The 254,889-nt window shown below is 47.7% G+C and overlaps 2 protein-coding genes across 10 annotated transcripts; both read right to left on the bottom strand.

The window, feature by feature from the left end:
* Window positions 1–47,219: 47,219 nt before the first annotated feature.
* On the bottom strand, window positions 47,220–110,026 carry incenp (inner centromere protein). 8 transcript variants are annotated; one of them, XM_072466041.1, is made up of 18 exons: window positions 109,952–110,026; window positions 103,416–103,571; window positions 98,154–98,249; window positions 92,357–93,123; window positions 89,781–89,823; window positions 80,892–80,961; window positions 77,279–77,399; window positions 76,648–76,696; window positions 75,774–75,894; window positions 71,565–71,699; window positions 66,518–66,627; window positions 62,058–62,178; window positions 61,797–61,919; window positions 61,094–61,287; window positions 59,172–59,313; window positions 57,119–57,322; window positions 51,653–51,812; window positions 47,220–49,675 (listed from the first exon to the last, which is right to left on the bottom strand). In XM_072466041.1, the coding sequence occupies exons 2-18, from the start codon at window positions 103,562–103,564 to the stop codon at window positions 49,476–49,478; spliced, it is 2,805 nt and encodes a 934-aa protein (XP_072322142.1). In that variant the 5' UTR covers window positions 103,565–103,571; window positions 109,952–110,026; the 3' UTR covers window positions 47,220–49,475. The 8 variants fall into 8 exon arrangements, with proteins under 8 accessions (XP_072322142.1, XP_072322140.1, XP_072322143.1 ...); XM_072466039.1 differs by having other exon boundaries at window positions 109,897–109,981; XM_072466042.1 differs by lacking the exon at window positions 109,952–110,026 and adding an exon at window positions 109,719–109,878.
* A 17,288-nt stretch (window positions 110,027–127,314) lies between these two features.
* Window positions 127,315–248,120, bottom strand: pgghg (protein-glucosylgalactosylhydroxylysine glucosidase). 2 transcript variants are annotated; one of them, XM_072466036.1, is made up of 17 exons: window positions 247,728–248,120; window positions 243,855–244,010; window positions 240,428–240,623; window positions 239,397–239,663; window positions 215,742–215,952; window positions 197,050–197,485; window positions 195,890–196,009; window positions 187,770–187,901; window positions 182,993–183,104; window positions 171,980–172,052; window positions 166,803–166,939; window positions 162,855–162,988; window positions 141,525–141,620; window positions 140,497–140,594; window positions 136,156–136,367; window positions 127,914–128,009; window positions 127,315–127,782 (listed from the first exon to the last, which is right to left on the bottom strand). In XM_072466036.1, exons 4-16 carry the CDS (start codon window positions 239,647–239,649, stop codon window positions 127,924–127,926), a joined length of 2,100 nt encoding a protein of 699 aa, XP_072322137.1. In that variant the 5' UTR covers window positions 239,650–239,663; window positions 240,428–240,623; window positions 243,855–244,010; window positions 247,728–248,120; the 3' UTR covers window positions 127,315–127,782; window positions 127,914–127,923. The 2 variants fall into 2 exon arrangements, with proteins under 2 accessions (XP_072322137.1, XP_072322136.1); XM_072466035.1 differs by lacking the exon at window positions 243,855–244,010.
* Between the last annotated feature and the right edge of the window lie 6,769 nt (window positions 248,121–254,889).

Below are 254,889 nucleotides of genomic sequence, written 5' to 3'. Positions count from 1 at the left end.
TGAAAGCTGCTGCCGCGTTCACTGCGTGGGGGCTGATCCTCAGGCATTCCGGGATGATCCTGAGCTCCATAGTCCTTTTTAGTCACGCTTAATAAATTGTAGCACACAAAGACTCCGAGAGACGAATAGAGTGAAGTTGATGAGGCTTTATTAAGCGTGACTGTTTCCCCCGCAGTTCAGTAGTAGACTACCTGCGGGGGAGGGCTCCAGGTACTTATACTCCGCCTTCAGGGCGGAGCTAGAGGTCAACGTCCAACCAGGACCCGGGATCTGTCAGCCAATGACATCATGGCTTCACAGTCCCACATGACCCCTAATGCATACTACCACAGTACAGCAGACGGTAAAGAAGGTATGCTGGCATTCATTGGAAGAAGATTCAAGTGCAGGAACAGGGATGTCTTGCTATAATTATACAGGCCTAGGTGACACCAGGGCGTGGGGTATCACCTGGAGTATTGTGTGCAGTTTTGGTCTCCTTATCTGAGGAAGGATGTTCTTGCTCTAGAGGGAGTGCAGCAAATGTTTACCAGACTGATTCCAGGGATAGCGGGACTGGCGTATGAGGAGAGATTAAATAGGTTACAATTGTATTCGCTGGAACTTAGAAATATGAGAGGGATCTCATTAAACCCTTTAGAATCATAGAATTTACAATGCAGAAGGAGACCATTCAGCCCAACGAGTCTGTACCGGCTCCTGGAAAGAGCACCCTACCCAAGGTCAACACCTCCACCCTATCCCAATACCCAGTAACCCCACCCAACACTAAGGGCAATTTTGGACACTAAGGGCAATTTATCATGGCCAATCCACCTAACCTGCACATCTTTGGACTGTGGGAGGAAACCGGAGCACCCGGAGGAAACCCACGCACACACAGGGAGGATGTGCAGACTCCGCACAGACAGTGACCCAAGCCGGAATCGAACCTGGGACCCTGGAGCTGTGAAGCAATTGTGCTATCCACAATGCTACCGTGCTGCCGTATAAAAACCTATAAAATTCGAACAGCACGAGACAAGAGTAGATGCAGGAAGGATGTTCCCAATGGTGCATGCGTCCAGAACCAGGGGTCGCAGTCTGAGGATACGGATTGGACTATTTAAGACAAAGATGAGGAGAGATTTCTTCACCCAGAGAGTGGTGAGCCTGTGGAATTCCTTACCACAGGAAGTAGTTGAGGCCAAAACACTGTATGCTTTCAAGAAGCAGTTAGATGTAGCACTTTGGGCGAAGGGGATCAAAGGATATGGGGGAAAGTGGGATTAGACTATTGAGTTGGATGAATAACTATGACCATAATGGATGGCGGAGCAGGCTCGAAGGACTGAATGGCCTCCTCCTGCTGCTATTTCCTCTGTTTCTACGGAACTCCTTCTTGAAAACATACAATGTTTTGGCCTCAACTGTTTTCTGTGGTAGCAAATTACACAAACTCACCACTGTCTGGGTGAAAAGATTTCTCCTCATCTCAGTCCTAAATGGTTTACACTGCATCCTCAGACTGTGACCCCTGGTTCTGGACGACCCCCCTCCCCCCACCACCACCATTGGAAACATCCTGCATCTAATCCTGTTAGAATTTTATAAGTTTCTATGAGAACCCACTCATTCTTCTAAATTCCTCTGAATGTAGTCCTAACCAACTGAACCTCTCCTTATACATCAGTCCTGCCATCTCAGGAATCGGTCTGGTAATTCTTCGCTGCAGATCCTCTCACTACGAAGGCCAACATACCATTTGCTTTCTTCACCGCCTGCTGCACCTGCATGCTTTCAGCAACTGGTGTACAAGGACATCCTTGTATGTTGCCTTCTCTCAATCTATAGCCATTCAAATAATAATCTGCTCTTTTTGCTGCCAAAGTGGATAACCTCACATTTATCCACATTATAATGCCTGTCATGCATTTGCCCACCCACTCAAATGAATCATCTCCGTAACCTCCTCACAGCTCACCCTGCCACCAAGATTTGGTGTTATTTGCAAATTTGGAGATATTACATTAGTTCCCTCATATAAATCATTAATATATATATATATATATTTTAAAAATTTAGAATACCCAATTAATTTTTTCCAATTAAGGGGCAATTTAGCATGGCCAATCCACCTACCCTGCACATCTTTGGGTTGTGGGGGTGAAACCCACGCAAACAGGGGGAGAACATGCAAACTCCACACGGACAGTGACCCAGAGCCGTGATCGAACCTGGGACCTCAGCGCCGTGAGACTGCAGTGCTACCACTGCGCCACCGTGCTGCCCCTATCATTAATATATATTGTGAATAGCTGGAGCACTGATCCCTGCGGTATCCCATGAGTCACTGCCTGCCATTTGGAAAAAGACAAATTTATTCCTACTTTGTTTCCTGCCTGCCAACCAGTTTTCTATCCATCTCAATACACTACCCCCAATCTGATGCGCTTTAATTTTACATGCTAATCTCTTATGTGGGACCTTGTCAAAAGCCTTCTGAAAGTCCAAATGAACCTCACCCATTGACTCCCCCTCATCAACTCGACTAGTTACATCCTCAAAGAATTGCAGTAGATTTGTCAAGAATGATTTTGTTTCATAATCAATGCAGACTCTGTCCATTCCTGCCACTGTTTTCCAAGTGCTCTGTTATTATAATGGACTCCAGCACATTCCCCACTACGGGCACCAGGCTGACTGGTCTATGATTCTCTGTTTTTCTCTCCACCCCCCCTTGTCTTGCCACTGGGCCAAGATAGGGCAGGGCGAGAGAATGAGACTCACGCTACGCAGCTCTCGCTCACTATAATCCAATTCACATGCAAGTCATGTTCATCGGCTTTCCTGTGATCCATCTTTTTTAAAATAAATTTACAAACAAAGAAATGTACTGCACCGGAACAGGCCCTTCGGCCCTCCAAGCCTGCGCCGGCCATGCTGCCCACCTAACCTAAACATTTCTACACTTCCAGGGTCCATACCCCTCTATTCCCATCCTTTAAAAAAAAAAATTAGAGTATCTAATTCTTTTTTTCCAATTATGGGGCAATTTAGCATGTCCAAACCACCTACCCAGCACATCTTTGGGTTGTGGGGGTGAAACCCACGCAGACAGAGAGGGAATGTGCAAACTCCGCATGGACAGTAAGCCGGGGCCGGGATCAAAACCGCATCCTCGGCGCCATAAGGCAGCAGTGCTAATCACTGTGCCACCGTGCTGCTCCGCCCCCTCTATTCCCATCCTATTCATGTATTTGTCAAGACACCCCTTAAATATTATTATCGTACTTGCTTCCACCACCTCGGCTGGCAGCAAGTGCCAGGCACCCACGACCCTCTGTGTAAAAAAACTTCCCAAGCAAGTCTCATCCAAACATTGCCCCTCACACCCATGTCCCCTAGTAATTGACTCTTCCACCCTGGGAAAAAGCTTCTGACTATCCACTCTGTCCATGCCCCTCATAAGTTTGTAGACTTCTAATAATAATCTTTATTAGTGTCACAAGTAGGCTTACATTACACGGCAATGAAGTTATTGTGAAGATCCCCTCGTCACCACACGCCAGCACCTGTTCGGGTACAAGGAGGGAGAATTCAGAATGTCCAATTCACCTAACAGCACGTCTTTTATCAGGTCACCCTTCAACCCCTGTTGTTCCAGTGAGAAGAAACCGAGTTTATCCAACCTCTCCTCATGGCTAATGCCCTCCATACCAGGCAACATCCTAGTAAACCTCTATGTATCCTCTCCATAGCCTCCACACCTTTCTGTTAGTGTGGCGATCATAATTGAACACTATATTCTAAGTGTGGCCTAATTAAGGTTCTATACAGCATCAGCATGACTTGCAAATGTTTATAATCAATGCCCAGGCCAATGAAGGCAAGCATACCGTATGCCTTCTTAACTAACTTCTCCACCTGCGTTGCCACGATCAGTGACCTTTGGACCTGTGTACCCAGATCCCTCTGCCTGTCAATACTCTTAAGGTTCTGCCATTTACTGTCATTTCCCACCTGTGTTAAACCTTCCAAAATAGATTACCTCACATTTGTTCGGATTAAACTCCATCTGCCATCCGGTGGCCCAAGTCTCCACCGATCTATATCCTACTGCATCCTCTGACAGTCCTCCTCACTGTCCGCAACACTTTGTGTCATCCGCAAACTTACTAATCAGACCGGTTACATTTTCATCCAAATCATTTATATACATTACAAACAGCCAAGGCCCCAGCACTGATCATGCGGAACGCCACTAGTCACAGCCTTCCAATCAGAAAAGCACCCTTCCACTGCTACCCTCTCTTCTGTGACTGGGCCAGTTTCGTATCCATCTTGCCAGCTCACCCCTGATCCCATGTGACTTCACCTTCTGTACCAGTCTGCCATGAGGGACCTTCTCAAAAGCCTTACTGTGTAGACAACATCCACTGCCCTACCTTCAATCATCTTCATCACTTCCTCGAAAAACTCGATTAGGTTAGTGAGACACAACCGCCCCTTCACAAAACCATGCTGCCTCTCACTAATACGTCCATTTGCTTCCAAATGGGAGTAAATCCTGTCTTGAAGAATCCTCTCCAATAATTTCCCTACCACTGACGTTAGGCTCACCGGCCTGTAATTTCCTGAATTATCCTTGCGACCTTCCTGAAACAAAGGAACATTTGCCATTCTCCAGTCTTCTGGGACCTCACCTACAGACAGTGACGATACAAAGATTCCTGTCAAGGCCCCAGCAATTTCCTCCCTTGCCTCCCACAGTGTTCTGGGGTAGGTCCCATTAGGTTCTGGGGACTTATCTACGTTGCTTCACAGCTCCAGGGTCCCAGGTTCAATTCCCGGCTTGGGTCACTGTCTGTACGGAGTATGCACGTCCTCCCCGTGTCTGCGTGGGTTTCCTCTGGGTGCTCCGGTTTCCTCACAAAAGTCCCAAAAGATGTGCTCTTCGGTGAATTGGACATTCTGAATTCTCCCACTGTGTACCCGAACAGGTGCCGGAATGTGGCGACTAGGAGCTTTTCACAGTAACTTAATTGCAGTGTTATTATAAGCCTACTTGTGACAATAAAGATTGGTATTATTATTATGTTTTCTGATCTCAATATGACACACCCTTTCCCAAATCCTTCTCTTTGGTAAATACTGATGCAAAATACACATTCAGTACCTCGCCCATTTCTTCTGGTACCGCGCATAGATTCCCTCCCCTGTCCTTGAGTGGGCTCACCCTTTCCCTGGCTGTACTCTTGCTCTTTATATACGTGTAAAAAACCTTGGTATTTTCCTGAATCCTTTTCACCAATGAAAAATGAAAATCGCTTATTGTCACGAGTAGGCTTCAATGAAGTTACTGTGAAAAGCCCCTAGTCGCCACATTCCGGCGCCTGTTCGGGGAGGCTGGTACGGGAATTGAACCGTGCTGCTGGCCTGCCTTGGTCTGCTTTAAAAGCCAGCGATTTAGCCCAGTGAGCTAAACCAGCCCCTGGTTTATAAACTCCTTTTAGCCCTCCTGACTCCTTGCTTAAGTTTAATTTTAATAATCTTTATTGTCATAAGTAGGCTTACATTGCAATGAAGTTACTGTGAAAAGCCCCTAGTCACCACATTCCAGTGCCTGTTCGGGTACACAGAGGGAGAATTCAGAATGTCCAAATTACCTAACAGCACGTCTTTCGGGACTTGTGGGAGGAAACCAGAGCAACTGGAGGAAACCCACACAGACAAAGGGAGAACGTGCAGACTCCGCACAGATAGTAACCCAGCCGGGAATCGTACCTGGGACACTGGCGTTGTGACGCCACAGTGCTAACCACTGTACTGCCCTAAGTTCTTTCCCACTTTTTTTATATTCATCGCGGGTTTCCTCTGTTCCCAGCCTTCTAGCCCTTACATATGCTTCCTTTTTCTTTTGGACTAGGCTCACAATATCCCTCTTATCCAAGGTTCCCAAAACTTGCCATACTTATCCTTCTTCCTCATAGGAATTCAGGTCTGGCAAGTTCCTATCAACTGATATTTGAAAGCCTCCCACATGCCAGATGTTGATTTACCCTCAAACATCCGCCCCCAATCTAAGATTCTTCAGTTCCTGCTGAATATTGTTATAATTAGCTTTCCCTCAATTTAGCACCATCACCTGAGGACTACTCATCTCTATCCAACAGTACTTTAAAACTTACTGAATTATGGTCACTGTTGCCGAAATGCTGCCCTACTGAATCTTCGACCAGCTGGCCTGGACTCATTCACCAATATCAGATGCAGAACGGCCCGTTCCCTAGTTGGACCATCTACATATTGTTTCAGGGCGGCTCGGTGGCACAGTGGTTAGCACTGCTACCTCACGCCACCAAAGACCCGGGTTCGATTCCAGCCCCGGGTCACTGTCCATTTGGAGTTTGCACATTCTCCCTGCTTGGGTCTCACTCCCACAATCCAAAATGATGTGCAGGGTAGGTGGATTGGCCACGCTAAATTGACCCTGAATTGGGGAAACAAATTGGGCACTTTAAAAAAAAAATTTTTTTAATCTACATATTGTTTCAAGAAATCCTTCTGGATTTTCCTTACAAACTCTGCCCCATCCAAGCCTCTAGCACTAAGTGAGTCCCAGTCAATTTGGGGAAGTTAAAATCACCCACCACAACAATCCTGTTACTTTTACATCTTTCCAAAATCTGCCTACTATCTGCTCCTCTATCTCTTGCTGGCTGTTGGGATGCCTGTAGTAAACCCCTAATATTGTGACTGCACCTTCCTATTCCTGAGCTCTATGCATATTGCCTCACTGCATGGGCCCTCTGAGATGTCCTCCCGCAGTACAGTTGTGATATTCTCCTTAACCAGTAGCGCAACTCCCCCATCCCTTCCACATCCCCGTCTATCCTGCCTGAAACATCTAAATCCTGGAACATTTGGCTGCCGACCCTGTCCCTCTCTCAACCAAGTCTCTGTAATGGCACAACATCATAGTTCCAAGTACTAATCCAAGCTCTTAAGTTCATCTGCCTTACCTGTTATACTTCTCACATTGAATAAATACACTTCAAGCCAACAGTCCTGCTGTGTTTTGCAACATCTCCCTACCTGCTCTTCTTCTGAGTTTTACTGGCCATATTCTCTAGTTCCTCCTCCGTTATTTCACCTTCTGACCTCTTGCTCAAATTCCCTCCCCCCGTGCAGTGATATGATGTGTAAATATGTATAGCCTCCAACCAGTAGGGGTCAGGCAAGTAGTAGCACGTGACACGGTAGCCTGGAGGGACTCTTAAGGAGAAACCATCGTGGTCAGTCAGGTTTATATTAGTTCCAGTTTTATAGCATTAGTTGCCTCCTCACAATTTATTACACTATAATAAAATTAACTAGTCTTGAACTAGATGTTCTTTAGTACGCTGACTCCTTAATTGTCGCTGTACAAGAACATAAGATAGGACCAGGAATGGTCAAAAACTAAAAGATCAGAAAAGTGATGATGTCTTCAAATTTGGTGAAACGGTGCTACAAGGAAAACGTGGAACATCGAAGGTAATAGCAATCTCGTTGAAAAAAAATCTCTGAAAACACAACAGCAGTGCAAGGAGAAGGTGGATAGTTAAAAAACTCCAGAACAACTTTCAGTAACCAGTAATGTTGATGGCAATTGGCCATCACTGTATGTAGCAGCTCTGGGATTGCAGGCGCAGCCAGATGAAAGAAAGATAGCGGTGTTGCTAATGGTTACAAGCCCGGAGGCGATTGAGATTTAAAACACCTTCTTATATGAACAAGAGGATGATAGTAAAAGCTTTAATGTCGTCATAAATAAATTTGATGAGCATTGCACGGCAAAAATTAGCAATATATTTCGAATGCGCACAGAAAAGATGGCAGATTCCTGTGATAGCTTTCTTTCCGACCTCAAGCACAAACATGCAACTTTGGGACTTTAAAATCCTCAATGATTCCGGATCAAATTGTCTTTGGACTAAATGATGATAAGGGGCGGGATTCTCCGCAATCGGCGCCAAAAACGGAGCGAATCAGTCCGGCATCGCGCCGCCCCAAAGGTGCGGAATTCTCCACATCTTGAGGGGCCGAGCCCTCACCTTGAGGGGCTAGGCCCGCGCCGGACTGATTTCCGCCCCGCCAGCTGGCTGGAAAGGCCTTTGGTGCCCCACCAGCTGGCACGGAAATGACTTTGCCATGAGGCGCATGTGCGGGAGCGTCAGCGGCCGCTCACTGCATCCCCGCACATGCGCAGTGGAGGGGGTTTCCCGCCTCCGCCATAGTGGAGACCACGGCGAAGGCGGAAGGAAAAGAGTGCCCCCACGGCACAGGCCCGCCCGCGGATCGGTGGGCCTCGATCGCGGGCCAGGTCACCGTGGGGGCACCCCCTGGGGCCAGATCGCCCCGCGACCCCCCCAGGACCCCGGAGCCCGCCCGCGCCGCCTTGTCCCGCCGTTCGAAAGGTGGTTCAATCCACACCGGCTGGCGGGTATGACAGCGGTGGGACATCGGCCCATCGCAGACCGGAGAATCGCTGGGGGATATCCTCCGACCGGCGCGGCGCGATTTCCGCCCCCACCGAATTTCCGGTGGTGGAGAATTCGGGACACGGCGGTGGCGGGATTCACGCTGGCCCCCGGCGATTCTCCGACCCGGTGGGGGGTCGGAGAATCGCGCCCAAGGTGTGTGAATGTCTCTTACGGGAGAATGAGCTTCAGTTAGAAGATGTGATAAGATTTGCCGGCTAAAGAACTATCTGCGCAACGTATCAGTACATTCAATGCACAAAGGTTTGGCGTGAAAATTGGGAAGGATGCCGACGTCATAGATATTGTGATGCACTCAAAGATAAAACGTGGTCTCAGCAGCGGAAGCCTATTCAACACTCGGCAGAAGCAGCCAATACATGTTAAAGATGTGGAAACAGGCACCTACCGAGGCAAAGTCCAGCTTATTGCAAAATATGCACAAAGTGCGAAGGAAAAAAATCATTTTGTGAAAAAATGTTTCATAAGCAATAAAGTTAATGCAGGGAAGTCAATTAATATAATCAATGAGATTAATATGGAAGGCACATTTTTTGTTGATGTAACCTCGGATGAAGACGGCAAACACAGCCAAAAATCTTAAAATATTGCCTAAAAGAACAAAAAGTGATAGTGACAAAGGACAAATAGACAGTTTCTTCATTGATAAATGGATCGCTTATCACTGTGAAGTTAGATACAGGAGCAAGAGCAAACCTCATAAGCATCAGTGATATCAAGACTATGCAATTGAAACCGAGAATATTGAATAAACCAGTCTTGTTGAAGGACTATAATGGTCAAAAAATGGACACATTGGCAATGTGTGAATTGGATGTACAAGTAAAAGATAAAGTGCACAAAGTAAAATTCTCAAAAGTTGCTGAAGGTCATGAATTGTTATTAGGTTCATAAAGCTTGCGAAGCACCGGAGCTGGTGGGAAGAGTGTACAACACTGACTATGCACGAGCACACACAGTGGATTAGTGGATTCCATTGTGCAGACTTTTCCAGAAATATTCCAAGGTTTTGGTGTTTTACCTTTCACTTACAAGATTCAATTAAAAAAGGATGCTCAACCGGTGATACATGCTCCAAGAAGAGTTCCAGCACCATTATGTGACTGTCTAAAGGCAGAATTAGACAGGATGACACACCTTGGTGTTATAAAAAAGATTGAAGAGCCGACAGATTGGGTCAATTTGATGGTATGTGGAAAGAAAAAGAATCAATGGTCTTCAAATATATATGGAGCCCAAAGATTTAAATGCGAATATAAAAAGGGAACACTATCCGATGCCTAAAAGAGAGAAGATCACAAGTGAGATGTCTGGTGCAAAATATTTCAGCAAACTTGATGCTTCGTAAGGATTCTGGCAGCTCAAGCTAGATGAAGAAAATAGCAAGTACTGTGCGTTCAATACTCCATTTGGCAGATATTGCTTTCTTCATTTAGCATAATCTCAGCATCAGAAATATTCCACAGAGCGGGGGAACATATTATTGAAGGCATTCAGGGCGTTCGAGTCTATGTCGATGACATCATATTTTGGGGTTTCACCCAAGAGGAACACAAGAACAGGCTAATTAGGGTGTACCAAAATATCAGAAGAAATGGGCTACGACTCAATAAGGCCAAATGTCAGTTTGGTGTAAAGGAAATAACGTTCCTAGGAGACAGATTATCTATTCAAGGAATAGAGCCTGATGACACAAAAATACAAGCCATCATAAATAAGCCTCGACCTACAGATAAAAAGGGAGTATTAAGTGTACTGGACACGATCAACTTCATTGGAACGCTCATACCAAATCTTAACAAACGCAGCATGTCTTGAAGAAAGTGAACAACTTCACTTGGACTGGCCAGCACGAACAAGAATGGATAAGACTAAAGAAAGCTCTAATGGGCAGCATGGTGGCACTGTGGTTAGCACTGCTGCCTACGGCGCTGAGGACCCAGGTTCGATCCCGGCCCTGGGTTACTGTCTGTGTGGAGTTTGCACATTCTCCCCATGTCTGCGTGGGTTTCACCTCCACAACCCAAAGATGTGCAGGTTAGGCGGATTGGTCATGCTAAATTGCCCCTTTATTGGAAAAAAAATAATTGGGTACTCTAAATTATTTTTTTTAAAAAGAAAGCTCGAACAACCACACCAGTATTAACATTTTTCGATCCAACAAAAAATACCAAGATTTCAACAGATGCATCGAAGGATGGTCTAGGTGCAGCATTGCTACAACAGGAAAATTGTAGTGATATGCTTCAAGATCTATGACAGAATCTGAATGTTGTTATGCACAAATAGAAAGCGTGTTTAGGGCTAGTGAATGGTTTGGAGAAATTCCATAGCTACATATATGTTCTACCTACGTTCATTGTTGAGACAGATCATAGACCACTGCTTGCAATAATCAAGAAGAATCTCAATGAGATGTCTCCTCATATTCAACATCTGATGATGAAACTTCAGAGATATGACTTTGAATTAATCTATTGTTTAAAAAATATATATTTATTAAAGTTTTTTAACAACACAATTTTTTCCCCTTACAGACAACCCCCCCCCCCCCGGAAACAACAAAATCGCACTGAGCAAGATATATACATGGCAAAATGGTATATTTACATAGCTTTATACACTGGCTCTCACCTGCACGTGCCAGTTTCCCCCACCCTCCATGTTATCTCCTGCTCATCCATCCCCTCAAACAATCTCTCGTTCCCCCCTCCCCCCCCCCCCCCAGGGTTGCTACTGCTGCTGACCGACCTTCCTCTAACGCTCCGCGAGGTAGTCTAGGAACGGTTGCCACCGCCTGTAGAACCCCTGCGCAGACCCTCTCAAGGCAAACTTAATCCTCTCCAGCTTTATGAACCCAGCCATGTCATTTATCCAGGCCTCCATGCTGGGGGGGCTTTGCCTCCTTCCACAATAGCAAGATCCTTCGCCGGGCTACTAGGGACGCAATGCCGGCCTCTTTCGCCTCCTGCACTCCCGGCTCATCCACTACTCCGAATATTGCTAGCCCCCAGCTTGGCTTGACCCGGACTTTCACCACCTGAGATATTGCTCCCGCCACTCCTCTCCAGAACCCCTCCAGTGCCGGGCATGACCAAAACATGTGGGCATGGTTCGCCGGACCCCCTGAACACCTTCCATATCTATCCTCTACCCCAAAGAACCTACTCAACCTCGCCCCCATCAAGTGCGCTCTGTGAACCACCTTAAATTGTATCAGGCTGAGCCTGGCACATGAGGAGGAGGAATTAACACTACCCAGGGCATCAGCCCACAAACCTTCCTCGATCTCCTCCCCCAGCTCCTCCTCCCATTTACCCTTCAACTCTTCTGCTAGGGCTTCCCCCTCTTCTTTCATCTCTTGGTGTATTGCCGAAACCTAGCCCTCCCCGACCCATACACCCGAGATCACCCTGTCTTGAATTTCTTGTGCCGGGAGCAACGGGAATTCCCTGACCTGTCGCCTCACAAAAGCCCTCACCTGCATATATCTAAAGGCATTTCCCGGGGGTAACTCAAACTTCTCCTCCAGTGCCCCTAGGCTTGCAAATGTCCCGTCAATAAACATGTCCCCCATTCTTCTAATCCCTGCCTGATGCCAGCCCTGGAACCCCTCGTCCATCTTCCCCGGGACAAACCGGTGATTACCCCTAATCGGGGACCACACCGAGGCTCCCACTGCACCCCTGTGCCGTCTCTACCGCCCCCTCTCCCTCCATAACCCACTTGCGGATTATCGCCATATTTGCTGCCCAGTAGTAGCTCCCTAGGTTTGGCAGCGCCAGCCCTCCTCGGTCCCTACTGCGTTCCAGGAACCCTCTCCTTACCCTTGGGGTCTTATTCGCCCACACAAACCCCATAATACTCCTACCTGCTCTCTTGAAAAAGCCCTTGGTGATCACGATGGGAAGGCACTGAAACACAAACAAAAACCTCGGAAGGACCACCATTTTGACCGACTGCACTCTACCCGCCAACGAGAGCGGCAACATGTCCCATCTTTTGAAGTCCACCTCCATTTGGTCCACCAACCTCGTCAGATTCAATTTGTGTAGGGCCCCCCAACTCCTGGCTATCTGGATCCCCAGATACCGAAATCTCCCCACCGCCCTCCTCAGCGGTAGGTCCCCTATCCCTCTTTCTTGGTCCCCTGCCTGTAGTACAAAAAGCTCACTCTTCCCTACATTGAGCTTATAGCCCGAGAACTCCCCAAACTCCCTCAGAGTCTGCATGACCTCCACCATCCCCTCCATTGGGTCCGCCACGTACAGCAGCAGGTCATCCGCGTATAGCGACACTCGATGCTCTTCTCCCCCGCGGACCATCCCCCTCCATTTATTAGACTCCCTCAGTGATATGGCCAAGGGTTCGATCACCAATGCAAACAACAGGGGGGACAGGGGGCACCCCTGCCTCATTCCTCGGTACAGCCGAAAGTACTCCAACCTCCGCCGGTTCGTCACCACACTCGCCACCGGGGCGCTGTAAAGGAGCTTAATCCAGCTAATAAACCCTCCCCCGAACCCAAACCTATGCAACACCTCCCAGAGGTGCTCCCGCTCTACTCGGTCAAAGGCCTTTTCCACGTCCATAGCTGCCACTATCTCCGCCTCTCCCTCCTCCGATGTCATCATTATCACATTTAAGAGCCGCCGCACATTGGTATTTAATTGCCTGCCCTTTACGAATCCCGTCTGGTCCTCATGAATCACCCCCGGGACACAGCCCTCAATCCTCGTGGCCAGCACTTTTGCCAATAACTTAGTGTCCACATTAAGGAGCGAAATCGGCCTGTACGATCCACATTGCAGTGGGTCCTTGTCTCACTTCAGAATCAAGGAAATTGTCGCCTCCGACATTGTCGGGGGCAGGGTCCCCTCCTCTCTTGCCTCGTTAAAGGTCCACACTAGTAGCGGGGCCAACAGGTCCACACACTTTCTGTAGAACTCCACCGGGAACCCGTCTGGCCCCGGGGCCTTCCCCGCCTGCATGCTCCCCAAACCCTTACTCAGCTCCTCCAACCCAATTGGTGCCCCCAGACCAGCCACCTCTTGTTCCTCCACCCTCGCGAACCGCAATTGGTCTAGGAATCGTCTCATCCCCTCTTCCCCCCCTGGGGACTGGGATCTGTACAGCTCTTCATAGAAGGCCTTGAATACCTTGTTTATTTTTGTTAGGCTCCGAACCATGGCTCCCCCTCCATCTTTGATTCCCCCGATTTCCCTCGCTGCCGTCCTCTTACGGAGCTGGTGTGCCAGCATCCGACTAGCCTTTTCCCCATACTCGTAGGTCGCCCCCTGCGCCTTCCTCCACTGTGCCTCCGCCTTCCCCGTGGTCAACAGGTCAAACTCCGTCTGGAGCCGTCGCCTTTCCCCAAGTAATCTTTCCTCCGGGGCCTCTGCGTATCTCCTGTCCACTCGCAAAATCTCCCCCACTAACCTCCCTTTCCATGCCCTCTGTCTTCTCCCTATGAGCCCTGATGGAGATTAGCTCTCCCCTGATCACCGCCTTCAACGCCTCCCATACCACCCCCACTCGCACCTCCCCATTGTCGTTGGCCTCCAAGTACCTTTCGATACACCTTCCCACACACCACCTCATCTGCCAGCAGTCCCACGTCCAGCCGCCACAGCGGGGTTTGGTCCCTCTCCTCTCCCAGCCCCATTTCCACCCAGTGCGGGGCATGGTCCAAAACAGCTATGGCCGAATACTCCGTCCCCTCCACCCTCGGGATGAGCGCCCTGCCCAGAACAAAGAAATCTATCCGGGAGTAGGCCTTGCGCACGTGGGAAAAGAAAGAAAATTCCCTGGCCTGCGGTCTTGCAAACCTCCATGGGTCCACTCCCCCCATCTGATCCATAAACCCCCTGAGCACCTTGGCCGCCGCCGGCCTCTTTCCCGTCCTTGATCTGGAGCGGTCCAGTGCTGGATCCAGCACTGTGTTGAAGTCCCCTCCCATTATCAGTCCTCCTACCTCCAGGTCCGGAATGCGCCCCAACATGCGCTTCATGAATCCAGCATCATCCCAGTTCGGGTCGTATACATTTACCAACACCACCCACGTCCCTTGCAACCTACCACTCACCATCACATATCTCCCTCCATTATCCACTATGATAGCCTTGGCCTCAAATGACACATGCTTTCCCACCAGAATTGCCACCCCTCTATAATTCGCGTCCAGTCCCGAGTGAAATACCTGTCCTACCCATCCCCTTCTTAACCTAACCTGGTCCGCCACCTTCAGGTGTGTCTCTTGGAGCATAGCCACGTCTGCCTTCAGTCCCTTCAAGTGCGCGAACACTCGAGCCCTCTTCACCGGCCCATTCAGGCCCTTCACGTTCCACGTTATCAGCCGGATGGGAGGGGCTCTCCCCCCTCTCTTTCCCCCCCCCTCTCCCCCCCCCTCTTTCTCTCCCCCCCTCTTTCTCTCCCCCCCTCTTTCTCTTTCCCCCCCCCCTCTTTCTTCCCCCCCCCTCTCTTTCCCCCCCCCTCTCTTTCCCCCCCCCTCTTTTCCCCCCCCCTCTTTCCCCCCCCCCTCTTTTCCCCCTCTTCCCGCCCCCCCCCCCCTCTTCCCTCCCCCCCCCCACGTCTCCCCCCCGGCCGACTAGCCATCTCCTTTTCTGGGCCAATCCCTGTTTGCTCCCCCCATATCACTCCCGTAAGTCAGCTGACACCTGCTGACCCCGGCTTCCCCCGCCATCCCTTTGGCCCCCTGTGTGGGAGTCTCCCCATCAATATACGTTCCTTCGTTCCCCTTCCCGCCTTTCTTCCCGCGCGCGGGAAAAAAAAAAGCGCTTTCCAAAGCCTGCCCCGCCCCCTCTGGCGCAGCTGCTGTCACGGCCTAGTCTCTCTCCCCCAGCCCATATAACATTCCCTGCGCGTGATTGCCCCCCTATATACAACAACCATCATACTTCAACCCTCAAACACCCCCCACCCTCACAAACCCTCAATTAGAGTCCAACGTTTCAGTTAGTATAAAGGTCCACACCTTTTCAGGCGTTTCGAAGTAGTGGTGTTGGCCATTATGTGTAACCCACAGTCGCGCTGGCTGCAACATTCCAAATTTCACTCCTTTCCGATGCAGCACCGCTTTGGCCCGGTTGAAACCTGCTGTCCGCTTAGCGACCTCCGTGCTCCAGTCCGGGTATATTCTGATCTCAGCATTGTCCCACTTGCTGCTCTGCTCCTTCTTGGCCCATTTCAGGACCCTCTCTCTGTCCGTAAACCGGTGAAATCTCACCACCATCGCCCTTGGCGGCTCATTTGCCTTGGGCTTCCTCGCCAGCACCCGGTGCGCCCCTTCCAGCTCCAGCAACCCCAGGGGGGCCTCCGCGCCCATCAGCGCCCCAATCATTGTGCCCGCATATGCCGCGGCGTCGGCCCCCTCTACTCCTTCTGGGAGACCCAGGATCCTCAGATTATTTCTCCTCGACCTGTTCTCCAGGTCTTCGAGTCTTCCCGCCCACGTCTTGTGTAGCGCCTCGTGCCGCTCCACTTTCACCGCAAGGCCCAAGAGCTCGTCCTCATTCTCACACACTTTTTCCTGGATCTCCTGGATCTTCACCTCGTGGGCTTTCTGGGTTGCCCCAAGTCCTTCAACTATTGCCAACATAGGCGCCACCATCTCCTTACGCAGCTCCTCGAAGCAGCGCTTGATGAATTCCTGCATCTCCTCTTTGTCCCCGGCCGCCGCCATTTTGCTTGTTTTTCCTCTCTTCTCCCGCTGCTCCAATGCCACTTTTTTGGCCGTTTCGCTGCGGGTCCGGTCCATACAAGTTAGTAGGGGACCTCTGTCCCCTCTTCCCCACGGGTTGGCTGTAAAAAAATTCCGTTGGGACTCTTCTATTGAGCCCGAAGGTCCGTGTTCGCGGGAGCTGCCGAATTGTGCGGCTTAGCTCCGCATAGCCGCAACCGGAAGTCTGAATTAATCTATACTGTCATGGGAGTGTCCCCTTAAGAAATGTTTTTGTCTTGTCACATGGCTTCAGTGATGTCATTGTGTGGGTGGACCTGGGCTGTGGCTCTGGGAGTTGGTTTTACTATCACTTTGGTTTGGGGCTGGTTTGTGGCTCTGAGTTTTTTGTTATCGTTTTCACCTTTGGCGGCTGTACTCAGAAGGAGTAGTCTTGGCCTGCCTCTCTGTCTTCAGTTTAAAAGCCATTTCCAGACTGCTTGTTAACTTGAAAATAAATAATTGTTTTCTGGAAGGACTTCAAACCTGCTGTTTCGGAAAGGAAACAAGAGCATCCATACCAGGTCTTGAGTGCTGTGTGCTGGGCCACACCTGAAATAGGGGTACTGGTTTATGGGATCTTGTTATTAAATTGGAACAGCTAATGGGGGGAATTTATTAAGGGTGATACATAGATTACTGTAGCTGTGTGGGTTTTTTATGTTGGTAGTTGATAAAAACTGCTTACTGTGTGTGTTTATAAAAGTGTTAACTAAATTTGTAGAATGAAGCTTGTTTTTGATTAAAAGCGCTTAAGGCCTCTGACGAATAACACCTGAAAGGCAGGCCCTTGTCCTCATCGTAACCAAAATCAATAAACAATTGTAGGTCAGGTAAACTCCATGATATACTTTGGAGTTTTTAAAACCCTGTCCCATAACAATACACCTGGCAAGCATATTGCGATAGCGGATGCATTGTCTAGAGCTACAACAGCACAAGCTGACAGCTCGACTGGAGAGGATGTACAGGTTCATGTAGATATGATTACGGAAACACTACCAGTGGGGGATGCAAAGTCAAAACTGATTGTTGAAGAAATAGAGAAGGATGAAGTATTACAAATATTGATACACAATCTCAACAATGGATGGCCGAAAGGTTCATAGTGTAGTGTAGCCACCTAAAATGGCTGATTCCCTATTAATTTGGCCAAAACCCGATTTAAAATGGCTAACCGAAAAGGCTGATGGGAAAAGCAGCCAACAGGACACAAACGGACATCTGTAGACAGAATAGCGTATTCGGCTCTGGGGAAGTCGGCCCAGATCGATACTCAAGACTATTAGCAGCACATCAACCCAGACATCTGCAGTTTAATCGGCTATCCCCGGGAACAATTGCAACATATTAGCAATTGAATGCCGGGCCAGACCTGTCGGCGCCTGCAGTGGCCGAAATAAAGACAAGTGAACGACCACCCCCCGATCGAGGAATCGCCCCGTTATTGGACGTATCGAACCCAGTGATTGGGAACAAGTCCAATCACTTGGGACTCAGGGTCAAGGGCCGCCCCGAGAGGCGGGAAGCCCCTGAGCCCTATAAAGTGAGGGGCCAAGTTCAGATCTCTCTCTCTCTCCCTTCTTCACCTGCTCGCAGCCTTCGCAAGAACCTTCAGCAAAGAACCGTAAGTTTGACTCCAGCGATCGCTACCCGATAAAGACTCCTAGCCATCGACCTGTATCAGCCTTTTTGAATCCCGCGGGTCAGATCCGATTCGATAAACCATTTGTTTCCCTGGCCTGGTGGGCCCTTCCTAAAGTTAAGTATTGGCCAGTAGTGATAGGTTTCTATATAGATAGTAGGATTATTGTGTAAGCATTAATTGTTGTATATAATAAATGACCGTTGATTTCAATCTTACTAAGCGGTGTGCTGACTTATCAATCATAACTCGAGCTTGAACCACATGGCGGTATCAGAAAGATACCTGGCGACTCGTGAGCAAAGGTGACATAATCAGAGGTAATAAAACTAAGGCTAAAAAGAGCAACAGTAGCAAATAGTTACTGAGGCAAGAGAGAATCATAATTCCACAGTCTCTGCGCATGGAGTTGCTACAAAAGATTAATGAGGGTCATCTTGGAATCGAGAAATGCAAGCGATGAGTGTGAGATATTGTATATTGGCCAGAAATAAACAAAGACAGACAGAACATGGTGGTAAGGTGTACCACTTGTTCAACAATATCAATATCAATAAGCAAAGCAACCGATGAAAATAGGTGAAATTATGTCAGTTCCTTGGCAAAAAGGTTGGGATAGACTTACTCTACCTTGATGGTAAAAAATATTTGGTAGTGGTAGATTATTACTCAAATTATCCAGAGATAGCATAATTATCTAGCTCATCAGCAAATTGTGTAATCATGCATACAAAGGCAACGTTTACAGGACATGGAATACCTGAGTTAGTAATGAGTGATAATGAACCATGCTTTAACAGTAAAGAATGGCAGGAGTTTGCATGGTAATATGAGTTCAAGCAAGTAACGCCAAGTCCATTATACCCGCAATCAAATGGCAAAGCAGAAAAAGGGGTTCAGATAATCAAGCAGTTACTGGAAGGCTATGGACATTAAAGATGATCCATATTTAGCACTGCTATGTTAACATAGAACATAGAACATAGAACAATACAGCGCAGTACAGGCCCTTCGGCCCACGATGTTGCACCGAAACAAAAGCCATCTAACCTACACTATGCCATTATCATCCATATGTTTATCTAATAAACTTTTAAATGCCCTCAATGTTGGCGAGTTCACTACTGTAGCAGGTAGGGCATTCCACGGCCTCACTACTCTTTGCGTAAAGAACCTACCTCTGACCTCTGTCCTATATCTATTACCCCTCAGTTTAAAGTTATGTCCCCTCGTGCCAGCCATTTCCATCCGCGGGAGAAGGCTCTCACTATCTAACTCCCTAATCATTTTGTATGCCTCTATTAAGTCTCCTCTTAACCTTCTTCTCTCCAACGAAAACAACCTCAAGTCCATCAGCCTTTCCTCATAAGATTTTCCCTCCATACCAGGCAACATCCTGGTAAATCTCCTCTGCACCCGCTCCAAAGCCTCCACGTCCTTCCTATAATGCGGTGACCAGAACTGTACGCAATACTCCAAATGCGGCCGTACCAGAGTTCTGTACAGCTGCAACATGACCTCCCGACTCCGGAACTCAATCCCTCTACCAATAAAGGCCAACACTCCATAGGCCTTCTTCACAACCCTATCAACCTGGGTGGCAACTTTCAGGGATCTATGTACATGGACACCTAGATCCCTCTGCTCATCCACACTTTCAAGAACATTACCATTAGCCAAATATTCCACATTCCTGTTATTCCTTCCAAAGTGAATCACCTCACACTTCTCTACATTAAACTCCATTTGCCACCTCTCAGCCCAGCTCTGCAGCTTATCTATATCCCTCTGTAACCTGCTACATCCTTCCACACTATCGACAACACCACCGACTTTAGTATCGTCTGCAAATTTACTCACCCACCCTTCTGCGCCTTCCTCTAGGTCATTGATAAAAATGACAAACGGCAACGGCCCCAGAACAGATCCTTGTGGTACTCCACTTGTGACTGTACTCCATTCTGAACATTTCCCATCAACCACCACCCTCTGTCTTCTTTCAGCTAGCCAATTTCTGATCCACATCTCTAAATCACCCTCAATCCCCAGCCTCCGTATTTTTTGCAATAGCCTACCGTGGGGAACCTTATCAAATGCTTTGCTGAAATCCATATACACCACATCAACTGCTCTACCCTCGTCTACCTGTTCAGTCACCTTCTCAAAGAACTCAATAAGGTTTGTGAGGCATGACCTACCCTTCACAAAGCCATGCTGACTATCCCTGATCATATTATTCCTATCTAGATGATTATAAATCTTGTCTCTTATAATCCCCTCCAAGACTTTACCCACTACAGACGTGAGGCTCACCGGTCTATAGTTGCCGGGGTTGTCTCTGCTCCCCTTTTTGAACAAAGGGACCACATTTGCTGTCCTCCAGTCCTCTGGCACTATTCCTGTAGCCAATGATGACATAAAAATCAAAGCCAAAGGTCCAGCAATCTCTTCCCTGGCCTCCCAGAGAATCCTAGGATAAATCCCATCAGGTCCCGGGGACTTATCTATTTTAAGCCTGTCCAGAATTGCCAACACCTCTTCCCTACGTACCTCAATGCCACCTATTCTATTAGCCTGGGGCTCAGCATTCTCCTCCACAACATTATCTTTTTCCTGAGTGAATACTGACGAAAAATATTCATTTAGTATCTCGCCTATCTCTTCAGACTCCACACACAATTTCCCATCCCTGACCTTGACTGGTCCTACGCTTTCCCTAGTCATTCGCTTATTCCTGACATACCTATAGAAAGCTTTTGGGTTTTCCTTGATCCTTCCTGCCAAATACTTCTCATGTCCCCTCCTTGCTCGTCTTAGCTCTCTCTTTAGATCCTTCCTCGCTACCTTGTAACTATCCATCGCCCCAACCAAAACTTCACACTTCATCTTCACATAGGCCTCCTTCTTCCTCTTAACAAGAGATTCCACTTCCTTGGTAAACCACGGTTCCCTCGCTCGACGCCTTCCTCCCTGTCTGACCGGTACATACTTATCAAGAACACGCAGTAGCTGATCATTGAACAAGCCCCACTTATCCAGTGTGCCCAACACTTGCAGCCTACTTCTCCACCTTATCCCCCCCAAGTCACGTCTAATGGCATCATAATTGCCCTTCCCCCAGCTATAACTCTTGCCCTGCGGTGTATACTTATCCCTTTCCATCATTAACGTAAACGTCACCGAATTGTGGTCACTGTCCCCAAAGTGCTCTCCTACCTCCAAATCCAACACCTGGCCTGGTTCATTACCCAAAACCAAATCCAACGTGGCCTCGCCTCTTGTTGGCCTGTCAACATATTATTTCAGGAAACCCTCCTGCACACACTGTACAAAAAACGACCCATCTATTGTACTCGAACTATATATTTTCCAGTCAATATTTGGAAAGTTAAAGTCTCCCATAATAACTACCCTGTTACTTTCGCTCATATCCAGAATCATCTTCGCCATCCTTTCCTCTACATCCCTAGAACTATTAGGAGGCCTATAAAAAACTCCCAACAGGGTGACCTCTCCTTTCCTGTTTCTAACTTCAGCCCATACTACCTCGGAAGAAGAGTCCCCATCTAGCATCCTCTCCGCCACCGTAATACTGCTCTTGACTAGCAGCGCCACACCTCCCCCTCTTTTGCCTCCTTCTCTGAGCTTACTAAAACACCTAAACCCCGGAACCTGCAACATCCATTCCTGTCCCTGCTCTATCCATGTCTCCGAAATGGCCACAACATCGAAGTCCCAGGTACCAACCCATGCTGCCAGTTCCCCTACCTTGTTTCGTATACTCCTGGCATTGAAGTAGACACACTTCAAACCACCTACCTGAACACTGGCCCCCTCCTGCGACGTCAAATCTGTGCTCCTGACCTCTATACTCTCATTCTCACTTACCCTAAAACTACAATCCAGGTTCCCATGCCCCTGCTGCATTAGTTTAAACCCCCCCAAAGAGCACTAACAAATCTCCCCCCCAGGATATTTGTGCCCCTCAGGTTCAGATGTAGACCATCCTGTCTGTAGAGGTCCCACCTTCCCCAGAAAGAGCCCCAGTTATCCAAAAATCTGAATCCCTCCCGCCTGCACCATCCCTGTAGCCACGTGTTTAAATGCTCTCTCTCCCTATTCCTCATCTCACTATCACATGGCACGGGCAACAACCCAGAGATAACAACTCTGTTTGTTCTAGTTCTGAGCTTCCATCCTAGCTCCCTGAAAGCCTGCCTGACATCCTTGTCCCCTTTCCTACCTATGTCGTTAGTGCCAATGTGGACCACGACTTGGGGCTGCTCCCCCTCCCCCCTAAGGACCTGGAAAACACGATCCGAGACATCACGTACCCTTGCACCTGGGAGGCAACATACCAAACGTGAGTCTCTCACGCTCCCACAAAATCTCCTATCTGTGCCCCTGACTATAGAGTCCCCAATTACTAATGCTCTGCTCCTCTCCCCCCTTCCCTTCTGAGCAACAGGGACAGACTCCGTGCCAGAGGCCCGTACCCCATGGCTTACCCCTGGTAAGTCGTCCCCCCCACAAGTATCCAAAGCGGTATACTTGTTTCTCAGGGGAACGACTGCAGGGGATCCCTGCACTGACTGCTTTTTCCCAGTCCCTCTTACAGTTACCCACCTATCTCCAATCTTTGGTGTAACTAATTCCCTGAATGTTATCGATCATCTCCATTAAGTTGTGGTTTAATTGCCAGAAGCAATGTTGATGAATCTGAAACTATGAACAACTCTACCATGCCACACCAAGGAAAGACTGAATGAGAAGATGAGATCAAATGGAATCTCAGAAGAAACAAAAGGAATATTATGACAAGTCTACCAGGAGCCTGAAACCTTTGAAACCAAATGGCATGGTGAGAATGGAGGACCCTGATGGCTGGTCAAAACTGGCTAAACTGCAGAAAACAGGTCCAAGGTCCTATACTGTGATAACTGAGCAAGGACAGGTTTTAAGGAGGAATAGACAAGCACAGTGAAATAACCTGTTGCTGAACAGCAAGGCAAGGATGTATATGAAATTTTACATTCATCAAAACCGACACAAGCAGTGAACGAGTTAAATGTCAATGTACAGAATGTTGTTCAGAACAATGATACAATCATAGTAGATGTACCTATAGAGGTTCAGAACTATCACAGATTCAACAGATTTCCCAAAGTTGAGATGATCAACGAGAAACATAAAGAAACCAGAACGGTTAGATCTGTGAATGGACAATATAACTGTACATGATGTAAAATACATTGTTATATATATCATATGTAATATTTACTGAAATAATGTATTACATGTTTTCTTCAAAATCTCAAGGAAAGGGGATGTAGTGATATGCATTAACAAGTGTATGTGTGAATATGTATAGCCTCCGACCAGTAGGTGTCAGGCAAGTAGTAACATATGACACTGTAGCCTGGGGTGACTCTTGAGGAGAAACCATCGTGGTCAGTCGGGTTTGTATTAATTCCAGTTTTATAGCATTTGTTTCCTAGCCACAGTTTATTATACTATAATAAAATTAACTAGTCTTGAACTAGATGTTCTTCAGAACGCCGACTCAGCAATTGTCTCTGTACAAGAACATAACATCTATTCTCTAGTTCCTCCTCAGTTATTTACCTTCTGACCTCTTGCTCAGGTCTCTGCCTCCTCCCAATTTAAACCCAATTCCTTTTTTTCCAATTAAGGGGCAATTTAGCATGGTCAATTCATCCACCCTACACATCTTTTTGGATTGTGAGACCCATGCAAACTCCACACGAACAGTGACCCAGGGCTGGGATTGAACCCAAGTTCTCGGCGCCGTAAGGCAGCAGTGCTAACCACTGCACCACCATATTCTCCCCCCCTAGTTATCCATCTGACTCACATCCTGTGACGATGGGTGGATGACATCGCAGTAGGCATGGATTCACTGGAAGCTGTAGCCGCAAACCTGCATAAGGCAGCTCAGGGAATAGGGTTCTTTTTCACTAGAATGAAGTAGAAATGGAACCCGGCAGTCTTGAGCACCCTTTTCAGGACCCTGGTTTATGGAAGGGGCAAGAAAAGGTGTCCTAAACATTGTCTGCTTCATTTTCCTGGCCAGCAGGCCACAGCTGGCAGGGATTCCATCAATGTTGTTGCAAGTGAGTCTTAATAAAAGTATGGTTGGCACATGGAACACATGCACCCTCATTGACAATGCCACAGCCAACATGCCTGAGAGAGGTTGATAGAGAGCTGCCTGGGTACAAATTCCAGATCTCTTCCTCATTTAACCTGCCTGATTACTACTTATAACCTGCCTGATTACTACTGGCTGGGAACTATTGCCTATCCCACAATCCTTAGTGAGTATGAGCAGTGGTGGAGTGCTGCTGCTGCTGCTGCTGAAGGATCAGACAAAACAGGGTTGGTTGGTGGTTTGAAAGCAATGGGTCTCCTCTTGCTGAAGATACGTACATAGACCATGTAAATGAGGAGCAGTAATAGGCCTCTCAGCCCCTTGAGGCCTGCTCCACCATCAATATCTGATTGTAACCTTGACTTCACATTCCTGACTACTCCAATAACCTTTCACCACCATGCTTATCAAAAATCTATCTCACTTTGCCTTTAAAATACTTAAAGACTTTGCTTCCACAGCCTTTTGAGGAGTTCCAAATACTCTCAACTCTCTGATAGAAAAAAAAGTCTCCTCATCTCTTCTTAAGTCGGCGACCCTGTATTTTTAAATAGTGACCCTGAGTTTTAGATTCTCCGAAAGGGGAAACAGGGGGTGGGATTCTCCGCCCCCCCCGCGCCACATTTCCGCCCCGACCTGCTGGCGGGATTCTCCATTACGCCGGCCAGTCAATGGGGTTTCCCATTGTGGGGCAGCCCCACGCCGTCGGGAAACCCTTGGGCACTGGCAAAACGGAGAATCACACCGGCAGAGAATCACGGCCATCGTTTCCACATCCACCCTGTCTGGACCCTTCAGGATCTTGTGTTTCAATCAAATCACCTCTTACTCTTCTAAACTCCTGCAGATGATAACCTAGCCTGTCAGACAGATCATTCCTCATAAAATAACTCACCCGTTCCAGGTATTAGTCGAGTAAACCTTGTTTGAACTGCTTCCAATGCATTTACATATTTCCTTAAATAAGGAGACCAATACTGTACACTATATTCCAAATGTGTTCTCACGAATGCCTTGCATAACTGATGTATAATCTAACTACCTTGCTATTCAATTCCCATCGTAATATATTATAATATTCTATTAGCTGTGATGTGCACTGAATGTAAGCTCTTAACCAGAATTTTCCACCTACTTAATTGCATCAAGCAGTCTTGAGTGCTCCTCTGCTCCATACATTGATATTTAGTTGACTGTCATCACCAGCCAGAAAGACAGGGACGTGTGTATCATGAAAGCCATGTGTGGCACTCACTGCTGGACTTACCACCGCCTTATCATTTCAAAGCTAAACATCAAGATCTATCCCCCCAGATGCCTCAAGGGCATGAACGTCCAGAAATATTGTGTCAATGCCTCAAGGCTCAAACAGGCAGTCATGAAGGAATCGTTCTCAAAGAAATTTGAGTCATCTGTGTACAAAGAAAATAAGACTTTTACTGCCTTGAGAATGCTGGATGACCTTCAAAGATATAGTGTACTCCACTGTTCTAGAGACCGTTGGCCTTAGCTCTCATAAGCATCGTAGACTGGTTCCTGGTCCGATGAAAACAGTGAGGTAATCAAAACATCAGCTCTGCTGAGTTTAACTCAAAGACAAGTCATCAGTATTCAAGCACGATGCCTAATGAAGTAACTGAAGGGCTGTCAAATGCAGGGGAATAAGACACTAAAATATTTGTTTCCTGGGAGTTGGTTTGCAGGATTGAAAGAGTTGGAAGCGAAGTATGGGCTGGAGCAGGGACAAATGTTTAGATACATGCAGATTCGAGATTTTGCCAGAAAGGAGATACAGAGCTTCCCAGTGGAGCCGGCCTCCACATTGCTGCAGGATGTGCTGACGACAGGGGGACTGGAGAAGGAGGTAGTGTTGGAGGTTTACGGAGCTATTTTGAAAGAGGAGAAGGCACCACTGGAAGGGATCAAAGCAAAGTGGGAGGAAAAGTTGGGAGAGGCTATGGAGGAGGGGTTCTGGTGTGAGGTACTCCGGAGAGTGAACACCTCCACCTCGTGCGCGAGGTTGGGGCTGATACAGCTGAAGGTGGTATATAGAGCACACCTCACGAGGGCGAGGAGGAGCTGATTCTTTGAAGGGGTAGAAAATGTGTGTGAATGTTGTGGGGGAGGGGTGGGCCGCAAATCACGTTCATGTTTTGGTCCTGTCCAAAGCTGGAGGATCACTGGAAGGAGGTTTTTAGGGTAATCTCTAAAGTGGTGCATGTGAAACTGGGCCTGGGCCCTCGGGAGGCCATATTCAGGGTGTCGGACCAGCTGGGGTTGGAAACGGGTGCGGAGGCAGATGTTGTAGCCTTCGCCTCATTGATCGCCCGAAGGCGGATCCTGATGAGTTGGAGAGCAACCTCTCCACCCTGTGCCTTGGCGTGGTGAGGGGACCTGTTGGAATTCTTGACTCTTGAGAAGTTTCAGTATGAACTGAGGGGAAGGATGGAGAGTTCTCAATTCATGGGCATTAATCATTATGCACTTTCAAGAACTGGATAACATCGAACATTAGTTGGGGGAGGTGGTTTGGAGGGTTGGGGGGGAAGGGGACTGTGTGGGTTAATGGTGACTATGGGTGATTCCTGATTCCTTTTTGTCATTTGTTTATGTTAACATGCGGGCCAATATTTGGGGTTTGGTGGGAGGATGGGATCGTTGTTATTGATATGGGGATTGACATATCCGTTACTGATTCTTGTTTATTGTTGGCGGGTGTATATTTGGGAGAAAATGTGAAAAAGAATAAAAATATTTTTTTTAAAAAAAGGACTGTCCAATGCAAGCACAGAGAGATACAAAACATGGCTGAATCAGAAAGCATATGCATTTCAGTCATATGCAGGCCACAAAGAATGTAATAGCTTCTACAATGCTCAAGAGCCCCAGTACCTTTAAATACAACCAGTCTTCATCCATCACTGAAGAAGGAATCAGGTTGCCGTCAGCTGCTCTCTTGATGACCCTCCCAATATGATGAAAGCAATCAAAGACCAGTCTAACGGTGAATCTCCAGAGCCGATGCTACCCCATGTTTACAAGACCGGAGGCCAGTGCCTGGTCAAGAAGCTCAGTCTCTGTGGAAACAAGAAACCATCCCACAAAAATACAAAGATGTCACCACTGTCCTTTGTACAAGCAAAAGGGAAGTTGTTAATCATGCAACAATCATACAGCAATCTCATTCCTCTACATCGCCAGAAAAATCTTCATCAGAATCCTTCTGAACCACTTACTGCAATGCCTCAACCAAAATCTGCTGCGAGAGACTCAGTTGAGCTTCAGAAAAGGTCAAGGAACCACTAGTGTTTGCAGTTAGACGCCTGCATGAAAAATGCCAAGAGTAGAACATGGACCTGAATATAATGGCAATGACCAGACCAAGGCCTTTGGCACTATGAGCCATGAGGTCCCTTAAGAGATATTGGAGAAATTTGGCTTCCCTGAGAAATTCATCACTGCGGTTCAACAGTTCTGATGGTGTGCTTGCACGTGTCCTGAATGATGGTGAGTATTCTGACCCATTCCAAGGTCACTAATGGAGTTACATACCGCTGTGTGCTAGTCACCCTCTTCAGCATGTTTTTCTCCGCCATATCCTTAGATACCATCAATACTGATGATCCTGGCTTTGAAATCAGAAATTGCATGGATGGGAAGCTGCTCAATCTGAAATGATTCCAGCCAAAGACCAAGGTCTCCAAAGTAATTTGTCATGACTTTCTGTTTGCTGATGACTGTGCACTAGCTGCCAGTTCAGAGTTGGTCATTCAATGTAGCGTAGGCTCATTCTCCATTGCAGGTGACAACTTTTTTAAAAAATATATATTTATTGAAGTTTTTTAACACAATTTTTCACCCTGACAAATAAAAACCCCACCCCCCCCTCGTAACAAAATAGAAAGAAAACGCACATAGCAAGATATAAACATGGTAAAACGATATGTTACAGAGCTTTGTACACTGAATTCCTCCCGTCCATGCCAGTTTTCCAGATCTTTCATGTGTTCTCTTGCTCAAATACCCCCCAAGCAGACCCCCCCCCCGGGTTGCTGCTGCTGACCAGCCTTCATCTAACGCTCCACGGGATAGTCTAGGAACGGTTGCCACCGCCTCTAGAACCCCTGCGCAGACCCTCTCAAGGCAAACTTTATCCTCTCCAGCTTAATGAACCCAGCCATGTCATTTATCCAGGCCTCTGCAGGTGACAACTTACAATCAGCAAGGAAACGGAAAGAATGTATCAGTCTCCTCCAGCAAACTTCTAACTTGAGCCCAGGGATACAATTCATAAACAGAACCTGTCAGCACATTCTCTTGCGCTATCAATGTTGGTGATGAGACACATGCGAGAATTGCCAACGCAAGTGTCATCTTCAGTAGACTTCAAATCTCAGGCTGGGAATAAAGAGGAATAAGTTTATCAAACTGAAAATCTATAGACCAGAGCAATAATCATGCCCACTCTGCTGTATGCATGCAAGACCTGGACTGTGTACCAGCATCATGCCAAGAAACTCAACCATTTACCTTTAAGCTGCCTTCGGAAGCTTCTGAAGATCAGATGGCAAGGCAAAACGTCAGACACTGAGCTGCTCACCCGAGCTAGCATGCCAAGCATCCTCACCATGTTGAAATAGTCGCAACCGCGTTGAGCTGGTCATGTAGCCAGAATGACTGATACTTGCTTCTCAAAGCAAATCTTCGATGGGGAGTTTGAGTCTGAGGTGCAATTTCAAAATAAGTCAAAAGAAGCTCGACAACGACACACTGAAGGCTTCAGTTAGGAGTTTTGATATTGACAAGTCCTGGTGATGATTTTCTGGCAGTTCTGCAACTAATGCAACCAAATCTTTAAAGATGTGCAGCCTCCTTTGGAAGCAAGCACATATCAGAGGCAAAAAGAAAATGCAAGGAGAAATCCCACTTCTCCAAAACTCAACGGCCTGCGGTATTGTATTTATGGCAGAACCTTTTGTCCACAGATCAGCAATGTACCCTAGGAATCATATCAGATGATGAATTTCGTCATCTGTTTTTTTAAACTTTAAAGTGCCCAATTATTCCCCCCCCCCCCCCCATAATTAAGGCGCAATTTAGCCTGGCCAATCCACCTAGCCTGCACATCTTTGGGTTGTGGGGGTGAGACTCACGCAGACACGGGGAGAATATGCAAATTCTACACAGTGACCCGGGGCCGGGATCAAACCCGGGTCCACGGCGCGCGAGGCAGCAGTGCTAACCACTGCACCACAGTACTGCCCAACTTCATCATTTTTGCCTCAAAGGATGAACAAGGATTTTGAATTTCAACCATTCACTCATTAGCTTTTCTGCTCCTCGCAAATATTCACTCACTTTTAACTACCTTCTTGTAAACTGACCCACTTCAATCCTTCCGTCCCAAATTTTGATCCACTCCTAAGAATGTCAGTAGCATTTCTTGACGCACTTGAGAATCCCAAGAAATACTGGCACACACTCAGAAAACTCTGCAACTATGGACTGAACAGGGACCCCTAAATACTGACTCAACGGGGATCCGTTTAAAAATGTCAAGTTTGTAGTGATCTGTACATCTGTACATACATCTGCACATACACCAGGGACTGCAGCACAGATGTGACAGCCACAGCATCACTAGAGGGAGCATCAGAGACGGGTATAAAGGGTCGAGCCCAAGGCAGGATCCGCCTCTTTTAGAAGCACAGAGCTAGGGAGCAGCAGCACACAGAGAGAGCTTAGCATAGGCAGTTTACTTTAGTTTCACTGGTGATACCTCTTGACTGTTTTACATCTAGTTGAGCTCTGGAAACAGAACGAACCCTTTGAATAAAGTGTTTGTGTTAACTGTAAGTCTACAGTCGTTATTCAGAATTAGAGAATAACATATAGTACCAGGAGTGGTTTCAGCAAGCCAGCTAGACACCAGCAAGAGAAGAGAACTGAAACCAGACATTCAACCAAGGAAGGCCTCGCAGCATTCGTACCCTTCAGATACCAATCGGCACGATGGACCCAATCCAACCTCCACGCCTGCTGCAGACCACTGGTAATATGCATTCCAATTGGAAACTTTTCATACAACAGTTCAAAATATATCTAGAAGCTAAAGATCTAACCTCAGCGCCTGATGCCAGGAAGATAGCCTTGCTATTATCCCTGGCAGGTCCACAGGGATTAGAAATATATAATTCCTTTACCTACCTGGAAGGAGAGGACAAGGGCAAGCTGGAAATAATCATCAAAAAATTTGAAACCCACTGTCAATCTGAAGTCAGAGATATTTGAAAGATTCAAGTTCACCAGGCGTTTGCAAAAACCGGGAGAAGCTTTCAGCAGTTTTGTGACTGATTTAAAATTACTAGCTCAATCCTGCAACTTTGAAAACCTCCGTGACTCCCTCATCAGAGACCAGATAGTCAATGGTATATCTGATGAGCGACTTAGAAAATCCTTATTAAAATGAAAAGACCTAACCCTAGAAACAGCCATGCAAAGATGCTCTACTTATGAAAAAAGTAAAGAAGAATATGAGGAGTTTACTTACCGGGACCAAGGCCTTCACCATGAGGTCGAGCCCATCAAAATGGTGGCCCAGGCGTCCAGAAGGTGCTCCTCTAGTGGCAATCCCGCGCGTGCGAACCTGGATGCAGGTCACACGCATGCGCAGTTCTCCCGAAGATTTGACACGGAAGAAAGACCTGCTGCGCATGCGCGAGCATGGAGGGACAGCATCATGACATGTCCCCGCTGCGGACACGCCCACTTAAAAGGGCAATGTCCAGCTTCTGGAAAACAATGTTTAAAGTGTGGCAAATACAATCACTTTGTCTAACAGTGCAAAGCTGCACTGCAAATGAAGACAAGACAGAAACACATGAATTTCAACGTAAAAAGCATAGACTCAACAGAGCACAAAAAAAACAATGATGAGTATTCCTCGGATGAGGACAACCTCGCTTGCGACAACTCATTTGTCATGGACACGATCGAGACAATTGAGGAACATGACGCAACAATCGCCACGCCTCACCCGGTCAACAGCATTGATTCCAGCAGTGAGGGGACTGCGACTGTGCAAGTCAATGACTTTCCATTAGTCTTCAAGCTTGACACTGGGGCCTCAGCTAACCTCCTCACTAGTAAGGATCTCCATTCGATTCCAGGAGACCATGAAATAATACCCGCTGCATGTCAGCTGAAGGACTACAATGGCAATCAGATTGCCTCAAAGGGATCGTGCCATCTCCGGGTGGACAACAAGACGATAGCAAGCAGCTACGATTCGAGATTGCAGACGACAATAAATCATCACTGTTAGGCGTTCAGGCCTGCAAAGACCTGCGGCTGGTGCAACACATTTACATGCACATCCAAGATCCATCAAGCCTGGAAGCTAAAATCCACAGCATGCTACAAGAATACCCCGACGTATTCAAAGGCATGGGCACCTTACCCTGCCAATACAAAATCATGCTGAAGACAGACACCAAGCCGGTCATTCAGCCGCCCAGGAGGGTTCCAACTCCACTACGGGAGAAGTTGAAAGCGGAACACAAAAGACTGCAGTCACAAGGCGTAATATCGCGAGTCACCCAGCCGACTGACTGGGTTAGCTCCATTGCCTGTGTTAAGAAACCTTCTGGAGATCTTCACATATGCATAGACCCGAAGGACCTGAACCAAAACATTCGCCGGGAACACTACCCCATCCCCAAGCGTGAAGAGATCACATCTGAGATGGCGAATACTCGTATCTTCACCAAACTCGACGCCTCGCAGGGATTTTGGCTGATACAGCTCGTTAACTCGAGCAGATTACTGTGTACGTTCAACACACCATTTGGATGTTTCGGCTTCAATCGCATGCCCTTTGGCATTATCTCTGCGTCAGAGATCTTCCACAGGATAATGGAGCAAATGACCGAGGGCATCAAGGATGTCAGAGTCTATGTGGATGACATCATCGTATGGTCCACCACTGAAGAAGAACACCTCTGTTGTCTGAAGAAGGTGTTTCAGAGGATTCATAAATACGGTTTGAAACTGAACCAGGCAAAATGCACATTTGCGAAGGAGTCTGTAACCTTTTTGGGTGACACCATATCATCTCAGGGTGTCAGCCTTGATGAGGCGAAAATCACTGCAATATGGACCGTGAAGATGCTACACAACAAGAAGGCGGTGCTACGATTTCTGGGCTTCGTCAACTTCCTCGGCAGGTTCATCCCAAACCTGTCCGCACGGATGGCAGCTTTATGCAATCTCCTACGAAAGACCACTGTGTTTGAGTGGACACAACGTCACCAAAATGAATGGGTGGATCTCAAACAGCAACTAACGAGGGCACCGGCCCTAGCTTTCTTTGACGCAACCAGACCCACCAAGATCTCCACTGAATTCAGCCAGGACGGGATTGGCGGCGTTCTTCTCCAACAGGCCGACCAGTCTGACTGGGTCCCGGTGGCATACGCGTCCAGGGCCATGACTGCAACGGAGTGCAGATATGCACAAATCGAAAAAGAATGTCTCGGACTCCTCACTGGGATTCTGAAGTTCCATGGCTATGTGTACGGCCTGCCCACGTTCATAGTGGAAACCGACCACAGACCGTTGGATCTAAATGACATGACACCTCGATGCAGCACATCATGATGAAGTTGCAAAGGTATGATTTCACCCTAGTATACACTCCGGGAAGAGCTCTTGCCATGGCCGATGCACTGTCCCAATCAATTGGCACTGACAACGCACCATCAGCCCCTATCAGAGAAATCGAGGCCCAAACAGTTATGCATGGAGAATTTGCCTGCTTTGGATGAGAAGCTTTACCTAATCCGACAGGAGACACAGAAAGACGCAACCTTACGGAGGGTGCTGCACCTACTCCAGCACGGTTGGACGAGGGGACAATGTCCACAATTTCAGAACATCAAGTCAGAACTGATTGAAGTTGATGGCCTGCTGCTACGCAATGCGCAGATTGTGATTCCGGCCACACTCCGCGCCGAGATGCTACGTAAGATTCATGAGGGCCACCTAGGAATTGAGACATGCAAAAGGCGAGCACGACAGGCTGTGTACTGGCCCGGCATGAATCAAGACATAACGGACATGGTCATGACATGTGACACCTGTCAAAGACATCAACCCGCACAGTGTAAAGAACCACTGCAGCAACACAAACTCACAATGGCACCGTGGACAAAAGTGGGCATTGACCTATTTCATGCCACAGGGCGTGATTACATCTTGATCATGGACTATTACTCAAACTATCCGGAGGTACTGAAACTCCATGATCTCACGTCGTCATCTGTCATCAAGGCGTGCCAGGAGACATTCGCGCGACATGGAATTCCACGTGTGGTGATGTCAGATAATGGTCCCTGCTTCGCGAGCTGGGAATGGAAAGAGTTCTCAGACCGCTACAGCTTTCGGCATGTAACGTCCAGTCCGCGCTACCCACAGTCAAATGGGAAAGTGGAAAAGGGTGTCCACATTGTCAAACAACTTATTAGCACGGCAACAGATTCACGCTCGGACATCAACCTAGCGCTGTTGTCCCACTGAGCAACCCCATTGAGCTCAGGACTGTCGCCAGCGCAGATGCTCTTCGGCAGGGACATCCAGACAACCCTCCCGGCGATTCAATTCCAAGACCCCGATAACGCTCTGGTACTCGACAAAATGGGGGTACTACGGTCCAAACAAAAACAATACTACGATCAACATATGATCCCACTCAAGCCACTGAACATGGGCGACATCGTCAAGATCAGGGACCCGGAAAGCGGATGGTCTGAGCCAGCTACTGTGATCAGGCAGGAGGCACCGCGATCCTACATTGTCAAGTCGTCGGCGGGAGTACTCTTTCGCCGTAACCGCCGGGATCGGTTAATGCTTCGGCCTACAACGCTGGTGTTTCCCACACTGGACTTGACCAAGTCCATTAGTCCACAGGACGTTCCTCACCACACACCGCCAGACAGTACTCTTGATGACATCAAACCGCCATCCCCACCACCACCGTTAAGACGCTCCAGCAGAAACCGTAAGGCACCCGACCGGCTAGATTTGTAACGACACTTCAACACACCCACAAGACAAATATGAACATTTCTCACGATGGACTCATACTACTGTTAATTGTTTCTGTATTACTTTATCATTTTCGCAGTGTGCAGCTTTGCTTTTTCTCACCACTTGTTATGTACAGTTTTCTTAAGGTCAGTCTAGAAAACATATCAAATCAAAAGGGTGGGGGATGTAGTGATCTGTACATCTGTACATACATCTGCACATACACCAGGGACTGCAGCACAGATGTGACAGCCACAGCATCACTAGAGGGAGCATCAGAGATGGGTATAAAGAGTCAAACCCAAGGTAGGATCCGCCTCTTTTAGAAGCACAGAGCTAGGGAGCAGCAGCACACAGAGAGAGCTTAACATAGGCAGTTTACCTTAGTTTCACTGGTGATACTTCTTGACTGTTTTACATCTAGTTGAGCTCTGGAAGCAGAACAAATCCTTTGGATAAAGTGTTTGTGTTAACTGTAAGTCTACAGTCATTATTCAGAATTAGAGAATAACATAAAGTTCAGCTCAGGAAGCATCCACAAATATTACACAAAAAATGCTGGAAATCTGAAATAATAGAAAATGCTGTAAATTCTCAGGCCTGGCAGCATCTGTGGAGAGAACCAGTGTTAATATTTCACATTGGTGACTGTTCACTGGAACCACTATTTCCTGTACAAATGACATAACTCAGTTGTAGAGTCTCTTACATATACTGACACTTAGATAAGCCATACATTTTCATCAGCATGGTATTCCCCCAGTGATGTTACCCAAATTCTAGGAGTCAGCTTCCATATGCAGGTTGCTGTCACTCTGCTTTCTAGCTCACTTAATCAGTTCACTTGACCTTATGACCATCTCTATGAATCCTCTTTTCGCAGAGCATCCAACTGGTGTGTGTGTTTTAATAATAATAATCTATATTGTCACAACTAGGCTTACGTTCACACTGCAATGAAGTTACTGTGAAAAACCCCTATTCGCCACATTCCAGCGCCTGTTCGGGCACATGGAGGGAGAATTCAGAATGTCCAAATTACCTAACAGCAAGCCAGGAATCGAACCTGGGACCCTGGCACTGAAGCAACAGTGCTACCGTGAAATCCTTGCAATGGTGAGCTTGCATTAAACTTCAACTTCCCACTGACTGAGGATTCAGGATACACATGGATCATACATTTTCACCTCATCTCAGATCCTGATCATCTAACCTCACAGCATCAGGTCTACATTTGCTGATATCAACTCAGATTTTAGAAAAAAATGCAACTATGACATGCATCCAGCCAGAAACCGATGCTCAACCCTGGCATTCTCTTCAAATACATCCTCATTCCAGATCTGCCATGTATTTCATTGACTACAAAGTACTTTGTATCATGCCGCCACAGACGGACCCATAAATTCAAGGGTTTTGTTCTTCAATTTAGCTTCTGACATGTCCATAACACCTTCAAATTGGTCACTCATTATTAGATCTTTACCTTTTAAATTTTAATTTGTATCCAATTTGTTCATGCTTGATGGAAAGTTATTTTATGTGCTTTCTTGAGGAGGGTGGTGGACCAGTGTTAAAGGCAGGGAACGGCTGTGGGATAGCTTTTCCCCTTTTCTCACCTCTTGGTTGCTCGTAACAAGATACATATTTTCGAGGGAGCGTTTTAAATTAGTTGGCTGTTGTGACATTAAACGATAGACATGGGCAGCATGATGGCGCAGTGGTTAGCACTACTGCCTCACGGTACTGAGGTCGTAGGTTGGATCCCGGCTCTGGATCACTGTCCGTGTGGGGTTTGCACATTCTCGTGTTTGCGTGGGTTTCACCCCCACAACCCAAAGATGTGCAGGGTAGGTGGATTGACCATGCTAAATTGCCCCTTCATTGGTAAAAATGAATTGGTATTCTAAATTTAAAAAAAAAGACTCAAACAAGCTTTCGGATGAGTTTAAAATCAAAAGGAAGAATAAACATTTATTCATGCAACACTCACAATGTAAACATAACAGAAACACTCCCTCAAACACAGAGACTCTAAAAGATGAGTTCCAGAGATGGAAGCATGTACTTCGGTAATGAACAGAATAACAAGAAACAAATGTGTTTAAAATTAGTCCTTAAAGATAGGAAAGTGTTGCAGACCTGATGAGTTCCTTCCCTTCACTCTTTGAAGATAAATGGAGGCGGAAAGTTTCTGGGTTTTCACACAGTTGTGGCAGAGGTTCTGTAGAAGAAATGCACTCCAAATGAAATTAGCTATGCCTCGCTGCCTAAATTGCAGATCACATCTGGGGTTCCATTCTATTTTAATTTTTGTGAATGCTCAGACAATAACTATGTAAAGTGGTCTCATGTGTTTGAATGTATTTTCAAGGGAGGGTCTGCCACCCACAGGCATTTATAATCAATAGCTTTCCAGAGATAAGAGTCCTTGTCTGAGCAGAAATCACAAAGTCACCAGGGACTCCGATAAGTTGTTTTTAAAAAGTTAACATGTCTATTAGGTTCACAGGCATATAACAAGATGGTCACAGAACACTACACACAGAGGCTACAGATTGATGCCAGGAAGTACTTTTACAAAGAGAAATGTGGAATTGCTTCAGAAATACCAAGATGGAGATAGAGGGTCAATGGAAGGAATCGGTAGGAAGGTCAAAGAAACACAGCAAACCTTGAAGGGGGAATATAACACTCCTGTCGGTTGGACTATGAATGAAAGGAAGAGAGCAAGAAGAAAACACAACAGGGTTCCTACTGCCAATCGTTCAGCACATGTGTATCGTTGCAGGTCCAGTACAAGGTCAAATTGATCGAGTCCCAAGGATCACCGCCCAGTTTCATAAAATGCCTACTTCGAGGCACCGGAAAGCTTCACACACCCAGAAGGTGATGAAAGGTAGTAATGGAATCAGGTAAAAACAGCTTCAATGAATGTTCACTGTAAATAAATTCAAAAACATTTCAGCAGACGGCTTCATTTAGAAAGACAGAATACAGAACAAAATACCTTCACAAATGGCCCTACTAAACAAGTTGAAGGTCTTGCTCCATCTACATGCAATTGCAATATTTATGAAAATGAACTAATCTGCCAGACAGGCAATACAGCAAATCACAGGAAACAGCTACATGTGTGGACTGTGCAAAATTTCAGAAATTTCAGGATATGGTGCTATCTAATGTATGGCATGCCCTAAATAATTATATTTGTTTATTGATCTTCGCTGAATTAAATCACAAGATTTATGACAGTAGGAATGTTTGGATTGGAAAGAAAAACAGAGAAACAAAGCAACTTTATTGTCTTGCTACTGATGTAATGCACTAAACAGGTTGTTAATCGGTGTATAGGACTAGACTTAAACAATTTGTTTGAAGAGAATATGGCACTGACCATCTATTGTCTCAGTTTATACCTTGAAAATTGAAGAAGATTTATTGACCAAAGGAAGGTTTGTGGAAGATTATTGGGTAGGGTGTGTGGACAGTCTGGATCATGTTAACATCGGATAGAAGGTGGTATTGGATCTTTTAAAAGATATTAAAGTAGATGTCTTCTGGGCCAGATGGGATTTACCCCAGAATACGGTGGGAAGCAAGGGAAGAAATTGCTGGGATCTTGACTAACATCTTTGTACACTCATTGGCTACAGGCGAGATCCCAGAGGACTGGAGAATAACTAATGTGGTACCGCTGTTTAAGAAAGGTAGCAGGGATAATCCTGGAAACAATAGGCCAGTGAGCCTCACGTCGGTAGCAGGTAGATTATTGGAGAGAATTCTCAGGGACAGGATTTATACCCATTTGGAAACAAATGGTCTCATAAGCGATAGACAGCATGGTTTTGTGAAGGGGAGGTCGTGCCTCACTAACTTGATCGAGGTTTTTGAGGTGGTGACAAAGATGATTGACGAGGGAAGGGCGGTGGACGTTGTTTACACGGACTTCAGTAAAGCCTCTGACAAAGTGCCTCATGGCAGACTGGTAGAAAAGGTGAAGTCACACGGGATCAGAGGTGAGGTGGCAAGATGGATACGGAACTGGCTTGGTCACAAAAGGCAAAGGGTTGCAGTCGAAGGTTGTTTTTCTGAATGAAAGGTTGTGACTAGTGGTGTTCCACAGGCATCTGTGCTTGGGCTTCTGTTGTTTGTAGTGTATATTAACAATTTGGGGGAAAATGTAGCCGATCTGATTAGTAAGTTCACGGATAACACAAAGATTGTGGAGTGACAGATAGTGTTGAGGATTGTCAGAAGCTACAGCAGGACATAGACAGGTTGGAGACTTGGGCAGAGAAATAGCAAATGGAGTTTAATCCGGACAAATGGGAGGTAATGCATTTTGGTCGGTCTAACATAAGAGGGGGAATATACCGTAAATGGTAAAACTCTTAGAAAGTCAGAGAGATCTTGACGTGCAGGTCCACAGATCTTTGAAGGTGGCAACACAAGTGGACAAAGTAGTCAAGAAAGCATACTGAATGCTTGCCTTCATTGGACGGGGCATAGAGTATAAAAACTGGCAAGTCAATCTACAGTTGTATGGAACCTTGGTAAAGTTGCACTTGGAATATTCTGCACAATTCTGGTTGCCACACTATCAGAAGGATGTGGCGGCTTTGGAGAGGGTGCAGAGGAGGTTTACCAGGATGTTGCCTGGTCTGGAAGGTGTTAGCTATGTGGAGAGTCTGAATAGACTCGGGCTGTTTTCATTAGAAAGACGGAGATTGAGGGCTGACCTGATAGAGGTCTACAAGATTATGAGGGGCATGGATAGAGTGGATGGGCAGGCACTCTTTCTCAGGGTGGAGGGGTCAGTCATCAGGGCGCATAGGGTTAAGGCCTTGGGGCAAAGTTTAGAGATGTGCGAGGCAGGTTTTTATTACGCAGAGGGTGGCGAGTGCCTGGAACACATTGGCAGGGGAGGTTGTGGAAGCAGATACATTAACAGCGTTCAAAAGGCATCGTGACAAACACATGGATAGGATGGTATAGAGGGATATGGCACAAGGAAGTGCTGAGGATTTTGGCAAAGGTTAGTATCATGACAGGTACAGGCTTGGAGGGCCGAAGGGCCTGTTCCTGTGCTGCATTATTCTTTGTTCTTCGAACCACTGAAGCAGCTTCAGGTAAAAGGTAAAGTCACCATAGTCCCAGATGACCATCGGCTGACTGGTGGCGACTTAACCCGAGGATCATTACACCTCAGGCAAGGGGCAAGATTGAGAAGGCGGGCCTTCAGGTACCATAGTCAGTTAATGAAAATAAAATTGAGGGACCCTGCCTCTGCAAATGCCTCGCACAAGCTGTAGCACTTGAAAGGAGTTCTTCCAGATTATAGAAACATAGAAAATAGGAGGAAGCCAGTCAGCCCTACGGGCCTGCTTCACCATTCATTATGATCGCAGCTGATCATCCAACTCAATGGTTTAATCCCACTTTCCCTCCCATAAACTTTGATCCCCTTCACCCTAAGTACTATATCTATTATGCTGCTGAGTTTGAATGATCGATTTCTTCTACTGAGAAACTGTTGGAAAATAGGTTGGCTTACATGGACTGCTCTCAAACAGCGCAAGAGACTATGTTTTCCTCAAATTTGCTTTCCACGGATTCAAATTGTGTGTCTTTTCTGCCTACTCCTTAGTGTTGCAAAAGTGAACTGATGTCACTGGTCACATTATACGCCAGGAGTGAAATAGGAGGTGGTTATAAGGTGAAGTGGCACACTGTCTGGAAGTTTTTGTTGATATAGGGCTCACAGTAAGTGACCTGGACCACAGTTAAAACTGCTTTGACAGGCCTTTCTGTCATGTCACGCAACAAGACGGAAATAAACTAGTTATTGCTTTCCTGGCATAAAGGGCACAGAAGCCAATTGTAGCACCGCAACTTATGCTGCAGAGATCAGCAAATTTAAGAATGATGTGGAGATGCCGGCATTGGACTAGGGTGAGCACAGTAAGAAGTCTTACAACACCAGGTTAAAGTCCAACAGGCTTGTTTCAAACACTAGCTTTCGGAGCACTGCTCCTTCCTCAGCTGAAGGAGGGACCTGAGAAAGGAGCTGTGCTCCGAAAGCTAGTGTTTGAAACAAACCTGTTGGAGTTTAACCTGGTGTTGTAAGACTTCTGACCAAACTTAATATAATTGGACGAACTTCCGGTGGCAGCGATGTGCTGAGCGGTCGCACATCAGGTGGCTCTCCTCCCAGTTGGACCCAAGTGAATTTATTTGAGTTTTTGCCCCTAAAAGCCACCTAAAACTCCCCCAAATACAAAAGGCATCACCAGTGCGAGAAGGAAAGAAGATGCCCGCAAACAGCACCTCAAGGGGGCGACGAGAAGGCAGAGACAGAAGCAGAGGAAAGGGACAGGAGCAACGGGTGGACGGACCAGCTGCCCCATCAGACGAGGCGGAGGCCCAGGAGCGGGAAAGATCGGCAACCCGAACGGTGGAGCAGGAGCGGACGACATTCTCCCCCCGCCTCCCCCCCACTACACAGGAGGACGGATGGAAGAACATTTTACAAAAGAAACTGACCGCTATAAAGGAAGCGATCAAGACAGAGCTCCAGGTGATGGTGAAGTAGGTGGGAGGCGGAAGCAATAGCCACCCTTCAGCGCACGATAGACGGCCTGGAGCGGAAGGTGGAGGCCAGGAGAAGACAATCCTGGACCTGGAGAAGGCATCAACGGACCAGAGCGACAGGATTGTGGCTCTGGAGGCAGAGGTGAAGAGGTTGATGGCGGTTCAGGGGAACTGAAAGGGGAAGGTTGAGGACCAGGACAATAGGGCCAGGCGTCAAAACGTCGGTCTGCCAGAGGGGATTGAGGGAAGGGACCCAACAGGCTGCATTGGCCAAATGCTGGGCGAGCTAGTTGGGAGGGAGGACTTTCCAAACCCCCCAGAGATGGACAGGGCACACAGGTCACTGCGACCTAAACCCAAAACGGGGGAGCAGCAGAGAGCAAAAATTGCAAAACTACACCGATTTCAGCACCGGGAAAAAATCTTGAGATGGGCCCAACAGACGAAGGCGTGCTCACGAGAAGGGCACCGAATCAGGGTGTACCAGGACATTGGGGCGGACCTGGCAAAAACAAAAAAAAGGGCCGAATTCAACAGAGCGAAATCGGCGCTCTTCAGGATGCAATTTGGCACACTATTCCTGGCCAGACTCTGGATAACATACCAGGGGAAGGAACATTACTTCGCACCCCAGCGGAGGCCAATGAGTTTGTAATAATGAACACCCCAGAGGGAGAGCAGATGCGGCAGCGGTAAAGGCGGCAGGGACAAAGGAAGAAAGGGAGCGAGAGTGGAGGACGGACCGAAAACAAAGGCTGTAATGTGGACTATGTTTTTGCATGGGACTGTGCTGCCTCCTTTTCATCTCCTTTTTCAGTTTAAAGATGGGAAACAAGGAGAAGGAAACGAGAATAGGGGAAGCAGGCAAGTGGGTGAGATAGGGGGTGGAGATGGGTAGGTAAAATAAGGCCAGGGCTGGACCAACACTGGGAAGGGAGCCACCGTACTAGCGAGGAGGGTTAGCACGGGAAGACAGGCAGTAAGGTAGGCCGTGGCGCAAGTCTCGGGGGGGGGGGGGGGGGGGGAAAGAGAGATGGGGACACGCAGAACAGAGAGAAAACAAAAAGACAGGAAAGGCTAAGCAGCGAGAGACACAGACCTTGGCAGGCATGGAGCAGGGCGAGGAACCAAGATGGCGCCGCAAGCAGCTACTTGGGAGGGTCCATGGAGTGCAGGGGCTTGTCCACCAGGTAAGTATGGTTGATCCCGCAGGACCAAGGGGCAGAAACCCCCCACCAGGATTGTTACCTGGAACGTAAGTGAACTTAACGACTCAGTGAAAAGATCAGAGTCTTCGCCGACCTAAAAAGCCTGAAAGCCGACCTACTCTACCAACAGAAGAGACACCCGAGGGAGAAGGACAGACTGCTGGTAAGGGCTGGGTGTGCTAGACGTACCATTCATGCTACGGGACGAGAGCGAGGGGAGTAGCCATACTGATCAGCAAGAGGATGAGATTTACCAAGACGAGGACAGTTATGGACCCAGGGGGATGGTACATCATGGTCAGCGGTGTCCTGGAAGGGGCACCGGTGGTGCTGGTGAATGTGTACGCTCCCAACTTGGACAACACAGAATTTATTTTTAAAAAGACAATGGCGGAAATCCCTGACATCAACAGATTATGAAAGGTGATTTTAACTATGTACAGGACACAGTGGCCGACCGATCAAACCCCAGAACAGGGAAAAAGACAGGCATGACTAAGGAATTGGGAACATTCATGGAACAGATAGGGGCGGTGGACCCGTGGAGATTCCTACCCGGGAGAAAGGGAGTTCTGGTTCTTTTCGCAGGTGCATAGGGTGTACACCTGCATCAACTTCTTTTCAGTGGGGATACCGGTGCTTCTAGGAATCATAGGAGCGGAATACCCTGCGATCGTCATCTCTGATCACGTTCCACATTATATGGATGTGAGGTTGGAGACGAGCTGTGCCCAGCGTCCCACATAGAGGCTGGACACGGACCTCATGGCCGACAAGGCCTTCTGCCAGAAAACATCATGGGCTATAGGCGATTATGCTAGTAACAACTAAAACGGAGAGGTCTCTCCCTCCACGTTTTGGGAGACACTGAAGGTGATCAGAGGAGAGACCATAACCTACAAGGTGTGCAGATAGGGAAGAGAAGGTGGCCAGGCAGCAGCTGGTCGACTCCATTTTGGAGGTCGACAGAAATGACTCCGAGGCCCCAACCGTAGAGCTGCCGGCGGAGAGGAAAAGTTACAAATGGACTTTAACCTGCTATACACCAGGAAGGCCGGGCACCCACTACGCACGAGACACGGGGAACCTTCTATGAACACAGGGACAAGCCTACTGGCTCACCAGCTGAGAAAGCAGGCAGCCACGAGGGAAATAGCACAGGTAAAGAATAACAGAGGCAGACTGGTCAACCGAGCATTCGAGACCTTCTACCGAGGGCTGACACCTCCGAGCCCCCCCGACAGGGACGCGGGGAGGAAACAGTTCCTCGACAGACTGGAACTACCAGTTGTGGGGGAAGAGAGCCGGTGGGGGGGCGGGGTTGCTGGGAGCACCAATAGATCTGGGAGAAATCATGGAGAGCATCAGCTCCATGCAGGCGGGGAAGGCACCGGGCCGGGACCCGACAAATGCCTGGCGGACCGCTATAAAAAAATTTGGTCTGGCCCTGACCCTACACCTATGGGACATGTTCGCGGACTCGCTGGCAAGGGGCAATTTGCCTCCTATGTTGGCGCAGGTCACAATCTCACTGATACGCAAAAAAATAAAGACCCAATGGATTGCGGATCATAACCCATTTCGCTGCTGAACGTAGATGTACAGAAATACTCGCAAAGGTCTTGGACAAAAGGATGTAAAGCTGCGTACCAGGCGTGGTCGCAGAGGATCAAACAGGCTTTGCCAAGGGTAGGCAACTCACTGCAAACATCAGGCGGCTGCTGAATGTAATAATGACCTCGCTCAGGGAGAGAACACCAGAGGTGATCGTCTCCCCGGAAGCAGAAAAGGCCTTCGACAGGGTCGAATGGAGGTACTCCTCGAGGCACTGAAACGGTTTGGGCGAGGAACAGGATTCACCGCATGTGCAAGACTCCTGTACAACGCTCCCAAAGCGAGCGTTTGAACCAACACCACCAGGTCTCCGAATGCTTCCAGCTGCAAAGATGCAGAAGGCAAGGATGCCCATTGTCCTCGCTAGCAATTGAACCCCTGCTGATATTAGCCCTGGAGGACGCGAAAAGCTGGAAGGGCATCAAGAGAGGAGACAGAGCAAGGTCTCACTCTATGCGAATGACCTGCTCCGATATGTCTCAAAGCTACAGGAAGAATACAAGGCAATCATGCGAATCCTGAAAGAGTTCGGAACCTTCTCGGGTTACAAACTCAACCTGGGCAAAAGTGAGGCATTTCCAATGAACCCAAATGGGGGAGGGGCAGTGCTGGAGGGGCTCCCATTTTAAACAGCCCAAAACAGATTCCAATACCTGGGGATCCAAATAGCCAGAGACTGGACTCAGATCCACAAGTGAAACCTGACCAGCCTGGTGGAGGAAGTTAAAAAGGACCTACAGAGGTGGGGCACACTCCCACTCTCCCTGGCAGGGAGTGCAGATGATCAAAATGAACTTGCTGTTGAGGTTCCTCTTCCTGTTCAGATCCATACCGCTCTTCACCCCCAAGGCCTTTTTCCAAAATGTAGACAGCTTAATCATGGCGTTTATGTGGGGCTGTAAGAATCCGAGAGTTCCCAAATCAACAGTGCAAAGGAGGAAAATCAAAGATGGCCTGGCATTACCAAAACTGCAGTACTACCACTGGACAGCAACGGCAGAAGTGTGAGGGGATGGGTCAACAAACCAAATTCAAAGTGGGTGCAGATGGAAGCCTCCTCTTGCAAGGGACGATCCTCCAGGCCTTGGCTAAAGTAGCACTCCCAGACGGAAATGGGAGGACGAACTGGGGACAGAAGTAGGGTGGGGACTCTAGAGCGAGACAGAGCAGGGCCAACTCCACCTCTTCTTGCGCAAGACTCAGCCTCATGCAGTTCAAAGTGGTGCGCAGAGCACACCTGACCAGAACCTGAATGAGCAGGTTCTTCCTGGAGGTGGAGGATAAATGTGAACGGTGCCAGATGGGCCCGGCCCACCCCACCCACATGTTCTGGGCTTGTCCTCAAACCTGCTGAGTTCTGGACAGCCTTCTACGAGGCTGGGTTCTGGACAACCTTCCCCGAGGCAATGTCCAAGGTTGTGGGGGTGAGGGTGAGACCATGCTCAAACATGGCAATCAGGGTATTGGAGCGGCCAGAGCTACACATGGGGAAAAGAGGGCCGATGCCCTAGCTTTCGCTTCTAGTCGCACGCTGAAGAATGCTGCTCGGCTGCCGATCAGCAGCACCACACAGCTGCAGGCTGGCTTGCAGACCTCTCGGATGCCATTAGAGGGTCGGAGGAAGGCTTCCTAAACGCATGGGGTCAGTTTGTTGGCCTGTTCCAAAACTTACTCGAGGCCAGCAACAATGGACAGGGAAATGGGAAAGTTAGAAAGCAAAGGGAGAGGAAAAAGAAAGATAGTGGGAACCATAGGAACACTCAACCCGGGGGGGGGGGGGGGGGGGAGAGAAAGATGAGAAAGGGCTGGAAAGACATAAAAAGGGACGAGGGAGGGGGCAAATCCCACCGCCACCAAAGGGGAAACAGTAGAAGCTGACCAGGGAAAGGGGGGGGGGGGGGTCGGTGGAAAAAGGAGACCACACACCAAGCCCGATGGCGGCAGACTGTATATAGGAGAAATTAAGGAAAAAAGGACAACCCTTTCTGTATTGTACAGTGAATGAAACGGCCAATGTACATAATTGTTTATAACTTTTGAAAATGCCAATAAGTTTTACAAAAAATATGATTGGTCTTGAATCTCACGTCTGTGTTTAGCATTACACTAGGTGGAAGAGCAGTCAGCACATGTACTTAACAAAATTACCATATCCTATGCAGAAGTGTCTCACCTTACAATACAAGTATCTCCAACTTTCTATGCCTTTTAGCTTTTGACAAAGGGCCACCTGGACTCGAAACGTTAGCTCTTTTCTCTCCTTACAGATGCTGCCAGACCTGAGATTTTGCAGCATTTTCTCTTTTTGATGCAGACGTGTCCCTCTTTGTAAGGCACTATCCAAGCACATTCCATACTAAGATTACAATTTTCAACTTGTTTCATTGTTATATGAAAACAGACAGAAATCTCTCATGGTGTCATGCACAATCCAAGATCAGTAATGCTTCTTGCTTTCATGGAACGTCCATCAGCACCTCACTTGTAACTGGCAAGAAAATGCTGCAGCATAAACGAAGGAGCTAACAAAAAATTCAGGGAAGTTGGTGGGTATCACCCATGGAGAATCCAGAACAATTTATCTATTGAGTATGGCTGTTTCAGGACAAGCAACTAAATGTGCATCTGTTGGCAGAATGGCACTGCTACCACGACTGTATCTTTCATATAATAAAACGAACACTGCTAGGTGCTCCACAGATTTCAAAACAAAGGGGCACGGAGCCAGGATAAGGAAATGTTGGGGCAGATGCTCAAACGTCTGATCAAAGAGGTAGGTTTTGAGGAGCATCTTAAAGAGAAAGGGAGGACAAGGGTATCAATGGGGATCAACTAAAATTAGGGATGTACAACACACTAGAATTAGAGAAGTGCTGTGTATCTGGGAGCGATGTTGGGCTGGAGGAGATCACGAGATAGGGAGGGGCACAGCCTTGGAGGGATTTGAAAGCAAGAAAGAGAAATTTTAAAACTGAGCCATTTGTTTAACCACCAGTGAGCATAGGAATAAATGGATGAACAGCATTTGGTGTCCACATGTTTTTAAACCTCATGTTTAAATAGGATATGGGAGGCTGGTCAGGAGAACCGCAAGGTATTTTCCAGAGAAAGGGATGTAATCAGTGGCAGGGACAACAATGACTTTAGTCTTCAATCTTTAAATTGCTGGAAATGTTGGAATTATCAGACTGCTTACTTAACATTTAGTATGAGATAAGCAGAGGTCGTAACATTTTCATAGAATGTAATGTGCTCACAGGACAATGCAATACTGGGAGGTAGAATCTTTTCCACAATTTCGAACAATCAGCGGCATAGGAACATTGCCGCACCATTCCAGCATTCCTTTGTTTTAGGCTGAATTTGAATTCAGGCCCTCGATCCGAATGAACATGCTCTCTAACCGCAATCATATTTCATTCAGAAAAAGCATTTCAGAAACTATCCTAATTCACAATTTTTGCACATTATTGCATTGTAACTGATGTGACACAAGTGGTTTTGTAGAAGTTGATTAAAAAGTTTAAAGCATCACTTCAAAATGAACATTTAGTTATCTTTTTCTCAAAAAAGTACATATTTTCCTTGTGTAACATAGCCCTTGTTTACAAGATTTAAAAAAAAAGACAAAAATCACTTGTTTAAATCATTCAACTATATTCAGGTGGCAATATTCACTACACATCACAGAAGTAATCAGCAGTGAACCAAAAATTCAAACCTCCCATTAAAATTAAGTGACACAGGGGGCTTTTTGCTGCCAATACTCTCTTCAAGATAACTCTTGCTAAGGTACAATTCCATGGCACTTTCCCGGTATCTTGTCCAAGTGATGATCCTGCACAAAAGTCTAAACAGCGGGTATTGACAAACGTTTGTAGGGAGGGATTAGGAATAGTTACCAAAATAAAGCACGATCAGGTCCTCAAAACTTCCCCATGTACACAATCCACAAGGGCAAGCATTTTAAAAGTGGGGGTCACGACCCGCAGGCAGGTGTCGGGAGGGTCACGGAGCCAGCCGTCGCAGCGTTCCCGATCATGGGAATTCACACGCAACAGGCGTGTGATGCCGGCTGCGAAAATTACGGTCGCGACCAGCTAAAGAAAATGCGAGTGCACTGCGCATGCGGCCCGTGAGTGTTGGGATCTGAACCTGGGTTCAAAGTGCGATTGCGGCATGCCGGCGGCTGACTGCGTGGTGATCACCGATGATGAACAAGGCCCTGATCTCGATCTGTTTTGCATCCCTAAACATTACTCAAATGATCTGGAGTATATATTCCTCATTGCTTAATCATGGTCAGAACTGAACATTTGGCAAGGGATATAATGAAAGCCATGGGAAATCATCACATCGTCGCCATCTGTGAACTGAAGGGTGGCGTTTCGTTGACCTTTTAGACTGCATTAAAGCGTTGAATCGAAACAGTGACCAGTCAATCCCAATGACGGTGGACTTCATCCACTTGAAGAGCAAGAGTCACTATAAATGATCAGTCAACAGGGGAGCTACTCAAGAGTTTACCAACTGAGGTACAAAATCCACACTTTCCTCCTCGAGAAATTGTCCTGTGGCTGATTAGTTTGCTGACGAAACTTGGATGCTAACTATGTCTTACCTCTCCTCCCGTGAACCTGATTGGAGTGAGATCGAGAGGACCAAGCAGGCTCACCTCTCGCATTAAAGGCAAGAGAAAATTGGTGGGTCGTGAAGGTCGGCCGGCTGGTAAAAATGGGTCCCCAGAAAAAAAGTTTGAAAAACACTGCACAAGGGGAACAACTAGAAATTTCAGGCTGAAATTTCAAGTCCCTAGTCAAGCGAGTGAAGCCGACACCAAATGTAACCCAGGGATCAGTTAACTCAGCAGAGATGGAACTGAACATATCTTTCTGTATTTCAGGCAGTTTCCCATTTGTCAAATGTGCCATTAAAAGCTTCCAAAAATAAATCAATAACGTCTGAACTTGTAATGCTCTTGCTGCATTTAACACAATAGGAAATTCCTATATTAGTCCAAGAAATCAAATATATAGTTATAAAAATATTTGTTCCAGTGTAAATTATGGGGTTTCATGTTAAATTACATGTATGCAAGGTAGGGGCCAGAAGAACTCATTTCAGGCATTCCAATCAGGTGATACATGAATAGGAAGGAAATAAAGGGATACGGACCAAGTAAGGACAGAAGGTTTTTTTTTTTTTTTTTTAAAGTTAGGACATCGTGATCGACACAGGCTTGGAGGACCAAAAGGCCTGTCCATGCTGTACTTTTCTTTGTTCTTTATACAGTCAGATGCACAGCAATGCTCCCAATAACCTACTGCGTCATGGCTAGATACCAGTTCCAGGGAAAGTACCCTTTACTAAAACTGAGAAGCTGCCCATGCCCTCCCACCCTACTGTCCACATGAGCCATCCGGAGAGCTTGACAGTTAGGTCATCATTTGGTGTTTTTGACCATTTTCCCCCTTTCCTGCACTAATTAGGAACTAATAGAGACTTGTCAACCTCCGTACACAGATTCCTTTCAACAGGCAGAGAGACAACTTTTATTCCATCAGGCAGCACAGGGTTTGAATCTAAACCCAAAGTGAAAGATATGCAAAACTGAACTCCAATAAAATAACCCGACTAAAATATCCCTAATACGAAGAGGTTACAAACCTCAAAGCAAGCACATATTTAATGACGGTTCCCGAGGAGCAGCTGACCAATCTTCCATTTAAAGTCTTTATCTGCTACGTATATACATACACATACTTAAAAAAGATAAAAGTGTGATAGTAAAGCCATGATATCAAAGTGGTCCAGCGAATAAGGGAGAGGAGAAGAGACAGGTTTACATTTTACAATACTTTAAATGCTACTCATGCAGGAACAGTTCAGAATTTCAAAAACCATAGGGTACATTCCTCATGCTGTTCGATACTGGTGGCGAATGCCACACTGCAGAACTGGTGCGCTTCAGGTAACGTGGCTTGATTTTGCCAAAGATGGTCTTAAGGTCAGGAGGTTGAATGACACCGAAGAAGAGGTCCACATCAAGTGGATGGTAATACTGCTTTATGAGTGCTTGCTGTAATGGTTTACCTGGTGACAGAAAAGCAAATTCCATTGCAATTATACCATTCAAAAGCTGTGAAAATTTGTCACCACAGCAACCGGTTGAAAATACATACTACAAACTAACATTCTGTCCTTTCAGGGATAAGGGACAATGTAAGGCAGTTTGGAAAACTGCTTTACATTTAGTTATGATAACACTAGGTTTCTTGCACTTGAAGGGGAGAAATTAAGCTAGGGTCGTGTTTGGAGTCATGGGCAGTTTGAGAGAGAGTAAAGCCTAATGCACAAGTGTGCATCGCTTAGGCTTAATGCAAGAAAGATAGGGTCCATACCAAGGGGAATGACAGTGGAAGGGCAAGAGTGGTTGATCAAACATATCACTGCAAGCATTATGGTGATGGATAGCCAACGGCTAGGCAGCTTTGAAATTGTACGAAGTTACTGTGGAAAGGGGGTACAAGTCCATTTAAGTGAGGCTGAAAGTGGGTAGTGATTGCAATCAAGGCCATTGGCGATGGCAAGCTGGAGGGTGTTACAGAGGTGCTCAAAAGAGGGAGAGTGTCCAAGGTATAGAACATACAGTGAAGAAGGAGGCCATTCGACCCATCGAGTCTGCACCGACCCACTTAAGCCCCATCCTCGTAACCCAATACCCCCTCCTAACCCTTTTTTTGGTCCCGTAGGGCAATTTATCATGGCCAATCCACCTAACCTGCACGTCTTTGGACTGTGGGAGGAAACCGGAGGAAACATACGCAGACACGGGGAGAATGTGCAGACTCTGCACAGACAGTGACCCAGCAGGGAATCGAACCCGGAACCTTGGCGCTGTGAAGCCACAGGGCTAGCCACTTGTGCTGCCCAAATTAGAGATGTTTTGAAAGAGCAGTCCCATTGCTCAAACTTGAAACTTCAGTCAAGTTAACAAATCAAAGCTATCCACAATTAAGTGGATGTTTGGAATGACCACTTGCTGGATGGAAGTGCAGTAATTGTAATCTACCAAAATTGAAAGGGGTAAGTGGTATTTGAAAGATGCTTGGGGAGGTTAATCCCCAGAGTATGTTGGGCACCAATACAGCAAGGTAGAGCAGTTGAGGCTGGTGTTGCAAGAAGCAATGCCAGGTGTCTCAAATTAATCTTTATCAGGAATGCCAGAAGAGGGACAGAGTAACTACAGACTTATTTAAGGATGTACTTAAACGTGGGAGGGGAAATGAGTAATGAAGGATTGGGAAAGGAGGCAAGGAGCAAAGAGCAATTTTACCTATCCTGGTTAACAAAAGCATTTAGTAAGTTAATATGAATCCTGGCAAGTGTTTAGAATAATAAATCCTGAACAGAAACTGAAATTAGCTAACTCAGCTGATGAAAGGAATCAAACTTCAAACCTTGTGGATCATTGCATAACCTAGTTGAGCCATTAAGTAAACCTTCGATAAAATGTTTAAAACTGCACAATAATGATAAGATTTCCTCCCAATAATTAATAGTTTCAGAAAAGTGAATCCTCTTCATTAATAGCTATCAATTTCCATGGTGGGTAATTGAACATCAGGTCCTGGAGTTTGCTCATGCTCCTTAACAAGAAATCTGTGCAATCTGGACAGGCTCATTAAAAACTTAAATCCAGTTTTGCCATAACCATTTACACATAGGATTCTGCATTTTTTAAAATGCTGGTTTTGAAGTCTATTCATTGGAAGTAATGGCTGCCTAATAATTTAGCCTGGTCAGTAATGCAAATTTATGCCAATTGTGTGCAGCATGCAGCATGGCAGGTGGGGTGCAGAAGGGTGATTGACCTAGAACACAATTCTTTGTCACACTGTCCAAGAATTTCTCCCATGAGAGTGCACAGGCATCAGTGATCATATATTAAAGACTTGCAATTGTGGTGGCCGGACAATTGAAGCCTAATTTCAGGTTTGTAAATTTTCCATTCCACTGCAGAAATACAAAATTGAATCAAATTAGAAAGAAAATCTAAGTGAATCATACCATTTGCCCAAGCAGGGATCTGTTTACGTGGGGCTCCCTCATCATCTGTAGAGTCATCACTGTTCAAGTCCATTCCGTAATTGTCCAGATTTACTTTAGGCAACTTGATTTTGGAGTAGCCATTGGGCGTCATGGCATAAGATTCTGAGGTGGGGGAATTCTGAAAAAAAAAATTAATCTGTTAAAACTCCATAAATTGCTGCATGATCAACAAATTATCAAAATAATCTAGCCAAGTTTATTTTGAGAATATACCCTTTTGCTCAATCATGACCGTTTCCCTCCCAGTTCTTTTCTCAAGTGAAACCAATGGCATTTGGGCCAGCACCAAGAAACAGGCAACATGGAACATCCAGGCTCTGCACCTCCTGTCCAAAGTAGCACAAGTCAGTGATAAAATGGACAACAATATATGAAGTTTGAGATTTCAAGTTCCATTCAAGACTTCAACAGCCAAGGAAACTGCTCCATTGGGATGAATTGTACTTTTTTCTTTTTAAACTTGAGTTTATTCCAATTAAGGAGCAATTTTAGCATAGCCAATCCACCCTGCACATCTTTGGGTTGTGGGGGCGAGATCCACGCAAACACGAGGAGAATGTGCAAACTCCACACAGACAGTGACCAGGGTCAAACCCGGGTCCTTGACGGCCTGAGGCAGCAATGCTAACCACTGCACCCACATGGTGTCAACATTTTTCTAACAGCTTTTCAGAATAAAATTTGACATGGAACTGTAAAGGTCTTCCTCAATGTTAATAATTGTGCCGGACAAAACTTTAAATCAGGAAATTAATGGATTACCATTAGGTACTCCAGCCTCAAAATTGTTGAGTATATTGAAGACGGACTCAATATATTTCTGGACACTAAAGAACATATAAATTTGGATTTCTCGGTGCATCTGAAATCAAGTACAACCTTGGAGTGTGCAGAATTTTGACATGTTGAGGGAATCCCCAAAACTCTCCTAAAAATGCAATATTGTTTGTATTAACATTTAATTCGAAGTACTGTTTAAATTCTACACCTCACACAGAGGCCCCAAGCAGGGAGAAAGAAGCTATTAGGTAGTTAAGGAAACTAGCTTGAACTAGTGGGCTCAGGAAAGAATTGAGCAGGTCGGTGGATATCTGACGAGTGATTAAGACATATTGAACCTGGGTTCAATTCCAGCTTTGGGTGACTGCCTCTGTGGAGTTTGCATGTTCTCCCTATGTCTGTGTGGGTTTCCTCCCACAGTCCAGGTTAGGTGGGGTTACAGGCAAGTGGGCCTAGGTACAGTACTCTTTCAAATAGCTGTCCAGGCTCAATGGGCTTAATGGTCTCCTTCTATGCTGCTTTCTATGTAAATACATAAAAAATAAACTGAATAAAATATTTTGTTAATTAAAACACACAAGAATGTCAGGGCAGGTGATGCGTCATGGTCTCAGCATAGGAGCTCCAGGATACTAGTGTCATCCAGGGAAAACTCATCAGCAGAGCGTGTCTGTTGCTTGAGGAGCTTCAGCTCTGAGCTGGAAGCCAAGCTGCAAACACTGCAGCACTCAGGAAGGAAAAGTTAACTGGACACTTTATACCAGGAGGCAGTCACACCGAGGATAGCATCTTCGGATTTGGTCAGTGATCAGGGGCAGGAGGGTATGACTGCAGTTGAAGGCAAGGTGACCCAGAAGACAGTGTTCGCCTCTGCAATTGTTCCAACACGTTGCAGGTTATTTCAGCTGGTTTGAATAAGAATGGGGACTGCAGGGTGGATGAGCTGACTGACCATAACACAGTGGTACAGGGAGCCATTCAAGTGAGAGAAGCAAAAAAGGAATGTTGTGGTAGTCAGGTACATAGTGAAGGTGGCACTGTTCTCTGCAGCAAAGAGTTGATTCCAGACAGCTGTGCTTCCTGCCCAGCGCCAAGGTTTGGGACATTTATTCAGGACTGGGGAGGAACAGAGTTGGGGGAAGATCCAGTCGTCATGGCTCAATGACATAAGCACAACAAGAAAGGTTCTGCATAGTCAGTATGGTGAGCTAGGCATCAAATTAAGAAACAGAACCTCAAAAAGGTAATAATATTTGGAAGAATGACTAAAAAGATTAATACTAGATCACCTGAGCCACATGCAAATTGGAATAGGGCAAATAAGATTAATGAAATTAACATGTGGCTGAAATACTGGTGTGGGAGAAATGGGTTCCGGTTCACGGAGCATTATTAGCATCAATGCTGGGGAAAGTGGGGGCTGTACTGTTGGGACAGTCTACACCTGAACCATTTGGGCCTGATGTTCTAGCAAATTGCACAACGAGCAAGTAAAAAGGCTTTTAAACTAAATAGTGGTAGAAAGGGATCAAATTTGGTAAACCAAAAAGAGTAGAGCCAAGGCTGGAAAGAAAGGTACTAATTTAGTAAATGATAAACAGCCTATGACAGGAAGGGACAAGAATAAAAATCTAAGAATAAGTCAGCAGATAAAACTAAACATTAGAAACACAAGGACAAAACTAAAGACTCTATCTAAATGCACATGGCTTTCAAAACAAATTAATTGAGAGCACAAATACAATCTGATAACCGGAGCCATTAGAGACAGATTGGGACAGAATGTTGAAAGTATGTGACATTTAGGTGGCTTGGAAAAGATGGAGTGGCGGCTCTGTATATTAATGATGGTGTTAGAGAGGGATGACCTACGTTCAGTAAAACAGGATATAGAAGCAGTTTGGGTTGAGTTAAGAAACGATAAAGGCAAGCAGTCACTTTTGGGAGTGGGAGACAGATCCCCTAATTGTAACTATCCTAGGACAGAGTATAAAAGGAAGAGATAATGAGAGCTAGTCAGAAAGGTACTGCGATTGCATCAGTTATATGCGGCCCTGGTGGAGAGTGTACAGACAAATGAGATGAGTTAGCGGAGCTTTGGGTTGCACAGGGGAAGGTAGGGGTGTCCGCTGTCACTTGCTCTGACGGTAGAGCCCTTGGCGATGGCCATTAGGGGGTCAGTAGAGTGGCAGGGGATTGTGAGGGGTAGTAGGGAGCATTGGGTGTTGCGGACGACCTGTTCCTGTTTATGTCGGACCCGCTGGAGAGTATGCGGAGAATTATAGACATACTGGAGGGGTTTGGGGCCTTTGAGATACAAGTTAAACATCAGGAAGAGTGAGGTGTTCCCGGTGATTGCGGCGGGTCAGGGGGGCCAACCTGGGGACATTGCCATTTAGGGTAGCCGGGGATAGGTTTAGGTATTTGGGGGTCCAGGTGACAGGGGAGTGATGCACAAGTGGAATCGGACAGCGTTGATAGAGGTGGGTTGGGGGGGGGGGGGGGGGGGGGTGGGTTATTTTAGAAGGTGGGATATGCTGCACCCGGCATTGGTGGGAAGGGTCCATGTGGTGCAGATGAATGTCCTGCCAATGTTCCAGTTTGTATTCCAGACCTTCCTGATCTTTATCCCCAAGGCCTTATTCTGGACATTGGGGGCTGTGGTTTCGGAGTTTGTATGGACAGGGAAGGTATCGTGGGTAAAGAGGGCCGTGCTACAGAGGCAGAAAGGGGGGCTGACATTTGATAAAAGGTGCCACAAAAGGTGATTGTGGAAAATATAACTTCATGGTGAATGACGTAACATATTGGCTAGCCAACTGGAAACAGGAAGTAGGCACAATTGGGTACTTTTCTGGTTGTCAGGCTGTAACACTTGGTGCACCGGAGGAATCAAGAGGCCTCACCAATTTATATAAATGACTTGGACAAAGGGGCCAAAAAAAGGTATGGTTGCCGATGTCTCATTAGATTGATAGGAAAGCAAGTTGTAAAGAGGACATAAGGAGGCGTCAACGGGACATAGGTAGGTTAAGTACAAAGATCTTTCTTTGCCCATATAATGGAGTATAATGTGGGCAAATATAAAATTGTCCATTCTGGTAGGAAGAATATATTATTTAGATGGAGAGAGTTTGCAAAGCTGAGATTCTGCAGAATCTATGTGTCCTAGTGCATAAATCACATAGTATGCAGGTACAAGTAATCAGGAAATGGAATAGTGTTGCTGGTTGAGGGGTGATGCTACAGGTGCACAGGACATTGGATGACATCAGATCTGGAGAATTGGTCTCTTTATTTAAGGAAAGATGGTGGTGCAGTGGTTAGCACTGCTGCTTCACAGCGCTGAGGACCCAGGGACAATCACGGGTCTGGGTCACTGTGAAGTTTGTACGTTCTCCCAGTGTCTGCGCGAGTCTCACCCCTATAACCCAAAAAGATGTGTAGGGCAAGTGGATTGGCCATGCCAAATTGCCCCTTAATTGGGTACTCTAAATTTATATTAAAAAGTGAAAGATGTAAATGCATTAGCAGTTCAGAGGAAGTCTACTAGACTCGAACCAGGAATGGGTGGATGTCATAGGAGGAAAGGTGGTTTATATCCACTGGAATATAAGAGGTAACTTGATTGAAACTTTAAGATCCTAATGTGTCTTCATAAGACAGATGTGGACATGATATTTTCTTGTGTGGGAGAAACTAAATAAGGGGTTACCAATTTAAGACAAAAAATTAGAAATCTTTTCTGTGGGTAGCGTGTCTTCGGAACTACTTTCTTCAAAAGATTCTTGTTAAACAGAGGGGTGAAAGGTAGGTGGGAGGTTACAATCAGATCAGTCAAGATCTTATGAAATGGCAGAGCAGGCTTGAGGAGCTAAGTATGCCCGTTTCTAATTTGCATGCATCAAAGGACATGGGGATGAAACCGGAAAGTGGATTTGATGTTGAAGTTAACCATGGTCTTAATGAATGGCAGAACATTCTATTCCTATATCTTATCGGAGCTGATATTTCAATGCATAACTGAAGGCGCACTGTACTATAGGATGTGCTCTTTTTCAAATGTGATTTTAAAGTGAGGTTCCATTTGCCTTCAAGCAGATAGCAAATATCCCACAGCACTATTCAAAGAGGAGAGTAGCTCTTCTGCTAACATTTCTACTTGACCAAACAGCACCAAAAAAGTTAACTAGTCATTCATTTCATGCTGTTCGAGAGATTTTGCTGTACAAACACTGCCTCTCCCCTTCCATGTTGCAACATTGACTATTGTTCAAAACACTTGGCTGGCTGTGAAACCATCTGGGAGCATTTTCTCACAATCTAGTTGCTTTGACCGAAAGGTACTAAAGCATCGCTAAGATTCGAACTCAAGATCTCCGGTTTACAAGACAGGTGCTTCAAACATCTAAGCCACAGTGCCAATCTCACCCAGGTAATCCACAGCACTAAAGGCACAAACTAGCTAAGTGCAAGTTGTGTGTGTTTTCAGAAGGGACACACTGTGATATAGACCACTAATGTTGCAGTCCAGGATTCCATTACAACTATTAAAAAACCTTGAAAAATGCATTTGAACACAGAATGGAATCAAATTTTTCCTGTTGTTCTCCATTCTCTCTCCACCCCCACTGAAACACTCACGTGCACTTCCACTGTCACATTCAGCACATTTTTATTGGTGGTCTCCTTCTCTGCTTTCCGGTCTTGCTCTTCCTTCCATTTTCTTTCCTCAGCTTCACGAATTCTCTTACTTGCTTGTCGTTCATACTCCTGTCCTTCCTGCTCTTTTCTAGTTTTTTCTTTTTCTAAACGCTGCTTTTCCAACTCTGCCAAACGTTGTTCTTCCTACAAACAAGAACATGCAAATATTAACCGGAAGTTCAAGAGTTACCATGTTAATAAGATCACAACTACATCGTACAAATTCCCAAAGGGGGGAGGGGCTTGAAGGCCACACATTTTCAAAATAGATTTGGCCTCAACAATAATAGAAGTTGCTGGATAATGGTCTGAAGAAGAAACTCCATTAGGTAATCCCATTCTAGCCAAGACCAATTTTACACACATTATTCTCTCCAGAAGTCCAGAAGAGATTAACTATGAGAGAGTTTTATGATCAGCATTATTTAGCAACTAAATAGATAATGGGCGGGATTCTCCACTCCCACGCCGAAGTGGCCGCGCCGTCATGAACGCCGCCGAGGTTCACGATGGCACGGAACGGCCCCAGTCCTGACCGATTCAGGCCCTGACAATGGGCCAGGATCGGGGCCGTGTCATCTACACGCGCCAGGCCTTGTCGCCTGAGTAAAAGCGGCGCCGCATAGATGACGTGGCCGGCACCACATAACGGGCGTCATCCGCGCATTGGCCGGCGCCAACCCGCGCATGCGTGGTTGTCGTCCTCTCTAAATCCGCCCCGCAAGAAGATGGGGGACGGATCTTGCAGGGCCACGGAAGGAAGGAGGTCCTCCTTCAGAGAGGACGGCCCGGCGATCGGTGGGCACCGATCGCCGGCCACCCCACATTCCAGGTGAAGCCCGGTGCAGGATCCCCCCCCCACCCCCCCGCAGGGTTCATGCACCGCCCACGACTGCAGCGACCAGGTGTGGACGGCGCTGGGGGGGAACCCGCCGTTTTGGCCTGGCCGCTCGGCCCATCCGGGCCTCAGAATAGCGGGGGTGCTGGAGAATCGCCATTTTGGGTGTCTCCGGCGATTCTCCGGCCTGCGAAACTCGACCGGGCCGTTCCCGCCGCTTGGGAGAATCGCGGGAGGGCGTCGGACCGGCGTCCCCGGAAATTTTGGCGGCCCAGGCGATTCTCCCAACCGGCGTGGGAGTGGAGAATCGCGCCCAATTTGTTTCACTTGGTTAATTGGAGAAGCACGGAATACAACCTTCCAACAAACAAAGCAATCTTTGAAAGAAGGAACTATGATCAGTGTATATTCCTGCGTTGTTTACCTGGTGCAAGTGTCATTACCATTTACCTTCAATTGTTGAAAGGTACAGTTTAAATAATTAGACATTTTCTTCACTGAGGTCCCATTTACATCTTGCCTACTGCAAAACATCCAACCCATGTAATTATTTCAAGACCATTTGTTGTGCATTAATGAGCACAAATGATACTCAAAAAAAAAAATAAAACATTCCTTTGAGATGGAGGTCACTGGCAGGGTTAACGTTTATTGCACATCTTTAGTTGCCTTAAGTTGATACAACCAAGTGGCTTGCTATGCCACATCATAATGCAGTGAAAAGTCACTCACATGGGTGTGCATAGGTGGAACAAACCATTACAAGGGGACATGAATTCAAGGTGAATGGCAGAAGATATAGGGGGGGGATGTCAGAGGTAGGTTCTTTACCCAGAGAGTAGTGGGGCATGGAATGCACTGCCTGTGGAAGTAGTTGAGTCGGAAACATTAGGGATCTTCAAGCGGCTATTGGATAGGTACATGGATTACGGTAGAATGATGGGGTGTAGATTAATTTGTTCTTAATCTAGAACAAAAGTTCGGCACAACATCGTGGGCTGAAGGGCCTGTTCTGTGCTGTATTTTTCTATGTTCTATCCTTAGTGAAATAGTAGGATTTTCAAACAATTTTCCAGCTTCATAGTTGCTTTACATTCTGGTACTGGGGGTGGGAATCACAAATAGTTGTAAGTGCATCAGAATTAGGCCCCTTACTTGTTTTCTCTCTTTCTCTTGTGCTTCCTTGTGAAGCCTTTCCTTTTCCCGCTGAGCCTGCAATGCTGCATCCTCCCGTGCTGTTCGCTCCAGCTCTCGCTGTAACTGGAGGACCCTTTCTTTCTCCAAACGTTCACGTTCTCTGTTAATTTAAATTTGTTATTCATTTCCTTCATTGGGCCTTGCACAAATCTATTTAGAGCAATATATTTAACGGGTCTACGAACTTAAACTCAACAATAAGACATTTCAGAAAGTCATTAAGCCAACACCTCACTATTATAACATTTGATCCAAGAGTGAAACCCATTTATCCACGTGAATGTTATTTTTTTTTTTTTTTTTTTTAAATGGAGAACTGTTCTCAGTATTTAACTGACGAGACAGACCCAATCAACAAAGACTAAAGAGCAGGAAAACGATCCAGATAATAGATTCCTATTATCAAGCAATAGGAAGCAACAGTTCAGGGACCAAGGCAGGCAAAAGCATCCCTGAGAACGATGGCTAAGAATAGAGGCTGATGAGAGTGCAGAGTCAGACAACAACAGTGCAGTATACTCTAAATTTCAACTTCCCCACTGGCAAGGCAGTATAATTACCTCAAGTAATCGTCACTTTGCAGTCATCATTACCAATTTAAGACCACTAATCTTGTTGCAATTGACTCCAGTTACACCAACCACTGCACAATAAAAGTATCTATCCACGTAAAATCTATCTAATTTTTCACCAGGATTGGAAATATCGCAGAAGAGCTGAATGAGATTAAATATTATCCAGGGAGAATAAGTGTAAAACTTTTCTATCTATTTTATTTATGAGCACAGCAAAAGTTTGAGCTGGAGCACTTCTACCAATTCAAGTTGCAAGCCGAAAACATATGATCTCATTAGCATTGTTTTTTTCAAAAAATAATTTTTACACGATGGGAACTTCGCTGGCTAGGCCAGCATTTGTTGCCCATCCATGGTTGCTCTCAAGAAGATGCTGGTGAGCCTCCTTGAACCAATCCTAGTGGTGTAGGTACATCTACTCAGCTAGGAGGGAGGGACTTCCAGGATTTTGTCCCCAGTGATGGTGAAAGAACAGCGATATATTTCCAAGGAGGGATGGTGAGTGACTTGAGAACTTTCAGATGTTCCCATGTATCTGCTGCCCTTGTCCTTCTTGATGGTAGTGGTCGTGGGTTCAGGGGCTGACGTAGGAGCCTTTGGGAGTTCCTGCAGTGCATCTTGTAGATGGTGCACACTGCTGCTACTGCGAATCGATGGTGGGGGAAGTGAATGTTTGTGGAAGAATGCCAATCAAGCAGGTTGCTTTGTCCTGGATAATGTGGAGCTTCTTGAGTGTTGCTGGAGCTGCATTCATCCAGGCAAGTGGGGAGTATTCTATCACATTTCTGGCATGTGCCTTGAAAGGTGATGGACAGGTTTTGGGGAGTCAGGAGGAGAGTTACTCGCCACAGGATTCTGAGCCTCTGCTCTTGTAGCCACATTATTTATATGGCTAGTCCAATTCAGTTTCTGGTCAATGGTAAGCTCCAGGATGTTGATAGTGGGGGATTCAGTGAAGGCAATGCCACGGAATGTCAAGGGGAAATTCTCTTATTGGCGATAGTTACTGCCTGGCACAAAAAGGTTACTTGCCAACTCATGTCATTGTAATTTCAGTAAAGTGGAATAGATAGGAATTTCCTTTTATGTCCACTTGATCGCCAAATTCTCAGCAGTGCCAATTGTACATTTGCTCTTTCCAAACCTGCATTTGGCTTTGAGGTGCATAAAACTTAGTACAATGACTGATAGTTACAGGATTTAAGAGTACCATATTAAGGTGGTCACACGTTGGAGCATTTGGGTTCAAGATTTATTTTCTCTACAATATGGTTATGACAACTACAGCATTTTATTGCTCCATACTTCTCTGCCTGGATGTTCTCTTGCTCCCGCTTTCTTTCCCGCTCCCTATCTGCGGCCAGTTGCAGCTCATGCAGTCGTTCTCTTTCTAGCTCAGCTTGCCGCTGCTCTTGAAGCTTTCTGGCTTCTGCCATTTTACGCTGCCGCTCTAGCTCTTCCTCCTTCTTCCGCTGCTGTAGCTCTCGGCGCTCTTCCTCCTGCAAGAGTAAACACTGCTCAATATATCCTCAGAAAATAGTGCTTGGTTTCTCAGAATTTAAATGAAGCAGTTAATTTTGGACACAATAAGATTAAAGTTTTTTCAATGACTCGAAAAACAAAATATTCTGTCTGAAGTCCGAGTCAGAGCGACTACAGTAGAGTGGGTTACAACAAACAAAACCTGAGGGAGGCAAATAAAAATCCAGAAATTTCAGACTACGAATAAATTACTTATCACCCAACCCAGAGGGGATTTAGACAAGAAGAAATAGCAGAAAACTGCCTGAGCATCTAGGAAATGCTAATTACAAACCATACAAAATAAGGTTACTCGCATATTTTTTAAAAATTGCCAGTTGTTGCTTGAGGTCGGACATTAGTCTGCCAAATGAGACAGGCTCACAAAAAAAGTCACTTCATTAAAGTATTAAGAGTTGATAAGTTTCCGTAGAGCTGCAAGCACAAATTTGCATGACAGAGGTAAGTGGAAGCACAACAGCCATACCAACTGCTGCAATTTCTTATTTCGGGTTTCCTCTTCTTGCCGTCTTCGAGCTTCAGCCTCTTCCATTCTCTTGGCAGCCAATTGCTTTTTTGCTTTTTCTTCAGCAAACCTTTCTTCACGCATCTGTAAAACAATATAGAATGCCAAGTTAATCCCTTTAAATAATGTACAAATAATTATTTTTTTTTAAAAAGGAAAGCCTTCCCTACATGTATTATACTTCGTTTATCTGCCGTTAGGCAGCACCAGAATGGTCATAACCTTTGCATTCTTCTCATCAATCTGAGCAAACTTCTGTGCAAATTTCTTTTTCTTTTCCTCCTCTTGTTGTTGAACTCGAGAACGGGTTTCCAAAACACGTTTCACTTGCATTTCCCGTTTCCTAGGAAAAATATTTGTAAATTCAGCTGTATTTAAGGTTCACACCGCACCCCACCCCCTCTTAACTGCACATGGGGGCATAGATAAATGAAAACAGGAGTCACGTTGATATCATATTCAAGAGTACTCCATACGATAAGGATTAAGCACTGGAAAATAATAATAATAACTTATTGTCACGAGTAGGCTTCAATGAAGTTAGTGAAAAGCCCCTGGTTGCCACATTCCGGCGCCTGTTCGGGGAGGCTGGTACGGGAATTGAACCCACGCTGCCGGCATGGTTCTGTATTACAAGCCAACGATTTAGCCCAGTGCGCTAAAAGAGCCTCATGAAGGTGCAAAAGAAGATTTACATATGACAGCAGAACAGCAGGCTTTTTTGCCCATCCGGAAAGTTGAACAGCTGGAGAAGTAATCTTCCTACCCCCAGAAGAGAAGGTTGAAGGGTGACTCAGTAGAGCTCAAATTATGAAAAGGGCTGCGCAGGATAGACTTGTAGAATATGTTTCTGTTGTGAGGGGCGTAGGAGGAAAGAAAAAGGTGTGTGTGTGTGTGTGTGTGTGTGTGGGTGGGGGTGCAGCATAAACATCGGCATAAGCCAGTTGGGATGAAGAATTTGTACGGTGATGTACATTCTATGCCAGTCATTTTCAAACTCGGTCGTGACCTGCAGGTGGGTCATGGGAGGGTTGCCAAGCTATCGGTCGCAGCATTTTCGATCGCAGGGAGAAGTGCCCAACAACCACAACCAGCTTTTAAAGATGCCAGCCATCCCACGCATGCGTGCCCCCTCAACCAGATTTAGCAGTGCACAGGCCAGGAGCCCAGCAGGACAGACCCCCTCCTCCCGATATCAACGCTCTGTCCCAGGACCAGATTATTATTATTATTATTTATTTTTTTTTTTAAATAAAAGTCGTCCCGCCGGAAGCCATGGCAGAGAGGCCACACGTCCCGCACATTGATGTCACGTTCTCTGGGTTTGAAATTGGAGGGCTTCCTCCTAGCAAACAAGCAACAAGACTGAAGAATTGAAAATTGATTGCTTCATAATAAAGAGAGAGGGTCAGAGACACAAATAGGCCAGGATCTCAACGAAATCTGGAGAGAGCTTCACAGGAGAGTCCAAGGCAGGCAAAGCAGTCATGTGAGCTCCAGGGCCTCTCTGAACAACCCATTAAAAAGTCAAAATCTGGAACAAAGCAGTATAAAGAAGATTTCTTCAGGTATGGCTTTATTAATTCTGTCAATGCAAATCAGAATGCAAAGCCCACGTGTTTTATATGCAAGGGAGGTACTGGCAAATGAAAGATGAAAACCCTCAAAACTTCAAAGGCGAAGGCCTGTGGAAGTCAAACCCCCTGACCTTTTTCAAAGGATGCATCAAGAGCTTAAATCATCAGCTGAAGTCCTTAGCAGAAATGTAACATTGAATGGCAAAGCAAGTGAGGTAATGAGGACCAAGCAGGCTCACCTGCACATTAAAGGGAAGTAAAAATGGCGTGTTGAGAAGTTTGGGTAGCATGGGTCGGCCGGTTGCTAAAAGTGGGTCCCAGGAATTTTTTTTTGAAAAACACGGTTCTATGTAATGATGGGTCAATATGGCCTACTCCAGTTCTTTTATGTTCTAATGTATTTTATTTTCTACCTGTAGCAATTCAAAGCCATAATTTTAGATAACATATTACAATTCATACTGCAGGTAACAGTTACCTTATTTCAAAAATAACTCTTGGGCACCAAGTAAACCACAGATGTACTATCTTGTATAGAACTGGAAGCAAACATACTCAGTGCATCCATTAGAGGGTCTGAGCAGACTTCCAGTGGTTGCCAGGAGCTGAGTGGATGCACAAAAGGTGGCTCTCATGCAAGATCTTTGACTACGGCCTTTTAACCCCAGCAAACAGGCACCAAAAGTATCTACAAACCCCCACCATAACCTATCAATCACACTGCCAAGCCAAGATGGTGAAAAAGTCAGCCGCCAAGCCGAAAAGCAGAGACAAGGGGAGGGAAACCTCAGCCTTGGAGCCGGCAGCCACAAGGGGAGGTGGGTGGCGACCCAGGCGTTGATGGACAGGCTGAAAAGCTTCAATACTTCAGGGCTCCAGAGGCACAAGGAGGAGGAGGAGGAGAGACCTCCTGGCAGCCACTGAAACAGCAGTGGAAGCAGCAACAACTCCAAAGAGGGAGGCAATGGTAAATATGGAACAGAGGCTGGAGATGAAGAGCAGATAATCTTTATCAGTGGCACAAGTAGGCTTACATTAATAGTGCAGTGAAGTGACTGTGAAAATCCTCTAGTTGCCAAGCTACAGCACCTGTTCGAGTATACGGAGGGAGAATTCAGAACGTCAAATTCACCCAAGCGAGTCTTTTGGGACTTGTGCTCTGGTTTCCTCTCACCTGGAGGAAACCCATGCAGACACGGGGAGAACGTGCAGACTCCGCACAGACAGTGACCCAAGCCGGGTATCGAACCTGGTGCTGCGAAGCAACAGTGCTAACCACTGTGCTAGCATGCCGCCCTGTAAGGGACCATGAGAAGACTGCCACAGACTAAGGGACCAGATCATGGTGCTTGAGGCAGAGGTAGCGAGCCTGGTCAGAACCCGGAACAGGCTGAAAGAAAGTCTACGACTAGGAGAACAGGTCGTGTCGGCAGAATGAGAATCGTTGGGCCGCTGAAGAGAACGGAGGGGAGAAACCCCATGGAGTACTTGGTAATGATGCTCGGGAAGCTGGTTGATGAAGTGGGGTTCGCTAAGCCCCCAGAGGTAGGCCATGCCCACGGGTCGCTTTGGCAGTGCCCCAAGACTAGGGAGCCTCCCGCAGGCGATAATGATGAGGCCTCACAGATAGCAAGATAAAGAGCAGATCCTGTGGGCAAAGAACATGAGGGTACAATTGGGGAGAGCGAGAGCATACAGGGGGAGGGGAGGAGAGAAGGTAGGGTGCTGGTTGCAGCAGACAACACATGGCGAAAAAGGGAAGTAGTCAGTGGCCAACTTGAATGGCCCATGGAGGTACTTGAACAGTTTGGGTTTGGGGCAGGGTGCACCACGTGCATGAAGCTCCTGTACAGCACTCCTATGGTGAACGTGCAGCTGCACAGGGGAATGAGGCAGTGGTGCCAGTTATCCCACTCCTGTTTGCACTGGCATTCAGAGCGGGGACAGAGAGCATAGAGTCTTGCTCTATGCATCAAACCCCCTAGCCAATATGGGAAAGATAACAGGATGGAGTTTGGTGCCTTCAGGTTACAAACTCAACCTGGGAAAGAGCAAAATCTTCCCAGCAACCCTCGAGAGGGAGGTTGAAGTTGGAGGAACTACCGTTTAAAGTAACCCAAACCAATTTCAGGTACCTGGGGATCCATGTGGCCAACACCTGGAAGAGGCTCCCCAAATGGAACCTCTCCAGCCTGGTTAAGATGAAGAGGGACGCCACCCCTTTTGGCTAGCAGGAAGCGTACAGACGGACAAAATAGGAGTTATATGTGGGAGGCCTCGCCCCACCCAACCTCCTATTCTACCATTGGGCAGCAAACAGAGGGTGATGGGGCCTCTTGTACAGAGGATATGGGTAAAGCTGGGTGTAACTCTTGCCGCTAAGCAGTAAGAATCCAAGTACCCTTCAAAAAAAATGGTATAATACACACGTACACTAATGTAAATAAAGTAGGATAGAACTTGGACCTCTGTCACAGACAGTGACAGCTTGTGGTTGTGTTGTCGTTACTATTATTACTATTGATGTTTCTGTATTTTTTTCCCCCTCTGTATAAAGTTCTATTTTTGAACGCAATGGCAATAAAAATATTTATATTAAAAAACTTGAGGGACTGAGCAGCCAAAGTGATCAAATGTTGATTAGCAACCAAGTTCTGAAACAAAAAGGCTGATCACTGGATGCAACACAGCATTGGAGAGTGAAGAGAAGGTATAAGAAAGGTTAGAAGTATTGTCACAGAATATACAGAAACAAGCTGAAGCACTATTTTTGTGAAAGTTAGAATGGAAAGACATCAATAATATTTCTGTATAGATCACAAAACAGCAATGGTTACTGAAAATACATGGCTATTATTTGAAGACATCAATTCACCTGCAACATCCACCACAATTAATAGCCCAACACATTCACCAAAGAGAACTAGCTCTACTGGAGAACAACATAATATTCTTTTGGTACTACAAGGAGAGGGGGGAGAAAACAGCATCCAACTAAAATGATGCACTTGACACAAATATTTTATCTGATGCAGTCTGTTACTAAGCCAGACTTAGTCTGGAATATTGTATCAAATCATACCAAGTTACATCGCGCTTGCCTACTTTTTAAACTCTTCCAATTTACGTTTCTTCTCTTCCTCCACTTTCTGTATTCTTTCTTCCTCCTGCTCACGCTTCTTCTTCAGATTTGCCAGGCGAGCCTTCTCTTGTTCCTAAAATACACAGGGGAGGCAGACAAAGAAATAGACAGGTGCACTTTCTGCTGAAGTAGAAATGAGGGGATGAAAAATAAATGCCATTAAGTATATAATGAATTGGCTAACATTTTACAGCATAAAATCTTTCGCTAGTTGTCCGTGAGGCATTCAGCCAAAAATTGAATATTTTCACACGTGTTTGGTGTACTGCACGGGACTGTGCTGACTCGTTCCCGGGCTCGTTCCATCTCTCAATGCAATGGGGGGGGGGGGGGGGGAGGAGAGCGCGGAGCAAGGTGAACGAAGGTGAGAAAGGTAGGCAGGAGAGCGAGACAAGGGCTAGCAAAAGGAACGTAAAACAGGACCAGAGCAGGGCAAGTACTGGGAGGAGTGCCACCGTGCTAGAGAGGACGGCCAACACGGGAGGGCAGGAAGAAAGGAGGGCCGCGGCACACCTCTCAGGGGAGAGGGAGCGCAGAACAGAAGAGAAGCAAAGAGAAGGGGAGGGTAGATAAGTAGCATGAACACAGGCCTCGGCGGGCATGGAACTGGGCAAGGAACCAAGATGGCGCCACAAACAGCCACTCGGGAGGTCTGCAGGGCGGAGGGAGACCCTGGAGTGCAGGGGCGCAGCCACGTGGCGTACACACAGCTGGCGGCCATGTTGGGTGCCCCCTGGACAAAAGGAAACCCCGGTGCCTGAACTCATGGCGAGAGCGGTGACCGTGGCCATTTGGGACAACCCCCTAACGAAGGGAAACCCCGGAGTGCAGAGGTACATTCAACAGGCAAGTATGGGTGAGGGTGGGGGGCGAACCCCCCCCCCACCAGGATTGTTAACTGGTACATAAGGGAACTCATCGGCCCGGTGAAAGGATCCAGAGTCTTCACCCACCTAAGAAGCCCAAAAGCAGACATAATCTACCTACAAGAGAGGCACCCGAGGGAGAAGGACCTACTGCTGGTAAGAAAGAGATGGGTGGGACAGACATACCACTCATGCTATGGGACGAGGCCTAGGGGGGGGGTGGCAATATTAATTAGCAAGAGGACGAGGTTTACGGAAACCAAGACAGTTACGGACCCAGGGGGACGGTACGTCATGATCAGCGATGTCCTGGAAGGGGCCCCAGTCATACGGGTAAATGTGTACGCTCCCAACTGGGACGACACAGAATTCATAAAGACAACCATGGCAGAAATCCCCGACCTTGACACACAACGACTGATCATGGGGGGGGGCGACTTCAACTGTGTACAGGACCCACTGACCGACCGATCAAACCCCAGAGCAGGGAAAAAGTCTGGCATGGCTAGGGAACTAGGAGCATTTATGGAGCAGTTGGGGGCAGTGGACCCATGTGAGTTCCTGCACCCGGGAGAGAAGGAATTTTCATACTTCTCAAAAGAACACAAGGTATACACCCGTATTGACTTTTGTAGTGGGGAAAATCGGTGCTTCCGGGGATCACGGGAACGGAGCACTCCGCGATCGTTATCTCTGGCCACGCTCCACACTATATGGATGGGAGGCCCAGCACCCCACGTGGAGGTTGTACACGGACCTCCTGGCTCATCCTCCCAGTGTGTGTGGGTTTCCTCCGGGTGCTCCGGTTTCCTCCCACAGTCCAAAGATGTGCAGGTTAGGTGGATTGGCCATGCTAAATTGCCCATAGTGTCCAAAATTGCACTTAGTGTTGGGTGGGGTAACTGAGTTATGGGGATAGGGTGGAGGTGTTGACCTTGGGTCGGGTGCTCTTTCCGAGAGCCAGTGCAGACTCGATGGGCCGAATGGCCTCCTTCTGCACTGTAAATTCTATGAAGGAATTCTGTCAAAAAGCATCGTGGGCCACAGGCAACTACATTAGTAACAACCAAAACGGAGAGGTCTCATCCTCCACCATCTGGGAGGCACTGAAGGCCGTGATTAGAGGAGAGATCATAGCCTACAATGCAAGAAGACATAGGGACGAGAAGGTGGCCAGGCAACAACTGGTGGACTCCATCCTGGAAGTCGACAGAAAATACTCAGAGGCCCCGACCGTAGGGCTGCTGGCGGAGAGGAAAAAGCTGCAAATGGACTTTAACCTGCTATCCACTAGGAAAGCAGTGTACCAACTCAGTCAGACATGGGGGACCTTCTACGAACTCGGAGACAAGGCTGGCCGCCTATTGGCTCACCAGCTGAGAAAGCAGGCAGCCACAAGGGAAATAGCGCAGGTAAAGGATAGCAGAGGCAGACTGGCAACAGAACCAAAGGAGGCAAATCGGGCATTTGAGACCTTCTACAGGGGACTGTACGCCTCAGAGCCCCCCAATGGGGGCGCGGGGATGAAACAGCTCCTAGACGGACTGGAACTACCAGTTGTGGGGGAAGACAAATGGGGGGAGCTGGAAGCACCAATAGACCTGGGAGAAATCATGGGAGAGCATCAGCGCCATGCAGGCGAGGAAGGCACCGGGACCAGACAGGTTCCCAGCGGACCTCTACAAAAAATTCGCACCAGTCCTGGCCCCATACGTAAGGGACATATTCGTGGACTCACTGGCAAGAGGCACCCTGCCCCCCACACTAGCACAGGCCACAATTTCACTGATACCCAAAAAAGATAAAGACCTGACGGAATGTGGATCATACAGACCCATTTCACTGCTGAACATGGTTGCGAAAATACTCGCAAACGTCCTGGCCAAAAGGCTGGAGGGCTGTGTACCAGAGGTGGTCGCAGAGGACCAAATGGGCTTTGTCAAGGGTAGGCACCTCACAGCGAACATCAGGCGGCTGCTGAACATAATGACCCCCCTCCGGTGAGAGAACACCAGAGGTGATGTCTCCCTGGACGCAGAAAAGGCCTTCGACAGAGTCGAATGGAAATACCTCCTCGAGGTACTGCAAAAGTTTAGGCTAGGAGCGGGGTTCACCGCCTGGGTGAGGCTCCTGTACAACTCTCCCAAAGCGAGTGTCCGAACTAACACCACCAGCTCTGAATACTTCCAGCTGCAGAGAGGAACAAGACAGGGCTGCCCCTTTTCCCCACTCTTGTTCGCGCTAGCGATCGAACCCTGGCGATAGTCCTGCAGGACGCGAAAAGCTGGAAGGAAATCCGGAGAGGAGACAGAGAGCACAGAGTCTCACTCTATTCAGGTGACCTGCACCTATGTCTCGAAGCCACAGGAGGGACTGAAGGCAATTCTACAAATACTGAAAGAGTTTGGAACATTCTTGGGCTACAAACCTAACCTGGGCAAAAGCGAGGCATTCCCATTGAACCCAAACGGGGCAGGGAGAGAGCTGGAGGGGCTCCCGTTCAAAGCAGCCCAGAACAGATTCCGCAACCTTGGGATCCAGATAGCCAGAGACTGGACACAGATCCACAAGTGGAACCTGACCAGCCTGGTGGAGGAAGTAAGAAGAGGCCTTCAAAGGCTCACTCCCACTCTCCCTGGCGGGGAGAGAGCAGACGATCAAGGCGAACGTACTGCCAAGGTTCCTCTTTCTGTTTAGATCCATTCAGATCTTCATCCCCAAGGCCTTTTTCCAAAACGTAGACAGTCTAATCATGGCGTGTGTGTGCGTGCATGTGTGTGTTTGGGGGTGTAAAGAACCCAAGAATTCCCAAACAGGCACTGCAAAGAAGGAAAATCAAAGGGGCTTTGGCCTTACCGAACCTACAATACTACTACTGGGCAGCAACAGCAGAAAGAGTGAGGTGATGGGTACAAGAACCCGACACATTGGGTACGAATGAAGGAGGCATTCTGTAAAGGAATGACCCTCCGGGCCCCGGCCACAGCAGCACTCCCATCCTTCTCAGCAAGATACACAACGAGCCGAGCCCAGTGATAGCGGCCACGCTGAGAACGTGGACCCAGCTGAGACAACACTTCGGGATAGCCAAAATGTCTCCCATATACGGCAATCACAGATTCCCCCTAGCCATGCTGGATACCATCTTCAAAAGATGGAGGCGGGACGGGGACACATTGGCGGTCGGGAATTTCTATGTAGGGCACAGACTGGCAACACTGGATGAACTGACGAGGAAGTGGAGGCTTGCAAAAGGACAGGAAATGAGACACCTCCAAATAAAACACTTCTCCGCAAAGAGATGGTAGGGTACCCCGGGGCCCCAGAAACCACACTACTAGAGGACCTGATAGGCACAAGCAACGAGAAGGGGGGGGGGGGGGTTATGTGGGAAAATATACAGACAGCTACTGGAGAGAGCCCGGACTACACTGGACGAGACCAGACAAAAATGGGAGGACGAACTGGGGACAGAGGTAGGATGGGGACTCTGGAGTGAAGCACTGGGCAGGGTGAACTCCACCTCCTCCTGCACAAGGCTAAGCCTAATGCAGCTCAAAGAGTTGCACAGAGCGCACCTGACCAGAACCCGAATGAGCAGGTACTTCCCGGAGGTGGAGGAAAAACATGAGCAGTGCCAGAGGGGCCCAGCCAACCACGCCCACATGTTTTGGGCTTGCCCCAAGCTTGCTGGGTTCTGGGCAGCCTTCTCCAAGGCAATGTCTAGGGTTGTGAGGGTGAAGCCATGTCCAATAGTGGCAATCTTCGGGGTATCGTAGCAGCCAGAGTTACACATGGGGAAGGTTGCCAACGCCCTCGCTTCCCTAATCGCACGCTGGAGAATCCTGCTCGGCTGGTGATTGACAGCCCCACCCACAGCTGCAGACTGACTCGCTGACCTTTCGGAATTTCTCCACCTGGAGAAGGTTAAGTACGCCATCCGAGGGTCAGAGGAAGGCTTCCTGGATACTTGGGGGCAGTTTGTTGGGCTGTTCCAAAACCTGTTCAAGGCCAGCAACGAGGAGTAACCTCATCAGATTTTTTAAAAAAAATACACCAAGATAGATGAGGTACCAAAAGACTGCGCAATCTGTTGGGGGGTGGGGATATGAAATATCCTAAAGAGACGACAGAACACACATACCTTGGGATCAACTTTTAACGGGGTGTTGCGTTTAATGAAAGACTTCACCACTGTGCGGCCAACTGACACTGGAGTCATCAACAATTGATTCTTCTGAACTGCGTGGAGGAAACTTTTGTGCTTTGGCCGAACCACCTACAAAAAGAAATTTGGTCTCACTGTTGTGTGCAGGATTTAGGAGAGTCCAAAATTCTTCAAGAGGATTTTTTAAAATTAAGGGCAATTTAGCGTGACCAATCCACCTACCCTATACATCTTTGAGTTGGGGGCGAGACCCATGCAGACATGGAGAAAATGTGCAAACTCACACGGTCAGTGACCCGGGATCGAACCCGGGTCCTCGGCATCGTGAAGCAGCAGTGCTAACCACTGCGCCACCCATCAAGAGATAATAATTTTTTTTAAATAATTCGACCGTCTTGGTAGACAATGTTTGACTCATTCCACAGATTCACTTTTGTACATTTCAAAATCTTCTGAAGATTATATCTTCACTTCAAATATTAGGCCTTGCAGCACCAACTTTATCTTACATCGCCAATGGCTTTTTAATGTCAAATTTTCTGGACCTAACATAATGGATGTAATCATTTGACATTAATTATTCACTTCCCCTTAAGTGTTTGATTGCCCAACAGTCCTCATCCATTATCAAGGTTCACACCTTGAGTAACTCCACAGCTTCATTCACTGCCATCAGATGATTCAGAATAGATAGCAAAAGTTAAACCTGTTCCCCCAGGGTGGCTACCTTTTCAATCCTATTCTTTCACCTTTTCCTAAACCTTCCCACTGCCATAGGTATTTACTTCAAATTTTTCATCACTCAAGTTAATCTGTTACATCAGCCAATAATTACTTTGTTTTTCTCCTCCCCCACCCCTTTCTGACTTTAATATGCTAATTTGTTTTATTTCAGTTCTGCAGAATGTTTCCTACAGAGGCCGAAGCACTTACAACCACCGTCAGCCAGGGGTCAAGTGGATGATTATCTCAGCCTGTTCCTCAGGTTCCCACCATCATAGATGACAGCCTCCAGCCAATCTGATTCACTCCATGAAATATAAGAGCATGCTCATCCTGCCTGCACTAAAGGCTTATGCTTCAGGTCCAGTCACACCTCTATCTAAGCTGTTCAGCACAACTACAATACTGGTACCTATTAAGAAAAACTGCCCAGACATATCTGGTCTGTAAAAAAGACAATTAAATCTGGCCATTTACTGCCCAAGCCTACTCCAACATCAGCAAAAATGATTGAAAGTGCCAACAATATCAAATAACACAAACTTACCACTGAGCCACACACTTGAGGCCAAGCTACTGCCAAGAGCAATTTCTAGACCTCAATACAATCTTAGTCTAAAGTGATCAAATTTCAAAGGAGCAGTGAGTGATTGCCTTTGACAATAAGGAACCATTTGACTGGGACACCGAGGAGTCTCAGTAAAATTCAAGTCAATGTTAATCAAGTAGAAAACTCTCCATTGGAAGGTCATGCGTGGCATAAAGGAAGATGGATGTGATTATTGGAGGCCAATGATCTTGCTACAGGAGCTCCTCAGAGCAATATCTTAGGTCCAACTATCGCTAGCTGCTTGTTCAATGAGCAAGCTCTTCCTTTCATAAAGGCTTGAAGAGGAGAAATTTGAAGATTTCAGTGTTCAGTTCCATTCACAACTCAGATAATGAAGCAGTCCATCTTGACACGTTAAGATCTGAACAACAGCTAGATTTGGGCTGATAAGTGACAAGTAACTCGAATGCCACACAAGTGCCAGATATGGCATTACTATCACTGGATCCCCACAATCAACGCTTGGCTACAGTAATTGGTCCAAGGCTGGATATTCTGCAACAAATGACTCACTTCCTCGACTCCCCAAAGCCTGCCCAACTACCTACAAAGCACAAGTCAAAGTGCGTGATGGAATACTGCCTGGAAATCTGGATCGCCAACAACACACTTGATTGGAACCCCATCCACCACCAGCAGACCACAGCTGCAGTGTATGCCATATGCAAGATATACTGTGGCAAATCACCAAAGGCTTCTCCCGAACCTTCAACTTGACCACCGACAAGGATAAACATTTATTTAGCCAGTTGAGTTAAATGAGAACAAATTCCTATTTACAAGGACAGCAACCAAATCGAACCACCATCACCAGTAAATTTACCCAAGTCAGCGCCATCCCAAATATTACAATTTTATGATTTTTTTTAAAAAGTGTCTGGAAACTAAAAAAGTCCATGTGAAGCTTCAGGAAAGCTCCATGTGTGATTTCATGAAAATGAAGTACATTAGAAGGATGAAATTTATGACAATGTATCTTAGGAGAAAGAATAAGGAAATATGCACTGAATAAATTTAACTAAAAAAAGCAGAGATAGTGGTTCAGATACAAAAATCCTTAATCCTTATAAGAAAGACACCAACCAAGTTAAATAGATTTTAAACAGGTGGGTTTCTAGGCTTTATAAATAGGGACGTAAAGCATAGGAAAAGATATACCAACCATTTGTAAACCGGTTAGGCTGCAGTTAGAATTCTATGCCCAGTTTAGTTTAGGAAAAGTGGCAAGACTTTGCAGAGAGTAAGAAACTAGAGAATCGTGAACACAGCCCAGTCCATCACATGAACCTGCCACCCATCCATTGACTGTCTACTCCACCCTCCTGCTGCCTTGGGAAAGCGGGCAGCATAATCAAAGACCCCTCCCACTGGCTTACTCACTTTTCCAACTTCTTCCCATCGGGTAGGAAATATAGAAGTCTGAGAATACACACGAACAGATTCAAAAACAGCTTCTTCCCCGCTGTTACCAGACACTGGAATGGACTGATCTGATTTCTTCACACATTTTCTCTACCGAGTAGTACGACACTCCTGTAAGCCTCACCTGATGCCTGTGTGTATGTATTTATATTGTGTATTTTAGGTTTGCCCTATTATGTATTTTCTTTTCATGTACAGAATGATCTGTCTGAGCTGCACGCAGAACAATACTTTTCACTCTACTTCGATATTAGTGCCAATAAACAAATCTAAATAAGATATTCGTAAGGTTTTAAAGAAAGAAAAGTTTCAACAAACGATGAGATGAGATTGGATTCCACCCGTTGAATATTGGAGGCAATTTTAAGTTAGTTAACTCAATTTGCATTTATATACTGCTTTTCATGTAGTAAAAATATCAAAGCATTGAGCATTCTCAAACAAAAGTTGATAGTCATATAGGAAATATTCAAAAAGGAGGTAGATTTTAAAAAGGAGAATCTTAAAAATAGAGAAACTTCAGGAGGGAATTCCAGAGCTAGGGCTTTGACAGCCTTCCCTTCAACTGCTTATGAAAATCAAGGAAGTGCAAAAGACCAGTTTTGTAAGAGTGCAGACTACCAAGTGCTATTGGACCGAAGGAGATTTCAAAGGATAGAAGCCACAGAGACATTTGGAAATCAGGATAAGAATTTAGAAAAATGAGATATTACCAGAGTGGAGAGCCAAAGTAGCTTGCAAACAATCTGTTTGGCGCTTAAATTAATTAATTCATGTATGTGGTCATGATTTAAATGAACATTTATTACCCATCTCTATAAAACGATTTTGTTAGACCACTACAAAAGGGCAGTTAACAGTCAAGCATATTGTTGAATCTAGAGTCACATATGGCCAGGTACGGATGCCAAATTTCCTTCCATAAAATACATTATTGAACCAGTTGGGTTTACACTACAATCTGCCATTTTAATTATCACCATTACATTAACTGACTGAATTCAAGTATCAAGCTTACATGGTGGAATTTTAACTAGACTCTTTAGATCATTAGTCCCGGCCTCCGAATTACCAGCCCAGTAACTTAACCACCAAGTTCCCTAACCACAATGTGGTAGCAAAGAGTACACAAGACAATGACTTCTTTCTACCCAATAAAGTTTCTGCTCTTCCATTACTGGAAGGCAGAAGTGTCAAAGGAGCAGGTGGTAGATTTCATGGGCAAGATTAGTTCAGAAAATACATAAGATAGAAGAGAAAATTTGCAAGTTCAGGGCTAGGAATGAGGGAGTTCAAGAGGTTATACCTGATGAGCTGAAGTAAGGAGTGAAATGGCAGAGGCGGCAGAACAGATTACCTCAATTTTAAAGAGATAAAATAAATCTATATGATCCTTACACTTCAGTTTCAGAAGATTCTTCTCAACTTACTTTGCTAGCTGTAATACTTGGTGGTGAAGGGCTCTTCTTCCTTGGTGGCGAGACATCCTTTTCTAATACTTCAGAGTAATTAGAGACATTTGCCACCGCACACTTGTAACTGCGCTTCCGACTAAGAAATAACATTAGGAAGTTAATGAAGCTACAAATATGACAGCCAAAATAGCATCCTTTGTGCCATTTTATTGCCAACAAGGCTCTGCAAAAGCTTCTACTCAAATGTTCAAACTAATTAACATATTCCAATTTATATTTATAGAACTTGAATCCTCCCTGAATATTCGTCAGATGGATCATTCTTAAACCCATTCAAGCAACTCAAACCAAACCCAGCACATATATGCTTGCTCAGATTATGTTAACAGATGTGGTGCTTGCAAAATACGGAGGTGATTGCTTCTCTTTCTTATTAGTCCAATAGTTAATAGAACTGGAAAAATGTCCTAATTAACAAATTCACTCACTAGGAATGCTTTTAAAAACAAAAGCTGTGGCCACAAACATTCCTGCACAAGATGGCCAATTAAGCAAGTGTGTAGCTGTGCAAAATACTTTAAAGGGCTATTTGCTTAAAGAAAGTATCAATAAATTGAAGATATGTTGTTCAATAGTTATTTAAGCTCCTGCACATTGCCTCAAAATTGGCTGACTCAAAAGTGGCTCCCTCGGTTTTCCCAGGCTATTTGAAAATTCTGGATACTGTAATTTTTCCCTTGCTTCCACTGTCACACTCATCACCCAAAAGGTAAACACTTCGCTGGCTGTGGAGCCAAAAACACTAGTATTGGAGCACCATAAAATGCTCCTTTTACCCCAGGCCATTGAGCAATGCCAGTAGCAGGCAGGAATCTCAACAGAAACTCACCCAGTATACTGGTCATCAGGAAAAGTTGGTTTATCAGAACCACTGCTGTCTGTGAAATTATAAAAAACATACAAGTATTTAAACATCAATTAATAACAGCCATTACATACATCCTTATATTTTAGTATTCTCTGAGCAGGAGCCAGTTAGCTCAGTTGGCTAAACCGTGGACACGGTTTGCACTAAGCATCTCAAGTTCTTGGCTTGGTTCTTTCAGGCAATAGTGGATCAGTTCCCTTTTGCTGATATTTTCTTCCTCTGCTCGAAATGTGCCACCATAAACCCCCTCCTTGTTAAAAATAATGGCTGTTATGGCAGTAGCCAGCATCGTCCACCACCTTAACAACAATGATGGCCACCAGGACACAGATACTCAACACCTTTTTTGGTGCTTGCATCTTCTATTCAGCAATAAGCATTTTCCCTTCAGAAATATTGCCAAGTCACTACAGGAGGTCAAGTATTATTTTAGAAAAACAAGTCTCATTCTTCATCATCCTTTTCCAAGCTCTAATGCATTTTATGTTTAGAAATCAGCAAGCACAGCATCTCAAAATAAATCATGAAACTACGGTGAACTTCTCCAATAAAATATTGAATTATTGCCTGTTGAAGTTGACACATTACACACCTTTTCTCTGAATTCTTGAAGTTCTACAAGCTTGCACATCATCTGCTGCCTCCTTCGCTAGACTGTCAGTGGCAATTTTCATAGCACTTCGTGTGCATCTACGTTCTTGCTTTACAGGAACCTGTTTACAAATAAAGCAGTTTGTTTTATTTATTAAATAAAGTGTATAAACTAAGGTTAAAAGTAAACTTTTTTTTTTTTGAGAGACTTCCGGTGGCGGCAATGAGTGAGTGAGCTGCACATTCGGGGGCTCTCACTCCGGCGGGATTTGAGGACCCGGTTCCGCGGTTTTGCGGGGTGGTGAAAGGACGGCCATGGAGGGCTAAGGAATGAGCAGAGCTGCATGGAACTGCAGGAGAGCAGAAAGCAGCGCAAACAGGAGAGGAAGGGACAAAGGCAAGGTGCAAGGGACGTTGACCCGGGAGCAAAGATGGCGGACCTGCGGATCCAGCAGGCGCTGGAAAACATGCTGCAGGTGATAAAGAGCAGTTTTGAGTTGTTGAAGCGGGATAACTTGGACCCACTTCAGAAGGCAGTGGATCAGCTGAACCAGAGACTGGATGCCCAGGACGAAAAAGTTGAGCTGGGGAAGGCGGTGGAGGAGCAGGCGGGCACGCAGACGATTGCTACGCTAGAAGTCGACGGGTTGAAGGAGAGACAGAGAAGACTGCTGGACAGAGTAGAGGAGCTGGAAAATAGAGCCCGAAGACTAAATCGGAGGATCATCGGCCTCACGGAGGGGGCGGAGGGAGCTGATGCCACAGCGTTCGTGGAGGACCTGTTGATGCAGCTGATGGGGGCTGAAGCCTGTCCGCGACTGCCGGAGGGGGCATGCAGAGTACAGGTGAGAAGGGGTGCGCCCCCCCCCCCCAAAGCGAATTAACAACGCCCGCAGTGGAGGTTAGACGCAGGACTGTTGTCGGAGGAGGGGATGTGAGAGACTTTGGAAATGTATGCAAAATTACTTGCAGGTGAACGATACAGGGGAGGTTTCAGCAGCAACCCTGTGGGAGGCGTTGAAGGCAGTAGTGAGGGGGGAGCTGATCTCAATTCGGGCTCACAGGGTCAGGGTGGATTGAGCAGAAATGGACAGATTGGTTAGGGAAATTCACCGGATAGAAGAGGAGCATGCGGGGTCCCCGGGGGAGGACCTACTCGGGGAGAGACGGATATTGCAGGCGGAACGGGTGGTGCTATCCACGAGTAGGGCCGTGGAACAACTTAGGAAGGCGAGGGGAGTGGTGCACGAGCATGGGGAGAAGGCCAGTAGATTGCTAGCGCAGCAACTCAGGAAGAGGGAGGCAGCCAGGGAAATAGGTAGAATGGATGATGGGGAGGGGAGCAGAGTGGAGGACCCGGCAGGACTGAATAAGGTATTTCTGGACTTCTATATTAAGCTGTACACTTCAGAACCCCCGGAAGAGCTGGAGGAGATGAAAAAGGTTCCTGGATGGACTAACCTTCCCAAAAGTAGGCAGGGGACTAGTGGACGGGCTGGGGGCCCCCCGATTAGAGCGAGGAGGTATTGGGGGGCCTAAAGGCCATGCAGTCGGGGAAAGCCCCGGGACCGGAGTTTTACAAGACGTTCTCAGAGATAGTGGGACCGGTCCTGACAAGGGTTTTTAATGAGGCAAGGGACAGAGGGACCCTGCCACCGACGATGTCGCAAGCCACCACCTTGCTGATACTGAAGCAGGACAAGGACCAGGAATCCTGCGGGTCATACAGGCCAATCTCCCTGATCAATGTGGGTGCCAAGCTCCTGGCGATTAGAATGGAGGACTGCGTACCGGAGGTGATTGGGGAAGATCAGACAGGGTTTGTAAAAGGCAGGCAGCTGACAGCTAACTTGAGAAGATTGCTTAATGTGATCATGATGCCCCCCGACGGGCAAGGAGGTGGAAGTAGTGGTGGCAATGGACGCTGAGAAGGCCTTCGACCGGGTGGAGTGGGGCTATTTGTGGGAGGTGCTTGGACGGTTTGAGTTCGGAGAGGGACTGGTTAATTGGGTCAGACTATTGTACCAGGCCCCAAAAGCTAGCGTTAAGACGAACAGGATGTCAGATTATTTCAGACTACACTGCGGGACCAGACAGGGGTGCCCACTCTCCCCGTTGCTGTTCGCGCTGGCCATAGAGCCGTTGGCGATGGCATTGAGAGCTGCGATGGGATGGAAGCGAATGACTAAGGGGGGGGGGGGGGGGAGCACAGGTTCTCCCTCTATGCGGACGGCCTGCTCCTGTACGTGTCAGACCCACTGGCCGGGATGGAAAATAGAGGAAGTTCGGCCGGTTTTCAGGGTACAAATTAAATATGGCCAAGAGTTAGATGTTTGTGGTGCAGGCAAGGGGCCAGAATCGACTGAAGGAGCTGCCATTTAGGCTGGTGGAGGAAAGTTTCCAGTACTTGGGGATACAGGTGGCGCGAGACTGGGGCAGGTTGCACAAGTTAAATTTGACTAGGGTGGTGGAACAAATGAAGAGGGAGTTTCGGAGATGGGATGCACTCCCGCTGTCACTGGTGGGGAGGGTGCAGACTGTAAAGATGACAATCCTCCCTAGATTGCTGTTCGTCTTCCAGTGCCTCCCGATCTACTTACAGATTGTGGACTTTGTACGCAGACAGGTCCCATCCTTCCCACGCCTCCCACCAATAGGGATCCAGGACAGAATAGTCTCTAGAGGAGATGGTAGAGTCTCAGATATCTACAAGGTGCTCATGAAGGTGGAAGAGGCCCAGACGGAGGAACTGAAACTCAAATGGGAGGAGGAGCTTGGCGGGGAGATGGAGGACAGGCTGTGGGCGGAAGCCCCGAGTAGGGTAAACTCAACTGCAACACGTGCCAGGCTCGGCCTGATTCAATTTAAGGTCGTTCACCGGGCCCACATGACGGTAGCTCGGATGAGCAAATTCTTTGGGGTAGAGGACAAGTGCGCTAGATGCGCGGGAGGTCCAGCGAATCAGGTTCACATGTTTTGGGCATGTCCTAAGCTTAGGGGGTACTGGGAGGGATTTGCAGGGGTCATGTCCCAGGTGCTGAAAACAAGGGTGGTGATGAGTCCAGGGGTGGCAATTTTCGGGGTTTCAGAAGACCCGGGATTCCAGGGGGGGGAAAGAGGCAGATGTTCTGGCCTTTGCTTCCCCAATAGCCCGGCGGTGAACACTGCTGGCACGGAGGGACTCAAACCACTGAAGACCGAACTATAGCTTTCGGACATGACACGTTTTCTGGGTATGGAAAAAATTAAGTTCGTCTTGAGGGGATCTGTACTGGGGTTCACCCGAAGGTGGCAACCATTCATCGACTTCTTCGCGGGAGAGTGAATGTCAGCAGGAGGGAAGGGGGGGGGGGGGGGGGGGGAGAAAGAGAGAAAGGGAAGAGAGAGATTAGAGTAGAGTAGGAGGGATAAATAGGCGGGCAGTGTCTAGGGGAGAGGAGCAGGCATGTGCAGTATGGTTTGATTGAAGTATTGGTTTTATATTGATGTTTGCACAATTCTGTTATCTGTAACTGTTTACAATGCCCAAAAATACCTCAATAAAATCATTAAAAAAAATTTTTTTAAAAAATTTTTTACATTTTTTTAAGCAATGCCAATTATACTGTACCTACCAATGTGACTGGTTGCTCCTCTTCCTTTTGCTGCTCAGATTTAAGTAGAGTGCTCAAAACATCTTCAACACTATAAACAATAAAGTTATTGTTTGAGTTTCCAATATGAAACATTTTAGAACCTTGTGAGCCAAGGGATCTGCTCCTCAGCTTAGCTACGGAGTAATATCTCCTTTTCCATAAGCAGAAAAAACACAAACAGGGTACACTCAGTTGTCTTAGTGTATTCAGCATATGGCACACAAAATAAAAGTATAACTAGGACAAAATGGCAGTAGAATTTTAAGTGCAAACTGTTAATACTGAATGCATACCTTTAAGAAACGGCATAGTGACATCACCACATATGAAGGCTGGAGGATAAACGGTACAGCCTCCATGTTAATTGTTCACTATTGCCCGTGATCCCTCCTGCAGGTGTTCACTGCTGTTTGTGACTAATCAGTAAGACTCCATGTATACCTCGAGTCAGGCATATAGTCAAGTAAATAATGTATGGAATGGTTAGGACCCAGGCCTATATAGAGCTGTATATAGTTGTTAGTAATAAACGTAATGTAATTGTGTTCAACCAGAACCCACAACATTCTCAATATCTTGCTTAGCATAGAGTCAAATCCCTGGAGGTCTACATCAAGCCCCTCACCATATATGGTAGCAGCAGGCTGCACAAGACCATAATACAAACTGTGCCAGTGTAAGGAGTTGCCATGATTTGTTTTGTATTGGCCTGCCCACAAAAAACTGACCACATCCACATGATTAATTGGCCACCATTGGTAGTTTCCATTAATTGTGCGCTCATTGTTAGCAGTCCTCCAAGGAGGCTAAACAATTAAGCAATTTCTTTTAAATACAAGGACACAAATAGATATATTTTTTCCAAGTAAAAAGCTATTAAGAAACTGATTAATGTACCCTGGCACAACTTAGATAGTTGTGTAAGTTTTCAAAAAGTCAGCAAGTAATTTAGAACTGGGTTGCTCAGATGGCGCACAAAGGGAATAAAATGCATTTTTGTGATAAACCCAATCGCTCCTAAAACAATGCTGTTAGATTAGGCTAGCTCATGCCAGAGCGTTTTTTTTTTTTACTTTCATGGAAGCAATTCAGACACTAGCAGAGTTTAAAAATTATAAGGAGGAGATATTGGATAGAATGTTTGTACTTACAGGTTGATAAGGCACCAGCCTCAGATGATTGCATCTAAGGTTGTACAGGAACAGAGAGCGCAAATTACCATAATGTTTCAGCCTTAGACTCAGGGTTGATGCTGGAGGACTGGAAAATTGCTAGCTGTACATCCTTGTTCAAAAAAAGGGTGCAAAAGATAAGCCTAACAACGATAGGTCAGTCAGTTTAACTTTGGTGGTGGGAAGCTTCTAAAAGCAATAATTGGGGCAAAATTAGTGGCACAAGGACAAATATGGGTTAATTAAAGGTAAGCAAGCATGCATTCCTCAAGGAAAGTCATGTTTAACAAACATTTGAATGGAAGGGGCTGTTGATGCGGTGTGCACAGACTGCCAAAAGGCATCTGATAGTGCTACACAACATTTGAGCAAGTTACAGCCTGCGGAATAAAAGGGGAAGTAGCAATATGGATAGGAAATTGGCTGGCAGGAAACAAGAATAGTGATTGATTGATGGTTTTCAGGCTGGAGGAAGGTTTACAGTGAAGTTCCCCAGGGATTAGCATTGGGACCCTTACTCCACTCAATTAATATGACAGACCTTGTGCACAATTTCAAAATTTGCAGATGATGCAAAACTTGGTAGTAGACTAGTGTCTATGTCCTTTTGAAGTTCCAAAATTGTGGAATGGGCAGGCAGGCAGGTAGATGAAGTTCAATGCAAAGAAATATGGAGTTATTCATTTTGGTAGGAAGAACATGGAGACACAATATAAAGGGTTCAATTCTAAAAGGGGTACAGGGGCAGAGGGAACTGGGTGCACATGTGCATAAGTCACTGAAGGTGGCAGGACAGGTTGAGAGATTGGATAATAAAGCACACAGTATTCTAGGCCTTATTAATCGGGGCATGGAGTAGAAGAGCAAGGACGTTATGTTGAACTTGCAGAAGAAGCCAGTTCAGCTTCAGCTGGAGTATTGTGAGCAATTCAGAGTGTCACACTTTAGGAAGACTGCGAAGATATTGAAGAGAGTGTCATAAAGATTCACGAAAGTGGTGCCAGGAATAAAGAACTTGTGTTATGAAGATAGTCCGTTTATTTGGAGAATAGAAAGTTTTGGCAATTTGATAGAGGCATTCAAAATCCCGTGTGGTCTGATGAGAAACAGTTTGCACTCCTGTGAAAAGGATTGAAAACGAGATGACACAGATTTAAGTAATTGCACTACCTGGGAGTGTGGTGGAGGCAGGTTCAATCAAAACACCTCAAAGGGAATTAGACTGTTAGGAAAAACATGCAGGATTATGGGGAGAATGCCTCTAATGAATTGCTCATTTGGAGAGCTGGTGCATACATGGGCCAAATGGTCTCCTCCTCTCTGCAATAATTCTGTTTGATGATATGCAAGAGTTAAGATTCTCAAAATTACAGCACTGTTCAGCACAATTTATGCCAAGTTTCTATTTGCACCCAAAGCGAAAATTCTCAGGTGCTTTTACCAATACTGCAGTACTGGTTCATCAGACAGATGTCAAGTTGCTTTCCCTGCCACATTAAATTTGACAGTTTAGCTCCAGTCACATTTTGCAGTCTGGACAGAAATTTCAATATGGGAGGAGAATGTGCATCTGCCATTCCCATGTGCCTTCATTAGCATTCAAAACGCAATATGATCTGTTACACAGATTGTTGAAAGGATAAGGTTCCCTAATGTCACCCACCCCACCAACTAAACAAGTACTCACTAAAGTGCTTAACATGGACCAGGGAATCAACCTTTTTTTAAAAAATTGTATTTTTCACATCAGGACTTCAGAAAAATACTTGATAGCCAGTAAAATGCCTTTGAAGCATAATCACTGCAGTGTGTAGTCATGTCAGTATGTTAATTTGCACAGTTTCAAAAATAGCAACATGACAATGGCTAGGTAATTTGGTTAAGTGATGTTGGTTGAGGAATAAATATTGGCCAAGAATTAGGGAGAATTTCTCTGCTCTTCGTAATCTTATGTGGACCCAAGATCAGTTGGAAATCTGGTTTAACACCTTACTCAAATCTCATCTGAACTTATGGATTCTGAGCAGGGGTTCTCTCTTCAACCCCTCAAGTCTGCTCCGCTGTTCAATAAGATCATAATGGATCAGATTGTGGCCTCAGCTCCACATTCCACCTCCCACAATAATCTTTGATTCACTTTGTCATAAATTGATCAACATCTGCCTTAAAAAACGACCCTGCCTTCGGGGAAGAGAATTCTAAAGACCAAGACCCTCAAGGAGGAAAAAAAGCTCTCATCAACCTTCAATGGGAGACCCCTTATCTTTAATCCTAAATTGCCTACTCCTGCTCTTAGTTCACGTGTTCTAAAAACAAACTACTCTGATTTCAGCATCCAGCTCTTGGTCTGTAGCACTGTTGTTAACAGCACCTCAAGCCCAAATATATGAGGCTCATGATCAATAAGGGGATTTCTTGATTAATATGAAGATCAGGGGTAACGGTGGGAAGGCAGGAGAATGGGGATGAGGAACACATCAGCATGATCAAATGGCAGAGCAGACTCAAATGGGCCAAATGGCCTAGCTCCATTCCTATATCTTATGAACTTATTAAGAGTGTCCTCTAATCTCAGCATCCACCCTGTCAAATCCACTCAGGATCTTATGTATTTTTTTAAGTTAAAAAACATTTTATTAAGGCATTTATAATTTTATAACAATGAACGGTACAAATATAAACATAGTGCAAAACATCTCTCCATCTCTCACTAATCCCGCCTACCCTAAACACAAAAAAAGCCCAACACCCCCTCCGCCCCCTTTATTACTTCTGCTGACAGTGTAGCTTTCCCTGAAGTCGATAAACGGCTGCCACCTCCGGACGAACCCCAATGTTGACCCTCTCAGGTCAAACTTAATTTTCTCAATTCTGAGAAACCCAAACCTCTGATTTGGGGGTCTTTGAGTCCCTCCACGCTAACAATATCTGTCTCCTGGCTACCAATGAGGCAAAGGCCAAAACGTCAGCCTCTCTCGCCCCCTGGACTCCCGGATCTTCAGACAGTCGCCACCTCTGGACTCGGCGCCACCCTCGTTTTAAGTACTGTGGACATCTGCAAATCCCTGCCAGTATCCCCTAAGCATCGGGCATGTCGAAAACATATGGACATGGTTTGCTGGCCCTCCAGCACACCTCACACACTTGTCCTCTATCCTGAAAAACGTGTTCATCCGGGCCACCATCATGTGTGCCCGGTGAACCACCTTGAATTCTATCAGGCTGAGTCTGACTCATGATGAGGACGTGTTGACTCTGCTCAAAGCATCCACCCACAGACTCGCCTCTACCTCCCCCTCCCTCCCCCCGGCTCATCTTCCCATTTACCCGTTAGCTCATCTATCTGAGTTTCCTCCCACTCCATAAGCTCTTGGTAGATATTCAAAACCTTCCCCTCCCCCATTCTAGAAACTACCCTGTCCTGTATTCCTGTGGCAGTAGGAAGGTCGAAACCTGCCTTCGCACAAAATCCCTTATCTGCAGATACAGAGACCCATTCCTTCCCGGCAATTCGAACTTCTCCTCCAAATCCTCCAAACAGGGAAAGCTCCCATTAATAAATAGATCTCCCATTCTCTCCAATCCCTGCTCTCTGCCATCTCCGAACCCCCCCCCCCCAAATCGAGCTTCCCTGGAACAAACCGGTGATTATCGCAAATTGGAGCCCACAACGATGTTCCCTCCACTGCCCCCTGACTCAGGGCCACCACTACCACTGGGTTTGCAGAGTACCGAGCCGGCGAGAACGCCAGAGGTGCCATTACCAATGCCCCCAAACTTGTGCTCTTACACGATGCCTCCTCTACTCGCTCCCACAACGATTTCCCCCCTTCCCCACACACTATCCACTTCCCCATCATGGCTATATTTGCCGCCCAGTAATTACTAAAGTTCAGCAGTGCCAGCCCATGTATCCCTTGACTCTGCTCCAGCAACACTTTCTTTACTCGCGGGGTTTTACCCGCCCACACAAAACCAGAGATCACCCTATTCACCCATTTAAAAAAGGCCTTTGCTATAAAAATAGGGAGGCACTGGAAAACAAACAAAAGTCTCGGGAGGACTGTCATTTTTACGGTCTGTACCCTGTCCGCCAGTGACAGTGGGAGTATGTCTCACTTCCGGAAGTCCTCCTTCATTTGTTCAACTAGCCGGGTCAAATTTAACTTATGTAGCTGCTCCCATCCCCGTGCCACCCGAATTCCCAAATAACGGAAACTCCCTCCCACCAATCTGAACGGCAACTCCCCCAGTCTCCGATCCTGTCCCCTCATCTGAATCGCAAACACCTCACTTTTACCCATATTCAATTTAGAACATAGAACGATACAGCGCAGTACAGGCCCTTCGGCCCACGACGTTGCACCGAAACAAAAGCCACCTAACCTACACTATGCCATTATCATCCATATGTTTATCCAATAAACTTTAAAATGCCCTCAATGTTGGCGAATTCACTACTTTTGCAGGTAGGGCATTCCACGGCCTCACTGCTCTTTGCGTAAAGAACCTACCTCTGGACCTCTGTCCTATATCTATTACCCCTCAGTGTAAAGCTATGTCCCCTCGTGCCAGCCATTTCCATCCGCGGGAGAAGGCTCTCACTATCTAACCCCCTGATCATTTTGTATGCCTCTATTAAATCTCCTCTTAACCTTCTTCTCTCCAACGAAAACAACCTCAAGTCCATCAGCCTTTCCTCATAAGATTTTCCCTCCATACCAGGCAACATCCTGGTAAATCTCCTCTGCACCCGCTCCAAAGCCTCCACGTCCTTCCTATAATGCGGTGACCAGAACTGTACGCAATCTCCAAATGCGGCCGAACCAGAGTTCTGTACAGCTGCAACATGACCTCCTGACTCCGGAACTCAATCCCTCTACCAATAAAGGCCAACACTCCATAGGCCTTCTTCACAACCCTATCAACCTGAGTGGCAACTTTTAGGGATCTATGTACATGGACACCTAGATCCCTCTGTTCATCCACACTTCCAAGAACTTTACCATTAGCCAAATATTCCACATCCCTGTTATTCCTTCCAAAGTGAATCGCCTCACACTTCTCTACATTAAACTCCATTTGCCACCTCTCAGCCCAGCTCTGCAGTTTATCTATATCCCTCTGTAACCTGCTACATCCTTCCACACTATCGACAACACCACCGACTTTAGTATCGTCTGCAAATTTACTTACTCCTCTAGGTCATTGATAAAAATGACAAACAGCAACGGCCCCAGAACAGATCCTTGTGGTACGCCACTTGTAACTGAACTCCATTCTGAACATTTCCCATCAACCACCACCCTCTGTCTTCTTTCAGCTAGCCAATTTCTGATCCACATCTCTAAATTACCCTCAATCCCCAGCCTCCGTATTTTCTGCAATAGCCTACCGTGGGGAACCTTATCAAACACTTTTGTACCCTGAAAACCGGCCAAATTCCCCTAAGATCCGCATAATCTCCCTCATCCCCCCCCAAACGGGTCAGAAATATATGGGAGCAGGTCATCTGCGTATAGCGAGACCCTATGCTCAACCCCTCCCCCAGAATATCGCTTTCCAGTCCTTTGATGCTCTTAGCACCGTCGCCAGTGGCTCTATGGCCAAAGCAAACAGTAGTGGGGAGAGGGGACATCCTTGCCTTGATATGCAGTTTAAAGTAGTCCGACGTCAGCCAATTTATCCGTACGCTCGCCACAGGTGCCTGGTACAGCTACCGAACCCTGTCAATAAAGCCCTGTCCAAATCCGAACCGTCCCGACACCGCCCACAAATTCCACTCCACCGGTCGAAGGCCTTTTCCGCGTCCATAGCCACCACTACGCCCATCTCCCTCCCCTCGGAGAGCATCATGATCACATTTGAGAACCTTCTAACTTTGGCCATTAGCCGCCTGCTTTTAACAAACCCCGTCTGGTCTATCCCCATCACCTCCGGGACACAATCTTCTATCCCTGAGGCCAAGATTTTAGCATTTTCCTATCATTATATTTCACCTGCCAAATTTTTAACCACTGTATCTACCTATAAAACTTTGCAGACTCTTATGTCCTCTTCATAATTAACCTTCTTAGCCATCATCATAAAACACCTGACAGTGAAGCACTCCCAGACTTGACAACTCGATTGTGAGCTCAAGTCCCCTGGAGTGACCAAAAGCTTCTAATAGAGACAAGAGTTCTACCCACTGAGCAACAACTGGGAAGCACGGTAGCCTTGTGGATAGCACAATTGCTTCACAGCTCCAGGGTCCCAGGTTCAATTCCAGCTTGGGTCACTGTCTGTGCGGAGTCTGCACATCCTCCCAGTGTGTGCGTGGGTTTCCTCCGGGTGCTCCGGTTTCCTCCCACAGTCCAAAGATGTGCAGGTTAGGTGGATTGGCCATGATAAATTGCCCTTAGTGTCTAAAATTGCCCTTAGTGTTGGGTGGGGTTACTGGGTTGTGGGGATAGGGTGGAGGTGTTGACCTTGGGTAGGGTGCTCTTTCTAAGAGCCGGTGCAGACTCGATGGGCCGAATGGCCTCCTTCTAAACTGTCAATTCCTGCACTGTCAATTCTATGATAGTCTATGATAGAACTGACATCTTATGATTCAATGCTCTACTATAGAGTTCAATTACTTACTGAGCCATTACACAAAACTAAACAATTCAGTATTCTGCTAAAAGAATCTCACTCCTGATATCTAACGAAATTCATATTTATGATTGCAATAAATATAGGCTAATGCACACTTTGTAACTTTTCCTGATCATGTTAGCGTCACAGCTCAAAGAAGTGAAATAAACTTTTGGATCGATCAGCGGTCTACATCATCAGATATGCATGTGATAATTGCAGCAATACAGCACAAAGTCAAGTCAAACAACTGGCTTCCCCAATAACGGACATTTAAAGTTAAAGACCTACAGACACCACCGACAGCAATGTGGCTACTTCTATTCGTGAATCATGGAACATTCAATTTTTAAAAATTGAACATTTTAATAATCCAATGTCCTCAATTTGAATTTAAATTTTTAAAATTAGAGTATCCAATTCTTTTCTATCTCCTGCCTGCCAGCCGCCCCAACCACCAATTAAGGGGCAATTTAGCATGGACAGTCCACGTACATCATTGGGTTGTGGAGCGAGATCCACGCAGACAGGGGGGAAGAGTCCTCACCTTGAATTACTTATAATGATTAACAATTGCTGATGTCGCAAGCTGGTGACCAGATCTCAGCTTGGGAAGAAACCGGGTCAGCAAAATTAACCTCAGTGACCCTGTTTTAGAAAGTATAAACCAAGCAGGACGACAGGATTGGGGAATGAGGAGATGCCTTGCCATACTGTTAATGAACAACCAGTTATCATATATGCTCCGATTGTCTGCAACACTCCCTTTGCTCATATATGTGACATAATTTGACGATACTGACCACCAACTAGCACTTGTGTAATTGTCCTTCCAGGTAGCCGCATGACATATTAGATACTTGGGTTAGGAAACCATCTCATGAAATTCTGTCCAACTGAAGATATCATAATCCAAAAAAAAAAAAAGGGAAGGATTCAAAGGAGTTCCTGCAACAGACCCTTCTAGGTAAGATTAACAAGATAGGAAGGTTGCACTTAGCTGTGACCCACTTAAAAACATTAAAGATCAGGCCACAGAGCATAAATGGATTTATAGTTCAGTAAACATTCTTACCATTCTCTCTCAATTTCTTCCACTTTGTCAGTACAATTCTGATCTACAAAGAAAAAGCAGACATATTACGAATTAAATTGTGATTTTAAACAAAAAAAGCACGCTAAATAGAAATTTGAACAAATATTTGCTTAAATCTGGATTCAAAGTCAGTCGCAACATTCAAGTAGATGGATTCCTTGTGCAATATACCATATTAGGTTATGATTAAAAAGTAGTAAAAGGACAGAGCAATTCATGGCCAATTGAGAAGAAAATGGACAGCGCCCCCTTCAACACTATGTATTCCTTCTCCAACTTGGCCAAACATAGCTTCATCAGATGTCAACAATGCCCCCAAATCAAAGAACATTATGCCATGCAGATACAAAACATCTGGGGACAGATATCACATCAAGAGAATTTGAAAGTAAATGGTTACCCCAAAAAAACTTATGAACTTTCCTCTTAATGAATATTTGTGCTTGAAGCAATGACAAGTAACATACTGTGATACAGGACTAACAATTATCATTGTAGGTCAGCACAAATGTGGGGAGGGTCAAGCGGATTGGTGCAAGACAAGAAATTTACAGAGGGCTGAGGACCAACCAACGCAACTTTACAATAAGGTGGTCTGGAAATGACAATGGCAGGAATGAAGGTTTCAGAAGCTAATGTGTCGATGTTGGGGTAGAGACAGGTCATATTACAGGAGGACGGAAGTAGGCAGTCTTTCTCGTGGATCCAATTAGCATAGCAGATAGAAGGAAACCAGTGGAGGTGCATAATTGGATTTTCAAAATGCATTCAATAAAAAAAGGTGTCACAGGTTAAATTACAAGAAAATTACAAAGTCTGGTGATGTTTAGGAAGATAGAAACTATTTCTGCTGGTTGGTGAATCTAGGATTGGTTGGGGGCAGCCTCTAAATATTACAACCATACATTCCAGGAGTGAAAATAAAATCACAGAATCATTGTGGCACAGAAGGCCCATTGCGTATCACCCACTCTCCAAAGAGGAAATATTTCTACATATAAAAAAGGTGGTAGAAGTTAGAAACACTTCTACTCACAACAATTGATGCTGGGTCAAATTTGATTTTTAAAATCAGATATCCTTTTTACTCTTGTGGTGGGATTTGAACCAGGTCCCCAGAGTATTACCCTGGGTGCCTGGATTACTAACCCAGTCACAATACCACTATCCCACCATCTCCCCTTAATATATTTGTGCTATCCGTAACGTACCAATCTTCACCCACATTCTTAATACATAAAATTAGGTAGCAGATCAGCTATGATCGCAGAAGGGTGAAACAGACTTAAGGGGGCCAAATGACCTACATATGGCAAGTGGGCTGGAGCACAAGGTAGATTTGCTGTGCATTTACAGGGCTTTGTAAGTACTGTATAGTTTTAGTCTCGGTACCAAATACAGGAGATACACTTTAGCGGGACCACAAAAGTTCACTGGATTGATTGGTGATGGCAGGGCTCTCTTGAGGGAGAGATGGAGTAGAATCAGTTCATATTCTATGGTTTGAGAGGCAATCACATGGATAAATTCTTTAAAGTCCTCCAGTATAAATGCAGAGATTTGTCTGGCCGGAAAGTCAAGAACTAGGGATCATAGTCTCAGGATAAGGGAGTGAGGAGTTCTTTCACAGAGGGTTGTGAATCTTTGAGAGATTCAAATTCTCTAGTCTACTCCACTATGTTCCCCCAGAGTATATTTTGAGGGAATAGATAGGTTTTTGGGAATAAAAGGAAAAGAGGGTGAAGGAGGAGTTGATGTCAAAGCTTAACCATGATGTTACACAAAAGGCAGAGCAGGCTGGAAGGACGCAAAGTCCATCCCGACTCCTATTTCTTATGTTTTAAATTTAAAAAAAAAAATTTCCGAGTACCCAATTCATTTAATTCCAATGAAGGGCAATTTAGTGTGACCAATCCACCGATCCTGCAGATCTTTGGGTTGTGGGGGCAAAACCCACACACACGAGGAGACTTTGCAAACTCCACACGGACAGTGACCCAGAGCCAGGATCGAACCTGGGACCTCAGCGGCGAGACAGCAATGCTAACCACTGCGCCACCACGTTGTCCTATTTCTAATGTTCTTATTAAAGTAGATTGAATCAGCAATGAGATATATCAAGAGGTAGAACAGGAGTGGGTCTTCAGCATAGCTCTCTGCAGGATGCTAAAAATGTTCCCTCTTTGCTGTAGGTGCAGTAGACAGAAGGGCAGCATCCTTCTCACAAGCTGACAATGCTCTCACTTTCAAGCACGCCATTCTGTAAGATTAGGAAGAATAAACTAGCCTCTTTATCCCAAATGATCCAAGTCATTGCTCATTAAGCCCAAGAGAGAAAGGCCTGCCACAATAAACAGGTTAATCAGTACAAGCTGCAAGAAGAGACTTCTTTTCCTTGGCACAATGCAAATCCATTTACATGCATTGCTACACCTGAAGTTCAATGTTATTGTACTACATAGTTAAGTGGCAGAGTTTAATTGTCATTCTGCAGTCTGAACACAAGGTATACATTGTAAATAAGTTGTTTAATGATTTAGACAAATTATACTCACAGCTGGAGGCAGAGGACTCCAGCACATTCTTCCTCTTAGCACTTGATTTACGCAATGATTTCTTAACTGCTTCCTGTACCATGGCAGTCCGTTGAACATTCAATGAATATTTATCCACCAACTTAAGGCAGCTGGACCGGCGGCTGGCAGTGCTTTTACGTACTGACCTATGAACCATTCTACGAGTAGCCTGGCTTTCATCTTCGGAGATGCAGTTCTCATCGAGAGCTAAGGATCCCGGAATATTATTTAACTCCTGGCCAGCTAAACAATATTCACTCTCCACCCTATTTTCTTTAGCAGCAACAGCCTCTGCTATTTTCACCTTGGTTGCTGCACGATTTGGACTCTTGGCAGTTACTGCAGTGGCAGGAGTCAATGTTTCTAAAATGGATCCATTTAAAGGAGTTGGTTTTGTTTCAAATTCCTTTTGAGCCAATTTCATTTCTTCAGAAGTAGTAAGCAGAGTTTTGGTCAAGTTAACGGTCTGACCTTTTTTGTGCAACTCCACACTTTTCCTACAGTCATTCAGTGACAGAACAACCAATGGCACACGACCGTTCACTGGGATAAAAGGGGACTCACTGTTTTTCTCAGTTTCAAGATTGGCTTCCGCTATTGCACGTGCTGTTGATCGTGTTAAGCGTACAGGATGGGTCTGCTCAATTATTTTATTGCAACCACCATCATCTTCCTCAACCAACCTACTTTGGATTTTTGTCCGTTGAATTGAAGAACGTCTTAAATTCCTTCGGTTTCTAGAAAGTCTGGAGAAATAAAATCTCTGCATAAATCAGATTAACTTTGAGGTACAGCTCTCAAATGAGGATAGCAAAATTCACATTTGCAATAGTTTTCTTTACACAAGCGTTAGGGACATGCCTCAACTCTGGCTCAGTTCCACCAGTTCGAATTGTTCACTACTTTTCCACCATGACAGCACAAAAGCTGATGCCAGCAACTATTTTACCATGGAGGTGAACACATCCAAGCCATGTCCTGTTCTCACCAAAACATGCACAACCACAACCTCGGTTCTAAAAACACTGGCTGACATGTTTTGACATAGGCAGAGGAGTTGAGCAGGACCTCGCAAGGGAAAGCTGGCGCAATGTACCCAGAGGAAAAAGATTCACCTCCATGTTACTTGCCAATTGTTCCATAGTGGTCAGAAACTTCTCTGAGCATTTTGTTGAACTAAGTAAGATCTCATCTTTCTTCTATATCACTATTTATCAGAAAAAGAAACTGGGCTTCCCCACAACCACCACACCCCTCCCCAACCTCAGCAATCTTTTACTAATTTTTGCCATTTGATCTTTCAAAGTTAGGATAGATCGGTCTCCAAGATGCCACAAAATTCTACACCAGCACCTTTGGGAAATACAGCAACTCATTCACATCTGCAAACATGACTGTAGTTGGATAGGCAACCTCTGTATATACTTCCCTGCAGCACGGCAGCACAAGTGGCTAGCACTGTGGCTTCACAGCGCCAGGATCCCAGGTTTGCTGGGTCACTGTGTGCGGATTCTGCACATTCTCCGTGTCTGCGTGGGTTTCCTCCCACAGTCCAAAGACATGCAGGTTAGGTGGATTGGCCATGCTAAATTGCTGTTAGCATCCAAAAAGGTTTAGGAGGGGTTAATGGGTTACGGGGATATGGTGTAAGTGAGGGATTAAGTGGGTTGGGGCAGACTCGATGCGCCAAATGGCCTCCTTCTGCACTGTATGTTCTATGTTCAGACTCCTAGGATTTACTAAAGTCAAAGCAATTCCAAACTATCCAGCAGACTGCTCAGAGCCAGCAAGCAAGTGGTTCACAGCCTGAAAAAAGATAGAATTTTACATGAAAAATAGGAGCACAAGTAGCCCATACAATCCTTTGGAGTCGGCTCAGCCATTCGTTATGATCACAGCTGATCTTCTGCCTCAACTTCAATTTCCAACCGCTCCCCATAGCCATTGATTCCAAAACCAAAAAATCTATCTCGGCCAACAATGGAGCACCCACAACCCCCGACTGAAGACATTTCTCATCTCAAGTCGCCAATGAGCAACTCTTTAGTGTGGGATTATTTCCCCATGTCCTAGGCTCTTCAGTCAAGGGCAAAATCAATCCCTCAATGCCGATCCTAACAAGCATCTTCAGAATCCTGTATGCTTAAATTCTTCCAAATCACCAGAGGGTATCGGCCAAATTAACTCAGCCCATCATAGGTCAGGTCAACCGTCCCATCTCAGGAATTAAATAGAGTAAGCATTTGTTGCATTGACTCCAAAATATAAATATTCTCCCACAGATATGGAGACCAAAACTGTGCACCGGATATGGAGTAGACCAACCTCCCTCTGAACATCAACATTTACAAGTTTTGCATCTGTTAAAACAAAAAATGAATTCTGCTACCATTTGTATTCCCCCTCAGCTGGTATTCAGACCTAGCTTTTGCCAGCAAACCTGGATACATTGATCTCTTTTCAAGTCATTAATATAGAATGTCAACACTCAAAAGCCTCAGCACTGATCGTAGCAGCACAACACTAATTACAGCCTGTCAACGTTTGTAAGGTGATTGACTCAACTGCCCTCTGAAACCACTCAAGTCAATTAGGGAGGTTGAGAGGGGACAGATTTCTGGAAATGTACTCGAGAGCTTTTTATATCACCATGTCAACAGTCCAACAAGGGATGGTGCAGTGCTGGACGTAGTTCTGGGGAACGAAGCAAGGCAGGTGCTCGAGGTAGCAGTGGGGCAGCATTTTAGTGATAGCAACCACAACACTAAGTTTTAAATTTGTCATTGAAAAAGAAATAGCCTGCAAAAAAAAAAAAAAAAAGCTGCTTTGAATTGGGGCATTAAAATAAGGCAGGATTTGGCAAAAGTAGACTGGGAACAGCTACTTCTGGGTAAATCTACAGCAGATATAGGATGTTCAAAATGGAATTAGCGAGTGTGCAGGTCCAACATGTTCCCTTTAAGGTGAAATGTAGGAGCAACAAGTCCAGAGAACCCTAGATATCTAGGAATATTCAGGACTGGACAAGAAGGAAAAGGGAGCATATCTACAGAGACCCTTGTTGACTACAGAAATTGCAGGAAGGAACTCAAAAAAGCAATTACGACAGCAAAGAAGGGGCACAAGAAAGCATTGGCGGGTTAAGGTTAGGGAAAACCCCAAGATATTCCATAAGTATATTATGGGGAAGAGGATAACCCAGGAAAGAGGAGGACACATTAGGGACCAAGGGGGTAATCTGTGCGTCAAGCTGGATGACATTGGTAGGGCGTTAAAAAGTAATTCACATCTATCAACACTTGAGGAGGAGGATGTGGGTGCAGAATTCAGATAGAGGGAGGTTGTTGAGCAGTTTGACAAAGGGTGTGAGGTGGTATTGGAGGTTTTGGTGGGCTTAAAAGTGGACAAACCCCCAGGTCCACAAATGTTGTAACCAAGGCTGCAGTGGGAGGCAAGGGAGGAAATGACAGGGGCTCAATTTTTAACTTCTCTCTGGCCACAGAGGAGGTACCAGAGGACTGCTAATGTGGTTCCACTTTTCAAGAAGAGTGGAGTGGTAAAGGTAAGCCAGGAAATTCATTCGTGACTCTTCAGATAATGAAGCTGCCCATGTCAAAATGCAGCAAGACCTGGACGTGATCCAGGCTTGGGCTGACAAGAGGCAAGTTATATTTGTGCCACACAAGTGCCAGGTAATGACCATCTCCTACAAGAGAGGATCAAACCACCACCCGTTAACATGCAATGGCATTACCATCGCTGAATCACCCACAATCAACATGCTGGGGGTTATAATTGATCAGAAAACTGAACTAGACTAGCCGCATTAATACTGTGGCCATCAGGGGAGGGCAAAGACCCCCTCCAAAGCCTGTCCACCACCTACAAGGCACAAGTCAGGAATGTAATGGAATACTTTCAACTTGCCTGATTGAGTGCAGCTCCAACACACAAGAATCTCAACAACATCCAGGACAAATAGCCAGTTTGATGCTCCACCTTCTACAAATATTCAAACCCTCCAACACCAACAAACAGTGACAGTCATGTGTAACATGTACAAGAGGCACTGCAGTAACTCATCAAGGTTCCTTCAACATCTTCTAAACCCACGACCACTACCATCTAGAAGGACAAGAGCAGCAGATATCTGGGAACCCACCACCTGGAGGGTCCCCTCCAAGTCACTCACTACCCTGACTTGGAAATACATCGCCGTTCCTTCACCGTCGCTGGGGCAAATCCTGGAACTCCCTCCCTAACAGCATAGTGGGTGGACCTCCACCTCAAGAACAGCAGTGGTTTAAGAAGGCAACTCACCACCTTCTGAAGGGCAACTAGGGATGGGCAATAAATGCCTAACGAGCGACGCCCACATTTTGTAAATGAATTATTTTGGAAACAGACAAGTGAGTCTCACATCAGTGATAGTTATTGGAGAAAAGTCTGAAGGACAGAATCAATCGCCCTTGGATTTAATCGGGGCAGTCAGCATGGCTTTGTCAGAGGGAGGTCATGCCTAACACATTTGATTGAATTTTTCAAGTAGATGACCAGGTATGTAGATGAGGATAATGTATTTGATGTCGCTCGAAGATTGGCCGGGTGGTTGACAGTGAAGGTGGTCTTGGGTTACAGGAAGTAGGCACGGATTGGTCAGATGGGCACATCAGTGGCAGATGGAATGCAATCCTGAAAAGTGGAGATGATGCACTTTGTAAGGAGAAACACAAGGGAGCATTCATTGAAATGCACGAGGAAGCTCAAGAGGAATAGAGGGATCTTGGGGTGCTTGCTCACAGATCCCTAAAGGCGGTAGGACAAGTTAATAAGGCAGTTAAGAAAGAATATGGGACACGTGCCTTCAACATCTTCCAAACCCACGACCACTACCATCTAGAAGGACAAGAGCAGCAGATATCTGGGAACCCACCACCTGGAGGGTCCCCTCCAAGTCATCTTCATGTGCCTTCATAGAATACAAGAGCAGTGCATTGAAACTGTACAGGACTTTGGTTAGGCCACAGCTGGAGTACTGTGTGCAGTTCTGGCCACTGCACTATAGGAAGGATGTGCTTGCACTAGAGGGTGCAGAGGAGAGTCACCAGAATGTTGCATGTCTGTGATGGAGCATTTTATCTATGAAGAGAGGTTGGATAAGCAGTTGTTTTCTTTGGAGCAGAGAAGACTGAGAGGGGATCTGATTGAAGTGTATAAGATTATGAGGAGCAAAGAAACAGCTGCCCCCTTAGTTGAATAGTAAATAACCCTTCAGGGGGTATAATTGTAAGGTGAAAGGAGGTATAGATGGGATTTGAGGAAATTTCTCTTCACCCAGAGGATAGTAGGAATCTGGAGTGCATTTCCTAGGAGGGTAGTTGAGGCAGGAAACTTCACAATCTTTAAAAAGTAATTGGACGATCACTTGAAACTCCTTAACATTCAAGGCTATGGGCTAAGTGCTGGGAAGTGGGATTAGACCACTAAAACTTTACCTTTACAAAAAAAAACTGAAATCATATCAATCTGAAATCATATCAATCAATCGGGGCTGTTTAGCACAGGGCTAAATCGCTGGCTTTTAAAGCAGAACCAGGCAGGCCAGCAGCACGGTTGAGTTCCCGAACCAGCCACCCCGAACAGGCGCCGGAATGTGGCGACTAGGGGCTTTTCACAGTAACTTCATTTGAAGCCTACTTGTGACAATAAGCGATTTATTTCATTTCATTTCAATCTGTTAGATTGAACTATACCACATTTCACTAACACCACTTACCTCTTACTGAAATCTTGGGCCACAGATGGACGTCTCCTACGCCTCTTTCTCTCTGAAGGTGTTTTGGGCATCAACTCAGGCTCTGCATTAAAATCACTGAAAAACATTTCAATTTGCGTAGTAAAACTCATCTCTATTCAATATTATGATGTAACTGGGATTACGGAGACATGGCTCCATGGTGACCAAGGATAGGAACTAAACATTGAGGACTATTCAGTTTTTAGGCAGGACAGACATAAAAGAAAAGGTGGTGGAGTTGCAATGTTGATTAAAGAAGATAGTGGTACAATATTGCAAAAGATATTAATACAGATGATGTGGAATCAATCTGGATCGAGCTGAGAAACATCATGGGGAAAAAACATTTGCAGGGATGGTATACAAACCACCAAACTGCAGTGCTAATGTTGGGAATAGTACGAGGCAGGAAATTAGAGATGTGTGATTAAAGGAACATCGGTGGGTCCCGCTGAAGCATCTCTGCATTCTCCTCACAGCTCACCCTCCCACCCAACTTTGTATCACCTGCAAATTTGGAGAAAATAAATTTAGTTCCCTCGCCCTAAATCATTAACATGTGAACAATTGGGGTCCGAGAACATATCCCTGCGATACCCCTCTAGTTATTGCCTGCCATACAGAAAAAGACCAATTTATTCCAACTTTTTGCTTCCATTTTAAAAAAAAATTCAGTGTATCCAATTATTTTTTTTCCAGGCCCCGGGACACTGACTGTTTCGAGTTTGCACATTCTCCCCAAGTCTGCGTGGGTCTCACCCCCACAACCCAAAGATGTACAAGGTAGGTGAATTGCCACATTAAATTGCCCCTCAAGTGGGTGGGAGGGTGAGCTGTGAGGAGAATGCAGAGATACTTCAGCGGGACTTGGACAGGCTGAGTGAGTGGGCACATGCAGTATAATGTGGATAAATGGGAGGTTCTCCACTTGCGGTCGCAAAAATAGGAAGGCAGATTATTATTGGAATGGATGTAAATTGAGAGAGAGGTGGATACTCAGCAAGACCTTGGTGTCCTCACGTATCAGTCGCTGAAAGTAAGTGTGCAGGTACAGCAGGCAGTAAAAGGTGGCAAATGGTATGTTGGCCTTCATAGAGAAAGGATTTGTGGATTTGAATATAGGAAGAGACAGGATTTACTGCAAATGTACAGAGCATTGGTGAGGCCACACCTGGAGTATTGTGTGCAGTTTTGGTGTCCTTATCAGAGGAAGGATGTTCTTGCTGTGGAGGGAATGCAACGTAGATTTACCAGACTGATTCCCTGGATGGCAGGACTGTCATACAAGGAGACACCAAGTCAGTTAGGATTATATTAATTGCAGTTTTGAAGAGTGGGGGGGGGGGGGGGTCTCATATAAACTTACAAAATTCGGATTAGACATGGTGGATTCAGAAAGAATGGTGCCGATGCTTTGGGGGGGGTGGGGGGGAGAGAGGAGATGTGCTTTAGAACTAGGGGTCATAGTTTGAAGAAAGGGGTTAATCTTTTAGGACTGCGGAGAAATTTCTTCACCCAGAGAGTGGCGAATCTGTGGAATTATCTACCACAGAATGTAGTTCAGTTCCCATGCTCAGCTGGCTATCAAGTGCTGCCTCTGGTATCTGGAAATCCTGCATGCTAGCCACATGAGCATGTGGCTCTAATAAGCATGTCCTCAATCTCAGGTATGTAGCACTTTGCAAGAACCTGTGTTGGGATTTTGTCCTGCCACCTGATGTTGCAAACAGATCAGTGAAGATGGAATGCTGTGTGTCTGATGCCATTAGGTTGTCCAAGTCTTACACCCATAAAAGTAGTGCAAGAATCACTGCCTGATAGACTTTGACCTTTATCCAGAATATGAAAATGAAATGAAAATCGCTTATTGTCACAAGTAGGCTTCAAATGAAGTTACTGTGAAAAGTCACTAGTCGCCACATTCCGGCACCTGTTCGGGGAGGCTGGTACGAGAATTGAACAGTGCTGTTGGCCTGCCTGGGTCTGCTTCCAAAGCCAGCGATTTAGCCCTGTGCTAAACTAGCTTTATGAGCCTGCCAAATGGAGAGCTTGCTTTTACCAGGTGATGGGTGATTTAGTCATCTAACAGATATTCAGAGAGGATACTCCTAGATAGCAAAACCTCTGAACAAAAGCAGAGTTTGGTTGTTGATAGAAACTGTGGGATATTGGACGATTTGGCCAGGGACAGATTGATAGAAGATCTCTTTCTTCCCCAGATTTGTCAGACCAAGGTTAGGGAAAAGCAACCACCAAGCAGCTAAATGTCATTTAGAGTATGTACTATAGGGCAGCACAGTGGTTAGCACTGCTGCCTCACGGCTGAAGACTCTGGTTCGATCCCTACCCGTGTGGAATTTGCACATTCTCCCCGTCTGCATGGGTCTCACCCCCCAAAAGATGTGCCGGGCAGGTGGATTGGCCAAGCTTAATTGCCCCTAAATTAGAAAAAAAAATAATTGGGTACTTAAATTTATAGAAAAAAAAGAATGTAATACGAGAGCAAAGTCACCCACGAACAAGAGTTCACTCAATAGCTGTTCAGTAACCTTTGTGCAGGCTTTAAGTCTTCGCAAGTTAGAGATTGCTGTATGTCCCGATGTGAATGTGTACTCCTGTGTCAAGATCTTGGAGGGCATACTGGACATTGGCCGAAAAGTATATGGCAAACAGAGCTGGAGGCAATATTGCTGGAGGCCTTATTGTTGACAGTAGGGGCACCCAATGACATATCACTTTGCATCCTGCCAGACATTATAGTATTGTAAAATGAGCAAATGTCACAAACTGATTGCAGCAGGGACCAAACATAATTCCTTCCTTCCAATATTTATTCGGAGGAAGTTTCTCTGCATCTGATATTGGATGTCAGACAAGCAGTGAGACAAAACACAGCAACCGAGGGGTGCTAGTAATATAAAACTGAGTGTTGTCTGCCTAATCTAATGGAACCCAACGTGTTTTCTATTGTTGAAGTGTAGCTGTGAAATAGAAGAGGGCCAAACAGGATTGCTTACTGCAAAACAGCAGAGTTACAAACATTCTTCTTCTTCACAGCAAGTTCCAACAATAATGCGTATATATCCAATTGCTAATCGTAATCTACTGCAAGATAAAATGACATTACAGCCACAGATAGAAATACCAAACTTGATTTTTGTGGAGGAATACAGTTGCATTTTGAAAGAGGGATGTTTAGATGGATTCTTGAAACAAACAGAGGAGTGGTTCAAGCAGTAGACATATCAAGGAAGTTATGGCTGCTTGGTGATGCTGTTTGACTGCAATGCTGCCAGTAAATTTTTGCTGCTTTTCTTATTGTTGTGTTTTGAATTTTGCATAAAGTGATGCCTTAATTCAGCCTTTAAGACCATAAGACATAGGAGCAGAATTAGGCCACTTGGCCCATCGAGCTTGCTCCGCCATTCAATAACGGCTGATATTTTCTCATCCCCATTCTCCTGCCTTCTCCCCATAACCCCTTATCAATCAAAATCTATCTATCTCTGTCTTAAAGACACTCAGGTGAATTGGCCTCCACAGCCTTCTGCAGAAAAGAGTTCCACAGATTCACCACCCTCTGGCTGAAGAAATTCCTCATCTCGGTTTTAAAGGATCGCCCCTTTAGTCTGAGATGGTGTCCTCTGGTTCTAGTTTTTCCTACAAGTGGAAACATCCTCTCCCCGTCCACTTATCCAGGAGTCGCAGTATCCTGTAAGTTTCAAGAAGATCCTCCCTCACCCTTCTAAACTCCAACGAGTACAGACCCAGAGTCCTCAACCGTTCCTCATACGACAAGCTCTTCATTCCAGGGATCATTCTTGTGAACCTCCTCTGGACCCTTTCCAAGGCCAGCACATCCTTCCTTAGATATTGGGCCCAAATCTGCTCACAATACTCCAAATGGGGTCTGACCGGAGCCTTATACAGCCTAGAAGTACATCCCTGGTCTTGTATTCTAGCCCTCTAAACATGAATGCTAACCTTGCATTTGCCTTCTTAACTGCTGACTGAACCTGCACATTAACCTTAAGAGAATTGTGAACAAGGACTCCCAAGTCCTTTGTGCCTCTGCTTTCTGAAGCATTTTCCCATTTAGAAAATAGTCTATGCCTAGATTCCTCCTTCCAAAGTGCATAACCTCACTTTTCCACATTGCATTTCATTTGCCACTTCATTGCCCACTCTCCTAGCTTGTCCAAGTCCTTCTGCAGCCCCCTTGCTTCCTCAATACTACCTGTCCCTCTACAGATCTTTGGATCATCTGCAAACTTTGCAACAGTGCCTTCACTACCTTCTTCCAGATCATTAATGTATATTGTAAAAAAAGTTGTGGTCCCAGCACAAGACCCCCGAGGCACACCACTAGTCACTGGCTGCCATCCTGAAAAAGACCCCTTTATCCCCACTCTCTGCCTTCTGCCAGTCAGCCAATCCTCTATCCATGCCAGGATCTTTTTTTTTTTTAAATTTAGAGTACCCACTTCATTTTTTTCCAATTAAGGGGCAATTTAGTGTGGCCAATCCACCTAGCCTGCACATCTTTGGGTTGTGGGGGCGAAACCCACGCAAACACAGGGAGAATGTGCAAACTCCACACGGACAATGACCCAGAGCCGGGATCGAACCTGGGACCTCAGCGCCGTGAGGCAGCAGGGCTAACCCACTGTGCCACCATGCGGCCCTTCATGCCAGGATCTTACCCTGAACACCATGGGCTTTTAACTTATTTAACAGTCTCCTATGAGACACCTTGTCAAAGGCCTTCTGGAAATCTAAATGAATCACGTCCACTGTTTCTCCTTGTCTAACTTCCTTGTTATCTCCTTAAAGAACTCGAACAGATTTGTCAAACACGACCTCTGACAAAGCCGTGCTGACTCAGTTTTATCATGCACTTCCAAGTGCTTTGTGATCTCATCTTTGACTTTAATTTGACAGAATTTGACTTTAATAAACAAATCCTTTAATGATATCTTGAACCAAATGCCAGTTGAAATTCAGCTTTGTTCTTAATGATGTGAAATGATTAGTCTCAGTTTTTTAATTCACCAATCTTCGCAAAATATTTTGAATAACCTACCAAATAGGCCGGTGGTCAAAAGCAAGTTATGGAGTTATACAAAATCTAAACTTCAAATCAGTGCAGATTCATGGGTCAGTTCTGTGGCTAACCACCCCTCAAAACAAGAGACATAACACATAACATGGAATTTGCTATGTCCCAAAGACAATTTTTACCTGATAAACATCTTCTGGGCTTCCTCCTGGATTTCTTCCAGCCATACTGTATTCTCTTTGAAATCTTCAATAACATTATTAAGCTTTCCACTTAAATACTGCAGCATGTTATCAGTGTCCACCATTATGATTGCTTCTCTAGAAGCCATGATGTCACTGAATGACAAAAAAAAAAGTGTCAATTAAAGTTTTGTTTGCTAAATTAAGTGATTTAAATTACCCAGTTTCATTTATAATAATAATATTTATTGTCACAAGTAGGCTTACATTAACACTGCAATGAAGTTACTGAAAAGCCTCTCGTCGCCACACTCTGGCAGTGCCTGTTCGGATACACTTAGGGAGAATTCAGAATGTCCAATTCACCTAACAAGCATGTCTTCAGGGACTTGTGGGAGGAAACCCACGGAGACATGGGGAAAACGTGCAGACTCCGCACAGTGACCCAAGCCAGGAATCGAACCTGGGACCCTGGCGCGGTGAAGCAACAGTGCTAACCACTGCTTTCAAGTCCTGGAATATGTGCCCATGGAACGTGTGACAGCCTTCTTGACGAAAATAAAAACATCACATCATCCAAGAACCATTACCATGAACAATTGCCAGCACTTAGCTAACCTATCACAATCAGGGAACAGTTAAAGCACAAGATACAGAGTCAGCCTTGGTTCAGTGAACTTCTTGCCCGAGTCAGTACATCATGGAATCAAGATCCAGGAGACTCCAACATCACCTCCGCATAGTAATAAATGAATTATGCACCGGGTGAACTTGACATAATCCCGTGCCAGGTTAAGCCGGTGTACAGGGTTCCGTGTCAGGTTAAGCCTGTTGCAATTTAAGCCGGTGTACAGGGTTCATATGACGTGGGCTCATATGAGCAGGTTGTTCCCGGAGGTAGAGGATGTGAGAGGTGCAGGGGAGGGGTAAGGTGGGGTTTGGTCTTGCCTGAAGCTAGGGGGATTCTGGACCTTTATCTTTGAGACATATCAGAGATTGCAGGGCTGAAGATGGTGCCATGCCCATAGGTGGCAATCTTCGGAGTTACTGAAGGGGAGGGGGGCTGATGTCGTGGCCTTCGCCACTCCGATTGCCCAGCAGCGAATTCTATCGTGGTGGAGGTCGGCAGTACCACGGAGGTTGTTGGTATGGTTGGAGGATTGGCAGAGTTCCTACAACTGGAAAAAATTAAGTTCACTTTTAATGGGTCAGAGGAAGGATTTTAAGCAAGGTGGAGGCTCTTCTGGTCTCTATTCAAGAATCAGTTTGTTGCCAATCGGTTTGGGGTGGGGTTGTTTGCTAGTTAAGGGGAGTAAATGGGGAATATGACAAACTGTTTGGAGTTTGGTTGTGTCATGTGGTGTCTTTGGAGGACTGTGATTCATTGATTGTGTTTGGAATAAAATTTTTTTTTTAAATAAATCGTAGTAATAAGAGCATACCGTATAAACATAGATAAGGTCTTTCAGGCGACTCATTAAACTGACCATCTCTTCTCAGGTGACATAACGGATCCAAAGACACTATTCAATAAAGGAAAACTAACACTACCAAAAGAAAGATTGTGGAAAATACCCAAAATCAGTAATGAAAAATCTTTATTTACACTGACTGACCTCCAATTTTCTTACATTACAACTCCCAAGGTTGTGAAATATATAAATCAAGATTTTAAAAATGTTTTCTATAACTTTGCTTTGCTGCACATGTTAAAGAAGTGCTACGATTTGCTTTATGTCAGTTAGTGGGGAAAGAGGGCTCACGCGAGGGGAGATCTGGAAAGTTAGAAATGAAGCGCCAATAGTTCTGGTAATAGATTGTGACAGGAAGGACCAAGGGATAAACACAAGTGTGCATTAGCATACAAGGTCACAATAGAGAAAAACGATAAAAAGTCTGAATTAAAGGATCTTTATAAGAATGCATGTAACATTCATAAGATAGATGAATTGATAGCGCAAATAAAAATGAATTAGTATAATAGCCATTGAAGAAGTGGTTCCAAGGTGACTACGGCTGGGACCTGAATATTCATAGGTATTTGACATTTTAGAACACGAGGAAAAGGTGGTGGGGCAAAGGGGAAACATCATTCCTGCAACCAGTCTGCCAAACTGGTTTAAACCCCCACTGATTCTTCTAAATCCCAACGAATACAGGCCTTGTTGACACAATCTCTCCTCATAGACAATCCTGCCATCCCAGGAACGAGTCTGGTGAACCTTTGCTGCACTCCCTCTATGGCAAGTATATCCTTTTTGAGATAATGAGACCAAAACTGCCCACAATACTAAGATGTGGTCTCACCAAGGCCCTGCAAGCTAACGCAAGACATATTTGTTAGTGTACTCCAGTCCTCTTGCAATGCAGGCCAATATACCATTTGCCTTCCTAACTGCTTGCCCTACAGTATGCCTGCTTTCAGTGACTGGTGTACTAGGACATCCAGGCCCGTTTGTATGTCAACATTTCCCAATCCATCGCCATTTAAATAATACTCTGCCATTCTGTTTCTGCATCCAAAGTGGATAATTTCACATTTATCTGACACACATTTGCCCACTCGCTCAACTTGCCTAAATCACCATGAAGCCTCTTAACCAAGTTGTGTCATCAGCAAGCTTGGAAATGTTACTTTTTGTTTCCTCATCCAAATCATTGATGTATATCTTGAGTAGGTGGGCCCCAAGCACTGATCCCTACAGGACCCTACTAGTCAATGCCTGCCACTTCGAACAAGGCCCATTTATTCCTACTCATAGATCATAGAATTTACAGTGCAGAAGGAGGCCATTCGGCCCATCGAGTCTGCACCGGCTGTTGTAAAGAGCACCCTACCCAAGGTCAACACCGCCACCCTATCCCCATAACCCAGTAACCCCACCCAACACTAAGGGCAATTTTGGACACGAAGGGCAATTTATCATGCCCAATCCACCTAACCTGCACATCTTTGGACTGTGGGAGGAAACCCACGCACACACGGGGAGGATGTGCAGACTCCGCACACAGTGACCCAAGCCGGAATCGAACCTGGGACCCTGGAGCTGTGAAGCAATTGTGCTATCCACAAGGCTACCGTGCTGCCCCTACTGTTTCCTATCTGCTAACCAATTCTCAATACATGCCAATACATTACACACAATCCCATGTACTTTAAATTTGCACACCAATCTGAAAATTCAAATACACCACATCCACTGGTTCACCCTTACCTATTCTACTAGTTTCATCCTCAAAGAAAATGAACGGAGGTTTGTTAAACATGATTGCCCTTTCATAAATACATGTTGACTTTGTCTAATCCTGTTGATATTCTCCAAGTGGTCTATGTAATAGACTAGTATTTTCCCTATGACTGACGTTAGGCTAACTGGTGTTTAATTCAGTTTTCTCCCTCCCTCCTTTTTAAAATAGAGTGGGGTTACATTTGCCGCCTTGCAATCTGCCACGACTGTTCTAGAATATACAGAATTTTAGAAGATGACAACCAACGCACCCACGATTTCCATGACCACCTCATTTAACTCCCTGGGATGTAGATAATCAGTCCCATTCATTGCCTCAATACTTTTTTTTAGTAATAATAATTTCCTTAAATTTTTCCTTCTCACTAGACCCTGGATTCCTTCGCATTTCTGGGAAGTTATTTGTGTTTTATGTGTAGACAGAACAAAGTAGCTGTTTAATTGCTCTGCAATTTCCTGGTTCTCCATTATATATTCTCCTGTTTCGGACTTCACTAATCTTTTTATATACGTGGAAGCTTTTATAGTCCACTTTTACGTGGGACTTATTTTCGCCTCTCAATCAATCTCTTTGTCCTCCTTTGTTGAATACTAAACTTCCCCCATCCTCATGTTGGATACCTTTTCTAGCAACTGTATAGGACTCCTCTTTGGATCAAATATTATCCTTAAATTTATTTTGTAAGCCCTGGTTGGGCCGCTTTTCTTGTGTTTCTGCACTGATACAATTCCGAGATGAGTTCCTAGTTCCAATTCACTTTTGTAGTTTCCTTTGTTTAGATTTGGGATTAAAAACAGAAAATACTGGACAATCTCAGCAGGCCGAACAGCATCTGTGGAGAGAGAGAGCTAATGTTTTGAGTCTGGATGACTTTGTCAAAGCTCATTTGGGAGCTAGTTTCAGATCAGACTTCTTTACTTTCCATCCTAATGAACATCTATCATGTTAGTCATTTTCCCCGAAAGGATCCTGCACAATGTTACAGTTGGTTTGTGATGCAGAATAAGGCCAGCAACGCAGGTTCAATTCCCGTACCAGCTGATAATTCTGAATTCTCCCTGTGATCCCGAACAGGTGCCGGATTGTGGCAACTAGGGGGCTTTTCACAGTAACTTCATTGCAGCGTTAATGTAAGCCTACTGATATTTAGGCAAGAAAGAGTATTGTAAGATTATTAATCAAAAGCAAAATACTGCAGAGGCTGCAAATCTGAAATAAAAACAGAAAAAAGTGCTGGATTAACGCAGCAGGTCTGACAGCACCTGTGGAGAGAGAAAAGGACCTGTGGAGAGAGAAAAACACCATATGACCTTTCTGCAGAACTGAAAAGGGATAGAAATGCGATGAATCATATACTTGATAGAGGGGAGAAAGGGGCATGGTGGAATGAAAAGATTACTAACACCTTCTCATTGCAGAATACCAAATCTAGGATAGCACATTCCCCAGTTGGTTCCTCAATATACTGGTCTAAAACACCATCGTGTACGCTCCAAAAATTCATCTGCCACAATATTGATGCTAATTTGATTTGTACAGCCTATATGCAGATTAAAGTCACCCATAACTACTGTAGCATCCTGCCATGTTGCAACTTAAAAAAAGAAATTTGGAGTTTGAAACCACCAAATATTTACTATCAAGAGTTTGGGGTTGAGAGAGAAATAAACTCCAGTTGATGCCCGATCACACCTATTTAAAAGTCAATCCGATGCACATGCATCACGTATTTCCTGTTTAATGCCAACCCCTGCCACTAGTTTGGAGGCCTAGACAACTCCCACTAATGTTTTCCTCCCCTTGTTGCTCCTCAGCTCCACCTAGACCAATTCTACATCAAGTTGTTCTGAGTCAATATACTCTGTTGCCAGATAGAAATGCAAATCTTTGAACATTTCCTTAGAAACATAAAAACACACATTGATATGCTAAAACCATTGTTTAAAATTTGCTTTCAAACATTTGGATGCAGGAAACGATAAGGAAATAGTGTAGATGGGCTTTAGAGTGGTTTCACAGGTCGGCGCAACATCAAGGGCCGAAGGGCCTGTACTGTGCTGTAATGGTCTATGTTCTATGAATAATCACAACACGCCAATCTACACTTTAATCCTCTCCCAAGATATTCAGACAGCCCACTTTCTCAAGCGATAATTCCAGTTATGAACATCTCTCACCATCACCCAGTTGGACTTTCCTTCTCATCAGAAACGCTCCCAATGACACCATTTCTGTCAAATGTCCTATATTTTTAAAGTGCTATTGGCAAACTAAAAATAATTATCGCATATACGTTTTTAAAATTGATTGAACTTTTCTTGGAGATGGTCATTGCCTGACACTTGTATGGAGTCAATTTTACTTATCGCTTACCAGCACAATCCTGAATGTGCCTGCATTTAGTCAGACCTGGACAGCAGACACTTCTACTGTTCAAACTCTAGCTTTCCGAAAGCTAGTGTTTGAAACAAATTGTTGGACTTTAACCTGGTGTTGTAAGACTTCTTACTGTGCTCACCCCAGTCCAACACCGGCATCTCCACATCATGACTCTTCAAACTGTAATTGAACACTGTACCATCAAGGAGCATCTTCACCTTATGATGGAGGGAAGGTCATTAAGTAGCCCGTGACAATGCTTTTAATTGTTAGTGATATAAATTATTAAACCGTTGTACTAAGCTAATGTAGAGGAACAATAACTTAATTTGAAGTCTCAATAACATACATAAGCTGCCTCTCCATAATATTCAAATACCAAGCAAAACAGCGAAGAGGTTGCAAAAAGTCAGATGAGTGTGCGGAGAAAAAAGACGTTGAAAGGTACATGCCGCGAAACGAACAGTGTCACCCGGTGACAAATACGTCTAGTCTCACTCTGCCATTTTGCAGCTTAAAAAACACAAAAGAAACAAACCAAATATTCGTTATCTGGGGTTGAGAGAGAAACTAATTCCAATTGCGGCCCCCCGCGGTATTTAAAGTCAATCCGATAGCAACCCCCGGTCTCCCGGGGAGGCCGTGCTGTTTGCTCCCAGACAGCAACTTTTTTACCGGTTCACACCGCCCAGCGCCGCCGCCGCCAGGCCTGCCGCTCTGGGAGAGTTTGAAGTCGCCTTTCCTCCCGCAGGGCTGGGGTGGGGAGGGAAGAGAGCCAGCCGGAGCCGCCGTCAGCAGCACCCTCCTCCCAGCCCGGTCCTGACACCGGCAGAGAGCAGCAGCAGCCGCTTACCGGAAGGTCGCGGAGAAACCCGAGAGCGCCGAGCAACCACCGCGCGCGCCCTCACCCGTTTAAACTTTTAAATTCAGCGGCAGTTGCAGCCCGAACCAATGGCGGCCAAGGAGCCGCCCTGACGCAGACGCCGGAACTGACGCACAGACGCCGGAACTGACGCACAGACGCCGGAACTGACGCAAGAGTCCCTGCTCCATACATTTAGGCCGGGAGGGACTTCCGTCATGGCTCTGCACTTACCCCGCCCCCTTCCAGAATCACGAGTACATCATCGTATCCTCAACCGATCAACCCTCTCGCCATTTGCACCAGCTTCAAACTGATGCCACCGTATTCTGTTGTCTGCTTTGTCCTCTCAGTGTTCCAAGGGGACTAACTTTCCCCACATCTTGGTCCACTGCTCAATCATCACTCACCCTCCCTCCCTTCCCACGCAAGCATAGAAGTAACGACCATCCTTTCACATTGTCCCTTTTGACTTGCAGGAGATAGAGTCATAAGAGTTTTTACAACACAGAGGCCCATCGTGTCTGTGCCGGCCATCAAACACCTATCATAAACCTGTATTCCAGCACTTGGTCTGTAGTCTTGTAAGCTATGGCATTTCAAGTGCTCATCTAATTGCTTAAATAGTGAGGATTCCTGCCTCAGTCCCAGTTTCCTCCCACTCTCTGGGTGAAAAAGATTTTGCTCAAATTCCCACTAAATCTCCTGCCCTTAAATCTATGCCCCCTGGTTATTGACTGCTCTATTAAGGGGAAAGGTTTCTTCCGATCTACCTAATCTCTGTCCCTCAATTTTGTACGCCTCAATCGGGTCCCCCCCTTCCCCCTCGCTGTTCTCTACTACTGGAACTACACACAGTACTGCAGCTGTAGCATTTTATACAGCTCCATGATAACATCCCTGCTCTTATATTCTACGCCTTGTCTAATGAAGGAAAGTACCCCATATGCCTTCTTTGCCATCTTATCGACCTGTCCTGCTGGTTCACGGATCGTTAGACCTGCACCCAAAGGTCCATCGAGTTCTCTGTAATTCCGAGCTTCTTACTGTTCAATGTGTGTTCCCTTGTCTTGTTAGTCCTCCCAAGATCATCTCACACTTTTCAGGGTTAAATTCCATCTGCCACTGTTCTGTTCATCTGACCAGCCTGTCTATGTCGTTCTGTAATCAAAGGCTATCCGCCTCACTTTTTACCGCACCACCAATTTCCGTGTCATCTGCAAACTTACTGATCATTCACATCTAGATCACTGATGTATACTGCAACCAGTAAGAGACCCAGCACCAATCCCTGTGGTACACCACTGGACACAGATTTCCAGTCACAAAAACAATCACGGAAAGCCAACAATGTGGTGCAAGCTGGTTCGATAAGTGCGAGGGAACAAAATACATTGAAGCCTCTATCAAACCCACTGCAAAAGCCTATTTCATACCAGCTAAAATCTGTATAAATTCCCATAATGGTTTCACTTTAAAAAAATTAGCTATGACTAAATCCATAACTTTCAATCTATCTCTTGCTCGTTCATTATGTAGATTTGAACACGGGTAAAACAGCCATTACAAAACTCTGCAATGTCTTGTCATACAAATCCCTGGAGAAAGGTCCCTATCGTGAATGTCCTTCTTTGTACAGAGTGGGAAATATATCCCTGTTATAGAGAACAGGGGCGTCATTCTCCGACCCCCCGCCGGGTCGGAGAATGGCCGTTGGCCGCCGTGAATCCCGCCCCCGCCGAAGTCTCCGAAGGGAGAAACGTCGGCGGGGCGTTAATGGCGCCGCTGCCGCGGAGAATGTCACGGGTCTGCGCAAGGCAGCCGATTTTCGGCCTGCCGATATTCTCCCTTCCGGATGGGCCGAAGTCCCGTCGACGTGATGACCGTTCACGTCGACGTGAATCAAACCTCCTTTTCATCGGCGTGACCCGGTGCTCCAGGCTCACGCCGACCAGCGAGGAGGTGAGTGACGGCCTGGGGGGTTGGCTCTGGGCAGGAAATGGCGTTGCCGCAGACTGATTGCGTGAGGAGAGGTGTGCCTCGGGTTGTGTGTGTGTGTGTGCGGCGGGGGGGTGGGGGGGGGTGGTTAGAGTAGGCTGGGCTCCGGGGGAGTGCCGGGAGGGTGTCCGTGCTGGGGTGGAGGTTGGGGGGGGGGTCCGTGCTGGGGTGGAGGTTGGGGGGGGGGGGGGGGAGTCCGTGCTGGGGTGGAGGTTGGGGGGGGGGGGTCCGTGCTGGGGTGGGGGGTGGGGTCCGTGCCGGGGTGGAGGTTGGGGGTTGGGGGGTGGGGTCCGTGCCGGGGTGGAGGTTGGGGGGGGGGGGGGGGTCCGTGCTGGGGTGGAGGTTGGGGGGGGTCCGTGCCGGGGTGGAGGTTGGGGGGGGGGTCCGTGCTGGGGTGGAGGTTGGGGGTTGGGGGGGGTCTGTGCTGGGGTGGAGGTTGGGGAGGGGGTCCGTGCTGGGGTGGAGGTTGGGGGCTGGGGGGGTCCGTGCTGGGCTGGAGGTTGGGGGTTGGGGAGGGGGTCCGTGCCGGGGTGGAGGTTGGGGGGTGGGGTCCGTGCCGGGGTGGAGGTTGGGGGGGGTCCGTGCTGGGGTGGAGGTTGGGGGTTGGGGAGGGGGTCCGTGCCGGGGTGGAGGTTGGGGGGTGGGGTCCGTGCCGGGGTGGAGGTTGGAGGGGGGTCCGTGCTGGGGTGGAGGTTGGGGGGGGGGGGTCCGTGCTGGGGTGGAGGTTGGGGGGGGGGGGGGTCCGTGCTGGGGTGGAGGTTGGGGGGGGGTCCGTGCCGGGGTGGGTGATGGGAGCGCAAATGAGTTGGTCCACCTGGCCAGGTGCCAGCCTCCAACAGTTGGACCCATGCGGTCCATGCCACCTGGCTGGGGGGAGGAGGGGATATGGGCAATGATGACATGTCGTCGTTCCCCTCCCCCCCCCACCAGGCCGTCATGTTTTCAGACCATCCAACGATGTTGGCCGCCGTGGTGGCAGCCGCTCATGTCTATGTTGCCCTGGATGAGGAGGAGGAGGAGGAGCGTGCCAGAGAGGCGGCGCAGGCTGCCGCAGAGGGGCAGGCGGCAGCCGCCCAGGCTGGAGGGACACCTGACCGACAGGACGAGGAGGGGGAGGAGGACGTCGCGGCCCCACGGCAACGGAGGCACCCGAGGGCGCCCCGTGTGTACCGGCCCCGGCAGTCATACCAGGACCTCACGGACCGGGAATGCAGGAGGAGACTCCGGATGAGCCGGGAAACCGTGGCACACATCTGCCACCTGCTGGCACACCTGTCACCGCGTGGCACTGGCGGGGGACACCCTCTCCCCGTGTCCGTCAAGGTTACGGTGGCCCTGAACTTTTATGCAACGGGGTCATTCCAGGCACCGAGTGGGGACCTGTCCGGCATATCGCAGACATCGGTGCATCGGTGCATCCGGGCAGTGACAGATTCCCTTTATGCCATTGCGCACCGCTACATCCGCTCCCCCGTGGACCGGGCCAGCCAAGATGCCCGGGCCGTGGGCTTCTCTGCCGTTGCCGGGTTCCCCATGGTCTAGGGCGCGATCGATGGGATGCACGTCGCGGTGCGGCCACCTGCAGAGAACAGGGCCGTGTTCACTAATAGGAAGGGGACCTATTCGATGAACGTACAGGTGGTCTGCGACTACAGCATAATGATCCTGCACGTCTGCGCCCGTCACCCAGGCAGTGTACACGACTCATTCGTGTTGTCGCGGTCATCCATCCCCGGCATGTACGAGGGACGCCATCCCCGGCTGAGGGGCTGGTTGCTGGGCGACAGGGGCTACCCATTGCGATCGTGGCTGATGACGCCTATACGGAGGCCACGCAATGAGGCGGAGAACCGCTACAATGATGCCCATGTAGCGACAAGGGGAGTGATCGAGAGGTGCTTTGGCGTGCTGAAGATGTGTTTCAGGTGCCTGGACCTCTCTGAGGGCGCCCTCCAGTATCGGTCAGATAGGGTCGGCCGCATCATTGTGGTGTGCTGCGTCCTGCACAACATAGCCCAGCAGAGGGGCGATGTGCCGCAGGCAGAGGAGGGCGGAGTGGAGGAGCAGCAGGAAGAGGCGCAGTCCTCCCCAGATGAGGGGGATGGGGGCAATGGTCAGGGCAGACGGGGTAGACACAGGCGGGTGGCTGTCCACCGTTACCGGCTGGCCCGGCGGGCACGGGACAGACTGATAGACGCCCGCTTCACTGACTAGATGGGCGTGGGAATCGGGTAGTATGGCCACAGACCGCACACCATGGCAACAGCCGACCACCCACGCCCCCCACCCATCCACCCACCCAGCACCCTCACCCCCCTCCCCAACCCCACACACCCCACCCACATGCACACCACCCCCCCCCCCCCCCCCAATTGCCGATCCACCGGCGGCACAACGGGCCGGGCTCACCCAGTTGCGGGTGGACGCGTGTCTATCGCAGGCCATGGAGGATGATGCCAACCCGCCTCCGATGAGCTCCTGGCTCTACATCGTTGGACTATGTCTGACCCATGGCCACAGTACCACCATCCACCCGGACCATCCCTGCATGCGGCTGTGACACTGCAGCGCACGGTCCCGTCCTCTGCCCGGGGGATGTTGATGGCGGCCCAGGGGGAAGGGGGCAGACTCACCTGGGGCTGAGGTAAGACCACCCGTCACACACACACTTGCGCTCAACGTACATGACACGCCCGCACACTTTGGACAGAGCACAAAGGCAGCTTCGGTAGGTGTAACATTGACTTTAATAACCAAAGGAGTTCATGCACGTGCCCGAGCCCCTAAAACTCATCTGTGCCCTGCACCCATGCCAACTTACTCAGTGTCTAATTGTTTGGCCTTACGGGCCCTTTGACTACGTCTACGTGGTTCCCCAGACGGTACAGCAGAACTGGAGGTGGACTCCTGTGATTCCTGCCCTCTGACACTGGATCCCATTGGCGGCCGTTTCCTGGGGCGTCCTGGCCTAGATGGGCCAGGCTGCGGCCCGGGCGACTGGGATGGCGAGCTGCCAGCCTGTCCTGCCCGTTGCCCACCCAATGCACCTGGGACGGAAGGGGGGGGGGAGTCCGAGGTGTCGCGGTGTACCGGGACCTCCCCTACAGAGGGAGCCGGGACGGACCACACCACCTCCTCCTCCCTCGGGGTGCCCGATGGCCCCCAGGCCTCTACATGGGTGGGGGATGCGAACGGACTGGCCATCCGACGCGCCCCCGACATCTGGCGCTGCCAGTCCTGGAGGCCCGTGCTGGTATCGACAGGGGTCTGCAGGTTTGCAGCCATGGAGCCCAGGGGGTTGTCAAACCCTGTCTGTGACAGTGCGACGCCGGCTCGCACATGGCCACTGGCGCCGATGCCCTCAGCGATGGCCTGCTGAGACTGGGCCATGGCCTGCTGAGACTGGGCCATGGCCTGCAGAGACTGGGCCATGGCCTGCAGAGACTGGGCCATGGCCTGCAGAGACTGGGCTATGGCCTGCTGAGACTGGGCCATGACCTGCTGAGACTGGGCTATGGCGTTGAGCGCCTCTGCCATCTGGCGCTGGCACTGGCTCATGGCCTCCTGTGAGAGGGCAGCCATTTCCTGGGCCACAGACGCCGCCTGCACGGAAGGCCCCAGGCCTCGCAAACCGTTCCCCATGTCTGACACCGTCGCACCCATTGCCTCCACCGCGGACGCCACCCGTGCGGTGTCAGCCTGGGTGGCACGCATGACCGGGACCACTCCCAGCTCCTGTACGCGGGTGGACTCCTCCACCTGCGACCGCAGCCGTCGCAAGCCACCCGTCACCCTATTCGCTCGTCTCCGTGTCGGTGGTTGCATCGGATCTATGTGTGGGTGTGGTAACTGCAGGAACCCGGGATCCATCTGGGCGGCAGATGTTCGCTTGGCCTGGGCTGCCCTCCGACCACCCGGTCCCTCTGCTGCTCCTACCTCCACCTGCTGTACTGGGACGGCTGTGTTGTGCGCACCCAGTGAGTGTACCAGACGCCTCATCACTAAAGTGCCCAACCGTGGTGAGTGTTTCTGCGATGGTGGAGGGTGTTGGTGACAGCAGTGGCGTTGTGTCGTGCTCTTCGTCCCACTCTGACTCCATGGCACTTTGGGGTGGGGGTTCGTCTCCACCCATCCACTCTGAGTCACTGTCCGGTATTTCGTCTTCCCGGGTAGGGGTGTCCTGGGTAGTGCTGTCCCGGGTAGGGGTGTCCTGGGTAGTGGTGTCCCGGGTAGGGGTGTCCTGGATAGTGGTGTCCTGGGTAGTGGTGTCCTTGCTCGGATGTGACGGGGGCCTGTGGCTGCCCCCCTCATCGCTGGGTGGTCGCTCCTGCACGTGACGGGGGTGTCGTCTCCCTGTTGCTCCAGGTCTCTCCGTCTCCCGTGGTGTGCGAGGGGCATCCTGCGGGCGTCGCATGCTGGAGGGTCCGGGTCTCTCCGTCTCCCGTGGTGTGCGAGGGGCATCCTGCGGGCGTCGCATGCTGGAGGGTCCGGGTCTCTCCGTCTCCCGTGGTGTGCGAGGGGCATCCTGCGGGCGTCGCATGCTGGAGGGTGCGGGTCTCTCCGTCTCCTGTGGTCTCCGAGGGGCATCCTGCGGGCGGTGTGCATCTGCGGGGATGGGTGCCTGGACGTTTGGTCCTGCGATACACAATGAAGCATGCATGGTTAGACATCAGGCAGTGATCAGGTGATACGGGGGAGGGGATATAGGGGAGGGGGGATATGGGGACGGGCTGTTGATGGCTCACTTGCTCGTGGGCCCCCGACCTCTGCATCAGCAACCTCCCGGTCCTCAGGTTCCAGGGCCCTTTCCTCGTGTACGGTCAGTGGCCTCTCATCAGCGGGCCCTCCTCCAGTCCTCACATGCTCCCTATTGTTGTGTGCGCGCTTCTCCTGTGGGGGGGGGGGGCTGGTGGCAGGGGTAAAAGGCAACAGTGTTGGGCAGGTATATGAATGCACGCCATCGGTTGCGCGTGCATTACAGAGGTTAAGGTTAGGGCTGGATTCACTTGGGGATATGGGGGAGGGGGGGATATGGGGGAGGGGGATATGGGGGAGGGGGGATATGGGGAGGGGGGATATGGGGGAGGGGGGGATATGGGGGAGGGGGGATATGGGGGAGGGGGGATATGGGGAAGGGGGGATATGGGGGAGGGGGGATATGGGGAGGGGGGATATGGGGGATATGGGGGAGGGGGGATATGGGGGAGGGGGGATATGGGGGAGGGGGGATATGGGGGGATATGGGGGAGGGGGGATATGGGGGAGGCTCGCCCTGCCTGCTCTGATGAGGTCGTTCACCTTCTTGTGGCACTGGGTGCCTGTCCGTGGTGTCAGGGCCACAGCGGTGACGGCCTCTGCCACTTCCCTCCACAGACGCCGGCTGTGGCATGGGGCAACTCTGCGGCCGTGCCCGGGATACATGGCGTCCCTCCTCTGCTCCACCGCGTCCAGGAGCGCCTCCACATCGCGTGACTCGAACCTCGGGGCTGAGCGACGGCCAGCCATCAAGTCGGGTGTTGCGGTCGGCTGTTCCGGTCAGGTGGGGGGGATCTGCGCGGCCTTATGAGCCGTCACGCCGTGCAGCGTGTATGACGCTGCACGGCGTGAACCACTGCGCAAGCGCGGATCCCGTTACGTCGCTGCTAGCCCATTTCGGGCCGCAGACTATCGGCCCATTTTTATGACGTGACGCAAGTGGGATTTGTGCCGTTTTTTGCGCCGATCGGCGGACTTTCCGCCGATAATGGAGAATTTCGCCCCAGAACTCCAATGAACTGTCCTGAGGTTTATCTTGTACTACTAAAGTGGAAACTTGGGCAAAAAGGAAATGCTTCCAATTCCTGATGGGATTAAAATCCCATGAAGATCAATATCTTTCTCCCCCAAAATAAAATCCCATTAGGATCAGCTTCCACACAAAAGTTACGAGTGCTGCAGATTTACATTGATTTCTGGGGGTGCAGACACTCATTGAAACCACTGAAGATGCTCCCCAGTGCCGTCCCCAGAGAATGGATATAAATTTGCATCACTGAGAGCAACTTCCTTCCTCCAAAATTCCATCAGATACAAACCCTCCTTACCCCAACCAAATAAAATTCCCACTAGGATCAACTTCCATCCCATCTCCAACGTGTGATCCTACCTGCAGTAAATCAGAACCCAAGCCCTACAGAGGTGAATTTGCTGTTGGCAGTGAGCAGCGGTGGTGGGGAATCAGCACTGATTCTCCAAAACCATCCACAGCTCAGCACTCACATACACACAGAAGTCAAAATAGGAATTAGTGACAAATGTAGTTAATCTCCCTCATTCATGAATCCGGTTTGACTTTTAGGTCTTACATTGTTTAAACTAGGGCACCCAATAGACAATTCAATCAGACAACAATGCTGTTAAGTTGGAGTTCTTCTAGCTGCATAAACGTTCCTTTTACCAAATTACCTCAGCTCAAAAAAAGGCTATGTTTTTAGGCTATACAGGGCACAATTCTCCGGCCTCCAAATAGTTAGAGGCCAAAAACGGGGTCCACGCTGGGCGCCAGTTTGCGATGCAACCGGTCCGCTCCTGTAGGCGAAATCCGGACCTCGCCGTAGCATGGCAAGGAACCAATTATCACCACTTAAACCCCATTTACGTACAATCAACGAGAGTGACCCCCATATCCAACGGCCTCCTGTCATTCAGCGGCCTCCCCAGCAAGTGCTCACGCTGCCGCCGATTAGTACTCCTTTTGAAAAACGTGAACCTGGTGGAAGGGCTTCTGTGGGGAGCCGCGGAGGTGAGTAGCCATCTTTGTTCACATGTTAGAGCAGCACGGTGGCGCAGTGGGCTAGCCCTGCAGCCTCACGGCGCCGAGATCCCAGGTTTGATCCCGGCTCTGGGTCACTGTCCGTGTGGAGTTTGCACATTCTCCCCGTGTTTGCGTGGGTTTCGCCCCCACATCTCAAAGGATGTGTACGCTAGGTGGATTGGCCATGTTAAATTGCCCCTTAACTGGAAAAAAATGAATTGGGTACTTTAAAATTATATATTTTTTTAAAAGTCTTTGCTCATGGGGGAAGGGGGGTGGGGGAGGCACCGGGGTCAACCACTCGCGGAACCATCATGCCAACCCTAGATCGTGTTTACCCATTCCGGGAGTCCATCTGCCCCACTGATCACCCACACCCTCCACCGACTGCTGAGGCCTCTGGCTGCATGGCTGAAGGCTATTGCGGATAGGGAATTGGCAATCGTGGTTAAGTGAGCACTTCACAGATGCCAAGTGGGTGGGCGAGCCATGTAGCATTGCCTAGCATTCCAATCACACACTGATACCTGGGCAATGTGCTTGAACACAGTGGAAGGCAACATCACACACGCAGCATCCAAACACCCAGGGGATGGGACACAGCTCCGGGCACATGTCCACGGCTGGAGGGTGGGGATGCCTGGTGAGATGGGCAAAGGGTCCAGGGGTCAGTCCGCATTGAGGAAGAAAGTGATAGGGGCATCATAATAGTTGAGCAAAAAGGAGTTTAATGAGCTATTCAATAATGCACTCCCGGTGGTGCCACTTTCCCCCAACGCCCTCAGTGATCCTCAACCTGCCTGGCCATCTGAGCTCTACCACTACGTCTTGGTGGTTCCCCAGGATGCACATCTGAAGTGGAGGCTGCCAGCTGCCTACCTTCTTCCGTGGCCCTTGATGCCCCTGGCGGGCTTCCTCTGGGGGCTCTGGGCCGGAGGGCCACGGCTCACTTGTCAAGAGCACATGGCCTGTCCCAGTCGAAGAGTGAGTGGCACTCGTGACAAACCATTACGACCCCAAACCGTCGGTTATCGTACAGAGATACCAATTTAATATGGCCAAGAGGACCCCAGCAGAGTCCATTACCGAGTTTTTGGCACAATTTTGCAAATTGTCAAGAGTTTTTCTACTCTGGGCCATCCTTACCCGAGATGTTATGGGATCGCCTTGTTTGCGGAGTAAATAATATGGCGACCTAGCAGAAATTGCTGGCTGAGCCGTTTCTGGACCTAAACGAGGCCATTGAGATCTCCCTCTCATGGGAGAATGCAGAGAAGTAAATCCAGGAACTCCAGGGGATGTCAGGGATGGAGGTAAACGGTGCAGGACGTGCCCCATTTCGGTGCACTAGGACTGGGACCCCCGGACCCTGTACTGGCCCGAATACTGCCAGGGCCACATCAACGGCAGCTACAGCCTGGCGGGTCTCCTCCCCGGAATCTATGAGGGACGATACAAGGCGGTGCACCATTTGTGGCCAACAAAGTTGCAGAGATAGGAAACCACACGTCAGCCAGCAAACTCGCTGTCCTAAAAGGGGGAGACACCAGCCCGGACCTTCCACTTAGACCAGCCTGATGGAAAGGAACGTATGCAATTAAATTGCATTGCTGCACCACGATTTGCCTTACATCAGGATTACTGTCCAGGTGAACGGTCATCCATTAGAGATGGAGTTGTACATGGGGGCTGCAGTTTTGGTAATTTGGAGGCAGATCTTCGAAAGAATCAGCACCAGAGTTCAACAGAATGTTTGCGGGACACCGAGGCAAGACTAGCCACTTATAAGGGGGATCCCTTGCCATAATGGGCACAACAATGACCCCTGGTAACTTAAGGGCAGCTGCCATTAATAATAGGGCCCGAGACCAAGTCTGCTGGGCCATGACTGGCTACAATGCCTCCAGTTGGACTGACAACAGGGGCGAGATTCTCTGACCCCCCGCCGGGTTGGAGAATCGCCGGGGGCTGGCGTGAATCCCGCCCCCGCCGGTTGCCGAATTCTACGGCACCGGATATTCGGCGGGGGCGGGAATCGCGCCGCGCCGGTTGGCGGGCCCCCCACCCGCAATTCTCCGGCCCGGATGGGCCGAAGTCCCATTGCTAAAATGCCTGTCCCACCGGCGTAGATTAAACCACCTACCTTACCGGCGGGACAAGGCGGCGCGGGTGGGCTCCGGGGTCCTGGGGGGGGCGCGGGCGATCTGGCCATGGGGGGTGCCCGCACGGTGGCCTGGCCCGCGATTGGGGCCCACTGATCCGCGGGCGGGCCTGTGCCATGGGGGCACTCTTTTCCTTCCGCCTTCGCCACGGTCTCCACCATGGCGGAAGCGGAAGAGACTCCCTCCACTGCGCATGCGCGGGAATGCCGTCAGCGGCCGCTAACACTCCCACGCATGCGCCGCCCGGAGATGTCATTTCCGCGCCAGCTGGCGGGGCACCAAAGGCCTTTTCCGCCAGCTGGCGTGGCGGAAATTAGTCCGGAGCGGGCCCAACCCCTTAAGGTTGGGGCTCGGCCCCCCAAGATGCGAAGCATTCCGCACCTTTGGGGCAACGCGATGCCCGACTGATTTGCGCCGTTTTGGGCGCCAGTCGGCGGACATCGCGCCGATACCGGAGAATTTCACCCCAGATCTTTCGGATGGGCATCGGAGGACTTTTAAAAAATATATATTTTTTATTCTCCTTTTTCACATTTTCTTCCAAATTTACAACCAACAATAAACAATAATCAGTAACGAATGTAATGTCAATCCCCATATCAATAACAACGATCCCATCCTCCCATCAAACCCCAGACATTGGCCCGCATGTTAACATAAACTAATGACAAAAAGGAATCAGGAATCACCCATAGTCACCATTAACACACACCGCCCCCCTCCCCCTCCCCCCAACCCTCCCAGCCCCAACCTCCCATATGTTCGATGTGATCCAATTCTCGAAAGTGCATAATGAATAACGCCCATGAATTGTAGAACCCCTCCATCCTTCCCCTCAGTTCAAATTTAACCTTTTCAAGTGCTAAGAATTCCAGTAGGTCACCCTGCCACGCCAGGGAACAGGGTGGAGAGGTTGATCTCCACCCGAACAGGATCCGCCTTTGGGTGATCAATGAGGCGAAGGCTACAACATCTGCCTCTGCGCCCATTTCCAACCCCGGCTGGTCCGACACCCCGAATATGGCCTCCCGAGGGCCCGGGTCCAGTTTCACGTGCACCACTTTAGAGATTACCCTAAACACCTCCTTCCAGTAATCCTCCAGCTTTGGACGGGACCAAAACATATGAACGTGATTCCCCACCCCTCGCAACGTTCACTCACATCTTCTACCCCCTCAAAGAGCTGGCTCATCCTCGCCCTTGTAAGGATCTCTCTATACACCACCTTCAGCTGTATAAGCCCCAACCTCGCCCACGAGATGGAGGCGTTCACCCTCCGGAGCACCTCACACTAGAACCCCTCCTCCATATCCTCTCCCAACTTTTCCTCCCACTTTGCCTTGATCCCTTCCAGCGGCACCTTCTCCTCCTCCAAAATAGCCCCTTAACCGCCGATACCACCCCCTTCTCCAGTCCCCCTGTTGTCTGCACCTCCTCCAGCAATGTGGAAGCCGGTTCTATTGGGAAGCTCTGTGTCTCCTTTCTGGCAAAGTTTTGAACCTGTATGTATCTAAATATTTCCCCGTGCTCCAGCCCATACTTCACGCCCAGCTCCTTCAATCCCGCAAAACGACCCCCAAGAAATAAATCTTTTAGTGTCCTAATTTCTTTCTCCTCCCATCTCGAAAGTTTCCATCCCACTTCCCTGGCTCAAATCTATGACCCTGCATCCAACCCAAAGTGCTGTAGGCACCGGAGGACTTTATGAAGAATTGGGGAAGTACCTTGAAGCCTTCCAGGAAGGCCTGGGCAAAATGAAGGGAGCTGTGGTCAAAATATATGTGGAAGCTGAGGCCCAGCCTAAGTACTTGTGGGCCCGTCTGGTCCCAGATGCACTGCTTGCGAAAATTGAGGACAAACTCAGCCGACCGGAATTGAGGATGAACTCAGCCTTGGTGTCATCCAGCCGGTATGATTTGCTGATTGGAGAATGTCAGTAATCCCAGTCCTAAAATCTGACGAAACTGTCCGCCTGTGCGGTGATTATAAGTTGACCGTCAACACAGCCTCCCTTCTGGACAGGTACTCTGTGCTGTGGATAGAATACCTATACGCAAAGTAGCTTGGGGTCATTCCTTTTCCAAGCTCAACATGAGCTATGCTTATCTCCAGCTGGACCTGGGCACTGATTCCAGGTGTTACGTAAACATTAATACCCACAGGGCCTCTACGAATACACAAGACTGCCATTTGAAGAGTCATCAGCTTGCACAATTTTTCAGCATGTTGTGGGAAACATCCCGAGAGGGCTACAGCATGTGACGGTCTACTTGGATGACATCCTGGTCTCTGGATCTAAGGAAAGGGAACTCCAGAGCAGCCTGGAGGAAGTCCTCTGCCATTTTTCTGAGACCGGCATCTGCCTCAAGAGGGGAAATTGCATTTTCTATGCCAAGGACGTTACATACTTGGGGTATCGTGTGGATCAGGATGGACGACACCCGGTAGAGGAGAAGGTGTGGGTAATTAAGCAAGCCCCCACTCCAGAATATTTGACAGAGTTACGGTCGTTCCTGGGTCTCGTAAACTATTACGGGAAATTTAATCCTGGCCTAGCGACCATCCTCGCCCCACTGCTCGCAGTGCTGAAGAAGCACAAAGAATGGGTGTGGCGAACGCATCAGGAGGAAGCTTTTGCCAGGATAAAGCAGCAGCTAATGTCTTCTGAATTATTGTAGAGATGCCAGCGTTAGACTGGGGTGGGCACAGAAGGAAGTCTTACAACACCGGGTTAAAGTTTAGCACACTGGGCTAAACAGCTGGCTTGTAATGCAGAACAAGACTTGCAGCGCGGGTTCAATTCCCGTACCGGCCTCCCCGAACAGGCGCCGGAATGTGGCGACTGGGGGCTTTTCACAGTAACTTCATTGAAGCCTACTTGTGACAATAAGCGATTATTATTATTATTATTAAAGTCCAACAAGATTCATTAGCTTTTGGAGCGCAGCTCCTTCCTCAGGTGAATTCACCTGAGGAAGGAGCTGAAATCCGAAAGCTAGTGATTCGAAACAAACCTGTTGGACTTTAACCTGGTGTTGTAAGACTTCTTGGGCGAGATTCTCCGACCCCCTGCAGGGTCGGAGAATCGCTGGGGGCTGGCGTGAATCCCGCACCCGCCGGTTGCCGAATTCTCCGGCACCGGATATTCGGCGGGGGCAGGAATCACGGCACGCTGGTTGGCGGGCCCCCCCCCCCCCCGCGATTCTCCGGCCCAGATGGGCCGAAGTCCCGCTGCTAAAATGCCTGTCCCGCCGGCGTAGATTAAACCACCTACCTTACCGGCAGGACAAGGCGGCGCGGGCGGGCTCCGGGGTCCTGGGGGGGTGCGGGGCAACCTGGTCCTGGGGGGTGCCCCCACGGTGGCCTGGCCCGTGATCGGGGCCCACTGATCCGCGGGCGGACCTGTGCCGTGGGGGCACTCTTTTCCTTCCGTCTTCGCCACGGTCTCCACCATGGCGGAGGCGGACGAGACTCCCTCCACTGCGCATGTGCGGGCATGCCGTCAGCGGCCGCTAACGCTCCCACGCATGCGCCGCCCGGAGATGTCATTTCCGCGCCAGCTGGCGGGGCACCAAAGGCCTTTTCCGCCAGCTGGCGGGGCGGAAATTAGTCCGGCGCAGGCCTAGCCCCTTAAGGTTGGTGCTCGGCCCCCCAAGATGCGGAGCATTCCGCACCTTTGGGGCGGCGCGATGCCCGACTGATTTGCGCCGTTTTGGGCGCCAGTCGGCGGACATCGCGCCGATACCGGAGAATTTCGCCCCTTATTCTGGATTATTGACATGTTACGATTCCTCCAAACCTCTTTTGGTGACGTGCGATGCCTCGCGTAACAAAATCGGAGGTGTATTGTCCCGCCACATGGCTGACAGAAGAGAAAGGCCGATAGCATTTGCATCAAGGACATTGGCCTCTGCAGATTGCAATTATGCTCCAATAGAAAAAGGGCTGGCCGTCCATGAAGAAATTTCATCAGAACGTGTATGGGCATCGATTCACCATTGTGATGGACACACAAGCCATTGGTAGGGCTTTTTAAAGAGATCAAGGTGATCGCAGCACTAGCGTCTACCCGGATTCAGCGATGGTCCCTGTTGCTAGCAGCACACGAGTATGCCTTCGAGCATCGCCCAGGCATGTAAATTGCAAACGCGGACACGTTAAGGAGACCCCCACTGCCGACGCACCCCCCGTCCCCAGCAAGGGCCACTAATTCATTTTGATTTGATCCTTGATCCCTTCCAGCGGTGCCTTCTCCTCTTCCAAAATAGCCCCGTAAACCGCCGACACTACCCACTTCTCCAGGCCCCCTGTCGTCAGCTCACCGGATACTTTCAAGGGTCAATGTTTCTAATCATGTTTGACGCCCATCCCAAGTGGCTGGAAGTCCATCAAATGTCAACCATCATGTCGAAGGCTATGGTCGAGAAGCTGCAGATCTCCTTCAGCACCCCCTTCACCAGCGACGAGTTTGAGTGGTTTACAAAGACAAACGGGGTGTAGCATATCCGCACGGTCCCCGTATACCCTCCTTCGAATGAACTGGCCAAGAGAGCGTTGCAGACTTTCAAGAGAGGAATGAAGAAACAGACTCGGGGATCTGTGGAGACGCGACTAGCAAATTGTTGTTCAGCTATTGGACCACGCCGAGACTGTTGTGGCACCGGCGGAACTGCTGATAGGCTGGAGGCTCAGGACCAACCGCAGCCTCACGTTCTGCAATATTGGCGGGAAATGTTGACATGGTTAGAACCTGTAGGGACGAAGCCAAGGCAGGTGGACATGGACCAGGAGTTTCAAACCAGGGGACACAGTATCCGTCTGAAACGTCAGGGTCTATGCCCGATGGATTCCAGTGGCAGTGGTAGAGCAGACCGGACTGGTTTCGTACCAGGTGAGGATGCGAGACTGGATGTTGCTGAAGCACCCTGACCACCCCGGAGCAAGGGATCAGCTTTAGGCCATACCCCACCAGAGGAACTGTCTCGCAGCCATGTTGCCCTGACACACAGAAGCCTGGGAGCCCCCGACACCGAGACGTGAGAGGTGGTAGACTCCAATTCGGAAATGGAGATCCAGGCATCCAAGGTTTCTGACGACAACCCGGCAGCGGTCAGTCGCCAGTGGGGGTATCCCCCAGACGGTCATCGAGAAAAAGACGTTCCCTGGCCCAGCCCCGCAGCCACTGGAAGTGCAGCTGCGGGCGAAGAACACCAGACGTCCTCCTGCTCTACCTTCTTTAGAGGGACCTACGGACTTTGCAGGGATGATGTTATAACCCCCATGAGGCCCACAGGAACGACCCGATTAATCTCCCATGAGCCTTGTGGAGTATGAGCTCTACTGCCGAGGGGCAGAGGCCCATCAGTGGGACAGTTAGCTCAGGATCTTAAAAAACGGCCCAGGTAGGAGCTGAGTTGCAGGGGAGTCCTGACTAGGAGTGCTCCTTGTAAATACCTTACATTTGGTAATGAACCATTCGTTTGACTCTCCTTGCCGGACTCCTCTGTAACTACTAAAAAATCGAATGAAGACGATACAACCATAGTTGATTGTTGTAAAAATCAATCTGGTTCACTAATGTCCTTTAGGGAAGGAAATCTGCCATCCTTACCTAGTCTGGCTTACATGTGACTCCAGATCACAGCAATGTGATTGGCTCTTAACTGCCCCTTCAAGGGTAATTAAGGATGGGCAATAAATGCTGGCCCAGCCAGTGATGCACACGACCCAAGAATGATTTTTAAAAAAATTCTCCCCTTCTACTGGCTTAAAAACCTTTGCATTTATCTTTCTTCAGTTCTGCTGAAAGGTCATCAAGCTGAAACATTAACACTTTCTTTCCATTGACACTGCTGAGAATTTCCAGTTTTTTAAAATTTGTATTTTTCTTGATTTCAAAACTTCCTTCCAATTCCATACATAATGACTTCACTGAGAATGGCCCAAACAACAGAAGAGGAGCCAGACAATAGGACAAAAGTTTCGACAAGGCTGATCATTGAAAGAATTCTCAGGCATTTAAGGCACAGTTTAGTTGTGTATACATTTTATTTACTTACTTTTTAAAATTTAGAGTACCCAATTCATTTTTCCCAATTAAGGTGCAATTTAGCATGGCCAATCCACCTACCCTGCATATCTTTGGGTTGTGGGGGCGAAACCCATGCAAACACGGGGAGAATGTGCAAACTCCACATGGACAGTGACCCAGGGCCGTGATCGAACCTGGGACCTCGGCGCTAACCACTGCGTCACCATGCTGCCCCGTGTGTACATTTTAATGCAATTTGCCCTTCCCAAGGAGCTCAAAACTGGAACATCTCCCTCAGATATTACAATCTAAATGTACTCAAACAATCTCAGCTTCAGTTCATAACAATTTCTTGACTTCCCACTTCATATTCTTTGCAGCCTATTTCCAATAGGTTTTCTCAATAAATAAAATGTCACATTCACTTTAATAGTCAAAATTTATTACTGTTTTATTGAACCATTTTATATTGTTTTTTACATGTTTTGAAATATTCAAATATTCACATTCATCTGAATGAAATAAATACATGAATGGAACATTTTCTATTCTAATCACTTACGCATAAATGGAGTAGCTTGTCTTGGAGAGTATATATACACCACAAATGAGAAGGTTGCAGACGCGGTCTGTACGGAGTTAGCTGATTTCGACAGTGCAGGTGCAAGTACTTAACCCAAGTGATCCAAGGTCCAGGAAGAAGAAACAAAACAAAAAAATCATTCAGGATCCCCAATCATCACTATTCAGCAATTCTGCTCCAAAGTGTACATGTGAAGACAGTATCAGCCAACTATACTACCGGCACTGCCTTCTGAGACGCAGACTTGATAAAAAGGGGGCCAGGCGAAGTACTGGAAAGCTTCGAGGGCCTGCATTTCCTAGCATGAGATCTGAGGCAGAGGAAAGAGAGGGAAGAAAATAAAATAATTCACTGAAAGTTGTACAATTCCAGTGGCATGTAGTAAGCTTCAGGTCAAGAGAATGCATAATTCTATATTCTACAATAGAAAAACAAATTCACCTCCTACTGGCTAGAACTTGGAAGATTGTTCAGAAGAAGCAGCAAAACATTTGCTTTGAATCATCCCCGGTTGCAAAAGGAAAGACACTGGCTGGTCTGTAAAAATAAATTAAATAGGGTGTTACAAGTTAAGGGCTTTGCCTTAGTTTTCTCTCAAGCGTAGCATCGTGCGTCACTTCAGCGAGCAGTTAAAATGTTTTACATTCAAGGGTGTGCCCATTGTGCTCAATATTTAACTATACAATAACACAACTCCGTTGAGTATTATTTCACAGTAAGTGAACATATGAGCAAATCCAATAGATGGTGCAGCCCTGCCTACAGACTTGAACAGTTAGCGAGAGGAGCAACTCAAACCAGCATCCAATTACAGTGAAATATCACTCAGAAATAGACCATCACAGAGCTGAAATATCCATCTGCAACCATAGAGGGAGAGTAAAGGTTACAGTCAGAAGGTGCATACCATAAAACTGAAGGGGATGTCGCAGACCAATCAGAGTGGAAAGCCTTATATTTCAACAATTCCTCTCTGCATGACAGCAGCCAGACTGTCCATGAATGGTGGGATATATTGTCCCTGGCTGATGGTCACAGAAAACCCTCCACACTAACCAAAGGGTCTGGCCAGAGGTCATGAAATGAAATGAAAATGAAATGAAAATCGCTTATTGTCACAAGTAGGCTTCAAATAAAGTTACTGTGAAAAGCCCCTAGTCGCCACATTCCGGCGCCTGTTCGGGGAGGCTGGTACGGGAATTGAACCGTGCTGCTGGCCTGCCTTGGTCTGCTTTAAAAGCCACCGATATAGCCCAGTGTGCTAAACGAGCCACAGAAGTGAACAGCCATAGGGTGCAACAATGAGATTGGGTCCATTGCAGGAATGGGGTGAATGACTGACTCAGTACCACGAGGGTGAATCGGAGTGAATGACACGTAATCAGTGGATGAAATGTGGGTGGGGTAGAAGGGTCACTCAATATGGAAGGGATCAGAGTGATGGGCATTGAGTATGAGAAGGATCAGCAATCCACCATCAACTCCGGTTGCAAAGGAACCCATGGATGAGAGTAGGGGGTTGAATATTAAAAGTGCGAATTGTTTGTGTTTTTTCTTTGCAGGTGCAAGCGCAGCAGGAAGGCATGAAGAACTCATCTTCAGCCATCCATTGAGGACAAGAGTGTCAGTGTCTTAGTGAACGCAGCATCTCTTTCTCCCACTCCAAGTGCCAGGGCAGATAGGATCACCTTGGTGAGTAGGTGTTTGCGATTCTGCGCAGGGTCACATTTTGGTGAGCACCTCAAGCAGCGTAGGTACAGATGATGGAGGCTGTGACAGCTGCAGCCACCAACAGTTGGAAGGATTTTGGAGGCAAGACCTATATTACACCCCAGGACTCTGAATGGTCTCTGGTGATGGCGACACTCAACCAGCGAGAGTTGCAGAAATGAAGAGGGGTGGGCGGAAATCTGGTGGAGGTGCCTGAGGCAATGAGCAGGCATGTTTGGGCGATGGAGGAGTCCATCCAGACCATGACCTCTGCCATATCTCTGGTCGGCGACCAAATAGCTTCTTCTACAAGAGAGGTTGACAACTGTGATGAAGGGGCAGATTCCTGGTGTTAGCGCAAACCTGAATCCAGCATTACACCGCTATGGCGTTGGAGCCCTTCAGTGTCACTGGACCCTCCAAGGCTGGAGTTTCCAGAAGACATTGCTGAGGCAGAGAAATGGCTAACAGTGTGCAATGGGGCATGATGGTAAAAGAGACAAACATACTTGTGTGTGTGAAAACTGCCGCTTAGCAAAATGAGTTTCATGGGAAAATGGAGAACAACAACTTGTACATCTGGACTCTTCACCAATAACACTTGGTGTTGAAACAGCAAAAACAATACTCTCCGAGGACAACTGATGCCTACATGTTAAAGGATTATTCAGAAGAACTAAAAAACGTATATTATTCAGCAGCGATAACCCCTGGGATCAGCATTTGCAAGAAGAGACCCTGGGCTGGATTCTCCGTAGCCCGATGCCGAAATCGAGTTAGGCGATCGGGCGGAAAATGGATTTTCGTGCCGAAATTGGGGCCGGCGGCGTTTGACACCGGTCCACCATGCTCCGCCCCCTCCAAACTGCCGTCATCGTGACGCGCGCCATTTCGAAGCCGTTGGCGTGTCATCGGCCGGCAAAACTGCAATGCTCCATCCCTAATGGGCCGAGTTCCTGATGGCGCAGGACACGTGTGGTATCAGCCATATGGGAACCCGGCGTGAGGGCTGCGGACTGTGTCCAGTGCTGCCACATTTGGCCGGAATCTGTGCTGCTGGCTGGGAGGGCTTCAGCAAGGGCTTGGGAGATTGGTGGGGTGTGGCCAGGGGGTGGGCTGTGGGGTTGCGGTTGGCGAGTTGGGGTCACGCACGGCCGGCGCCATGTTGTACGGTGCAACCGGTGCAGATCATCAGCTGTGCACATGCGCGGCCTGGGACCCGGCCATTCTCCATTCATTTTTGGCTCGAACCGCAGACGTTTCACCCAGCACCAGTGCTAGGCTCTCACCGGTACCAGAATCAGTGAGGGGTTCGCGCCGATTTGCCGGTTGTGAAACACCACGGGTCCCACGCCAGCATCGGGACTTAGCCACTGAAACAGAGAATCCAGCCCCCTGAGTTTGGAAACTCAGAGAACAGCACACCCTCCAGAGCGGGCTTGGCCAGTTCTCTCTATCAGCTAGTATTTTGAGTTCACGTTATGGGTCTTAAAACGTATGTAACTGTTCAAATAAGTGCATAACTAAATTCTTAGTGTGTTAAATAAAGTTGGAATAAATAATGTTTGTCGTAAGTACAATCCACAATACATCAGATTTGTCACTTTCATCAGTTGAAACCAGTCGAAAGAGGCAACACCACCCACCACGTTGACCAAAGATCATGTGTCATAGAGATCAGCAGCCTGCCTCCAATGGAGGACGAGGTGACGGCCGTCAGGGAAACACCAATTCCAAGAAGCACCATGGAATTGAAATCCTTCCAGGACTAGTCAATTATTATGGGAAATCTATTCCAAATCTAGCATCCATGCTGTCTCCACAGCACATACTACTGCAAAAGTACCAAACATGGTCTGAGGAGGCGCCACAGATGGGAGGCTTTCGGGAAAGTAAAACAACAGCTGCTGTTGTCCAATTTATTGGCCCAAAAGGAACTCATACTGACATGCAATGCTTCCCCTTATGGGGTTTGGCGGTACTTTCGCACTGCTGGACAGACGGACAGAAAGACCTACGAGTCCAATGCTCTCTTGGAAGCCGAGTGGAGGTACTCTCAAATCGAGGGGGGCAGCTTGGCGGTCATGTTTGATGTAAAATTAATTTCATCAATATGTCCATGGCAGACGTTTTGTAATCGTGACCAACCACAAGCCATTATTGAGACTTTGAGGATAAGGCAATCCTCCCTATTGCCATGTCCAGATACAGCACTGGACCCTGATACTTGCAGCTTATGAATGTCTCTAGGAATGAGGGAAGAGGGGGAGGAGTCGGTGGGCGAACTAAAAGGAAAGTGGGAAGAAGAACTAGGGGAGGAGATAGAGGAGGGTATGTGGGCTGATGCCCTAAGCAGGGTAAATTCCTCTTCCTCATGCGCCAGGCTTAGCCTGATTCAATATAAGGTGCTACATAGAGCACACATAACGGGAGCAAGATTGAGCAGGTTCTTTGGAGTGGAGGACAAATGTGGGAGGTGTGGCGGGAGCCCGGCAAACCACGCACATATGTTTTGGGCGTGCCCGGCACTGGAAGGGTATTGGAAGGGAGTGACGGGAGTGATTTCGCGGGCGGTGAAGGCCCGGGTCAAACCAGGCTGGGGGTTAGCTCTATTTGGAGTTGCGGAAGAGCCGGGAGTGCAGGAGGCGAAAGAGGCCGACGTTGTGGCCTTTGCGTCCCTAGTAGCCCGGCGCAGGATCCTACTCATGTGGAAGGAGGCGAAACCCCCCGGACTGGAGGCCTGGGTAAATGATATGGCGGGGTTCATTAAACTGGAGCAGATAAAGTTTGCCCTGAGAGGATCGGCTCAAGGGTTCACCAGGCGGTGGCAGCCATTTCTCGACTACCTAGGGGAACATTAGAGGGAAGACAGATGACCAGCAGCAGCAACCCAGGGGGAAGGGGGGGGATGGGGGAGGAGGGGGGGGGGGTTAGTTTAGGTCAAAGATAAAGGGGTTTTGTTACTTGTGTATTGTTAAAAATTTCTGTATTGTTATTGTTGCGTTTGCTTTGTAAGAGGGGATAATTGTTGTTTGGGAAAAAAATTTCAATAAAACATATTTTTTTTAAAAATGAATGTCTCTTGGAGCATCGCCCTGGAATGCAAATAGCTAACACTGATGCCTTGAATCGCCTCCTGCTGCCCTAATCCTTTTTTTTCGAAATAAATGTTTTTTATTGGGTTTTTGAACAAAGTATATTTACAGTTATGTACACAGAAATAAATATATATAAGAGAAGAAAACACAAAAAAAACCTGGTAGGGAATTATGCACAAGCTCAACAACAGCAACTCTGTACAGTTGGTAATATTATTTTTCACACATAGGTAGGCACCTGTTTATGGGCGGGGGTGGGGGTGGGTGATGTACCATCAATTGATGACGGACGAGGAGTCGGGAGAAAAACTGTGGCTTTAATCAGCTTAAAGACACCTGCTGGCAGCCGGTCCCAGAATGAGGGCAGGGCTGGAGGTTGGCCACCTTTATACATGAGCCCGAGGGGAGGAGCCAGCAGGGACAAGCCCAGGCATATAACAATACAACAGTACAATACAATACAATACAATACAGTGGTTTACCACAGGGGGGAAACTGGGGAGGTACATATACATTTGGGTGTCGGAGAAACCCTTACATCAGTTATGTCTGCTGCCCCAATCCTGGCTCCCTTGCCTGCGTTGAAGGTGGTCATGATGACCCTAAATTTTTAGAGACATTACCAGTGTCTACAAAGCAAATCAAGACCTGGCCGGAAAAGGACCCAACACTGTTGAAATTGAAGCACATGACCTTGAACAGTTGCGTCTGAGGACAACCCTCAGATGACATGAAACCTTTTCTGATCAAGAAAGACAAACTCAGTGTTGAGGACGGTATCATTTCTTGGGGGGCCTGGGTAGTTGTCCCCCACCCAGGGTGGCACTCGATTCTACTGAACTACGTAACGGCCACCTTGAGGATCTCTAAAATGAAAATGCTCACCAGGAGCTATGTCTAGTGGCCCAGTCTTGACTCACGACATCAGGGACCTGGTGAAATAGTACGATTCGTGCCAGGAGAATCAGAAATTCCCTCCTTCGGCCTCCCTACACGCATGGGAGTGGTCAGGCAGGCCATGGGTGCGAGTGCATGTGGCCTTTGCCGGGCCGTTTATGGGTTACATGTTTTTGATCCTGGTAGATGCACGCACCAAATGTTTGGAGATATGCTGCATGGGCTCCACGACCTCCCATGCTGCTTTTGAGAAGCTATGTCAGAGATTTTCCACACATGGAATACCGGAGGTCCTGGTTTCTGATAATGGCACTGTCTTCACCAGTGCTGAGTTCCAAAGCTTCATGCAATCAAATGGCATCAGACACATATATCACCCGTCATCAAATGGACTGGTAGAATGGACGGTGGAGACCGTTAAAAATCAGCACGGAAAAGCAACCGGCAGCATCCATAGAGACCAAATTGGCACAGTTTTTATTCGATTATAGGAGCACTCCTCACATTACAACAGGTATCGCCCCAGCGGAACTGTTAATGGGATAGCAGCTTCGTACGAGATTAAGCCTACTATTCCCAAACCTGGCGGGGAGGGTGAAGTCCCAACAAGAGAACCAGAAAATAAATTATAATTCTGTGCGATCTTGTCTATGTGAGAAACTTTGGAGATGACTCCTGCTGGATCCCTGGAGTCATATTGGAGAAAGCGGGACCAGTGTCCTACAAAGTGAAGGTCAAGGATAAGGTCCTGAGGAAACACCTTGCCCACCTCAGAAGTAGAGAGTCCATTCTCTTCCAACCTCACAACTGGCCATAGAGGTGGGCGCCGCTAATGCAGGGCAACAACCCAAAGAGAACCCTGTGTTGTCTTTGCTGATAAAGGGGACTCGGGTTCTGAGATGGATGCAAGTGTTATGACTGTAGCAGACACCGAGGCGGAATCCGTGACGATAACTGTTCGGCGCTCTCTTCGGAAGTGAAGGTCTCCAATTTGGTTCACACCTCCGATCCTGTTCCACCCTTGACAGACCTCAGACCGTTCACAAAGAGGCAGAAGAGACCTCCTCACCGCGGGAGTACGGAGGAAAAACGGACTGGCGGGGGATGTTATGGTGACCAGAAAGGACACGGGGGATCGTCAATAGACCTCCCTATGAGTTTTGTGGTATATGAATTCCCCTATTAAGCAGGTGGTGTTAGCTCCCCAATAGGAAATGTATGGTGGGAGTTTGAAACCCAGACCAGTATTTCCCAAGGTCCCCGGGCTTGGATGCATTTGTGCGGCCTTTTTCGTTACTGCAATAAAAGGGGTTTGTTATTGAAAGACTGGCCTTGGCGAAGTTATTACAGGAATCCTGCTGGGTGTTTATTCAGCACTGTTCTGCCATTTTGCCCATTCCAGCAGGTTTGACTAAAGCCCACTTCATGAACTTCATAACATATAGATAAGGTATCTAGCGATTATGAGTCAAACTATCAAATTAGTTATTGTTTTCGGTCTTTGGGGAAGCAACTTAAAAGCTCAGTTTATCATTTTTACCATCATGTGTCTTGGTGATTTTAAGTGTGTGAATACACTTTGTTTTAATACACAATCCCCAAGTCTTTGTTCCAAACATTCATTATGGCAAAACTCCCTCAAAATGATGTTGGATTATCAGGCACAGTAAACAGATACATCTTATTACCAAGTAGGAACCACAACGTGTGCATAAATAATAACTACATGTTACCTTGCTCCCCACACCCTCAATATTGTTCTTTTCTACTAATCAGCTCTTCTCTCCTGATATCAGAGTTTGAAGGAAAAAAATGCTCGTAATGATATTCTTGTTCACTTAAATACTGTTATACTTCACAATTCATAAAACTTTTAAATTAAAAAATTGGATTTTCAATACATAAGCCAAACTATCAGTTGCCCTAAAATTACTTCAACAGTTTTGCACATTCAACACCCACTGCGTAATATCACAAGAGGCACGCTACCCCCTCGTCTGGTTCACACAGGTGCTGCTGCTCAATCAGCTCTGGACACTTTCACAGAGACATTCCTGCAAAAATGCAAATGAACTACTTGCATTCTTCACCCTCAATTTGTAGGCAGCACTTTTCTTTCCCTCTCTGCTCAAGCTGGTACCATTCATCCCCAACACAGTTCATTCTGTCACTTTCACAGACAATTAATTAATGTTAGCACTTGTCTTCCTCTTTCCCCAAAGCCGTGCTCTTTAATTCAAGACCTGCCATGATCAGTTGGACATAAAACATCCCATGGTGTTGTATGAAGACGAGGGAATTCTCTCAAGCATCACAGCTAATATTCATCCTTTAACTAACATCATCAAAACAGATTAGTGGGAGTTTACTATATGCAAATTGGCTGTCACATTTGCTTTCAAAGTCAATGGTTGTGAAGTACTTTGGATTATCCTGATGACGTGAAAAGTGGTATAAAGCAATCTGTGGTTGCCAGAATTATTTCTGGGTGCTTATTTTTGTCAGTATGTGACATAGATCTAAACCCCAAAATGTGAAACGTTGGCTGCTGCTCTCTGCAACACTGACCAGGGAATTCAATGCACCAATCAAAATCCATAGAATCATAGAATGTACAGTGCCATTCGGCCCACCGAGTCTGCACCGGCCCTTGGAAAGAGCACCCTACCCAAGCCCACACCTCCACCCTATCACCATAACCCAGTCAAACCACCCAACCTTTTTTTTTGGACGGTAAGAGCAATTTAGCGCGGCCAATCCATCCAACCTGCACATCTTTGGACTGTGGGAGGAAACCGGAGCACCCGGAGGAAACCCATGCAGACAGGTGGAGAATGTGCAGACTCCGCACAGACAGTGGCCCAAGCCGGGAATTTAACCTGGGACCCTGTAGCTGTGAAGCAATTGTGCTATCCACTGTGCTACCGTGCTGCCCACATTGCCCCAATTGAATTACGGTCTGAACGTCCCAATATTACCTTTGTTCAGAAGAAAACTCTTTCCCGAATTAGTTAGAACAACTTCTAGGGTCGAGTTCTGTAACCCACAAGGCCTTGTCAAATCAATTGTGACCTTCTCTGGAGAAAACATAAATTGTAGTTTGTTTCCAAGGTAATTAATTCCAGTAATCCATAGTTCACCCATGTCATCTGGGATTATGGGATCAAAATGCAGATAGTTCTTCATGATCCTGCAAAAGAAACACATAAAATACAGATTTTATGAGCTGCAGACAGAGTGAGATCTTGTGTGTGGCAGTAACTGGAAATGGTGACAGCCACAGTAAATACATTTTCCTCAGTAATCCATGGCAATGAAGGAAAGATGATTCAGGCAAATTGTTCAGTTTGGAAAAATAATTCAAATATTACATGTTTAAAAGTGAGAAATCTAGGAGCAAGAAGGAAAGTCAGACTTTGTTTTATTCACTTTCTCAGTCGCAACATCTTGGGACAATGCCGAGCATAAACCATGCAGTTCAAACAGTAAATAAAGACACTTGCAGGGGAGGACAAAAGTAATGAGTCCTTTCAAAAAAAAAAGTAGTTAAGCTTCATCCTGAAACATTTCTTCAACAAAAGCTGCATTTATTGAATGCACATGAGTCATCTCCTGGTAAACTACATGAAAACAAAATGTCTGCTTGCTTTCAAAAATTCAGTGCCATTGTCTAATAATTTCAGCAGTATAGACCAGAAAACTCTGATTCAACCCCAAATATTGGATAAATTTGTCCTCCTCACTTCAGTGGCAGGATGTGTTTAGTTCTTAGGAGAGATAAAGCAGTCAGGGTTCCTGCTCTCGATGGACATCCAGTGATACTGTTTGGGTTGGGGCCAACATCAGTCTATGCAGTCGTACTGTCAATGGCCAAGTAGCTCAACAACATTCAATGGCTAGGTTCACACACAAAGAACAGCTACTTGCTTGAGAAAGGGGTGAGCTGGCAATACCCAAGTACCGGTTTGTCACCAAAGCTTTCAGAAGTGGAGGGGGAATTTAATGGAAGAAAGAAAGTGTGGAAAAAAATATTTTAAGAGCATTAGCCTAGTTATACATCTGTAACAAAAGCAGATTGCTAGAGCATACTGAAACCGCTATGTTACTGATATCCCAGCAACGCAAATGAAACTTGGCCACATTCACACTGACCTGGACTTCCGGTGGTGGCATGTAGAGGGGGAGCCGCATGTTGGTTGGCTCCTGCTTGAGGCGTGTTTTTAGGAGTTTTAAAGTCCGGTCCTGGGGGCAATTTGTGAATGATTGGATGAAGGAAGATAGAAGGAAGGCAAAGAATGTCAAAATGTTTAAGGAAAACAGCCGTGAAGAAGGGAGGGAGGGAATGTTCACCGTGAAGTGAGAGGGCCAGCCAGGGAGCTAACAAGATGGTGGAGGCTGGGCTGCTGGTTGGGGCTGCACTGTTCACAGCAGAGAGGATGACTGAGGTGATGTCTTTGGAGCTGGAGAAGCAGTTTGCGAAGCACATGGAGGTGTTGAGGAAGGAGATGGCGGTGGCTTTGAAGGCGTTGGTGGAGGAGGCAGTTGCCCCGGTGAGAGTAGCTGTGACGAAGATATCGGCCGAGGTGAGAGAGCAGAGCGAGAATATGAAGGGAGTGGAGGAGGCCATGTCGCAGGAAAGCGATCAGCTCACCTCAATGGGGAAGAGCTGCAAAGGGTGGTCGAGACCAATAAGGGCTTAGAGCAAAGCTGGAGGACCTGGAAAACTGCTCGAGGCGGCAACATTTGAGGATTGTAGGCTTGCCCGAAGGGGTAGCGGGCTCGAGGCTGATGGTGTACTTCGCCAAGATGTTGGCGGAATTGATGGGGGAGGGTGAGGAGCCCTCTCGGTATGAACTGGACCGAGCCCATCGGTCGCTGAGGCCGAAGCCAAAGTTAAATGAGCCGCCAAGGACATGATCATCTGCTTCCACAAGTACCATATAAAGGAGGTGTTGAACTGGACGAAGCAGAAGCAGGAGGGGCAGTGGAGTGGGCTGGTGCTGGAGTTTGCATATACCAGGACTTGACGGTGGAGCTGGCAAAGAGGCGAGTGGCTTTCGGGTGAGTTACGACGGCATTATACAACAGTGCAGTGTGATTTGGTGTGGTGTATCCAGCGAAGCTGAGGGTGACCTACAACGTCAGAGATTTCTACTTCAAGATGGTGGAGGCGTTCGTGAAGGCACAAGGCCTAGGACAGAAGTGAGGACTGGAACTGAAGAGGGGCTGTGGACTGCGAATGGAGAGTTGGGAGGGTGTATAAATGTTTTAAATGTTTTTTTTTGATCTACATTGTTCTTTATTTATTTCATGCTGTTATAGAGTTAAAGTTTTTTGTATGTCATTCTTTGTTGCAACGATTTTCTGTTATTTTGAGATGTTTGGGTTTGGTGTTTTTTTGCTGGGACAGGGCGGGAAGGGAGGGGAGGGAAAGCCTTGGGTGGGGGCCCCCGCGCTAGCTAACTTAAGTTGGCTAGTGAACGGAGGTGAGGTGGGGGGAGGGGCTGCGGACATTGCAGCCTGACGAGCAGGTTTCGATGGGCCTAAGAGGTGTGAAGGCGGGGGGGGGGGGGGGGGGGGGGGGGGGGGGGGGGGGGATCGATACTGGGTGAGGGTTTTTCGAGAGGAAATACGGGGGGGGGGATTCTGGGAGGGGGGAGGGGTTAACAATGAATAGGGGCGGGTCAGGGTCATGGGGCAGGGCCTGGTGGTATGATGATGGTGGATAAGAAGGGAGGGGGGTGGGGTGAGAGACCCCAGTTAGGATAGTTATGTGGAACATGAGAGGGTTGGGTGGCCCAGTCAAAAGAGAGAGAGAGAGAGAGAGAGAGAGAGGTGGCCAGGATTAGGAAGATGCTGTTGCAAAGAGGACGGCAGTCAGAGGGGTTGGGTCACCCGAATTTACTGTATTATTACTGGGCGACGAATGTTGAGAAGGTGAGGTGCTGGGTTAGAGAGGGGGGACTCCCAGTGGGTGAGAATGGAGGCGAATCTGTGCAGGGGGTCGGGGCTGAGGGAGTTGGCAACTGCGCTGCTCCCGATGGCCCCGGGGAAATACTCAGAGAGTCCGGTAGTAGTAGCAACGTTGAAAATCTGGAGGGAGTTGCGCCAGCACTTTAGGCTGGGGGTGGGGTCAAGGGAAATGCCGATTCGGGGGGGGATCACAGATTTGAGCCAAGGAAGTGGGATGGGAGTTTTCGGAGATGGGGGAGAAGGGAGTCAGGGCACTAAAGTATTTGTTTCTGGGGAGCCAGTTTGTGGGATTGAAGGAGCTGGGAGCGAAATACACGTTGGGGCAGGGAGAAATGTTTAGGTATATGCAGGCCTGAGATTTTGCTAAGAAGGAGATACAGAGCTTTCCGGTGGCTCCGACCTTCACACTGTTGGAGGAGGTGCTGACGGCAGGGGGAATGGAGAAGGGGTGGTGTCGGCGATTTATGGGGCGATTCTGGGAGAAGAGAAGGCACCGCTGGAGGGGATTAAGACAAAGTGGGAGGAGGAGTTGGGAGACGGCATGGAGGAGGGGTTGTGGTGTGAGGGGCTCCGGAGGGTGAATGCCTCAACTTCGTGCGCGAGGCTGGGGCTGATACAGCTGAAGGTGGTGTATAGGGTGTATAGGGCGCACCTCACAGTCAATGAGCTGACTGTTTGAGGGGGTAGAGGATGTTTGTGAGCGTTGCGGGGGGGACCCGCAAACCACGTTCATATGTTTTGGTCCTGTACAAAACTGGAAGGGTATTGGAGGGAGGTTTTCAGGGTAATTTCGAAGGTGGTACAAGTGAGGCTTTAGCCGGGTCCTCTGGAGGCCAGATTCAGTGTATCGGATCGGCTGGGGTTGGAAGCGGGTGCAGAGGCAGATGTTTTAGCCTTCGTCCCGAAGACGGATCCTGTTGGGGTGGAAATCAGTCTCTTCACCCTGTGCCCTGGCATGGTGGGGGGGATCTGTTGGGAGTTTGTAACACTTGAGAAGATGAAGTTTGAGTTGAGTAGAAGGGTGGAAGGTTCTACAATTCATGGGCTTTGTTCATTATGCACTTTCAAGAATTGGATGACATTGAACATTAGGGGGGTGGGGTTTGGACTGTGTATGTTGTTGATGACTATGTATGGGTGGATGGTGGATTCCTGATTCCTTTTCTTTGATGTTTGTATTTAAAATGTTGGAGGTTCTTTGGAGATTGGTGAGGGATTGTTGACTAGGGGTTTGACATTGTATTCGTTACTGTTGATTGTTGGTGGGTTTAAATTTCGATGTAAATGTGAAAAAGGAGAATAAAAATATTTTTCGTAAATTAAAAAATATATATATTCACACTGACCTGAAACCAGTGTAGCCAAAGAGCATGGTTTGCAAGAAGCCACCCATTCCTGTCTGGAAATTCACAGCTCCCGACCCATCTGCATTTTCACTCCAAACCTGACGCAGGAAAGAAAATAGACAAAAATTCATCATCCAGAGAACTTTCAGCAAGTACCACATTGATTCACATTCTGGAATCCACCAGATGGAGGTACCATCTCTCATGTGAGGAGGCAATCCAAGGTTCCACCTGTCTGCTCAGGTGGATGTAAAAGATGCCTGGCACTATATTGAAGAAGAACAGTGACCAATATTTATCCATCAATCAACATCACAAAAATAGACACAATATATTAATAAATGGTATGAGTAAATAATAATTACATCCATTACCCTGCTTTCTGCATCATATTACCCCATAACAGTTTCTGGGAGTTTGCTGACTTTATTTTGGCTGCCATGTTTCCGACATCACACCAGTGACTCCATTTCAGAAAAGGTACTCCGTATCTGCAAAATGCTTTGAGACATCCAGTGGTCATGAAAAGCACTTCATAAATGCGAATCGTTCTTTTAGTTTACCTCAGCAGGGCATGCAGGAGCCTCGGTGATCCAGCGATGGAGAGGGTGTGAAGGGGATGGAGAGGTGGACAGTGGGGAAGCAGGTCATGAAAGATGTTTTTGCCACATTTCAGCAAAGTAGCCAATTAGGAACCCTCCAAGGGAATTTTGGCCACAGTCACATGCTTACAAAGCGGTGTGTCCTTCCTTAAATTCAGCGATGAAATTACAGTTCTGAAAATGCATCAAAAATAAAGCATCAGAAAGTCTAAACTTCCTGAGTGGAAACCCCCGCAAAAAATAAAACTCTTGCCTTCAGCACTTGCGTCGCCTTGAGTAAATTTCAAATCCATCACAGATCTAAACTGACCTCTTGTTTGCTTTTGTTTTTTTAAAAGCTTTTGCGAAGGCCTTGGTCAGCTTTTGATTATAGTATAGTTTGGTACACGCAACTGGACAGAGCCTCAATGTTTTTACGGCAATCACCTTGAATGGTTCCTGAATGTTGCTGTAACACTTGCTCAATTGTTGCTGAGCCCGACTAACATTCTTCAACTCCAGCCAACCAATTGCAAACATGCCCTGAAAAAGAAGCACAATAACCAAAACAACATTGGTCATCTTGATTAAATTATTAGCCGATGGAACAAAAAATGTCAAATGCAGACATCAGGCCAAAAGACATTAGACCAAAAGAGTTCAGTCAGACATTGTTCCAACTGATGTGTTATGTGAGTTGGTTCAACGTTGACTACAACTGGATGCAGTGAAACTAGAAACAGGCTTCTGACACAGGAGATGGTCCAACACTGTTTTATTGAACTTGCTGATTGCTGTACATAGTCTGCTGTGTTGACACTCTATTAATCTAACTGATAACCTCCTACCGGCTTGACCAGACTAGCTCTCTACCACATGGAGATGGTGCTCACTGGCTTGTGCACTCTAACCATCTCAGTAGCTGTGTCCTGTGAGGGAGGGAGAGTCTTAATGCCCTGTGGGCTTTATAGTGGTGGTGTCCTGTCTGGTGATTGGTTGTTCTGTGTCGTGTGTGTTCATTGGTTATCCTGTGTGTCAATCACTGCCCGTCTGCATCTCATTATATACATGAGTGGATATTATGACATCTCCCCTTTTTAAAATAAATTTTGGAACGTGGCGGTATATACATGCATGACGATGTACAGGTGGTGAATGAATGAACATATGTACATGGTAAGGTGTCTATCGTGCAGATACAGAGCAAACTGAACATAATTTACAAGATTTAAGTCTATAGATTCAGTCTTTGTGGCGGGCGACAAATTCTTGTCGATCGCCTCAGAGGTGGAGGGGGGGATGCCGGCACCTGGACAGGCGGGATTGCTGCCATTTCGGTGGCCTCGTGGACAGGCGGGATCGCTGCCAGATCGGTGGCCACGTGGGGAGAGATGTCCTGAGACGGCATGATGACATGCGGAGAAGTGCGGTTAGGTGGTGGGCAGGGAACTTTGCGCAGCGCCCTCCTGTTGTGCCGTAGAATGGAGCCATCAGCCATTTGAACAATGAAAGACCTGCGGGCAGCCTGTCTGACAATAACAGCTGGGGCTGACCAGCCTCCCTCAGGCAACTTCACGCGAACATCTTCTGGAGCCGGCGCAGGCAGATCCGTGGCATGAGCATCATACGTGATCTTCTGCTGGTCCCTGGATCGCTGCACTTTCTGCAGCACCGTGAGGTGGTCAAGGTCTGGAACATGGATGGCTGGAACAGTCGTCCTCAGGTTGCGGTTCATGAGCAGCTGCGCCGGAGACAAACCAGTCGACAGCGGGGTTGCCCTGTATGCCAACAACGCCGGTTGAAATCTGAGGCTGAGTCTGCAGCCTTGCACAGCAACTGCTTGACAATATGGACCCCTTTTTCGGCCTTCCCGTTTGATTGCGGGTAATGGGGACTGGATGTGATATGCCTGAAGTGGTAGGATCGTGCAAAGTCGGACCACTCTTGGCTGTAGAAACATGGGCCGTTGTCACTCATTACTGTGAGTGGTATCTCGTGCCTGGCAAACGTCTCTTTGCAGGCTTTGATGACTGACTTGGACGTGAGGTCCGACAGTTTCATCACTTCCGGGTAGCTGGAGAAGTAGTCGACCAAGAGCATGTAATCACGCCCATTTGCGTGAAAGAGGTCTATCCCCACCTTGGACCATGGAGAAGTCATGATCTCGTGCTGTTGCAGTGTTTCCATGGGCTGAGCTGGTTGAAATTTCTGGCATGTTGTGCAGTTGAGGACCATGTAGGCAATGTCCTGGCTGATGCCAGGCCAGTAAACTGTCTGCCAAGCTCTGCGTCGACATTTCTCGACCCCATGGTGACCCTCATGGATCTGTCTGAGCACCATGGTTTGCATGCTTTGAGGAATGACGATTCTATCTAGTTTAAGAAGGATCCCCTCAACAACTGTTAACTCGTCCTTAACATTGAAGAACTGGGGGCACTGCCCCTTTTGCCAGCCATGGGCGAGGTGTTGCATCACGCGCTGCAGTAGAGGATCTTTGGCAGTTTCTTCGTGTATTTGGACAACTCGTTCATCAGTGGCTGGGAGGTTGCTGGCACACAACTGCACCTATGCCTCAATGTGGCGAATGAAGTCGCCCTGTTTACACGGCGTGGTGATGGATCGGGATAGGGCATCCGCGATGATCAGCTCCTTACCCAGTGTGTAGACAAGTTCAAAGTCATATCGGCGAAGATGAAGAAGAATTCGCTGCAGCCGAGGTGTCATGTCATTTAAATCCTTCTGGATTATGTGGACTAAAGGCCTGTGGTCTGTTTCCACCGTGAACTTTGTCCAACCGTATACGTAGTGATGAAACTTGACTATTCCTGTCAGGAGACCCAAGCACTCCTTTTCGATCTGGGCATACCGTTGTTCGTCGGAGTCATGGCCCTAGATGCATATGCCACTGGAGCCCAGGATGAGGAATCGTCTCGCTGGAGGAGCACCGCCCCAATGCCGTCCTGGCTTGCGTCTGTGAATATCATGGTCTCCTTGGCTGGGTCAAAGAACGCCAGTACTGGGGCTGTGGTGAGCTTTGCCTTCAGCTCAAGCCACTCCGCTTGATGTGCGGGAAGCCACTGGAACACTGTCGACTTGTTAACGAGATGCCAGAGGGCCGTGGTGTGGGATGCCATGTTGGGAATGAATTTTGAGAGAAAATTTACCATCCCGAGGAAACGGAGGACCGCCTTTTTGTCCTCGGGGGTCTTCATGGCATTGATTGCCAGCACCTTGTCAGTGTCAGGTTGCACACCCTGCTGTGAAATGTGGTCACCCAGAAACTTGAGAGTGAACCGACCAAATGAGCATTTGGCCCTGTTGAACTGGAGGCCATTTTCATGAATCCTTTGGAAGACCTGTTTGAGGCGAGCGATGTGATCCTCGGGTGTCGTGGACCAGATGATCACGTTGTCCACATAGACTCGCACCCCCTCGATGTCCTCCATCATTTGCTCCATTATGCAATGAAATACTTCGGAAGCTGAGATGATACCAAAAGGCTTGCGGTTGTAGCAATACCTGCCGAACGGAGTGTTAAATGTGCACAGCTTCCTCCTGGACTCGTCCAGTTGTATCTGCTAGAAACCGCGGGAGGCGTCCAGCTTGGTAAAGAATTTGGCACGATCACAGGTTAATTCTTCACGCTTCGGGATCGGGTAATGCTCTCGCATTATGTTGCGATTCAGGTCTTTGGGATCAATGCAAATGCGGAGTTCACCAGAGGGTTTCTTGGTGCAGACCATGGAGCTGACCCAGTCTGTTGGTTCCGTGGCCTTTGAGATAATGCCCTGGTCTTGGAGCTCTCGTAGCTGCGTTTTCAGAAGATCCTTGAGGGGAGCCGGCACCCGGCGTGGTGCATGGATGACTGGGGTGGCATTCGGCTTGAGCAATATCTTGTAGCGATATGGGAGCGTGCCCATCCCATCAAACACATTGCAGTATTGCGTGAGAATGTCGTCTATCTCAGCCTGGAGATTCGCATTGGGCGAGGCACTCGCCGGTGTCGAGGACATGGCATGGACTCGCTGGACCAGATTTAGGAGTTTGCATGCGCGAGCACCGAGCAGGGATGCCTTGTCAGGCCAAACGATCTTGAATCTTAACGTCGCCTTGATTGCCTTGTGAGATGCACCTAGCTGACACGATCCACTGGCAGCTATGGCATTACCATTGTAGTCAAGGAGCTGGCAGGCTGGTGGAAGAATGCTAGGTTGGTCTCGGATGCTGTCGAGGTCCGACTGTAATATGAGGTTTGCAGACGCGCAGTGTCCAATTTAAACCGGATGAGCGACTGGCTGACCGTGATGACAGCACACCACTCGCCGTCAGGATCCACACTCAGGATTGAAAGGCGGTTTGCAGGCGCAGTGGAGACCAGCTCGCGTGTGGTGATGATACCCACCCGATAAGGAGACTCGAGGCAGTCAGCGTCGGGGTCCGTTGGGCTGTCGGGATCAGAATCCTGCATGTCTTGTTGTACGCAGCGGACACGTCTGCTCTGCAGCTGGGATCGCTGGCTGTTGCTCGGTGGAGTGGACCTGCAGAAGGCCGCGTAATGCCCAGGCTTTCCACACTGTAGACATCACCTTCGTTTGGCTGGACATTGCCGCTTTAAATGGACGGAGCCACAATTTGGACACGTCATGACGCTGACTTCAGCCCGTTCTGTGCGCCATCGCGCATGCGCAGTGCGGTCGGCCGACGTTCGCACATATGCATTAGGATCTTCGGTCTCATCGTCCATACGGTCGTGGCGCGCATGCGGAGGGACCCGGGAAAAGCGTGCGAAACGGCCACTCTCCTCGATGCTCAGGCCATGCATTTTTGCGATGGCCTGCACCCTTTCTGCCTCGTGGGAGCCCAGTTTTGCAGTTTCTGCCACCCTGATGCGGGAGTAACGATTTCTGGCATGCTCATGGACAACGCATGTTTCGATTGCGATGGAGATGGTCAACTGTTTGATTTTGAGGAGGTGCTCCCACAGGGAGTCGGACTGGACCCCGAAAACGATCTGAGCCTGGATCATGGAATCAGCCGTCGAGTCATAATTACATGACTGCGCTAGAATGCGGAGATGGGTCAAGAAGGACTGAAAAGGTTCATCCTTGCCCTGAAGCCTCTGTTGGAAGATGTACCATTCAAAGCTCTCATTCACCTCAATTTTGCCGTGGCTGTCGAATTTCAGCAGAACTGTCTTGAACTTCGTCTTGTCTTCGCCATCGGCAAATGTGAGCGAGTTATAGATGTGGATGGCGTGATCCCCCGCAGTCGACAGGAACAGCGCGATCTTTCTGGCATCCAATGCTGCCTCGAGGTCTGAGGCCTCGATATACAGAAGGAACTTCTGTTTGAAGACTTTCCAGTTAGCGCCGAGGTTGCCGGAGATCCGGAGTTGCGGAGGGGGCTGGATCTTTTCCATGCCGCTGGATGGCTGCTTGCTGGTCGTTGCAGATTCACTCGAGGTACATTCGTTAGAATTAATAGCTCCCTGGTACCATGATGTGTTATGTGAGTTGGTTCAATGTTGACTGCGTTGACTGCAACTGGATGCAGTGAAACTAGTAACAGGTTTCCGACACAGGAGATGGTCCAACACTATTTTATTGATTTTGCTGGTTGCTGTACATAATCTGCTGTGGGTTGACACTCTATTAATCTAACTGATAACCTCCTACTGGCTAGACCAGACTAGCTCTCTACCACATGGAGATGGTGCTCACTGGCTTGTGCACTCTAACTATCTCAGGAGCTGTGTCCTGTGAGAGAGGGAGAGTCTTAATGCCCTGTGGGCTTTACAGTGGTGTTGTCCTGTCTGGTGATTGGTTGTTCTGTGTCGTGTGTGTTCATTGGTATTCCTGTGTGTCAATCACTGCCTGTCTGCATCTCATTATATACATGAGTGGATATTATGACATCAACCATCTCTAGGAGCTGGATTTAATTCCAGTTTAAATTAAGTTTACTTTCTCTGTTGGATTTAAGGGACCATAGACCACAATCAGTAAGGATAAGCAATAACACCTCCTCCACAATAGTCCTCAATACTGGGGCCCTGCAAGGTGGCATACTTAGCCCCCTTCTATACTCCCTATACACACACGACTGTGTGGCAAAATTTGGCTCCAACTCCATCCACAAGTTTGCTGATGACATGGCCATAGTGAGTCGGATCTCAAACAACGCTGAGTCAGAGTATAGTAGGGAGATAAAAAACCTAGTGGCGTGGCGTGACAAAAACAATCTCTCCCTCAATATCAGCAAAACTGAAGACCTGGTTATTCACTTCAGGAAGCAAAGTATTGTACATACCCCTGTCTGCATAAATAGCACCGAGGTGGAGATGGTGACAGCTTCAAATTCCATGGTGTGCACATCACCAACAATCTGTCCTGGTCCACCCATGTTGGCACAATGATAAAGAAAGCACAACAGAGCCTATACTTTCTCAGGAAACTAAGGAAATTCGGCATGTCCACATTGACTCTTACCAACTTTTTTTTTCTAAACATTTTATTGAGGTATTTATGGTTTTATAACAGTAACAGAAGACACAGTGGGCGGGATTCTCCACTCCCACGCCGAAGTGGCCGCGCCGTCGTGAACGCCGTAGAGGTTCACGACGGCGCGAAACGGCCCTGATCCTGACCGATTCAGGCCCTGACAATGGGCTAGGATCGAGGCCGCGACATCTACACGCGCCAGGCCTTGTCACCCGTGTAAAGGCGGCGCCGCATAGATGACGTGGCCGGCACCGCATAACTGGCGTCATCCGCGCATGCGCTGGTTGGCCAGCGCCAACCCGCGCATGCGTGGTTGCGGTCCTCTCTAAGTCCGCCCCGCAAGAAGATGGCGGACGGATCTTGCGGGTCTGCGGAAGGAAGGAGGTCCTCCTTCAGAGAGGACCTCCTTCACATTTGAGGTACCCCCCGGTGCAGGATCCCCCCTCGCCCCCCCCGCAGGCCGCCCCCCCCCCCCCCCCCCCCCCCCCCCCCAGCGTTCGCGCGCTGTTCCCGACGGCAGCGACCAGGTGTGGACGGCGCCGGGGGAACCCGCCGTTTTGGCCTGGCCATCCGGGCCTGAGAATAGCGGGGGTGTCGGAGAATCGCCATTTTGGGTGTCTCCTGCGATTCTCCGGCCTGCGGAACTCGACCGGGCCGTTCCCGCCGCTTGGGAGAATCGCGGGAGGGCGTCGGGCCGGCGTCCCGGGAAATTTTGGCGGCCCAGGCGATTCTCCCAACCGGCGCGGGAGTGGAGAATCTCGCCCAGTGTAAATACAATTATAAACATAGTGCAAAAACCGTCTTCCTCTCTCACAGTTCCCACCTCTTCTAGCCTCCTACACTACACTAAACTACCCCCTCCCTCCCTTCTGCTGACGGCTAATTTTCCCTAAAGAAGTCGACGAATGGCTGCCACCTCCGGACGAACCCCAACATTGATCCTCTCAGGGCTAACTTGATTTTCTCCAGACACAGAACGTTAGCCAGGTCTCCGACTTCGGGGGCTTGGAGTCCCTCCAAGCTAATAATATGTCTACCAGAGAGGCAAAGGCCAGAACGTCTGCCTCTTTCTCCTCCTGGAATCCCGGATCTTCCGACACTCCGAAAATCGCCACCTCTGGACTCGGCGCCACCCTTGTTTTCAATACTTTGGACATGACATCCGCAAACCCCTGCCAAAATCCCCTAAGCTTCGGGAATGTCCAGAACATATGAACATGGTTCGCTGGACCTTAAATTGTATCAGGCTGAGCCTGGCACATGTTGTGGACGCGTTGACGGTACTCAATGCATCCGCCCAGAGACCGTCCTCTATCTCTCCACCTAACTCCTCTTCCCATTTGTGTTTCAGCTCCTTGGTCCATGTTTCCTCTGACCCCATAATCTCCTTCTAGATGTTCAAAACCCTCCCTTCTCCCACCCAAACTTTGGAAACTACCCTGTCCTGTATCCCCCTTGGTGGTAGGAGGGGGAAGGTTCAGACCTGCCTGGGTAGGAAGTCTCGCGCCTGCAGGTACCTAAATTCATTCCCTCCCACCAATTCAAATTTCTCCTCCAACTCCCTCAGGCTGGGAAAGCTCCCCTCTATGAACATATCGGCCATCCTCTCGATCCTGCTCTCTGCCACCTCTGGAACCCTCCATCTAACCTCCCCGGGGCAAACCGGTGATTATTGCAAATTGGGGACCAGACCAATGCTCCCTCTGCTCCCACATGTCTCCTCCATTGCCCCCAGACTCTCAGGGCCACCACCACCACGGGGCTGGTGGGGTGGCGTGCCGGCGGGAACAGCAGAGGCCCCCTTATTTAGTAATAATTACTAAAGTTCGGGAGTGTCAGCCCGCTCTCCCCCTGGCTGCGCTCCAACATCCCCCTTTTTAACTCGCGGGGTCTTACCCACCCATACAAAACCCGAGATCACCTTGTTGACCCGTTTAAAAAAGGACCGAGGAATAAAGATGGGGAGACACTGAAACACAAACAGGAATCTCGGGAGAACCATCATTTTCACTGTCTGTACCCTCCCAGCCAGTGACAGCGGGAGCACCTCCCACCTCCTAAAATCCTCCTTCATTTGGTCTACTAGTCGGGCCAGATTAAGCTTGTGCAGCTGTTCCCATTCCCATGCCACCTGGATGCCTAGGTACTGAAAGCTTCCCCCTACCACTCTAAACAGCAACTCCCCCAATCGCCTCTCCTGCCCCCTTGCCTGGATCGCGAACATCTCGCTTTTCCCCATGTTCAATTTATAACCCGAAAACCGACCAATATCTCCCACAATCCCCATAATTCCATCCCTTCCAAAGGGTCCGACACATATAAGAGCAGATCATCCGAGTATAGCGAGACTCTGTGTTCCATCCCCCACCGGACCAGTCTCTTCCAGCCCTTTGAGGCTCTCAATGCAATTGCCAGTGGTTCTATGGCCAGTGCGAACAATAGCGGGCAGAGGGGGCATCCCTGCCTAGTCCCCCGGTGCAGCCTAAAATAGCCCGATGTCAGCCTGTTTGCCCGAACACTCGCCACGGGTGCCTGACCCAGTCAATGAAGCCCCATCCAAATCCAAATCGCCCCAGTACCTCCCACAGATAATCCCATTCCACCTGGTCAAATGCCTTCTCTGCGTCCATTGCAACCATTAAATCTCTGTCCGTACCTTCTGGGGGCACCATGATAACATTCAACAGCCTTCTTACGTTGGCCGCGAACTGTCTCCCCCGTTAACAAATCCCATCTGGTCCTCCCCAATCACATCTGGGACGCAGTCCTCAATCCTTGAGGACAAGATCTTGGCCAACAATTTGGCGTCCACATTTGGTAGGGAGATCGGTCTGTAGGACCCGCATAACTCTGGGTCCTTATACCGTTTCAGGATCAATGAGATAGTGGTCTGTGACATGGTCGGGGGCAGTCCCCTTCTCTCCCTTGCCTCATTAAATGTCCTCATCAGCAGTGGCCCCAGCAGCCCAGAGAACCTTTTGTAAAACCCCACGGGATACCCATCCGGTCCCGGGGCTTGACCGACTGCATGGCCTTCAGCCCCTCTGCTATCTCTTCCAACCCGATCAGGGCCCCTAGCCCTTCTACCAAGTCTTCATCAACCTTTGGGATCTTCAGCACCCCCCCCTAAGAATTGTCTCATCCCCTCCGGCCCAACTGGGGGTTCCAACTTATACAGCCTGCTGTAGAATTCCTTGAACGCCTTATTGACCCCAACTAAATCTCCGACCCAGTTCCCATCTCTGTCCTTTACTTCCCCAATCTCCCTGGCCGCCTCTCGCTTTTTGAGCTGCTGCGCAAGCATTCTATTGGCCTTCTCCCATATTCATAGATCACCCCCCTCGTCTTCCTCAGCTGCTCTACCGCCTTCCCTGTAGTTAACAAGCCAAACTCTGCCTGTAGCCTCCGTCATTCCCTTAGAAGCCCTGCCTCTGGTGTCTCCGCATACCTCCTGTTGACCTGTAGTATCTCCCTTATCAGTCGGTCCTTCTCTACTCTGTCTGTCTTCTCCCTGTGGGCCCGTATCGAAATCAGCTCCCCTCTAACCACCGCTTTCAGCGCCTCCCAGACCACCGCAGCCGAAACTTCCCCCGTGTCGTTGACTTCCAGATAGTTCTGGATACATTTCCTCAGCCGCCCACACACCTCCTCATCAGCTAAATGTCCCACGTCCAGCCTCCAGTGCTGGCGCTGGCTATTCTCCTTGCTCACCTGTAGGTCAACCCAATGCGGGGCATGATCGGAGATCGTGACTGCTGAGTACTCAGTGCCCAATACCCCCGTCAGTAAAGCCCTGTTCAGGATAAAAAAGTCAATCCGGGAGTACACTTTATGCATGTGCGAGCAGAAGAAAAACTCCTTCATTCTCGGCCGCCCAAATCTCCATGGGTCCACCCCCCCCATCTGCTCCATAAACCCCTTTAGCTCCTTTGCCATTGCTGGCACCCTGCCTGTCCTTGAGCTAGATCAGTCTAGCCCTGGGTTAATGACTGTGTTGAAGTCCCCCCCCCCATAACCAGCTTATGCGAATCCAGGTCCGGGATCTTCCCCAACATCGTCCTTATGAACTCCACATCATCCTAATTCGGCGCGTAAACATTCACGAGTACCACTGGTAGCCCCTCCAGCTTTCCACTGACCATTATGTACCGACCCCCCACGTCCGCAACTATTCTTCCCACTTCAAATGACACTCGCTTATTAATCAGGATCGCGACCCCGCTAGTCTTAGAGTCCAGCCACGAGTGAAAAACCTGTCCGACCCATTCCTTCCTTCATCTAATCTAGTCCTTTACTCAAAGGTGCATCTCCTGCAACATTACCATGTCCACCTTCAGTGCCCTCAATTGCGCGAACACGCGTGCCTGCTTAACTGGCCCATTTAGCCCTCTTACCATTTAGCCTGGTTGGGGGGCTTTTCACCCCCCCCCCCCCCAGACGATCAGCCATCCCCTTTCTTGGGCCAGTCTCCAGCCCGCGCCCCATGCATCCGCAAGCCCGCCCCCAGGCAGCCTCCGTCCCCAATCACCCTATCATCCTACAGCAAAAGTCCCTCCCCCGTCAGCAGAACATTTCCCCCCTCCCCCCCCTAGTAACAGCATCATACACACAGCCCCCTCCAACAAGCATACCATCTGCTCACCCCCTACTACGCTTCCGTGAGCTAGACTGCCCAGCTAGCTTGGTGGCCCCTGCCCATGGCGCCAGACATTCTCCCACCTATTGTGCGCACCCTCCCCCCCGGCTCGGACACACATATGCAAACGTAAACAATCCCAACCCAATTGCCCAAAAGAAACACGCAAAGAAAAGCAAAAAGATGATCAAACATCTAACATTCCCACCTCCTTCACCCATCAGTGCAAATGCAAATTTTAACTCAAGCAGCTCATCTGCCGACCCCAACTCAATACAAAAGGCATTACAGGTAACATCCAAAGATAAAAACTTCTGTTCTTTTTTTTTGTTGAAAAAAACAACTGAAGAGAAGAGAACAGAAAAAACACACACACACAAGCACTGCAGCAAAGTTCAGTCCAAACACCTCAGTCCGATACTAGCCCTTTCCTTCTCGTGAAGTCCATCGCTTCCTCGGGCAACGCGAAATAGAAATGTTTCTCTTCGTGCGCAATCCAAAGACGGGCCGGGTACAGTAGTCCAAACTTTATCTTCTTCTTAATAAGGGTCGATTTTATCTGGTTGAACCCTGGCCACGTCTGCGCTCAGATCCTGATATATACGCAGGACACTGTTCTCCCATTTGCAGCTCCGTGTCTGCCTGGCCCACCGTAGAGTGCACGCCTTGTCCAGGTACATGTGGAAACTCACCACCATTGCTCTCGGGGGGTCACCAACACGCGGCTTCCTCGCTAGCGCTCGGTGCGCCCTGTCCACCTCCAAGGGTCCGGAGATCGTCCCCATCCCCATTAGCTTCTCAAACATAGCCGCTATGTGTGCCCCTGTGTCCATTCCTTCGGATCCCTCCGGGCGACCCACGATTCTCAGGTTCTGCCGGCGGGACCTGTTCTCTAGATCCTCCACCTTCTCCTTGTGTCTTTTCTGTTGGTCTCTCAACATTCCCACCTCCAACTCCACTGCAGCTTGGTGCTCCTCCTGCTCCGTCAGTGCCTTCTCCACTTTCTGGATCGCCCGATCTTGAACATCCAGTCTGAGTTCCAGTCGCGCAATCGACTCCTTAATCAGGTCCAAGCATTCCTGTTTCTGCTTGGCGAAGCCCTCCTGTATGAACTGCATCAACTGCTCCGTCGACCGCTGGGTTGTCAAGGCAGAACTCCAGTCCTCCGCCATACTTTCTCCCATTGTAGCCTGAGCCCAAGCCTTCTCCGTTCGCCTATTTCTTCCTTTGCGGGCACTCCTGGTCCGCTTCTCCAAGCACTGATGTAGGATTCCTCTTCACAATTGCGTCCAACATCAATTTTCTACTTCAGATCCGACAGAAAATCGGGGGAAAAGGTCCAAAGTTCCGACCCGAGCGGGAGCCACCAAATGTGCGACCTACTCCTTCATAGCCACCACGAGAAGACTCTTACCAACTTTTACAGGTGCACCACAGAAAGCATCCTCTCTGGCTGCGTCACAGCCTGGTATGGCAACTGCTCGGCCCAAGACCCGAAGAAACTACAGAGAGTCGTGAGCACAGCCCAGTCCATCACGCGAATCCGCCTCCATCCATTGATGCTGTCGACAACTCCCGCTGCCTTGGGAAAGCGGGCAGCATAATCAAAGACCCCTCCCACCTGGCTTATTTACTCTTCCAACTTCTCCCATCGGGCAGGAGATACAAAAGTCTGAGAACACGCAGTAACAGATTCAAAAACAGTTTCTTCCCCGCTGTTACCAGACTCCTAAATTACCCTCTTATGGGCTGATCTGATCTCTTCACACATCTTCTCTACTGAGCAGTACTGCACTCCTGTATTTACATTGTGTATTTATGTATGCCCTGGAATGATCTGTCTGGACTGTACGCAAAACAATACTTTTCACTGTACCTCGGTACACGTGACAATAAACAAATGCAAATCCAAAATTTGGGGTTGTACCAATTTGATTGCAGGAGAATTGATGGCACAAATTGAAAATTCTCATCTTCCTCTACATGAGTTACCACACTCTGCCATTAATATTGTATAAGGACATTTTAATGTGCTTGTATTTATTTGCAACTTCAGAGTCACCAAACATTTTGGTCATTGATCTCCAGGCATAAGTACTCTTAGAACAAGGTTACTTACTCTACTTCTAATCTATTCCGTGCTGACCTGGGAGTGTTGAAGAGGGTATTGCAGAGCAGGAGTGTCCAAATAATGTCCTATGGGCCATATTCTGCCCACACAACTTGTTCCACGAAGTCTAGATAACTCATGATTATTTGGACTTACCATTTCCCATTTGCTGGTTTTTACTGTTTGATTTACATTGACCATCACTCAATTGGAAAAGACTGCTTTTAACCTACTGCTTCATTGATGGATACATTGTGGTACTGGAGATATGTAATAATTGGAGCAGGGATTTCAATTTTATATGAGCTTCCATGATTCGCACCTAAATAGCCTATGAAAACAAAAGAGCTTACAGACAGGGAGGCCAAGGATTTTGCCATGATGGTGAACCGCTCCATCATCGCAAAAATAGAAGGAACTGTCCAAAAACCTGAAGTCACGAGGCAGGGGTGCCCTTTGTCCCATCTTCTATTTGGATTGGCAATTGAGCCGTTGGCCATCGCTTTGAGATGTTCCGATAAGTGAGGGGGGGGGGCTAATTGGGGGTGGGAGGTGGAGCATAGGGTATTGTTTTATGCCAGTGATCTTTTGTTGTACATTACAGACCCAGTTCCCATTATGGGGGGGGGGGGGGGGGGGGGGGGGCGCATAATGTGGCTGTTAAGGCAGTTTGAGACTTTCTCCAGGTACAAATTGGATTTGTTAAAGTGAATAATTTCCGGTCACTCCGCCAGGGAAGGGGGTTAACTTGGGGGTCTTGCTGTTTTGTTTGACAAGCTCTCATTTGAGATACTTATTGGTTCAGGTGGCTCGGGATTGGGGCAGCTCCAGAAGTTAAATTTTACGAGTTTAGTGAGTACGGTTAGGACAGATTTACAGAGGAGTCTCTTGCTGGTCGAGTGAAATCGGAGAAGATGATTATTTTGTTTTTATTCCAGTGCCTGCCGGGGTTTCTATCAAAGGCATTTTTTGTCGGGGAGGAAGGTTTGATCTCGTTGTTTATATGGGCGGGTAAGGTGGCCAGGATTCAGAAAAGGGTCCTACACAGCGACCAGCAGTCAGGAGGTTTGGCACTGCCGAACCTGATGTATCATTACTGGGTGGCTAACACGGAGAAAGTGTTGGGTTGGTGTAGGAATCAGGAGGCAGTCTGGGTGAGGACGGAGGCAGGTGTTGGTGACAGCTCCGCTGTTGTTTGCTCCAGGAAAATGTTCAGGGAATCTGGCGGTGGCCACATCAAGAATATGGAGGCAGTTACAGCAGCATTTTAAGGCGGGGGAGGGTCAATGATAGCTGCGATTAGGGACAATCAGATGTTTGCACCGGCTAGATTGGATGCCAGGTTTAGAGGATAGGCGGGTGGCAGTAAGGTGGGGGGAGGGGATTTATTCCTGGAGGGGCGGTTTGCGAGTCTGGAGGAGTTAGCGGAGAAGTACAGGTTAATGCAGTCAGAGGGGTTCAGGTATTTGCAGGTTCGGAAATTTGCCAGGAAGCTTTTTCCGACCTTCCCGGTGTTGCCGCTGTCGTCTTTGGTAGAGAGAGTACTGTCATTGGCGAGGTGGAAGAGGGGAGCACTTCTGGAATTTATGGGAGGATTCTGGCAGAGGACACAATGGCGCTGGAGACGATGGAATTGGAGCCTGGTCCCCTAGAAGCCATTTTCGGGTGTCGGACCTGCCAGAGCTGCAGATGGGTACGGGAGCAGATGTCTTAGCCTTCGCCTCACAGATTGCTTGAAGCTGGATTTTGTTCGAGTGGAGATCAGTTTCTCCACCCAGTGCCTCAGCGTGGCTGGGGGAATCTCATGGAGTTTTCGTACCTTGAGAAATTTAAATACACGTTGAGAAGTTCTATTGGCAGGTTTTACACAGGATGGCAGCCATTTGTCCTGTATTTCAAGGAACTGGTCACCGCCAAAAGGTGGAGGCCGGGGTGGGATTCTTTTTTATGGGGAGTGGTTGTTTATCTGTTTTATATTTTCGTATTTATGTATTCAAAAAAATGTTCAATAAAATATTTTTCAAAAATCTGAAGTCCCACCCCTGACCGTCTCACCGGAATAGGGACGTGTCATGTTTCATACAATACATGTTTTATGGAGGCACATGGTTATTTAAATCAGCAGCTGTGTAATGATGCACTTTCACAGACGCCATTAGTGAAAACAAAAAGGATTTACTGACAAAAATTGTTCAGCAGCCTACAAGAGCTGCATGGCTGCACCTGGCTCCCTGCATATCTCCACACCCAGGGGTGATTACCCACTCTCACCCCAAGCCAGGTGACCCATACTCTGCTGTGTTGCCCTTAAAGAGAGAATCACCACAAGCTGCCTCCACTCAGTCGGATTTTGGTAGCATCGGAATGTGGAACTTAAAGTGTGCAAAGGTAACCTGGTAAGAGCAGGTCTGAACCTGGTATATTTCTTTGGATAGCCAGAAGATCCCTTTGGAGACTTAGAGTACCCCCTGTGGAATTTTCCTTAAAATGTTATTCACAGCCCCAGAAGTGGCACGAAACAAATTCCAACTGTCTTCCCTGAACCCAAGGGAGTAGGAGGGTGGAGCCTCTGGTCTTGGAGAGCAATCATTTCTGCCCCTACTGTCTCTTACCAGGTCAACTACTCTATCAATTCGCCTTAGCATCTTGAAAACATCAGTCAAATCATCAATGACTCTTCCAAATTGTTGGGAATACAAAGAGTTTGTGTAATCTTGCCTCGTGAACCAATCCTTGGAGTCCAGGAGCAGGATTCTACTTTTGGAGTCAAGAACTGTGCATAGGAGCAACTGGAAAAGTAATCAAAGCCCATGATTTTTCCAAGGTTGGTAGCTAATTGTGTGGAGGATCATGTTATGGAGAGAACAGCAGACCACGATAATGCACAATGCCCATCCATGTGAATACTGCAAGACACATGTTCAGATGTGTTATGTACCTTGTATTGTTCTCCAAGATAGCCAAAGTCGTAGTGTTTACAAAGAACATAGAGCTATATGTTTAAACCAAAGCTAGTTTATTTTACACTACTTGAAATGGTTCGCGAACTCTCCTGAGTAACAGCTAAGAAAATAATAGCATTGAATCTATGTTACAGTAATTATCTCACGAATACAACCTACACTCTAACTCAACCTCACACTACCCTCTTCATCAACATCTCCTCTTCATCAACTTCTCCCACAACTTCTCCCAGAATGCTTAGAGATGCATCCTTTTAGAAGACTACTCAGTGATACCATCTCGTGTTGATTTCCATGAACATCATCTTGTTCACCCTTTACTCTCCTTAGATTATACATATCATTACAGGAAGCATGATAGCTTGTTTGATCATAATAATAATCTTTATTAGTGTCACAAATAGGCTTACATTAACACTGCAATTAAGTTACAGTGAAAATCCCATAATCATCTTTATGAGCAGATGGCTTCACTTTAGTGCCTTATGCTTCTGTCTCAATCACATAAAGGGGTCAGTAGCAGGGGTGTCATGTGATGTGAGCGCAGGAGCGGCTGCATTTTCACATGGTCTGACTGCTCATCTTTTAACCAATTTTTAAAATCCATTTGCACATTTCTTTTAAGTCTCTACTTGACATATGTAGTTTCAGGAACGGAGAATCTAGCCCTAAGTGTTGATGCTAGAGCAGGATTCATGGACTTTCACGACAGCAAAATTGGCGCCGAACCTGGACCGATTCAGAGACTGTGGAGGGGCTAGAAATCGGCGCCACATGGAACACAATTGATTCTAATGAAAAATGGTGTGGGATTTGCCGGATCCGTGACTGACACTCAGATGGCTGACAAGCTGCAGCCGCATATACTCATTACAATCCCCATGCGCACTCATCCCAGCACGGTAGCCTTGTGGATAGCATAATTGCTTCACAGCTCCAGGGTCCCAGGTTCGATTCCAGCTTGGGTCACTGTCTGTGCGGAGTCTGCACATCCTCCCCCGTGTGTGCGTGGGTTTCCTCCGGGTGCTCCGGTTTCCTCCCACAGTCCAAAGATGTGCGGGTTAGGTGGATTGGCCATGATAAATTGCCCTTAGTGTCCAAAATTGCCCTTCGTGTAGGGTGGGGTTACTGGGTTATGGGGATAGGATGGGGGTGTTGACCTTGGGTAGGGTGCTCTTTCCAAGTGCCGGTGCAGACTCGATGGGCCGAATGGCCTCCTTCTGTACTGTAAATTCTATGATAATCTATGAAACAAGATGACACTGGTTGTGCTGGAGCGCACCCATACAGCTAATGGGCCGGCTAGGGCCAGAGGGCACCTTGGGGTTGGCCTGGGGGGGACACCTATACGATCCGTGGCCCTAAGTTCACAGTGAGCTGTTAGCGGTGCATGCAACTGTATGGTTGCCTTTCCGGCAGCATCAATGGTGTTCCGTGCCTCCACCCTGTCCCCACAGCCCACCTCCTGGCCACCCCTCTGCTACTTACCACAGCCCTGGCCCCTCAGCCAGCGGTACAACTGTCAGCAAACTAATGTTGGACACTGTCCGTACCCCCTCTCTCTCCCTCAGTAGCCACAACGCCAGTGTCATGATTTTTAAAATCACAAGTGAATCGCGCCATCGGGAACTCAGCCCACCGGAAGCGGAGAATCGTGGAGGCCCTGGCGAATACCAGGTCAGGCCCGCTAATGGTATGCAAACGGTGTTTACTGAACGTGCGTTCCAGACCACATTGACACCGCTGTCGAAGTGACGACGAATTGCGATTTGGCGTCAAATCAGTGCCTGCCACGGTTTTGGTGTCGGAACATATTCTCTGCCCAATCAAGTTTCCTGATTTCGGCGTCAGCCAACGGAGACTCCTGCCCATAGTTTTTGCTATGTTCTGAGATTTTTGTCAATTTTTCAACACTATCGAGCCGAGATAAAATGCTTAAATCCTCATTGATTCATGGTGACTAGAAGGTATGGGGGAGGGGGCGGGCTTTCTCATTGGTGGCGCAGCTGCTTTTGGGAGACTTCCCACCCCAACAGTGCAATGTGCTCCGAAGGATGAAGGCTGTTAGCGAAGATGTTGATCTGTCCAAATATCACATGTAGGTTGTCAAAACCCAATATCAGGATTTGCAAGGTGTTTTTATGGAGGCGTTGGAGGCACACGAGGAGATTCTTGAGAAAGCACTATCCTTGGTGGATAGGGGTTCCGTTGGCCTTCCAACCCCTGGCCCTGTGTTGTTCTGTTCTGTTAGGGCAGCGTGGTAGCATTGTGGATAGCACAATTGCTTCACAGCTCCAGGGTTCCGGGTTCGATTCCCGGCTTGGGTCACTGTCTGTGCGGAGTCTGCACATTCTCCCCGTGTGTGCATGGGTTTCCTCCGGGTGCTCTGGTTTCCTCCCACAGTCCAAAGATGTGCGGGTTAGGTGGATTGGCCATGATAAATTGCCCATAGTGTCCAAAAATTGGCCTTAGTGTTGGGTGGGGTTACTGGGTTATGGGGATTAGGTGGGGTTACTGGGTTATGGGGATAGGGTGGAGGTGTGGACCTTGGGTAGGGTGCTCTTTCCAAGAGCCGGTGCAGACTCGATGGGCCAAATGGCCTCCTTCTGCACTGTAAATTCTATGTCTGTGTTCCTGGTATCGGTCGGGAGGAATTGGGAATGAGTGGGCCCGTCGGGTCCCCCCCCCCCCCCCCCACTGCTGGAGCCTGGGTTGTTGGCCGGCTGTTTTGGGGCGAGACAGCATGTTGGAAACAGTGAGGTTTTGTGCTTCAATCAAATCCTTGGAAGACACTGAAGAGTGTTCACTGTCTTTGATCCTGCTTCAGCCTTGATTTCTTCTTTCTTTTGAGTGGAGAAGTCTTTACCCTGCTGACTGCCTTGTGTCTCAGTTGTTGACCTGGACCTCGCTCCCTGATAATCATGTTATTGTCTGTCGATGTTGTCAATTTATTTGCTTGCAGGGAAGTGAATAATTTGGGTTTGATGTCCTGCACCACTAGTTATCCTGATTTAATAAGTTTATATCATGATATCATGTTTAGTGGCATTTTGAATCCATGATTTGTGCAAAGTACTGCTATAATAATGTATCCTGGGACGGGGTGGGGGAAAAGAGGGGTGGAGGGTTTGAGGTAGTAGGATTAATTCTAAACCTCGCTATGGACTTGGTGTCATGGACACTCAGATATGGATCTATTTTGTCTTTTGGGTGGCCTAATCCTTTCTTTTAAAAACATTTTTGAGTGGTCTTGGTGGTATGTGTGGCATTGGTTCGGATGGTCTGGTGATTTGTTTTGTCCTTTGATCTGGGCATGGAAGATGGGATGGTGGAGGTTCGGATTCTTGCTCTTGGTACTTGTTCTCTTTTTACTTCTTCTATAGGAGATCCTAGGCTGAGTATTAAGGTTTGGTTGTGTCCAGTGCTCTCTTTGTCTTTATTTTTATCATTTTACCATCTCAAAGGTGTAGAGTGGCTGCCTGTTCCGGTCTGTACCTGGAGACGAGTTTAAATTGTGCTGCGAGAGTTAGTTGATTCCCCTTAGCACTGGGGTTCTCGGGGTAGCGTTTTCTTCTTGTCATTTTTGTTTTGTAGCTATGGGTGTGATGTAGATCTAAATGTTGCCTGTATCCCGTTTGGGTGCAGACAGGTCATTTATCTGTGGCAGGAACTGTTAGGGATTTTATCCCTGATTCATCCGATCTTATTAGTTCCCAATTATGTTATGACTATTATTTTGTGCTGTACCCGATGTACACTGATACCGATAGCAACTTTCTGCGGTTTCTGCTTTTGTTTGATGCGAATTCTTTGCAAAAGAATTGAAAATCCCAATAAATAGACATTTAAACAAAAAAATGTCAGTAGTCGCTTTCAAGGGATATTTGTTGTCCTTGAAGTTATCCACCCATAAAGTTTGGTGTTAGTATGAAAAGCTGCGGCACCCTAAACTGCTGATGAATGAAGGCATCATATCAGCTGCCATGATAGCAAGCACACACTTGTATAAAACTCATGTTGAGGCCACAGACTAGCTGAACATTAAGGGACCTGAAGTTTCTGTTGTTGAATTTCACTGGTTGCCCACTCTGACTTGTCCAGGTAGCTTCTTCTTCTACTGTTCGCTGTGGATATTGCTGCTGTTACCTCCCTATCCCTCATTCCTCTCCTCTGCCCTTCTTGTGCTCAGGGCTCAACATCTGCTCCGGAGCATGCTGCTGCTCCTAATCGCTACACAGCCTCATCTCAGAGTATCTTAATCCCATATCCAGCTTTTGCCTTGATTGCAGCCAGCTACACTCATCATGGACTCTCCTCTGATGGCACCACGATCCCTGGAGGCTCACAATCTCATCTAGTAACCAAGCACACACACATCATTTGTTCCAGTGACTCTACTCACCTGATAGTACCTGAGTGCCCCTCTCAACCATGCACTCTTTTACGGGTCCACCTAATTGAATGCCGCAGCAATGACTGGCTCCCCTGTGTGTTGCCGGGTCTTTCCACTTGGACTTTTCCTATCAACTGTGTAACCTGCGCATTTCCACAAAAAATTCCAAACTGGTTCTTGACAAGCTAACAACAAGCTTGTTAACAAGCTCAAATGGCCAATAATCAGAACCAGATAGGTTGTTCTGAGCAAAATCACCAGCAGTCCCAGAATGGAATACAATACTCCAGTTGTTATTCAACCCAAACTTTTGTACAGGTGATAGCTGCAACTTCCAACTCCTTGTATTCTAGTCCTCTGTATGTAAAGGCTAGTAGTCCACGAGCCATTTTGAATTCTTCTTGTGTCTATCCATAATACTTCAGTGATCCATGCACTCCTAAGTCCCTTTGGACTTCCACTGTTTTCAAACTTTTCACTATGTAAAAGAACTTTTCACTATGTAAAAGGCCCAAAGTGGATGATCTCACTCTTGCTCATATTGAAATCTATTTATCAGCTTTGCCCACTTAAACTATTAATACCTCTTTGTAATTGTATGTTTCTGTCTACACTGCTTCGAATGCTGCCTATCATTGTGCCATCAGCAAACTTGGATAAGTGGTCCTCTATTCCATCCTGCAAATCATTATTAAATGCACTAAACAGAGACACCATTAATCACATCCTGCCAATTAGGGTACCCTCCCATTATCTCGACTCTCTGCCTCCAGCCACTTAGCCAATTTCCTAACCAGATTAATAATTTACCATGAATCCCAGGAGCGTCAACTTTAGCTGGGAGATTCTTATGGAGAACATTATCAAATACTTCCTGGAAATTGACATTAATAAAATTCTGAGACATTCCCCTATCAAATTCTTTACACACCTCTTCAGACAGTAGGTTCATCACACATGGTCTGCCCTTTACAAATCCATTGTACCTCTCTGATCAGTTGAACATTTAAAACATGCTCAGTCATTTCATCCTTAATTATAAACTCTAGTAATTTCCCAACAACAGATGTTAGCTTTGTCAGTTTAGAATTCCCTACTGCATACCCACATTGCCACTAATTTCACTGTAATTGTAACACCTTTCTGTATCTGTTGAACTGTCACCTTTTACTAACCCAGGTCATGGCAGGTCCATCATGGTCCGTCACAGCTTCATATATCACCAGGTCATTCTTCCGCACCTGAGAACTCATGGGATACATAAGTGGATAACCGAGCAACACAACATCAGCTTGTTTCACAACATCACCTGAAACAGAGAAATTACATTTTCACACAAGTTGTAACCAAGCCTTCAGCAGAACATAACAGAGCGGGGAAACTCAAATATAAAATTATTTTTTTAATTCTGGCCAGCTTTTCCTCTTCCTCTCCTGAAGGTACTTTCTCTTGAACCCCACAAATAACAGCAGTGCCTTGTCCAAGTGACCATCATTCACATGCATTTAACATGACAGCTTCATTCAATGAAATGAAATGTAATGAAAATGAAAATTGCTTATTGTCACAAGGGCTTCAAATGAAGTTACTGTGAAAAGCCCCTAGTCGACACATTCCGGCGCCTGTTCGGGGAGGCTGGAACGGGAATTGAACCGTGCTGCTGGCCTGCCTTGGTATGCTTTAAAAGCCAGCTCTTTAGCCCTGTGCTAAACCAGCCCCAATGATCGCCACACAGATGTGGATTTGTCAGGGGTTGTTTGTCCAAAACATGGCCGATTGCCTCATGTCATGTAGCATGATCTAAGATAGTTCACTGTCGTACATGAACTGAATCTGCTGCCAGTCTAAGCACTATGTATTTTAGCACGAACCACTGCTTCTCACCATGTTGTAATTTTTTATAATGATAAAAAGGCACCAATCACTCATAAGGGATCGTGGAAACACATTGTGGATTCATTTATTGAGCCGAGGTACATGGGTACTTTTATATGGAGGCATATAAGCTTGAAAACACATTAGCAGCAAAGCTGTCTGTCTGTGCTCCGCTTAACAGCAAAATTAAAATAAAGCTGGATTGCATGATGCACTTCCTTTCAAGTGATGTAATGCTGGAACCGCTTAAAGACAGACACATATTACATCAGATTATGATCAAGTGTGAAAACCATGCACTGCAGCCTCACGCGCCAAGGTCCTAGGTTCAATCCTAGCTCTGGGTCACTGTCCGTGTGGAGTTGCACATTCTCCCCATGTTTGGGTGGGTTTCGCCCAACAACTCAAAGATGTGCAAGGTAGGTGGATTGGCCACGCTAAATTGCCCCGTAATTGGAAAAAATAAATTGGGTACTCTTCAATTATTTTTTTTTTTAAATGTGAAAACCATGACTGATTATTTTCTTTACCTAGTCCGGGAGCACTGACATCTGCCAGTGTTGCAGGAGACAAAGTACACTGATATTATGAAACATAAAGGACCTGGGTATCCTTGTGCACCATTCGCTGAAGATAAACATGCAAGTGCTGCAGGCGGTAAAGAAGGCTAATGGTATGTTGGCCTTCATTGCGAGAGGTTTCGAGTATAGAAGCAGGGATGTGTTGCTACAATTGTACAGGGCCTTGGTGAGGCCACACCTGGAGTATTGTGTGCAGTTTTGGTCTCCTTCTCTGAGGAAGGATGTTCTTGTTCTCGAGGGAGTGCAGCGAAGATTTACCAGACTGATTCCAGGGATGGCGGGACTGTCACATGAGGAGAGATTGACTAGGTCGGGATTGTTCACGCTGGAGTTCAGAAGAATGAGGGGGGATCTCATAGAGACTTATAAAATTCTAACAGGACTAGACAGGGAAGATGTTACCAATGATGAGTGTGTCCAGAACCAGGGGTCACAGTCTGAGGATTCAGGGTAAACCATTTCAGACAGAGGTAAGGAGACATTTCTTCACCCAAAGAGTGGTGAGCCTGTGGAATTCATTGCCACAGGAAGTAGTTGTGCTAAAACTTTGAATATATTCAAGAGGCGGCTGGATATAGCACTTGGGGAGAATGGGATCAAAGGCTATGGGGAGAAAGCAGGATTAGGCTATTGAGTTGGATGATCAGCCGTGATCGTGATGAATGGCGGAGCAGACTCGAAGGGCCAAAAGGCCACCTCCTGCTCCTGTCTTCTATGTATCTATGTAAGAAATAGGAGCAGAAGTATGCCACTGTGTCCCCGAGCCTGCTCCTCCATTCAACAAGAGCATGGCTGACCCGATTGTGGCTTTAACTCTGGTTTCCTGCCTGCCCCCAATAAACTTCAACTTTCTTGTAGATCAAAAATCTGTTTAACAGCCTCAAATATATTGAATGACCCATCTCCCATTCTGGAATAGTTAACTCCAAAGATTAACAGCCCCAGAGAAAAAATTCCACCTCATCTTAAATATTTTGAAACTGTGGCCCCTACTTCTTGATTATCCATGATGTGGAGATGCCGGCGTTGGACTGGGGTGAGCACAGTAAGAAGTCTTACAACACCAGGTTAAAGTCCAACAGGTTTGTTTCAAACACTAGCTTTCGGAGCACTGCTCCTTCCTCAGGTGAATGAAGAGGTGGGTTCCAGAAACATTCTTTAGACAAAGTCAAAGATGCAAGACAATACTTTGAATGCGAGCATTTGCAGGTAATTAAGTCTTTACAGAGCCAGAGAGAGGGGTAACCCCAGGTTAAAGAGGTGTGAATTGTCTCAAGCCAGGACATTGGTAGGATTTTTGCAAGCCCAGGCCAGATGGTGGGGGGTGAATGTAATGCGACATGAATCCAAGGTCCCGGTTGAGGCCGTACTCATGTGTGCGGAACTTGGTTATAATTTTCGGCTCTGCGATTCTGCGTTGTCGTGCGTCCTGAAGGCCGCCTTGGGGAATGCTTACCCGACGTCCTACCAACTGTCCTGGCTTGAGACAATTCACACCTCTTTAACTTGGGGTTACCCCTCTCCCTGGTTCTGTAAAGATTTAATTACCTGCAAATGCTTGCATTCAAAGTATGGTCTTGCATCTTTGACTTTGTCTATATAAATGTTTCTGGATCCTACCTCTCCATTCACCTGAGGAAGGAGCAGTGCTCCGAAAGCTAGTGATTTGAAACAAACCTACTTGATTATCAGGCTAGGGGACACATTGCCCATCTCATTCCATCAGTATCACAGTTTAGGAATTACTGAGTGTAACCAGCCCAACCTCAGCAAAGCAGCTTCGGGAGAGGCCTGGAAATTCAGACCGGGTCATGTCGGATCCATTCCTGCCAGTGGGCAGTTGCCAATCAAGTTATGTAAAAGGATAATTAGCCCAGAATTATGTGTTGCAATGCAATCATAAACAATGCATCTGGACCCTATGTGGGGAACCTGGAAACAGATGGCGACGTCACGGTAAGAGGTCAGAGGGGTACTGGACATGCTATCCATGCCACTATCATGGAGCCACAAGGCTAAAAGAGGCACAGCTGCAGTCAAAGCATTATTCCTGAGGGCTACCACCTACATGAGTAGGGTTGGGACCCACATGCTTGCAATGATTGGAGATTTTTAAAGTGGAGACGTTTCTGTCTATTGTGTCACAATATGCAAACATGCAGCTAATGAATACATAGAATAGGACACGACCAATGAGCAGTCAGGACACTCAGGGGTGGTATCTCACTATAAAAGGGATGAGGCACTCACACCCCGTCTCTTTCCACAGACCAACATCTACAGAGTGAGACAGGGTGTATCCTCAGCATCACACCCCAGCATGTAGCTTAGAGCAAAGCTGGTTCAGTTAGACTGAGTTACTACATTTAGATTAGCAGAGAGTCAAACCCATTGAGAACTGTGCTAATAGTTCAATAAAACACACTGAACTCATTTTAAAGTCTGGAGCATCTTTTACTCAAAACTGCATCAAGTGGCAGCTTGTGTTATTCCAAATTACATAACACAACATATTGTACCTGCCTTGGCAGCATCCCCAGACTGGGTGAGAGGTCTAAGGGAGAATTCTGAAAAAAGGTGGCTGGGGAAAGCAGGGGGGGGGGTGTGCTATTTGTTGAGAAAGAAAGGCAAACTAAGCATGTCTTACGTAAATTCTTCCACACGCACCTGACTTATATCCATCAAATTCAGGATGATATTGCTTCATGGGGTCATATGGCACTTTGATTTTCTCAGCTATTTTCATCCATTCTGATGGAACTGTAACTTTTAAATGTGATGCCAATTCTGTCGCAAACTGGAGGCTGGAAAAAATATAAATTTACTTCTGTTAATTAACTGGAAATTAATTATAATGATGTATAATACAATGTGGAAAATAAGTGAAAGAATTTTCTAGGGTGATTTGGTGATAACTAATTAAGACTGTGTCTTGTATGCAGCAGGTCTGGTTCCCTAGTCACTCCATGAGCTTCTGGTCAAGCACCAGAAGAACAAGTGCAACCAATGCAAGGGAACACCACCATCTGGAAATTCCCTTCCAAGCCACTCACCATCCCGACTTGGAAATATATTACTGTTCCTTCACGGTCGGTGGTCAAAATCCTGGAACTGTCTTCCTAACAGCACTGTGGGTGTACCAGGTGGTGCAGTGGTATTTTCACTGGACCAGTAATTCGGGGACCCAGGGTAAAGCTCTGGGCACCTGGTTCAAATCCCACCATGGCTGAAGGTGAAATGTGAACCCAATAGAAATCTGGAATTAAAAGTCAAACGCTGACCATGAAAACATTATGGATTATCGTAAAAACCAATGTCCTTTAGGGAAGGAAATCTGCGATCTTTATCTGGTCTGGCCTACATGTGACTCTACAGCAATGTGGTTGACTCTTAAATGCCCTCTCAAATGGCCACTCAGTTCAAGGGCAATTAGGGATGATCAATAAATTCTGACCCACCCAGTGACATTGACATCCCCTGGAGAAAAATAAATGTACTGCAGCGGTTCAAGGCACTGCCATACCAAAGGCAATAAGGGATGGGCAATAAATACTGACCTAGCCAACAATGCCCCATTATCCTATGAAAGAATATATATATATTTTTTTAAAAGGTCTTGATTTTAAATATATCATCCTTGTTTTCAAATCTCTCCATGGACTTGCTCCTCTCCATCTCTGTAATCTTGTCCAACCCCACAATGCTCCAAGGTATCTGCACTCCTCTAATCCTGTTCTCTTGTGATTACCAATCATAGCGGTGTCTTCAGTATCTTAGGTCCCAAGCTCTGTACACCGGTCCGCCTCTTTATATCACTTTCGTCCTTTAAGGCACTTCTTAAAACACACCTCTTTCACCAAGCTTTTGGTCAGCGGACCTATAGCTCCTTATCTGGCTTCAAAACATCTCATGAAAAAAAATTGACCGTTGTTTCTTCCTAAAAAGAACAGGGGCGTCATTCTCCGACCCCCCGCCGGGTCGGAGAATGGCCGTTGGCCGCCGTGAATCCCGCCCCCGCCGAAGTCTCCGCTCCCGGAGATTGGGCGGGGGCGGGAATCGGGCCGCGCCGGTTGGCGTGACCCACCGCTGGATTCTCCGGCCCGGATGGGCCGAAGTCCCGCCCAGGAACTGCCTGTCCCGCCGACGTAAATCAAACCTGGTATTTACCGGCGGGACCAGGCGGCGTGGGCGGGCTCCCGGGTCCTGGGGGGGGGGGGGGGGCGCGGGGCGATCTGACCCCGGAGGGTGCCCCCACGGTGGCCTGGCCCGCGATCGGGGCCCACCGATCCGCGGGCGGGCCTGTGCCGTGGGGGCACTCTTTCCCTTCCGCCTCCGCTACGGCCTCCACCATGGCGGAGGCGGAAGAGACTCTCCTCATTGCGCATGCACGGGAAACTGACAGCAGCCGCTGACGCTCCCGCGCATGCGCTGGGAAACTGACAGCGGCCGCTGACGCTCCCGCGCATGCGCCGCATTTCCGCGCCAGCTGGCGGGGAAACAAACGCCATTTCCGCCAGCTGGCAGGGCGGAAATCCCTCCGGCGTCGGCCTAGCCCCTCAATGTTGGGGCTAGGCCGCCAAAGATGCGGAGCCTTCCGCACCTTTGGGCCGGTGCGATGCCCGTCCGATTGGCGCCGGCTTTGGCGCCAGTCGGCGGACACCCCGCCGTTGGGGGAGAATTTCGCCCCAGGTATCTGTACATGGAGAACTATACATGCATATCCTTCAGTGGCACGAAAGCAGTTTTCACTGATCTCAGCCAACAAAACATATTAAAGGACATATTTCTCATCTCAATTCTTACTTCTACTGAAGTCTGCATGCAAGAGTCACCGGCTGGTAATGAGACATGGGAATCCTGGCCGACTCTGCTCCACCCTTGCCCAGCGTACTGCAGCCAATCATTGCTATTAGGCAGGGAGCTCCAGGATTTTGACCCAGTGATGATGAAGTAACAGCGATACGAGTCAACATCAGATGGTGTGTGACTTGGAGAGGTACTTGGAGGTGGTGGTTTTTCCATGCACCTGCTACTCTTCTCCTTGGTGGTAGAAGTTTTGAGTTTGGAAGATGTTGGAAAAATATCTTTGGTGACTTACTGCAGTGCTTTCTGTAGACAGTATACACTGCACCACAATATATGGCAGGGGAATTGGATGTGTTTAAACAGGTGGATGTCAAGAAGATTGTGTGTTCTGGACAGTGTCCAACCTATCCAGTGTTATTCCAATTGCATCTGTCTGGGAATGTAGTGAGTATTCCATCACACTCCTGACTTTGCCTTTTCGGCAATGGTGAGGATTTATGCGATCAAGAGGTGTACTACTCTCTGCAGAATACCAAGTTCTAACCTGCTCCATAGACATGGTATTTACATGGTTGGTCCTGTTGATTTTCTAGTTAAAGCTGAATGCATGAATATTGTTAGTGGGGGATATGGCAATGGTAATGCCATTGAAGGAAACAAAGAAATGGCAGACAAATTGAATAGTTACTTTGCATCAGTCTTCACGGTGGAAGACACCAGTGGGATGCCAGAGCTCCAGGAGAACCAGGGGGCAGAGGTGAGTGCAGTGACCATTACTAAGGAGAAGGTTCTGGGGAAACTGAAAGGTCTGAAGGTGGATAAGTCACCTGGACCGGATGGACTACACCCCAGGGTTCTAAAAGAGATAGCTGAGGAAATTGTGGAGGCATTAGTGATGATCTTTCAGGAATCACTGGATGCAGGAAGGGTCCCAGAGGATTGGAAAATGGCTAATATAACACCACTGTTTAAGAAGGGAGGGAGGCAGAAGACAGGAAATTATAGGCCGGTTAGCCTGACTTCGGTCATTGGTAAGATTTTAGAGTCTGTTATTAAAGATGAGATCACGAAGCACTTGGAAGTGCATGATAAAATAGGACTGAGTCAGCACGGCTTTGTCAAAGGGAGGTCGTGTCTGACAAATCTGTTAGAGAGTTCTTTGAGGTAACAAGGAAGTTAGACAAAGGAGAACCAGTGGACTTGATTTATTTAGATTTCCAGAAAGCCTTTGACAAGGTGCCACATAGGAAACTGTTAAATAAGTTAAGAGCTCATGGTGTTAAGGGTAAGATCCCAGCATGGATAGAGGATTGGCTGACTGGCAGAAGGCAGAGAGTGGGGATAAAGGGGTCTTTTTCAGGATGGCAACCGGTGACTAGTGGTGTGCCTCAGGGGTCTGTGCTGGGTCCACAACTTTTTACAATATACATTAATGATCTGGAAGAAGGTAGTGAAGGCACTTTTACTAAGTTTGCAGATGATACAAAGGTCTGTAGAGGGACAGGTAGTATTGAGGAAGCAAGGGGGCTACAGAAGGACTTGGACAAGCTAGGAGAATGGGCAATGAAGTGGCAAATGAAATACAATGTAGAAAAGTGTGAGGTTATGCACTTTGGAAGGAAGAATTTAGACATAGACTATTTTCTAAATGGAGAAATGCTTTGGAAAGCAGGAGCACAAAGGGACTTGGGAGTCCTTGTTCACAATTCTCTTAAGGTTAATGTGCAGGTTCAGTCGGCAGTTAAGAAGGCAAATGCAATGTTAGCATTCATGTCAAGAGGGCTAGAATGCAAGACCAGGGATGTACTTCTGAGGCTGTATAAGGCTCTGGTCAGACCCCATTTGGAGAACTGTGAGCAGTTTTGGGCCCCGTATCTAAGGAAGGATGTGCTGGCCTTGGAAAAGGTCCAGAAGAGGTTCACAAGAATGATCCCTGGAATGAAGAACTTGTCGTATGAGGAACATTTGAGGACTCTGGGTCTGTACTCGTTGGAGTTTAGAAGGATGAGAGGGGATCTTATTGAAACTCACAAGATACTGCGAGGCCTGGATAGAGTGGACGTGGAGAGGATGTTTCCACTTGTAGGAAAAACTAGAACCAGAGGAGACCATCTCAGACTAAAGGGACGATTCTTTACAACAGAGATGAGGAGGAATTTCTTCAGCTAGAGGGTGGTGAATCTGTGGAACTCTTTACCGCAGAAGGCGGTGGAGGCCAATTCACTGAGTGTCTTTAAGACAGAGATAGATAGATTCTTGATTAATAAGGGGATCGGGGTTATGGGGAGAAGGCAGGAGAATGGGGATGAGAACAATATCAGCCATGATTGAATGGCGGAGCAGACTCGATGGGCCAAGTGGCCTAATTCTGCTCCTATGTCTTATGATCTTATGAAATGTGAAGGCTAGATATTTAGGATTTCTCTTGTTGGAGATGGTCAGTATCTGGGCAGCACAGTAGCACAGTGGTTAGCACTGTTGCTTCACAGTGCTATGGACCAGGGTTCAATTCCTGGCTTGAGTCACTGTCTGCGCCGAGTCTGCACATTCTCAGTGTCTACATGGGTTTCCTCCAGGCGCTCCGGTTTCCTCCCACAAGTCCCGAAAGACGCACCTATTAGGTAAATTGGACATTCTGAATTCTCCCTCAGTGTACCCGAACAGGCGTTGGAGTGTGAGACTCGGGAATTTTCATAGTAACTTCATTACAGTGTTAATGCAAGCCTACTTGTGACACTAATAAAGAATATTATTACTAGTCTGGAGTAAATCTGAAATAAAAACAATGTGTTGTAAATTCTCAGCAGATCAATATTCTGATGAAAGGTCATCGACCAAAAAGTTAATTATGCTTCTCTCTCTACAGATGCTGCAAGACCCACTGAATATCTGCAGCATTTTCCATTTTTATTTCAGTTTTTAACTGGTCTTGTACTTTCATGATAATTTATTCCAGTTTCAGTCCTTTCTCACTCCTTAAGCTAGTAATTGTAGAAAAAGCGTGAGAAGGAAATTCTATCTCCCTCTCCCATCCTCACCTGTACTTAGCCACCACGCCAGTGTAGGCAGAATTGCTTACATCAGATTGATATTCATCAGGCGGCATCACTCCTTGAAGAAATTACATGCAATTAAATAATCAGTGAGTTAACAGAAAATATGGGTTCCCATCTTAATTGGTTCTTTCCACACATTGGTAACAGACCTTATTTAAGAACAGTCATACCAAAGATGAGAAAAGACAATTTAGTTCTTCAAAGCTCATTCCATTAACATATTAACTTGCCCGTTATAACATCTGATATTAGTTTGAATTATTTTCATATTTATTTCCTTGCTTGATATTTTATTCGAACAGTTACAGTAGTGAAGTACCATCGTTCCGGGGGGGGGGGGGGGGGCTACATTCCCACAAATTCCTGCAAAGGACAAAATCGCAAACAGCGAACATACTTTATAATGGGAGTGAATTAGATAGGATCCAGCCATCCCAAAACCTTCCATCCCAAAAATTTTAAAAAAGCGTTTTTTATCCCATTCTTAAAGTTGCAGAGTGGACAGGACCAGTACATGATCAAGTAAAATAAATGTTTAAATTGCGAAGGGGCAAAGATTTGGGGCCGCAATGGGTGATCTACTGTACAAGCACTTTTGCGCAGGCCGCCACATTTTTAAAAAAGTCATTGTGAAAAGCAGGACTATGTTGTATCACTATTTGAGAAAATAAATTCTTCCTGAGTAAAGACTCATACAAGGGTATTGCTTAAAACAATTTGGACAATGATTCATGCCGGATTACTTAATAAAATTCAGCACAAAATGTCAACTAATTGGTGGGCCCATTCAAAGAGACCATGAAAATAGCTTCTGCTAATGAGGAAATGTCAGAGTGTTGCTCTTCTGAGGTTGAGGTTCATGGAAACCTACAGCACAGGAAGGGGCCATTCAGCCCATCATGCCTGTGCTGGTTCTTTGAAAGAGAAGTGGTACTTAGTCCTGTAACAATATGGATATTGTATGGGAGATGAAGGCTTAACAATTTCATGTAAATACATCTAACCAATAGATGGTGCTCAAGAGCAGTCACGTGGGTCACGTGACAACCCTTGATTCTGGGAGAAGATGTTTAGGCATGAAAGAGAGTAGTTGTGTATTGTGGAGTTCTGTAGATATAGTAATAGCATAGTTTATTTGAGCAACTTTTGTACTTAGGAATACATTCAAATCTAGTTAAAAGTAATGTTAATAAATCAGCTTTGTTAATTAACATAGCTTGATGTTCTTTGTTGAACACTACACATCCAAGCCATGCTTACCAAGAAAACAGACAATATCACATGTTACGAGGAGTGGTTCCTAAGGTAATATAGAAAGATTTAGCAAGAGAAAGAAAATCTTGGTGCGGAAAAAAAAACTTGTGAAGAAAGAAGGAAAAAGCTCCGATCGCAACGACCTCGTGGAAGCCAGTAATGTCGAAAAAACTGCCCAGTCGAAGCTTCATGGAGAGTTTGTAGACTCCCTCTGGACATTGGGTAAAGTTGATGTTTACTGTCAAAATTTCAAACACCAGCTTGAATTATATATCTCAGCTTTAGACCTCGAAGTGGCCAGCGACCAGTGAAAAATAGTGCTGTTCCTAACAATGGCTGGACCGCAAGCTTTAGAAATATTCAACTCATTTCATTTTGAGAATGAGGATGAAAAAAATATATATAAGACAGTAATTGCATTGTGAGCTTCAGATAAATGAAACTTTTGAAAGATATATTTTCCGGAAAAAAATCAAGAAAGCAGGTGAAACACTTGACTGCTTTATTACAGATCTCAGGCTCAGGACCTGTAATTTTTCCATATTATCAGGCTCCCTTCTGCGCGATCAGATTGTGTATGGTCTTAAAAGTGGAAAGCTGCGTGACGATTACTCAGACAATCAAAGTTAACATTAGAAGATACCATTAGTATATGTCGTGCAAGTGAACTTGCTAAAAATCAATATTCTGAAATGTTGATCAAAGAACAAAGAACAAAGAAAAGTACAGCACTGGAACAGGCCCTTCGGCCCTCTAAGCCCGTGCCGACCATGCTACCCGACTAAACTACAATCTTCTACACTTCCTGGGTCCGTATCCCTCTATTCCCATCCTATTCATGTATTTGTCAAGATGCCCCTTAAATGTCACTATCGTCCCTGCTTCCACCACCTCCTCCGGCAGCGAGTTCCAGGCACCCACTACCCTCTGTGTAAAAAAACTTGCCTCGTACATCTACTCTAAATCTTGCCCCTCACACCTTAAACCTATGCCCCTTAGTAATTGACTCCTCTACCCTGGGGAAAAGCCTCTGACTATCCACTCTGTCTATGCCCCTCATAATTTTGTAGACGTCTATCAGGTCGCCCCTCAACCTCCGTCGTTCCAGTGAGAACAAACCGAGTTTATTCAACCGCTCCTCATAGCTAATGCCCTCCATACCAGGCAACATTTTGGTAAATCTCTTCTGCACCCTCTCTAAAGCCTCCACATCCTTCTGGTAGTGTGGCGACCAGAATTGAACACTATACTCCAAGTGTGGCCTAACTAAGGTTCTATACAGCTGCAACATGACTTGCCAATTCTTATACTCAATGCCCCGGCCAATGAAGGCAAGCATGCCACATGCCTTCTTGACTACCTTCTCCACCTGTGTTGCCCTTTCAGTGACCTGTAGACCTGTACACCTAGATTTCTCTGACTTTCAATACTCTTGAGGGTTCTACCATTCACTGTATATTCCCTACCTGCATTAGACCTTCCAAAATGCATTACCTCACATTTGTCCGGATTAAACTCCATCTGCCATCTCTCCGCCCAAGTCTCCAAACAATCTTAATCCTGCTAAATCCTCTGACAGTCCTCATCGCTATCCCCAATTCCACCAACCTTTGTGGCGTCTGCAAACTTACTAATCAGACCAGTTACATTTTCCTCCAAATCATTTATATTTACTACAAACAGCAAAGGTCCCAGCACTGATCCCTGGGGAACACCACTAGTCACAGCCCTCCAATTAGAAAAGCATCCTTCCATTGCTACTCTCTGCCTTCTATGACCTAGCCAGTTCTGTATCCACCATGCCAGCTCACCCCTGATCCCGTGTAACTTCACCTTTTGTACTAGTCTACCATAAGGGACCTTGTCAAAGGCCTTACTGAAGTCCATATAGACAACATCCACTGCCCTACCTGCATCAATCATCTTTGTGACCGCTTCGAAAAACTCTATCAAGTTAGTGAGACACGACCTCCCCTTCACAAAACCATGCTGCCTCTCACTAATACGTCCATTTGCTTCCAAATGGGAGTAGATCCTGTCTCGAAGAATTCTCTCCAGTAATTTCCCTACCACTGACGTAAGGCTCACCGGCCTTTAGTTCCCTGGATTATCCTTGCTACCCTTCTTAAACAAAGGAACAACATTGGCTATTCTCCAGTCCTCCGGGACATCACCTGAAGACAGTGAGGATCCAAAGATTTCTGTCAAGGCCTCAGCAATTTCCTCTCTAGCCTCCTTCAGTATTCTGGGGTAGATCCCATCAGGCCCTGGGGACTTATCTACCTTAATATTTTTCAAGACGCCCAACACCTCATCTTTTTGGATCTCAATGTGACCCAGGCTATCTACACACCCTTCTCCAGACTCAACATCTAGCAATTCCTTCTCTTTGGTGAATACTGATGCAAAGTATTCATTTAGTACCTTGCCCATTTCCTCTGGCTCCATACATAAGATTCCCTTGCCTATCCTTCAGTGGGCCAACCCTTTCCCTGGCTACACTCTTGCTTTTTATGTACGTGTAAAAAGCCTTGGGATTTTCCTTAACCCTATTTGTCAATGACTTTACGTGACCCCTTCTAGCCCTCCTGACTCCTTGCTTAAGTTCCTTCCTACTTTCCTTATATTCCACACAGGCTTCGTCTGTTCCCAGCCTTTTAGCCCTGACAAAGGCCTCCTTTTTCTTTTTGACGAGGCCTACAATATCTCTCTTTATCCAAAGTTCCCGAAAATTGACGTATTTATCCTACTTCTTCACAGGAACATGCCGGTCCTGAATTCCTTTCAACTGACACTTGAAAGCCTCCCACATGTCAGATGTTGATTTACCCTCAAACATCCGCCCCCAATCAAGGTTCTTCAGTTCCCGCCTAATATTGTTATAATTAGCCTTCCCCCAATTTAGCACATTCACCCTAGGACCACTCTTATCCTTGTCCAGCAGCACTTTAAAACTTACTGAATTGTGGTCACTGTTCCCGAAATGCTCCCCTACTGAAAATTCTACCACCTGGCTGGGCTCATTCCCCAATACCAGGTCCAGTACAGCCCCTTCCCTCGTTGGACTGTCTACATATTGTTTTAAGAAGCCCTCCTGGATGCTCCTTACAAACTCTGCCCGTCTAAGCCCCTGGCACTAAGTGAGTCCCAGTCAATATTGGGGAAGTTGAAGTCTCCCATCACCACAACTCTGTTGTTGTTACTCTTTTCCAAAATCTGTTGACCTATCTGCTCCTCTATCTCCCGCTGGCTGTTGGGAGGCCTGTAGTAAACCCCCAACATTGTGACTGCACCCTTCTTATTCCTGATCGCTACCCATATAGCCTCACTGCCCTCTGAGGTGTCCTCCCGTAGTACAGCTGTGATATTCTCCCTAACCAGTAGCGCAACTCCGCCACCCCTTTTACATCCCCCTCTATCCCGCCTGAAACATCTAAATCCTGGAACGTGTAGCTGCCAATCCTGCCCTTCCCTCAACCAGGTCTCTGTAATGGCAACAACATCATAGTTCCAAGTACTAATCCAAGCTTTAAGTTCATCTGCCTTACCCGTAATACTTCTTGCATTAAAACATATGCACTTCAGGCCACCAGACCCGCAGTGTTTAGCAACTTCTCCCTGTCTGCTCTGCCTCAGAGCCATTCTGGCCCTATTCCCTAGTTCTCCCTCAATGCTCTCACCTTCTGACCTATTGCTCCTGTGCCCACCCCACTGCCATACTAGTTTAAACCCTCCCGTGTGATACTAGCAAACCTCGCGGCCAGGATATTTATGCCTCTCCAGTCTAGATGCAACCCGTCCTTGTTATATAGGTCACACCTGCCCCGGAAGAGCTCCCAGTGGTCCAGATAACGGAAACCCTCCCTCATACACCAGCTGTTTAGCCACGTGTTTAGCTGCTCTATCTTCCTATTTCTAGCCTCACTGGCACGTGGCACAGGGAGTAATCCCGAGATTACAACCCTAGAGGTCCTGTCTTTTAACTTTCTGCCTAGCTCCCTGAACTCCTGCTGCAGGACCTCATGCCCCTTTCTGCCTATGTCGTTAGTACCAATATGGACAACAACCTCTGCCTGTTTGCCCTCCCCCTTCAGGATGCCCGCTACCCGTTCGGAGACATCCTGGACCCTGGCACCAGGAAGGCAACATACCATCCTGGAGTCTCTTTCACGTCCACAGAAGCGCCTATCTGTGCCCCTGACTATAGAGTCCCCTATGACTATTGCTCTTCTGTGCTTTGACCCTGCCTTCTGAACATCAGAGCCAGCCGTGGTGCCACTGCTCTGGCTGCTGCTATTTTCCCCTGATAGGCTATTCCCCCCGACAGTATCCAAAGGGTATACCTGTTTGAGAGGGGGACAACCACAGGGGATTCCTGCACTGACTGCCTGCCCTTTCTGGTGGTCACCCATTTCTCTGCCTGCACCTTGGGTGTGACTACATTTATATAACTGCTATCTATGACACTTTCCGCCACCTGCATGCTCCTAAGTGCATCCAACTGCTGCTCCAACCGAACCATGCGGTCTGTGAGGAGCTCCAGTTGGGTGCACTTTCTGCAGATGAAGCCATCTGGGATGCTGGAAGCCTCCCGGACCTGCCACATCTCACAGTCAGAGCAGTGCACCCCTCTAATTGACATTGCATCAATTAATTAGTAAATTAAATTTAAACTTTTTTTAAAAAGTGGCGCGAAAACGAACTTGGCTGACACCATTGATGCTGTGGCGCACTTGAAAAAGCAGCGTGCTCCAGATGGTGGCCATTTTGCACTTGACGTCACGAGCGTCATGACATGCAAACATTGTGGCCACGCCACCAAGTAAAGAAAATGCCCTGCCTTCGGCAAAACTTGTGCAAAGTGTCACAGTGTTAATGACTTTGTTTCTCAGTGTCGAACGGGAACTACATCGCAACAATTTAAGCAGATAAGTACAGTTACTAAAGGAAGAACTGTACAGGAAATCAGTTGAAACAAATATGAAAATAAAGTGAGTAAACCAGACACTGCAAGCTGAATATGATTTAGAAGACACCTTCTTCGTCTGCATAGTTGAAAAAGTAAATAAAATTCCACAGGCAATTTCCAATCCGGACAATTTTAAACCGATCTCAATTGTTCACGATCAGGATAAGTGGACAATTCCATTAAAGATTAATGGAACCAATATTCACATTAAACTGGATACCGGTGCAAGAGCTAATTTGATGAATCAATTGGATTCAGCCAAACTGAAAACAAAGCCTCGAATTGACGACAATGATTGTCAGTTAAGGGACTACAGAGGCAATGTTATTACCACAATGGGGGCATGCTATCTCACGGTTCAAGTCAAGGACATGAAAATGCCTTTCAAGTTTGAGATTGTAGGACCGAAGCGTTCTTCATTGTTGGATGTACATGCGTGCGAACTACTGCAGCTGGTGAAATGAATTAACAGCTCAGACAAGATCTCAGCCAAAGCAAAAGACCAAATTGATGCCATTATTAACAAATTTCCCAGTTTTTCATGGAATGGGTACGTTACCATTCACATATAAAATACAGCCTAGGGAGAATACCAAGCCGGTTATTCATCCACCAAGGAGGGTACCAGCTCCTTAAAACTGGAACTTAACCACATGCAACAGCTGGGGATCATCACAAAAGTGGTAGAACCCACTGACTGGGTTAGTTCGATGGTATGCGTCAAGAAACCAAATGGAGATCTTAGAATCTGCATAGATCCGAAGGATCTCAACCAAAATTTAAAGAAGGAACATTACCCAATTCCCAGACCTGAAGAGATCACAAGTGAAATGGCAGGTGCCAGCATTTTCACAAAATTAGATGCCTCAGAGAGTTTTGCCAGCTGAAACTAGATGAAGCCAGCAGAAAACTATGTACTTTCAACACTTCATATGGAAGGTGCTGTTTTAATCAAAAGCCTTTCAGTATCATATCAGCATTAAAGATATTTCATTGTGCGATGGACCAAATGATAGAAGGTATTAAAGGCGTCAAAGTATACGTTGACGATATCATCATATAGTCAGCGACTCAAGAAGAACACAGCGCAAGACTTTTTCAAGTCATGCAACAAATCGAGAAGTTTGGTTTAAAACTCAATAGAACCAAATGTGAATTTGGTATCTCCAAACTCACGTTTTTAGGTGACCAGATTTCAGCTCAAGGTGTGCAGCCAGACACTGACAAGGTTACAGCCATCAACAAAATGTCTTCTCCTAATGACAAAAAAACGGTTCTTAAACTGCTCGGCGTGGTAAATTTTCTGGGACAGTTTATTCCTAATTTATCATCACGTACTACGGCTCCGATACGAAAAAATGTTGTTTTCACATGTACTGAAGGACACGAGAAGGAGTGGTCTGACTTAAAAGACAGCACTTACAGCAGCACCAGTTCTGTCATTCTTTAATCCTAAGAGTGAAACAAAGATATCCACAGATGCTAGCAAGGACGGCATAGGAGATGTGCTACTTCAGCGAACATCTGACGGACAATGGCAGCCGATAGCATATGCCTCGAGAGCGATGACACTGACCAAACAGCACTATGCGCAAATCGAAAAAGAATGTTTGGGTCTCCTCACTGGAATGGAGAAGTTCCACAATTATGTGTGCGGGTTACCTACCTTTACAGTGGAAAGGGATTGTCAAACTCCTGCATCAATCATCAAGAGAAACTTGAATGAAATGTCACCGAGACTCCAAAGTTTGATAATAAAACTTCAAAGGTATGACTTCGAGCTAGTCTACACACCGGGTAAAGACCTTGTTGTAGCTGATGCACTATCTCGTGCAACTGAAGATCCAGGGACGACTGACATTGTCCAGGCAATCAAAGCTCAAGCAACTCTGGTGCAAGAAAGTCTACCTGTATCTGATGACAACACAAAACCAATCAAAGAAGAAACAGCCAAGGAAGACACAATACAGCATGTGTTGCGTTATATGAGAGATAAACAGGCCAAAAGGAATGTGCTCCAACTATAGGAAAATTCAAGTGGATCGGAGCAGCGTCAACGGATTCGTGCTCAGACAAGACCGGATAGTAATTCCGACTTCATTACGGAACATGATCCTCAGCAAGGTGCATGAAGGCCATCTGGGGATGGAAAAGTGCAAACGAAGAGCTCGTCAATCAGTATATTGGCCAGGTATCAATGAAAATATTAATAACCTTGTCGCAGAATGTGAAAGCAGTCACAGCAACTAAAAGAAACATTGATGATGCATCAACCTGTCAAGACTCCATGGCCGAAGGTTGGCATCAACCTATTTTACTTCCATGGTAATGATTATTTACTAATCATAGATCACTTCCCAAACTACCCCAAGGTGATCAAATTGCCCAATTCTAGTTCGAAAGCGGTCATAAAAGCAACCAAAGAGTTATTTGCAAGACATGGAATGCCATTTACTGTCATGACAGACAACGGTCCATGTTTTGACAGCTGAGATTAGACAGAATTCTCACAAAAGGTACGATTTTCAGCACATCATTTCCTGCCCACTACATCCACAATCTAATGGGAAAGCTGAAAAATGTGTGCATAGCAAAGCAACTGCTCAAGAAAGCGTTGGATTCAAGAAGTGATCCATTCTTAGCTGTCCTCAACTGCAGAGCAACACCACTAGCTATGGGATTGTCACCAGCTCAACTACTGATGAATCAACAGCTACGTACTACATTACCATATTTACCAACAGCAGATCCAGATTATGATGACGCTGTACAAAAAATGAAGCAAAACAAACAAAATCAGCAGCGTTACTACAAAGAATCTAGCAACACTAGAGCTAGGAGATAATGTGCGGGTACAGATTCCGACAGGAGGATGGTCTTGCATGGCACGTGTGATTCGCCCAGCAGCTCCACACTCATACATCGTTCTCACAGACAAAGGTTCAATCCTACGAAGGAATTGGAGAGCTCTTCTCAAAGTGAAGACAGCTCCAGCTGTATTTCCACACATAGAGCTTGACACAGAGCTACATAAGACAACTTCTGCACCACGACAGCGAGATTTTGTTACACTAGAAAAGACAATGACATCTGTTGAGCAACCACGATTAACAAGGTCCACACGTATCAAAATAAAATTGGACAGACTCAAGTTGTGAACTTTTAAAAATTGTTAACAATTGGACAGTAACCATTCAACCATGTATAGAATATACAATGTTCATACCATGTAAATATGTTTGTACAAGTCTCCAAACAAATTCAAAGAATGGGGATGTAACAATATGGATATTGTATGGGAGAAGAAGGGTTAAGAAATTCATGTAAATATGTAGATATAGTAATAGCATAGTTTATTTTATTTTAGCAACCTTTGGACTTAGCAATACGTTCAAATCTAATTAAAAGTAGTATTAATAAAACAGCTTTGTTAATTAACATAGCTTGGTGTTCTTTGTTGAACACTACACATCCAAGCCATCCTTACCAAGAAAACAGAGAACATCACAAGTCCCACATCCCACATTTTGCCCATTAAGGTGTGATCAAGGAAGAATTAAAATGATCCTTTTCTGCATGTAACCTGTTCTGTATCTAACATGGAATGCGTGATGCTGACTAAAATGTGGAAGCAGTTCCATCTCCTCTGTTGCTGCCTTTTATTGACACAACAATAACATGAATTTTAAAAGGTTGGGGTTTTAAGAAAAGAAACAATTGCTAAGCAAAAGCACAGCAATGTCACAGCAATCAATTAAGTTAGAAAAAGAGTAAACAATAAAAATGACCGGCGTGTACGTGGATGGGTGAGTGCGAGTGGGTGCGTGTCCCCCCCCCACAATCATAAAGTCTATTGCAATCCTCTCCTCACACTCAGTCACACTCACTCCCAAATAACAACCATGACACCGTGCCAGCCTGGATTTGCCCTCCATGGGCCTGTCTGAACTCCCCAGGCCCACCAAGGCTGAGGTTGAGGCAGTGTCCGGGTCTGACGCCGGGGCAAAGTTTGATCCAAGTCCACCCCCTCCTCTCCCCCTCGTCCTGCTCACTCGATTCGGTTCAGCCCAACCTCAGCCTGGCCGCCTGCCCAATCCATGCCGCCCCCTGCTCCCTGTTGAACTTACCTGAGCGCAACTAGAAAGTGAGTCATTAAAACTCACTTGGCAACTAATAACATGTCGCTCGTCCAACCACAGACTGGTTTCACCCTACGTTGGCTACCGGTAGACTTTGAGAAAACAGCCTGTGATTGGATGAGCAGGTTCTGAGCACTTTTAAAAATTCTGTCAGGGAAGTTTTGAAGTTGGGTGGTTGCCTCCACTACATCAACTTGATGGACCGCACGAAAATGCCTGGTGGGCCGGCATACACACCCTTGTCTCATTACTCAATTTCCTGGCATATTTTGTAACATATGGAATAAATAAAAGATTTGTGATAATATTGAGCTCCTTTAGTACTGGTGCAGCTGACATTATGATTAATGTACCAAAATATATATGTTTTTCTCCCCCCACCCCCACCCCCGCCCGGTTATCTCATTGGCCATCTAATCAATCATAGACAGTCACCCCCACCCCCCACCCCCCCCCCACCCCCCCACCCCCAGCCCATTAACTTATTGGCCAACTAATCAATCATAGACAGTTCCATTGAGATTGACAGAACAAGAATGTTGGAAGCTTCTCAGTACAACTGCTCAGATGGTCAGCTAAGCAGTCAGCACAAAAAATGCTCTGAATAGTTTTGCTCAAATTCATATCCATTACCTTTGATTTCGTAGCACTCCTCCAAAGGATTCCAAGTGACCCGGCTGCTCCAAAACTCAGCTATGCTGCTAACCACATCCCAACCCCCATCCTTCTGGAAAAACCCCAGGTCCTAAAGCCAAAAGTAAATCATAGATCATGGAATTAAAGCTAACACCCAGAAAATAACCAAGAATAGACATTTAAATTGTAGAAACTTGCAATGGCCCAAATGTTGTTGCTTGAGAAAAGAGATAGAGTTACAGGCTTGCTTGAATTTGTTCAGGGAAAATAGCAGAATTAATTCTACCTTCCTCAACGTAAAAGATCAGGTGGGTGGTACGTGGGCAGTGGATCCAAGATGGAATAACCATAGGCTCTGGATGAAGTGGGCATGAAGGGAAAATGCTATTTTTTCTCTCTGGTCATTTTTATGTTACCTAGTCCACAGTTATAGCATCGTGTGTTTTCAAATCTCAATACCTCCTGCAGATTTACACCATTTACAGAAAGGCAAGCCAGGTAATGAACTAATCATTAAACGTCTCTACAATATCATGGTCTTAAGAACTCCCAAACTCACTTCCTCCAATTCTCCCAAATTCACAACATATCTGTGCTCAAAAGCTAGGTAAAAGGGGTGGAGGAGTTGCATTACTGGTCAGAGAGGACATCACAGTTGTGCTGAAGGAGGGCACTATGGACGACTCGAGCAGTGAGGCGATATGTGCAGAGCTCAGAAATAGGAAGGGTGCGGTAACAATGTTGGGGCTGTACTACAGACCTCCCAACAGCGAGCTTGAGACAGAGGTACAAATATGTAAACAGAATATGGAAAGTGGACGGCTCGAGCAGTGAGGCGATATGGGCAGAGCTCAGAAATAGGAAGGGTGCGGTAACAATGTTGGGGCTGTGCTACAGACCTCCCAACAGCGAGCGTGAGATAGAGGTACAAATATGTAAACAGAATATGGAAAGATGTAGGAGCAACAGAGTGGTGGTGATAGGAGATTTTAATTTTCCCAACATTGACTGGGATACACTTAGTGTCAGAGGTCTAGATGGAGCAGAATTTGTAAGGACCATCCAGGAGGGTTTTCTAGAGCAGTATGTAAATAGTCCAACTCGGGAAGGGGCCATACTGGACCTGGTGTTGGGGAATGAGCCCGGCCACGTGGTTGAAGTTTCAGTCGGGGATTACTTTGGGAATGGTGATCACAATTCCGTAAGTTTTAGAATACTCATGGACAAATTCGAGGGTGGTCCGAAAGGAAGAGTGCTAAATTGGGGGAAGGCCAACTATACCAAAATTCAGCAGGAGTTGGGGAATGTGGATTGGGAGCAGCTGTTTGAAGGTAAATCCACATTTGATATGTGGGAGGCTTTTAAAGAGAGGTTGATTAGAGTGCAGGACAGACATGTCCCTGTGAAAATGAGGGATAGAAATGGCAAGATTAGGGAACCATGGATGACAGGTGAAATTGTAAAACTAGCTAAGAGGAAAAAGGAAGCATACATAAGGTCTAGGCGACTGAAGACAAACGAAGCTTTGGAAGAATATCGGAAATGTAGGACCAATCTGAAACGAGGGATCAAGAGGGCTAAAAGGGGTCATGAAATATCTTTAGCAAACAGGGTTAAGGAAAATCCCAAAGCCTTTTATTCATATAGAAGGAGCAAGAGGGTAACTAGAGAAAGGGTTGGCCCACTCAAGGACAAAGGAGGAAAGTTATGCGTGGAGTCAGAGAAAATGGGTGAGATTCTTAATGAGTACTTTGCATCGGTATTCACCGAGGAGAGGGACATGACGGATGTTGAGGTTAGGGATAGATGTTTGATTACTCTAGGTCAAGTCGGCATAAGGAGGTAGGATGTGTTGGGTATTCTAAAAGGCATTAAGGTGGACAAGTCCCCAGGTCCGGATGGGATCTATCCCAGGTTACTGAGGGAACTGAGAGAGGAAATAGCTGGGGCCTTAACAGATATCTTTGCAGCATCCTTGAACACGGGTGAGGTACCGAGGACTGGAGAATTGCTAATCTTGTCCCCTTGTTTAAGAAGGGTAGTAGGGATAATTCAGATAATTATAGACCGGTGAGCCTGACGTCAGTGGTAGAAATGAAATGAAAATGAAATGAAAATCGCTTATTGTCACAAGTAGGCTTCAAATGAAGTTACTGTGAAAAGCCCCTAGTCGCAACATTCCGACGCCTGTTCGGGGAGGCTGTTACGGGAATTGAACCATGCTGCTGGCCTGCCTTGGTCTGCTTTCAAAGCCAGCGATTTAGCCCTGTGCTAAAGAGAGAAGCTGCTGGAGAAGATACTGAGGGATAGGATCTATTCCCATTTGGAAGAAAATGGGCTTATCAGTGATAGGCAACATGGTTTTGTGCAGGGAAGGTCATGTCTTACCAACGTAGTAGAATTCTTTGAGGAAGTGACAAAGTTGATTGATGAGGGAAGGGCTGTAGATGTCATGCACATGGACTTCAGTAAGCTGTTTGATAAGGTTCCCCATGGTAGGCTGATGGAGAAAGTGAAGTCTCATGGGGTCCAGGGTGTACCAGCTAGATGGATAAAGAACTGGCTGGGCAACAGGAGACAGAGAGTAGTAGTGGAAGGGAGTTTCTCAAAATGGAGAACTGTGACCAGTGGTGTTCCACAGGGATCCGTGCTGGGACCACTGTTGTTTGTGATATACATAAATGATCTGGAGGAAGGTATAGGTGGTCTGATTAGCAAGTTTGCAGATGACACTAACATTGGTGGAGTAGCAGATAGAGAAGGGGACTGTCAGAGAAAACAGCAGAATATAGATAGATTGGAGAGTTGGGCGGAGAAATGGCAGATGGAGTTCAATCCGGGCAAATGCGAGGTGATGCATTTTGGAAGATCCAATTCAAGAGCGAACTATACGGTAAATGAAAAAGCCCTGGGGAAAATTGATGTACAGAGAGATCTGGGTGTTCAGGTCCATTGTACCCTGAAGGTGGCTGCGCAGGTCGATAGAGTTGTCAAGAAGGCATACGGCATGCTTTCCTTCATCAGAAGGGGTATTGAGTACAGGAGTTGGCAGGTCATGTTACAGTTGTATAAGACTTTGGTTCGGCCACATTTGGAATACTGCGTACAGTTCTGGTCGCCACATTACCAAAAGGATGTGGATGCTTTGGAGAAGGTGCAGAGGAGGTTCACCAGGATGTTGCCTGATATGGAGGGCGCTAGCTATGAAGAGAGGTTGAGTAGATTAGGGTTTTTTCATTAGAAAGACGGAGGTTGAGGGGGGACCTCGTTGAGGTCTACAAAGTCATGAGAGGTATAGACAGGGTGGATAGCAAGAAGCTTTTTCCCAGAGTGGGGGACTCAATTACTAGGGGTCACGAGTTCAAGGTGAGAGGGGAAAAGTTTAAGGGAGATATGCATGGAAAGTTCTTTACGCAGAGGGTGGTGGGTGCCTGGAACGCATTGCCGATGGAGGTGGTAGAGGCGGGCACGATGGCGTCATTTTAGATGTATCTAGACAGGTACAGGAATGGGCAGGGAGCAGAGGGATACAGATCCTTAGAAAATAGGCGACAGTTTTAGATAGAGGATCTGGATCGGCGCAGGCTTGGAGGGCCGAAGGGCCTGTTCCTGTGCTGTAATTTTTCTTTGTTCTTTGTTCTTCCACTAATCCTAGACTCTTTTTCCTGGTGTCTCCAACTTGTACACAGTAGTGCTCCGTCCATCCTGCAAGTCTCAAATTTACCATGTCCACAGCCCTAAATTCTGTCTTCGGGGCCACAAATGTGTTTTCTTCTTGCCCAGGCAGAAAGGAGCTCACAGATTTGAAGCTTTGAGAATTACAAAAACAGCCAAAAATGTTTTTAATAACTTTTTTAAAATGAAAAACAGAGATGAAGAGACTAGGCCAACCATTCAAACACCAACAAATTGAAATGAGATAGTTGTGATCAGTTAGGTTTTAAAATTCTTCAGATAGCAAGATGAAGAGATGAAGGGAGGTAGGTAATGAGTGCCGCAGTTTTCAGATCATGGGAAACAATAAGTCAGAGGCCATATGATCAGTCCTGACCTCAACAGTGAGGGCATGGGGTAAAGGAAGAGCAATATAAGATTACAGTTTATGAGGAACATCAGGAAAGTTCACAGCAGCAATCACCATAGTAGTAATAATTAAATACCACTCAAAACTAAAGACTGAACTGAATAAATAGGTTCGAAGCCAGAGATCACAGAAACATCATGCAAAATGTCCACAAAATTCTATTCAATTCAAGGTAGTCCACAGGGTACATATGACGGGGGCCAGGATTAGTAGGTTTTTTGAGAGGGTGGAGGATAGGTGTGGGCAGTGCGTGGCAGGGCCCGTGAACCATGTCCACATGTTTTGGGCCTGTCCAAAGCCAGAGGGATTCTGGCGAGGGTTTGCTGACGTTATGTCTGAGGCGTTGAGGGTGAGGTGGTCCCGAGTCCAAAAGTGGCAATCTTTGGAGTTTCGGAAGACCCGGGAGTCCAGGGGGTTGGGGGTTTAAAAAACAAAAAAGGTGGTAGAGGAGGTGGAGGGTAGCGACAGGGAGGGTGGACGGTGGAGTGATAGATATTTATTTGCTATGTGAATTTCTGTTTGCTCTCTTTTTGGTTATGGTTGTGTTTGGTGTATATATACAAATGCCTTCGTAAAAATGTCCACAAAACTGATACAAGCCTCATCTAACTATTCCAAACTGGAGCAACAATAACATTAGCAACAGTCTATATTGAGGAGGCATGGGGAAGCAAAAGGTACTGTGCCTACCTGGGTGAAGTAAAAATACTGCTGAAAAGCAAATGAGATGTCACCATTGATGTGAATTTCTTTCAACCCATAAATATCTGCATCGCAGACCTCAAATCCAGTTGCAGCACTCTCCCACGGGTATTTGGCACCCTTATAAAATAAGAGATATTAAACTTCATTCACAGTACTCATTTATGTAAATAAAACAAATATCAACATTATTAGCGAGATATCAACATTACTAGGGGGTGGCATGATGGCACAGTGGTTAGCACTGCTGTCTCACAGCTCCAGGGACCTGGGTTCAATTCCAGCCTCGGGTGACTGTCTGTGTGGAGTTTGCACTTTCTCCCCGTGTCTGCGTGGGTTTCTCCGGGTGCTCCGGTTTTCCCCCACAGTCCAAAGATGTAAAGGTTATGTGGATTGGCCATGATAAATTGCCCCTTAGTGTACAAAAGGTTAGGTGGGTTTACTGGGTTGTGGGGATAGGGTGGAGGTGCGGGCTTAAGTAGGCAGCTCTTTCCTAAGAGCCGGTGCTGACTCAATGGGTTCAATGGCCTCCTTCTGCACCATAGGGATTCTATGAAGGGGCGGCACGGTGGTGCAGTGATTAGCATTGCTGCAACACGGTGCCGAGGGCCTGGGTCACTGTGCAAACTCCACACAGACATTCTCCCTGTATCTGTGTGGATCTCACCCCCACAACCCAAATGTGCAGGGTAGGTGGATTGGCCACATTAAATTGCCCCTTAATCGAAATTTATTTTTTAAATTACTGGCTGCAATGAACTACAGTGAGATTTAAAAAAATAAATTTAGAGTACCCAAATCTTTTTTTCCCCCAATTAAGGGGCAATTTAACGTGGCCAACCCACCCTGCCTGCACATCTTTGGGTTGTGGGGGTGAGACCCACGCAAACACGGGGAGAATGTACAAACTCCACAGGGACAGTGACCCGGGGCCGGGATCGAACCCGGGTCCTCAGCGCCGTGATGCAGCAGTGCTAACCACTGTGCCACCGTGCCACCCAGCTATGGTGAGATTAATAGGAGTGGTCATTTTGGTAAGTAAAGATATTTAGAATGAAGTTTTAGACATTGATTTCCAAAACAAATATGTAGGGTATCCATTACATACAAGGGAACAATTCACTCCTGTATGTTTTGTATAATTCATGTGTATTCTGGTATCAGCTCCCACACATTTACAGTACACAACCAGTTAAAGGGTGCAATGACTGTCATCTGGTACCGTATCGTCAGGTTCAGTAATAATTTTCATAAATTGATCACGGGGCTACCTGAGAACTGTATTACTGGTATTAGAGGCTATCTTCACTTATCCAATATTACAAATGAACAATGGAATCTCCTGTGCAAAGTATGTTCACAACATAACCCCTATGTACCAGTGTTTGCTTTCATTCATTCTTTCATATGGTTTAATCATTTTGATTTTGCTCCCATCCATGTCACACAATATGGAAGCCTATTCAAAATTTGGTGTAGTCTGTTCCCAGAGTTACTGTCATGACTTGTCTGGACAATCAATTTTCTACCCTTCTGGCAAATCAGGTTGTATAATAAATGTCACACTGATCTAATAGTAGTTATTCTTCTGAAGCAGAGGAAGGAACTTTACTCTATTCACTCCTGCTGTAAAGTGCATGTATGTGAAAGTCCAACAAGTGGAGTATCAGGTTCAGCTTTAATGTCCTGCCATGGCGGCATGGTGGTGCAGTGGTTAGCACTGCTGCATACAGCACTGAGGACCCAGGTTCGATCCCAGCCCCGAGTCACTGTCAGTGTGGAATTCGCACATTCTCCCCGTGTCTGTGTGGGTCTCATCCCTGTTGTGTTATGCTACTTCGGATAACACAAGCTGCTTCCTCGTTGTAGTCTCTACGAAAGGATGCTCCAGACTATGAAATGAGTTCAACGTGTTTATTGAACTATTAACACAGTTCTTAAATGAGTTCGACACTCTGCTAATCTATCTCTCTTGTAACTCAGTTCTAACTATACCAGCTTGCTCTAAGCCACGTGCGGGGGTGTGATGCTGCTGATCAACCCTGTCTAACTCTCGAGATGTCTGTCTGTGGAAAAAGGCAGAGCCTGTGTGCCCTGTCCTTTTATATGGGCTGTGTAGTGCCCCCTTGTAGTAATGCCACCTCTGGATGTCCTGATTACCCATTGGTTGTGTCCTGTTCTAATGACCCATTGGTTGTATGTCTGCATGTCATAACATCTCTGGTGTTCCCTCTAGCAGTTACTTAGTTGTAGTGTATTTACATTAACCCCTTGTGTATATACAGTGATGCATATCACTACATCCCCCCTTTTTTCGTGTTACATATTTTCCGTACTTGTTTTTTCTTTTTTAAAATAAATTTAGAGTACCCAATTAATTTTTTCCAATTAAGGGGCAAATTAGCGTGGCCAATCCACTTACCCTGCACATCTTTGGGTTGTGGGGGCGAAACCCACACAAACACAGGGAGAATGTGCAAACTCCACACGGACAGTGACCCAGAGCCGGGATCGAACCTGGGACCTCGGCGCCGTGAGGCAGCAATGCTATCCACTGCGCCACCGTGCTGCCCCTTCTGTACTTTGTTGAAGAAAATTGTACAAAATAGGTATGGAAAATGATGACATGCACAAGTTGTGATGATATTTTTTTTAATTGTTTTTATTAAAGCTTTTTTCAAACAGAATTTCTACATAACTAATAACAGAAAAATAACAAAAATATTTAACAAAACTAGGTGGCTGTTATCATTATACAAAAAGAAAATATACATTAAATAGACAGTTCCCCCACCTGAGCCTCCCCCCCCCCCCCCCCCCCGAGCCTCCTCGACCACAGGAGGGCATTACACCAACCCATATATAAAGGACACCACACACATGATCTGCCTCTTACCAGTGGAGACAGTCAGTGAGTACAGGCACATGGTTGATTCAATATCACTCCCACCACGTGGATTGCAGCAACTGGTTAGTCCACCTGGGTAGCTATAGTAGGATTAGCAGTAGCGTTGAACCCGAGTAATAGAAGTATAAATAGTTTAATAAACGTGTTGAAGTTACCTCCACGTCTGAACCTTCCTTTGTCAAGTGCACCACAAGGAAGCTGCTTATGCTACACCTAGAGCATAACAAATCAGCCGTTGTTAGGTGAGCCCGGTGCACTACCTTAATCTGAATTAAGCTGTGATGTGGAGATGCCGGCGTTGGACTGGGGTGAGCACAGTACGAAGTCTTACAACACCAGGTTAAAGTCCAACAGGTTTGTTTCGATGTCTGTGGCATCGAAGATGTCTGTGGCATCGAAGATTACCCGCTCTCTCTCCATAGCCCTTAATAAGACCATACAATAGCAGGTCGTCTGCGTAGAGGGAAACCCGGTGCTCCTCCCGCCCCCGGACCAGCCCCCTCCAGTTCCTTGAAGTCCTCAGTGCTATGGTCAACGGCTCAATTGCCAGGGCAAACAGTAGCGGGGATAGGGGGCATCGAAAGCTAGTGACATCGAAACAAACCTGTTGGATTTTAACCTGGTGTTGTAAGACTTCGTACTGAATTAAGCTGAGCCTGGCACATGATGAGGAAGAATTCACCCTGTCCAGGGCAGCAGCCCACAGGCCCTCATCTAGCTCCTCACCTAGCTCCTTCTCCCACTTGCCCTTCAGTTCCTCTACTGAGGCTTCCTCCGCCTCCTGCAGCTCTTGGTAGATGTCCGACACTTTCCCCTCTCCTACCCAGATGCCAGACAACACCCTGTCCTGTATCCTTTGAGGGGGTAGCAATGGAAATGTCCCCACCTGTTTTCTGAGAAAGTCGCGGACTTGGAGGTATCTGAAGGCATTTCCCGGGGGTAGGCTGAACTTCTCCTCCAGGGCCTTCAAGCCAGGGAAAGTCCCATCTATAAACAGGTCTCCCATCCTTCTAATGCCTGCCCTATGCCAGCCTTAAAACCCCCCGTCTATCTTGCCCGGAGCAAACCTATGGTTGTTCCGTATCGGGGTCCAAACTGAGGCCCCCTCCTCCTTCCTGTTCCTTCTCCACTAACCCCAGACCCTCAGTGCCACCGTCACCACCGGGCTTGTGGTGTATCGTGCCGGCGAGAACGGCAGTGGTGCCGTTACTCGTGCCCCTCGGCTGGTGCCTTTGCATGACGCCGCCTCTCGCCGCCCCCACGTCGACCCCTCCTCCATTACCCATTTCTCTCGGCCACTGGGCCCACGCTGCTTGGCCCGTGCCGGCCGCCATTTTGTCCTCCGGGACCCGCTCCGCTCGCTTTCCGCAATCGCTCTTTTAACGGCCACACTCCTGGTTCCCTCCATACTGCAGTGGGGGGAACCTCTCCAGCGTCCTTTGCCACGCCGGGAATCACCGCCAAAATGCGGTTGCCGCTCCGTTTAAAGGCCCGAAACTCCGATCCCAGCGGGAGCGGCCGTGTGCGCGATCTATTCGGACATGGCTGCTAACAGAAGTATCAAGTTGTGATGATATTGATGATTATACAATACCAATTAACATTTATGAGTCCAAACGTTATCAATTTGTACCAGCTTTCTTCTTTTGTTGTCAAAGTTGTCATTTCTTTGTGAACATCGTCAGTGTTCTTGTGTTGAGGTAAAAAAGTCATCATGAGGTGTTCGAATGGTCGATTTACTTCGTTGTCTGATTTTGACTCTTTTTTTTTTATGCTTGTGGTAGCGATTCTGTATGTCATCTTTCCTGAAAGCTGGTTTGCTTGTTTGTAGCGGAGCAAACGTGAATCGGTGAGATACGGTGTCATGCCATGGTATGTCTGCACTTTTGCCATTGTCTTGAGCTGTGCTGTCACATTGTCTTTCATGTGCAGAGTTGTACCATGTCGTACAAGTTTTTGTTGTTTTTGCCGTGCTTGTTGTTGCTGTTGTAGCCTTTGTTATGCTTCATGTCGTTGTTTTTGTTGTTGTTCTTGTAGGTTTTGTTGTTGTGCTTGTTGCACTCAATGACCGTTCCATGTGGATAATTCGAGTCATTCTCAAAGTTACTTGTGTCAGTGTCCTTTGTGGTATCTGATGCTTCATTGAGCGTTTCTTCTTGCGGATTGTGAGAATGATCCTTGGTGCTCCTCTTCTGGAGCCATTTCTGGTTCACTTGAATCATCATTGATTTCTTGTTCCTGCTCTTTTGGAGTCATGTCAGGTTCACTTGAATCATCATTGATTTCTTGGTGCTCCTCTTCTGGAGTCAAAACCTTCAAGATTTCATTTTCTTGTGGATAGCTTAGAGTACATGAGGTTTTAATTGATGTGGTCTCACTGGACTCAAGAGTAGTTTCACTTTGATTGTTGAGTGCTTCTGTACATACGAGCTGAGATCTGTCAGTCTCGCTGTGATCTTGCACATCTTGTATGGGAATCGTAATTTCTTTGTCACTTGTCTAACATACAGTGGGTAGACATTCAGTGTCTTCTTGTTGGTCAAATGTGCTGGGTAGACTTTCACAGTCTTCTTCTGGTGGCTCGAATAAGCTGGGTAGACTGTCATAGTCTTTTTGTTGTTCACGTGAGCTTGGTAGACTTTCATAGTCTGCTGCTGGTTGCTCAGATAAGGTTGATAGACCTTTATGGTCTTGTTCATGTATGGACTTCGCTATGGAGTCTTGAGTTGCTTCCATTGTGGAGTCTGTCAATGAGCTCTCTGTGGAGGCTTGTATCGCTCTTTCTGTGGAGTCTTTCATTGCTCTCTGTGTGGAGTCGTGCAGTGGTCTCGCTGTGGAGTCTTTCATCGCTGTGTGTGTGGAGTCGGGGACTCTTCGTGGTGCGTCAACTACTTTCTGTGTGGAGTTGGGGACTCTTCGTGGTGCGTGGACCACTGGTTTGGCGTCAGGCCACTCTCTGTGGGCTTCGTCTTCTTCTTGGGTATTTGACAGGTTGCTGTCATCCAATGTATCGACGATCTGCCATGGCATCATGGTATTGGATTCGTCTACGATGAGTAGTGTCGTGTTGAGCTTTGCAACCGTGTTGCTGATGCAATGGTCATCAAATCCGAAGACCTCATCCATGTCTGAGTAGTATTCTTCAATGTACAAATCATCTCTTTGTGTTTTGGATTTGTTATTGTGCTCTCTATGTCCAAAGATGAAATCATCTTCTGAGTAGTATTCGTCAATGAACAAATCATCTCTTTTTGTTTCGGATTTGTTATTGTGCTCTCCTTTTTGGGTGGTGCTAACTGCTTGTTCCAGCGTGTAGTGGAGGGCGCAGTTGCGAAAAGAGGGCACAGTAAAGGAACCTCGGGTGCGCATGCGCAATGGAGTCCTACGCATGATGTCACGAGCGTCATGACGTCAGAGGCCCCAGACCACGCCCACTTAAAGGGGAAATGTCCGAAAGAAAAGCTTTAAAGCCACAAAACACAATTCTTTCACCTCGAAAGACAGAACAATGCCTGAAAACCTCTACCAGCAGTTGAAAACAACCTCCAACGCACCCTGGAACAAGCAGTTAGCACCACCCAAAGAGGAGAGCACAATAACACCGTTTTGCCGGTTTGCATCTTCTCGGGAAATGCGCATGTGCGGATTGGTCTGGCTGGATACACGCAAGATGGCTGCCAATCAAAATTGCCGACTGCTTCTGTTGCAACCCTACCGCTGCCTCGTGGTGAGTATTCGCGCCTGTTTTACCGATTTCTTTTGTGTCTACCGCGCAGTGACTGCCGAATTTGTCCAGGGTGGTCTGGAATGTCATTGTGTCCTGCCCGTCGGTGTATTTAAAGGAGTTGAAGATCTCTATTGCATGATCGAACGCAATGGTGAATAGAAGAGCTATCATCCGAGCATCGGTCGCGCCATTGAGGTCGGATGCTACCACGTATAGTTGAAATTTCTGCTTGAATGATCGGCAGTTGGGACTAAGATTGCCGGTGGTCCTGAGCAGATGAGGAGCTTGAATCCCGTCCATTGTGCCTGTATTCAGTAGCTGGTTGTCACAGATCTTGCTGAGTTGAACTAAATAGATTGAACAGTCACTCCTGGTATCATGTTGTGTTATGCTGCTTCCTTGTTGTAGTCTCTACGAAAGGATGCTCCAGACTATGAAATGGGTTCAACGTGTTTATTGAACTATTAACACAGTTCTTAAATGAGTTCGACACTCTGCTAATCTACCTCTCTAGTAACTCAGTCTAACTATACCAGCTTGCTCTAAGCCACGTGCTGGGGTGTGATGCTGCTGATCAACCCTGTCTAACTCTCTAGATGTCTGTCTGTGGAAAGAGGCAGAGCCTGTGTGCCCTGTCCTTTTATATGGGTTGTGAAGTGCCCCCTTGTGGTAATGCCACCTCTGGGTGTCCTGATTACTCATCGGTTATGTGCTGTTCTAATGACCCATTGGTTGTATGTCTGCATGTCATGACATCTCTGGTGTTCCCTCTAGTGGTTACTTAGTTGTAGTGTATTTACATTAACCCCTTGTGTATATACAGTAATACATATCACTACAACCCCCACAACCCAAAGCTGTGCAGTGTAGGTATATTGGCCATACTAAACTGCCCCTAATTGGAAAAAAAAACCAGAATTAGGTACACTAAATGTATTTTTTAAAAAACTATAATATCCTGCCAACGCCTCCTACATTGCAACCCTCATCAGTCAAATAATCTTCTGACATTCAAGTTATCAAACGTAACCATAGCAGTCATTCGGATCTGGCGACACAATTTTTCCCTGAAATATGGGAAATAAATCAATTATATTAGCAGTTATTCATTAAGTGAGACTTTCCGAGGTTTATAGTCAGATGCTCTGGATCACCCTGGTTTATTGGATAATGGAAAATCAGGTGGCGCACAACACGTATTGGTAAAGAAACCTGTCTGACGTTCCACTGTGAAATTAATGAAAGGTACGTACCTATGCAAATCTCAGCTGTTAAGGTCAATGCAAGGATCATTCTGCTCTTTTAAGAATGAAAGTGTGACAGACGCGAATAAAGCCGTTTCACTAACACTGCCAACATATTGAGAGAGGAGAAAAGACGAGGAGCAGGACCCTGTTACAAGTCAAGGCAGGTGTGAGATAGTAAGTCTACAATGTGAAAAGGAACTTAATTGTCCTGTTGCCACTTGCTTACCATATATCCTTCTTGTCTTGCAATGTACTTGGCAGCAGGGAGTGTTCGAATACGGTTCTTCAGGAGGGTGCGTGCCAGCTCTGGGTAGAATACTAGCACATTCGGGTACATCCAGGTTTCCTGAAACAAACAATGTGAAATATTTTAAAGGCGTTCTGGCAACTAATAGCTGGCTCGCAGGACTATTAAATTAATTAACATGGAGAATGTGATCATAATAGCGTCCTGCCATCGATCAGAGATTGTGAGAGGCGTTTTTCAAATTGATAACACTAATTGGGCTCTCTGGTCTTAGTGTTTGAATGTACCACATGACATGGTGTGAGACGAGGTTTGATCTCCATTCCGCTCCCATATCAGCTGATCTCACCCAAATGCTAAGTAGGAACGAAGAATATTGTATTTTTATAGGTTTGAGATTTTTTTCCCTTGGTCCACAAAAAGGTTTTTAGAAAATAAATGATGATATTAGTTGTTATAACCTGCCTACTTACCATTGGCTGGGGACTAATGACAATCCCACAATCCTGTGGGAGTATGAGCTTCCCGAATGAGGGGGGCGGAGAAACCATTAGGAAACTCCTAGTATAAATAAAGCTGGCCAGTTTAGGAACCAGCAGGAAGGAGTGTGCAGCAAGGGAAGTTGCTGCTGCTGTTATATATATATGTTATTGTAAATAAATGTTATTACTTTGTATCCTTAAAACTCGTGCTGGATTCTTCGTGGCCCTCACAAAATTAGTGCTACCCAGTCCATTAGCCACTGAGCATACCTTATGTCTTACCTAATGCGAGCTGCTAACAAATCGAAGGCTGGCAGCTCTTCTGCTCAGCAGCACCCATGGGAGGGCATGGGTGCTACTGGGGGGACAGGCACCTGAGTCTTACGATCACGGAGAAACCCTGGCCACATGTAAGTAACGTTTGAGGGTGGATGGGGGGGGGGGAGAAAGGACAGCCACAGGCACTTTGTATCTCCTCCACTGGCAGTTCCTCAACAGAAATGGTAATACGTAAGTTGCCCTGACCATTGAAAATTGACTCAGATCAGATTCCACTCAGCTACTGGAGTGAGCAGAATTCTTAACCAGGAATGTTCCACCAAAATGCCTCCAAAGTCCAGCCGCATGATCTGGCTCTTCATGAACAGCATCTCTTACCTGATCCCAGAAGATGTGGCCATGGTGATCTTCTCCGATACCCCCATTGGAGAGGCCTCCAGGACTTAGTCCAATATACTGGAAGTCTGTAGGCTTCAGAGGGGGGAGATCACTAAGCAGGTAATAGAGACACCCATACAGAGCCTGGTTTAGCCTTCTGCAGCCTGTCACATTGATGCAGCTCTGCTCCCACAGTGCAGCCCACGCTGCCACATGTGAAGAGTACAACTGGTTTAATTGAATCAGGGTCTGTCCTTCCACAAAACATTCCTTCGCTTGCTCTTCTGTATCAGCCACTGCAGTGAGGAATGCCCAGGAATTTCTTTGCTCTTTCGGCAACAGGGTCAGAGACTCTGAAAGTGGCATTACGATCATGTGGACACTTTGCCTTGCAGCTCCTTTGACCTCTGGGGTAAGCGTCTGTCCATAGATGTACCTGAATTACAAAGAAAGAAAGGCTTTTTTTTGGAAGAGCACAAAGAACGATCTTACCTGATCTCAGGCAATGACAGTTTGTAATGATATGTATAATCTAAGGAGAGTAAAGGGTTAACAAGATGATGTTCATGTATATCAACACTAGATGGCATCACTGAATAGTCTTATAAAAGGTTGCGCTCTAAACATTCTGGGAGAAGCTTATGGAGAAGGATAGTGAGTGGTTGAGTTAGTGTTGGTTGTATCAGAGAGACATAATAGATTACTGTAACATAGATTCAATACTGTTATTTTGTTAGCTATTACTTAGTAGAGTGTGAGAACCATTTAAAGTGGTGTAAAATAAACTAGCTTTGTTTTAAAGACATAGTTTGATGTTCTTTGTAAACAGTACAACTTTTAGCTATCTTGGAGAACAATACAAGGAACATCACACAGTTGAGGGGCTATAATTCATGAGAACAGACAGGAGGAAAAAATGCTGAAGTTGACTATTTTAGGGCAATTGTTCCCAAATTGTGTCATGAGTATGCCTGGGGCTATGTGAGACATCACTGGGGAGGTATACAGGGACAATTGTCTAATGGTGGATTTAGGTCTAATGTAAAAAATGTAACATTTTTTCCTCATTTTTAAATTTTGCGTTTTGTGTAATAAATGCTGGGATGCTCCCCAGTGCGCGCTTGGTCTACCTGTTGCATATTTCCTAAATGCAAGGACATAACGTTGCCCAATGGGATTAGGTCTCTGTGCGATTTTGTCATTTGCGACCCTCAAAGAGTTTGTTGAGCTTCTAACTGCAGGGTTGGAAGCCTCCTCAAAAGACATTTCCTCCTTCAAACTACTTGGAAACAGAAGGGTCAGCTAGAACAAAGTACCATCCAGGAGCAGACCACCATCAGCTACAGATACCTGGGGCGCAATTCTCCGGCCTCGTTGTGGTCTCGCTCAAGCGTAACGAGGCCTGTGACTAGCGAGAGAGGCACGCCGAGAGCCAACAGTTTGCCATGCAATCGGCCTGCTCCCATAGGTGAAAATGAACCAATTGTCACCACTTAAGCCCCATTTCCATACAATCAACAAGAACGACCCATATCCAATGGCCTCCCATCATTCAGCGACCTCCCCAGCAAGTGCTCACGCTGGCACCGATTAGTACTCCTTTTGAAAAGCGTGAACCTGGCAGAAGGGCTTCTGTGGGGAGCCGCGGATGTGAGTAGCCATCTTTGCTCACAGGCAAAGAACCCAGAGGTGCTGGGATTGCCACCCAGTGCTCGGGGGGGAAGAGAGCTCGGCTGGGGGTGGGGAACTCTCTGCAGGAGTGGGGGTGCTGGGGGGGGGGGGGTGGGGGGTGGGGGGGGGAATCTTTCGCGGCCCCACCGTGCCAACCCTGGATCATGTGTACCCATTCCAGGGCAACCCTTGTTCCTGCCTGTCTGCTCCATCGATCACCCATACCCCCACTGACTTCTGAGGCCTTTGGCTGCGTGGCTGAAGGCCACTGCTAAATAGGAAATCAGCAATCGTGGTTAAGTGGGCACTTGACATATGCCGAGTGGGTTCCCATGGGTGGGCGGGCCATGTAACATGTGGGAGTCATTGCCTAGCATCCCAATCACACCTTGATGCCTGGACACTGTGCTTGAACATGGAGGGAGGTAATACCACACACGCAACATCCCAACACCCTGGGGATGGGACACAGCTCTGGGGACATGTCCACGGCTGGAGGGTGGATGAGTGCCACGGGGAGGGGGACATGTCCACGATACCTGGAGGGATAGACAAAGGATCCAGGGGTCAGCCTGCATTGCGGAAGAAAGTGACAAAGGCATCATAATGGTTGTGCAAAAAGGTGTTTAATGTGCCGTAGAATACCCCACTCTTGATGGTGCCATTCCCGCCCCCCCCCGCAAACCCCAACCCACACCCCTCCCCACCCCCTACCCTCAGTGATCCTCAACGTGCTTCGTCCTCCTAGCTCTATCACTATGTGTTGGTGTTTCCCCAGGATGCATGTTAGAGGTGGAGGCAGCCAGCTGCTTACCTCGTCCCGTGGCCCTTGATGCCTCTGGCGAGCATCCTCTGGGGTCGGAGGGCACCGGCTCACTTGGCGGCGACACACGCATAGCCGTGCTGCCCTATCCTGTGTGCTGACCTCGTGATGTGGCCTCATCAGAGGGATGGTACTGGAGGGAGCTGAAGGGCTTAATGGGGTGGGTTGCAGCAAGGCTGTGAGGTCATTTGATTAGAAAAAGAGTAGCTGAAATTAAATCTGTTGTAGGACAGGGGCCAGTGCAGGTCAATAATAGGCAAATGGACTTCCGGTGGTGGCCATAGTGTGAGTGGTCGCATATTTGGTGGTTCCCGCTTGCAGCGATGTTTTTGCACCTTTTCCCTGGCTAACGGGTGGATGTGTTGAGGAAGAAAGGTGCAGGAGTGGTGGAAGGAGAGGGTGTACCATGGGTGGATAGATTCGTGGACCAGGAGTGGTTTTAAAAGAAAGGAGCAGTTGGAGTGAGAATCTGTACCTGCGACACAGGGAGGATGGCGGAGGATAAGGGACCTGCCCTACCATCTCAGTGGTCGGTGGAGCAGCTGGTGGACTTCTTGAACGAGACGTTAGCCCGGCAGAAGAAGGAGACTTTGAAGGACCTGGCGAAGATGGTGGATCTGATTAAAGCGGGGACCGATCGCCTGGAAACGATGTTAGAGTCTCAGAGCCAGGCGATCCAGAAGGTGGAGGAAACGGTGGGGGAGCACGAGGAGCAGCTCACCTCTATGTCGGCCGAGTTGGGGGTAATGCGGTATACTCAGAGGCGGCTGCAGGAGAAGGTGGAGGACTGAAGAACCGGTCCTGGGGGCAGAACCTGAGGATCGTGGGGCTGCCGGAGGGCAGTGAGGGAGTGGACGCTGGCTCGTACGTGGTTCGGATGTTTGAGAAGCTGATAGGAGAGGGGGTCCTTTGAACGACCCTTTGACATGGACCGGGTGCTTTAGAGGAAGCCGCAGGGAAACGAGCTGCCAAGGGTGATGGTGGTGCGGCTGCACCGGTTCCTGGATAAGGAGCAGATCCTGAGGTGGGCCAGCAGACGAGGCGATGTACCGGAGAGGGTAGCAAACTTTGAGTGCATCAAGACTGGGTGCGGAGCTGGCCAAGAGGAGAGCGGGGTTTAACAAGGTGAAGGCTGCCCCTTTCAAGTAGGGAGTGAAATTCGGAATGCTACACCCGGCATGCCTCTGGGTGTTTTATAATGGCCGTGAACCTTATGAAATGAAATGAATGAAATGAAAATCGCTTATTGTCACAAGTAGGCTTCAAATGAAGTTACTGTGAAAAGTCCCTAGTCGCCACATTCCGGCACCTGTTCGGGGAGGCTGTTACGGGAATTAAACCTGCTGCTGGCCTGCCTTGGTCTGCTTTCAAAGCCAGCGATTTAGCCCTGTGCTAAACAGCCCCTTTTATGGGACGCCGGAGGAAGTGATGGAGTTTGTCAGGGGCAATGGGCTGGCAGGAGAAGGACATTGCACTTTGGAGGAGGTTTCAGTTTTGTTCTTTCTGGTTTGTTTTCTCTGTGGGCCGTTGTCCTGTGTTCTTCTGTGGGGGATGGGGGCGGGGACCATTATTTTTTGTCTTTGAATGCTGGTGTTGTTGTTTGCACCGGGGGGGGGGGGGGGGGGGGGGGGATCAGTGGGGGTAGGATGCTAGATGCCATGGGTGGAGGCTGCCAGGCTAGCTGGGCGGGCTAGTTCACAGAAGCGTAGTATGGGGTGAGCAGATGGTTAGAGTGTTGATGGGGGTTGGGGTTGTTGTTTTGTGGGGGGAGGGGGGGGGGGGGAAGAGGGACTGCTGACAGGTGAGGGCCTTTTGAATGTGGGGGAGGGTGGATGGCGGTGGACATCGGGGGGGGGGGGGGTGGTGTTCGCATATTCGCACATCTGAGGAATCGAAGGACGGTAGTTGAAGCAAGAAACACATTTGAAGATTAGGGATCAAAATAGGCTTAGGAAAGGGTGGGGAGGGCAGGTATTTCATTCTGGATTGGACTCGAAGACAAGGGGGGTAGCAATATTGGTAAATATACAGGTACTTTTTGAATTGGGGAGTTTGGTGGCAGACCCGTGAGGGAGGTATGTTATGGGTAGTGGGAAATTGGAAGGGACCGGTGATGTTGCTGAATGTTTATGACCCGAATTGGGGCAATGTGGAGTTCATGAAGCGGGTATTGGAGAAGATCCAGATATGGACTCCCACCGGTTGATAATGACGGGGGGGAGACTTTAATGCAGTTATGGATCCAAAGTTGGATCGGTCGAGTCTGAGGTGGGGGAGAGTATCGGCGGTGGCAAAGGAGATGAGGGGGTTTATGGAACACATGGGAGCGGTGCATCCATGGAGATTTGGCAGGGCAAGGGCGAAGGAGTTTTCATTTTTCTCCCACATACATAGGGTGTACTTCCGAAACGACTATTCCGTGATGGATAGGGCGTTGTTGGTGGGGGTGGTCGGTTCAGAGTACTCGGCAATTGTAGTATCGGACCGCGCACTGCACTGGGTGGAATGGCAGGTAAACCGGGGGCCTGGACGGGTTTCCAGTGGAATTCTTCAAAACTATTTTGGGGGTCCTGGGACTTCTGCTGGTGAAGGCCAGTGGCGAGTGTGCGGACAAATCAGGTGAGCGCAGATTATTTCAGGCTGCACCGGGGAACAAAGCAGGAATGCCCACTCTGCCCATTGCTCTTTGCCTAGGCTATACAGTCATTGGCAATGGTGCTGAGAGCGTCAAGGGACTGGCAGGGGATAGTACCGGGTGGGGGTGGAGCAGAAGGTCTCATTGTATGCGGATGACTTGCTGTTCTATATTTTGGATCCGTTGGAAGGTATTGGGGTGGCTATGGGGATCTTAGAAGAATTTGGCCGGTTCTCGGGGTATAAATTGAACATGGGGAAGAGCGAGGTCTTTCCGATCCAGATGAGGGTGCAGGAGAAGAGGTTGGGGAAGTTGCCGTTTCGGGTAGTGGGGGAGAATTTTCAGTACTTGGGCATTCAGGTGATGCGGGGGTTGGAGCAGCTGCACAAGCTGAATTTGGCCCAGTTGGTGTAACAGATGAACGGGGATTTTAGGAGGTGGGATGTTCTCCTGCTGTCATTGGCGGGACGGGCGCAAATGGTGAAGACGACGGTCATCCCGAGGTTCTTGTTTGTGTTCCAGAACCTCCCGATTTTTATTCCAAAGGCTGTTTTTAGGAGAGTGAACGTGATGATTTCAGGGTTTGTGTGGGCGGGTGAAACATTGCGGGTGAAGAAGGAGCTGCTGGAGCGGAGTCGAGAGGGAGGGGTGTTGGCTCTCCCGAACTTAATGAATTATTACTGGGTGGCGAACATAGCAGTGGTTGGAAAGTGGGTAGTGAGGGAGGGGTTGGTATGGCAGCAAATGGAGGCAGCCTCATGTAAAGATACGAGTTTGGGGGCACTGTTTTAAAAAAAATCTTTTTATTGGCATTTTCAACATTATGTACATTGACGTTCGTATTTATTTATTGTACAGTGTAACGCAAAAAGGCTTTTATCTTACTTTACTTTATTTACAGATTGCTGCAGTCTAGTTTGGCATGTTCCACCCCGCTCCCCACACACCCTCCCCACCCCTTTCCCTAATCCCTTCCCGTCTCCCCCCCCGCCCACCCCACTTACTATCCTTCCTGATTGGTACGGGCGGTTCTTTTTGGTGGCCCGTCTCCAACCTCACATCCACATAGTGCGGAGCGTGGTCGGAGACGTATATCGTGGAATACTCCGCTCCTGTAATTCCTGGAAGCACCGATTTTCCCACTCCAAAGAAGTCGATACGAGTATGTATCTAGTGCACTTGTGAAAAAAATGAGAATTCTTTCTCTCCCGGGTGCAGGAACCTCCACGAGTCCACCGCCCCCAACTGCTCCATAAATGCTCCCAGTTCCTTAGCCATGCCAGTCTTTTTCCCCGTTCTGGGGTTTGATCAGTCGGTAAGCAGGTCCTGTACGCAGTTAAAGTCGCCCCCCCATAATCAGTCGGTGCGTGTCAATTTCGGGGATTTCCGCCATGGTCTTTTTTGATAAAGTCTGTGTTGTCCCAGTTGGGAGCGTACACATTTACCAGCATCACCGGTGCCCCTACCAGGACACCGCTGACCATGACGTACCGTCCCCCTGGATCTGTAACAGTCCTGGTCTCAGTAAATCTCGTCCTCTTGCTGATCAGTATGGTCACTCCCCTAGCCCTCGTCCCGTAGCATGAATGTCTGTCCCACCCAGCCCTTCCTTCCTAGTAATCTGTCCTTCTCTCTCAGGTGTGTCTCCTGCAGGTAGACTATGTCCGCCTTCAGACTTCTCAGGTGGGTGAAGACTCTGAATCTTTTCACTGGGCCGTCAAGTCCCCTTACTTTCCAGGTGTCTATCCTGGTGGGGGGTTTCTGACCACCCCCCCCCCCCCGGTCCTGCGGGACCAACTATACTTACGTGGTGGACGCACCCCTGCACATCCGGGGTTTCCGTTTTTTAGGGGTTCGTCCAAAATGGCCACGGTCGCCGCTCTCACCATGAGGTCTGGCCCCTGCGCTCCGGGTTTCCCTTTGTTCATGGGGCACCCAACATGGCCGGCAACTGTGTGTAAGCCGCGTGGGTGCGCCCCTGCACTCCGGGGTCTCCATTTGTTTTGGGATCCTCCAAAGTGGCTGGATGCGGCGCCATCTTGATTCCTCGGCCTGCTCCATGCCTGCTGAGGCCTGTGTATGTCTCGTTGCCAACACTTTCCTATCCTTCTGCCCTTTTTGTGTTCCACGAGTCGTCCCCCCGTTCCCCTTCCTGTCCCCCTCCCTTTCCTCCCCCCTGTATTCACCCCCCTTTCTGCCCCCACCCCCCCCCCCACCTTGGCCAGGCGCTCCCTCTCCCCTGAGAGGTGCATCGCGGTCCCCTCTACTGCTCGTCTTCCTGTGCTAGCCCTCCCTGCTAGTACGGTGGCTCCCCTCCCTGGGCTGGTCTCGCCCTGTCTCTGTTCCATCTGCCTGTCTCCGTTCCCTTCCTCGGCCCTATCACCTGTTTCCCCTCTCCTCGCTTCCCTCTGTCCTCCTACTTTAGTCCGAGAATGAGGCAGCACAGTCCCACGCAAACACAGAGTCCATACAACAGACCTTGGTCCCGTTTTGTCCTCCACTTTCCGTCTTTTTCTCCGCTGCCCTCACCGTTGCTGCGTCTGTTCCTTTTCTAGATTGTTGGTCTTCACGAATGCATCGCCCTCCGCTGGGGTGCCGATGTAATGTTCTTTTCCTTTATAGGTTATCCAGAGACTGGCCGGGAACAACATGCCGAATCTCACCCCGCTCCTGTAGAGCACCCATTTTGCCTTATTAAATTTGGCTCTTTTTTTCGCGAGGTCTGCCCCAATGTCCTGATAAACCCTTACTCTGTGTCCTTCCCATGAGCACGACTTTGTCCGTCAGGCCCACCTCAGGATCTTTTCCCGGTCCTGGTACTGGTGCATCTTCGCGATGATCGCTCTCGGCTGCTCCCCAGATTTGAGTTTTGGGCGGAGTGACCTGCGTGCCCTGTCGAGTTCTGGGGGGTTTGGGAAGCTGTTCCATCCAGCCAGGTTACCCAGCATGTAGGCGATGTAGGTCCCTTCCCTCCACCCCCTCTGGCAGTCCCACAATACGGACGTTCTGCCGCATGGACCTGTTTTCCTGGTAACCTACCTTTCCCCTCAGGTTCCCTTGGGCCACCACCAACCGCTTCACCTCAGTCTCCAGAGCCATGATTCTATCACTCTGGTCGGTTGCCGTCCTTTCCAGGTCCAGGATCGTCCTTTCCTGGGCTCCCACCTTCTTTCCCAGGCCGTCTATTGTGCACTGGAGGACTGCCATCCCTTCCGTCACCACCTCTTTCATCACCAGCTGGCGTTCCACTTTGATCGCCTGCCTCATGGCAGCCAGTTCTTTGTTTAAGGAATGTCTGCCATCCCTCCCCTGGTGTAATGGGGGGCATCGCTGCCTGTTCCTGCTCCTCTGTTCGGGTCGCCGGTCGCCCCCTCCCTTATTACACCGGGGTCTCCGCCTCACCTCGTGCATCCGCTGGTCTATCTGCTCGCTGCTCCTGTCTCTTGCCGCCGCTTCTGCCTTCTCCCCGGCCCTTTGAACTACCGTTTGCCGGCATCTTCCCGTCTGCTTGTTCGTTACTAGTGTCATTTGGGTTTTTAGGAGTATTGGGGGGATTTTTGAGCCAAGAAACCTGGAAAATCTGCTATTTTGGGTCTGATTGGGAGGAGATTTTGGGGCAGTGCGGTAGCACAGTGGTTAGCACAGTCGCTTCACAGCTCCAGGTCCCAGGTTTGATTCCCAGCTTGGGTCACTGTCAGTGTGGAGTCTGCATGTCTTCCCAGTGTGTGCGCGGGTTTCCTCCGGGTGCTCTGGTTTCCTCCCACTGTCCAAAGATGTGCAGGTTAGGTGGATTGGCCATGATAAATTGTCCTTCGTGTCCTAAAAGGTTAGGTGGGGTTACTGGGTTATGGGGATAGGGTGAAGGTGTGAGCTTAAGTGTGGTGCTCTTTCCAACGGCCAGTGCAGACTTGATGGGCCGAATGGCCTCCTTCTGCACTGTAAATTCTATGAGAGCCACCTGATGTGCATCCGCTCAGTTTATGGAGGGTGAGGATGAGCCAGCTCTTTGAGGGGGTAGAAGATGTATGTGAACATTGCGGGGGAGCCCCGCAAACCACGTTCCTATGTTTTGGTCCTGTCCAAAGCTGGAGGATTACTGGAAGGAGTTATTTAGGGTAATCTCTAAAGTGGTGCACGTGAAACTGGACCCGGACCCTCGGGAGGCCATATTCGGGGTGTCGAATCAGCCGGGGTTGGAAACGGGTGCGGAAGCAGATGTTGTAGCCTTCGCCTCATTGATCGCCTGAAGGCGGATCCTGTTGGAGTGGAGACCAACCTCTTCACCCTGTGCCCTGGCCTGGTGGGGCGACCCCCTGGAATTCTTGACGCTTGAAAAGGTCAAATTTGAACTGGGGGGAAGGATGGAGGGGTTCTACAATTCATGGGCGTTATTCATTATGCACTTTCGCGAATTGGATCACATCGAACATTAGGTGGGTTGGGGCTGGGAGAGTTGAGGGGGAGAGGGACTGTATGTGTTAATGGTGACCCTGGGTGATTCCTGATTCCTCTTTGTCATTTGTTTATGTTAACATGCGGGCTAATGTTTGGGGGTTTGGTGGGAGGATGGGATCGTTGTTATTGATATGGGGATTGACATTACATTCGTTACTGATTATTGTTTATTGTTGGGTGTAAATTTGGGAGAAAATGTGAAAAATGAAAATTAAAAAATATTTGAAAATAAAACAATGCCCCCAACGACGTCCGGTGGTGGCGTTCACCCTCTGGAGCACCTCACACGAGAACCCCTCCTCCAAACCCTCTCCCAACTCTTCCTCCCACTTTGCCTTGATCCCTTCTCGCGGTGCCTTCTCCTCTTCCAAAATAGCCCCCCCGTAAACCGCCGATACTACCCCTTTCTCCAGTACCCCTGTCGTCAGCACCTCCTCCAGCAATGTGGAAGCCGGCTCTACTGGGAAGCTCTGTATCTCCTTTCTGGCAAAGTCTCTAAATATTTCCCCCTGCTCCAGCCAATACTTCGCTCCCAGCTCCTTCAATCCCACAAAATGACCCCCAAGAAACAAATCTTTTAGTGTCCTAATTCCTTTCTCCTCCCATCTCTGAAAATTTCCATCCCACTTCCCTAGCTCAAATCTATTCTCAACGAAACTATTACACTTCATGTTTCATGGTGGCAGCGGGCGGGGATTGAGCGGTTTGGGGATTTGTTCATCGACGGTGGCTTTCCGAGCATGGAGGAATTGGAGGGGGAACTTGAGCTGTCTGTCGGGAATGGGTTTCGGCACTTACAGGTGAAGGACTTTGTTTGGAGGCAAGTATCGTCCTTTCCTCACCTGCCACCCCAAGGGTTATAGGATAAGGTGGTGTCGAGAACAGAGGTAGGGGAGGGAAGTTGGTGGAAATTTACAAGGAATTGATAAACTTGGAGGGAGCCCCGATAGGGGTAGTCAAGCGCAAGTGGGAGGCAGAGTTGGGTAGGGAGTTGGAGGCTGGGCTGTGGGAGGCGGCTCTGAGGAGAGTTAATGCATCCTTATCGTGCGTTAGGCTTAGTCTTATCCAGTTTAAGGTGGACCACAAGGCACATATGACTGTTGCCAGGATGAGCAGGATTTTTGAAGGGGTGGATGGTAGGTGTGGGCGTTGTGCGGGTGGGCCCGCAAATCATGTCCACATGTTCTGGGCGTGTCTGAAGCTTGGGGGATTCTGGCAGGGGTTTGCCGACGTTATGTCAGAGGTCCTGAAGGTGAAGGTGATTCTGAGTCCAGAACTGGCACTCTTCAGAGTGTCAGGAGACCCGGGAGTCCAGGGGGCAAGAGAGGCTGATGTCTTGGCCTTTGCCTCCCTGGTAGCCCGGAGATGGATATTGTTAGCGTGGAGGGACCCGGGGCCTCCGAAACCAGGGGTGTGTGCGAGTGACCTGGCAGAAATTCTCAGGCTAGAGAAGATAAAGTTCGCCTTGAGAGGGTCTGTGGAGGGGTTTGCCCAGAGGTGGCAGCAGCTTATCGACTTCTTTGAGAAAGGTTAGGATGCCAGCAATGGAGGGAGGAGGGGTTCAAAAGGGGGAGGCAGGGGAGTTGGGAAATGTGGGGGTGGGTTGGTCGGGTATTTTGTTGAGTTGGTTATGTACAGCCCTGTTGATTGGATTGGTTTGTGATTATATTTGTTGTGTTAATATATAAATGCATCAATATAATATTTTTCAAAAAAAGTAATAGGCAAATAATAGGCGGAACAGGATACAGGTTGTTGTGTTCTGGATGTGGGAGTTTGGAGAGGATGGGAGGGTATCGGAAGAATCAACACTGTAGGTGACAAAGAATGGATAAGAATTACACCTGCAGACAGCTGGTAATGTTGTACAGATGGAATGAGGTGGTGTTTCGGACATGGGATTTAAAACTCAACTCAGTATAAATAGCATAACAAAGATTCACAGTTTGGGCTGAATTCTGCCAACAAGGCAGAAGTGGTTTTCGAGGTGCGGATATTCAGATGGGTTTCCTCAGGAGCAGGTAGTCAAAGGAAACAGCAACCTGCTCTATGGAAATGGGCAGCCTGTGAAAGCCCCAGTTAGAGGTCTTTTTCAGAACCCAGCAGCATTTTCCCAGGATTGGCTGACAGTCTGCTGAGGGCGCCCAGGTGGCACTGCCAAGCTGCCAGGCCACTGCCAGGGCACACAGGCCAAGGTGATCAGGTGGCATCTTGCCCATGCCAGGGATCGGGCCCAGGGGTGCCCTGCCGTTATGAGGTGGGGTGTGGGGGGGGGGGGGGTCTTGAGGACCCCATAATTGGTAAATTGGGATGTTGGAGGGGTGTGGAGGCCACGGTGAGGGGGTTTAGAGATTGGGGTGCCATTTAAAAACGGCACCCAATGTCTTCCTGCACTGGCGAGCGGAGATCGTTAGTGCAGGAAATGGGACTGAATAATATAAAATAATAATTGTTTATTGTCACAAGCAGGCTTCAATGAAGGTACTGTGAAAAGCCCCTAGTCGCCACATTCCAGCACCTGTTCGGGGAGGCCGGTACGCAAATTGAACCTGCGTTACTGCCTTGTTCTGCATTACAAGCCAGCTATTTAGCCCACTGTACTAAACCAGCCCCAACCAGACTAAGTGCGGCCTCGGCAGGATGTTCCTCACCAAGGCCCAAAAATGAAGCAGAGTCTTGCTTAATCGCAGGGTCATTCTCGGCGCCGGGAAACACGTGGTTAAACGATCCCAACACGGGACTCTGTTTCATTTCCGTTAAATTGCCCCTTATGATTCTAAGGGGAGTTATGTCTGTTACTTTCATCTTTAACTGTGTCCACAGCATAGTGTATGTCGTGTTGGGTGTTCCGCTATACAGACGAACCAACACGGTTGCAGATGGTACAACTCTGTTTTATTACTATCAATAACAACATCTGTTAACTTATGACTGTGGTTTGTTCTTTACCCTTTAACCTGTGGACCCAGCCCTAACACTATCTTAGAGAGGCACTCAGCACATGGTGTATGTCGGAGTGGCACGCTGTGAGCTCTGTGCCCTGAGCTGTCTCCTGCTGGAATGAGCGGGAACTGTGGTGTTCCCCATTTTATAGTGAGTGTGCTCTTGCTTGTGATTGGCTGTGATGTTGCGTGTGTGTTGATTGGTCCGTTGATCTGTCCATCAGTGTGTGTGTGTGTTTGCACCATGATGTTTATCTGAATATCATGACATCCCCCCTTTTTTTACAAGAATATGTGCCTATGTGGTAATAAATATAGATGTGTACTGAGTGCAGCTGAATGTGTGTGTGCAATATCTACAACATGTACATGAGGCTAAATTATATACATAGGAAGGTGTCAGGTGCAACATAGCAACGAGGTTGTACCATAAACAAAACAAGTGTAATCATCAAACATCAAAAACGAACTCCTGTAACGACAAAAAGAGAAACATATTAACATTGTGGCATAACACTTTAGTGAGTCCAATGTGCAAACAGGCTCCTAAGTCCAGCCGAGTAGGTGGGTGACAAATTCGGGTTGACCGCCTCAAGGGTGGGTCAGGATCCACCAGCTGAGGAATGGGCCTGGCCACAGGCGACAGAGGAATAGGCATGGTGGCAGGAAGCTCCATGAAGTCGACATCAGGAACAACAGGAGGGCGTGGCACCGGTGTATGATCACGTAGCGAGCGCGGGAGCAGGCGAAGAGCCCGGCGATTACGCCGGCGAATGGAGCCATCAGGCATGCGAACCAGGAACGAGCGGGGAGCCACACGTCGGAACACTTTGGCAGTTGCCGACCAGCCACCCTCTGGTAGGTGGATGCGGACGTTGTCTCCAGACGCCAAGGCAGGAAGATCAGTTGCCCGAGTGTCATGTGCCACCTCTGCTGAGCGCGCTGCTGTCGCATCCTTTGCAGTACTGGAGCATGGTCGGCAGAAATCCGATCCGGCATCAGCAGCCTTGCAGAGGAGCCGCTTGACGATATGGACGCCCTTTTCCGCCTTGCCATTTGACTGGGGATGCAGAGGGCTGGACGTCACGTGTGTGAAGCCATACGAAGCGGCAAAAGACGACCATTCTTGGCTTGCAAAACAGGGCCCATTGTCCGACATGACAGTAAGCGGAATGCCATGGCGAGCGAAGGTTTCTTTGCATGCCCTGATGACAGCGGACAATGTCAAATCCTGCAGGCGTATGACCTCTGGATAATTCGAAAAGTAATCAATTATGATGACGTAGTCCCTGTCAAGCGCATGAAAAAGGTCCACACCCACCTTCGCCCAGGGGGACGTTACCAACTCATGGGGCTGAAGCGTCTCAGGGTGTTGCGCCGGCTGAAACCTTTGGCAGGTGGGGCAGTTGAGCACCATGTTGGCGATGTCGTTGCTGATGCCCCGCCAGTACACAGCTTCTCGGGCCCTCCACCTGCACTTCTCAAACCCGAGATGGCCTTCGTGTAATTGTTCGAGGACCAACCTGTGCATGCTGTGTGGAATCACAATCTGGTCCAACTTTAGGAGGACACCGTCAATGACGGCCAAGTCGTCCCGGACATTGTAGAATTGTGGGCACTGTCCTTTGAGCCACCCTCCCGTCATGTGGCACATCACACGTTGTAGAAGGGGGTCAGCCGCAGTCTCCCGGCGAATACGGGCCAGACTTGAGTCATTAGCTGGCAGATTGGCCGATGTGAAGGCCACATGCGCTTCGACCTGACATACGAACCCCTCCGAATCGGGCGGTGTGCTCTGGACAGGGCATCCGCGATGATGAGGTCCTTTCCCGGGGTGTAGACCAGTTGGAAGTCATACCTCCGGAGCTTGAGCAGAATGCGCTGGAGGCGAGGGGTCATCTCATTCAGGTCCTTTTGTATGATGCTGAACTGAGGGAGACCATACACGTAGTCGTGGAACTTATCTATGCCAGTTAACAAACCCAGGCACTCCTTCTCGATCTGCGCATAGCGCTGTTCTGTGGGGGTCATGGCCCGTGAGGCATAGGTGACCGGGGCCCATGATGCAGTGTCGTCCCGTTGCAGGAGTACCGCCCCAATGCTGGACTGGCTGGCATCAGTCGAGATCTTCGTATCTCGGGAGGTGTCGAAGAACGCCAATACCGGGGCTGTGGTGAGCTTAATCTTCAGCTCCTCCCATTCCTTCTGGTGTGCGGGCAGCCACTGGAACTCCGTGGTCTTCTTCACTAGGTGGCGAAGAGCCGTTGTGTGGGAGGCAAGGTTGGGAATGAACATCCCCAGGAAGTTGACCATCCCGAGAATGCGTAGCACTGCCTTCTTGTCTGCCGGCTGCGGCATGGCTGTAATGGCGCTCACTTTGTCTGCATCCGGACGCACTCCTGACCGGGATATGTGGTCCCCCAGAAACCTAGCTCAGTTTGGCCAAAAGAACACTTGGCTCGGTTGAGGCGCAGGCCGTGTTCTCGTATCCGAGCAAAGACACGCTGGCGACGACTGATGTGCTCCTGTGGTGTGGTGGACCAGATGATGACGTCGTCAACATAGACGCGCACCCCTTCGATGCCCTCCATCATCTGTTCCATGATTCTATGAAATACCTCGGATGCCGAGATGATGCCAAACGACATTCTGTGGTAGCAGTACCTGCCAAAGGGAGTGTTGAAGGTGCACAGCTTCCTGCTGGATTGATCCAGTTGAATCTGCCAAAAACCCTTTGAGGCATCAAGCTTTGTAAAAATTTTAGCCCGGGCCATTTCGCTCGTGATCTCTTCCCAGTTGGGTATGGGGTAGTGTTCCCTCATGATGTTGTTGTTCAGGTCTTTCGGGTCGATGCAGATCCTGAGTTCGCCAGAGGGCTTTTTAACGCACACCATGGAGCTGACCCATGGCGTGGGCTCCGTGACCCGGGAAAGCACTCCTTGGTCCTGGAGATCCTGCAGCTGCTGCTTGAGTCGGTCTTGGAGTGGTGCTGGGACTCTACGAGGTGCGTGAATGACCGGGGTGGCATACGGTTTGAGCCGAATTCTGTAGGTGTAGGACAGTGTGCCCATGCCCTCGAAAGCCTCCTGGTTGTGGGCGAGGAGCGAGTGGAGCTGTGCCCTAAATTCTGCATCCGGGAAGTCGGACGTGCCTTCTGGAGACAGAGTGTGTACCCGCTGAACGAGGTGGAGAACCTTGCATGCCTGTGCGCCTAGCAGGGAGACCTTCGATGATCCAACTATCTCAAAGGAAAGTGTGGCCGTGTATGCATTGTGTGTGACCTCGAGCTGGCAGGATCCCATGGCCGGGATAACATTTCCGCTGTAATCGACCATTTGACAGCGGGATGGCTGAATCGGTGGTCTGACCTTCAAGGCGTAGAAGGCTCACCATGCTATAAGGTTGGCGGAGGCACCAGTGTCTAAACGGAATGTGATTGGTGATCGGTTGACCGTTAGGGTGGCACACCATTCATCATCCGGATTAACGCTGTTCACTGGCATCGGCTGGTGGGTCCTGCTTGGGGACATCCGGTTCCTATCAATGACCGCGACGCGGAAGGCTTCCCGGTCGTTGGTATCACCGGTCTGTACATCGTCAGGGTATGACTCGGTGTATGGAGGCTGAATGGCCCGCACGTCCCTGCGAGGCTGGCGGAATCGGGGAGCGTTGGCAGGTTGAGCTGCTCGACTGCAGGCAGCATAGTGGCCCATCTTGCCACAGCGGAGGCATTGTCGATTCTTTGCTGGACATTGCCGCTTTAAATGTGCGGATCCACAGATCCACAGTTGCCGCACGTCGTGACGTCATGGCGTTCGTTGCGCCATCGCGCATGAGCAGTTCGGTCCTGCGTAGAGCGCGCCTGCGCGTCGTGTCCCTCTGCGTCGATGTCTCTTTTGGCGCGTACAAGGGTGGAAGGCCGCGGAAAACACGCGAAATGGCCGCCCTCGTCCGGGGAGGAACTCAAACGACTGGACCCGCTCGGCCTCGTAGGACCCCTGCCGTGCCGATTCGGCCGCCTGGAATTGGGAGTACCGGCTGGTCATGTTTTCACGGAGGACGCAGGCTTTGATGGTGGTGGCTAAGGTGAGGCTCTTAATTTTGAGGAGCTGCTGGCGTAGGGTGCCCGAGGTGACCCCAAAAACTATCTGGTCCCGAATCATCGACTCGGAGGTGGCCTCATAACTGCAGGACTGCGCGAGGATACAGAGGTGGGTCAGGAAAGATTGAAAAGGCTCATCCTTACCCTGCAGGCGCTGCTGGAGGAGGTACCTCTCGAAGCTCTCGTTCACCTCAACGCTGAAGTGCTGCTCGAGTTTAAGAAGGACCGTCTTGTACTTAGTCTTGTCCTCACCGTCCGCGAACACCAGGGAGTTGTAGATGTGGATGGCGTGTTGCCCTGCCGTGGAGAGGAGGAGGGCGATTTTTCTGGTGTCCGAAGCATTCTCCCTGTCTGTGGCTTCTAAGAAGAACTGAAAGCGCTGTTTAAACAGCTTCCAGTTGACGCTGAGGTTTCCAACGATTTGGAGCGGCGGGCTGATGGTGTCCATGGCGCAGGATGGCGGATTCCTGAAGATGTGTCGGTAGGTCTCACAGTTGCTGGGTTCCAATCCTGGTACTATGGCGTGTTGGGTGTTCCGCTATGCAGACGAACCAACATGGTTGCAGATGGTACAACTCTGTTTTATTACTATCAATAACAACATCTGTTAACTTATGACTGTTGTTCGTTCTTTACCCTTTACCCTGTGGACCCAGCCCTAACACTATCTTAGAGAGGCACTCAGCACATGGTGTATGTCTGAGTGGCTTGCTGTGAGCTCTGTGCCCTGAGCTGTCTCCTGCTGGAATGAGCTGGAACTGTGGTGTTCCCCGTTTTATAGTGCGTGTGCTCTTGCTTGTGATTGGCTGTGATGTTGCGTGTGTGTTGATTGGTCCGTTGATCTGTCCATCAGTGTGTATGTGTGTTTGCACCATGATGTTTATCTGAATATCATGACAGTGTACATAATAACGGATCGAGAGAGTATTTGCACAACCAAACCACTTGTAACAATTTAGAAAGCTATGCCTGGAAGACATTAAAAAAAGGAGGGATTATCTGGGGTTAGGAAGGGTAAGGAGGCAGGTGCAGAGCATCAACAAAGGTTTTGTTCACCCAACTGTAAAGTGCACAAACAATTGGCATTATACTTCAGTGTCCAATTTACTGAGCAACTTAAGGCTCAAACTATCACCTAACAATCCTAACAGTACACCCCTTTGTTCAAACAATGACGTTATCTAACATATTAGTAGTGAGTTAAACACATTGTTTTATGTTGTATATGTCAATGATAATTTTTACATTTTATACAATACTTGGATACTAAAGGGATTAAAATACTAAACTCTGTAGTAAAACCGACGGTCAAAACAGTGGGACTGAATTTCCACTGTGGATTTTCTGCTCATTCCCTGTAGCTTCAGCAGAAAATCAAGACAAACTTTTCAAGAAAACGATGAAACTGCATTAATGCCATTTCTCTGTGGTTGCCCTGTCCCTTCTGATAAATTTATGGGTGGCGAATGGGAGACACTCATGGAAACCCCCTCCCCAATGTACCTGATATTATCATCAGTCATGGTCTTAATGATTAGCCAATGACTCTTTCTAGAAAGTACGTGTGGACATGGATGGAAAATGCAGAAAACAAAGTCAAGCTTTTAATGAGAGCAAAATGTAAGGGTATCAATATTGTAAAATAGCTGAAGTTCAAGGAGAGGGTGGCATTTTGCCTGAGGAATTCACAGAGGGGACAACAACAGGGTGTTATACCAAAAATAGTGATGAAAGGGGAAAAAAAGCAAAGTAACAGGGTCCAAATGAGTTATGTTGTGGGGGGGGGGAAGAAATGTCTAGGCAGAAAAATATTCAAGGAAGAGCTGTGTCAACATGCATCCAGCACTGTCTTTACAATTCAACAGCCCGCTGACATTTACTGTCCACTTGAATGAGATACTGTAGGATTGACAATGCCCTTTGAACAAGACATCAGCAACTCCACAGGAGAATGAGGGAAGGAATGAGGAAAAAAGGAGATTTTATCTAAATAACACTATATTTGAAAGGCTTTCTGCCTCAGGCCGCAACGTAGAACAGCAAAAATCATCCTCTGACCCTTACCTTGCTCCCATAAAGTCTGGTCCATTTACAAAGTCAATATTCTGGCTGTGGGGAACAAACGATGATTTTATCTGTACTGTGAACTGCTCCTTGGAAATGGTCAACCGTTCCAAAGTTATGGTAAGAACCATGAGATGGACCTTAGTGCGATGGGCAAATATCTGCTGGGTCACTTTGAAATCCTGTGTTTCTGTATTAAAGCAAAACATGCCTAGGCAAAGGAAAGCAGAAATCAATTATCGTTCGTACGGTTTCATCTTTAGGATACATTGGCAGAAAACGGTTACATGTATTTTTTTTTTAAATGCAGCTGCAGTTGAACAACAGCATCTCATGCATTTATTTACTTCTGTACTGGAATGCTAAAGCTGGCCTCTGAGGGAGGAGGATAATAACAATAACCTTTATTGTCACAATTAGGCTTACATTAACACTGCAATGAAGTTACTGTGAAAAGCCCCGAGTCGCCACATTCCGGCGCCTGTTCGGGTACACAGAGTGAGAATTCAGAATGTCCAAATTACCTATCAGCACGTCTTTCGGGACTTGTGGGAGGAAACCAGAGCACCCGGAGGAAACCCACCCAGACATGGGGAGAACGTGCAGACTCCGCACAGAAAGTGATCCAAGATGGGAATTGAACCTGGGACCTGGAGCTGTGAAGCAACAGTGCTACCCAATGTGCTACCGTGCTGCCCAGCAGCTAGGGGTCAATGCCAGTGTCAATGACAGAGGCAAAAAGGGGGATAAGGTCGTGCAATCAGCTTTTAGGTAGCTCGGAAAGAATCAACAAGCAGGACCTCAAAAGGTAACAATCACTGGATTACTCCTTGTACCATGCACTAGTAGGTATCGAAATCGGAGGATAGACCAGATGAATGCATGGCTGGAAACACGGTGGAAGGTGGCGGGTTTTAGACTCGTGAAACATCGGGAACGGTTCCGGGGAAGTGTGATCTATACAGGCATGCCTTGATTCACTTGAACAGGGCTAGGACCAATGCTGGACCCGTATATGGGATGGTTCTCTAGACCAATACATTGAGGAACTAACCAGAGATCAAGCCATCATAGACTAGGTATTATGTAATGAGAAACTAATATTTGGCAATCTAGTTGTGCGAGGCCCCTTGGAGATGGGCAACCATAATATGCTAGAATTCTTCATTAAGGTGGAGAGTGATGTAATTGATTCTGAGACGAAGGTCCAGAATCTAAATAACGAAAACTATAATGTATTAGGCATGAGTTTGTTATGATGATTGTGGCATGTTTCTTAAAGGGATGACAGTGGATAGGCAACGGCAAATATTCAAAGAACGCATGGGTGAACAGCAATAATTGCTTATTCCTGTCTGTGCAAAAATAAAATGAGAAAGGTGACCATTTCATGGCTTACAAGGGAAATTAAAGATAGTATTAGATCCAAGGAAGAAGCATACAAATTGGCCAGAAAAAACAGCAGACCTCAGGATTGGGTGCAGTTTAGAATTCAGCAAAGGAGGACAAAGAAATTGATTAATGAGGGGAAAATAGAGTACAAGAGTAAGCTTGTGGGAACATAAAGACTGACTGTGAAAGCTTTTATAAGCATTTGAAGAGAAAAAGATTGGTGAAGACAAATAAAGGGCCCTTACAGTCAGAAACAGGGGAATTTATAATGAGGACCAAAGAAATGGCTGACCAACTAATTACATAGGACACTGTTTCCACTGGCGGGTGAAAGCAGAACTAGGGGGCATAGCCTCAAAATAAGGGGAAGTAGATTTAGGACTGAGTTTAGGAGGAACTTCTCCACCCAAAGGGTTATGAATCTATGGAATTCCTTGCCCAGTGAAGCAGTAGAGGCTCCTTCATTAAATGCTTTTAAGATAAAGATAGATAGTTTTTTGAAGAATAAAGGGATTAAGGGTTATGGTGTTCGGGCCGGAAAGTGGAGCTGAGTCCACAAAAGATCAGCCATGATCTCATTGAATGGTGGAGCAGGCTCGAGGGGCCAGATGGCCTACTCCTGCTCCTAGTTCTTATGTTCTTATGATCTTATGACACAAATAACAAACCAGAAATGCTGGGGAACAGAGTGTTTAATGAGAGGGAGGAACTGAAGGAAATCAGTATTAATAGGGAAATGGTGTTGGGAAAATTTATGGAATTGAAGGCCGATAAATCCCCACGGCCTGATAATCTATTTTCTTTTCTTTTTTAAAATAAATTTAGAGTACCCAATTCTTTTTTTTCCAATTAAGGGGCAATTTAGCGTGGCCAATCCACCTACCCTGCACATCTTTGGATTATGGAGGTGAGACCCACGCACACACGGGGAGAATGTGCAAAACTCCACACGGACAGTGACCCGGGGCCGGGATCAAACACGGGTCTTCAGCACCGTGAGGCAGCAGTGCTAACCACTGCGCCACCGTGCCGGCCCCCTGGCCTGATAATCTATAATCCCAGAGTACTTAAGGAAATGGTCCTGGAAATAGTGGATGCATTGGTGGTAATCATCCAAGATTCGATGGACTCTGGAGCAGTTCCTACAGATTGGAGCAGAGGCAGACTTATCGACTTTTGGGGGACCCCACGTCATGCCCCGTCCATTGGTGACATGGTGACCTGCCCCAACTGATGTCAAGCCCCACCCCAAGATGACATCAATGCCCTCCTGGTCCCATCCATCCAGTCAATTGAGGAACAATTCTCATTTATTAATTATAACCTAACAGCAACAGAAATCACACAACAATAAGACAGCAAAAAGTTAGACGTGAGAGGAAAAAAATAATTGGCATCTAAAACACCCCTCTCCCCTATTGTTTAGGAGCCCGCTCAAGTGGGAGGTTTTGTAAGTTCAAAATTTCCAACTGAATGGAACGCAGCAGTCTCCCACCCGAATTCAAACCATCAGCACAAGCGCTGGTCGCTCACCTGCCTTAGCCAAAGTGAAAGACGAGAGGAGGCCAGGCTTCGGCTTCGCAGGCCATCCCAAGGTCCCCTCACACACGTACACTCAAAAAGAGGAATTTGCCGCGCACACACAAGGAAAATTTTATTTACTGTTGTGGTGAATGCCGGACTGGGAGATTCTTTTCTTCTGTTATCACTGCAGAAGGCCGCTTCCCTCCAGCTATCGCCTGCTAAGGGGAAGGGGGGGAAATATCCGCTGCCCGAAATAAAATAATAATAAAGGACAATTCTCTCTTCCCCAACAAATTAACAGAAATACCTCTCTCTTCACATCGATTTATAATCATTTGAACATTGGGGTCTAGAAACAGGATGCACACAGATACACACAAAAAAAGCTTTCAGGCCAAACGCTTCCCACCACAATGTTCAAAAAATAAATGCCCACTGCCTGAATATCAAATCAAATTTCTTTTGTTTTAAAATAATCCAATTTTTTCTTCACATGTTTATTTAACATTTTAAAAATCAACTCCCACCTAGTGACCACGACAAGTCTTGGTTACTGTCTCTCTTTACATCTAAAAATGATAAATGTGTATTCATTATATTAACTTTCTATAGTTCGGCAAGATGCTTTGCCATTATTTGCAACTTAACCTGCCGTGTTTCTATTTTTTAAATATACAAATATTGTGTAAATAAATATATACTTGGCACTCAATCCTTGCTCTGGGTGGCAGTTGATGGTTGCGGCTCTTGTTCTCTCATGCGTTAATCCTCTGGATCAATGTGGGAAAGAATGAGCTGTTCCATACTGTTCACATTATTTGAGGCGGGGGGGGGGGGATTCGAATACAGGAGCAGGCATGACTTGTTGCAATTATACAGAGTCTTGATGAGGCCACACCTGGAATATCGTGTGCAGTTTTAGTTTTCTTATCTGAGGAAGGATGTTCTTGCTACAGAGGGAGTGCAGTAAAGGAGTCATTAAGGATTATATTCGCTGGAGTTCAGAAGAATGAGGGGGATCTCATAGAAATCGATCAAGTTCTAACAGGCTTAGACAGGGTACAGGCAGGAAGGGTGTTCTTCATGGTGGGAGAGACCAGAACCAGAGGTCAGAGTCTAATGATACGGGGTAAACCTTTGAGAACTGAGATGAGGATAAATTTGTTCACACAGAACCAGAGTGTAGAATCCCTACAGTGCAGGAGGAGGCCATTTGGTCCATCACATCAGCATCAACCCTCTGAAACTGCACCACCTAGGCTCACTCCCCTGCCCTATCCCTGTAACCGCATCTAACCGTTAGACACTAAGGGGCAATTTAGTATGGCCAATCCACCTAACCTGCACATCAGAGTGGTGAGCCTGTGGAATTCGCGACCACAGAAAACAGTTGAGGCTGTGATGAATGTAGGATTTTAGATATATCAGATAAGAAGTATTTGGTGAAGTAAGGGTTAAAGACCTGGGTTAGAGTGTGTTTAACTGCTGAAATGAAAATGAAAATCGCTTATTGTCACAGTCATGCTGCAGTCATGCTTTCAAAAGAATCTTGGTTTGAAAGGTAACAAAGCTTTTCGGAGCCTGAGGAATAATTAACCATCATAGAAGCTTGGGCAATGCAATTTTGTTTTGCTTAAGGGGCTTCCCTGGGGAGTTAACTAGTTTTCAGCTTGGTGAGGTGATGCCATTGCTGGGTGGAACTAAGGCATCAGGGCTTTTTGAGAAAGCATTTTTCAGTTTCAGTTCTGATCTGGCTGAAGCTGTGAAACAGTTCTGCTCTCACTGCAAGTTAGATAAAAGGGATTAACTGTATTTAAAGCAGGGCAGGCTTGGCTGAGGACAAGGGTGGAGCTGAAACAAGCCAGTTTAAAACAGCTTTTGAAGACATCCAGCCAGAGTTTCTGCAGGAGTTCGGACCGCAGTCAGATCTGTTCTGTAAAGCAGTGTCAAGAAATCTCTTTCTAAAAGAATAACTCTGTAAACCAAGTATTATTATGTGCCATTGGTATTTAAGAGTGGATTGATAGCGGAGATGGTCTATTTTATTGTTGTTTAAGTGGGGATAAAAATAGCAAGTAAGGGTTGTATTGACTATGTTATGTAGTATTGTTTAAGGGGTAATTGTAAGCTAATTTTGTGTGCGATGTTACAGATTTTAATTCTGTGTTAGTAATAAAGATTGTTTTAAAACACCATAACCGTATTAATTTATGCAATCACTCCTGGAACGAAGTATCTTTCCTCACAATCTTACAATATTAAAATAAAATATTGGGGTTTCAGTACAGTATCTTAGCCACTGTTGGGGTCTGGCTTGGGACCTTAATAAGGCCAAACCCATATGTTTTCAAAAATGAGTTAGATATTGCTCTTGGGGCTAAAGGGATCAAAGGATTTGGGGTGGGGGGTAAGTAGGAACAGGTTACTAAGTTGGATAATCAGCCATGATCATAATGAATGGCAGAACAGACTCAAAGGGCCAGATAGCCTACTCTTGCTCCTATTTTCTATGTTTGCTAATGCTGTTATGTGGGGTCAGGCTAAGATGTAATGCACTCAGTTCTAAATTAGATTCGTAGTGCATGTTTGCAATTGCAGGAAGTGTGGTTATAAGGCTAACAAACTGTATTTGGAGGAAGGGTTCGCCAGTCTGGAGGAGCTAAGGGAGAGGGTAGAGTTGCCGAGGGGGAGTGAGTTCAGATATCTGCGGTTAGGGACTTTGCACAAAAGGTCTGGAGGGGGTACCCTAGGTTGTTGGGGTGCACTCTGCTGGAGCGACTGCTGCTTCCGAATATGAAAGGGGAGGGAAGAATTGGGTATATATACAAGTGGCCGGGGGAGCAGGGAGGCGAGCAGGTGGTGAAGATCAAGGAGAAATGGGAAGGGGAGTAGGGAGGGGAAATCAATTGGGGAGTATGGAGTGAGGCACTGCATAGGGTAAACGGGACCTCCTCCTGTGCAAGGATGAGTCTGATACAGTTTAAGGTGGTGCACAGGGTGCAAATAACCATGGCGAGAATGTGTGGGTTCTTTCAGGGGGTAATAATAATAGCTCGTTGTCACAAGTAGGCTTCAATGAAGTTACTGTGAAAAGCCCCTAGTTGCCACATTCCGGCGCCTGGTCGGGGAAACTGGGACGGGAATTGAACCCGCACTGCTGGTCTTGTTCTGCACTACAAGCCAGCTATTTAGCTCACTGTGCTAATGCACAGATGAGTGTGAGAAGTCTGGGTGGGGGCCAGTGAATCACACGCACATGTTTTGGGGTTGCAAAAACTTGGGAAGATACTGGCTAGGAATGTTTGTGATCTTAGCCAGGATGGTGCAGGAGGAGGTAGACCCGGACCCTTTGGTGGCGATATTTGGGGTTTCAGAGAAGCCGGAGTTCATGGAGAGGAGGAATGCCGATGTCATGGCCTTTGCATCTCTGATTGCACGCCGGGAAATTTTGCTGGAGTGACGGTCGGTGCTTGGAGAAGATAAAGTATGAGTTAAGGGACTCTGCAGAGGGGTTTGAGAAAAGGTGGGGAATGTTTGTGACCATGTTTGAGGAGCTGTTCGTCGTGTGTGTGTGTGGGGGGGGGGGGGGGGGGGGGGGATTTGTACAGACTGTATAGGTGACTGCTGGGAAGTATGTTTTCCAGGGTGTGGTGGCTATAATAACCAAAGATAGTATTACAATGCTGATGAAAAGGAATTTGCTGGAGAAGTCAAGGATTGAATCTATTTGGTTAGATGAAGAAACAATTTACATTTTCTGGCCCAAATAGCAAGGAGGCATTATTGGATCTGGTTCTGGGAAATGAGGTGGGTCAAATGGATCAACATTTAGGGATCACTAATTAATAGTATCTTGAACCATGTTAGGCATGGAAAAGGACAAAGTGCAATCTGAAATTCTAAATCAGAGTAAGGCCAATTTCAGCAGGATGAATACAGATCTGACCAGGAAAATTTATATCAATAGATTGGCAGGGGCAAGAGCCTAATGGAACAATGGGTTGCCTTTAAAGAGCAGATGGGTAGAGTTGATCATAGAATTTACAGTGCAGAAGGAGGCCATTCAGCCCATCGAGTCTGCACAGGCCCTTGGAAAGAACACCCTACCCAAGGCCATTACTCCACCCTATCCCCGTAACCCAGTAACCCCACCTAACCTTTTTGGACACTAAGGGCAATTTGGCATGGTCAATCCACCTAACCTGCACATCTTTGGACTGTGGTAGAAAACCGGAGCACCCGGAGGAAACCCACGCAGACACGGGGAGACCGTGTAGACTCCGCACAGACAGTGACCTAAGCCAGGAATCGAACCTGGAACCCTGGAGCTGTGAAGCAACGGTGCTAACTACTGTGCTACCATGCCCCCATGAGATACATCTTCATGAGAGGGTATGGTAGGACAAAATCAGAGCTCCCTGGAGGTTGAAAGAAATCGAGAAAGACTGTGAGATTTAAATGAGTAGATTCAGATATCTTGAATAATGACTCATGGAAAAGTTCAAGAAAATATCATCATGAGATAAAGTAATTCTAACCACAATCAAAAGTCTTCGTTAATCAGTCTCCAATATCCTTTCCCTTGGATTGCCACCTTGCTGCGGTGTAGAGGCTTGAATGTTAAATTGATCCTGAGAGCAATGCAGTCGGGAGTTTTAAACCCGTGGCAGGATCACCCAAGGCAGTTAGGTCGGAGGGGAGGAACCAGACAAAAGCACAATCCAAAACAAGTCCTCAGTGGCGGATCAGGCGGAAGATACTCGTATAGCATCAACAACTGCGATGGCGGATGAAGGCTGCAGCAGTAGAGAGCTCCCCAGTCAACTGGAACTGGATCTACTCTCCGTCAAGGGCTGTGTCTCTGCTGTGCAACAGCCCACATTAAAAGTTGCCCCGCATCAGACGTCTACCTGGAGGTAACCAGCACAACTCCCACACGGACAAGCCCTGCGGCAATCGGCGAGAGGGACAAGACTGTGAGATCTGGAAATCCCTAGTTGCAGGATGGCACGTAGAGTTTGATTCAGTCATTGCTCTTGGAACAGGAACAGGAAAGCATTTTGGCAGCTTTCTTCACAACTGAGCAGCTCTCTTCAGGATCCACTCTACTCACCCCATGGGGAAAAGACTAGAAAAGGTGCCCTAAAAATAGTCTGTTTGTCCCCAACCTGGCTGGAAAACCACATCCAGCAGGCTCATCTACCTGCAGTCAGGAAATCAAAGTTAAACTCAATTACCTGGAATACATGAAACCTCATGGAAAATTACCAAAATAATCGACCCGAATGGAGAACGGTCCTTATTGCCCGTGAACTCAATCACTTCAACATTAACATCACTGTGCAAGAACCCGAAGCGCAGTGGGTTACACCTTCTTCTGGGAAGGAAAACTCGAGAGGTTCAGCCCAGGGTGCATGGAATTGGATTTGCCATCAAGAATTAATTTGTCAACTGAATTAATTTGTCAACTGACTCTCGGAGCTCCCTGTCAGCATCAAAGAGCGCCTTATGACTCTCCGTCTACAACTTGCCAAGAACCATTAGGCAATGATCGTGAGTACCTACACCCAACCCTTGATGCCAATGTCAAGTCTAAAGAAGGCTTCTACTCCACCTTGGACACTATACTCTCCAACATTATGAAGGAAGACAAGGTCATCCACCTTGGGGACTTAACGCCAGGGTTGGAAAGGCCTTCCAACTCTTGAAAAGAACCATTAGAAAGAAAGGAGATGAGAATTGCAATTCAAAACAGGGTTCCCCTACTCACACAAAATGTGCTCGTCATCGCTAACACACTGTTATGCCAGAAAGACAAGTTCAAGACTTCCTGGAGACATCCGCGATCAAATCATTGGCACATGATCGACTTCAGCATTTTCAAACCCAGAGGCCAAAAGGATGCCCTCATCACCAAAGCGAAGACCAGTGTGTATGACTGTTGGACAGACCACCCGCTCGTCTACATCCATAAAACTCCACCAAAATCAGTAGAGATGAAGAAACAGCTCAGAAAATAGATTAACGTTGAGTTGCTTCAAGAGTCAAGCAGGCTAGTGAACTTCCAATAATGTCTTCTCCAAAATCTCCAAAGTGTTCACTCTAGGACTGTCAGAAAACTGGAAAGAGCTGAAGACAGCCACCATCTCACAGTTGCGAAGAAGCTGTTGGCTACAAGACCAGGAAATACAAAGACTGGTTCGTTGTGAATGACCACATCATCCAAGGTCTCACCGGCAAGAAGAGGAAAGCTCTCTGCATCTGGCAGAACAACATAACCAGCAAGGCAAAGAGGAGAGTTCATCAATCAGCCAAGGCGGAGGTACAAAGAAGAACTAGAGAAATCAAGAACCGATGGTGGACTGAGAAAGCTAAGGAGCTGCAACTCTTTGCCGACAAGCACGACACCCGGGGTTTTTTCAGTGACATCAAGGCAATATATGGACCCGCACCCTTTGCCTCAAACTGATGCAGAGTGAGGACTTGAGAGGCTGAGAAAACATCAGCCTTTGATGGACAGTTCAAAGAACCAATCGTTATACAATCATAGATGAGGACGTGTTTGAGGAAATCCCCCAACTCTCCACCAAAGATGATCTTGGACTTCCACCAAGCGTGGATGAAATCAAAGATGCCATTAAACATATTAAGAATGGAAAAGCGACTTCCGGTGGCAGCGATGAGTGAGTGAGCTGCACATTCGATGGCTCTCACTCCGGCGGGATGTGAGGGCCTGGTTCCTCGGTTTTGCGGGACTGTGGAGCGCTGGAAAGACGGCCACAGAAGTGCTGAGGAACGGGCAGAGCTGCATGGAACCGTGGGGGAGCAGAAAGCAGCAAAAACGGGAGAGGAAGGGACAAAGGCAAGGTGCAGGGGAAGCTGATTCGTGAGCAAAGATGGCGGTCCTACAGACCCGGCGATCCAGCAAGCTGGAAAACATGCTGCAGGTGATAAAAAGCAGTTTTGAATCGTTGAAGCGGGATAACTTGGACCCATTTCAGAAGGCAGTGGATCAGTTGAACCAGAGATTGGATGCCCAGGACGAAAAATTTAAGGAGCTGGGAGAGGCGGTGGAGGAGCAGGTGGACGCGCAGACGATTGCTGCGCTAGAAGTCGATGGGCTGAAGGAGAGACAGAGAAGACTGCTGGACAGAGTGGAGGAGCTGGAAAATAGAGCCCACGGACAAAATCTGAGGATCATTGGCCTCCCGGAGGGGGCTGAGGGAGCCGATGTCACAGCGTTTGTGGCTGACCTGTTGATGCAGCTGATGGGGGCTGAAGCCTTTCCGCGACCGCCGGAGCTGGAGGGGGCACATAGAGTACAGGCCCCCCCACCCCCCCCCCACCCCCCCCCACCCCCATCCGATGGTAATCAGGTTCCACAGGTTTGTGGAGAAGGAGCGGGTGCTGCAGTGGACAAAGGGCGCTAAGAGCAGCACGTGGAATAACAGTGTTCTTTGCATTTATCAGGACCTAAGCCAGGAGGTGGCCAGGCATCGAGCAGCCTTTAAACAAGTTAAGGAGGTGCTATTTAAAAAGCACGTAAAGTTTGGTCTGCTCTTCCCGGCTCGTCTTTAGGTCACGCATCAGGGCCAACACCGCTACTTCTCCGAGCCCGAAGAAGCGATGGACTTTGCGAGGGATCAGGGGCTGGTCCCGAAAAAAGGACTCACGGACGCAAGCTAGGGTCCGAGAGTTACCCTTTGGGGGGATGCCTACTGTGCCTGGACTGTCGGTCGACTGTTTACTGCTTTAAAGGTGCCATGTGTTGTATGTTTTGGGCAGCTTTTGCCTACGGGGGGTGGGATCCCCCTCTCGTATGTTCTTTTCCTTTTTTGTTGCTTTTCTCATTTTTCTGCTGGGTGCCTTTAATCATGTTCTCTGTTATCATGTTGTGGGGGGGGGGGGGGGGGGGGGGGGGGGGAGAGTAGGTAATGGAGAGGTCGGGGGTGGAGGCGGCCAAGACGGGAGCCAAGAACGGCGCGGCGCATGGGCCGGGGACGGGCCCAAGAAAGATTATGGCTGACCGGCGTTTGGGGGGGGGGGGGGGGGGGGGGCAACCAGGCTGCTCACCTGGAATGTCAGAGGACTAAATGGGCCAGTTAAAAGGGCACGTGCGTTCGCGCACTTGCGGGCTCTAAAGGCGGACGTAATTATGTTGCAGGAGACACATTTGAAAGTGTCAGACCAGACTAGGCTAAGGAAGGGCTGGATCAGCCAGGTCTCCCACTTGGGCTTGGATTCTAAGTCCAGGGGGGTAGCAATAATGATCAATAAGCGGGTTCAATTTGAGGCGGAGGGTGTAGTCGCAGACGGCGGGGGCAGATTCCATATGGTAAGGGCATGCTGGAGGAGAGGAGAGTGGTGCTGGTAAACAAGAGGGGCTGGTTTAGCACACTGGGCAAAATCGCTGGCTTTTAAAGCAGACCAAGGCAGGCCAGCAGCATGGTTCAATTCCCGTACCAGCCTCCCCGAACAGGCGCCGGAATGTAGCGACTAGGGGCTTTTCACAGTAACTTCATTGAAGCCTACTCGTGACAATAAGCGATTTTCATTTCATTTCATATGCTCCGAACTGGGAAGATGCTGACTTTATCAAAAGAGTGCTGGGGAAGATCCCGGATCTAGACTCGCGTAAATGGTTGATGGGGGGGGTCTTTAATACGGTCCTCGACCCTGTGCTACACCGGTCATGTCCCAGAACAGGTAGGCTCCCAGCAATGGCAAGGGAGCTGAAAGGGTTCATGGAGCAAATGGGGGCGGTGGACCCATGGAGAGCCAGACAGCCGACGGGAAGGGGCTACTCATTCTACTCGCATGTTCATAAAGTATACTCTCGGATTGATTTCTTTATCTTGAGCAGGGGCTGTGTGGGGGAGGTAAAGAATAAGGAATACTCGACAATCGCTATCTCAGATCATCCCCACATTGAGTGGACCTGCAGGTCGGTGGGGCGAATTACCAACGCCCGCAATAGAGGTTAGACGTAGGACTGTTGTCGGAGGAGGAGATATGTGAGAGACTTCGGAAGTGTATGCAAAATTACTTGCAGGTGAATGATACGGGGAGGTTTCAGCAGCAACCCTGTGGGAGGCGATGAATGCAGTAGTGAGGGGGGAGCTGATCTCAATTCGGGCTCACAGGGATAGGACAGACAGAGCAGAAACGGATAGATTGGTTAAGGTGATTCACCGGATAGACGAGGAGCATGCGGGGCCCCCGGGGGAGGACCTACTCGGGGAGAGACGGAGACTGCAGGCGGAACTGGGAGTGCTATCCACGAGTAGGGCCGTGGAACAACTTAGGAAGGCAAGGGGTGTGGTGTATGAGCATGGGGAGAAGGCCAGCAGATTGCTAGCGCAGCAACTAGGGCAGCACGGTAGCCTTGTGGATAGCACAATTGCTTCACAGCTCCAGGGTCCCAGGTTCGATTCCAGCTTGGGTCACTGTCTGTGCGGAGTCTGCACATCCTCCCCGTGTGTGCGTGGGTTTCCTCCGGGTGCTCCGGTTTCCTCCCACAGTCCAAAGATGTGCAGGTTAGGTGGATTGGCCATGATATATTGCCCTTAGTGTCCAAAATTGCCCTTGGTGTTGGGTGGGGTTACTGGGTTATGGGGATAGGGTGGCGGTGTTGACCTTGGGTAGGGTGCTCTTTCCAAGAGCCGGTGCAGACTTGATGGGCCGAATGGCCTCCTTCTGCACTGTAAATTCTATGAAATCTATGAAACTCAGGAAGAGGGAGGCGCCCAGGGAAATAAGTAGGGTGGTGGACGGGGAGGGGAGCAGAGTGGAGGATCCGTCAGGACTGAATAAAGTGTTTCGGGACTTTTATAGTAAGCTCTACACTTCAGAACCCCCGGAGGAGTCGGAGGAGATGAAACGGTTCCTGGACAGACTAACCTTCCCAAAAGTAGGCGGGGGACTAGTGGGCGGGCTGGGGGCCCCGATTAGAGCGGAGGAGGTACTGGGGGGCCTAAAGGCCATGCAGTCGGGGAAAGCCCCGGGGCCGGATGGATACGCAATAGAGTTTTACAAGAAGTTCTCGGAAATAGTGGGACCGGTCCTGACTAGGGTTTTTAATGAAGCAATGGACAGAGGGATCTTGCCGCCGCCGATGTCGCAGGCCACCAGCTTGCTGATATTGAAGCGGGACAAGGACCCAGAATCCTGCAGGTCATACAGGCCGATCTCCCTGATCAATGTAGATGCCAAGATCCTGGCCAAGGTCCTGGCGATTAGAATTGAGGACTGTGTACCAGAGGTGATTGGGGACGATCAGACAGGGTTTGTGAAAGGCAGGCAGCTGACAGCTAACTTGAGAAGATTGCTTAATGTGATCATAATGCCCCCGACGGGCAAGGAGGGGGAGGTGGTGGTGGCAATGGACGCTGAGAAGGCCTTCGACCGGGTGGAGTGGGGCTATTTGTGGGAGATACACGGACGGTTCGGGTTCGGGGAGGGACTGGTTAATTGGGTCAGACTATTGTACCAGGCCCCAAAAGCTAGCGTAAGGACGGACGGGATAATGTCAGATAATTTCAGGCTACATCGCGGGACCAGACAGGGATGCCCACTCTCCCCGTTGCTGTTTGTGCTGGGGGGGGGGGGGGGGGGGGGAAAGAGAGAGAGAGAGAGAGAGAGAGAGAGAGAGAGAGAGAGAGAGAGAGAGAGAGAGAGAGAGAGAGAGAGAGAGAGAGCACAGGTTCTCTCTCTATGCGGATGACCTGCTCCTGTACGTGGCGGACCCACTGGCCGGGATGGAAAATATACTGGAAACATTGAGGAAGTTCGGCCGGTTCTCAGGGTACAGGAGAATAGGCTGAAGGAGCTGCCATTTAGGCTGGTGGAGGAAAGTTTCGGTACTTGGGGATACAGGTGGCACGAGACTGGGGCAGGTTACATAAGTTAAATTTGACTAGGGTGGTGGAACAAATGAAGAGGGAGTTTCGGAGATGGGATGCACTCCCGCTGTCACTTGCGGGGAGGGTGCAGACGGTAAAGATGACAATCCTCCCTAGATTCCTGTTCATCTTCCAGTGCCTCCCGATCTTTATCCCACGGTCCTTCTTCAAAAGGACCGGCAAAATCATCACGAGCTTTGTCTGGGCGGGAAAATCCCCGCGGGTGAAGGTGATGCTTGAAAGGAGCCGCAGCGAGGGGGGACTGGCATTGCCGAGCCTGATCAACTACTACTGGGCGGCTAACATAGCCATGATAAGGAAGTGGATGGTGGGTACGGGGTCTATCTGGGAGTGGGTGGAGGCAGCTTCGTGCAGGGGCACCAGTTTGGCAGCCTTGGTCATGGCTCCCCTACCGCTTGAGCCGGCCAGGTACTCCACCAGCCCGGTAGTGGGGGCGGCCTTGCGGATTTGGGGTCAGTGGAGAAAGCATGTAGGGGAGGTGGGGGCGTCGGTCTGGTAATCAATTTGTGATAATCATCGATTCGCCCCAGGGAACATGGATGGAGGGTTTCGAGCATGGCGGCGGGCGGGGGTGAGGAGGGAGGGTGATATGTTCCTGGTGGGGAACTTTGCGAGTTTGAGGGATTTGAAGGAGAAAGCTGGGCTGGAGAGAGGAAATGACTTTAGGTACTTACAGGTGCGGGACTTTGTACGCAGACAGGTCCCATCCTTCCCACGCCTCCCGCCAATAGGGATTCAGGACAGAATAGTCTCTGGAGGAGGAGGAGAGGGTAGAGTCTCGGATATTTACAACGTGCTCATGAAGGGGGAAGAGTCCCAGACAGAGGAGCTGAAACTCAAATGGGAGGAGGAGCTCGCCGGGGAGATGGAGGATGGGGTATGGGCGGAAGCCCTGAGTAGGGTAAACTCAACCGCAACGTGTGCCAGGCTCGGCCTGATTCAGTTTAAGGTCATTCACCGGGCTCACATGACGGTGGCTCGGATGAGCAAATTCTTTGGGGTAGAGGACAAGTGCGCTAGATGCGCGGGAGGACCAGTGAACCACGTCCACATGTTTTGGGCATGCCCCAAGCTTAGGCGGTACTGGGAGGGATTTGCGGATGTCATGTCCTGGGTGCCAAGAACAAGGGTGGTGATGAGTCCAGAGGTGGCAATTGTCGGGGTTTCGGAGGACCCGGGAGTCCAGGGGGAGAAAGAGGCCGATGTTCTGGTCTTTGCTTCCCTGATAACCCTGCGGTGAATAGCAAGGGGGGGGCGGGGGGCTAGCACCTTCAATCCCAACCCCCTACCCAAACTCTCCTCCATTCTGACCCATTCACTATTTTCTAAATGGAGAAATGCTTACCAAATCAGAAACACAAAGGACTTGGGTGTCCTTGTTCACGATTCTCTTAAGGTTAACGTGCAGGTTCAGTCGGCAGTTAAGGATGCAAATGCAATGTTAGCATTCATGTCAAGAGGGCTAGAATACAAGACCAGGGATGTACTTCTGAGGTTGTATAAGGCTCTGGTCAGGCCCCATTTGGAGTATTGTGAGCAGTTTTACACCCCGTATCTAAGGAAGGACATGCTGGCCTTGGAAAGGGTCCAGAGGAGGTTCACAAGAATGATCCCTGGAATGAACAGCTTGTCGTATGAGGAACGGTTGAGGACTCTGGGTCTGTACTCATTGGAGTTTCGAAGGTTGAGGGGGGATCTTGTTGAAACTTACAGGATACTGCGAGGCCTGGATAGAGTGGATATGGAGAGGATGTTTCCACTTGTAGGAAAAACTAGAACCAGAGGACACCATCTCAGACTAAAGGGACGATCCTTTAAAACAGAGATGAGGAGGAATTTCTTTAGCGAGAGGGTGGCAAATCTGTGGAACTCTTTGCTGGAGAAGGCTGTGGAGGCCAATTCACTTGAGTGTCTTTAAGACAGAGATAGATAGGTTTTGATTGATAAGGGGTTATGGTGAGAAGGCAGGAGAATGGGGATGAGAAAATATTAGCCACGATTGAATTGCGGAGCAGACTCGATGGGCCGAGTGGCCTAATTCTGCTCCTATGTCTTATGGTCTTCTGGAGTGGATGGGATTCTAGCAAAGATTTTCAAACCTGGAGAAGAGATTACCTGTCACATCCATCAGCTGTTGCTGAAAATCTGACACAGAGAAGAATTTCCTGCCAACTTCAGGAATGCAGTCATTGATATCCTCCTCAAGAAAGGAGACAAAGGGGACTGTCGGAACAACCGAGGAATCTCCCTACCCTCCATCACCAGGAAAATCATCACCCGACTCCTTGCTAGCCGCCTTCTCTCAGTCTCTGAGGAAATCCTTCTGGGAAAGTCAGTTTGGCTTCTGACCAAACCGTGGAACAGCGGACATGATTTTCACTGTTCGGCAATTTCAAGAGAAAATGCCAGGAACAAATCAACCACTGTACATGGCCTTTATCAATCTGACCAGAGCTTTCAACTCAGTCAAACCAGAAGTGCTATGGAAGGGACTGTCAAAGGCTGGCTGTCCAGAGAAATTCATCAACATCGTCAAACTCATCCACAAGAAGATGTCGGTAACAGTCCTCGCCAACGGAAATAAGACGGAAACCTTTGAGCGGGATGTGTCGTCGCCCCCCCACCCATTTCTCCACCTTCATCGCCACCATCCTTCCCCTTGTAGAGAACAAGCTTCCGAGTGGACATAGTCTACAGGATGGACAGAAAGATTTTCAACTTCAACCAGCGGCAAGGTCTGGTCTCTTCATCCATCAAGATCAAAGGAAAAACCCTACCAAACGTGGAACATAATATCTCCTACCAGGGGGGCCACGTCTCATCCAAGGCTGACATTGATGTGGAGATCCAATATTGTGTCTAATCTACAAACGCCTCCTTTGGATGCCTAAGATTCTTTGATGACCGCAACATTCGTGCTGACACCAAGATCCTCATGTACAAGATAGTCACCCTCCCTACTCCTCTGTACAGCTCAGAAACTTGGACTACGTACAGACGCCAGCTCAAGGCCCTGGAGAGGTACCATCAATGGTGTCTGAGACTGATTCTCCGCATCAGCTGGGAGGACAGGCAAATTATCAGCATCCTAGAAGGAGCGAAGAGCACTAGCATTGAGTCCACGATCGTTCGAAAGGAATATCAATGATCTCTAGTCCAAGAACCATTGCTGGAAACATCTGCCAAGTGTGCGGTTGGAAATGCGGCTCTGGAATCGGGCTCATCAGCCACGCAAGGACCCACAGAATCCATGTCCAGACGGAGATTCTTGGGTCGACAATCATACTCGTTAGTGAATGATTGAAGATAATATATAGGTTGGCACTTGGGACGGCACGGTAGCAGTTGTTAGCACTGTTGCTTCACAGCACCAGGGTCCCAGGTTCGATTCCTGGCTTGGGTCACTGTGTGTGTGGAGTTTGCACGCTCTCCCCGTGTCTGCGTGGGTTTCCTCCGGGTGCTCCGGTTTATTCCCAACAAAGAACAAAGAACAAAGAAATGTACAGCACAGGAACAGGCCCTTCGGCCCTCCAAGCCCGTGCCGACCCGTTAAAGAGTCCCGAAAAATGTGCTTGTTAGGTGAATTGGACATTCTGAATTCTCCCCCAGTGTACCCGAACAGGCGCCGGAGTGTGGTGACGAGGGGATTTTCACAGTAACTTCATTGCAATGTTAATGTAAGCCTACTTGGGACTTCCGGGTGCGGCGATGACCAGCTAAGTCGCACGTTTCGGCAGCTCCCGGTGGAACGGACTTTTGGGCTCTTAATAAGAGCCCCAACGGCAATTTTAACGGCTAAAAGCACTGTGCGGTAAACCAGAAGGGAATCCCCCCTGGACACGGATGGAAAAAGGAGAGGAAAGTGGCCGGATTGCGGTGGATCCTTTAGAGCAGCGGCAAGGAAGGCAAGCAAAAACCAAGATGGCGTTGGAAGGTGGCAGTTTAATATGGGGCCCTGAACAACACGAGTTTTTGAAACGCTGTGTGGAAGAGCTTAAAAAGGAGATGAAGAAGGAGCTGTTGGCCCCGATATTACAGGCGATTGAAGGGCTAAAAGATGAGCAAAAGACCCAGGAGCGGGAGCTTTGGGTCGTGAAGGCAAAGGCTGCCGAGAACGAGGACGATATACAGGGCCCGGTGGTGAAGACGGAGATGCACGAGGCACACCATAAACGATGTGTGGAAAGGCTGGAGGTGCTGGAGAATAATGCGAGGAGGAAGAATTTAAGGATTCTTGGTCTTCCTGAAGGTACAGAAGGGGCGGACATCGGGGCATATGTGAGCACGATGCTGCACTCGTTGATGGGATCGGAGGCCCCGACGGGTCCGCTGGAGGTGGAGGGAGCCTATCGAGTTATGGCGCGAAGACCGAGGGCTGGAGAAATTCCTCGAGCCATAGTGGTGAGATTCCTCCGTTTTAAGGACAGAGAGATGGTCCTAAGATGGGCAAAGAAAACTCGGAGCAGTAGATGGGAGAACGCGGTGATCCGCGTATATCAAGACTGGAGTGCGGAGGTGGCGAGAAGGAGGGCGAGCTTTAATCGGGCCAAGGCGGTGCTTTAAATTGGGCCAAGGCGGTGCTTCATAAAAAGAAGATCAAATTTGGAATGCTGCAGCCGGCAAGACTGTGGGTCACATATCAAGGGAAGCACCACTACTTTGAAACGGCGAATGAGGCGTGGACATTTATTGTTGAAGAGAAATTGGAATGAGTGGGTTATTAAAAAAGAACATTCGAGACAAAGTGGTGGGGCGAATATGGGGGGCGAAGAGGGGGGAAAAAGGGGGGGAAGAGATGATTTTTATGTTGTTAATCCTGCGACCCGGTAACTTTTCTCTCTTCCACAGGTTGTGGGGGAGGGAGGAAGGGAGGTGGAGGAGTTGGGGGCGTTAGCCATTGGGGGCGGGACCAAAAGGGAAGCGCGGGCTTTGTTCCCGCGCTATGATAATTATGGCGGGAATAGGGAAGCAGGAAGGAGGGGGCGTCGCACGGTGCGAGCCGAGGTCACGGGGGGAAGCCGAGGTCGGCCAGAGTTTGCTGACTTCTGGGAGCAACATGGGGGGTGTAACTACGCTAGTGGGGGATCTAGCGGGGGGGGGGGGGGGATTTACTGGGTTGCTGCTGCTGGGGAGAAGGGGGAGCTGGTATGGGGTGGGGCGGGGCGGGGGGGCACCGCCTGGGGGGGGGACAGCTGCGTGGGAACTGGGTGAGGAGCTGGGTAAAAGGGGATGGCTAATCAACAAGGGGGGGGGGGGGGGTAAAGAGCCCCCCAACCCGGCTGATCACGTGGAATGTGAGAGGGCTGAACGGGCCGATAAAGAGGGCACGGGTACTCGCACACCTAAAGAAACTTAAGGCAGGTGTGGTTATGTTACAGGAGACGCATTTGAAACTGATAGACCAGGTTAGACTACGCAAAGGATGGGTGGGGCAGGTGTTTCATTCGGGGCCAGATGCGAAAAACAGGGGGGTGGCTATATTAGTGGGGAAGCGGGTAATGTTTGAGGCAAAGACCATAGTGGCGGATAGTGGGGGCAGATACGTGATGGTGAGTGGCAAATTACAGGGGGAGGCGGTGGTCTTAGTGAACGTATATGCCCCGAACTGGGATGATGCCAACTTTATGAGGCGCATGTTAGGACGTATCCCGGACCTAGAGGTGGGGAAGTTGGTAATGGGTGGAGATTTTAACACGGTGCTGGAACCAGGGCTGGACAGATCGAGGTCCAGGACTGGGAGGAGGCCAGCAGCAGCCAAGGTGCTTAAAGACTTTATGGAGCAGATGGGAGGAGTAGACCCATGGAGATTTAGTAGACCTAGGAGTAAGGAGTTTTCGTTTTTCTCCTATGTCCACAAAGTTTATTCGCGAATAGACTTTTTTGTTTTGAGAAGGGCGCTGATCCCGAAGGTGAGGGGGACGGAGTATACGGCCATAGCTATTTCGGATCACAATCCACATTGGGTGGACTTGGAGATAGGGGAGGAAAAAGAACGGCGTCCACCCTGGAGAATGGACATGGGACTAATGTCGGATGAGGGGGTGTGTCTAAGGGTGAGGGGGTGTATTGAAAAGTACTTGGAACTCAATGATAATGGGGAGGTCCAGGTGGGAGTGGTCTGGGAGGCGCTGAAGGCAGTGGTTAGAGGGGAGCTGATATCAATCAGGGCACATAAAGGAAAGCAGGAGAGTAGGGAACAGGAGCGGTTGCTGCAAGAACTTCTGAGGGTGGACAGGCAATATGCGGAGGCACCGGAGGAGGGACTGTACAGGGAAAGGCAAAGGGTACACGTAGAATTTGATTTGCTGACTACGGGTACTGCAGAGGCACAGTGGAGGAAGGCACAGGGTGTACAATACGAATATGGGGAGAAGGCGAGCAGGTTGCTGGCCCACCAATTGAGGAAAAGGGGAGCAGCGAGGGAAATAGGGGGAGTGAGGGATGAGGAGGGAGAGATGGAGTGGGGAGCGGAGAGAGTGAATCGAGTGTTCAAGGCATTCTATGAAAGGTTATATGAAGCTCAGCCCCCGGATGGGAAGGAGAGAATGATGTGTTTTCTGGACCAGCTGGAATTTCCTAAGGTGGAGGAGCAGGAGAGGGTGGGACTGGGAGCACAGATCGAAATGGAGGAAGTAGTGAAAGGAATTAGGAGCATGCAGGCGGGGAAGGCTCCGGGACCGGATGGATTCCCAGTTGAATTTTACAGGAAATAAGTGGACTTGCTCGCCCCGCTACTGATGAGAACCTTTAATGAGGCGAGGGAAGGGGGACAGCTGCCCCCGACTATGTCAGAGGCAACGATATCGCTTCTCCTAAAGAAAGAAAAAGACCCGCTGCTATAGGTCCTATAGGCCTATTTCCATCCTGAATGTAGACGCTAAGATTCTGGCCAAGGTAATGGCAATGAGGATAGAGGATTGTGTCCCGGGGGTGGTCCATGAAGACCAAACTGGGTTTGTGAAGGGGAGACAGCTGAATACGAATATACGGAGGCTGCTAGGGGTAATGATGATGCCCCCACCAGAGGGGGAAGCGGAGATAGTGGTGGCGATGGATGCCGAGAAAGCATTTGATAGAGTGGAGTGGAATTATTTGTGGGAGGTGTTGAGGAGATTTGGCTTTGGAGATGAGTATATTAGATGGGTATCGGGCCCCGATGGCGAGCGTGGTCACGAATGGACGGGGGTCTGCATATTTTCGGCTCCATAGAGGGACGAGGCAGGGATGTCCTCTGTCCCCATTATTGTTTGCACTGGCGATTGAGCCCCTGGCAATAGCATTGAGGGGTTCCAGGAAGTGGAGGGGAGTACTCAGGGGAGGAGAAGAACACCGGGTATCTCTGTATACGGACGATTTGTTGTTGTATGTGGCGGACCCGGCGGAGGGGATGCCAGAGATAATGCGGATACTTGGGGTGTTTGGAGAACCTTCAGGATATAAACTGAACATGGGGAAAAGTGAGTTGTTTGTGGTGCATCCAGGGGAGCAGAGCAGAGAAATAGAGGACTTACCGTTGAGGAAGGTAACAAGGGACTTTCGCTACTTGGGGATCCAGATAGCCAAGAATTGGGGTACATTGCATAGGTTAAATTTAACGCGGTTGGTGGAACAGATGGAGGAGGACTTCAAGAGATGGGACATGGTATCCCTGTCACTGGCAGGGAGGGTGCAGGCGGTTAAAATGGTGGTCCTCCCGAGGTTCCTTTTTGTGTTTCAGTGCCTCCCGGTGGTGATCACGAAGGCTATTTTCAAAAGGATTGAGAAGAATATCATGAGTTTTGTGTGGGCCGGGAAGACCCCGAGTGTGAGGAGGGGATTTCTGCAGCGTAGTAGGGATAGGGGGGGGCTGGCACTACCGAGCCTAAGTGAGTACTACTGGGCCGCCAATGTCTCAATGGTATGTAAGTGGATGGGAGAAGAGGAGGGAGCGGCGTGGAAGAGATTGGAGAGGGCGTTCTGCAGGGGGACTAGCCTACAAGCTATGGTGACGGCGCCGTTGCCGTTCGCACCGAAGAAATACACCACAAGCCCGGTGGTGGTGGCTACTCTGAAAATCTGGGGGCAGTGGAGACGGCATAGGGGTAAGACGGGAGCCTCGGTGTGGTCCCCGATAAGAAATAACCATAGGTTTGCTCCGGGGAGAATGGATGGGGGATTTGGAACATGGCAAAGAGCAGGAGTAACACAATTGAGAGATCTGTTTGTAGATGGGACGTTTGCAAGTCTGGGAGCGCTGACCGAAAAATATGGGTTGCCCCAAGGGAATGCATTCCGGTATATGCAACTGAGGGCTTTTGCGAGGCAACAGGTGAGGGAATTCCCGCAGCTCCCGACGCAGGAGGTGCAGGACAGAGTGATCTCAAAGACATGGGTGGGGGACGGTAAGGTATCAGACATATATAGGGAAATGAGGGACGAGGGGGAGATTATGGTAGATGAGCTGAAAGGGAAATGGGAAGAAGAGCTGGGGGAGGAGATTGAGGAGGGGCTGTGGGCTGATGCCCTAAGTAGGGTAAACTCATCGTCCTCGTGTGCCAGGCTAAGCCTGATACAATTTAAGGTGTTACACAGGGCGCATATGACTGGAGCACGGCTCAGTAAATTTTTTGGAGTAGAGGATAGGTGTGCGAGATGCTCGAGAAGCCCAGCGAATCACACCCATATGTTCTGGTCATGTCCGGCACTACAGGGGTTTTGGGTGGGGGTGACAAAGGTGCTTTCGAAGGTGGTGGGGGTCCAGGTCGAACCAAGCTGGGTGTTGGCTATATTTGGGGTTGCAGAAGAGCCGGGAGTGCAGGAGGCGAGAGAGGCTGATGTTTTGGCCTTTGCGTCCCTAGTAGCCCGGCGCAGGATACTGTTGATGTGGAAGGAAGCCAAGCCCCCGGGTGTGGAGACCTGGATAAATGACATGGCAGGGTTTATAAAGTTGGAACGGATTAAGTTCGTCCTAAGGGGATCGGCTCAAGGGTTCACCAGGCGGTGGCAACCGTTCGTCGAATACCTCACAGAAAGATAGAGGGAATGGAAAAGAAGAAGACAGCAGCAACAACCCAGGGGGGGGGGGAACCAGAAGGACTCTCAGGGATGTTAGTGTATATGTATAATATGTATAGGTTGTTGTTATAGGTAATTGCATATTGGACTGCTAAATTGTATTTTTGGAGCGTATTTATTTGGGACAAGGCAGTTGCCATTTAGTTTTGTTTTTTAATTTCAATGTTGTTTATATATTATTTATTTCTTGCTTAAAACTGGCCATTGTTATTTATATTGTTATATTACTGTGTAAAGGATACACAATGTACTGTCATGGTTGGCCAAAAATTTTGAATAAAATATATATTTTTAAAAATGTAAGCCTACTTGTGACACTACTAAAGATTATTGTTGAGTCCTAGGTTTTCCACTCATTGGCTATAAATGATTTATAAACCTAACCATACATTGGTCATCTCAAACAATGGTCATCTCAAACAAAAGCCATAAAGCAGCGGTGCAGAAATGGAAAATGTCACACTAAAGGTTTGGGGCTAAAAGATGTTGGCCCTGTAAATTTTACTGTGTCTAATTACTTAGCAACTTATCTTGGAGAGGCAACTGCTGCTTCATTGGGGTCAAAATAGAAAGTTTCCCCCTCAGCCCTACTTGCATCCCTCACTTGATAAGTGCAAACATTTACAAAAAAGTTCACATTAATGTCAGACACTAGTGGTCCTATTCTGCCAACAAAGAAAATCTGCATTGTTTGAACAAATCAAATAATCTGCAAAAAGCATTTGTAAATGTTTAAAATTTAAGATAAACGTATTGGTTTTACCTGTCCTGGTGTTCAAGGTGTAGGTTTCTTTCAAACTGCTCTCACCAGGTACGGTCACTCTGACATTAACAGTAGACGGTACATCTGCCCGACAGCTGTCACCATTTTCACCGTTATATACCCCATTAATATGCATTACGTCACCATACACTCTGGTGCCTAGATATCCATTGGCAACAGTTGCCATAAAACGAAGGTCAGAGGGTAAGGTGTCACTGGAAAATATTGCAGGGTCATCTTCACAATCTGACATATTGCGTGTGCTGTCTATCAGAGAAAGAAAACGTTTTGGTAAAATAAATGTGAGAGTATATTCCTTCTCATTCCCCCACTGCCACTCCCACCAATGGTTGTGCCCATGATGATTGCCTCTTTTGGTTCCTTCATTCTAGATAATCCGAGCAAAGAGTGCAGGAATTCATGCTTTATTTGAATACAAGGTCACAGGCATTGCACAGCGGGAAAAATTCTGACTCCTACCTGCGCTATAGTGATAGTGAGGTTGCGGCAACTAGGTTTAGCAACTTGGGTTAGAAAAGGAAAATTGACCACCTGATCACTGTTCAATGACCCTGGCTGGAAATCCAATGTGTGGGGGTCAGGTCAGGTCAGATTAAGGCTCAGTTGTTAAACCCATGTTTGAATAGACTACTAATGATTAAAGCACAGACCAAGCATGAAGTCTAATCACTCAGCCGAGATATGTAATCAGAGCTGCAGCCAGAGGAATCAAAGCCAGCAAGAACTTTTAGACTTTGCCCCATACTTATTTTCTGGTCAGCCCTCACTCTCTACCATTGGGAAAATGGTTTTCTACATGTAACATCAGGCAACAATGTTGCCACTTTCGCATTTATCTAGCCTTCAGACAATGAAAGAACAAAAACTCTGGCAGACTATGTGATTTAAGCTGTGAACTTCAAACTGGTTTATTAAAAGTAGACATTAAAGTCAAATCAAAAATAATGAAAGGCACAACACATTACCAGGTCTCAGTAACAGAAAATCTGCATTAATTGCCTCTAACATACCTTGTCGTGGAGATTTTATCAACCAAATGAAGTTTGCAGCCTATAGCTTGATGGGGTCAGAAGAGATGATGAACTGGGAGCACACCTTCTGAAAAATCACCTCTAATAGCTCTCAGATCCAGATGAAATTCCAGAGACAATAATTCAAGTCCCCCCAGGGCAGCTGGGTGAATTTAAATTCAATTATTTAACAAATCTGGAAGAAGAAGTAATATTCAGTAACATAAATAATGATAAAATGTCAGTTACTGAATTATCATTACAACACATCCCATTCATGACTTGGATTTCCTTTTGAGAAGGAAATCTGCTGACCGTACCAGATCTGCTCCACATGTGACTCCAGACCCACAGCAATGTGATTGACTCTTGCTGCTCTCTAAAATTGCCAAATCACCCAGTTTTGTCAAACTGCTACTGAAAAGTTGTCATAGATGTTTACAGCATGGAAACAGGCCCTTCGGCCCAGCTTGTCCATGCCACCCAGTTTCTATCACTGAGCAAGTCCCACTTGCCCGTATTTGGCCCATATCCCTCTATACCTACAAGCCCATGTAACTGTCTAACTGCTTTTTAAAGGAAAAAAATTGTACCCACCTCTACCACTGTCTCTAGCAGCCGGTTCCAGATGCTCACCACTCTCTGTGTGAAAAACTTTTCCCTCTGGTCTCTTTTCCCCTCTCACCTTAAACCTATGCCCTCTATTTCTAGACTCCTCTACCTTTGGGAAAAGATGTCGACAATCTATCTTATCTATGCTCCTCATTATTTTATAGACCTCTATAAGATCACCCCTAAGCTTCCTACGCTCCAAGGAAAAAAGTCCCAGCCTATCCAGCCTTTCCTTATAACTCGGACCATCAAGTCCTGGTAGCATCCACGCTGAATAAGAATAAAACCAGATGCACCCACCATCCTGCGTTGATCTGAGCCCTGGAAGCAACAAATGTACACTCTGCCTGGTCAACTTTGCAAAGTAGTTCTCACTAACATCTGGGAACTTGTGCCAAAATTGGAGAGATGTCCCACAAATTAGTCAAGCAACAGCCCGACATAGTCATAGTCACCAAATCACACCTGACAGCCAACGTCCCAGATTCCTCCATCACCATACTTGTATATGTCCTGTCCCATCGGCGTGGTAAGAGAGACACACCAGAAGTGACAGCATGATGATTTACTGTTGGGTGGGAGTGGCCCTGGGAGCCCTTAATATTGACTTTGCACCCCATGAAATCTCATGGCATCAAGTCAGACATAGGCAAGGACACCTCCTGCTTCAGGGTAGGTTAACAACATTGCCAAATGATATTTATGCAGCACCTCTATCATAATAAAACAGCCCAAAGCACTTTACAGGAACATTAGAAAACAAACTATCACCTAAGGAGACATTAGGTGAGATGATTAAAAGCTTGATAAAAAGAGGAAGATTTTAAGGTATGTCTTTCAGGGGGAAAGTGAGGTAGAGACATATACAGAGGAGTTTTCAGAGCTTGGGCCTGGGCAACTGAAGGTGCAGCTATCAATTCTGGAGTGATAGGGCAGCACGGTGGCACAGTGGTTAGCATTGCTGCCTCACGGCGCTGAGGTCCCAAGTTCGATCCCGGCTCTGGGTCACTGTGTAGAGTTTGCACAATCTCCCCGTGTTTGTGTGGGTTTCGCCCCCACAACACAAAGATGTGCAGGGTAGGTGGATTGGCCACGCTAAATTGCCCCGGAATTGGAAAATAAAAATGAATTGGGTACTGTAAACTTTAAAAAATAAAAAAAAATTCTGAAGTGTTCAAATTTGGGAATGCTTAAGAGGCCAGAATTAGAGGAGCACAGATACTCAGAGGGTTGTGGTGCTGGACAAGTTTACAGGGATAGGGAGGGAGTGAGGTCGGAATAGATTTGAAAACAAGGATGAGAATTTTCAAAACTAGAATTAGGTGCCTGACATGGAGCCAACGAAGGTTAGCGAACATTGGACTGATCGGGGAACAGAATTTGCTACCGGTTAAGACACAGACAGGGGAGTTGTAGGTAACCTCAAGTTTATGATAGAATGTGGAAGACCAGCCAAGTGTGTATTGGAATAGTCAAGGCTGGGGATACTGACAGCCTGAATGAGTGTCCTAGGCCCGGCCATTTTCAGCTGCTTTATCATAAGCATTCTTCCATCATACGATCAGAAGTGCGGATGTTCCCTAATGGTTTCACAGTGTTCAGTACCATTCACAATTCCTCACATACTGAAGTGGTCCTTGCCTGCATGCAGTAAGACCTAGATAACATTCAGGCTTGGGCTGATGAGTAGCAAGTTATTCACGCCATACAAATGCTAAGCAATGACCATCTCCAGCAAGAGAAAAATTAACCATTTCCCCATGACATTCAACAGCATTACCATCACTGAATCCCCCACCATCAACCTGGGAATTACCATTGACCAGAGGTTTTACTGAGCCAGCCATATAAATACTGTGGCTGCAAAAGTAAATCAAAGGCTGAAAATTTTGCAGTGAGTAACCTCATCACTCTATCAAGACTGTGCACCACCTACAAGTCATTTTAGGAATGTGATAGAATAGTCTCCACTTGCCTGGATGAGTATAAGTGAAAGCAGTGTGTACCACCTAAAAGATGCACCCCAACAACTCACCAACACCCTCCAAATCCACAACCTTTTTAAAAATGTGTCCATAGAATGTGGGCGTCGCTGGCTGGGCCAGCATTTATTGCCCAAGCGTGGGCGCATTTACGTGTCAACCCCATTGCTGTGGATCTGGGCACACATGCAGGTGAGGACAACAGATTTCCTTCCCTAAGGGACATTAGTGAACCAGATTAGTTTTTACAACAATCAACAATGGGTTCATGATCACCTTAGAAACTTTTAATTCCAGATTTTGTTTATTGAATTCAAATGTCACCATCTGCCAGGGTGAGATTCAAACCCGGGTCCCCAGAGCATGACTCTGGGTGTCTGGATTACTCGTCCAGCAACAATACCACTACACCACTGCCCCCCCTCAGCCACCTAGAAGAACAAGGGCACTGGCATAGGGAAACACCACCACCTGGAAGCTCCTTTCCAATTCACACACCATCCTGACTCGGAACAATTTGTCATTCCCACGTGTTTCTGGGTCCACAATCGCAATTCTCTGGTCTTCCAGCAGCACCAGAGTCTAAAAGAAAGTTTGGAAACTTACATCTCATGCCTCTGTAATTTCCATTTGCACTTCCCTCAGTAGCCTTGGATGAATCTCATCTGGTCCTGGTGTGTTATCAATTTTAAATACATACAGCCTATCCAATATCTCCTCATTCTCAATTTTAAAACATTCAAGACTCTTTCACCGTGAACTGGGCATTGTCATCTTCCTTGGTAAAGGTAAATGCCAAGTATTCATTAAGTACCTCAGGCAAGTATCCTTACCTTCATACTTTAATCCCCATTTTGGTCCCCAATCGGCCTCACTCCTCCTCTTGCCATCCTTTTCCCATTTATATGCCTACAGAAGACTTTCGGATTCCCTTATGTGTAATGCTGCCAGGATCTTCTCATACTCTCTTTTTGCTTCTCTTGCTTTTTCTTTTTTCATTTTTTAAAAATATGTTTTTATTAAGAATTTTTCAACAATATTTTCCACCATACAAACAACACCCCCCCCCCCACGTAACAAAGAAAAGAAAGAAAGCTCGTGTGGCAAGACATGAACATGGCAAGTCAATAAGATACAGAACTTTGTACGTTGGATTCTTCCCTGCCATATCATTTATCCAGGCCTCCACGCTGGGGGGCTTCGCCTCCTTCCACATTAGCAAGATCCTTCGCCGGGCTACTAGGGACGCAAAGGCCAGAATGCCGGCCTCTTTCGCCTCCTGCACTCCCGGCTCGTCCACTACTCCAAATAGTGCTGGCCCCCAGCTTGGCTTGACCCGGACTTTCACCACCTTAGATACTGTTCCCGCAACTCCCCTCCAGAACCCCTCCAGTGCCGGGCATGACCAAAACATATGGACATGGTTCGCCGGACTTCCTGAGCACCTCCCACATCTGTCCTCCACCCCAAAGAACCTGCTCAGCCTCGCCCCCGCCATATGCGCTCTATGAACCACCTTAAATTGTATCAGGCTAAGCCTGGCACACGAGGAAGAGGAATTAACCCTACTTAGGGCATCAGCCCATAGCCCCTCCTCAATCTCCTCCTCCTCCCATTTACCCTTCAGCTCCTCTACCAAAGCCTCCACCTCTTCTTTCATCTCCTGGTATATCACCGACACCTTGCCCTCCCCGACCCATACGCCCGAAATCACCCTATCTTGAATCCCCTGTGCCGGGAGTAATGGAAATTCCCTCACCTGCCGCCTCACAAACACCCTCACTTGCATGTACCTGAAAGCGTTTCCGGGGCAGCCCAAATTTCTCCTCCAGCGCCCCTAAGCTCGCAAACGTCCCGTCAATGAACAGGTCCCCCATTCTTCTAATCCCTGCCCGATGCCAGCTCTGAAACCCCCCCGTCCATCCTTCCTGGGACAAACCGATGGTTGTCCCTGATCGGGGACGACACCGAGGTTCCCGTCGCACCCCTGTGCCCTCTTACTTGCTTTTTCAATTCCACTCTATAATCAGCCTTGTTCTCAATTGTAGTAGCTACCTGAAATCTGCTATAAGCGTACTTTGTCTGCTTCATTTTAATCTCGTATTTCTTTCATTATCTAGGGAGCTCTGGATTTGCTAGCCCCACCGTTCCCCTTTGTGGGAATAAACCTTGATTATACTCAAAACTCTCTCTTCTCTAAAAAAAAGTCCATTGTTCAATTATAGTTTTGCCTGCTAATCTTTAATTCCTATTTATCTGGCACAGACCATTCTTACCCCATTAAAGTAGGCTTGCCCTCAGTTCATTATTCTTATTCTGGATTATTTCTTGTCCTTTTCCATAGTGAGCCTAAATCCCATGATACAATGATCACTATTGCCTAAATGTTTGCCTACTGATATTTGATCCACCTCATTCCTAAGAACTAGGTTCAGCAATGCATCCCTCCTTTCATGTTTGACTGGAAACATACAGACTTGTGTCTAGACTTGGGGGGTGGGTTGAAGGAGTAAATTCAACTCTAAATTATTTTCCCTTCATTTTTAGTCGTTCATGGGATGTGGGCGTCACAGGCTATGCCAGCATTTATTGCCCATCCCTAATTGTCTTTGAGGGGCAATTAAGAGTCAACCACATTACTGTGGGTCTGGAGTACCAGAGCAGGTAAGGATGGCAGGTTTCCTTCCCTAAATGACATTTGTGAACCAGATGGATTTTTACAACAAATGGCAATGGTTTCATGGTCACCATTAATTCCAGATGTTTTATTGAATTCAAAATTCACCAACTGTGATGACGGGATTTGAACCTGGGACCCCCAGATTACTCTGGGTCTCTGGATTCCTAGTCCAGTGACAATACGCCACCGCCTCCCCCTCTCAGCACCATTACCATCTCTCGCAGGTACTCTTTTGGTGAAGAATGCTTCAGAACTTAAGTTGTTGTTTCGCCAAAACTTCATATTCTATGATTTGATGATTCTATGAAAAGCTTTACTGTGTATTGTCAGGTAGAGGGATCTGGGTGTACAGGTCCACAGGTCACTGAAAATGGCAACGTAGGTGGAGACGGTAGTCAAGAAGGCAAATGGCATGCTTGCCTTCATTGGCCGGGGCACTGAGTATAAGAATTGGCTGCATATCTGCCTCAACAAATTGGCTGAGTATAAAAAGTCATACTGCAGCTGTACAGAACCTTAGTTGGAGCACACTTGGTATATAGTGTTCAATTCTGGTCGCCACACTACCAGAACGATATGGAGGCTTTGGAGGGTACAGAAGTGGTTTACCAGGATGTTGTCTGGTATGGAGGGCATTAGCGAAGAGAAGTTGGATAAACGTGGCTTGTTCTCATTAGAATGACGGAGGTTGAGGGGCAACCTGAAAGAAGTCTACAAAATTATGAGGAGTGGTCATTAGGAAGGATTAAACGCCGAGTCAGATGGCAACAGACTGTAAATAGACTAGAGAAGCCTAAGAAAAAGCCTTTTGCACTGTACAAAAAAGAAAATGAACGGCATTAAGGGGGCTCTGCAGGGAGATTTGAGAAAAGGTGGTGGATGTTTGTGACCGTGTTTGAGGAGCTGTTCGTCGCCGGGTGGGGGGGGGGGGGGGGTAATTGGGGGAAAATCTGTACAGACTGTATAGCTGATTGCTGGGAAGTATGTTTCCCAGGGTGTTTATTTGCTGTAACCTGTTTTGAAACACGTTTGTAATAAAAATATATTTAAATAAAAAGAAAATGAACGGCAGTGTAAATCATTTTGAAAATGCCAATAAAAAGATTTTTTTAAAAAAGAATTCAGCGAAGACAGAATGGATAGTCAGAACGGGGATGCTTTTTCCCAGGATGGAAGAGTCAATTACATGGGGACACAGGTTTGAGGTGTGAGGGGCAAAGTTTAGAGATGTGTGAGGGAAGGTTTTTACACAGAGGCAAGTGGATGCCTGGAACTCGCTGCCTGAGGAAGTGGTGGAAACAGGTACGATAGTGACGTTTAAAGGATGTATTGACAAATATATGAATAGGATGGGAATAGAGGGATCCGGACCCTGGGAGTGTAGAAAGTTTTAGGTTAGATGGGCAGCATGGTCGATGCAGGCTTGGAGGGCCAAAGGGCCTGTTCCAGTACTATACTTTTCTTTGTTCTTGCAGGCTATTCGGCCCATCAAGTTTTCACTGGCGCTCTGAAAGAGCATCGCACCTACTAGTCCCACTGTCCTATCTCCGTAACTTTGCACATTCCTATACTTATTTGATGAAGGAGCTGCGCTCCGAAGGCGAGTGATTCCAAACAAACCTGTTGGACTTTAACCTGGTGTTGTAAGACTTCTCACTGTGCCCACCCCATTCCAACGCCAGCATCCCACATCATTTTTATACCCGCTTAACATTTGGCCTCTTTAAACTTCACAGGGTGACGGGGGTTAACGATATTGCTGAGAGTTACCAGACTCGACCTGGCAACATCACATATGTTTTGCTCCCGAGGTTTTCATAATAACTTTGAAAATATCGAAGCATGCTGTGGTTCAGAAACAAACGAAGGCCTTTTATTTGTTAGAATCATTGAATAAAATCGTCATGCCGACCTTCCCCCATCAGTAAATAAAGTGTCGCGCCTTCAGAGCTTCTGAAAATGAAACATTTCGGATTAGATTACACTCGGCCGCCGAAAGGAATATCAGACTCAGAATAAAACTTACTTTTGTCCGTCCAATGTAAAGTCGCCTGATCAGGAGGCCGAGAGAGGGTGGGATCCGCACGGACCCCGCCCACAGCAACTTCTGCCGACTGCTTTAGCTGTACAAATGGAAAGCTGTTTACAACTCTGTAATAACGTGTGCAAAAAAAATGTCCAGCAATATTGTGTTTCTTATTTTAAAACAAACCCCGACCGTCCTAGTAGAGATTTGAATAGTTTCTTCAGGAACGGGTCAGAACACGTTAGGTGGAGTAACATGAAGCCAGTGCTGCACCTCCCTCAGCACACACCCTTCTACTTCGCCACGTCTGCCCCACTCTGCACGAATGCCTCCTTACAGAGCCGTGCGCCAAATGTGGCCTGTGAACTTCTTCACTCTGGCTTCAGAGATCCTGTTGCTTCCCGTCTGTGTTCCGGTCCTGTTAATTCTCCGGATACAGTCTCCATTTTCACTCCCTCAAGAACAAGGACAAACTGGAGCAGCAATTCTGGCACACTGGTTGAATCAACTATCAAGATCGGGTTGGACCACATCAAATTGGATCTCATCCTTCTGTCAAAACTGTTCACTACTCCAGGATCATTCAGGACTTTAAAGATAATGCCCACTGAGGGGCAGCACAGTGGTTAGCACTGCTGCCCCACGACGCCGAGGATCGGGTTCAATCCCGGCCCGGTTCACTGTCCCTGTGGGTCTCACCCTGACAACAGAGGTGTGCGGGGTAGGTGAATTGGCCACATTAAGTTGCCCCTTAATTGGAAAAAAAATTGGATACTCTAAATTTATAAAAACAAAAAAAAGATAATACCCACTGTCTCCTTAAATTCTTCATCAGCCCTGTACCATCATCTCTAACAAATGTGAGGAGTTCATGGACTTCATTATCACTATGATTGAGACCATTCCATCAGTTGCCTCTGCTGATTCTCTGACGTCCTTGCCTATTAATCCAAACGTGTCCCTCTGCCCTACCAAAACCACCATTTTGACCTTCCTCCTCAAAACATTCCCCTCAATTCTAGCCCTTCCAAGCAATCAATCGATTTCCACTCCATATAAAATTATTCTTGAACTGCTCTCAAATCTGCACCAATCTTTCCCATAACTGCATGTTGAATCTCCCGAATCAGGTTTCCGTCCCTGTCACTGCATTGAAACAATCTTAACTAAAGTCACAAGTAGCATCATGTGATTTTGGCCATGGTACATTATTCCTACTTATCTTTCTCTGCATCTCCGTAACCAAACCATCTTCCTCCAAACCCTCCCCTCTGATGTTCAGTTCAGCCCAACCCTCACTTGGAGCTGATCGTAGCCATAGCAGTTCCAGCAATGGCATTTCTTCCTGCCACTGCACCAATGCTTCTCAGGACCCTCAAAAATATTTTTCTTCATCTGCTTATTGGTATCATCCACAGTCATGAGGTTAGTTTCCATATGTAAACTGATGCTACCCAACTCTTCCTCTCCACCATCTCACTAACTCCTCTCGTGTTTCTGTGTTGTCAGATTGCTTTCCTGACAGACAGTCTTGGATGAGTTGCAATTTTCCCCAACTTAACTTTAGGAAGACTGAAGTCATTTTTAGGCCTTCTGTACCATTGCCAATGATTTAATTCCCCGACCACCATTATTTCAGTTTGGATCTGACTGCTTGCAAGCTTTGTATCTTATTCAATCTGATCTCATCTCCTCTCTTTCATAAATACCATCTCCAGTTACTTCTGTAACACTGCTCACCTGAACCCATTTGCTGCCAAAAATCCTGTGTTTGTCATCTCCAAGGTTCCCTTGCCTTTGTCCTCTGTTTATTTCAACTCAGTCCAAACCCTTCTAATCAAATTATTTCTTACTTCACACCTGCTTGCCTAGCACCTTGTGCTTTGTGATCAGTACTGTTTTTTTCCAATTAAGGATCAATTTAGCGTAGCCAATCCACTTACCCTGCACATCTTCGAGTTGTGGATCGAAACCTGGTCCTTGGCGCAGTGAAGCAGCAGTGTTAACCACTCTGCCGCCCTCAGTACTGGTTTCTAATTCCCCAATGACTCTGTTAAGGAGCGCGATTCTCCGATCGCGGGACAGAGTGTCCGCGCCGTCGTGAACGCCATTGCGTTTCACGACGGCGCTAAACGGGCACGGGTATTAGCGATTCTGGCTCCCACAGGAGGCCAGCACGGCGCTGGAGCGTTTCACGCCATTTCCCTGGCACGCACTGGGCGCCAGTGGCGACGCGTCAACCCGCGCATGTGCGTGGCTTTACGGAATGCGCCTCTCCTGACGCAACATGGCGTGGGGGTTCTGGGGCCAGACACGCAACAAAGTAGGCCCGTGGGGGGAGAGGCCGTCCCACCAATCGGTGGGCCCCAATCGCTGGCCAGCCCCCATCGTAGGTGTCCCCCCCCCCCCGGGGTCGGAGCCCCCCTCACAGGCCACCCCCCCGACCCTTCGCGCAGTGTTCCCGCCGGCAGCGAGCAGGTGTGGACTCTGCTTTTTCCGCACGGCCACTCGGCCCATCCGGGCCGTAGAATCGGCAGCCCGGCTTCGTACAGCGGCCCGCGACCGGCGCCGCGCCAAACCCGCCGGTGTAAATGGCGTTGATTCTCTGCACCTCAGAGAATCACGCGTTGGGGTGGCGTGGCGCAGTTGCGGCGATTCTCCGGCCCGGTGCCAGGCTGGGAGAATCGGCCCAAGATCTCCATAGAGACCAATAGCGTTTTTTAATAAATTTAGAGTACCCAATTCATTTTTCCAATTAAGGGGCAATTTATCGTGGCTAATCCACCAAACCTGCACATCTTTTGGGTTGTGGAGGCGAAACCCACGCAAACACGGGGAGAGCGTGCAAACTCCACACGGACCATGACCCAGGGCCAGGATCGAACCTGGGACCTCGACGCTGTGAAGCAGCAGTGCTACCACTGCGCCACCGTGCTGCCCTAGACCAATAACTTTTAACAAGAAATTCAAGCTTCCAGTTAATAGCTAAAAGGATGACACAGGATTTCACATTTTAAAATGTATACCGCAACAAAAGACTAAATGTTCAATTGACTAAACACCATCACTGTAGGCGACTTATCCTTGGTACAACAAAAAAAAAACAGGCTTCACCGGTATATATTACACTATCTTTTAAGCAGGTATTTAATTCTTCTAAAATCTGTCCAGAGTGATTTTTAAGCATCCAACGGATTAATTTCTGTTCTTTTCCTTCCTCAGTTTGGCAACTTCTATCTCAAGAACTATTCTTCTGTTAGATTATTACTGAAGAGTTTTACTATGTATCTAACCCAGTGCTGTACCTGTCCTGGGAATGTTTGATGGGGACAGTGTAGAGTGAGCTTTACTTTGTATCTAACCCCGTGTTGTACCTGTCCTGGGAATATTTGATGGGGACAGTGTAGAGTGAGCTTTACTCTGTATCTAACCTCGTACCGTACCTGTCCTTGGAGTGTTTGATTGGGACAGTGTAGAGGGAGCTTTACTCTGTATCTAACCCCGTGCTGTACCTGTCCTGGGAGTGTTTGATGGAGCAATGCATACGAAATGCACTTTGGTGAGGCATCTAATGTGTGCAAACTGACTTGAGTAAGCAATCTGTAGGACCTGTAAAACAGGTATTATCGTGAAGGTGGAGTTCAGAGTAATAACAGGCGCCGGAATGTGGCGACTAGGGGCTTTTCACAGTAACTTCATTGAAGCCTACTTGTGACAATAAGCGATTTTCATTTCAACTGGCTCAGTTTGACCTGCAGTTATGAGTGGAGCCAAGTGACAACGAGGCTTCTGTTTTCAGGGTTTAAGCACATTTTCCATTGATGTTTCTAATGTCTAGCATTAATAATATCCTGCCTGTCAAAAAAAAAAGATTATTACTGGAAATTGTCCCTAGGCATATACTCCAGTCACATTTTAACTACTCACAAATGTGGGGCTGGGTTCTCCAATCCTGTGGCTATGTCCGCAGGATCGGCCTGGTCTTACGACCAGAAAGTAGCCCTCGCCCCCCTCCCCCCCCCACACCGATCCTTCGTCCGGTGGGGGGGCTAGCAGCCATGCAGTGTAAAGCCCCAATGTTGCACGGTCATGCCAAAAATTACCCTCCTGTGACCAGCCTCGCCACCTCTGGACCATCCCCCACCAATCCCCCCAACTCTGTCAAGTCTCCTCAAGACCTTATGGGCACGATTTAATGGCTGCATTGCGCTTAAGCGAGAACGCGACAAGACTGTTAACTAGTGGGAGAGGCCAAAAATGAGAACCATGCCGGGCGCAGATCTGTTCATGATCTAATCGACCCGCTCCCCTTGGCAAAATCCGGATCTTGCCTTTGCATAGCAAGAAACCAATAATCACTACTTAAACTCAATCTCAATACAATTAATTGTAGCATTCCCCCTATCTAACAACATCCCGCTGGCCTTCCCAGCAAGTGGTCACATGGGCGCCGATTCGTATCCCTTTTTAAAAACGTGAAACTGGTGGAGGAGTTGCTGCGGGGACCCGAGGAGGTGAGTAGCCATCTTCGCGCACAGGCAAAGAGACCGGTTGCACTGGAGTTGCTGCCCGGTCCTTGGACGGGGTGGGGGAGCAACCGTTGGAGCCAGCCTCGGTCGGGGTGGTCGCCATGGAAGGTGGGGGAATGGAATAGGGGAGGTGGCCTCCCATGGTCTCGGTTGGAAGGGGGGTCTAATCGCCCATGGGTCAGCCATGCCAACCTCTGGAATGTGTGTACCTGTTCTGGCTGCAACCCTAGCCCCTGTCTGTATGCCCCACCGACCACCCATAACTCCCACTGACCGCAGAGGCCTCTGGCTCCGCGGCTGAACGCTACAGCTAATAGGGAATGGCAGTTGTCGTTAAGTGAGCCAGGGAGGCCCTCATCCTCGCCCACTTCACATAGGACGTGACCTCGTCTGTCATTCCCCCTCTCCCACCCTACCTTCTCGCCCCCGCTCCACTCATCCCTCTGCATCCACCCACTTCACCATTCTCCCCTCTCTTCCCCGCCCTCCGTCATTTCCCATCCCCCAGGGTCTGCGTAACATAACTCCAGGGTGATGGGATTTTTTTGCCACTGTCAGCAGGTCATTGTCGAGGGCAGGGGGGTGATGATAACCCACAGAGAGCTGGGCGCTGGTGTTCCTCAATCTATGCCATAGTCTAACCCCCGTCTATCTGCTGAGTGTTCACTCACACCCATCACCTGCTTGTGCCCGGGGGGGGGGGGGGGGGGCAGCAGCAGCAGGATCCAGGACCCACATGTCCAGGAGATGGATTGGTTCTCGGTCCGCATACGGAAGAATGTGCCAGAGGCATCATACTGGTCGAGGCGTGGGCGGACAGTATGGTGGTGCAGTGGTTAACACTGCTGCCTCACGGCCCCAAGGGCCCTGGTTCGGTTTCAGCCCTGGGTCACTGTCCGTGTCGAGTTTGCATATTCTCGTATCTGCGTGGATCTCACCTCACAACCCAAAGATGTGCGGGGTAGGTGAATTGGCCACTTAATTGGGGAAAAAAAAGAATTGGGTACTCTAAGTTTAAAAATAAATAAATAATTACTGGTTGAGGTGTAGATATTTTAATGGGTTGTACAGAGTCCATCACTGCCCCATTCTCCTGATGGTGCCACTTCCCCACCCCTTGGTGTATCCCCAGGATGCACATCAGAGGTGGAGGCAGCCAGCTGCTTACCACATTCTGTGGCCCTTGATGCCCCTGGTGGTCATGCTCTGGGGCCGGAGGGTTGCCCCCTCCTCCAGGTCGGTGCCCATAGTGCCCGGGAGTTCACCTTGGGATGGAGGGGCAGCTGGTTTGAGCCTCAGCTACCCCTGCATCATCTGGTTCTGCCAGCCCTGACGGCTCTCCAGTGTTTGCAGCATGATGTCGACGCCATTGGTGATGCTCCTCAGTGACTGGCACGAGCTCGGCAATGCCCACCTGCGATTGGGACAAGCTCCGCAGCGCCTCAGCTATTACCATCTGAGATTAGGACATATCCCGGAGCCTCATCAACACCCCCTGGTATTGGGCCACGTCCCCCGCAAGTCACATTCCAGAGCCGACGGCTGCTGTCACTTCTTCCCAGGTGGCTGTGGCTGACCCTCCTGGACCCTCGGGGGAACAGGGCATCCCATCTGTCCTCCATCTTGTCCAACAGTCGTTCCAGGTCAACGTCAGCAAAGCTTGGGGTTGGTCTCCGTTTCAGCATGACTGATAGTGGAGTAGGGTTGGCTGTGCAGGAACGGTTTAAGTGCTGCTGTCATTTGTTAGTGGGGTTTGGTGAGTGCAGTCCGGGGCGAATCAGCCGGCGAACCATGATTTCTGGTATGAATCCCGTGGGGCCTTGTTAAGTGGGGCAATTAACGTTTTATAGCGGTGATGGCCTTGCTGAGTCGTGCGTCGGGGATCTTGCGACCTTTCCCGCTCGGTACCACACTTAGAAACGTTTCCATTAAATTGCGCCCTATGTGTTTCAATAAGATCACCTTTCAATCTTCTAAACTCCAATGGTTACACTAAAATCAAGGGCGCCTACAATCCATCCACCGACCGCACTTCAGTGAATCAGACTGTAAGACGGTGGTCCTCCCGGCAAACAAGCAGAAATTTAAAAAGAAATATATTTTATTACAAACATATATAAAAAGTTACAACACAAAAGCAATTTGGGAAGCAAGCTTCCCACCAAATAACTATACATTTTGTAAAAATGTTTCCCCCTTTCACCCCCCCCCCCCCACCCGTGCCGAACAACTCCTCAAACACAGCCACGAACATCCCCTACCTCGCCTCGAAACCCTCCACTGAACCCCTCAACTAGTATTTGATCTTTTCCAACTGAAGAAGGTCATATAAATCACCCAACCAAGCCGCTACATCCAGTGACATTGCTGACCGCCACTCCAATAAAATTTGTCACCGGGCAATCAGAGAGGCGAAGGTCACAACATCGGCCTTCCTCCCCTCCATCAGTTCCGGCTTCTCCGATATCCCAAATATCGTTACCAAAGGGTCCGGGTTAACCTCCTCCCCCACTATCCTTGTTAGTGCTGCAAATACTCCCACCCAGAATCTCTCCAACTTTTCACAACCCCAGAACACGTGCGCGTGATTCGCTGGTCCCTGCCCACACCTCTCACACTTGCCTGCCACCCCC

The sequence above is a fragment of the Scyliorhinus torazame genome, chromosome 10 (assembly GCF_047496885.1).
Source record: "Scyliorhinus torazame isolate Kashiwa2021f chromosome 10, sScyTor2.1, whole genome shotgun sequence".
Classification (NCBI taxonomy): domain Eukaryota; kingdom Metazoa; phylum Chordata; class Chondrichthyes; order Carcharhiniformes; family Scyliorhinidae; genus Scyliorhinus; species Scyliorhinus torazame.
Note: the sequence above shows the minus strand (reverse complement) of the source record. Positions and strands in the feature narration are given on the sequence as shown.

What these genes read in the sequence shown, in the direction of transcription:
- incenp (XM_072466037.1), bottom strand. Translation starts at nt 109,493, where the DNA reads ATGTACCTTTCAACGTCTTTTTTCTCCGCACACTCATCTGACTTTTTG. An exon ending in CGTTAAAAGTTGATCCCAAG is followed by an intron (nt 66,628 to 71,564) that starts GTATGTGTGTTC and finishes TGTGTATTTTAG; the next exon opens with GAACAAGAGAAGGCTCGCCT. An exon ending in AAATTGGAAGAGTTTAAAAA is followed by an intron (nt 62,179 to 66,517) that starts GTAGGCAAGCGC and finishes TATTTTTCCTAG; the next exon opens with GAAACGGGAAATGCAAGTGA.
- pgghg (XM_072466036.1), bottom strand. Translation starts at nt 239,649, where the DNA reads ATGTCAGATTGTGAAGATGACCCTGCAATATTTTCCAGTGACACCTTA. An exon ending in CAAGACAAGAAGGATATATG is followed by an intron (nt 187,902 to 195,889) that starts GTAAGCAAGTGG and finishes TTATTTTATAAG; the next exon opens with GGTGCCAAATACCCGTGGGA. An exon ending in ATGGACCTGCCATGACCTGG is followed by an intron (nt 141,621 to 162,854) that starts GTTAGTAAAAGG and finishes CTTCTTTTTCAG; the next exon opens with GGCATGTTTGCAATTGGTTG.